Source organism: Gorilla gorilla, chromosome 10 (assembly GCF_029281585.2).
Source record: "Gorilla gorilla gorilla isolate KB3781 chromosome 10, NHGRI_mGorGor1-v2.1_pri, whole genome shotgun sequence".
Lineage (NCBI taxonomy): Eukaryota > Metazoa > Chordata > Mammalia > Primates > Hominidae > Gorilla > Gorilla gorilla.
Window position 1 is genome coordinate 85453302 of NC_073234.2, and position 288358 is coordinate 85741659.

Below are 288358 nucleotides of genomic sequence, written 5' to 3' on the forward strand. Positions count from 1 at the left end.
AAGTTTTTGTTTTTATTGTTTCCAGTATTTCCTTGATATCCATTAGAATTTAGTAAGTTTTAAAAAAATTCTAGCCATAGTTAAGCCAGAATGTGAAAGGCAAAAAAAAAAACGTATTTCAGTGGACCAGTATACATTGGAGGTAGAGGAAATTAGATTGATTACTTACCCTTCCCAAAAGGGAAGTAAGCTATAGTTAAGAGTCAGAAAAAATAAACTATAGTCTTATCTTTAATCTCCAAGAATATGGGATGGAAAAGGTAGCAGCAAGATTGTGTCTCCTTCTGCTGATAAAAGAGGTTTGAAAAGGAGAGAATGTAAAGAGATAAAAATCTGCCTACAATTAATAGTTAGTAAGATGGCTAGATACATTATCTATCTGCAGATATAAATAGCTTTCTTACACGTTACTAATAACATGTTCCATAATTTTTAAAAAACTTTGGTCTAGAGGTCTTTCTCTAGGGAGTGGCTATAATTGTAGCCCTGTCCTGATAGGACTCCAGGGGAGGTAGTTGTAGACGGTTACATTGTGCATTTCTCGGGATAGTTCTTTATCCTGGTTGACAGTCTAATGCCTAAGTGTCTAAACTGTGACCAGGAGTCCCTCTTACAGGAAATTTGTTTATACTGTGGCCCTTATGTGACCGGAGTCCATTTTTCCTACCAAGATAGCCATTCTATAGGAGGGCCCTAACCTTTAGAAGAGCCTTCTGCCCTGTCTAGGACAGATGCTAGATTCAGGTGTGTTGGTCAGGTGAGACACAAAAGAGGCAGCACAACAAAACACATGAATAATAGAAACAGTTTTATTACATACAGATCCCTGAGAGAAGAGGGCAGCATGCTTCACAAAGCCTGTTGGAAAGGGGGAATCATCCAGGACATGTATACTCAACCAGACGGTAAAGAACAAGAGAAAGAGAGAGAGGAGCTATGGGACAAGCCCTTATTGGGGCCCAGGACATTACGCAAACAGGTTTCCCAAGGGGAATTCTAATGGGCCGATTTAAAGCAAGAAAGCATGAGTTCTGTGGGGACACTCTGTGACTGAGAGGTGGTCACCGTGGTATATCTGTGCAGTCCATGCAAAGTGTGGGGGTCAGCGGGGCAGGTCAAGTAGGTTGTATCTACATGTTTCACAGGGAGGTGGTCACCAGGAGGCAGTTGTACAAGAAAGATATCTGGATTGACCACACGGAGAAACTAGGAGGAAGTGGGAAACTGAAAACTGGGTTAAGGGTAAGTAAGCCCTGCTTCTGCTATGAGAAAGTCCAATCTATATTCAAATAGATGCTTAGGCACCATAAAATTATAGGAATTCGCTATACATGTTTTTAAAATACTACAAAGACTCTATTCACAGTAGCAATAAGAACTATAAAATATTGACGAGTAAATGAAACAAGAAATGTACAAAATCTATTTTAAAAACTAGAACTTAAACACATAAAACATCCAACAAATGAAGACATACAATGTTCCTGGATAGGAAGACATCATATTGTAAAGCAATGCAATTCTGATTCAAATCTCCTCAGTATTTTTAAAAAATAAATCTTAATTAGCTTATTCCAAAAATTACAGAAAAGGTTTATAAACACTGAGTTTTAAAAAGAATAATAATAGAATAATAGGAAAGATAATTTATTCTACTAGAAATCAAAACATACTATGCAACTAGAATAAAACAGTAAGGTATTAACCTAGGACTAAACAAATATATTAAGGAAAAGAATGGCGTTTAGGGGGACAATTCTGAAGTACATTTCTACAATCCTACAAGATTCCTTAGTGGTTCCCCAGCAAAATTGAGCCTCAGTTGTCTACAGTAGCAATCCATTTGTTTTGTTACCACACGCTTTACTGGCCCTTTTCCTTTTCCCGTCTCACTTTCTTCACTCCTCTTGTGCTTCCTAGGATCACCTCCCAATCAGAATACCTATACTGAAGTCATTTTCTTAGACTTTTCTTTGGGAAGAACCCAAACTAAGATAAGAAATACTTACGTTTTTGTTCTACATGCTCCCAAATAATATTAATTTTTCATAATGACAACATATGCATGTAGGACTTTTGTCATCCAAAAAATTTAATTAAGAAGTATTAGGCTTAACAAATTAACTTTTAATTTTAGAGTATTGTTTTGGGATTTTATGTTTTGTTTCATTAAGGGAGGACCTCATAAATAGTAATCAATGTCTACATACTCTTCCATATATCTCAAAATTTAGATTTAGAGTCCTACAAACACTTCCAGCTCATTTTGCTCTTAGCCTTTCACATTTAGAGGCTAAAAATGTGAAATCACAGAAGATGATTCCCAAAATGAAAATGTTAAAGATTCATAAATCTATAAAAACATGCCATTTATAAATCTGCTATCCCTCAAGAAAAAGTACTTCACGAGATTTATCTGTCCATCATCTAAAAATGTTTGAAGGTTCGTGTTGTGTACTATAATACCATAACTAAAGGATATTTAGAAACATTCTCTCTGAAGAACACGTAGATGTTAATCACCAGGTAATGGGGAAGTATGCAGAGCTGGATATGCAATCCAGTGAATAACAGGAGAATAGTCTCAACAATTGAGTTCAGAAAATGCCATTTATTTCTACTCTAAACTGAGACCTGTTTTTTAAACAGGAAGCAGGAAGTTGAGTGCCTAGGCTAAAAGGTAACACAAGCTTAGAATAGAAAGAGGGTGATCTAAGAGGGATATGACACCATGAAGAAAAACTGGAGTTAAAAATAAAATGCTCAAGATATTGCATGGGCAACAAAGAAAACCATTGGAGAAATTAGTATCATTCATATTCAAGTGTCATTGCTTGGATAAACCACACAAACCCCAGTGGGCTAGCAAATGGATAACTTTACCATAGCTGATGATGATAGGGTAGTAGAAAAGGGACACTGATTAAGTGATGTACAACATAACCATAGGATGGTGGAGTTGTGAGTATGACAGAGGAAGACCTTTAAGTAAATATCATATCAGAAACTTACTTCTATTCATCAAACTTCATAGGAGCAAAAAGGGAGGGTGCCTAAAACGAGATATAACAGGCATTCTTTTTAACTGAAGAAGGAAAATTCAACCTGGATCTGTTTAGCAGCCAAAAAAAAAAAAAAGAGTAAGTGTAGCTAGTAGCAAAATAAATAGATAAATAAATAAATGTAGTCAAGTAGTGAAAAATTTAAAGATCACAGTAACCAATGTCTTCCTATCCATCCAAATCTTAACAGGGAGGAGGCACTAATTAAAACCCGAGCTACATAGTATGCTAAAACTACAATGATTCCTTCATTAATGTGGGTTCTGCTACTCTCAATTATATCTTCATAACATCCCAAAGCAAAATTTCCCTTTCAACTACTAATGGCAGGTATTTGAAATACCAGTAATCAATAGATAAACAGTAGTCAAGATTTTGGTACTCAGAATGCCAAATACCCACACTTGGTGAGTAGCACAGAATGTAGAAGTTCTTAAGCTGGGAATTTAGAGTTTGTGTTAAAAGAAAGCAAAAGTTTGGAAATAGTGAGAAAAGACTATGAATCTATCTGTGCAGGTTCAATGGTATCATAATATGCCTATTGGTTCAGAATAATAAGTGAAGAATCCTTTCTCCATCAAAGAGTAGAACCAATCTTTCAATTCTGCTGATAAATATTCTTGAAGTGAAATAATTTTTTAAATGAGTGAAAGCTTAGTGTAATGTATTCTGGCATCTTTCAAGAGACCTCTTGAAGAAGCATTCAGTCAGCAACTTCAAGTTCAGAGCAAAATGACATAAAGCCCCAGAGAAAGATTTTTGGAGCTTAGCTAGTTTCATAATGATCTATTGCTGCATAACAAACTTAGTGGCTTAAAATGACAAACATTTTATTTGTTCATAATTCTGTGGGTCAGAAACATGAGCTGGTTTCAATTGAATGGTTTGTCTGCTGACCTCACATTAGGTCACTCATGCAGATGCTGTCATCTGGAGGTCACTTGGGATGCATGGTCCAAGATAGCCTTACTCAAAAGTCTGCTGAGTGGTGACAGCTTTGGCTGGCCTTCTGTCTCCATGTGGTCTCCTCATCCTCAAGGAGACTGGGTGGGGCATCTTCACGTGGTGATGGCAACATTCCAAGAGGATAAGAGCAAAAGCTTCAAAGGTTTCCTGATGCCTAGGCTTAGAAGTCCCAAAATATTACTTCCATTGCATTCTATTGGTAAGGCAGGTCAGAACGCCAGCCCAGTTTTAAGGGTGCAGAGAAAGGATTTCACCACTTGATGAAAGAAGTAGCAAAATCACAGTTGCAAAAAAATGTATACAGATGGGAAGCCGGGCGCTGTGGCTCAGTCCTGTAATCCCAGCACTTTGGGATGCTGAGGCGGGCGGATCACGAGGTCAGGAAATTGAGACCATCTTGGCCAACACGGTGAAACCCTGTCTCTACTAAAAATACAAAAAATTAGCCAGGCGCGGTGACTCAAACCTGTAATCCCAGCACTTTGTGAGGCCGAGGCAGGCGGATCACGAGGTCAGGAGGTCAAGACCACGGTGAAACCCCGTGTCTACTAACAATACAAAAAATTAGCCGGGTGCAGTGGCGGGCGTCTGTAGTCCCAGCTACTCAGGAGGCTGAGGCAGGAGAATGGCGTGAACCCGGGAGGCGGAGCTTGCAGTGAGCCGAGATTGCGCCACTGCACTCCAGCCTGGGCCATAGAGTGAGACTCCGTCTCAAAAAAAAAAAAAAAAAAAAAAAAAAAAAAAAATTAGCCGGCCTTAGTGGTGGGCGCCTGTAGTTCCAGCTACTCGGGAAGCGGAGGCAGGAGAATGGCATGAACCCGGAAGGCGGAGCTTGCAGTGAGCCGACATCGCACCACTGCACTCCAGCCTGGGAGACAGAGCGAGATTCTGTTTCAAAAAAAAAAAAAAGAAAAGAGAAATGTATACAGATGGGAGGAATTATTGCAGCAGTCTTTATAAACGATCTACCACAGCTAGGGAGATGCTTTCTCCTTTAGCAGCAGGAACAGAAGCAGAAAAGACCACAAGAGGCCTCCATACAAGAGGCTAGCCAGTATATTGATAGTGGAATCTTAGAAACAAACTGGACCACTGAGTGTTTAAATATTAAAAGAGTTAGGGGAAATACTTCCCAGGACAAACTGAAACTCTTCATTCAATGAAATATTGTCAATTCTGAAACAGTACAGGGCTATAAAATAGACCATCCGAATTTAATAATCAGAAAATTTCCCAAATATTTACTTTATTTATCTGAAATTATTTTCTGCCAGATCTTCAGATGGCTGATTTCATATTGACAATCAGCTCAAATTTTGCCTCCTCAGGGAAACCTTCCCTACCCACCCTAATTAAAGTTAACCTCACCCATTTCACCATCATGTTTTCTTCACAGCAATATTACTATCTGAAATTACTTTAATATTTATCTACTTGTCTGTGATCTTTTTCCCTTACTAGAAGATAACCTCCATGATATTTGGGATTCTATTCACGTGTTTAGCATAGTAATATCAGCTAGTGATTAGTGTTTGAAAAGGTAGCAAGGTGAAGACAAGATTTTGATAATTACTTCTCCACTAATAACCCAAGTTTAGCTCATGTCTTAACTTCTGCAATAAAGCACAAAGTAGATGATACTATCTCATCATCCCTGGGTTGAAATTACCAGGCTTTTCTTGTATAAACATGCCGTCTTGGAACTTCCTATTAAGTTACAAATTCCAGTCTTTGGAATGCATCTAATTCATCTCACTATATCAGGTACAGTACCTGGTATAGTGAGATGTACTCACTATACCAATACAGTACCTGGTATAGTGAAGGTACTCAATAAATGGTAGTTACACTATTATTCTCCACTGTTCAATTGTGAATTATTAGGCTCACACATATCTCAAACCCAATCAATATTCCATTAATTTTTGCTTTAAGTTACCAACTCCAGTCTTCTCTTTCTGAAGGATTCTGTGACTCCTCAGAAGGTCCTAGAAAACATCTGATCATTGATGTTTACAATTTTCCCATGTCCAATGCAGAAATATAACACTACTGGCACGCATAGAATCAGAGTAACACATACAGAATCAGATAAGATGTTCTTTTCACATGTGGTCATACGTATCAAATAAAACGTTCTTGCCTGCTGAGAGCAGTCTTTCTGATTTTCTTAGTCTTCAGACATTATAGTCATCATTTACCCCTTCTCCACAAAACCCAGGCCTCCCTCATCTAACCTTATGTTGCTCATCAGATGGTAATCTCCCCACTTTCTCTATTCTTACAATTCCATGTTCCAGCAATAGGTAACTTCTCTTAGTAATGGTGCCTTTTATGCTATCCATGCCTCAGATATTTTGTCATCTTACTTTTATTAATGTTACTGTAATGATTTCTTTCTTTCTTTTTTTTTTTTTTTGAGATGGAGTTTTGCTCTTGTTGCCCAGGCTGGAGTGCAATGGCACAATCTCGGCTTACCACAACTTCCGCCTTCCGGGTTCAAGCGATTCTCCTGTCTCAGCCTCCCAAGTAGCTGGGATTACAGGCATGTGCCACCACGCCCAGCTAATTTTGTATCTTTAGTAGAGACAGGGTTTCTCCATGTTGGTCAGGCTGGTCGCGAACTCCCAACTTCAGGTGATCCAACAGCCTCGGCTTCCCAAAGTGCTGGGATTACAGGCGTGAGCCACCGCGCCCGGCCACTGTAATGATTTCTACTCACATTTCATAGACACAGCATGAAATTTTTTTCATCAAGTTAAATTTGCATTAATATAATGGCTTCTTGAATCTGGAATCTGGAACGACATCTTGAACCTGGAAAGTCTGCTGTGCTTGTCCTGGGAGAGTATTTTCCTTGGATACAGGAACATCATTTTCTGAAATCACAGGCTCCTTTTTATCCTCCTATTAAAATACTTCCCACAGGAAGTATTCTTGTTGATATTTTAGATACCGTCTCACAGGTGAGGACAGCATGTGATATGTACTTGTCATCTTCCTCATCATTGATTGGTCACTTCAGCATCCCTAGAGCACTATGTTGGACTCACTGGGTCATTTCGCTATGTTCATGTCTTCTAAGTTGCTTTTAATTGTTAAGCTATTCTCAAACACTTTCTTTTTCTTCTTTATTTCATCTCTGTGAAGAGGCAATTAATAAATAATTAGGTTTGGTTATATCATAACTGACATAACTAGTTGACATAAGCAGCTAGTGGCAAATTTAATGTTATAAACCGTTTTCTTGATTCTCCATACAGACTCAACAAACCATCCTCAGGAAAAGATATAGAACCCTTTTGGCTTTTTCAGAGGAAAGCTTCATTAACTTAAGAAAAGTGAGGTATAGCAGTTACCAAAGCAAATTCAGAGATTTTGTTTTCTCTTAGTAGAGAGAACAGTAAATCTGACATAGGGATTTTTAGGAATATGTAATGACAGTGTACCATGATGGCCAATAAAAGATCCCTACCAATGACATCACAGTTTAAATTAAACATTGAAGAAATTATGTGACTTTGGTGTCTTAATGAAAAACATGGTCTGGTTCGGAAACTTGAGGTGTTTTATAAACTAAAACATTTATATAAAAGAGTTTTAGAAGCTCAAGAGTATGAAAACTATATGACCTGCCTCATTCATTTTGGTAAAATACAGGGGTAAGGGGCAGTGTTTAAGTTTTCTTCCAGCTCAGATATAGTATTATTTTGTTTAATGGCACATTCTTTAAAAAAAAAAAATTTTTTTTCATTATGAGCCCTGAAAAAGGAAAAGACCTGAAATTGGCTACAAATTTATGTGAGGGATGCAAAAAAACATTTCTAAAGAAGGCCCATTTGTTCTGCTGAGCACTTTACTGGGTTTTGATAGGCCACGATTTCCTCAAGCTGACTTTAGGTACAGGGGACATAGAGAACGAAATTATTCTGCTACTAAAGAGTAAGAGAAACTGAGATTTTGCTCCTTAGAGAAGAGGACAGAAACTGAGAAGAATAAGAAAGGTACAGGAGGCTGACTTCAAGTTGAGTTTTTATTTTACTGTGATATGAAATGAATCCCTGCATATTACCAGCCTTCAGCAAAAATGTCTACATATATATGCTGTGAATGTGAATTTTTTTTTTCTGAGACAGAGTTTCTCTCTTGTTGCCCAGGCTGGAGTGCAATGGCACGATCTCGGCTCACTGAAACCTCCGCCTCCCGGGTTCAAGCAATTCTCCTGACTCAGCCTCCTGAGTAGCTGGGATTACAGGCATGCGCCAGCAAGTCCAGCTAATTTTGTATTTTTTTAGTAGAAACGGGGTTTCTCCGTGTTGGTTAGGCTGGTCTTGAACTCCCAACCTCAGGTGATCCTCCCGCCTCGGCCTCCCAAAGTGCTGGGATTACAGGTGTGGGTCACTGTGCCCTGCCAAATGTTTTTAATGGCCTTATTAAGGAAAAAGCCCAAAATCCAGTACTGAGTTAACATGCTATGAAACATAGGCTACATGAACAGGGTGGTGTATGATCTATAAACTAGACTGAGTAAATTGAAAAAAAAGAGCCAGAGTAAGAAATGACTATGAGATCACAAGCACCAAGGAAATTCATATAAATCTTAACAAAAATTTTGTAAGTCTACAATCCACAGGATAATGCTGCGTTCAGTCTCACCCATATCTAAGGTTGCCTCAAAGAACTAAGGTAATATGTGAATTATGCAAGTTATGTTTGAGTGGTTTCACTAAAGAAAAAAATATTACATATGCTTATGCAACAGCTCTAGCTGTGTCCTTGATCCCAGACTCTCTAACCTCTTCTTGACCTTACTACCTTTCTCTTTCACCATGTGAAATTTTCCTTCTCTACTAGCAGCATACTCTCAGATGGTAATTAGTTCCTCTCATGTTAAAAAATCAACTCCTTAATTCATATTCCTCCTAATACCACCAACTATTTTCTCTTCTCATTCAGACTTCTAGCCATAGTCTATATTTTTGTCTTCACTTTCTTACAGCACATTTATTCTCAATTCAGTTCAAGCTAGAGGTATCACATTACCTGATTTCAAACTATACTATAAGACTACAGTAACTGGTACAAAAACAGACACATAGACCAATGGAATAGAATGAAGAAATAAAGCTGCACACATACAGCCATCTGATCCTCAACAAAGTCAACAAAAATAAGCAATGGGAAAAGTACTCCATATTCAATATATTTGTTCATTATAAATACTGTTAAAGTGTCGTCTTTAGTTAGCTACACACTAACACTTGTAAAACCATTGCTTATAAAACTATTTTTTTTAATTCGTTCATTTCCTAGTGGCTGAATTTTAGAACTTTCTTCTTTTGAATGGCCTTACTCACATAATTTGTTTGCTGCTTACAATAATAGAATTGATATATACCACAAGAGGGCTATCCCAAATTTATAAAAATGTTGTATTGTAATAGAAAATTATTGGGTTTGGGCAGCCTAGCATTCATTTATCCATCTGGAAGGAACCTTATTTCCTTTTGGGGAATAACTTCTAACCCTATGAACACAATCTGGTGGGACTGACATATCCCATACAGGATATCTCTGTATAACAAATTAGGCCAGATAATTATATTCTCTTTTTCCAGAATATAATTTTAAAAATTTATAGCCTTTTTATTATAAAACACAGATACGGTAAAAAACACAAATATATGGTTTAGTGAATTACTACAATGCAAACAATCTTTCAACTACCATCTACATTAAGTAAAGAACTTTTTCAGCCATTTCAGAACCCCCTTCATTTAGCTCATCCCAAAGACTATTCCCTCCTTATAAAAATCATCACCATCCTGAATTTTATAGATTTCTTCAACAAAGACAATGATAACCACAGGCCTGAAGATACTGGTAGTTTAGGCTGTGGGGGACATCTTATAATCTCTTTCTGTTGTAAATGATCTCCAGATAGTTTTGCTATCTAGCTGCTTCTTCTAATTTTATGCAGGAATTCAAGAATATTTAAAAACTCTGCAGCCACCTCAACACCTTTGTCCCAGAATTCCTGAAATTGGAATCTTGAGTAGATGAATAAATGTATTGAAAACAGTTGAACACTTAGTGGAGATGTTTTAACTAAAATTTTGCTGATAAAACTTTCCTATAGTTCTTGTTTACTGATGCCCAGAGCTGCCTTGGTTCTTAATATCCTTCTGACAAATATCTTTTCACTTAAGTTAGCTAGACAGTTTCTTTCGTTTGAAAACAAAGAACCCAAACTATATCGAAACTCTTAAGTCAGTAGTAAATTTGTTTCATCTCCAACATTTAAAGATCTTAGAAGTTGTCACTGACCTCTTTACAACAAGAACAATCTGATCTAACTAAAAAAATCAATGACTCTACTTGAACCCATCATAGAACTAATGCTTTGGATCAAACCACCATCCTGAAATCTGCAGAGGCATGTTCTTCCAGAGAAATAAAGCAACTTATATCTGCTTAACTTGGAGCAGAAGTCACTGGAGACATAAACTGTTAGAAACACTTAAAAGTAATAGTTTTGATAAATTGCTGGAGGCTGAGTGTAGACTAGTGTGAGAATAAGAAACTCCTGGAGACTGCAGGTCTCACACTTTTATGGTCTTTCTGAGTCTCACCAAGTTTTCATCATGAAGATCCCAGAAAAATTCACTCTGGGTTCTGGCAGGAAAAGGGGGCTTCTGAAGGGGATCTATGTGCAAACCACATGTAGATTCTTCCCCATAACGAAGGCCTACTCTCCAGAGAAAACTTCTTTGCCAAAGTGTAATTCTGATAACTTATCCCAGGTGGGGAAAAAGAATTCCTGCCCACTTCAGCCCCTTTTGGCCTTCCTATTTCATTTAAGGGTGGGGAGAGAGACCATAGTCAACTGGAGACAAGCCTTAGGAAATAGATTGACAATATTGCAGCCAGAGAGTAGAGAGTAGAGAGTAGGGGATAAATGCTATAACACTGAAAAAAAGGACAGAAACATTGGTGAAGGCCATAGACTCAAGGCTTAGACCACTAAAAGAGTGACAGTCAATCAGAAAATTATGAAGTGCTTCTCCTCCCACATACCCTACCACCATACTGGGAAATCTCAAATATAATAACAGTGGAATATAGCTGAAAGAGCTGCAAGACACAGACTGTCTTTGAAGAACAGTACATATGAGGTACATATGAAGACTGGAGACAAAATAAAAACAAAAATCCCAGAACACTAGAGAAATCTGAAGTCTCTGATTCCTAGCCAGATTGACATACATCTTCTTACTAAAGTCCTATTTGCCTCAGTTCCTATTACCTGATATAACACGTCTAGCTTTTAACATAAAATTACAAAGCAAGCTAAAGGCAAGAAAAAAATAGTCTGAAAAAATACAGCAACCATAACAATGAGACTCAGTTATGTCACAGATGTTGGAATTATAAGATAGGAAATTTAAAATGTATGTTAAGGGCTCTAGTGGAAAAAGTAGATAAACACAAGACCTGATGGTAATATAAACAAAATGATGGGAATTCTCCAAAAGAATCAAAAAGAAATGCCCGAAATAAAAATAGAGTGACAGGAATGAAGAATGCTTTCAGTGAGCTCATCAGTAGACTTAACATGGCTAAGGAAAGAATCAATGACCTTTTAGATAAATAGTCCCGTAGAAAATTTCCAAACTGAAATGCAAAGAGTGAAAAGAATGAAAAAATACAGAACAGAACATCCAAGAACTGTGGGACAACTGCAAAAGATGAAACATATATATAATTGTAATATCAGAGAAAGAAAGAAAAAACAGAGCAGAAGAAATATTTGAAGGATTAATGGCCCGTAATTTTCCTTAATTAATGATAGCCACTAAACCACAGATACAGCAAGCTCAGAAAATACCAAATAGTATAAATACAAAAACAGAAAGAACCCACACCTAAGCATATTCAGATTTCAGAAAACTAAAGACAAAGGAAATCTTGCCCAGACTTCACCATTACAATATACATTAATGTAACAAAAACTGCACTTGTACCCCTTAAAAATTTATACCAAAAATATTAATTAATTTTTTTAAGCAAGGTGGAAAAAACACCTCACATATACAGAAAAACAGATAATAAAGCATAGCAGACTTCTCATCAGAAATGACGCAAGCAAGAAGAGAATGGAGTGAAATATTTAAAGTGTTGAAAGAAATAAAAATCAACCTAAAATTCTATATTTAGTGAAATTATCTTTCAAAAATGAAAGAGAAATAATATCAGTAGCGTGGTAGAATATTGGAGAGATCCAAAAAACCTTCCTTCCACAGAACATCTAAAAATGTTCTATAAAATTAAATATAGTTCACTTTAATTATTGAATGAGCCTGCAATAAACTAAGAGAAATCCACCAAATATAGGACTGCATCAGGAACACAAGATCAAGAAGATATGAAAACTCTGAAGCCAGCAAATTCTTGGCCAACTCTGAGTCATGGTAGGTTAGAGCTACTGTGCAGAAGACAGTATGGGAACAAAGATCATGCTGCATAAAGGTGGAGCCCTGGAAGGCCTACCATCTCAGGGAAAGAGTGAACTAGAAAAAAAAGAAACTTGACCTTGTAATCAAATAGACAACCTGTCACAGCATTGGCTCTGGATAAAAGTTTGTTTGTTTGCTTAAGTCTCTCCACAGAAAACTGTGACCTTTTTCTGACCCTCACAAGAATTTAGGGCCTAAATCTATATTAATGGAAGGTGAAACTTAAGTGGAGTTGGGTGTGTTGTGTTTATAGGCCTCTCTCCCTAGAGGAGCGTACATTTATGCTAGCTTCAAGGAATTTCTACAGATAAAGTTCCAAGTATTATTTAATAACAATTTTAAAATCACAAACACAAAAGAAAATAAGCCATCAGAAACAGGAGTAAACAACACAGTGAATAACAAGACCCTGACATACTTCAGGTATTGAAACTATTAGACAAAAAAATTTGTTAACTATGTCTTCAGAAATATAACAGGGATTGACAAATATGAGCAATGAAAAACAAATCAATGAGACAAAACTCATCAGGAAAATTTGAAAACTAACCATACTGAACTTTCAAAAATGAAAATGTAATGAAGTTTAAAACTCAATCAAAAGGTTAAAAAGCAGATTAGATACAGCTAATTAGAATTAATGAATGGATTATAAAATTGAAAAAATATTCAAATTGCAGCTCAGAGAGACAGACAGGTATAGACAGGTTTACAAACATAGAATATAGAGTGAGAAGAGCTAATTAGCATTCCAGGAAGAGGTAATTCAAATAAGGAGAAGTAATATTTAAAGAAATAATGACTAATAATTTTAAAAAGTTGATGAAAGACATCAATTATCATATTCAGGAAGGTCAACAAATCCCGAACCGTATAAATAAAAGAAATTCCCACCCCAACATAGAGTGAAGCTGCAAAACAACAAAGACAAGAAGAAAATCTTAAAAGCAACTAGAAAGAAATGATAGATTACCCAACAAAGGGGACACAATTAAACGACAGCTTAATTTCTTAATAATAACAATGGGCCAGGTGTGGTGTTGTGCACCTGTAGTCCCAGCTACTCAGGAAGCTGAGGTGGGAGAATTGCTTGAGCCAGGGGGTTTGAGTCCATCCTAGGCAACAGAGCAAGACCCCATTGCTTTAAAAAAAGGAGTCAGAAGATAATGAAATAATATACAACTGAAAGATCTTCTGAGAAGGAAAATAAAATAAAGACACTATCCAAAAAAAATTGAAAACAGGATTTATCACTGGAAGACTTTCACTGAGGGAACATGAAAATAATGTACTTCAAGAGGAAGCCAGCTGATTCCAGTAGGATGTACTGAGATGCTCTTCTTAAGAAGGAATGTTGGAACTTCACTAGAACAAGACACTAATGATCCTTAGGACCACATTTACAGAAAATTGTATTTATTTCTTCCAAACGTGATTTTAGATTTACATATATTTGATTTTGCCAAGAGGTTAAAAATTCTGTAAGAACCTAGTATGCTTTCCAGGCAATATACTTTTTAAAAAAAGGTTTTTAAAAACATTACTAACAGGATGAATATAGTAGGAGAATATTTTACATTTCTGTAGTCCAAGAGACTTGCTTCTGGCTAACAAGTACATTTCTGGGAAAGCTTGCTCAATCTGAATCAGAAAGCAGAGAAAAGAAGCAGTCAGATCAGCAGGAAGAACAAATGTTGCAAATGGAAGAAAACACAGACAGATGGCTCAATCTGTGTTAGATCACACTGAACCATTGTGAAGGCAAGTAAGGACATTAATTGTTCAGAGCATGCACATAGTGAAATGGGAGGAAATTATTCATTATTTGCGGATGGATTTCCTGATACTCTACAGAAAGACTACTAACATACCTGCATAATGCTGTCCCCAGAGGAAATGAAAAGATTTGACATTTTCTCCCAAAATCGATCTTAGTTTCACATTTACAAAGAAAGAGCCTTCATTGGACTATTTATCCTTATGGCTATTTTTATGGCTTTTTCATTGGTTTAAAGCTGAAAAATAGTAGAAAAATTTGGAGTGATTTGCTTACTAAAAAGCCGTATTATAAGTCCTTATTATTTCAATTGGTGCCAGATAATACTTCAGTAATTGTCATCAAAAAATGTGAGAGCTTTTTGTCAATGACAACAGTTGTGAAGAAGACAATAGTTTCTCTCATTCATGCCACATTAAAAATTAACTTTTCTACTTTTAACTTCCTTGTCCCCAGGAAGATTTGACCTCCAGAGCCAAAATTACTATTTTTAGCTACATTTATCTCAGCTGGGTATCAATAGATACCCAGTATTATCTAACTAATTTACATTACAGTGTTTCTAACTAATATTCCTTCCAGGGTTACACTTTTGAAAGAATTCTTCTTAACCAGAATGAAACACTTATTGGTAGAATGTCCAGCAACTGGCAAATTTCTAAACATCTACTGTATCAAGGTGGCATGTCAAGTCATTTAAAAAAGGATATATTTTGAGGATAATTGGCTAGCCATTTGGAAGAAAAGTAAAATTAGATCTCTACTTCAGGCCATAGACAAATACAATAAAAGATTCATGATTAATTATCATAAAGTTAAAAATAAAAGTTAAAAATTCAAAAGAAAATATAATAGGAAATATTTTATTATTCTTTATACTAAGCCTTTCTTATGAAACAAAACTAAATAAAATTAAGAAAAATATTGAAACTTTGATTACATAAAATTTTGTGATTTTTTAAATTTTAATTTATTTTAGAGACAGAGTCTTGCTCTGCTGCCTAGGCTTGAGTGCAGTGGCACAATCATATCACTGCAACTTTTGTTTGTTTGTTATTTTATTTTAAGTTCCAGGATACATGTGCAGGATGTGCCGGTTTGTTACGTAGGTAAATGTGTGCCATTGTGGTTTTCTGTACCTATCAACCCACTGCCTAGGTATTAAGCCCAGCACGCATTAGCTATTTTTCCTGATGCTCTCCCTCCCCCTACCCCGCCCCTCCTGACAGGCCCCAATGAATCACTGCAACTTTGAACTCCTGGGCTTAAGTGATCCTCCTGCCTCAGTCTCTCAAAGTTCTGGCATTATAGGCATGAGCCACTGCACCTGGCCTCTACATAAAATTTTAAATATCATCCAGTAAGAAAGACCATATACAAAATTAAAATTATAAATGAGAAATTGAAAAGATATTTGTAACATATATGATAGACAAGGAAAGCCAGTAAAGGCAGTGTTTAAGAGCATAGGCTCAGAAATGAGATTGCATAGGTTCAGATATTAACTACACCACATCCTTAGTCTTTTGACCTTAGGCAAGTTATTTAACCTCCTTGGGCCTCAAGTTTCCTCATCTATAAGAAGGAGGTAATAATAAATCTATTTTCTTGGGTTAGCTGAGAACTATTATAATTGCCCATGATATATCAAAGGTTAATTAAATCAATAAGATAAGCGGAACTGATCCACTAGATACTGAACATGAATAAAAACCTATCTATCCATCTCATCTTATTTTCAGCTACTCCTTGGCACAAATCTTACATATCAAATTGTCCTGGTCCACATTCTCTTTAAATTGGGTGTAGATTTCTGTGATGGTTAATTTTCGATGCCAGCTTGACTGAGTTAAGGGATACCCAGCTGGTAATAACTGGTAAAGCATTATTCCTAAGTATGTCTGTGCAGCTGTTTCTGGAAGAGATTGGCATTTGAATCAGTGGACTCAGTAAGGAAGATCCACCCTCCCCCATGGATGAGCAACATCCAATTGGCTGAGGGCCTGGATAGAACAAAAGGGCAAGAGAAAGCTGAATCTGCTTGCTCTCTGGAGCTGAGACACTCATCTTCTCCTGCCCTGGCACATCAAAACTCCAGGTTCTCTGATCTTTGAACACTGGAACTTAATCCAGCATCCCCTTACTGCCTGAAGTTCTCAGGACTTTGGACTTGGACTGAACGATGCTACCAGCTTCCCTGGCTTTCCAGCTTGTAGATGGCATATCATGGAATTTCTCAGTCTCCAAAGTAATGTGAGCCAATTCCCATAATAACTCTCTTCTCTATCTAATCTATTAATATTTACGTTTCTTATTGTTTTTCATTTACCTGGAGAACCCTAATAAAACTTCCTGTTGCATACCTTTAATGTCATCATCATTATCTCAGTCCAAAATTCTCCTTGCAGTCACTGGAAGTAAAATATTAATATCACCCATATTTTAAATTCAAACTCAAATCCTGCTTTTAATATATTATTAGTCAGCCAAAATGTTGCATTCTCTCTCTGAATTTCTAAGGAGTCTATAATACTAGTTTCTACATATAATCAAATATTGTTTTGTTCTTTCGGTGTGGAATATGTACAGGTTTTATCTCCTACAGAAATTCGTAAATTTTCACAAGCAAGAATCTTCTTCTACTTCTTTAACCTCACAATGCATAGTAAGTATTTATTGTGGAAATGTTAAAATTTTTTTCTGTTTTCCATAACATTGATCTGCTACAGGCCAATCAGTGAGAATGTATATAGAATTCCCATACCCGTAATCTGTTCACCACCACCACCAACCTTCACCCGAAACCCTTACCCTACATACACACTTAGAAAAAGAAACAAACATTTCCCAAATGGCATATGGTTCCTTTTGTTACTTGCACTTAACTAATAAATATATGAGACATGATCTGTGCTACATTTTTAGCTGAAAGGGGGAATGGGTGGAAGAGTTAAGCAGGCTATTTCAGTGTTTAAGAGAGATGATGGTGGCTTGGGCAGGATGGTAGCAGAGGAGGTCAAGATGGGATCAGGCTGGGTGTGGTGGCTCTCACCTGTAATCCCAGCACTTTGGGAGGCCCAGGTGGTGGCTCATCTGAGGTTGGGAGTTTGAGACTAGCCTGACCAACATGGGGAAACCCTGTCTCTACTAAAAATACAAAAATTAGGTGTGCATTTCTGTAACGGGTGTGGTGGTGCATGTCTGTAATCCTAGGTACTTGGGAGGCTGAGGCAGGAGAATCACTTGAACCTGGGAGGCAGAGGTTGCAGTGAGCTGAGATCGCACCACTGCATTCCAGCCTGGGCAACAGAGTGAGACTCCGTCTCAAAAAAAAAAAAAAAGAAAAAAAAGAGATGGGATTAGACTCCAGATACATTTTGAAGGTAAAGGCAGCATATTTGCCTGCAGACTGGATATAGTGTGAGAAAGAAAGGTCAAGGGCAAGATCCAGAATGTCAACTGCATAGCTGACTTCAGAAAATAACCAGTTCAAATCAGAGCAAATGGATGAAGAGGTGAGGGCATAGGTTTCCAAATGAAATGGGCAAAATATCTTTGTTTTGAATACCTGAAAATTATATTAGTAGGCGTATAACAGATTTAGTAGAGCATATTTAAAAATTAAGAGTAGATACATAGAAAATGAACCAATAAACAAACCAGGCAATTATTAATCTTAGGAAAAAAATATTAAGTATATAATAAAAGGTATATAAGCACAGGTTTATTTAGCTTTGCAGGGAACAATATTTTTATAGTATTAATAACATAAACACAGAGTAATTGATTTAGCAAAATATTGTGATAGAACTCTACTGGAAGGATGAGAGGAGGGGGAAAAGTACAAAAAACTAAATAAATCCTTATTTGCCATAACAGGAAGTCAATAGATAAAGTATAAAATTATCAAATCAAGAAATAGGATTATGAACATATTATTCAGACGTGGAGGTAAATATAGAGGATACTGCTAAAAATAGTGAAAAATGATACCTTATACGGTAAGGCTAATTTTAACATGAATAATTACAGTTCACTGGAACCTCAGATATTCTTTTTTTGTTTGTTTTTGTTTAATTTTGTATTTTTTTATTATACTTTAAGTTCTAGGGTACATGGGCACAACGAGCAGGTTACATAGGTAAACATGTGCCATGTTGGTTTGCTGCACCCATTAATTTGTCATTTACATTAGGTATTTCTCCTAATGCTATCCCTCCCCCCTACTCCCACCCTGCGACAGGTCCTGGTGTGTGATGTTCCCCATCCTGTGTCCAAGTGTTCTCATTGTTCAATTCTCACCTATGAGTGAGAACTTGCAGTGTTTGGTTTTCTGTCCTTGTGATAGTTTGCTCAGAATAATGGTTTCCAGCTTCATCCACGTCCCTGCAAAGGACATAAACTCATCCTTTTTATGGCTGCATAGTATTCCATGGTGTATATGTGTCACATTTTCTTAATCTAGTCTATCACTGATGTACATCTGGGTTGCTTCCAAGTCTTTGCTATTGTGAACAGTGCCTCAATAAACATACATGTGCATATGTCTTTAGAGTGGCATGATTTAAAATCCTTTGGGTATATACCCAGTAATGGGATCACTGGGTCGAATGGTATTTCTAGTTCTAGATCCTTGAGGAATCGCCACGCTGTCTTTCACAATGGTTGAACTAGTTTACACTCCCACCAACACTGTAAAAGCATTCCTATTTCTCCACATCCTCTCCAGCATCTGTTGTTTCCTGACTTTTTAACGATCGCCATTCTAACTGGTGTGAGACGGTATCTCACTGTGGTTTTGATTTGCATTTCTCTGATGACCAGTGATGATGAGCATTTTTTTGTGCGTCTGTTGGCTGCATAACTTTCTTCTTTTGAGAAGTGTCTATTCATATCCTTTGCCCACTTTTTGATGGAGTTGTTTTTTTCTTGTAAATTTGTTTAACTTCTTCGTAGATTCTGGATATTAGCCCTTTGTCAGATGGGTAGATTGCAAAAATGTTCTCCCATTCTGTAGGTTGCCTGTTCACTTTGATGGTAGTTTATTTTGCTGTGCAGAAGCTCTTTAGTTTAATTAGATCCCATTTGTCTATTCTGGCTTTTGTTGCCCTTGCTTTTGGTGTTTTAGTCATGAAGTCCTTGCCCATGCCTATGTCCTGAATGGTATTGCCTAGGTTTTCTTCTAGCGTTTTTATGGTTGTGGGTCTAACATTTAAGTCTTTAATCCATCTTGAATTAATTTTTGTATAAGGTGTAAGGAAGGGATCCAGTTTCAGCTTTCTACATATGGCTAGCCAGTTTTCCCAGCACCATTTATTAAATAGGGAATCATTTCCCCATTTCTTGTTTTTGTCAGGTTTGTCAAAGATCAGATGGTTGTTGATGTGTGGTGTTATTTCTGAGGCCTCTGTTCTGTTCCATTGGTCTATATCTCTGTTTTGGTACCAGTACCATGCTGTTTTGGTTACTGTAGCCTTGTAGTACAGTTTGAAGTCAGGTACAATGATGCCTCCAGCTTTGTGGAACCTCAGAGATTCTGGTTCAATAGGTTAGAGTGGGCCCCATGAATGTACATTTCTAGCAAGCTCACTCCTAGCCTCGGCAACATGGCAAAACCTTCCCTCTACAGAAAATACAAAAATTAGCCAGGCATGGTGGTGCACACCTGTGGTCCCAGCTACTGGGGGGCTGAGGTGGGAGGATCGTTTGAGCCTGGGAGGCGGAGGTTGCAGAGAGCCAAGATCATGCCACTGCACTCCAACCTGGGTGACAGAATGAGACCTCATCTCAAAAAGAAAAAAATAAAATAAAAGGCTCACTGGTGATGCCAATGCTACTGCTCTTAGGTCCAAACTTTGAGAAAAACGGCCACAGAAAGTAGAACTAAGGAGTTAGAAACAGTGGAACAGAAGACACCTGTTTTTCATTATAATTATTTTAGTAGAGTGTTTCTCAAACTTGGGTGCTCATTGGAATCACCTGGGGATCTTTGAAAACTACTGATGCCTGGATACCATCCCCAGATGTTGTGATGTAATCCATCTGAGGTGCAACCTGGTGTTGGTGCTTTTAATAGCCCTCCAGGTGATTTCCATGTGTGGCCAAGCTAGAGAACTACTTTTTAAGCGCAATTTTAAGTATGTGCATAAACTAATTTTTAACATTAAAGTAATTATCTGTATAGTCTGCATGGGAGTGGGAAGACTGTCAGACGAAGAGCTGAAAGACATGGAATTATGTCTGATATGATCCTCTGCCACGAGCCAGCTCTGTATCATTGGGAAAGTCACCAAATCTATCTGGGCTTCAGTTTCCTCATGTGTAAAATTATGATGTTTTACTACCTATTCTCAAATGTTCTTTTCAACTTCACATTTTTATGGATAATTGCTATAATGCTCTATGCTATAAAAGTTTACAGCAACAAAAATACTCCATGTGGATACCAAGAGTAATTATTATTATTTAGGAAACCATATTATAAATAATTTTATTATTTTTAAGTATCTTTTTCATGTATACATACCACTTTTCCCCAGTGCCTATTTGTTTTACTCAGTACAATAATCAAATCACCCTAGAAAATAAAGATGAAAACAGTTGAGATTAATTTATACTTGATTTCTCTAAAACATCATTTACCAAATTGCACCCATGAAGAGGACAAAATAGTCCACCCTTGGGTTATTGTAATATACTTTCTCAATGGTGATAATGGGCAGATTCTGACCCTTCTATTGGGCTCATATGTCTATCTACAAGGAGTACCCTTTTGCAAGATGTCCACCTCTAACTAACTTTAAGGGGGCAGTGTGTGGTCACAAAAGTTCAGGCATATGAAAGTAGAGAAAGCTCTCACTTAACATTGTCAAAAGATTTTTGGAAACTGTGACTTGAAGCAAAACAACAGATAATGAAACCAATTTTGCCATAAGCTAATTGATATAAGTGAGAGTTAAGTTCCTATAGCATATTTTGGTCACAAAAATATCACCAAACTTCTAAATAAAAACCAAACACTTCTAATATTAAACATTAAAATAAATGTGAGCTATGTATAAATTCTTAAATGATTAATAAAAACAAGTATGATAATTACTTACCCAATTATTCCAGCTCAGATGGCTGGAGCCTATTTTGGCAGCTCAGGGCACAAAGCAGGAACCAGCCTGGACAGGATGCCTTTTCATCACTGGGTATACTCATACACATACTCATCACCGGGTATACTCATACACACACTGACACACCCACCCATGCTAGGACCATTTAGACACTCCAATTCACCTAATGTATGCATCTTTGGGATGTGGGAGGAAACCAGATTACCCAGAGAAAACTCATGTAGACATGGTGAGAACTTACCAACTCCACACAGATAGTGGCCTTGGCTGGAATCAATTTTTTTTCTCTCATCAGTGTTATAATGAAACCATGTTGAAGAAAATGAGGTTATTCAAGGACCCGCTGTAATTGTTTGGAGTGGTGGCTAAACTCCCTGGTGACTCCTCATTACTCAAAGGTCTTACCCCGATTATCCCGGAGACCTAGAATAATTGTGCTATAAATTCTCAATCATGACACCGGGCGCAGTGGCTCACACCTGTAATCCCAGCACTTTGGGAGGCCAAGGCGGGCGGATCACAAGGTCAAGAGATCAAGACCATCCTGGCTAAAATGCTGAAACCCTGTCTCTACTAAAAATACAAAAAATTAGCCAGGCGTGGTGGCGGGCACCTGTAGTCCCAGCTACTGGGAAGGCTGAGGCAGGAGAATTGCATGAACCCAGGAAGCAGAGCTTGCAGTGAGCTGAGATCGCCCCACTGCACTCTAGCCTGGGCGACAGAGTGAAAATGAGTCTTAAAAAAAAAAAAAAAAAAAAAATTCTCAATCATGAATACTAACAAAGAGAGATTTGGGGAATGAGGATTGATATAAATAATCCAAGGGATTTTATATTGACTTCAAAATACACTATACAGAGAGAACCTCCAATTTGTCTTTAGAATTATGTTTTCCTTAGAATAATTTAAAATCAGTTATCATTTTTTGAGTCAATAGAGATAACTGGTGTTGCATAGGTAGAGAAGGAAAACTGGTCTGAAACAACAAAAATTAGTTGCTCATAATTACAGATGGATTATCAAGAGTAAGTTTATTAAAATAAACATATTCATGCACATGTGTGTTTGTCCGTGACTTTGACCTCTTGCCTTTTAAGGAACTTTTTTGTTCAGATGGAAATCATAAGCTAAAATAAAAGGTGAATTCTAAAATGAAATGAGGTCAGAGCCATGTGCCATGATTTTGCAGGTAGTTAAAAATGAACTGAGAATTCACCATCTGGTGAGAGGCATCTTGGGGAAGCAGCCACCTTCTGTTGGAAATAAATGACACGAAAGCTTGTCAAGCTATTTATTCTTAAGTAGTTGTGACCGTGTTTTGCTCCTCCACTGAAATGAGCTCAACTTTTGATCTCACACTTTTAGTATGGATATTCTTAGCTAACAGTGAGACTAATCTAATCAATTAACTTGTGCCAACAGAGAAGTTGTAGGAGACAGTCCCTTCTCTCAACCCCTAAGTTTGCCTTACTTTTCTAGGTAAAATAAGAACATGTTATCAGAATTTAAACCCTTCTAGTCTACCCAACTAGAAATGCTAATTGATAAATTTCAGGTGAGGTAGGAGAGAAGATCAGCACTAAAAAGAAGAAAGATTGGTGGTCTAGTAGGATCTTGCAACTGCCCTGAAATCACAGCATCTATGCATAAAGACTAGAAAATACACACTTACCTTTTAGTATATGTGCTACTGAAGTGAACACTACACTTACTTTTAGAAAGCAGTTTGTAAATAGAGGTATTGGCTTTCTTTACAGAAAACCTTTGAGAGTCACTCAAAATCATTTTGAAAGAGATTTATAAATAATATTTTAAAGGTAACCTCAATGAATGAAAATAATGCTAACTCGTATGTGTATAGCATTTACAAATACTTTCAAAGACTGAATTTTATTCTTTATAACAACTGTGTGAGATAGGTAAAGTAAGTAAAAGCACTGTTTTACAAAGGAAGGAACCGAGATTCAAAGAGATTAAATAGAGTACTAGAAATGGTATAGCTAGTACATAATAGGAAGAGAGGGAGGTGAAAGGGCTTATATTCAAGCAACTATAATAACAACCACCACCACCATTTACTGAACACCTACCATGTTCCAGTGATTATGTTAATCATTTTAAGGATATTATTGCATTTATTAAAATATTATTTCTTAAAAAGGAAATAAAAAGTAGGACAATTTCTTGCAAAAAATTTTAATTCAGTAAAACAACTTAAGGCAGATGATGATGATGATAACTATCATTTGTTGAACAGCTATTTTCTAGACACTGTTAGGCACTTAATCTAGATTTTATCTAATTCTCACAATTACCCAACGAAATTACTATTATGTATTTCATTTTACACATCAAAAATACGAGGCACAGAGGGATTAACTGACTTGATCAAGACTACACAGCTGGTAAGTGATGGAACATACTATTATATGTGGTAACAAACATTGGTTACATGGAATTATTTACTCTTTCTTCTTAACTGCTATGAAAACTTACCTATCATAGACCTAACTACATAACTGGTATTTTAAACAATTATTTTTGTTTCCCATAATTTTACTTAAGATCCTTGATGTGGATAATCTTTCTCCTACCCTTGGATTAAAACTCAGGTAGACCCCATATATTTTCTGGCCACTCTTGGGTAAAGTCCTATGATCATGTTAAGTCACAAATACAGTCTGAGTATAGTAATTATAAGTGTACAATAATAGATAATGATCAAAACTCCAAAATTGTTTTAATGTTAAAGTCTTCCTGCCTTTTGCAACATGGGCCAGCAGAGGCTGGACACAGGCAAGTTGGAAGTGAGTGCAGTCCTCCTTCCTGTCCCTGCTGTTTCCCCTAGTTTATTAACTATGATTTTTTATTTTCTGTTTCCACCAGAGTGAAAGTTGGGATGGGGAGGGGAGAAGAAATAAAAGGATGAGAAAGTTTTTACATGACTGTTATTGTTGTAAGGTGACTCTGTGCTCTCTGGGGTGGGAAGACATATAATTTGACATTTTTATCCCCCCATGGGCCATTTTTATTCGCTCTTTGTAAATCTCTGTTGAGGGCCTCTCAACTACCATTGTCTTGATCTGGCTGAATGGATTTTATTCTGGCAGCTAATTCTTCTAGAATCCTTCAGCTCACCTCCACTTCCTTCCTTCTGAGGTCCCATCACCCTTCTAAGCAGTACCATTGAACAGAATCTAATACAAATGCAATATGAACTGAGACAGATTGTCTCTAAAGCTAGCCATAACACTCTCTCCTCAACCCCTTGCTCTTCTGTAATGTGGTTTCCACTCTTCCCATAAGGAGATGAAGTCTATTTTCCTTTCTTTTGAAACTGGGACCATCCCAATAAAATGCAGCAAAAGCTATGCTTTGTGACTTCCAGGCCTACATCTTAAGAGATCTTGAAGCTTCCATTTTTGCCCCTTTGGAGTTCTGAGTCATCATGCATATTAGTCCAACTACCCTGCTGGAGAGAGAGGCTCAGCCAGATCCCAGGTGTTCCAGCCATGCCAGCTGAGGCACCAGGTATGGAGTGGACATTTTAGATACCCCAGGAACACAGAGAAGAGAGATCCCAGCCAACACCACAGAGACAAGCCAGCCCTGAGCCTACCCCAAATTGCAAAAATGTGAGCATATAAATTATTGCTTTTATTTTAACCTTCTATATTTTGTGGTAGGTTTTTATTTTTTCTTATTTTTTATTTTAGCAGCAGTATATAACTGATAAAAGGCTATCTGGTCTACAGTAAACACTCCTGTATTCCTGATCACACATACTTTGGGAGGGCAGAGAACTCTCCTTCATTTTGCTGCTCATGTTGTTTGTCAACCCATCTCAAAGATTTCCTAAGTAGAGTCAAACAGCAACCCAATAAAGTTAAACATATACTTAACTTATTGACCCATAAATGCCACTCCTACCACAAGAGAAGTTGAAGACATGTTCACATAAAGACCTATTTACAAATGCTTAAAATAGCTTTATTCATAATTACCAGAAACTGGGAGGAATCAAAAAATTCATCAACTGGTGAATGGATAAACAAATTGTCATTCATCCATGAAACTACTGATGCATGCAACAACATGGATGAGTCTCAAAAGCAATATGTTAATTGAAAGAAGGAAGATACGAAAAGCTACATATTATTATATAATTTCATTCATATGACATTCTGAAAAGGACAAAACTAAATGGGCAAAATTCAAACCAGTGTTGGTTAGCATCTGGGAGTATGAGAAGGGTATTAACTTCAAAGTGGCACCAGATAACTTTTTTGTGTAATGATGTGGTATTTTTTACATGACTGCGTACATTTGTCAAAACTCATACCTAACTTAAAAGGTTAATTTTACTGTGTGTATATTATACCTCAATAAACCTGACTTAATAAATAAAATCCACTAATGCCCTTCAACCATGGTTAACACATATCAAGCTACATAAGTAGTCTTATGGAAACCCCTGTCACCGGAATTGAGTGCCAGCTTACCCAATCCATTTGGGTGGTGAAGGTTGGTAATTACAGTATAGCATAGCTCTCTCTAAATTAATCATCCTCAAAAATCTCTTCAACCTTCCAAAAAGCCAAACATTTCGTGCTTTTTTTTTTTTTTTCAGAGACAGGGTCTCACTCTGTTGCCCAGGCTGGAGTGCAGTGTGGTGCAATCGTAGTTCACTACAGTGGACTACAGGCACACACGAGCATGCCCAACTAACTTTGTTTTCCAAATTCTTTTTACAGACAAGTCTCACTATTGCTCAATCTGGTGTCTAACTCCTAGCCTCAAGTGATCTTCCCACCTTGGCCTCCCAAAATGCTGGGATTATAGGCATGAGCCACTGCTCCTGGCCTTTTTATGCACTTAATAAGGATGAGTCATCTAACATATTTTTGACTGTTTCCTTTGAAAATTTGCATCTGGATTATCATATCCTCTGGAATGTGCCCTCTGTTGTATCTTGGTGTCTCAATTGAAATTTGTGGTATTTATATACATTATAAAGTAATGCTACATAGAGAAACATGATTATTTTTATGTCAGTTTCTAGGAAATAATTATCTACCCACATATTTACCATTTGAAAAGCTCTTCATTCTTTCTTAAATATCTGAATTTCCATCTGTTACCATTTTCCTTCTGCCTGAAGAACTTCCTTTTGTATTTTTTGCAGTGTAGGTCTGCTAGCAATAAACTCTCTTGGTCTTCTTTTGTCTTTACTTTTCATTCTTTTCTCTTAGAAACTCATAGTGAGCATATAACATTACTACTATCCAGGCATGTTCCTATTCAGGTTTTATGAGGTTTCTGTGAGTAAGTGACTGTTTCAGCAATGGGTAAAAACACAGTCTAAACTGAACAAAACAAAACAAAACAAAATGCACACTTTTAAAATGTATTTTGATGTTCATCAAAGGCTTAGGGGGAAAGGAATCCTGCTCTAGCATAACAGACTAAAAAAGTCTTCTAAATCTCTCTGAGATAAGACCACATTTCTGAGAACAAAAGCTACCTTCCTCACTGATTTAAAATTATGTTTTGTATTCTCTAATTCTGGAGCAAGTTATCAATAAGATGTGTCTTTTAGGATGATTTGCAGGACTTTAGGAGTAATTATTAATGAGCTTTTGCTGTTTACAAGTGTGTGTGTGAAGGTGTGTGTTTGTATATATAAACCAAATTTAATGCACAATAATTTTTGAGTAGGTAAATGATTGTCAACTATTTTATTTTACCTCTTTACAAAAATTAAAAATTTTCTCTAATGGGATGAGTTTTACAATAATATTTAAAAATCAAGAAACCTCAAATCTAAAAAATAAGGAGATTGAGGCTCCTTGTTTATACAGTGATTACCATTTTATAGATAAGAACACTGAGGCTTACAGATTTTATGTAACTTGCTTAAGATCACAAATCTAGTAAGTGTTAGAGGTAAGAATCAAATCTAGGTTTATCATATGACTAAGCAAGTGTTCTTAATCTTTACCCCTCTGATTTCCTATCTTCTTTGACCTTACATGTTAGCAGTAAAAAACAAACAAACAAACATATATTGGTACATATGTTCTACTAGAGTAACATTTTATGAATATATTATGCACATTGTAAAACATGCAAAAATGGAAACTATAAGGGGATAAGAAAACAGAAATAGAAATAGAAGCACAAGTAGTTTTTTCACATACCCCATGGATCATCTAATACACGCCCTAGGTACTGAGAGTCCACTCTAGAGAATGTTGCTTAGATTCTCTGAAAATTATTTGATTTTTAAAATGAAAATATTATTCACAGCTTTTGCCAAATTTAGACGTACTATGTTTGAACTTGTGATTTCCTAGGCAAGTATATTCCAATCTAATTTAGCAGGGAGACATAGTATAGAGTGAGAATAGCAGCTGGAAGAGATTGCTACAGAGAGCAGAGGGAGGTAGAATAGAGATGGAAGAACATTTGTAGACATTCAAACATAAGCAATCTGTGTTTGTGTACAAAATCAGGCTAATTAACAATTTAAAACAGAACAGGTTAGAGTCCTTTTTATAACATAAATACACATTAGGAATATATATATAGTTTCTATAACATAAATAAATGATATTATATATGTATATACAATTATATGAAAGATAGAAAGTTGGTCACATTATGCCCAATAGCAGCCATTATTTAAAATTGAAAATATGTTTAGAAATAACACAGGCATAGGAATGTTACCCCCAAAAAATCAACTAACACTGAATCTATAATTATACTATTATGTTAAACCACATCTTTAAACATAGAAAGTCCATCAAAATTGTTTCACAATCATCTGCCTAGATTTCTTGGTCATTTATGCCATCTGATTTTCATAAGATGACCCAGATAAAACTCATATATTTGAAGAATGCAAACTCATAAAATTGTTATGTATCTGAATAAATTTTGTTTTTGTTTCTTCTTCTATTAACATTAGGTTGTTTTTCTTTTTTTTTTTTTTTTTAGTATTTATTGATCATTCTTGGGTGTTTCTCAGAGAGGGGGATGTGGCAGGGACATAGCATAATAGTGGAGAGAAGGTCAGCAGATAAACACGTGAACAAAGGTCTCTGGTTTAACATTATGTTGTTATTCTTTGACTCCCAATTATATTTTTCTTCATCCTTTTTGGATTATTTATCTTTTGGGAATGATACAAGGGAGAGGAGATGGAAGAAACGGCACCTCTAATATCTCAGGATCTTGAAATTTTATATAGCCTTCAACTTAGACTTTTCTTTTACTCAGACTGATCCTTAAACTCTTAAGTTAACACATTTTAGTGTTTCTTTTCAAATTGAAACCAGAAAATTCAGACCCAAGGACTTGACATCTCTGTGTAGGAGAGATAGGTTCTCACAAAACGGTACAGTATACATCTATAATTCATGGGAATTTCCTAAGGAATTCCTAAGAAATACCAGCTAAATTTCCTAAGAAATACCAGCAAATATAATCATAATCATCTATCCCATTAACTAAAATCTCAGCCTACAGTGCCTAAACCCAGATATTTCATGACAAAGGATAATATACAGACTATCTTTCCTCCAAGCCTCAAATTTCCTGTTCTTATTATGTATCTTTCTTCTTATAATGATTGTTTTAAAGAACCATCTTTGAAGTCCTTTGAGATGCGACTTATCATTTCTGCTCTAGATTTTCAAATATTAATAGAAAATACTGTTTCTTTGGCATTATCTGAAAGAAGCCAGTCTATGGAAAAAGTAATTGTGACCATTGTTTTATTCTTTTAATTTATCTTGTGTTAAAGAAACAGGCCATGCATTGACCATGCACAGAACATAACAATGAACATTGTTTTGATCATGAAAACTAGGCATTGAAAACCACCTTGATTTCATTAAGCTTAAACTTAATTGTACCCTTTGCAAGGATTCCAGGCAAACATGCCTTCTGCAATGCTATATTTGGAGTGGGCATATGCACCAGATATATTGCTTCTGCTTTTTCCAAGGCTGTAATAACTACATGACAAGTTATATTTTTTAATACCTAAATTACTCCTGAGAAGAAAACTCTGTGCCAAAAAAACTAACAGCTTTAATTTTTCATATCAATGATATATAAAGTTATTAAATTACTATTAATTGACAGGCATTTAGCACATTGCATGGTTTTACTTTTTGAAGTTTGTTCTGTGTTTGTTCATACTTCCTCACATTCATATAATATCAAACCTGCACCACAAACACCAACATATGCCATTTAAAACATAAGTGAACTAGATACATCATTAATCTTATTATTCAGATTAGATGTAATGCAGCATATACTTATTTACTTATTTTTATTTACACTCCAAGTCCTTTCACAAAGAATTTAGACAGCCACATAAAAATTTTAGCATCTACAATATAAAAACTGAGAGCCAACAGTTTTTGTATTTTGGCAGATACTAAGTAATCTTAGTTAATTGTGGTAGACACAAACAGTGGTAGATACTAAGTAAAGCTACATTTTGCCATGGGTGATTGTATTTTAAAACTTTACCACATTGCTTTTAAAAAGCAATTTCTACTAAATAATAGAATCCTAGTGGGTATCTGAATCACCAATATAAATGGGGTTAATACATGCATGATGATATGGCTTACCAAAATTTAGTTGCTAACACATTGTTAGCTGCTTACAGGGTTTATTTTAATAGCAGCTGGAAATATTAATGATGTTAAAAAGCAGTCATGAGGCCAAGCTGAGGCAGCTTAAAAGATTTGGCTCTCTCCACTTCATGCATAATTTTCATTAACCCTTAATGTTACCAAAGTAACATACAATCTTAGCAAAAACATTTCCTATGTAAATCTTGCCTTAGCACCTTCTTTCAGATTGCCTCCATAAGCCCTTCCTATATAGAAACTTTGGAGCCACCACTAGGATTCTGCAAAATCAGAGGTTCAAATATGTCAGCCTCAGTTCAAATCTCTATTTACTCCCAAATCTCTCTGCTTTCAAAGAGTAACTAAAAGAAGAAAAGCACTTTGAAGTTAAAGAAAAAATAAAATTCTGGTAATTGAATTGTTGTGGGAGTGGAGAATGCATATTAAAATATTTGCTATAGACCAATATAAAGTCTAAGTAGAGAGAGACATGAACTTAGTATAGATCCAAAAATCATTACTGATATAGGTCTAATATTGTGTTGGTGGTGTCTTTTTCAACAGCAACCTGTGTTTATGGTTTGAGTTGACTCAAGGTTTTGAAGTTGTTATGTACGTAAATACTTTTGTTGGAATTCCCTCACTTCTGTCCTTGGTCCATACTTCTTTTCATTCTATTCACTCTTCCTGGGTAATTTTTAATATTGTCATAATTGTAACTACATCCATATCCTATTAACTACCAAAATCTGGGCATTTAATAGAAACTTCACACACATATGCAATCACTTCCTAGAGTCTCCACTACGTATCCCATACATGTCTTCAATCTCGACCTGTCCAAAACTAAACTCATGTTATCTTCTCTAAACCTATTCCTCCTCTTATAATTATTCCTTTGTTGGCACCCCATCCATCTGATCATCTGTGTTAGAAACTTTTAATCTTTTCTACCCCTTACCTCCCTATATCAATCAATCACCAAGTTCGGTCAATCTAACCTCCTAAATATTTTTAAATTCTTTTTGCTTCCCTGGGCTACATTGGCAGAAGAATTGTCTTGGGCCACACATAAAATACACTAACACTAACAATAGCTGATGACCTTTAAAAAATCGCAAAAAAATTATCTTAATGTTTTAAGAAATTTTAGAATTTGTGTTGGGCCACATTCAAAGCCATCCTGGGCCACATTCAGTCCATGGGCCATGGATTGGACAAGCTTTATTTAAACTCTTAATGATTCCCTAAAGATTTGTGCACTACTTCCCAAAGTAATTCTCAGAACTCTGGCCCCAAAAGATTATCTCTGATAAGTGTTTAAGTGTTTCATGGTCAGAAACTGTATAGTATATTCCTGTTTTGGAGATTCACAATATGCATTAGCATATTTAAATTTTCAAGAGACTCTATATTAAAGAGGTCTTGTTGGTATGTTTTCCAAGCTTTTTCCCACAGAATTTTCCTGCTAGGAATAAATGATTCCATCAAGTATCTGCTAAGGAAAGCTCTTTAACATGTCATATGAAGCCTTCCATGATCTGGCTCTGCTGGATTCTTCAGCCATCATTCCCCTGACTCCACATGTCCCACTCTATTCTTTACTCCCACTGAAGCACTTTCTCAGCATTTGGCCCTAGCTGAAGCTGCTGCTTCCCCCTTCTATCATTCTTCAAGACTTGTTTCAAAAGTCACTTCCTGCAGAAAACTTTTTCTAACCCTTCCTATATGTTTCCATAGCCTTCTCCATGCTTGCCTCTTTTATTATTACACTTACCACATTTTTACTGAAAGTAACTATTTAATGAATCTTTCTCTCCCCCTACTAAACCTCTTGAAGGAAGTGGTTATGTTTGTTTCATCTTTGTACTTCCAGCATAAGCACATGCTATGGCCTGAATGTTTGCGATCCTCCCAGATTCATGTGTTGAAACTTAATCTCCAATGCAATGGTATTAAGAAGTGGGCCTCTGGGAGGGGTGATAGGTCGTGAGGGCTCTGTCTTTATAAATGGGATTGGTGCCCATATAAGAGGCTTGAGGGAACCTGTCTGCCCCTTCTGCACATGAGAACTCAGTGAGAAGACCATCTCTGAAGCACAGAGTGAGCCCTCACCAGGTAATAAATCTATTGGCACCTTTATCGTGGACTTCCCAGCTTCCATAACTGTGAGCAATAAATTTCTGTTGTTTAGAAATTAACCAGTCTATGGTATTTTTGTTATAACAGCCCAAACGAACTAAGACAGAGATATACTTGACATTTAGTAAGGACTGAAATGAAATAAATAGTGTCTGGCTCATGTAGCAGGTACCCATAATTAAATGCCATGGACATTAGTTATTAATAAGTCATGAAAGGTTTTCCTCAACCATAAGCAATTATTTGAAAGTTTTTGAATACAAAATCAATGCGTCCAATTTTGACTTTATATCTCATGTATTCAATGAGTTCTTATAATCACCACAGTGCCTTCACAAATGTTGTGGTGCTCCTTTCACTTCTCTGATAGCACATACGATGTTGTTCTATAAATCTGAAAAGTTGCGGCATTTAATTGAGTTTATTTTTAAGCAAATATTTCAGACGGACAGAACTGACTAGGCAAAGGAAAGAGGATGTGGTCAAGGATTCCCTGAATTGGTTCATAAAAGGATATAGTGAGGTAAATTAATGCTGACACAGTGCCCTCTGTCAAAACAGCCTGCTGGCCTAGGAAAATGATCACAAGCAGCATATGTGCTGGTTAGGGAAGAGAAAAGCAGTCCAGATGGCTGATTTTTAAGCAGCCAGACTTAGAAGAGAAAAGGGGAAAATTTGTATCCAGGTCATTCCTAACTCTTCTCCTGGGAGATCATCTAAAGTTGTTGCTTTTAAGTTCCCAGGAATTCTGCCGATAAATACTCACTACCTCATTGTAAAGCTGTGAGCAACCCCTTAAAACTGGAGACTAGATGGATGTTTACTAAAAAGTATGCTAAAGTATCCTTTATTCCTCTTGCTTCTGTTCCCTTTTATGTCTCATCATCACTGATGATTTCTACTATACTTATGCAGAACAATTAACCCCATACTTACTGGTGATTTAGTGAGAGTTTGTGTATTTGGATCCTTTAATTTCTCTGGGTAAGTTAGCCTTTAATTTAAATACCTCTTTCAACCTTTAATGGATTCCTTCTACCATGAAATACAGGTATCTGCTGAAAAGGGCACCTCAATTACTCCCTCCAGCTGTGCAGAAAGGGTCCTTTTCTTGTCCAATGGCATATGATTTCTGAAAGAATCTCTTACTTTATAGCAATCACAGTGCTGAATTTCATCATGCCATTACTTATGCAATTGAAAACAGACTGCTATGTGTTCTCATAAAGACACTTTGTGAGAATTTTAACCCTATGAATTCCAAAACTGTGAGAGGATTTTAAAAAATTGAACAGCACTGGCTCTGGTCCCCTGGGACATCAAGAGTACTCATAAAAATTAGAGTCTCTCCTAGACTACCTGGATATGGGTTGTTGCTGTGGCCTGATTGCTCTTTTCTAAACCTATATATTAGCAAGACTTTATTAAGAAAAAAATGTTTTTTTCTTTATAAAACAATAGAGAAAAGCATAATAGACAACAGAAGGCAGACAGAGCAATTCCTTTTTTTCTCTTTTCAATTCCTTCTCTTTTTTTCCTTAATTTATGTGAGATCTGAGATCCTAAGGATACTATCTGTACCTTCACATTGTACTCACAGTCATTTTATATGTAACTCATCCTTTTACATGTTTACTTTGACACTATCTCCAATCCTATACCCAAAATGTTTATATCTCCAAAATAATAATGGAAATCTTTCCATTCTGATTTTGAGATGCAAAATTTATGCAAATGTATATTAAGTACATAGTTCTTTTTGTGTGGGGTATTTTTTTCCTCCATTCAAAATTGTAATCTTGTATGATTTTGCAAACTATTATAATTCCCTCCCCCACCATTTAAAAGTCATTATCATTTTCTATCTCTAGAATTTCTGGCACCCATTTCCATTCCAAGCTATTAGGTTGCTTTTGAAGTGACGTCCCACTGCATCTTCCTGGCATATATGTCTAAACTTGTATTTATTTTACTTCTCTGTTCTTGTTCACATTGACAATGCCTCCAAAATTAGGTCACCAATGGATTTCATTATCTTGCTCTTTGCCTTCTTTGAGTCAAGATATGGATCAAAACATCCAATAAAGTAAATGTGACCTTATCCTGACTCCTATGACACTCAACCAGGCATCTTCACACAACAGACTCATTCTTTGTCTATGGCTAAGAAATACTGCCCAAATCACTTGAAGTCAGATTTTAAATGATACACATCATCCCATATCAAAAAATGCCTCAGGGCCAGGTGTAGTGGCTCATGCCTATAATCCCAGCACTTTGTGACGCTGAGGAGGGCGGATCACTTGAGGTCAGGAGTTCAAGATAGGGCTGGCTAACATGGTGACACGCTGTCTCTACTAAAAATACAAAGATTAGTCAGGCATGGTGGTGTGCACCTGTAGTCCCAGCAACTCAGGAGGCTGAGGCAGAAGAATCGCTTGAACCTGGGAGGCGGAGACTGCAGTGAGCCCAGATCACGCCACTGCACTCCAGCCTGGGCAACAGAGCAAGACTCTGTCTCAAAACAACAAAAAAGCCTCACAGCCCAGATAAGCAAAACCTACATTACCTTCTTTTGTTCAACAATTTTAGGGAGAAAATTATTTAATATAGTTGACACAATACACTTTTTATAAAAGACAACATGGCTTGCAATTCCATTCCATCTAATGTTTACACATTTTCTCCCAGTGGTTGATGTGAGACTCGCTAGGATTTTTCTTTTCTTTGCTTGCTTGTTTTTTTGCCTTGCTTTGTTTCATGTATTTATGGGCTTTGAAGGTGTATATCTAATACCTGGACTTGGGACAACTTTATATTGTGGAAAATCCATTAGATCAGCTAAGAGACCTGGGTTTTTATCCTTATACTGTTTTTAACTAGTTATAATCTTGGTTAAGTCAACCAAGTTATCAAGACTTAATTTTTTTTACCTGTACAATAAAGGCATTAGATTTGGATTTATTGCATCTGTATGTGTTCTGACTTTATGAGTGCATTTTAAAAACTTACCTTCCTTTGGACTGGTCTCCTAAGACAAGACTGAACAGGGGCTACCAATGCAAATTGACTTAGGGGCCTTTGAAAGATCCATTTACCACAAAGCATCCACAAACCTCTGCCTTCTTCCTCATTTGGCTTTAAATTCCATCTTAAAGAGTTGTCAGCATGTATGAAAGCCAAGGAAGAGGTAAAGTCTCCAGAAGGCCCAGATTAACTATTATGTATATTTTCCCTAGGGATGGTTTACTTACCATGTCCCTTTACTGGGGGTTAATTTCTTCAACTACTGAAGTGACTCTGAAATTTGAAGGTATGAAGGGCAAAATAATAAACATACCTTGTATAGGTAAAGAACTTTAAACCTTACAAAGGATTTTGACTTCTATCTAAATGAAGGAACAAGCAGCCAAGAACCACAAAAATCACTGGCCACTGACAAATGACACTTCAAGAGGAATACAGGCTTAATAGCTGCGAACACAGGTTCGTTGAACAAATGAATAATTTTGAATGATTCTTGCATCTCCATTTGGTATTGTCCTTCCTTTTTCTTCTTTTTTCTTTCACTTCTACCCACCTACCAACCTCACAAAGTGCCCAGTACCTCACCCTAGAATAGGTGATACCTCTAGGATACCTCACCATAGAATTCTGACTAGAATTAACCCTACACAGTCAGCTCTATAACTGTAGAGCATTACCCAAACCACCAAAATATTCTTCATCAGAATGTCCTGAGTTTGATACAGTAATCCATGCTTATATGTCAATGGATGCTCCCCTCCTGGATCAAATGAGGTAGGTTTCATAGGAAGAGAGACAATAGAGCTTTAAACAAAAGGAGTTGACTTACAAAAATTTTAACGTCCAATGCAGCCAGTGAGGGAGATCCTTTGAGGCATTTAGGAATCTGTAGCAATCTTTAAATCATAACAGAATAGAAAAGAAGACCTACCAATAGAATAGGCTTATTATATTGAATAATATGTAAATTCACATACCTTTCACCATACCTTGCCTTCTTACCTTCTATCCTCCAAATTTGTCAAACTGAAGACATTAAAGTTGGTAAATATATTTATGACAATTAGTCTTACTACTATGATTAACTAGTTTCAGATTCTGACCAGCGCTTATATAACTCCCCAATCCTGAATTTTCTCATTGTGCTATTCGTCTGATTACAAAAGAAAATATATTTTTGTAAAAATTTAGAAAATATAGAAAGTTTAAATAAGAAAATGGCAGTAAATCAAACGCATAATCCAAATAGCCAGAAAGAACCATTATTAATATCTAGATATATTTCTTCTCAGTCTTTCCCTAAAAACTATAATAATTATAAAAATATATACACATATAATATATACTTGCCTAATTTAATCAATATCCTAAAAATAAACGTTTATCTGTCCTACATATGTAACATAGTTTATGTAATAATTTTCCTGTTCTTAGACATTTAAATTATTTCAAAATTTTAATTATAAGAAACAGTGAGCAAAACATGATGATAAAAGAAATTTTATTATCATCTCTACTTATTGCCATAAAAAATCCTGTAAGTGCAACTATTGGGTAAAAGAATATAAATATTTCAAGACTTCTCATAGTTTACTAAAATTACACTCAAACAGTAGAAATAGTAAATATGTGGGTAAGTATAAAAATAACCAATATGTGTATATGTTTCTTTCCTTATTGAAAACACATATGACTGTTTAAAGCAAAAAAGTATGACACTTCACTAATATTAATGGGTTTATAACAAATGTAGATGTAATATATATGACAATAATAGCACTAAGGAGAAGGGGTAAATGGAATTTGCTCTTGTGAGTTTTCTATATTTCATCTGGACTAATTCAATATAACTAGGTAGATTGGGATTAGCTAAGGATCCACTCTGTAAACACTAGAGAAAGTAAAAAATAATGAAAAATGTAGCTACAAAGTCAACAGAGAAATTAAAATGGAATATGAAAAAATATTTGATTAACATAAAAGGAAGAAAATGAGGAACAAAAAAACCAAAAAAATTTGGTAAGACAAATAGATAATAAACAGCAAAATGGCAGAGCTTTAAATACAATCATATCAATAAGTATATCAAATGCAAATAAACTAAACGCTCCAATCACAAAGCAGAAACTGTTAGAGTGGATAAAAAGTAAGCACCAACCACATGATGTCTACATGAGATGCACTTCAAATACAAATAGAATAAAAATTTTACAGATGGAGGAAGGTATACCATGCAAACAATAACCACAAGAGAGGAGTTGTTGTATTAGTATTAGACAAAATAGACCTCAAGAAAATGAGTTATTACTAGAGACAAAAGGAAATACTTCATAAAGGATCAATATATAAGGAAGATATGACAATTATGAATGTGTATGTAAGCCACAATGGATGGTGACTTCACAGTGAAAACTCTTTATTTTAGGGAAGAAGGAATATGAATATTGGGTAGACAACTAGGCTTTTCTGCCACAGGCAGATTATTTATCCTCTCTGTAAAATAGATAACACTTTATAGGATTGTTGTGAGGATTAAATGACTGCCCACAGTAGGCACTTAATCATATGGGTTATTGTTGATGCTGTTACTATTATCTTGTGGTAGACTGCATCTATGAGCAAAAGCTCAGCTAAAATTAAGTTGTCCCTCTATATAGGGAAAAGAATCCCTGAAGAAGGGGTGAAGTAAGTAGAATGTCCACCCAAACAACATTTTGGGATCAGAGTGGGCCCTGACTCCAGGAGAAGAAAAAAGTATGATAGAGAGTTGGTGGGGTGGATGGCCCTTGCTTGGTATGGGGACGGGGGTGCTAAAGGGAATTTGGATCTGGGAAGAAACTAGACAGAAGACTTGCATAATGAAAATATTGTTTACTGTGTGTAATGAAATGTTGCCTTCTCCTCCATCTGTCATAAAAAAAAATTCAGCAAAATCCATATTGCTCACCAAACTGGTTAGGATAAAGTTCAGGAGACAGTAACAGAAACTCTAATGAACAGTCATATACAAGACAGATGCTTCTTTCTCTCTTGTATAAGAGAAATCAAGAGACAGCTCAGGGCTGATATGGTGGCTCTACAGTAATCAAAGGGCTGAGTTCCTTCCAGTTTTCTGCTCTGTTATGCTTTAGGTGTGGCTCTTGTCCCCTTGATCCAATATGTTGGAGCATCAGTCACCACATCTACATTTCGAGCAGCAAGATGGGAGAGAGGAAAGAATAGGTACACACTCCTTCCTTTTCAAAAAGATTTTTCCAGAAATACCACACAATATTTCCACTTAAAGGTGAGCTATAGGCTAGGAAATGTAGTCTTTTAGCTGAATAACAATATACCCAAATAAAAATCTGGGTTCTCTTATTGAAGAAGGTGAGAATGGATGTGAGAAAACCAAGCACCCATCAATACTTATAGATTTTATTTATAAATGTGTTATTTGCATATTTTTATGTGTAGACAAAAGATGTGCACAATAGATCGGTCTATTGAATGCAAGGTGAAAGACTGTCAATGTGAGTCAGTTTAACAAGAGTTACATCATAAAAAAAGCTTCCCTCCTTTCTTATTACATTATTATTACAGTTATAAACTAACATTTAATTATTCCACGTAAGTTTGCATCTTACTCTTAGGTCTTCAGTTAGACTTTGCTTCAAGGAAGGTTTGGCAGGCCTACAGCTCTAGCATTGGCCAGAGGGTGCAGAAGGAACAGACTGTGTAAATACATTACTATAGTACAACAACAAATTTTTTATATATTAGTGAATTAGATCCTTAACTATGGCCCCCTCACCCAGCCTAATGTTACAAAGGTCTGTAGTTTTGAACCCCTTTGATCTTATTCCTCATGGGCTGCCTCAATTACCGAACTTGGGCATTTGTCAAGTACAAGGAAGCATTAAAGAGCTGCATCCATTCACTTACATGCTTATTTGGTGTACATATCCCTTGCACTGCTTGTTTGGTACTTCAGTGGTAAACTAAATGATAGTAGACTTGAATTGACAGAGTCAACATTCACATCAATCTTTGTGCCTGGATTGGACTTTATAAGCTGGCCCGTATCAAAAGGATATTACTATGCCATATATATATAAATATATCTCCAATAGTTTTCCTATGCTCTCTTTCCCATTGCATATTTCTACCTTTAGGCCAAACCAACCCTCACATCTATGACCAGTCAAAAAAGAAAAGCTGATGGTATTTCATCTCTGGTCAATGCCTCTCTTCAAAGCCATTTCCTGGTATAATCCATCCTTTAATTCATCAAATATACATTCAGTATTGACTATGTACCAGGCACTGTGCCTAGTATTAGGAATATAGCAAAGAACAGATACTTAAAGTTCTTCTCAGAAATGCCTTACCTGCTGGGCATGGTGGCTCACACCTGTAATCCCTTCACTTTAGGAGGATGAGGTGGGAGGATCACTTGAGTCCAGAAGTTTGAGACCAGCCTGGGCAACATAGAAAGACCCTATCTCTACAAAAATGAAAAAATTAGTTGGGCATGGTGGCTTGCACCTGTAGTCCCAGTTTTTCAGGAGGCTGAGGTGGGACGATTTCTTGAGCCTGGGAGGTGGAGGCACTACTGCACTCCAGCCTAGGTGACAGCACAAGACCTTGTTTTTTTGTTGTTGTTTGTTTTTTAAAAAAAGCCTTTCCTGATAGTAGTTACCTCAACCACTGAGTATTCTCTCTCTCTGCCTCATTCTATTCGTAACATCTTTTAGAAATCTGTCATTTAATTTATTTTTAGCCTTACCACAGTTCCATATGGGCAGGGAAATTCTGTACTTTTCACCATCGTATCTCCAGTGCCTTGCACAGTGTGATACATAAACACTTAAATATTTGATTCATTAACATAATAGACCCTCAACACATACATCTGATGTTTCTAATTGGAGCTCAGAATTTAGAATAAAGAAATTTCCCCAAAAAAAGCCTTGAGAAAAATTTAATAATTGAATCATTAAATTAGTAAATCAAACCACCATTTTCCATGATTTTAATAACTAGTATATATTTTATACAAAATAAGTCAATTGTTTTCTCCAGCATTATTGAGGTATAATTGACAAATAAAAAATGAATATATTTAAGGTATACAAGGTGATATTTTGATACATGTATATTGTGAAATGATTACTGCAATCAAGTTAATTAGCATATCAATTACCTCACATAGTTACCTGTTGTGTGTGTATGTGGTGAGAACATTTAAGATCCGTCTTAGCAAATTTCACGTATATAATAGTGTCTTATTAACTGTAGTCACCATGTTGGACATTTAATCTCCAAAACTTATTCATCCTGCATAAGTGAAACTCTGTACCCTTCACCAACATCTTCCCATTCCTCCTACCTCCTAGCTCCTGGCAAACACCATTTTACTTTCTGCCTCTAGTTCTACCTTTTTAGATTTCACATGTACGCGAGATCACACAGTATTTGTCTTTCTGTGCCTGACTCATTTCACTTAGTAAAATGTCTTCCAAGCTCAGCCATGTTGTCCCAAAAGACAAGATTTCCTTTGAGACGGAGTCTTGCTCTGTCGCCGAGGCTGGAGTGCAGTGGCACGATCTCAGTTCACTGCAACCTCCGCCTCCCAGGTTCAAGCGATTCTCCTGCCTCAGCCTCCTGAGTAGCTGGGACTACAGATGCGTACCACCATGCCCGGCTAATTTTTTGTATTTCTAGTAGAGCTAACACAGGGTCTCACCATGTTGCCCAGGCTGGTCTCAAACTCCTGACCTCATGATCTGCTCGCCTCAGCCTCCCAAAGTGCTGGGATTACAGGTGTGAGCCACTGCGCCTGGCCCAAGATTTCCTTTTTTAAGGCTGGCTAATATTCCATTGTGTGTGTGTGTGTGTGTGTGTGTGTGTGTATCACATTTTTTCCATTCATCCATTGATGGACACTATGTTGATTCCACATCTTGGCTATTGTGAATAATGCTGCAGTGAACATGGGAGTGCACATACCTCTTCAACATACTGATTTCATTTCCTTTGGATACATACCCAGAAGTGGAATTGCTGAATCATATGGTAGTTCTATTTCTGTTTTTTTTTTTTTTTTTTTGAGGAAGCTCCATACTACTTTCCATAATGGCTATACCAATTTACATTCCCAACAACAATGCACAAGGGTTTCCTTTTCTCCACAGCCTCACCAACACTTGCTATCTTTTGTCTTTTTTATATTAACCATTGTAACGGGTGTGAGGAGACATCTCATTGTGTTGTTTTGGAGGCATGGTCTCGCTCTGTCACCCAGGCTGGAGTGCAGTGGCACGATCTTGGCCTATTGCAACCTCCACCTACCGGGTTCAAGCAATTCTCATGCCTCAGCCTCCCAAGTAGGTGGGATTACAGGCATGCACCACCATGGATGGCTAATTTTTGTATTTTTAGTGGAGTCAGGGTTTCACCATGTTTGCCAGGCCAGTCTCCAAATCCTGGCCTCAAGTGATCCACCTGCCTCAGCCTCCCAGACTGCTAGAATTACATGCTTGAGCCACTGTGCCGAGCCTCACTGTGGTTTTAATTTGCATTTTGCTGATAATTAGTGGTGTTGAGAATTTTTTCATATACCTGCTAGCCATTTGCACGTCTTCTTTTGAGAAATGTCTGTTCAAGTCCTTTTACTTCTTTAATTGGATTATTTACTTTTTGCTACTGATTTGTTTGAGTTCCTTATATAATTCAGATATTAATGCTTTATTTGAGGCATAGTTTGGAAATATTTTCTCCTATTCCATAGGTTGTCTCTTCACTCTATTGTTTCCTTTCATGTCCAGAAGCTTTCTGGTTTAATATAACCCTATTTGACTATTTTTGCTTTTGTTGCCTGTACTGTGTCATATCAAAAAAATCAGTACCCAGACCAATACCAAGAATTTCTCCCTCATGTTTTTTTTTTTCTTCCAGTATTTTTATAGTTTCAGGTCTTACATTTAAGCTTTAATCCACTTTGACTTGATTTTTGCATATGAAGTGACATGAGTACAATTTCATTTTTCTGCATGTGAATATACGGTTTCCATACCACTACTGATTAAAGAGACTGTCTATTCCCCCACTGTGTTTTCTTGGCACCTTTGTCAAAGATCAACTGACTGTAAGTGAGTGGATTTATTTCTGAGCTCTCTATTCTGTAGAATTGGCCTATGTGTTTTTGTGCCTGGACCAAGCTGTTTCGATTATTATAGTTCTATAGTATATTTTGAAATTAGGTAGCATGATGCCTCCAGCTTTGTTCTTGCTCAAGACTGCTTTGGCTAGTTGTGATCTTTTATGGTTACTTACAAATTTTAGGATAGCTTTTCTATCTGTGAGAAATGCCATGGGAATTTTGAGAGTGATTGCACTGAATCTTTAGGTTTATATGAGTAGTATGGACATTTTAACATTATCGATTCTTCCAATCCATGAAAATAGAATATCTTTCCATTTATCTGTGTCTATTTCAATTTCTTTCATCAATGTTTGAGAGTTTTCAGTATACAAATCTTTTGCCTCCCTGGTTAAATGTATTTGAAGTATTTCTTTATGCTATTGTAAATAGGATTATCTTCTTAATTTCCTTCTCAGTTCATTGTTAGTGTATAGAAACACAACTTATTTTTGTATTTGATTTTGTATCATGCAGCTTACTGAATTCATTTATTAGCTGTAACAGTTCTTTGGTGAAGTCTTTAGGGTTTTCTATATACAAGATTATGTCATCTGTAAACAGAGACTGTTTTACTTCTTCGAATTTGAATGCCTTTTCTTTTTCTTGCCTAATTGCTCTAGCTAGGATTTCCAGTAGTATTTTGAATAGAAGTGACAAGAGTGGGTTTTCTTGTCTTTTATATCATTTTCTTGCCTAATTGCTCTAGCTAGGATTTCCAGTAGTATTTTGAATAGAAGTGACAAGAGTGGGGTTTCTTGTCTTTTATATCTTTTTCTTGCCTAATTGCTCTAGCTAGGACTTCTAGTAGTATGCTGAATAGAAGTGACAAGAGTAGGTTTTCTTGTCTTGTTCCTCATCTTAGAGGAAAAGCTTTTAGCTTTCCACCATAGAGTCTTATATTGGCTCTAGGCTTGTGATGTATGGCCTTTCAGGCACATTCCTCCTATAGCTAATGTTGAGAATTTTTAATCATGAAAGGATGTCGAATTTTGTCAAATGCTTTTTTTGTTTGTTTTGCATCTATTGAACTGAACATATGATTGTCCTTCATTTGGTTATTGTGGTGTATCACATTTATTGATTTGCATGTGTTGAACTACCTTTGCAGCCCAGAGATAAATCCACTTGATTGTGGCGTATGATCCTTTTAATGTGTAATTGAATTCAGTTTGCTGGTATTTTGTTAAGGATTTTTGCATCTATGTTCATCATGGATATTGGCTTATAATTTCTTTTCTTATAGTGTCCAACTATCTAGCTTTGGTGTCAAGGTAATGCTGTTCTCATGATGTAAGTGGTCCCTGCTCTTGAATTTTTAAGGGTTTGAAAACAATTGGCATTAATTTTTGTTTAAATGTTGGGTAGAATTAACCAATAAAGGCATCAGATCCTGGGTTTTTCTTTTTGGGAGGTTTTTTTGATTATCGATTCAATCTTCTTGCTTATCATTTGTCTGTTCAGATTTTCTATTTCTTCATTATTCGGCCTTGGTAAATTTTATGTTTCTAGAAATTTATCTATTTCTTCTAAGTTATCCAATTGTTGGCATAGAATTTTCATAGCTGTCTCTTATGATTCCTCATATTTCAGTGATATCAGTTATAATATCTCCTCTTTCAATTATAATTGTTTGTTTTGAGACAGGGTCTCACTACATTGTTTAGGCTGGCCTAAAACTCCTGGGTTCAAGAGATCCTCCCACCCCAGCCTCCTGAGTAGGTGGGGTTACAGCTGCACAACAGTGTGCCTGGCTTTTTTCAATTTTTGTTCTTTCATTTATAATTTAATATTTTGAGTCTTCTCTCTTTTTTTATTAGTCTAGCTAAAGTTTGTCAATTTTGCTTATATTTAAAAACTCAACTCTTAGTTTCCTTGATCTTTTGTAATATTTCTAATCTGTTTCACTTATTTCTGCTTGGATTTGTATTTTCTTTCCTTCTGCTAACTTCAGCCTTAATTCATTCTTCTTTTACAAGTTCCTTGAGATATAAAGATAGGTTGTTTATTTGAGATCTTTCTTTTTTCTTAAGTAGGCATTTATTGTTATAAACTTCCCTCTTAGGACTGCTTTTGTTGCATCCAGTAAGTTTTGTTATATTGTGGTTTTGTTTTCATTTGTCTCAAGATATTTTTCATTTCTCTTTTTTTTTTTTTTTTTTTTTGAGATGGAGTTTCACTCTTGTTGCCCAGGCTAGAGTGTGGTAGCGCGATCTTGGCTCACTGCAACCTCTGCCTCCTGGGTTCAAGTGATTCTCCTGCCTCAACCTCCCGAGTAGCTGGGATTACAGGTGCCTGCCTCCATGCTTGGCTAATTTTTGTATTTTTAGTAGAGACGGAATTTCATCACGTTGGCCAGGCTGGTCTCAAACTCCTGACCTCAGGTGATCCACCCACCTCAGCCTCCCAAAGTGCTGGGATAACAGGCACCTGGCCTTTTATTTTTCTTTTGAAGACTTCTTTGACCTATTGGTTATTCGAGTGTATGTTGTCTAATTTACACAAATTTGTGTATTTTCTAATTTTCTTCCTGTTGTTTTCATAACATTTTACAGCATTTCATAACATTGTCGTTGAAAAAGATATTGATAATTATTTCAATCTTTTTAAATTTGTTAAGACTTGTTTTACAGCCTAACATATGATCTGTCCTTGAGAATGTTTCACGTACACTTGAAAAGAATGTGTATTCTGCTGCTGTTGGATGGAATGTCCTGTACGTATCTGTTAGATCCATTTGGTTTATATTATACTGTATTTCAAGTCTACTGTTTCCTTACCAATTTTCTGTCTGGATGATCTATATCTATCCATTTTTGAAAGTGAGGTATTGAAGTACTCTACTATTATTATATTGCTTTCTATTTCTCTGTTCAGTTAATATTTGCTAAATATGTAGGTACACCAATGTTGAGTGCATAGTATTCATAATTGTTATATCCTCTTGATAAACTGATCTCTCTACTATGATATAATTAGCTTCTTTGTCCTTGTGAAAGTTTTTGACTTAAAGTATATTTTGTCCAATATAAGTATAACCACTGCTGTTCACCCTTGGTTACCATTTGCATGGAATATCTTTTTCTATCCCTTCACTTTCAGCCTATGTGTGTCCCTAAAGCTTAAGTGAATATCTGACAGATAGTATATAATTGAATCTTGTTTTCCTTTTATCCATTCAGCCACTCTGTTGTTGAAGAACTGAATCCACTTACAATTAATTATTGATAGGAAGAACTTAATATTGCCATTTTGTTAATCATTTAAATCTGTTTTGTAGTTCCTTTGTTCCTTTCTTTCTCTCTTGCTGACTTCTTTTGTGATTTAAGGATTTATTTATTTTTATTTTTATTTTTATTCTTTTTTTGAGATGGAGTCTCGCTCTGTTGCCCAGGCTGGAGCGCAGTGGCGCGATCTCGGCTCACTGCAAGCTCTGCCTCCCAGGTTCATGCCATTCTCCTGCCTCAGCCTCCTGAGTAGCTGGGACTACAAGCGTCCGCCACCATGCCCAGCTAATTTTTTGTATTTTTAGTAGAGACGGGGTTTCACCAGGTTAGCCAGGATGGTTTCGATATCCTGACCCCATGATCTGCCTGCCTCAGCCTCCCAAAGTGCTGGGATTACAGGCGTGAGCCACTGTGCCCAGCCTAATGATTTATTTTTGTAGTGGTGTGCTTTGATTTCGTCTTCTTTATCTTTTATTTACTACAGACTTTTCTTGTGTGTGGTTACCACAAGGCTTACATAAAACATCTTATAATAGTCTATTTGGATCTAATAACAACTTAACTTCAACCACATACAAAACTCTACACTTTTAACTTCTCCTCCTCTCACATTTTATGTACTGGTGTCACAATTTGCATGTTTTATATAATGTGTATCCACTAACAAATTATTGTTGCCATATTTATTTTTAACACTCACGACTTTTAACTTTTTACTAGAGTGATTTATGCACTATCATTACCATCATTAGTATTAGAGTATTCTGAATTTGACTGTATTCTTACCTTTACAGTTATATACTTCTATGTTTTTATATTATGTCATTTTTAAAAATTTTTCACAGCTTCAGCTTCTAGAAAGTTAGTGTCATTTTGTTTCAACTTGAACTCCCTTTACAGTTTTTGTAAGGTATGTCTAGTGGTGATGAACTCCCACAGCTTTTGTTTGTCTGAGAAAGTCTTTATTGCTCCTTCATTTCTGAAGGAAAGATTTACCAGGGGTAGCATTCTTGGTTTTCAGGTTTTTTTTTCTTTCAGCACTTTATGTCATTCCACTCTCTCAAGATCTGCAAGGTTTCTGCTGAGAAATTCACTGACCATCTTATGCGAGTTCCATTGCATGTGACGTGTCTTTCCTCTTATTGCTTTCAAAATAATCTTTGTCTTTGGCTTTTGAGAATTTGATTATAATGTGTCTTGGGGTAGATCTCTTTATATTTAATATATTTGGGGTTCTTCGAGCTTCATGAATCTGGACATTCATTTCCCTCTCCAGATTTGGGAAGTTTTCTGCTACTATTTCTTAAAATAAGCTTTCTCCCCTTTTCTTTTTCTACTCCTTCCAGAAAACTTACACGCAAATATTGTTTTACATGATGGTGTTCTCTAAGTCCCATAGGCTTTCTTCACTCTTTATCATTCTTTTTCCTCTGCTCTAATTTCAAGTGACCTGTTTTCAATCTCACTGGTTCTTTCTTCTGACTGATCAAATCTGTTGTTAAATCTATCTATGGAATTTTTCAGTTCAAGCATTGTGTTCTTCAGCTCCAGAATTTTTAAATGCCTTCTCTTTGTTGAACTCATTTCCTTATGTATTGTTTTCCTGATAATTGTTTAGTTGTCTAGCTGTGTTCTCTTGGAGCTTACTAACTTTCTTGAAGACAATTATTTTCAATTCTTTGTCAGGCAGTTTTATTTGTAATCCTTGTGGTGTTGTGTTGGTGTTTGTCTATTTGAAGAAGTAGGAACCTCTTAACCAGGCACAGAAGTCCCAGCTACTCAGGAGGCTAAGGCAGGAGGATCACCTGAGCCCAGGAGTTTGGGGCAGCAGTGTGCTATGATTGTGCCTATGAATATCCACTATACTCCAGCCTGGCAACATAGTGAGACTCTGTCTCTAAAAAATAAAATATAATTTTTAAAAGGAAGCAGGCAGCTTTTCCCATCTTTACAGACTGGCTTTGGCAGGGAAAGTCCTTTACCAGTCAGACCATCCAGAGATTCCTGGTGAGCCATTTAGTGGGGTCTGCTTGCAAGCTTGCTGTTGGAATCCTCAGGCAGGCTGGTCTGGTGGCTAGGTCCACTTGGATGAGTCTGGCTCATGGGTCCAGTGGGGTAGGCGTTGAACCCGAATCTAGGTGGTTAGGCCGGGATCTTGGGTTCACAGAGGCCAGCCTAGTGCTGGACTCCACCGGGTTGGGCCTAGAGATTGGGCCTGCATGGGTAGGCATGCATAGGCAGGCTGAAACCTGTGTCTACAGGGGCCAGCCTAAAGCCTGAGTCCATGAGGGAAAACCTGTTGCTAGGGGACGCCTGGTGCCTGGGTCCATAGAGATAGATGGGCCTGGTCCTGAGTTTACAGGAGCTGACCTAGCACCAGGGTTCAATGGGGTGGCCTGGCACCTGGGTCCATGGTAGTGGGCCTGGAGGCTGAGTCCATGCGGGCAGGCTTTGGTCTTGGGTTGATGGGGTCCAGTCTGGAGCTTGGGTCTTTGAGGGCTGGACTAGTATCAAATTCTACTGGGGTGGGCCTGGAACCTAGATATTCTGGAGCATAGGGCCACAGGGGGCAGTCTGGAGCCTGGGACCATGGGAGCTGGCTTGGTGCTAGGATGGGACTAGAGCCTGAGTCTGCAGGGGGTGGGTTGGTGCAGTGGTAGGGCATTTTCACCCACTAATATTTTAACAAGAATTAACACATTACATCATCAACACAGGTTATTTAGCAAGAGCCTAGGGCAATAGGACAGAAGACTTGGCAGGTTTGTTGGACAAAGTATAACATGGTCATCAAAAATAAGGACTCTGGAAAGAAATGAGACACCAAAGCGAATATACTATATAATTCCACTTCTAGGAAGTTCAAAAATAAACAAAGTTAATCCATAGTGAGAGATAGCAGAATGTTGTTTACCTTTGGAGGCCTGGAGCTTGTGTCCAAGGGGCTGGCCTACAACCTAAGGCTACAAGGTCAAGCCTGTCTCTTGGTTGGGCCTGGAGCCTGTGACCACATGAGCTGGTCTGGAGACTGGGACAGTTGGCCTGGAGACTCCTGGTGCTGGGGTGGTCCTAGAGTCTGGGCTTACTGGGGTAGGCCTGCTGCCAGGGTCTGAAGTGAAGGTGAGAGCTCACTTCACACTGCTTTTCCCACATGAAGGGTATTTATCTGCATGATGTGTTGCCCAGGCTTGTGAAAACAGTGACATGTTGTCTTTAGTCTGTTTTGTGCTGTTATAACAAAATATCTAAGAGACTGGATAATTTATAAATAGCAAATTTATTTTCTCATCATTCTGGAGGCTAAGAAGTCCAAGATCAAGGCCCTGATAGGTTTGGTTGTTTGGTGAGGGATGCTCTCTGCTTTCAAGATGGCATCTTATTGTTGCATCTTCTGGAGGGGAGTAATACTAGGTCTTCACATGGCAAAAGGTGGAAAGGCAATGAGGTAAACACTACACAAAGCCCCTTTTATAAAGGCCTTAATCATGAGAGAAGGAGAGCTCATGACCTCTTAAAGGCCCCATCTCTTAATACCATCATATTGGTCATTAAGTTTCAGCACATGAAGTTTGGAGAGGACACATTCAAACCATAGCACACAGGTAATGTAAAACTGTCTTTCCTGTCGTCATGAATACATGTTTTCTTATTTCCATGCTACATCCAGGTGCTATAATCCCTCACTTGAATTTCTTAGTTCTTGTAAAGGTATTTTTTTAGTGTGGATAGATGTTTAAATTTATGTTTCTGTGAGATGAGTACTAGGAACTTCTGTTCCACCATTTTGCTGATGTCATTCTTCAGCAAGTTCCTTGTTCTAATCTCTGAACATAATTGTTTTGTTTGTCAAACATTGTCTGACTTAATTTACCAGTAGATGGCAGTCCAAAGTAAAGCGGAACATATTATTACTACCCATCCTCCTACCCAGCGCACCTCCCCACCCCACGCCAATTTTTTTAAATTGGCTATAAATTAGTAAGTGGTTATCGGCAGGGCACGGTGGCTCATGCCTGTAATCCTAGCACTTTGGGAGGCCGAGGCAGGCAGATCATCTGAGGTCGGGAGTTCGAGACCAGCCTGACCAACATGGAGAAATCCCATATCTACTAAAAATACAAAATTAGCCGGGCATGGTGGCGCATGCCTGTAATCCCAGCTACTCAGGAAGGCTGAGGCAGGAGAATCGCTTGAACCCGGGAGGGGGAGGTTGCAGTAAGCCGAGATTGCGCCACTGTACTACAGCCTGGGCAACAAGAGCGAAACTCGGTCTCAAAATAATAATAATAATAATAATAATTGGTTATCAGTATGAAGTCTTTCACATTTTTCTAATAAATTCTTCACACTCTTACCTGACAATTAAATAATTCTTGTTACAGGAGAATCCCTAGGCAAATTCACGTGTGACTTACAAGAAATTCTAAGGAAAAGGGTAAAAGTAAAAAAATTATGTCTTGCTTTCCAACAAAATTTATCACTGAGAAGAGGTGAAATGTAAAAGCAAAAGGAAATGGGAAAGAAAATTGCTCTTGTATTTTTCCAAATCCATTCATTTAGAGTTCTGACAAACTTGAACTGAGTGACTGGAAGTCTGGGTTATTAAATTAGAAGTTCTTCAAAAACAATGTCATTAAGACTTTCTATTGCATCAGGTGGTTACAGTATTCAATTTTTCATATATCTAATATTGTATTAACTATTTTATGACAGTGATGTGTATACATATAAAGCTTCATATATGAGACTTTATAAAGCACATTAATATAAACTAGCTTATTTCATATTTAATCTTCACACCAATCCCGTCAGGCAGGGTAAATGTTTTTATGCATATACTGAAGTTGACTCAGAAAGATTAGGTGATTTAAGTGAGGTAATTAGCTGGTAAGCTACAGAGCAGTGACTAGAACCCAAAACTTCTGACAACTTCAATGTTCATTTTTCTATATGACATTAACATTTCTTTTTATACATCTAAGATTTCTTCTGTGGTATTTCAATTTCAGTTATAGATACAACATTTACATTTTAGAAATAAATTTTAAAGGTCCACAATTAGTGTACCAGTGCTATGATTTGAATATTTGTGTCCCCTCCAAAATTCATGTTGAAACTCAATCCCCAATGCAAGAGTACTAAGAGAGAGATGATTAAGTCATGAGGGCTCTGACCTCATAAATGGGATTAGCACCCTTATAAAAGGGCTCAAAGGTTGAAGGGAGCACTCTCTTGCCTTTCTGCTCTTTTGCCATGTGAGGAAAAAACATTTGTTCCCTTTTTGCCCTTCTACCATGTAAGGACACCTAGATGGCACCATCTATGGAAAATGGGGCTTTACCAGTCATCAGACTTGCTGGTGCCTTGATCTGTGACTTCTGAGCCTCCAGAACTAAGAGAAATAAATGTCTATTGTTTATAAATTACTAAGTCTCAGGTATTTAGTTGCAGCAGGAGAAATGGACCAGGACACTCCCCTCTCCCAATACCATAAAACTCATACAGCCTTTCTTTGCCCAGAAGTATTTACATACTTTCAGTTTCCCCCTTTTTTTCAGCTTTTGCTTTCCTTCTATGCATTCATTTATGAGCATCTTTCCTAAAGTTAACAAACCATATAAAACTGGAACTAGCTAGGCCCCTTTTGCCTAAAAGTCTCTCAGACTCTACTTAGAATTTTCATAATAGTCATTCTTCTCAGCTTAAGGTCAGTTATGATACTAATAAGTTATCCCCCCAAAAAAGTAACTTAAACAATTTTCACCCACTAATATTTTAGCAAGAATTAGCATATTACATCATCAACATAGGTTACTTAGCAAGAGCCTAGGAAAATAGGACAGAGGACTTGGCAGTTTTGTTGGATAAAATATAACATGGTCATTAAAAATAAGGACTCTGGAAAGAAATGAGACACTGAAGAAAATATACTATATGATTCTACTTCTAGAAAGTTCAAAAATAAAGTTAATTCATGGTGATATATAACAGAATGTTGTTTATCTTTGGAGGATTATCTACTGTTAAGGTGGATGATTAAGGAGTCTTTCCATCGGGGAATGTTCTGGGTGATGATAATTACACAGGTATATAACATATCAGAGTTCATCATACTAAATATTTAGGAGTTGTGCATTTTAAATCATGTAAGTTATACCTTGGTTTTACATCGAATTTTTTTAAAAGTAGAAGCTTTGAAGTCAGACAGATCCAACCAACCCAGGGTCTGCCATTTATTAGTATTATGATCCCACATATGTCACTTAACCTCTCTAAGCCATAGAAATATCCTCTGGAATATGAGGATGATAATAGTATCTACCTCATATGGTTGTTGTTTGAATTAAAAGAGCTGGCACAGTTAGCGCTCAATACATTTAGCAATCTGTACTACTATCATTATAAAGGAAAAGAGGAAAAGTAGGAGACAAAAAAGAAAAGCTAAATTTCACATATGAGACTGGATTCCATGGGATATCACAAAAAAGGGCACCTTGGAAGCTTGTGGGAAGAATGAAAGCATACTGCATAAGGTTGAGAATAGAGTCAGTATAACCTGATGGTTTAAATTACAGGCTCCTGAAGCTAGGTTACCTGAGCTTGAATCTAGGCTCTGCTACTTATTAGGTCTAAGTTCCTTAGCCTCTATATAGTAAATTTGAATATTAATGCCTACTTCATATAGTTTTTGCAAAGAAGGACTTTGGAGTGCGAAGAAAAATAATGACTTTATTTTAGAATTATTTAAAATACCAGTAGAACATTTACCACTGAGCTGGAATAACACCAGTGAGTTTGATTCCCAGTGATATTTTTAAGTTGGCTGGGACAGTCTCATCATTTATGTCTCTGTTTAAAAGTCATATAGTTCAAGAAGCCTTCCTAACTGATCTAAAGTAGTTTATTTGTTTCCCAGGGCTTCTATAACAAATTAATACAAACTGGGTGGTTTAAAACAATGGAAACTTACTCTCTCACAGTTCTAGAGGCTGGAAGTCCAAAATCAAGATGTGGCAGAATCATGCTTTCCAAAGGCTCTAGAAAGTCCTTTCTTGCCTCTTCTAGCTTCTAGTAGTTGCTGGCAATTTTTGGTGTTCCTTGGCTTATAGATGCATCACTCCATTCTGCCTCCATTTTCATATGGCATTCTCCCTTGTGTGTCTGTGTCTCTATTTCTGTTTTTATAAGGATACCAATCATTGGATTAGGGCCAATCCTAACCCAATATGACCTCCTCTTAACTAATTATATTGGCAAAGACCCCACTTCTAATAAAGCCACATTCTGAGGTTCTGGGTGAACAAGAACTTTGAGGGAACATTATTCAATCCAATACAAGTAACTTTTGCCAAAAAGACCAAAATAAAGTAGTTCCCTAACAAACTGTAAGTATTGTTTATCAAAAATACAGATTTTCGGCCGGATGTGGTAGCTCACGCCTGCAATCTCAGCACTTTGGGAGGCCGAGGCAGGTGGATCACCTGAGGTCAGGAGTTCGAGACCAGCCTGACTAACATGGTGAAACCCCATCTCTACTAAAAGTACAAAAATTAGCTGGGCATAGTGGTGGGCGCCTGTAATCCCAGCTACTAGGGAGGCTGAGGCAGAAGAATCGCTTGAACCCGGGAGGCGGAGGTTGCAGTGAGCCAAGATTGCGCCTTTGCACTCCAGCCTGAGGGACAGAGCGAGGCTCTGTCTCAAAACAAACAAACAAACAAACAAAAAAACAGATTTTCTTTATAGCACAAATTGATTTTTTTTTCACTTCTTTATTATCTGTCTCTTCCAGACAGATTCTAGACTTCTTGAAGGTATGAATCAGTATAATGCCTGGCATTTACTTGAAGTTCAAAAATCATTTGATAGAATAAATTTATTGATTCTGGCTGGGAGAAATGAGGAAAGATAATTCAGTATAACATAAAAGTGAGCCATTGCCCCAGAAACTGTTTCCCCCTTTCAAATAACTTTTTTTTTTTTTTTTTGACATGGAGTCTCGCACTGTCACCCAGGCTGGTGTGCAGGGGTGCGATCTCAGCTCGCTGTGGCTTCCACCTCCTGGGTTCAAGTGATTCTCCTGCCTCAGCCTCCCGAGTAGCTGGGACTACAGGTGCGCACCACCATGCCCAGCTAATTTTTGTTGGCCAGGCTGGTCTCAAACTCCTGACCTCGTGATCCGCCCACCTTGGCCTCCCAAAGTGCTGGGATTACAGGTGTGAGCCACCATGCCCAGCCCAAATCACATTTTTTAGATAACCAAAATAAATCAGTTGAATATTTAAAAAGTAAGCCAATCAACCAAGTGTTCCAGCCACAACATGGCCTATTAAATGACATTCTGAATTCTGGAATTTGTAAATTTTTCTTCCTACGTTACATGGAGAATTAGAGGAGAGAACTGGGTAGGGAGCAAATAGAGCTACATCCCCCCATCTTTCACTTGTACCCCCACTTCAACCATTTTCACTTGTTTTATGTAGCTTTCTGTGGGGGAAAAATAACTTTTTTTTTCAACTTTGAAAATCACTAATGTAAAGACAACAAGCAAACATCTCACCAGATTTTCTTCTCTTAAATATTTTGTCTAAGTAGATATTCTCTTACAGTTAAAACAATTAATTACTATATAGCACTGCCTTCCTGATAATGAGAGCTAATTTATATCCTTATACTTATCTTGGGCTATTTAGTGTTTTAAAAGTAAAGCAATCATTTGGTTGATGGTGGTTGGTTGTTTTGTTGTTGTTGTTGTTTACATTTTAACTACTATAACTGCTTACAATCAACATTACAGATGTGTCAATCTGCTCTAATGCTTGGATCCCAATCTCTTAAGCAGCACAGTATGGTTAAAAGAGTATGGGCTTTGAAGGCAGAAAGAACTGCGCTTGAAATTATCTTTGTCACTTCCTACTTGTGATACTAAGTAAATCACTTCTCTTAAGTTTCTTTGCTTGCAAAGTAAGGATAATATCTATTTCACGGGATCATTATGACAATTATATGCACAAATTATACAAAAGCACCTCACACACAGCAGGTATCAAATAAATGTTGGTTTCAAAATATTTTTCAAGGATATGTTATAGCATTTTCCTAATTTCAACTTTCTCATGTTGAAGAAGTCTATTATTCTATTTATTACTCAGTAAAGTTAAAATTTTGCTGATAATGTTGCTTTCCATATATGCCTAATTGAAAGTTATCTCAAATTGGTAAGTGGCTAAAGTTCTTTCTAAAAACATAATTCAAAAAGTTCAAATAATAGATTATTTATACCTCAAGGAATATATATTTCCAATCTTGGTTTACACATGACTTTTTGAAACTGGAATAAACCTCATGAGTGGGCATAATGCCCTATAAACAGATGGATGTGAATGCTCAGGTGCCAGAAATCCAACATGGCCACAGCTGATGGAGAATGTTAAAATAGTGACAGTTCTTGCAACTGGTCATCTGTTCCTGGTAATAACTAAGTCTATCAGAAATAGAAAACAAATTCCAAAATACATGAATGTTTATTTAGTCTTCAGTAGGAATTTATATATAGTTCATATTCAAATATTTTTGGCACCCTTTAAAATCTATCAATATGCATCTGATATAATCTTTTCTTTCTATGGTTATAGATGGGAAAAAACCCAATGTACACTGTACCCAATGTGTAGACTTTTATCCTTCATCCAGCCCCCACCCTTCCCCACTAGTCCCCAAAGTCCATTGTATCATTCTTACTCCTTTGTGTCCTCATAGCTTAGCTCCCACTTTTAAGAGCTCCCACTTATAAGTGAGAACATACGATGTTTGTTCTCACTGAGTTATTTCACTTAGAATAATGGTCTCCGACTCCATCCAGGTTGCTGGGAATTCCATTATTTTGTTCCGTTTTATGGCTGAGTAGTATTCCAAAAAACCTATCCACATAACCAAACACCACCTGTTCCATAAAAACTACTGAAATAATAAAAAAAAGAAAAAAGTAATTCTTTGATTAAAAATAAACACAATGAAAAAATAAATATGATGAAAAAAATTGTTTAAATAGGCAGAGATTCCTAAGTAATACAGTGACTACATTTTCAAAGATATAGCAATGCAGATGTTCATTTAAGTGGTATTTATAATACAGAAAAACTGGAAAATGTATAAATGGCCAACAATAGAATACTGGATAAATAAACTGTTCTATCTATAAAATGGCTAAATTATGCTATATCCAAACTACATTATTCAGCCACTAATACTATGGTGTGAGAAAATATTTAAAGAAATAGGAAATTATCACAATATATAAAAATACATATAATGGGTAACAAAATGATTTTTGTATGATCACATTTGAATAAATATAAGCTACATACACACATACATTTAGAAAAAGTGAAAGACTATCCATCAAATGTTTAGAGTGAGGTTCTGAGTGATTTTTACTTTTTCACCTACCTATATTTTCAAACATTTTACTATGAAAGTATATATCACAAATAATTATAAAAACAGTACTTCAGTCAATGATAAGCTAAATGGATTTAATGGCTCTTTATTCTACATTCAGAAGCTGACTGCTTCTCACCACCACCTGTTACTGCTCTGTTTCAAGTCATTATCTCCTTTTACCTGGAATATTCCTATAGTATCCTACCTGGCCTTCCTCCTGCTTCTGCTTCTTGCCCCAATTCAGTGAGCTCTTCTTAATAAAATAGATCATGTCACCTCTCTACTTCAAGTCCTCCAAAGGCTTATTTCACTTAGAGTAAAAATCAAAATTACCAAAATAGCTTAGAGTGACTTATGATTGGAACTCTCTACTCTTCTTCATTGGACTCCTTCTACTCTCACCTCATTACATCTTTTACTTCGTCTCCTAGTGAGCTTCCACTTTGCACACTACTTTCCAGCCTCATTGGTCTTCATGCTGGACCTTGAACACACCGGGGTTTTGCATGTGCAGCTCCCTTTGCCTGAAATGCTCCTCCCTGGATATTTAATGGCTTGTACTTTTCTTCCTCCAGGTTTCTATGTAGTTGTCTTTTCAGACTTTCTTTTTATCGGATTTGGTATTATAATCCTCCATGCTCCTACCTCTACCCAGACTCCTTACATTCCTTCTTTGCTTTATCTTTCTCCCATAGTACCTAACCACATCTAACATACCAAAATTTTACTTGTGATTTTTCTATTGCCTGCCTCACTCTCTCTAGGGTTTAAGCCCTCTGAGGCAAGGGTTAGGGTATCTCCCTCTGTTAAACAGTAGATTGCTAGAGAGAAGGTAGTGTGAAAAGAGATTTCATTCAGCGATCCAGTTTCTCAAGGGCAACAGTAAGTTGTAAAGTCCAAGGGAGCAATTTAGGAAGGCTGAAACTTAAGTTCTGCATTTTAAATTTATTTCACAACCAACTGTCACAGTGAAAATCATCATGCCTATTTATCAACTTCATCCACTAGTTAGGTAGCTAACCTAAAAGTCAAAATCAGAAATTTAAAAAAACTTTAGCTTAGCTTTCTTAACTGTCATAAAGTTTTTAAGGAGAGAAGGGCAATTAAATCTGTTATAATAGATTGGGTTGAAAGGTTCTTGGTCAAATTCCACTTTCCACATTATAACAATATGTAAACTGAATAAGCTCGATTAACCACACTGCAATTTAGTTGCTATACTTTTTAGGTTTTAAAGTCATAAGCTTGTCTGACAAATGTGAAATGTGGTGTTTTTCCCCTAGTTCTTTGTCTAATGATTATTAATGATCAGGACAATGAAGCAAGTCCTTGGCATAACACTGGGTTCCCTCAGTAAAGCATATTTTTTTTTATTAGTGAGGCCAAAATAATGTTCTACTAAAACTATGATAACTTCAACCTGATGCCATTCACATAGAAAACAAGACCAAAAACTGATAAATAATTTTTTCTCCTTAGAGAGTCTGAATTTTTGTTATTTAGAAAAATATTAAAAATATGGTTTAACTAGGACTGATGTATGAATTTTTAACATAGCTATACATTTTAACTTGCATTAGGAGAAAACAGCTAATAACTCTTTATGATTACAATATCAAACAATTTTCCAAGTAAAACCTTAATAAGCATACATACTCTTAAGAGTTCTCATAGGAGACAAAACTAGAAATTCTGTTAGTTAAAGTAATAGACTTTTAAGATTTTCATTATTTGCTTGCACTTCTTATTTAGAGGATCTGCTTCATAGGCATGCAACCTGTGCAGTAAGTAGCACAGGGCACCATGTTTGGTTGTATTATTAGATTAACTGCTTGGTATCCTTTTCAAAGTAGCGATCACTGGACTTTGAGAAGATCATGTATCAAACAAGTAAATTTCAGCTCTGCCCAAAGGTGACACTTCAATCATGGTTAGTTTTTCCTAACAAGTGACAACACTGACCTGTTCAAACTTGTTAGGAAAAACTGAAGAAGCGCAATGTCCACAGCTCAGATAACTCTGCATCAAGTTAATCTTTTTCCAACTTTCTGTAATAATTCTGGTCAAAGTAGTTGGATTGCTAGGCCTTGATAACTTGTACAATACCTTATTTCTCTAAGATTAGAGTCTATCCTCTCACCCAACTCCTAATCTCCTCTGGAACTGGATTATTCCTGCAAGACATAAAGTAGTCATCAGGGATAAGGACCTAAAGTGAGTAGAGAGTGGGTGCTAAAGATTAACCTGTGAGTTTTTCCGAAGGACATCTTAAACATAACTGAATCTTACACATGATCTAAGATAAGTAGGATGAGGATATGTATTTTTGGGTAGAACCAGATAATATGTTACCTTAGTTGTTGCAAGTTGAAGTCTATCAAAGAGCAGAGTTCTCAAGGCTGCTTTTAAAGTACAATAATCATATTTTGATGGCCAGAACTGCTGCACTGCTACATTTAACCTTTTGTGCAGATTAGAGGGGAAAGAAGTAAATGAAAGTCCTTTGAATTGCTTCTCTTTTGAATTTTCAGACTGTATAGATATAAAAGCAAAGTATTTTGGTGTCAATATAAAACAAAAACATTTTAGGTTTAAATTTATTTCTATATAATACTACTTAGGATCAACTTTTTATATGTACAAGCTGGTTATTGCCACTTTGGCTACACAATTTTTCAGGTAATAGAACCTTAACCACCAAAGACAGAGGAGGGATGATGGAAAGCCTTTTTTTCTCTATCTCAGGGAGGCAGACTAAATAAACCCTTTCAATTTTAAAAAGATTTCAATTTTAGTATAGCATAATTTTGTATACTATACTATATCTATATTTAGATATAGATAGGTAGATATCTAGATAAAACATAACTTTGAGTTTTACAAGTGTAGTGGAAGAATTACTTTGGGAAACAATCATTATGCTAACTGATAAGAATTGGATCTTTGTCCTTGGAAAATGTATGGTCTATTTTTGGAAGCTAAAACAGACACAAGACAACACATACTATTAGGTTGGTTTTTGCCATTAAAAAAGTAATTGCAAAAACCACAATTCCTTTTGCACCAAACTAATAAGTGTCACATAGGTAATATAGAAAGTAAATTCAGAAGACAGAAGCAGACACTGTAGACAGGATTTGAAAGGAAGGGTTTTATGAAGAAAAAAAGTTATTTTTTTAAAGCAAATCAAACCTATTACTTCCAGGTTAGTAAAAGAAGTATAAAAAGTATATAAGTTTATGGAATATTTATGATCTTTTTAGTAAAATATTGTATCTAAAGTTACAAAAAGGTACCTGTTATTTAACATTGATTCAAAAATAAAAACAGAACACAATTTGAAAATGGAAAGGAAATACAGTTACAATACCTAGATGCCTGGTTGTAATTGTGTGGTTACTTTTTTTAAAAGTCATGCTTTCAGAAACATAAAGATTAGAAGATTTTACTTAACTCTGCAGAATAACAAATATATGTAGATTAATAATGTTAACTTTAAACACCTTTGTAATAAAGTCATTGATATCTGGAAGGCAGATGGAATGAAGCAAAAATAAAAGAATTGAAAGTATTCTAATTTTATTGAATAAACTCATAAAAGTCAATTTTTCTAACTACACATACCAACATACCACACTTGTTAGCTCTGCACTCAATTTATAGCATGCAGTGAGTAATCTACCATGTCTTCCAACTTATCTTAAATTATTATTTTGGATTTCTAACATGTCTTCAAGAACACCATTACCTTTTAACTGGAAAGCATAAAGTATATTTGTAGTGTAACCTACACATGCCAGTATATAAAAATATATGTTTTGTAATCATAAGTTATTTTTCAGTGCCTTTAAAAATAGTAGTTCTTGGCTGGGTGTGGTGGCTCACGCATGTAATCCCAGCACTTTGGGAGGCCAAGGTGGGCGGATCACTAGAGGTAAAGAGCTCAAGAGCAGTCTGGCCAACAAGGTGAAACTCCGTCTCTACTAAAAATACAAAAAAATTAGCTGAGCGTGGTGGCGCACGCCTGTAATTCCAGCTACTGGGGGAGGTTGAGGCAGGAGAATCGCTTGAACCCGGGAGATGGAGGTTGCAGTGAGCTGAGATCGCGCCACTGCACTCCAGACTGGGTGACAAAGCAAGACTCCATCTCAAAAAAAAAAAAAAGGTAGTTCTTCACACTTTCAGATGATAAAAATTTAAAATCATATATATGTCATTTATGTATATATGTATGTATGCATGTGTGTATAGTAGTGGCTATCTATGCAAATAAAAAATAACGTCATGTATTCAAGTAAATTATATACAGTGATGGTGTATCACAGCTACTCTATTTTTTTTTTGCTAAAACAGTAAGAGTTGGAAAAAAGATAGTAACTTTCTTGGAGACAAAAGCGTATGTAGATATGTATGAGTCAAGGAGAGCTGTTTTCTCAGACAGGCACTTGGCTAACTCCCTCAGGTCCCTGTTGTTTGCTCAGGTCTAATCTAATTGAGGGTCACTCTGCTAGCGTACTTACTAATGGAAGCTGTTCTTCTCCAAGTAATTAGTACCTCCCTTTCTCTGGCCTACCTACCCCATTACAGCACAAATCACCTTCTAACACAGTATATAATTTATTATGTTTATTGCTTATTGTCTGCATTTTCCTGCTAGAATGCAATCTCCAGGTAGCCAGGGTTCATTATTTTATTCAATGGTATATAGCAAAAACCTAGAATAAAGCCTTGAAGTACAGCAATCACTCAATAAAGATCTGTTGAATCAAAATGAAATGAGTAAGACCAGAAGCAACAACCAGATTTTATGAAGATATTACTGTACATAACAATATGCTATTTTTTTGTAAAGGCAAGTTAATTGTATTTCTCGGATGGGGTTGTTCAGAATATACAAAAAATACTGTCCTTAAGAAATATTAAATTCATAGTCTGACACCTAAATCATACATACATCAACATGCACTTGATGCAACCTCATTTCCTGCAGATCTTTTGCTTCTGTTACCTGCTCAGAGAGGTCTTCACTGACTTTATCTAAAAGAGCACACCATCCCCTTATCATTCTCTAGCTCTTATCTTATTTCCTTGATAGTTCTAATCACTGCATATTATATTGAATATTTATTGTTTATCTCCTCCATAAAAACAGGAACCTTATCTGCCTTTCTTACTGCTCTACTTTCCCTGTATTTGGATGAGTGCCTGGTACACAGTAAATACCTACCAGCATGAATGCACTGGGAATTTGCATGGACCCATGTTGTCCTTCATATAAAAGAATGATCTAATTGTTTGTATCCAGATCTGAAGTTGGAAAGCAATCACTTGTATTATTCCCTCACCAATAAAACAAACAAACGAAGAACAGTTCTTCATGCTTCACACCATATAGACTGAGATGGTTAAAAGGCTTGACTAGATATATGCTAGATGTTATTGCACCAAATATCAATGAAATTCAATATTCACCTGGAAGATTAAATCTTCAATCATATTAAATACAAGTTTTAGATTTACTCTGTTCTTTTTCTGGGGTTAAATTATATTCATTTAATTGATTAGAAGTGAAGATACTGATCTAAAATTCTGTGAAATTCTGTTTAATTTTAAAACTTCAGCAGGTGAATGCTAAAAGTAAAGCAGTAGTTCAGACTCAGTTGCTCTTTCATCCCACTTTTCTGTTTAAAATATAAGACTGAGTGACAATATCTGGATTGAATGATGTAGCTGTCTGTCTTTGTAATGGGTGGCAAATGCAAAGAGGAGCAAGATTTTTAAGAATAACATTCTGCAAAGGATGTTGCTTACCTAGTCTGTTCTGTCTGAACACCAGAATCTTCACTCAAACTGTTAATTGTAGATATCTTTAAAATTCTGCCTAGAATGTTTTCAATTGCAGAACTTTATAAAGTTCACCAAAGAAGTTGATAAAGACTGAAAGCACATTTTGAAATGAACTATATAATGTAAGCACACATGTTATTAAATATCTATCTGGTTTACTAAAAGTCCTGCTTCTTTTTGCATTTGCTACCCATTACAAAGACAGGCAGCTACGTCATTCAATCCTTGATATTGTTACCCATAGGCAGCAAAATCATTCAATCTGGATATTGTCAGCCAGTCCAGATTTTAAACAGAAAAGTAGGATTAGAGAGCAACTGAGTCTGAACTACCACTTTAGCATTGGCTTAAGGTTTTTTTGTTTTTGTTTTTGTTTTTTAGATGGAGTCTTGCTCTTGTCACCTGGAGTGCAGGGGCGCAATCTCGGCTCACTGCAACCTCCAACTCCCTGGTTCAAGCGATTCTCCTGCCTCAGCCTCCTGAGTAGCTGAGATTACAGGCACCTATCACCACACAAGGCTAATTTTTGTACTTTTTTAGTAGAGACGGGGTTTCACCATGTTGGCCAGGCTGGTCTCGAACTCCTGATCTCAGGTGATCTGCCCGCCTCGGCCTCCCAAAGTGCTGGGATTACAGGCATGAGCCACCACGCCCAGCCCTGGCTTTACTTAACTTTTAAAATCAAATAGAAAAAAAGAGGGATGGCTCCTTTAATTATATCCTACATAGATTCTCTGATTTTTCAGTTATTTAAAGTTATTAGAACAATCACAATATATTAAAGAATCATGTTGTTAACTTTAAAGCTTCAATCTCCAGCTCAATTCAAAGCTCTTTACACTATTCCCCTCTACTCTCCCCTGACCCCAAGTACAGAGAAAGGGGCGATTATTTTCTTACTTGACTGGGTAAGGATGCAGTCCTCATTAACTGGATTTTGATAACCTCTGTATGGCAGTATCCAAAAGCTAGATCTATAATGAGGCTTCTTTGAGGAAGCCTGCAGGGGCTTCCCATTATGTAGTTTCCTGATGTTGGTCATCTGGATCCAGTTTACTGAACCACTTTAATTTCTCTTGCTGCAGAGATTCCCTCTTGCTGAGGTCAGCGCGCATACTGACAAAATGGCTGAAGCTCACCTACTTTCCCTGGTGTTCATACCACCCATGGGAATCTCTGTTATTCTTGACACACTAAATGATGGGCATGAAGACCACTTTCTTGCTGTCCTGGCCTCTGTTAGTCTATCATCTCTTGCAAATCCTCTTTCCTCTACTCATATAGCTCCAGGAGCTCAGCAAGTCCTCTGTCCCAGCAAACACCCAACAGAGAAAAGAAATATGCCTCTTATTTTGGTAATCCCAATCTTTGGATATAATTCTCTTCATGCAACCCCCACTCCAATTATATATTGGGAACAGTCCTGTCCACAAACTGATTCTCCAAAAGGCCTCCTTATTTTCTCTCAGGCCTACCATTTTTTTAATGAAGAGTGAGTAGGAGTGGTGGTAGTGAGGTAGTGGTGGTGGTGATAGGTATGGTTGTGACACTACTTGGCTAATACTATGGGATTATTCAGTTATTTTAACTTAGAATGTGAAGTATTTAATGCATTTTATTCTCAGTTTTGGGGCATAATCATAATTACGGGGCAATGGGAAAACTCCCACTCAATATTATATTATAAATGCATCAACAAAAAAGAAAGATTCTGTTGTACCTATAGTATTATGATATCAAGTGTTAGCCAGTCCTTGCGTAATGTATTGGCAAAACCTCAGTCCTAAAAGGGTAAGAGAAATATCTTATTTGGTCCTGTTAAAAACATCTTCTGTGATACCCAATTCACATCATGTGTCAACTTTTTCAGAGAGGAGGTCTCACTAGATTGCCCAGGCTGGTCTCAAACTCCTGCACTCAAGTGATCCTCCCGCCTAAGCCTCCCTACATGCTGGGATTAGAGGCGTGAGCAGCCACGCCTGGCCTTGTGTCAATTTCTTATAACAAAGCTGTGGTAGAGAATTCTCAATCCCTATGTACAGGAACCCAAAATTCAGCCTTTCAAGTACAGTATCTCCATCAAATGTAGTTAGATAGCTTGTGGTTTTGTAAGATATTAATTAAAATCTTTAATAAAAAAGAACTAAGGTACTTAGGTACACATATATTAACACCTTAACATACCAATGGGCTGGGCACAGTGCCTCACACCTGTAATCTCAGTACTTTGGGAGGCCAAGGTGGGAGGAGTCTCAAACCCAGGAGTTTGAGAACAGCCTGGGCAATATAGTGAGACCTTGTTTCTACAAAAAAATTATTAAAAGTTAGCTGGATGTGGTGATGCATGCCTCTAGTTCCATCTGCTCTGAAGGCTGAGGTGAGTGGATCACTTGAGCCCAGGAGTTGGAGACTGCAGTGAGCTCTGATTGCGCCACACTGTACTCTAGCCTGGGTGACAGAGTGAGACCCTGTCTCAAAAACATACAGAAAAAAAAAGAAGAAGAAGAAGAAAAAAGTAACAAACAAATTTGGCAATAATGAAACCTCTTAATTCACAGCATTACAATGAAATCCTTTGCTTTTTAACAGAATACTTACCAGTATCTTATGGAACTAGTGTACTGAGGAATCTAGTTTAGAACCTTCCTTTCCTTTTTCTTTTTCCTTTCCTTTTTCCTTTCCCTTTTCCTTTTTTTCTTCCTTCCTTTTTCCTTCCTCTCTCCCTCCTTCATTCCCTTGTTGTAATTTTTGTTTCTATAAGGAACTAGGCAAAGCCAAGTAAATTCTTTAACTTAATTAAAGAAGTGTAATAGCTCTCTTTTGCTCCCACTCCACCATGTTGAGATGCCTGCTCACCCTTCACCTTCCACCATGATTGTAAGCTTCCTGAAGCCCTCATTAGAAGTCAGGCAGATTCTGGTACCATGCTTCCTGTACAGCCTGCAGAACTGTGATCCAATTAAATCTTTTTTTCTTATAAATTAAAAAAATGTATAATAAATATGTCTGCTGTTGTTGGTTCATTCAAAACAGATTTTCTCTTCCCTCTGCTCTATTGTAAGTGGTGTTGTTTTTAATAAGATTCTAAGATTCCCTAGCTTTTAGCAAGAAGAGATGTTTTCAGGATAAGGCTTTCAAAAAGGTCTTCCTTACTAAGTATTTAGAAGTCCTGTGTTTTATGGTATCTTTTTGTGCTACATTATCACCTGTTTCCTCAGTGGCAGCTGCTGAGTTTGTAAAAGATCAATTGGCTGTTTCTCTGGATTTTGCCATTTAACTATTACATGCTCACTTATATGGGTTATGCTTATGAAGAGTTGTTTCCTAATTGCAGGCTGCTTCATTAGAAGGAAAAGAAGAGGTTTTGGGATAATATTCCTCCAGAATCACCTTCACCAAAGTTATGGCAGCTGTAGCAACTTTCATAATCTAGAATCTAATGGAAACTAATCTTACTCTTACTGAGGAAGTACAATAAGTGTTTTTACAAAATATGGTGTTTACCTCTATATTAGGCAGTGTTTTTAAAAATCTTAATTATCACTATCAATTCTACTTCAGAGTTGGACATCATATTAAAAATGTAAGGTTGTTTAAGAACTGTTGTAAATATCTGGTAACTATCTTCTTCTAAACAATGTCTTTAAAAAGTGATGGGTCTTTTAAAACCCTCTTAGTAATTGTGAAAGGGATGCCATTACATAAACTCAAGATTAGTTAACATGTTTATTTTTTAAAGTGACTTAAAAACATATTTTTATGGCAGCAAAATAAAACATGATCACTAGTTGACGCTATAAAATGTAATCATTTAGGGATATGTTTTACTTCCCCACCTTACCTGATTTTAGTTCTCAACAGAAAATATTTAACTCAACTAGCTAGCACATTTATATTTCTGTTGTTGTTTTTTTACATGGCTGTCTATATAGTCTATTATTTTCTTGCATTTTCCTTTTCAGGTGCCTCATTAGTAATTTTATTAAAAATTCTTAGATTACGTGTGGTTTTCCACATATAACTATTATCATCATCATCACAACTATTTGAGTGGTTGGTTCATTCCATACACTACACTAAGCATTTGCATATGTCGTCTGATGAAATTTCTTTTTTTTTTTTTGAGATGGAGTCTCGCTCTGTCATCCACGCTGGAGTGCAGTGGCGCAATCTCGGCTCACCGCAAGCTCCACCTCCGGGGTTCATGCCATTCTCCTGCCTTAGCCTCCTGAGTAGCTGGGACTACAGGCGCCCGCCACCACGCCCGGCTAAGTTTTTTGTATTTTTAGTAGAGATGGGGTTTCACCATATTAGCTAGGATGGTCTCGATCTCCTGACCTCGTGATCTGCTTGCCTCGACCTCCCAAAGTGCTGAGATTACAGGCGTGAGCCACCGTGCCTGGCCCATCCAATAAAATTTTTATGACAATCCTGAAAGGCATAGTCATATTTTTATGCTCAAATTTTAGGCAGCAAAACTGAGGTTTGTAGAAGTAATTTTTAAAATATTGCATTTTTTTCAAAGGGCACTGAAGCTTGCATGTGTTTCGGTTAGATAAAATTGCAGATCTTAGCTATTCAAAACCCTTACGCTCGTAATCTTGCTTCTTAAATCCCTAGTGGCCCACTAACATATTCTTTAGTATTTGTGAGTTCTCACAAAAAATCTTTAGTTTTGTACCTTTATTTCAAAAGTAATCTAAAAATTAATGTAACTTTGTTTTGGATTAAAAAAACACCATTATATAAATAAATACTTTGACTTGAGTGCCCATGTTTTTGTTTGCTTATAATGGAGTTGGAGCCAGACTATCTAACTTAAAATTGCCCTGGACTACAGTAAAGAGTAAGTTAGTTAATGATCCATTTATGCCAGGTAAAGGTCAAATACTGTAATTGCTTGCTTCTGGTATAAAGGTTTCAAAAAAATCGTAACAGAGAAAACTTAGGAAAATTGAGTTATCACATAGCAACATAGGTATCTCAAATTCAAATAAATCTGTGCTCTATTTCCAATGATGATTTAGGCTTAACAAAAAACTTTTACATTAATGTTAACTTAAAATATTTTAGTTTTATTTCATTCCTAATTTTTTTCTAGTTTAATAGTTAAAATAGAGCTAAAAACCTAAGTTTACTCCTAGTTTTCTATTTGTACATATTAGGGTAACTTTATAAGAAAAATAGTTTATCACACTGGGTATCCACAAAAATTCATAAAAGGTGCTCCTATAGTACTCAAGACTGAGAAACAGTAGTGTATAATCTGTGAGGCCAGTGCATAATAGCAACTCAATACTTAGTTGAATCAGAATTTTAAGCATCTACCTAGGTTCTCCATATTTATTCATTTGATTAGTAACAATTAAAAAATATATTCTGTGGCCAAACTATGTCAGAGTTACTTTCTTCCCCATTATTAAGTGCACTAAATTCATAGTAGGGAGTTTTAGTGGTTCTTAGACATTTTTTTTTTTCAGTAAGGACCCCTTCGAGAATCTTGTGACATCTATGGATCCTCTCCCAAGAAAACGGATATACAAAAATATTACACACATTTTAAAAATTACATACATTTAAAAAAGAAAGGAGAATAGGTTCTGTAGTTACAAAACCTGAATTCCAATCCTCTCTCTTTATAATCTTTGTAATCTAAAGCAGCCTCTTTTTTTTTAAATTATACTTTAAGTCTTAGGGTACATGTGCACAACGTGCAGGTTAGTTACATATGTATACATGTGCCATGTTGGTGTGCTGCACCGATTAACTCATCATGTAACATTAGGTATATCTCCTAATGCTATCCCTCCCCCCTCCCCCCACCCCACAACAGTCCCCAGAGTGTGATGTTACCCTTCCTGCGTCCATGTGTTCTCATTGTTCAATTCCCACCTATGAGTGAGAACATGCGGTGTCTGGATTTTTGTCCTTGCGATAGTTTGCTGAGAATGATGGCTTCCAGTTTCATCCATATCCCTACAAAGGACATGAACTCATCCTTTTTTATGGCTGCATAGTATTCCATGGTGTATATGTGCCACATTTTCTTCATCCAGTCTATCATTGTTCGACATTTGGGTTGGTTCCAAGTCTTTGCTATCGTGAATAGTACCGCAATAAACATACGTGTGTATGTGTCTTTACAGCAGCATGATTTATAATACTTTGGGTATATATCCAGTAACGGGATGGCTGGGTCAAACGGTATTTCTAGTTCTAGATCCCTGAGGAATCGCCACACTGACTTCCACAATGGTTGAACTAGTTTACAGTCCCACCAACAGTGTAAAAGTGTTCCTATTTCTCCACATCCTCTCCAGCACCTGTTGTTTCCTGACTTTTTAATGATTGCCATTCTAACTGGTATGAGATGGTATCTCATTGTGGTTTTGATTTGCATTTCTCTGATGGCCAGTGATGATGAGCATTTTTTCACGAGTCTTTTGGCTGCATAAATGTCTTCTTTTGAGAAGTGTCTGTTCATATCCTTTGATGGGGTTGTTTTTTTCCTGTAAATTTGTTTGAGTTCATTGTAGATTCTGGATCTACATTGTAGTTCATTGTAGCCCTTTGTCAGATGAGTAGATTGCAGATTTTCTCCCATTCTGTAGGTTGCCTTTTCACTCTGATGGTAGTTTCTTTTGCTGTGCAGAAGCTCTTTAATTAGATCCCATTTGTCAATTTTGGCTTTTGTTGCCATTGCTTTTGGTGTTTTAGACATGAAGTCCTTGCCCATGCCTATGTCCTGAATGGTATTGCCTAGGTTTTCTTCTAGGGTTTTTATGGTTTTAGGTCTAACGTTTAAGTCTTTAATTTATCTTGAATTAATTTTTGTATAAGGTGTAAGGAAGTGATCCAGTTTCAGCTTTCTACATATGGCTAGCCAGTTTTCCCAGCACCATTTATTAAATAGGGAATCCTTTCCCCATTGCTCGTTTTTGTGAGGTTTGTCAAAGATCAGATGGTTGTAGATATGCGGCATTATTTCTGAGGGCTCTGTTCTGTTCCATTGGTCTACATCTCTGTTTTGGTAACAGTACCATGCTGTTTTGGTTACTGTAGTCTTGTAGTATAGTTTGAAGTCAGGTAGTGTGATGCCTCCAGCTTTGTTCTTTTGGCTTAGGATTGACTTGGCGATGTGGGCTCTTTTTTGGTTCCATATGAACTTCAAAGTAGTTTTTTTCCAATTCTGTGAAGAAAGTCATTGGTAGCTTGATGGGGATGGCATCGAATCTATAAGTTACCTTGGGCAGCATGGCCATTTTCATGATATTGAGTCTTCCTACCCATGAGCATGGAATGTTCTTCCATTTGTTTGTATCCTCTTTTATTTCATTGAGCAGTGGTTTGTAGTTCTCCTTGAAGAGGTCCTTCACATCCCTTGTAAGTTGGATTCCTAGGTATTTTATTCTCTTTGAAGCAATTGTGAATGGGAGTTCACTCATGATTTGGTTCTCTGTTATTGGTGTATAAGAATGCTTGTGATTTTTGCACATTGATCTTGTATCCTGAGACTTTGCTCAAGTTGCCTATCAGCTTAAGGAGATTTTGGGCTGAGACAATGGGGTTTTCTAGATATATCTAGCAACCTCTCTTAAAGCCTCCATTTCCTCACCTGTAAAATGCAAATACCACCTATCACACAGAAATGTTACACAGATTGAGTGAAATCATGTAATTATGGTGCTTGCCATTTAGCAGATGCTAAACTAAGTGGTAACTATTTTTCTATTGTTAGAGGTTTTATTATGCTGATTGGTTACAGCCATTTTTTAGATTCCAAGGATCTTATATTCTTTCCACTGATTACCTCATTTATTTGGCTTCTCCTTTTAGGATATTTTTTATAGATGATAGTGACCCACAAAAGCACTGGAGGGGTAATAGCATCTTTAATGTTCAGTTCAGAATAGAAGTGGCTTTAATACTGCCATGATCAATTCCAAAGGTGATGAGTATTAGAGAGATTCAATATATGGACAAGGATATTTAAAGGGGGGGAAATGTGGTTCACCAATTTAAATGATATCTGCTACACACATGTAGCATACAAGAAAATGGAAAAAAATTATACTATTATTCTGACATCACATAGTTTTCTTGAGAACTAAATGACAAGGTGATGTGATTTATATTATATATATAGATCTATCTTCTGTATGCACGTTTTAGTTTTCGTCTGTTTCCTAGCCCAGAGGTCCTAAAACTTCTAGATAGGGGCACTAGGAGAATCTTATTCTATTCAGTCTTTGACCCTTGGTTCCTGACAGAGCTCCTAAGCCCCTTGGAATTTCCTGGACGATAGGAGAATCTTTTCTTCTAATGAGGTAACTCTTGATGGGCTCCTGGGTAGCCTCAGGATGGGAGCTGGTTGCCAGGGAAGCCAACCATGTGATTAGGGAGTTGGAACTTTAGCCTGGCTCCTCACCTCCAGGGAGGGGAGAGGGGGTTAAAGGTTATTTGCTCACCAGTGACCAATAATGTAATCAATCATGCCTACATAATGAAGTATCCATAAAAGCCCAAAAGGACAGGCAGGGTTCAGAGAGCTTCCTGATAGCTGAACACTAGGAGGTTCCTGGAAGCTGGCCTGCCTGGAGAAGGCATGGAATTGCCACACTTCTTCTCCCTACCTATACATAGGGCAAGGTATGGGAGAAAAGGTGTGCAGATTCCTCTTCCATCCAGCTGTTCACCTGTATGCTTTGTAATATCCTTTATAATAAATGGGTAAATGCAAGTAAAGTGTTTCTCCGACTTCTGTGAGCCACTCTAGTGAACTAATTGAACCTGAGGAAGGGATCATGGGAATCCTGATTTATAGCTTGGTCAGGAGTATCGGTGACAACCTACTACTTGTGGCTGGTACTGGAAGTGGTGGGGGCAGTCTTGCAGAACTGAGCCCTCAATCTGTTCGATCTGATGCTGCCTCCAGGTAGATAGTGTCAGAACTGAATAGAATTGAGACACCCAGCTGATGTCTGCTAGAAAATTGATGGTTTGATGTGGGCGGGGGTGAGGGGGGACCGCTACCCCACCCCATCTTGTTGCAGAAGTATTGTATTGAGTAGTATTTGAGAACAGGGAAAAAGTTTGGTTTTTCCTCTCTCAGAGACAAAACATAGTACCTGGAACATGACTATTTCAGCTACATTTGAAAAATGAATGGCAAATGAATACTGAGTCAGAACAGAACATCTTATTAAGGTGAGAAGGCATTTATTCTATTATTCTCAAAATTGGTAATATTAAAAACATACTTTATGTTCATATCTGAAACACAAACAAATAACTCTAAGGAACTATCCAAATTTCTTTCATTTTCATTGTCACTTTGGTATTTTAAGCATCAAATATTGCTTGAAATATTTGAGCATAAACATATTCTGGTTATGTGTTTTATATAGTGTCACTATAGCCATCATAACAAGATTTCACAGAAGGCTGAAGAAGTTTTAATAAAGATCCTCAGTCAATATAAAATGCTCCTATAACAGTAACTGATATAAAAATAATGAAAAAATAGTTACGTTTGCAAGGCTGACTTAACACCTCGTGCATATTTCGTTAGATGATCTTTGTGAGACTTACAAATTAAACATTTGTATTTTAAAACTTTTTCTTTGCTCTTAACAATGTATCATGTCAATAAAATTTCCTCCACATCATTTCAAATGGCTGAATACTGTTCACTGTATGGATGTTGCTTAACCAATCTCCTAATACATGATGCAGTAAAGAATACTCTTGCAATTAACTTGTTAAACACACCCTTATTTGCTTATAATACACATTTCTTTTTTTTTTGAGACGGAGTCTCGCTCTGTCACCTAGGCTGGAATGCAGTGGCACAATCTCGGCTCACTACAACCTCTGCCTCCTGGGCTCAAGTGATTCTCCCATCTCAGCCTTCCCAATAGCTGAAACTACAGGCACCTGCCAGCACGCCCAGCTAATTTTTGTATTTTTAGTAGAGATGGGGGGTCTCACCATGTTGGCCAGGCTGGTCTTGAACTCGTGCCCTCAGGTGATCCAACCCCACCTCAGACTCCCAAAGTGCTGGCATTACAGGTGGCTCTGTGAGCCACCGTGCCTGGCCTTTTCTTTTGTTTTAGACAGAGTCTTGCTCTGTCACCCAAGCTGGAGTGCAGTGGCATGATCTCAGCTCACCGCAACCTCTGCCTTCCGGGTTCAAGCGATTCTCCTGCCTCAGCCTCCAAGTAGCTGGGACTACAGGCGTGCACCACCACACCTAGCTAATTTGTTTGTATTTAGTAGAGACGGGGTTTCACCATGTTGGTCAGGCTGGTCTCAAACTCCTGGCCTCAGGTGATCCACCTGCCTTGGCCTCCCAAAGTGCTGGGATTACAGGCATGAGCCACTGCACCCAGCCTGCTTATGACACATTTCTAAAAGAATCGCTGGGTCAAATGCACATGGCTCAAGGCTTTTGATACATATTGCCAAACTGCACTCTAGAAAAGTGCTGCCAACATACACTCTCAGCAATATAAGCAGCGCTGTTTCTCTGAATCCTTGCCAGTATTATCAAGAAATAACCACTTGTTAAAATAGTGCCTGAAGACTAAATTAATGTTTAACATGTTTTGTCACTCATAAGTTGGGCTTACTATTAAACTTTTAACTGTTATAGTATTACCATTCAAAGCTTACAGATATTTAAGATGAAGAAACTGAGGTCTAGTAAATTATAATTCAGACCCCTTTTAGTGTGAATTTTAGCCCTGGATATACTGCAGTGCAGTCTTTTTTTTTTTTTTTTCCTTGTACTAGCCTTACAGATTTCCCAGAAAAAGGTAGACATCTTCTTTATTAAGTTGGAGGTCAGGAATATCCTATTAGTTTAGTACTGTTTTTCCTGTTTCCTAGATTGGATTTTACAAATTTTGTGTTAAGGATATCTGTTGACATTTACTCATTTATTATTTAAAAAGTCTAGCTAATCTGGGATAAGAATTTTGTTGATTCATTCACTCACTAATTTAACAGCATTTATCTAATGCCTACCATGTGTGAAGGATAAAGTATTGAAAAAAACAGGTGTAGTTTATATTTTTGTAGGGTGAAGGGAGGTAGAAAATAAACAGTGAATAAAGAAGATAATGATAAATTATAAATGCTATTAAGAAAATAGAGGGGCACGTGATTGACGGAGAATAAATGGGAACGTGAGCTATTTTAGATACGGTGGCCAGGGAAGGCCTGTCAGAGATATTTGGGTTAACCTGAAGGAAGAGAATGAGTCAGCCATATCCAAGACAGAAAACCACATCCCAGGCAGAAAAAAATAAATAAATAAATAATAAAAAGCAAGTGCAAAGGCCCTGAGACAGAGTATCAGGTAAGATTAAATTCAGTTGAGAACAAGAGACTCCAAAATAGTGGCTTTAATAATATACACATTTACGAGTGCAGGGCTAGCATGGTGCTCTGATCCATAAAGTTCTCACAGACCCTGGTTTCCACCAGTTTAGTTTTGCCATCCCTAGAGTGAGAGAACTTGCATGAGGCACAAATTGGCAGCTAGAGTTCCAAGCCATCACATCTATATTCCATGGTACAGGATAAAGGAAAAGCCGCATTGAAGGTGTGCACCAACTATCTTTTAAGGATGGTTTTACAAGTGTGCCACATGATATACTGCTTATATCCCATCAGCCAGCACTATTACACGGCTACAAGGAAGGCTGCAAAATATAGTCTTTGTTCTGGGTAGCCATGTATCCATGTCTATTACTATGAAAAAAATGGAGGAATTTTTGGGGACAACTAACAGGCTCTGCTACAGACTAGAAAAAGCACAGCCCACGACAGAAAGGAGGCAGTAAGAAGGGTGAGAACAACTTCCTGTGCTGCTTCCTGGGAAGATGGAGAAGTGGGCAGGAGCCAGATTATGCAGTCTTGAAGGCTATGGTAAGGAATTCCGATTTCATTCTGTGTGCATAAGGAAGCTATTGGAGGGTTTTAAACAAGGGAGTGACATAACCTAACAACATTTTTTAAATGATTGCTTTGGTTGGTATATAGAGAATGGTTTAAATGGGAAAATATTCATGAGGGTACAGATAGAAAGTGAAAGCAACTAGCGTGGTTATTGTTGTGGTCCAGCAACAGATGATGGTGGCTCCCAAGGGTTGTACCAGTGGAAGTGATAAGTAGCTAAATTCAGAATGTATTTGTCAGGAAGAATTGATGGTACTGTCTGATGAGTTGTATGAGTGTGAAGAATCAGAAAATTCCAAGTTTTATGCCTGAGCAAATAAGTGAATGGTGGTACTATTTATGAAAATCAGGAATTCTAAAGGAGCAGCAGATTTAGGGAATGAACAAAGGGGATTCAAATGTTGTTTCAGACACATTAGAGAAGCCTGTCCTTTTTATCCCTTGCCATGGCAAAATTTTCAATACCATCCATATTTTTCTAAAAATGGGTGGCCTCCTTCTACAAGTTATACACAAACTCATTCTTCCCTTAATAGGGTATTTTTTTTCCTCAACGTCTGTAATTTTTAAATAAAGTGTACAGAGAATTTAACATAATACATATTTTGGAAATATACAAAACATGTGCCTATTAGAATGGACTACTTTTCAGGTAAAAGAAAGAAAATCTAGTAAGATAGTTAAAAGAAACCAAACTACCAAATGGGCAAACTTAATCAACATTACCAATAAAGATGAACTTTTTGATGCAACAGGACAATTTAAAAAATATACCATCTATTGGTAAGAACTCTTACTATAAGAATTGTTACTATACAAGCCTTTAACAAATGCTAGCTCATTAAATACCTAGAGTACCCTCTAAGGTAAGTATTAAAAATTTTTTAACAAATTTATAATAGATTTGGCACAAATAATGGGACAATTAAAGGCTTGTTCTTCAACCCGGCTTAAAGTGAATGCATCCTAAACAAATAGGTGTTCAGTGAGAGTCAAAGTAAGTAGTATCAAATATTGAAAGTAATAGTATCAGTGTATTTTATCCTAACACTCCTAACCCACACATTTATTATGAAAATGTTTGTTGTTCTATCTCTTCCAGTAAAATACTCAAGGTAATAAAACTCTCATATCAGACTTACACCCTCTGGAAGTCATTCCATACAGGTATATTCAATCTTTTAACACACCATTTTATGGTTGAAGATGTTAACATGAGAAGGAGGAGAAAGCAGGAAGAGGAAGGGACTATTTGCAGAGGACGGGGAGAAAGAAAGGAAAGACACTAGTATGTGTTGTTCCTCCTCGAATTTTCCTGAAGTGAAAAAAAAAAACAGTGAAGTAGAGTGTTTGATGAAATGAATAACCAAGCAAAACATTTTCTACCTACACCAGTACCAACAGGAGTTGAAATAAATTCACACAATGTCTGCTGATATGTCAAAACACCTTACCTTCAAAAACATGACAGTTACCTTTTATTTTATAGTATGCTTGTGTTTCTTCCTATTTCTTGCTTTTGACCTTCAATGATAAATTTAAACTGGACTACAGTGATTCTTTTGTAAGTAAAAGGTGACTTTTTAAAAGAAACAACCAATGGAAATAGAAATTTTATTTACTTCAAATTAACTGTACTTTAACTACTCAAATAGAAAAGAATAATTTTCACATTATGAAGCTACACAATTCCAAAATACACATGCTGAGGCTCTTTTTAAGTCCGAATTGTCTAGTAATTACAAAAAAGTGAAGAGTTTACAGATATACAAGGAAATAAAGGCGAATTATTGCAAAGAAAAGTTTAATTTCACTTTGAACGACAACGATTTTTCTGGAAAGCAGATACTTCACTCCTTTAAGTTTCCACCCAAGCCACAATAATTTCAAACGGTCTTGCGGATGACCCAGCTGGTCACTCTTGTTTATGTGGGGACTGGGGGTAATGAGAGCCAGAAAAAGTGCTATAAACCTAATTTGGCTAGAGCAAGTTCACACGACACGACCGTGCTTTAAAAACTTGCTCTCTATTATGTACTTCCTTCCATCAGGTTGGGGAAAAAAAAATGGTGGGGATGGTGAGTAAATACACCAGTGGTTTCATCAGAGGGGAACTCACTACTCAGGAGGTGACGGTGACGTGGTGCCGGTCCCTGAAGTACGCGCACAAGCTCCGGAGGTTGCGGGAGCTGAGGAGGAAACAGGGACACGATCAGATTCGCTCCAGGTGGCGGGAGTGAGGAGGGGAGGAGTGACGAGGCGGACGTGCGGGGGCGGGGGTGTCCAACACAAACACAAACACGAACACGCTCAGCGTCCCCAGGGAGGGCGGACTGAAGCCACCTCACCATTCATCGCCCCTGGACCCCGCAGTCCCCCTCGGACTCAGGGCCAGAGCCTTCTGCGAAGCAACCTAGCCCCAGGGAAACGGTAGCGGCCGCAGAAGCCCCGCTCTCTGTAACGGCCGCGGAGGAGCAGCAAGCCTCCCTGTGAGTCGGTGGGAGACAAGACGGAGCGGCGGTAAAGGCGGTAGGGAAGTGAAGCGCCTCTCTCCACCTTGTTACAAGCGCGCTGAAAGCGGCCTACCCACCCCATCGCTGCCGTTTTGCAGTCGTCGCTCCCACCTTCCGCTGCCGCCTGGAGGGAAGCCGGAGCGACGGGGGTCACGGCGGCGGTCAGAGGGTAAAGGTCTTGCTCCCAGCAGCCTCCGCGGTGGATACGTCGCCATCTTGGATCCGCGGGACAAGAAAATTCATGCGGTGAGTTTTTGGTAAATTTTCGGAAGTCTGGCAGCGGGGCGCGCGGCGGGGGCGGCAGATTCGGGGCCCCCGCAAGGCGGGGGAATGCCCCGGGGCCGGTCCGGTCGCGCCCAGGGTCCGCCGGTAGCGTCCCGGCCCACCGCTTCCCGTTGCTTTTGTCTCGGCTCCAATCGAGAGAGGGAGAGCGGAGCGGGCGGGGAGGGGGGTGGCGGCGGTGGAGGGAGGGAGGGGGTGTGTATGGGGGTGGTGGTGGACCGGACGTAAAGCGTCGCTGTACTCGGGCCGCTGCAGCAGCAGCAGCAGCTCCAGATCCTAGGCCCGGTCCCATCCGCGAGTGGTGGGGCTTCCCCAGACTCCACTCCCCTAGGCTCCCGCCAGCGCGGAGGAGCCGCTGCCGCCGCGCTTCTTCCTGGGGGAGAAGAGAAGGCGGCAGCGGCCGTGGCCGACGAGCTCGAGCCCGCTTTAGACGGCTCTGCCGCCTTCCCGGCAGCTGGTGCTGTCTGTGGCTTCTTACCTTCTCTCAATACACGTATATCATCTGCCAGTTATGTGTATTTCTGTTAGTGTGTTTGCAAGTGTCAGATGGGAGACACTGGACTGGCTAACGGGTGTCAGGAGCCTGCAGGCCCTGGGATACCGAAGGCTGTGCATGGTGGAGGGAGAAGGAATGCAACTGCGATGCCGCCTCTGCCACCGCACCAGGAAGGTGAAGCTTCCGTAGTGTCGTAGACTGAGTCCGGATGGTCCTGGGGCGGCGGAGGAACCACAGACGCTTCTGTCTGTGAAGTTGCAAGCCCTGGGTTTCTACTTCCGCAGGGGCCTCTCCACCTTTTGCTGTCGTAGGTCTCGCTTAAAAGTTTAACAGAAGAAAAGAGTAGGGTTAAAAGAGGCCTTTGTAGTTCTTCATTGAAGCACTGTTGTCTGTCCGGGTGAAAGCTGATAACTCTTGGTAACTGTGGTCCTTAGCAAAAGAGAATTGGAGTTTTCTTTTATACAAAGTATTTCCAAGGTTTTAGACCTTATATTTATTCCAGGCCTGTAGGTACGGTATTACTACCACAAAAGTCTTACGTAAGGGTACCACCCTCTCAGAGGGAACCTAAACATCAACTTCCTTCGAATCCTTGGAGACATCTTCACTTTTCAACATCCGGAAGACTGAGTGCAACATATTTTGTTTCATTTTCATAAAAGTCTTGGTCAGAGAATCCCACTCCTTTTAAAATCGTTTGGGCAATTCCTCATAATTAAGTACACTGCTTTGAACCCTTAGTTCTTGGCGAAATGGTAAAAAGTACTCAGTTAAAGTCAGTTCACGAGGGAGACCAACTTGAATTTAAGGTTCAAAGTTGAGCATATTTAGTGTCATGCTTAATATTAGGAATTTTTAGAGCTCGGAATCATAAGTGTGACTGTCGATTTCCCTTTTGAAGCAATATAAATGGAAAGAATAAAGTATGAGGTGAGGGATGAGATAGAAATTTTAAAGTATCCATTTACATGCAAGGTTGATGTTGAGTTTGGGAATGCTTGGCATAATTGACAACAGTTCTTTCCAAACGTCAATGAATAAATCTCACAATTTTGTAAGGTAACTATTGCAGATTGAAAGGGTTAAGAATCATAGTTGGCTGAAATGGTTAAGTGTCTATATTCAGATCCCAGTTCATTGAAATGTTTTATAATGGACCAAGATAATTAGTAAGCTCTGTATGTTGAATTTGTTTAGTTTGTAGTTCTATTATAATGTTAAATCTAAAGAAAAAGAAATACAAAATACACTTAAAACATGTTCCACTCTACTCACTTATTTCTTGACTTTGTAAGATCCGTACTGTAAAAAAGGTACTTTTCTCTCATATTTTCTGAGAGCTTGAATTGTAATAATTTTTGTGAATACTTTGTATTTTAGAGAGGAAGTGAGAAACTGCTGAAGTTTTTTTTGCATCTTGATTAGTGCTTTATCAATACAAATAAGTTAATGTAAACATTTGTTGGCAGGAATCTTTTTCTAAGTATACAATGTAGAGATATCTGTAACCTAATCTGATCTCAGGGAATGAGAATTGCCTGTTTAACCAAGCAACAAATACAGCCTATACAATTTTTGAGTTTCTATAATACTTTAATTTACATGGTGGAAAAATGAGGGCAAAATGCTTGTGTATGAGTGATTTATATCCCCAAGTACCTGATCTTGAAGATAAAACTCAGATTGTGGCTTATCTTCTGATGCTGGGCAAAAAACAAAAACAAAAAAATTCAGAATGATACAACTTCCCATATACCTCCCTACAAGAACTAATTACCTTTGTTTTTGCTTTATAACTTTGGATGTTGCACTTTTTGATTTTTCAGAGATGCTTTACAGTTATTATAACCTGAAAATTATTTGTTCGAAAGTAAATAAAATTTTCAGGTGTATGAATAGATTTTATTAGAAGTGATTCTAACCCAGTTCTCATTTGTATTCCTTTAGTAGATACTGGTATTAAAAGTACCTGTATTTTGAAAGACCATTACAGAATTTTTTACAACCTGTATAAGTTATAGTTTTATCTTTTCTAGTGACAGACTTACTTCATAAGATTTTCTGATAATATGAATAAAATGTATGCTTCACATGTATATATGAAATAATGAGTAAGCATTAATAGACCAATGAAAAGAACTTAGCTTACAATTTATTTTCTTGCTCTTTAAAGGCAGTGGTAAATAATAGCTTTTTTTTGTTGTTAAAATTTGTAACTGTAGAAAGTTCATTCTGTTGGGATCACATATTTGAAGGCAAACTAACAATGCCATGTGCTTGCTTGAATAGGCATTTGAGGACAAGTTATTTTCCTGAGATTTCAGGAAAATATACCACCAAACATTTATGATGTTATTTGTTACCTGGATCTGTAGTGGATTTTGTAACACAAAGAGGCAGAATATCCAGGGTACCAGGTAGGGCAGTTTAGGGGCAGAGTTAATATGAGGTGTACTGTAATGTTTGAGTGGAATTACATACAGTGTTAATCAAGAGATCTAGTGCTATGGTAGAACTTATTCTGCTTGATGATACAGGTGACTGTTCTTCCTTACTAAGAGCAGTTTCTACCTGTGATACTTAAAGGGATTGAATTTCACTGTGACTTATATCAGATATTTTGAAAAGAGCTGTGCTAAAGTTGATGTCATTGTAGAAAGTTTGCCTTGAAGTGGAATGAAAGTTAGGTTTTTATTTCTTTGGTTTTTCTGTTTGACATCCTTTGATTTCTATTTTAGAATTCAACTCTTATGACTAATCATGCTGATGTAGTTTGTTCATTTATTTTCTTTGTCTATACTATTAGGAATGTCCTGGAAATAGAATTCGTACTGTGTTTTCTGAGAGCTTGTTCTCTGAAATACAGATGCAAATCTGTTGGTATCTGTTGGTATATCCCTTGGGGGTGTGCTGCATTATAAAGTAATAAAACAGTTTACAATGTTTGCTTTTTGTCAAGAGCTCATGACATATAATATGGAAATACAAAAAAGTGAATTATTTAGAAAAAAATGGGAAATTTTTCCTTTTCTGGGCACTTCAGGGTTTTGTATATGCTTAGACTCAGGATCTGAGTCCACTTAGATATATAGTTAGATATTTTGGACTATTTGCCACTTAACCCTGAACATTTTCCTTTCCTTATTGTTTTTTTTTTTCTTCGAGATGAAGTTTTGCTCGTCGCCGAGGCTGGAGTGCAATGGCGTGATCTTGGCTCACTACCACCTCTGCCTCCCGGGTTCAAGCGGTTCTCCTGCCTCAGCCTCCTGAGTAGCTGGGATTACAGGCATGCACCCAGCTAATTTTGTATTTTTAGTAGAGACAGGGTTTCACCATGTTGGTCAGGCATGTCTCAAACTCCTGACCTCAGACGATCCGCCTGCCTCAGCCTCCCAAAGTGCTGAGATTACAGGCATGAGCCACCACGCCCGTCCTATTCTTTTTATTCATGTGTATGTTATTGCATGTATGTGTGCGGGGGGCAGGTGGTAGTGCATATTTTATGTATCTTTCACTTCTCTGTTGTTTGATGAACTTCTTCCATACTCCTCTTTGGTATCACTTTCTTCATAAATCTTTCCTGACTCCCCAAATCCTTTGCTGTATTGCTTTTTACTCTTCAAACTTCTATTATAGAATGTCACACTGTATTGTAATTTACTGTCCATCTGGACTGGGAGCACCTGAGAGGTATGGCCTTGACTTGTTTATGTTTACGTTTTGAATGCCTCTATAGTGCATAATACTTAATAGGTTCCCAATACGTATCTATTAAACTGAACTGTTGCTAGATTGTCATTTGACAGTGCTGTTTCACAATCCACAGATCTGAAGCAACAGATTGGAAAAGTGGTGGGGAGAATGGCTTCCTGTATTCCTTCACTTCCTTGAATCCTTTCTTACAGTTTTGCTTCTTAATTACATATGGAAAAATAGATAACTAGCTTCTTAGAGAAGTGTGTGTAAAGTTAGTATGGAATTAGGGAAGGATGTTAGTAATAGAGTGATTAATACCCTGTTTTGCTTCTGGCAGGATGTTTAGATCTGTATTTCTTGCATTTGTCACTGTATTTTGTATGGTTATGGCTATTATGTGAAGGAGATATTTTTGTATTTGTCTTTACAAGGTATCATGTTTACCAGTACTTACCCATGAGCTCCTATTAGATTTGGGGCTTCTGAAGATAGATTCTGTTTTTCTCACCTTTTTCCTCCTAATGCCTGGCCCCTTGGTTAGTAGAAAGCAGGATTTCTCTAGTTTGAATAAAATTGCCCTTATGGAAATAAGGTGAGATGTGTCTTATTGGAGGTCCAAAATTTAAAAAGCTCTGAAAGTTGATCATTTCTTTTGTTTTGTTTTGAATAAGCAAGGTGAGAAAATATCAACTGGAATTATACCAGTGAATTTGATTATTATTATCTTTCTTAATCTAATTTTCCTACATTTTCATATGGAAATGTTCACGTGTTTGACTGCAGGTGTTGCCATTGGCAGATGTTACATCATATATGATACATACAACATTTTACCTTTCTCAAATCTGAAACTGTGTTTTGAGAAACATCTGGCCTTTATAGATTTGTTTAAGAGATTGTGAGCCAATTTTCTGCCCATTTTAGAGATGTAGAAATCAAAACAGGATAGATGACTCTCAGAATTGCATTTTAGTAGATATGCTAATATTGATAATGATTTTAGGAATATTATGTCTTAATTGCCTGTATATGTTCCAGAGACCTTTTAGTGACTAAGAGGTGCCAAAGATACAGAGTGTATATTTTTAAAAAGGGAGTATGATCCAGTACTCAGGACACCAGTCCTTTCTCTGCCTTTTCTGAATGGAAATGTCTTTCCTTATATGTGAGTAGATGAAAATGCACATTTAGTAAGTTTTTACTAAAACTTAGTAAAAACTAATGATAAAATGAGTGAGGGAAAATTATGTGTCCTGGCAATTTAGGTAACATTGAGTAGACTTGTTTTTCAAACATATTGATATACTATTTTTCCATTTGTGTATTCAGATGTTGAAACAGCTCCAGTTTGTATTAGCATCTGGACAAAATGTAATGACTGATTATGTAATACAATGTGTTTGAGAGAGGAACATTTGGTTTTGTGTCATATCTGGCAAGAATGTGCTTTTGTATTACTTTCTACGTTGTAAATTATAATGCCTATCCTGCATACTAATTTTGTATTTAGTTTTCTGCTTGTAAGAATCTTTCATAGGTCAGTAAAATAAAATATTAAGTTTACTATGCCATTCCGAGCACCTGACTACTTTTGGCTTTGCTACTTAATATTTTTTAAATGTTTTACAGCTTGCAGAGAGGACTTTTATATACATTATCTTAATTTTATATATATTATTTAAAATAAGTTTAAAACTTAGCATTTATGTTTATAAACAAGCTATTTTGGTCAATAAGAAAATTAGAAGTTGGGAATTATGAAGGCCGTTTTCATCTTCAGACTGGACTCAGAGTCTAATTTCTTTCTCATTTATTTTAGTGCTACTTTATAGAGAAAATCGTGATTTATTAAATCAAATAGATGTTAATGGAAGATTTGTTTTTGTTTGCATCTGATCATCTTGCAGATCCTGGATATTTAATCAAATTGATGCAGAAGTTTGAAAGACAAGCAGCAGTAGGAAATTTTTGTTTCAAGCTTGACTTTTCTGGCAATATCCAACAGCTGCTCATATTTTTAAAAATTATAAACATTCACTGAGAAACGTTAAAAACTTAAAAGCGAATACTGTGTTATAATGAGAATAGGTAATAACATATCATTGATGCTACATTTTACATATTATTGCACCATTATTCTGAGGTAATCATATGCCGAACAGATTACTGCACAAAGTAATGCTTTAGGGGTGTAGTTTTTATGGGAATGAACATGTCTGGCCTGAAATTAGAAAAAAAATTGGAGCCATAATCTTTCTAATCTATGCTTGCTTATGAGAAATTCTAGGTATATTTATAAGTATGTCAGGCCAAACTGTTTGCTACAGCAAACCGGTTAACCTGACATCTGAGATAGTCTTTAAAGTGTTTAAGTTTGGTATACAATGCACTTGTGTGTGTATATGACTCATCCTAAAATGGATGTATGTGTGTAAAAAAATTGTAATCCAATGCTTAAATGAATTTGTGAAGCACAAATAAGTGAAACACTAAGGTGTTTCAGAGCATAGTTTGAAAATCCATGTGCTCGATCGCCAAAGTCACTTCCAACAGTAAAATTCTGTGTATTTTAAAAGTTCTTTTTCTATTCCCTGCACATGCAAAATTCATATAATTTAGCTGCTTTTTAGTAGTATTTGGATAGAAATTGTTTATTAAATTAAAGTTGAGGCTCTGCTGGTTATATGTTAGCACTCTAGATGTTTTCAAGTAAATCCTTTAGTAATTTGAGTGTTTAGTCTCTGCTTGACATTGTTATTGGATATATGATGGTGATCCAGACAAGTCTCCACCTTCATTAATGTAACATTCTGGAGGAGGAGACAGACAGTAAACAAATAAATAAACATAATTTCAGGTAATGGTAACTTAGGAAAAAATAAAGGGGGATAGAGGTACAGCAATTGATTAGAAATGGAAAAAAGATTAAGTAGGGTGATGAGAGAAGACTTCTGTGGAGGTATCAGTTGAGCAGAAACAGAGAAAGGAGTAAGCCATGCAGAAATGTGGTTGAATGGTTTTCCAGGCAGAAGTAATAGAAGGCCCTGAGATAGGGTCAAGTTTTGTATGTTTGAAGATAAGAAATTTCATAAACAATTACTTAGTGCTTTCTGCATAAAGGGGGGTAAGCTCTAAAGGGGAGAAGAGGTGATTAAAGCATAATGATCTGTGTCTTTCACTTCAGAAAATACTGTGGTGGACCCAGTAATCTGTAATAGGTTTTACAAAGAGCAATAGGAAGGAGGGATTATTTTTTATTACGGTGCCTTGAAATTGTTTTCTACATCAGATGAATTGCAGGAGTTGAGGGGTGGTCTGTCTGGAGTACTGGAAAATAACATAGGAAAGCAAACTGAAAACTTTCCGTAATTCATGTGTTTATGTAGAATAATAGAACCTATACTTTTCTTAGAAATTAGTAATAAGTTTCATATTTAATTAGATTTTCTTGTACAGTCCAATAAATGTTACTTTGTGCTGTGCACTGCATAATTCCTCAAGTTAAATTTTTGTCATACTGTAGAAACATCCTAGAGTAGAGTAACTTTGTTTCAGGGAGTTAATGAGTTGGCTTCAAGGAGGTGATAAGTGAGCTGGGTTCTGAAGGGTGATTTGTAGTTAACTAGGTGGGGGAGGGTAGGGAATCAGCATTGTAAATGCACAAATCCTGGGAAAATGTTCTAGATTTGGAGAATGGCGAGGTAATCCTCCATAGCCCTTGATGGAATTCTGGGACCTCATAGGAGAAGTTAGTTGAAGGAATGAAGTAGCCACAGTATGAGGTCTTATCTTTTATGTGATGAGGGAACCATTAACCATTGGGAGGGGAAAAAAAAGCCAGTGAGATTGATAAGCAGATTCGTGTTTCAGGGGAAAGTTTAGATTCCACAGTCGATTTACAATTAAAATTATAAGCTTAATGGTGTATGTTTATGACATTTTTGAAAGATTATTTTCTCTCCATTAAACAAATTGAGTACTTTGTATTCATATAAGCAGGATTTTTATTTGTTAAGAACTATGACTTTGAAACTCTGTAGTCTCTATCTTTTAGAGAACTTGTTATATATGTAAATGAATGCCAACTGTTCAAGATTTTTCCGTTACTGGGGTGGAATTTTTGTATACGTTTTGGGGCAGGCAAAGTTTGAGTATTATCATCTGATGTAATGTGTTAGGCGTGAGATTTAACATTCTTGGATAAATTGGAATAATACCAAGAAAATCTAAATCAGTGATAAAATCCCTACATAGGTGCTGATATTTATGTTATGTTACTAGAAGTGCTTATTTTACAATGCTATGATATGTGTTTGTGTGTTTCTCAAAATATATAACACTTGGATATATTAGGTTGCTAGCATTATTTGTTAATTGACATGCAGAAACAAATCCTAAATTAATGTTTTTAAAGAAAAAGAATTGCTTCTCTGAGAATGTAGTTTCAGCAAATTATTTTTATTTTTATTATTTCTTTTTTGGAGACAGGTCTCGCTTTGTCACCCAGGCTGGAATGCAGTATCATGATCACGGTGCACTGCAGCCTTGACCTCCTGGGCTTAATCAATCCTCCCACCTAAGCCTCCTGAGTAGCTGGGACTACAGGCGCATGCCACCATGCCCGGCAAATTTTTGTATCTTTTGTAGAGACAGGGTTCCTCCATGTTGCCCAGGGTGGTCTTGAACTCCTGCACTCAAGCCATCTGCCTGCCTCATCTTCCCAAAGTGCTGGGATTACTGGCCTAAATTATTGCTTTTATTGTATGCGTTATATACTATTTTTATCATAGCAAAAGTTAATGGTTCAACTATGGCATTTAGAGCTGCCCACGTAGCCTGATTGTCTATTTAGTTCACTTTTGACTGAGTAAAATGGAGCTATATCTGCTATTAAAGAGAGTTATATTCTGAAATTTTACATGATGTTCATAATGCCTGGAACTAACCAGCCTGAAATGGAATCACCGTTGTACTGTTTTCAATTGGCTAGGTGACTTATTCTCCCTATACTTCAGTTTTCTCATTTGAAAAATGTAGATAAAAATAAATAAATAAAAACAAAGAAAAATGTAGATAAATAACAATACTTACCCAGTAGAACTGATGTAAGGATTAAAGGTTTTTGTGGGTTTTTTGTTCGTGTTCGTTTTGGAGTGGGACTTGTTAGGTTAAAGAGGAGCTTCTGGGGTATACAAGAATTAGCCACAATTTATTTCATAGAGTGCACTATACTCTTTTTTGTATCAGATTCGTAAATGTAAACAAGAATGCAGTCTTGCTCTTGTTTAGAGTCTAAACATGTTTTTCCTACCAGGAATTTTGTTTAGATGACCTTCTGTGAAGTAAGATGTGTAATATTTTGAGTAACATAAATAAATCGTCACATTGCTCTGTCTATAGTACTTGGCAAAGCACAGGGCACATAATAGGCATTTAATAATTCCTGTGTTAAGTGGGATAAATCTAATGGGTTAGGATTCAGACAGACTGGTGTCTACCTTTTTCAACCTGAATAGTGCAGAGTTAGTTAACTGTAGTAGTTTTTTCTTCTGTGCCTGTTTTCTTCCTTAAAATTAATAAAATATTTTCTTCACTTAAGTGTATTTAGTGGGTTTAAATATGACCCTGTAAAACTCCTGACAAGTAGGTATTTACTGTTGTTGGTTCCCATGCCATTTCCTTTATTTAGAGCAAAAATTGCAAAAATCCTGGAAGTTCAGAAGAAACACTTAGCACCTATTATTTATTTTTTTGAAAGTTGAGAAATGTACCATTGAGTACGTGCTCATCTTTAATGAAGAGATAATATATTATTTTGGAAAGACTTCACACTTCGATTCAGATGATGGGTTCCAGTCTGGGCTCTATAAACTTACTAGCTGTGTGCCTGGACAAATCAATTAGTATTGAAGAGCCTCAGCTGTTTGATAATTTATACCTCCCAGTGTTGCTGATGGCAACTCAGATAATGAAAGAAAAAGTGTTTAACTGTAGAGCATGTCAAAGTATCATGATAATTATTCCTGATTATTAGTTACTGTAGTGAAACTAGTATAGTAGTTTCCCCTTAATTCAAGGGGAAATATGTTCTGAGACCCCAGTGGATGCCTGAAACTACAGATAGCACTGAACCTTATATGTACTGTTCCCCCCTATACATACATACTTATGATAAAGTTTAACTTGCACATTAGGTACAATAAGAGATGAGCAACAATAGCTAATAATAAAATAGGCCAGGCGCAGTGGCTCACACCTGTAGTCCCAACACTTTTGGAGACCAAGGCGGGCAGATCACGAGGTGAGGAGATTGAGACCATCCTGGCTAGCACGATGAAACCCCGCCTCTACTAAAAAATACAAAAATTAGCCGGGAGTGGTGGCACGCGCCTGTAGTCCTAGCTACTCAGGAGGCGGAGGCAGGAGAATCGCTTGAACCCGGGAGGTGGAGTTTGCAGTGAGCCGAGATCACGCCACTGCACTCCAGCCTGGGGGACAGAGCGAGACTCTGTCTCAACAAAAAAAAAAAGAACAATTATATAATATAAAAAAGTTAAATGAATGTGATCTGTCTCTCAAAACACCTCTTGTACTGTACTTATACTTCTTGTGATCTGTCAGTCTGATAATCAAGATAGTTACTAATGTGAATAAGGGATGGGTAGCATATGTAGCAAGGATATCATGTCCCAGGTGGGATGGAGCGGGATGTCAGAAAATTTCATCACACTCCTCAGAATGGTGCCCAATTTAAAACGTATGAATTATTTATTTCTGGAATTTTCCATGTAATATTTTTGTACTGCGGTTCACCATGAATAACTGAAACTGAAGAAGAAGAAGAAACCGCGGATAAGGGGAGAACTACTGTAGTTTCTTAAGTTGTATGATTGAATGATTCATTCATTTTTACCTTGTGATGCTGCTGCATTTGGGTGCTTTGCCCTTTATGCATTTTTATTTAAATAGATATCTGGTTTATTAGGCCAGGCGCAGTAGCTCATGCCTGTAATCCCAGCACTTTGGGAGGCCGAGGCGGGTGGATTGTGAGTTTTAGGAGTTCAAGATCAGCCTGGCCAACATGGAAAACCCTGTCTCTACTAAAAATACAAAAAATTAGCCAGGCATGGTGGCACGTGTCTCTAATCCAAGATGCTTGGGAGGCTGTGGCAGGAGAATCGCTTGAACCTGGGAGGCGGAGGTTGCAGTGAGTTGACATCATGCCAGTGTACACCAGCCTGGGTGACAGAGCAAGACTGCATCTCAAAAAAAAAAAAAAAAGAAGAAGAAAAAAAGAAAACTGGCTTATTGGACTTTGGGAGAGGGAAGTTTGGAGAGATTGTGGGAGTGGTAAAAAATGATTCTGCTATGTTCATCGGAGCAGGCCGGTTAATTGAGTATTTTTGCATGCTGAGGTCCTGATGCTTTATGTATCTATAGCAGGAAATTTACTTCATCTTAACTCCTGCTTCATTAGGGTAAAATATCATGATAATCTTTGGGGTATTCCCATTTTTGTAACTGTATTTGTGTCCTTTCTCTTTATCATTGTTAGCCAAGCGTATTTTTTGTGAACATCGTGTCTGTTTTTTTGAAATTCATTTTTAATTTATAGTTAGAGCATTGAGAATGTCAGTGCAGTAGTTTGAAACTCTTGTGTATTCTTGTGCATATGTGTATGAATAACTTACGCTGTTCTTTGTCCCCTAAATCTGTAAGATCTCTTGGGTACTGAGCCTTTTGAAGCATTAAAAGTAAATACCATATAAGGCAAGCAGAATAGTACTAAATAGCTGCAGTAGCAAAGCAAGGAAAGTGAATCACAGAGTAATGAATTTGGAAAATGACTGTCGTGCATTGTAGGAAAAGGCATTGCTTTTACTATCATCCTTGTAAAATCTAGTTGCTGACATTAAGTATTTGTTATATGTGCTGATTATTTAATCGTGTACTGTAATAAAGGCACTTACAAGCAAAATACTTTTTCTTCTAAAAACATATACTGAAACTCTAGAAATTGGAATACAGCTACCCTAAATCCTCAGTTAGTTTGCTCTTCAATTCTTTCATATTAACTAAGGCAAATAATTTAAAATTGAGCAAATAACTCATATCTAAAACTTATTTATAAAACATTTGTAATATAAAACATGAACTTCTAGAAGATCTACAGATTCTGGTCAAGATATGCCCCTTTATAATTTTGATAGTTTAAATAATGATTGTCAGGCACAGCAAAATACTCAGGCATCAGATACTCAGTTAACTCTGTTATGTTTGCTATTCTTAGAAGATATATTACGACACTTTAGAAGAGTTTTCAATATCCAAGGCTCTTTGCTTATTTCACTGGAATTAACTAAAAGTAATTAGGGAATTCATTCCTCAGAATAATTTATATCCTAAGCTTTATGATGAAGAAGGCTTTTATTTCTAATTGTATTTTCCAGCCTTGGACGAAAAATGTACATGCTAAAATATCAAGACAAGGCAAAGATATGTTTTTGCTTTTCTGTCACTTAATATGATTTCAAAATAGTTTCAGATTTATCAATTGGCCCAGAAAAAGAGTATTTAATTCCTTTGATTTTGAACATCTGATTCAAATTAATGATTTGAGAAGTTTTTATATACTTTGGGAACTTCAACTTGGAATTCTGAGGTAAATTTTTTTAAACGGAAGATTCTTTTGTAATAGAAAGTTTCTCTATAACTTACCTATTTTGTAATTTTGGATTCTTGTATATTGATATGTATTATTACAGCATACCAAGGAAGTAATACTGTTATTTACTGGTTTTTAAATTTTTATATGGAGTGAATTAAATGTGAGGTTCTGCTGAAGGAGACCTGTGGGTAAAAAAAAAAAAAAAAAGTGGTAATAGCATATACTTATTACAGAAAAAGTAGAAAGATTGGTGAGAGAAGAAAATAAAAATCACTTCCAAGCCTATAACCTAGAGAACCGTTGTTAACTGAGGCAAACATTGCCATTTCCTTTGTATGCATGTGTTTGTAAGCTCTACAGTCTCTCATTTTTCTCTCTGATTATTAAGGTAATATGGGGGATGTGAAAATGCAGGAGAGTTGTAATAAAGAGGGGAGAAAAAGCCACTCAGAGACATCCATGAAAGTTTGCATTTTTGTAATGAAGAAATTGGAGTAGACATGCTAATTTGTAACCTGTATTGAAAAAACAAAACTGACACCATAAGCATTTTCCAGTGCCATATATTTATCCAAAACAGGATTCTTAATGGCCAGAGCATAACTGATTTAATGATTGTGTATGATTGAACATTTTATTTTTTTACTTTTATAAATAGCACTGTGATGAACATTCTTGTACCTGAATTGTTTGTACATTTATTTCTTTAGAAGAAATTTCTATAAGTACAATCATTTTAAAGTATATGAATTTTGGAGGTAAGCAGGTCCAGTGCTTAGCCAATTGCTGTGTCCTTAGTCAGATTACTTTTCAAGCCTTAGTATTCTCTCTGTAAGAACAGGTATAATATACTTAACTCAGAGGTTAGAAGGAGTAAATGACAACATATGTATAGCATTTAGCACATCCGATAGTATACAGGATACTCTCAGTGAGTCTTTCCCCCAACTACCCCCCCCTTTTTTTTTTTTTTTTTTGAGACGGAGTCTTGCTCTTTCGCCCAGGCTGGAGGGCAGTGGCACGATCTCGTCTCACTACAAGCTCCGCCTTCCGGGTTCACGCCATTCTCCTGCCTCAGCCTCCCAAGTTGCTGGGACTACAGGCGCCTGCCACTGTGCCCGGCTATTTTTTTGTATTTTTTTTTTAAGTAGAGACGGGGTTTCACCGTGTTAGCCAGGATGCTCTCGATCTCCTGACCTCGTGAGCCACCTGCCTCGGCCTCCCAAAGTGCTGGGATTACAGGTGTGAACCACCGCGCCCGGCCCCAACTACCCTTTTCTTAAGTAGACTCTTCTCCCCTAGCATCTATTGTAATTAGCTATTACGCTAAAAAAATTTTGTCTTTCATTCCACCACTAGATCATGAGTAGGGACAAGTTCAGTCTAGTTCATTAATGTATATTTGAAAACTCATACAGGCCTAACAAATGTAAATATGTTGGATGTATGAAAAGTTATCTTCCAAAGCTTTTAATATTCAGTTGCTTTTTTTCTTACAGCAAAGCTGTGCCAGTTTACATTCTCTGCAGCTCTGTGTAAATTGTGTCCTTTTTAATTTACTGTCACTGATACTGAGTAAGTTGTGTTAACAAAAAGTTCTAAATTTCAAAGTTATAAACTGATAATTTTAAAAACTTGTATTTTTTGGCTTTTTCTCTGAAGAAGCAATATTTTATATTCACTTCTATTTTCACGTTTTCTGTTTATGTTTTTCATTCTTACTAATAAGAATAAAGACAAAATAAGAGTAATATGTTATAGTCCTGTCCGTGGTCCCCTCCCAAGCATTATTCCATACTTCCTGGGAAGAAAAAGTAAATAGTATCACACAATTATGAGACAGGGTTAATATACAGAAGTACCATATCAAAACTGATCTCCAAGGGGTTTAAACTGGATAAACTTACGGTGAAAAAGTTTAAAAGAATTTTTGCCTAATTTAATTTACTGTATTAACACTGTAGGTTAAGATGTTATGTTAAAATCAGATTGTATTTTCAGTATTAAGCTTATGTTTTCTGGAGGGCTTCAAAATCGCTTTCATATCTGTGGATGTATTTGAAAATAGTATTTTGCTTGTGGGAAGTAGGCAAAGACAAGTAATATTTAGGTATTGTATTAGATACTTTATGTTACTCATTTATTCATTAATTTAACAAATGTTTATTTAACTCCTACCGTGTGCCCCAAGTGCTATTCCAAAAGAATATAGCAGTGTACAAAATAAAATCTATATAGATACATATAGTCTGACAGATGGTGGTAAGGATAAGGAGGAAAAGAAACTAAGGGAAAGTATGGAGTGTGTATGAGGTGCAGATTTAAATAGGCTGGTCAGGGAAGTCCTTTCCCACTGATTTCCCCTCAAGGCGTGAGCCTGTGGTGAGGGAGCAATCCTGTGCTTGTTCAGGAGAAAGGGCTTTCAGGAAGGGACAACAACAAAGAACAAAAAACCTGAGAGAGACGGATTCTTGATGTCTTATGATTAAAAAATTGCAAAGCAGTATGTGTGGCTAGAGTGTGGTGGGAAAGGAAGAGAATGGTAGATGGGTACAGAAAAGGTCAGAGGCAAATGAGGAAAGACTTCGCTAGGCTACCATAAGGACATTTTCACTTACAGTAAAATATACCTTGTATATACTCTTCACAGTTGTTACACAAGGTTAGCTGAATTTTTCCCATTTTACAGTTGAGTAAATAAGGTAGGTTCTAGCATATAACTGGTAATTAACTTCTTCAAGGTCACATAAGCTAGCCAGTAAGATCCAGAGTCAGGTCTTTGACTTCAAAACCTCCTGAATTTTTGTTTGTACTGTTCTTGTTCAAGCATACTTATAGAGCCTTTCACTTTTACAGTGAAATTCAGACCGGGCTTAGTTTTTAGTGTTGATCTAGGGTGAGTTTTCATGCAGGGCTTATTTTTTTTTAATATCCATAGGAACTAATACCATTCTTATTTTTAAATCAACTTTGTCAAGGAAGTTTACATATAATACAAGGTACCCGTTTAAGTGTCCTTTTTTAAATGAGTTTTCACAAATTTATACACCCGTTTAACCATCACCATCATTCAGATACAGAATATTCCCATCAACCCTCAAGTTCACTGATTCCATGGAGACCCCAATCATGGCCCTGGCAACCACAGATCTGCTTTCTGTCAGTATATTTGAGATTTTTTCTAGAGATTCGAACAAACGGGTTTGTAGGTACTGCATTGTTTTGTGCCTTCTTTTGCTCAACATAATTTCATGACTTATTTATGTTGCATGTATCAGTTGTTCACTTCTGTTGGATATTGTTTTGTTGGCTAATACTCTTCTAACTGGTGCCTGAAACGTTTGTTGAATGAATGCATATAATAAATATCCTCTTCCCCCAGTTTTGCTGCTTTCCTTTATCATGAGACTGCTAAAACCTCTTCTAGATTTTGTATGTTGCTAGACTTAAATTTGTATATAGAGTATTTGAAGAGATAATAGTGAAAAATGTGCATGATTTGGAGCTCAGTATTTGTTAAAAAGACTGTTTTCTCTATTTATTTATCTTAGTACCCTTCTCTAAAATGAGCTGACTGTATATGTGAAGCTTTATTTGTGGACTCTCAATTCTGTTTCATTGATTGGTATGCCTATCCTTATGCCAGTATCCCTTGATTACGATCTGCAATTTTGAAAACAGGAATTTTTGAGAATCCTCCAACTCTGTTCTTTTTCGAGATTGTTTTGTTAGTATCTGCTCCATGAATTTCCATATGAATTTTAGAACTAGCTTGCTAATTTCTCCAAAGAAACCAGGTGGAATTTTGATAGAATTGTGTTGAAACTGAACATGGGATGTCTTTCTATTTATATAGTTATTTAATTTCTTTTTTTTTAATCAATTGAGGACCAAAATAGACTTTAATTTCTTTTAAGAATGTTTTGTAGTTTTTATGGTATGTTTTGTATTACTTTTGTTAAACTTACACCTAAGTGTTTTATTCTCTTGGATGCTTCAGAAATGGAGTTATTTTCTTAATTTCATTTTTGGATTGTTCATTGTTATTGTATAGAAATGCAATTAATTTTGGCATATTGATTTTGTACCCTGCAACCTTGTTGCACTTGTTTACTTAATTATTATAAAACATTACTATTAATAAAATCTTAAGTATTAAACTGCTATGTAAACTGTTGTATATTTTCAAGTCTCCTGTTGACTTATCTTGTATCTAGTTGTTGCATTCATTATTGACATGGAGTATTAAAAGTCTCCCAACCACTGTTGTTGAATTGGCTATTTCTCTCTTCAGTTGTCAGTTTTTGCTTCATTCATTTCAGTACTCTTTTGTTAGGTTTATGTGTTTATAATAATCTTTTTAGTGGCTTCTTTAGAATTTTCTTATCTATGATATCATGTAATCTGCAATTAGAGGTAGTTTCACTTCTTCTTTTCCAATCCAGATGCATTCTATTTTATTTTTTTGCCGAATTGTTCTGGCTAGAATCTTCAGTACAGGATGAAATAGAAATGGCAATTCTGTTTAGTGGACAACCTTGTATTATCTCTGATCTTATAAGGAAAGCATTCAGACTTTCACCTTTGAGTATATACCTGTGGTTTTTTTTTTTTTCCCATGGATACCTTTTATCAGTTTGAGGATGTTCCTTTCTATTTCTAGTATGTTGAGTGCTTTTATTAAGAAGGGCTGTTAGATTTTTTCAGATGCTTTTTTTGGTGCATCTTTTGAGATGATCATGTGGTTGTTCTAATATGTTGTATTACATTATTTTGTTTTTATGATGTTGAACAGTTCTTGAATTTTTGGGATAAATCCAACTGGTCATGTTGTATAATCCCTATTTGGCTGTATTTGTTTTCTGGTATTTTGTTGTGGATCTTTGTGCCTATTTTCTTTCTTTCTTTCTTTTTTGTTTTTTTTGAGACGGAGTCTTGTTCTGTTGCCCAGGCTGGAGTGCAGTGGCATGATCTCGGCTCACTGCAACCTCCACCTCCTAGGTTCAGGCCATTCTCCTGCCTCGGCCTCCCGAGTAGCTGGGACTACAGGTGCCTGCCACCATGCCCAGCTAATTTTTTTGTATTTTTTAGTAGAGACGGGGTTTCACCATGTTAGCCAGGATGGTCTCAATCTCCTGACCTCGTTGTCCTCCTGCCTCAGCCTCCCAAAGTGCTGGGATTACAGGCGTGAGCTACCACTCCTGGCCAGGTTTTGTGCCTATTTTCATAAGATATATCAGTCTGTAGTTTTCATTTCTTGAGATTTCTTTGATGTTGTTAACTGGATAATAATGGTCTTGTAAAATGAATTAGGAAATGTTCCAGGTTCCAAAACTCTTCTCTGTTTTAGAAGAGTTTGTGAAGAATTGGTATCAGTTTTTCTTATTATTGGTACAATTCACCAGTGAAGCTGCCTGGGCCTGAGATTTTTTTTTTTTTTATGGGAAGTTTTAAAATTACTAATGCAATCTCTTCACTTGTTACAGGTTTATTCAGATTGTCTGTTTCATCCTAAGTCAATTTTGATAGTCTGTGACTTTGTAAGAATTTGTCCCTTCCCTTTAGTTATTTAATTTGTTAGTATTCAGTTCACATTATTTCTTTACGATCCTTGTTATGCCTACCCTACAAAGTTGTAGTAATGTACTGTTTCTTTCCTGTTTTTAGTACTTTGAGTTTTCTTTTTTTTTCTTTTCTTGGTCAGTTTAGCTCAAAGTTTGTCAATCTCTTTATCTTTTTAGATAATAAACTTTAAAAAGTATTTCTCATTTTTTTATTCTCTAGTTCACTTATATCGGCTCTCATCTTTATTATATCCATTGTTTGCTTTTGGTTTAGTTTGCTCATCTTTTTCTAGGTTTTGTTTTGTTTTGTTTTGTTTGAGACGGAGTCTCACTCTGTCGCCCAGGCTGGAGTGCAATGGCGCAAGCTCCACCTCCCAGGTTCACGCCATTCTCCTACCTCAGCCTCCGAAGTAGCTGGGACTACAGGCGCCTGCCACTACACCCGGTCAATTTTTTTGTATTTTTTAGTGGAGACGGGGTTTCACCATGTTAGCCAGGATGGTCTCGATCTCCTGACCTCGTGATCTGCCCGCCTTGGCCTCCCAAAGTGCTGGGATTATAGGCGTGAGCCACCGCACCCGGCCTAATTACATAATTATTTTTATCAGTCTGTCAAGTTTGCTAGCAGTGAATTCTGCCAATCCATCTTAATCTCCAAGTTTATTTTGCCTTATTTTTTTTTTTTTCCGGTTATTTGTGTTTTTTGAGATGGAGTCTTTCTCTGTTACCCAGGCTGGAGTGCAGTGGTGTGATCTCGGCTCACCGCAACCTCTGCTTCCCGGGTTCAAGCACTTCCCCTGCCTCAGCCTCCAGAGTATCTGGGATTACAGGCACCTGCCACCACACCTGGCTATTTTTGTATTTTTTGTAGAGATGGGGTTTTGCCATGTTGGCCAGGCTGGTCTTGAATTCCTGACCTCAGGTAATCTGTCTACCTCGGCCTCTCAAAGTACTGAGATAACAGGCATGAGCCACCACACCCGGCCTATTTAGCCTTTTTTGAAGGGTGGTTTTGCTGGATATAAAATTCTTTATTGACAGTTTTTTCTTCATCGTTTTGAATATGTCATCCTACATCTTTCTGGCCACCAGTATTTCTAATGAAAAGTTAGTTGTGACAAGTCACTTTTCTCTTGCTGCTTTCAAGAGTCTCTTTGTCATTGGCTTCCAACATTTTGTGCTATGATGTTTCTGGGCATGAATCGTTTTGTTTATCCTACTTGGTAACTCTTCTTGGATGTGTAGATTAGTGTTTTTCTTCAATTTCAGAGGTTATCAGCCATTATTTCCTGAAATATTTTTCTGTTCTTTTCTCTCTCCTTTCTTCTTACTCCCATTACACATATGTTGATTCACTTAATAGTGTCCTACGCTTTTTTTTCCTGAGGTTTTGTTCACATTTTTTTATTAATTTTTCTCTGAATTGCACAACCCTATGAATCTGTCATCAAATTTACATTCTCCTGGTTCAGATATACTTTTGAGCCCCTCTTATTTTTGAGCCTCTGAATTTTTCAGTTCATTTTACTTGTTAACTACATATCTCTTTTTTTCTTATCTCTTTCTTAAAGATAAGACATTGTCATCATACCTTCCTTTACGTCTTTGATCATGATTTCCTTAAATTATTGAATATATTTTTAATGACTGCTTTGAAGTCTTTATTAAGTCTGACATCTTGGCTCTTACACAGGCAGTTTTCGTTGACTGCTTTTTCACCCTGTGTATGAATTACTTCTATTTATTTGCATGTCATAATTTGTGGGCGAGAGGCTGGACATTTTACATGAACTTTGCAGCATCTCTGGATACTGATCTTTCTTCTCCTTTGTGCTTGTTTGCTTGTTTAATGGCTTGGCTGGGCTTTTTCAATGAAGTTTTATATTTCTTGCCGTGTGAAGTGCCTGATGTCACCCATGAGAGGGTACAGCCTTGGACATGGGCAGTTATATTGGGATGACAGTGATTTTAGTAGTACTATTTCCGATTGTCTTTTTTACTTATATATATCTGTTAAAACCGCTGCTTCTGTTGGTGTCACACCCAGATGTGATAGCCTTTACTAACTGCTGGTGACTGCTCTTTTGTTATTAACAGTTCTCTGGAGCATAAATTTCTCCACAGTGAGATCAAATTAAATTTTGGCCCCTTTGTAGGGGCATTTTTTTGAGGCTAGTCTTCAGTGTTTGTTATGAACTGCGGAGGTCTGTTCCTAGCTATCTCTCTTCCCAGTTCTCTTTGGTACACTAGCTAGCCTGTGGTTTAACTTGTTCCTGTCTTAGAGCTACCAGCTTCCTTTTAGTTGCTTACTGCCCAAATCTCCATATTTTTGAGGGTACCCTTAGGCTTGAACTTCTCTACACTCAGTTCCAAATAAAGTCTTTTCTTTTTGGGAGGCTTTTAGAGTTCTCTGCTCTTAGGTGTACTCCTGCTCTGCAGCAGAATCTCTGAGCCACTACCACTGGGCAGGGTGGTAGCCTCTAGTCTTTTTGGCTTACCTATCCCTGTGTGTAACCACGGTCTTATGAGTGAGATGGGTTGAAGGCAAATGGGGCCCCTGTGTTCTAGGCCTGTCATGTTTACAGTAGAGCCTCTGCCTGTGTTTTGAGGCTGGTGGCAGAAGTGAGGGAGTTGAGTATAAGAAATTCTGTTGGCCTGTCTGTCCTGGAGAGATACTCTAACCCTTGACTGGAAACTAGGCAGGGAGAGAGCCCTGTCTTGACCCCATCTGCCAGGAGTAGAAATTTCATTATGCTGAGCGGGCAGAGGGAAGAAAGGGGCAGTGTGGCTCAGATACTATAGATTCTTGCTATTTCTATTGAGATTTAGTAGATTATTTAAAATAAAATAGTTTTTCGTTTGCTGTATTCCCTTAGAACACTCCCCAGAGCACTGAGTTTTTGTTTTCTTTTCAAGCAGTTTTCTCCAATTATGTTTTTTTTCATTGATTGAATTTTGACAATTAAGTCAGTCTTATTTTCTCTGGATAAACCTTACTTGTTCGTAGATCTTTGGGCATTTTATTGAATTTGATTTGCTAATATTTTGTTGAGAATTTTTGCCTTTATATTTATGAGGAATATTGGTCTTTAATTTTTTTTTGTTTGTTATTGTTTTCTTGTTTTTAGTTTTGGTATCAGTAATGCCTCAAAAATGACTTAAGTGTTTTGTGTCCCATTTTCTGGAAAACATGGCAAGTTGGTATTACTCCTTCTTTAAATGTTTTGGTAGAGTTCACTAGTAAAACTACCAAACCTGGAGTTTCGTTTCGTTTCGTTTCGTCTCGTCTCTTCTCTTCTCTTCTCTTCTCTTCTCTTCTCTTCTCTTCTCTTCTCTTCTCTTCTCTTCCTTTCTTTCTTTTTTCTTTCTTTCTCTCTCTTTCTTTCACTGTGAGTTCATTTGTTACTGTAGGTAGAAGACTTCAGGTTTTTTGAGGAATAGGTGCATTTCATCTAAGTTGCTGATTTTATTTTTATAGAGTTGTTCTGGTATTATTATCCTTTTAATGCCTGTGGGTTCTATATTTTCTCTTTTATTCCTGATAGTGGTAGTTTTTGACTTTTTTCTTTGTCAGTCTGCCTTAGAGGTGCATCAGTTTTGGTGATTTTCCTTTTAAAGAATTAGATTTTCTGTTTTGTTTAATTGTTTTTTTCAGTTTCTGTGTTTTTTCCTCTCATCTTTATTTATTATTTTTGTTTACTTTTGGTTTATTTTGTGCCCTTTTTCAAAGTTTTTGAGATGTAAGCTTAGGTGATTGACCTGAGATCTTTTCAAAGATAAGCACTTGAAATTATAAATTTCCCCTTGAGTACTAATTTGGTTACATCCTACAAATTGTATGTTTTATTTTTGTTTTCAATCAGTTCAAAATATTTCTAAATTTCCCTTTATAATACCTCTATGACCATGGATTACTTAGATATGCACAGTTCAATTTTTATGTATTTGGAGATACTTTCCAGTTTCTCATGTCACTTTCTAGTGTAATTCTCTTATAGTCAGAAAATATCATTTGTATGAATTCAATTCTTTTAATTTTTTTTTTTTAAAAAAGAACTAAGATGCAACTAATTTGATGAATGTTTCATTTTCTCCTTTTAGGAATTTGTAATCTACTGTCGTTGATGTTGTATTATTATTATTATTTTTTTTGAGACTGAGTTTCTCTCTTGTTGCCCAGGCTGGAGTGCAATGGCGCCATCTTGGCTCACTACAACCTCCACCTCTGGGTGGAGGCTGAGGCAGTAGTTCAAGCGGTTCTCCTGCCTCAGCCTCCCCAGTAGCTAGAATTATAGGCATGCACCACCATGCCCGGCTAATTTTGTATTTTTAGCAGAGATGGGGTTTCTCCATGTTGGTCAGGCTTGCCTCGAACTCCTGACCTCAGGTGATCCGCCCACCTTGGCCTCCCAAAGTGCTGGGATTACAGGCGTGAGCCACAGCACCCAGCCGTTGAAATTATATTCTATAAATGTCAATTAGATCTAGTTGGTTAATGATGGTGTTCTGTTTTTCTGTATCCTTGCTGACTTTTGTTTACTTGCTTTATAATTACTTAGAGGAGTATTGAAATTTCCAGATGTGATGCTGGAATGGTCAGTTTCTCCTTTCAGGCTTATTAGTTTTTGGTATTTTTAACTCGAAGCTCTGTTGTAAGTGCATACACATTTAAGGTATATTATGTCTTCCTGGTGAGTTGGCCTTTTTATCATTATTTAACATACATTTCTTAGCCCTGGTAATATTTTTTAATTGCTCTGAAGTGTACTTATTCTGATGGTAAGGTAGCCACTCCAGCTTCTCTTTGTTTACTTTTTGCATGGTATATCTTTTTTCACCTGTATGTTTCCTGTAGACAGCATATAGTCTTTTTTTTGTTTTTTTAACCATTTTGACAATCTCATTCTTTTGGACTATCTATATCTAATATAATTGTTGTTCTATGTGGATTTAGATAAACCATTTGCTTTTTTAAATTTTCTGTTCCATTTGCTTTTTTACTCATGTGATTGATTCTTCTTTCCTGCCATCTTTTGGATTATCTGACTACTTTTAATATTGCATTTTACTTATTGAGTTTTTTAGTATATTCTTTGTGTATTTTTTTTTAGAGATTACTTTAGGGATTACAATGCACATTCTTAACTTTTCAGAATTTACTTATTATGTCAGTTTCCTGGGGCTCCTGTAATAAATTGCCACAAACTGTAGCTTAAAATACCAGAAATTTATTCTTTCATGGTTCTGGAGGTTGGAAGCCCCAAATCTCAAGGTATCATCAGGGCTGTAAATCCTTTGAAGGGTATAGAGAAGAAACCTTCCTTCTAGTTTTGGTGGTTGCCAGCAATCTTTCGTGTTCCTTGGCTTATCCCTGCATCACTCCAGTCTCTGCCTCTGTTTTCACATGGTCTTCTTTCTCTTCCCACTGTGTTTCTGTACTTAATCGCTCTTTTCTTTTCTGAAGACACAAGTCATTGGATTTAGGGCCTTCGTAAATCCAGTATGACTTCCTGTTAATTTGGTGAGATTTGCAATGACTCTGTGGCCAAATAAGGTGAAATTCAGAGGTCCTGGGGGTTAAGTCTTGAACACATCTTTTTTGAGTACACAGCTCACTCCACTGCACTTACATCACTTCAAGTGGAATGTGGAAACCTCGTCAGCATGTAGTTCCCTTTACTCATCCCCTTTTATGTTGTAGTTTCATATGTATTACATTTGTATACTTCAGATACTCGTCACACAGTGAGGTCACTTGCTTTCAACTATCATCATGTTTTAAAGGAGTTAAGAGGAAAAGAATAGTCTATCACAGGGATTGCAAACTATGGCTGCAGGCCAAGTCTAGCCTGACATCTGCTTTTTGTAAATAAAGTTTTATTGGAATACAGCCACATTTGTTAGTTTATATATTGTCTCTGGCTGCTTTTGCACTACAATGCAGAATTGATTAGTTACAATGGAGACTGTTAGGCTTGTGAAACTTGAAATATATTCCATCTGGCCCTTTACAAAGTATTTACTATCTGACCCTTTACGAAAAAGTTTGCCACCTCCTGGTCTGACATGTACACACACATATTTTCCATTTTTTTCCCATTCATTCATAAAACTCTAAGTTTTCTACCGGCATTATTTTCATTTTGTCCAAAGAATCTTCCTTTCTTTATAGCAGGTCTGCTAGCAATGAATTCTCTTAGTTTCTTTCATCCGAAAGTGTCTTTATTTCACCTTTGTTTTTGAAGGATGCTTTTGATCCATGTAGAATTCTGGGTGGACAGTTCTCTCGGTAGCAATTAGCTAGAGTAGAGTAGCAGCAACTGCCTTCTTTAGGTGGTCTGTGGACTTTCCGGTTTGCCATACTTTTTGATACTTTCTCTTGTCTCTTTGACATTGATACCCACTGCCATTCTTGATATTTACTATTGTGCCTATGTGGTGGTTTTTCTTATCAAAGGATCAGAAGAAAGTAAAATTTATTTGTTATTTTCTGAGACAGGGTCTTGTTCTTTTTCCCAGGCTGGAGTTCAGGGCTCACTTGCAGCCTTGAACTTCTGGGCTCAAGTGATCCTCCCACCTTAGCCTCCCAAGTAGTTGGGACTACAGGGTGCATGTGCCATCACGCTCAGCTTATTTAAAAAAAATTTTTTTTTTTTTGGTAGTGATGGGGTCTCACTGTGTTGCCTGGTCTGGCCTCGACGAACTCTGGGCTCAAGTGATTTTTCCTACTTTGGCTTCCCAAAGTGCTGGGATTACAGGTGTGAGCCACCACACCTAGCCAGAAGTAAAATGTTTACTGTACTCCTGTTTCTATGTAGTGGGAAAACAAAATCATAAGTCCGTGTTTCAAGAAATGTGGGAGAAACAATAATTTTTAATGGCGTTTGGAATGTTTATACGTGTCCGGTATGCAAAAAGGATCATACCTGTTTTCAGACTTGTCTTTTTAAACATTTGAGTTGGCATCTTATGCTGCAACATATATTTTCAAAATGCTTTAACATCTCACCCATCATTTTCTTTTTCAAACTAGCACTTTTTCCTGTATAATTTATGTCTTTCCCTAATAACTTTTTGGCATATATTTTCAGTGTCTTTGCCCTGTCTTGCTTTCTTATAGCCAAGTCACATCAAAGTTGATTTAGCCCTGGGTTGTGAATCAGAAATCCTGGATTCTGTTTTCTCTCACTCTGTCACTAATTAGCTGTGTGTATGAGACCTTGAACAAGGTTAGGCCTACCAGACTACAATGTATCTCTGAAACAAGGTGTTTAAACTCAATTTTGCTCTGAAGCTTTTTTTTTTAAGCTCTTTACTATTCTAAGTTACTCTCTGCCAACAACCTTGTTCATGCTGTGATATTCTCATCCAGAGGTTATTAATATTTTTTGTTCCATGAACCTTTTTGGCTCTCTGGTGAAGAATGTGGACCCCTTCTCAATAATAGTTTACATGTGCAAAATTAAATACATATGCTTATGAGGTACACCAGTTATATTGGAGTACAGTTTTTAAAATATTGACTAAACAACTCAGTAACATGCATATCAACACGAAGTCTACTGGTATATAGTATTAATAACTTTTAGACTTGTGATGAATATAAATGATAATTTGAGATTTGAAGCAACTAAAGTGATATGAAAATATCTGTGGTTTCTAGTGGTAACAAAAATCATCACAGGTGCCTCTAGCACCACTGTGGCTTGTTAACTACATTTTAAATTAAGGAAATACCAAATTTCAGTTAGAGGTTTGTAAAATTAAAGCTCTAGCTTTTTTACCCCAGCCAAGTTTATGTACCTTCTGCATTCAGTCAAAAGACTGAAGATTTATAGAACCTGGTTAAGAATTCTGTCTTTTCCAGCCCACGAGACATTTGGCTTAGTGCCTAATATATATTAGGTGAACATAAGTTATGTGTAATACATATGAAATACATTCCTCAGTGAAAAAGTATTGCTAATAAAGGTTTTAATATTATTGCCATTTGTGACCTTGTGTTAATTATAATTAGTGCTTTATAAATCCATAGAGAACAATTGGCAAACACAGAGTTTTATTTACTACCTGGCATATAGTAGGGCTCAGTATTTTTGGAAAGAAGTTAGAAGAGTCTCTGATTATTAGTATCAATGATTTTTGACCATTTTATTTTTAAATACTTGTTTCAAAATCTCTGGTAAATTTCTGTGTGAAATAATTTGTTTAGTATTTCTTGACAGGGAATACTGGTATCCCCTATAAATGGCAAGCTGCTATAGTTATCCTTAGTATAACACATGATAAACTGAAACTTAGTTCTTAGATAAATAAAGCAAACAATACGTTTGTCTGCACTGCCTGAAAATTTTGAATTGCACAATTTTTCAAATATTCTCAATTCAGTAGTAGTGAAACAACACATATTGAGGTAAAAGTTGTTTACATTAATAGTATACTACCACTGTTCTTAGAGTAGACTCATACCCCTACTTCTTTGATTCTAGGTTTACTCTAATTTTAATGTTTCTCCTGGAAATGTAAGTCCTAAGTTTTTATAGGGCTTTTTAGTTGCCTTCTTCCTCCTCATAGGAAAATATCCATTTGTTAAATAAAGATATTAATATATACAGAAATATGTTTGTAACCAATATTCTTAAACCTACACTTAACTGACCCACTCTTTTAAACAAACCATTATGTTAGATTCTTAGTCCTGAGTATTCTGAGCATTTATAGCTAGTAAACTACTCTCTAGTTTACCCTTGTACCCTTTTCTCCACCAGGTTAGTTATATGCCTAACAAGAATCAGTTTTTATGCCAATGTTAATGTAATTTTTACTTTAAATGTGATCTAAGTGAATAAAATATGAGCACAGAAAGATAGAACTATTGTTTTAATGAAATGCACGGTGAATGGTTCGGAAGGACTTATATAAAGTTCTTTACAAATTGCTAAAGGATTAGGTGTGGATAAGCCCAGAGGTTTAGGAAGCTTTTGGTTCAATTGACTAAACAGTATGGAAAACTATTTTCTCACATATCTGGAGGAATGGAAGCTTTTGTGTGGTTGGTTAATGCAGTGGTTTAATAATTAATTCCAGGGTCAGATTCTTTCTGTTTGTTCTGCCATTGTCAGAACGTCAGCTTGTCCACAGGCTAACTCTCTTTATGGTTACAAGATGGATATAGTAGCTCTAGTTGTGCTATTCTGATATAACAACACCTATTGGGGAAAGAGGGGCTGTTTTTTCTTCCTTTCCTAGAATCCTACCATCAGTTTTTCCCTTATGTCTCACTAGCCAGGATTGGTTTAAATGCCCTTTCATAAATCAATTACTGACAAGAGGGATAGGATTACCATATTGGCTTAGACTGATCACATTTACTTTTTTTTTTTTTTGAGACAGGGTTTCTTGCCCAGGCTGGAGTGCAGTGGCACGATCTCGGCTCACTGCAACCTCTACCTCCCAGGTTCAAGCGATTTTACTGCTTCTGCCTCCTGAGCGGCTGGGATTACAGGCACCCACCATCATGCCTGGCTAATTTTTGTATTTTTAGTAGAGATGGGGTGTGCCATGTTGGCCAGACTGGTCTTGAACTCCTGACCTCAGGTGATCAGCCCGCCTCAGCCTCCCAAACTGCTAGGATTACAGGCATGAGCCACTGTGCCCGACCAGCATTTACTCTTGAACCATGTGGGAAAGTTTGAATATTTGGACAACTGTGGTGGTCACAGATAGAAGGGCTTTTAGAGTGTCAACCAGGAGTGTTTGCTATGGTGAGACAGCTATTAAAAAATTAGAAAGTATTTGTTAAATTTCAGAAAGATTCTGCTATTTATTTGCCTTTAAAGTCTTGTTCAACTTTAAACAAAATTGAAACTGGACATCTTAAAAGATGCATTATAGATGTGCATTATACAAAAAATGATGTGAAAAGTTAATTACTAATCCTACACTCAAAAGCTTGTCCTACATCAGACTATCAAGGGGGAATAAATGTACATTTATATTTTAAAAGTATTTGATTTGGCAGGAACTAACTTTTAAAATTAACCTTCTGGTTGCTGGTCTTTTTCTTACTAGACAAGGTGCTTCTGCCGCAGTCCTTGTAAGGAAAATGATGTTTCCATAAAATTAAAGTTAGTAAAGGATTTAGTATATTTCTTGTGCTTCATTTATTCAGTAAAATGTATCTGTTATGTATCACTTATTGTAGGTACTTGTGATAACAGTGATAAGCTTAATAGACAAGGTTCTTCTGCTTAAGGAACTTCAGGGATACAGACAGAAAACAAATAAGAACAAAATTCAGACTGTTGGGTGTTCAGTGAAGGCCTTTCTGAAAAGAGATAGTCAAGCAGACATGTTAACGTCAAGAAGCAGTTTGGCATTTGGAGATTTGGGGTAAGATCGTTGAAAAGGGGCAGCAAATGTAAAGGCCCTAAATTGAGAACTGACTGAATGTGTTTGAGAAACACAAAGAAAGGCAATATGGCTAGTACTTACTGAGATATTCTCACTTCTTTTCTTACTCTTTGTTTTCTTACCTATCATTAGTAATCACTATATTGCTTATACCGTTAAGTCTGTTGCTTCTCTCATGCTTCTTAATACTCACAACTTTTGGTTAAGTCTGCTTCTACCTACACTGTTCCTGCATCCCTGCAGTTGTGTGTGGCTGGAGAACACCAGCCTCCCATGGGTCCTTAGTACTGCTTGGCAATTCTACCTACTGTCGTTCCTCTAATCCCTTCACTCTCCCTTTCTTAGAAGACCTTTTCCTCCCTCCTCAGACCTCTAACACTTCCTCCCATATTCTTATGCTCACCCGATAACTTCATTTCTTATTTTACTAAGAAAACAGAAACAGCTGAATGAGAACTTCCATAGCTTTTATTACTATGGCCTACCTGAATCTGTTCCTGTTTACTATCTTTGTTTCTGTTTCTATTGATGATATATCTTTGTGCCTATCTAAGGCCATTCTCTTATTAATGCCATCCACATCTGCTCAAAGTCATTACTCCAGTAATTTTTCTCTCTCCATCTTGTATCATCAGCATTTCCCTCTGTGCCATAATTTTTCCTGTCTTTAAAAAAAGCCTTCTGTCAACGCTAAATTTTTTCAGCTATTACCATTTTTCACTTTTATGGCAAAACTTCTTGAAAATGATGTCTGTACTTTGTCTCCAGTTTCTCTCTTCCTGTTCTCTTGTGAATCCAGTCTAGTTAGTACATTTATTTCACCAAAGCTATCCACGAAGATTACCAAGTAGGTGATCTCCATGCTGCTAAATCCAAAGATTAATTCTCATCTTTTTTTTTTTTTAATCAACAGCATTTTGAAACAGTTGATTACATTCTTCCTTGAATCACTTATTCCAGTTAACTTTCAAGATATCTACCATACTCTCTTTGGTTTTCATCTCCCTCACTGGCTGCTCCTTCTCTAAACCATGAACTAGACCATGCAGATATATTATTTTCATTTATAATAGGAAATTAAATCACACAGAAGCTAAGCAACTTGTGTAAACAGATGTACTTTTCAGGCAGCAGGAAGATTAGAAACAGCCCCTGTTGTCTGAATTTCAGACCCCAGTTTTATTTAAGCCCATATCAAATGAAGAGCTTTTAATTTTCAAGCCTGTGGTTCAGAAATTATTGAACTTTTGTCGTTTAAGATCAGTAGGATTCCCTTTATAAGTATTCACTTCATTTGAAACTTTTAAGCCACAGTAGAAGAAAATTTCTGTCTCGAGATGGTGGGCCTTTTAGATAGACCTGACTCTCTACTTATAGTAAATTTTGTGTATCAGATGTGTAGAATCCTCCTTGGAGTATGGATGTGAGAGAACTATACAGTTGAGTTAAAAGTAGTACCACTGTGGAAAATGGAAGACACATACAACATTGTTATAAAACATTATGACAACCAGAGAGCAAATTCATTTCAATAGATTCTTGTTAAGTTGTATTTGTTTTTCTTTGTAGATATAGGCAACTTTTCATTTTACATGCTAATTATAGGTCTGTGAAACCCATATTACTAAAATACTCAGAGAAACTGTTCTTAGTTAATATGGCAATTTTCCCAGACCAGGTATGGTATTCTTGAGTTTTATTTATTTTTATTTCACTGAAATTCTTGAGTTTTATTTATATTTATTTCATCTGTCCATCAACTCAGAATTTTTAAAACATTTATCCATGTGATCAAGCAAAAAATTAGTTCATAAGGGCAAGGAAATATTTATGTGACTGCAGTCTACCTATTAAGAAAACATTGCTTGATGTAGTTCTAGAATTTGAGGAACCCTTATTTTAAAGATAATGGCTAAATGCATTTACTGCATGTTTTATTGAGCTCCAGTGAAATCGGTCACATCTTGTAGTTTGTCCTAATTAATAGCCACCCCAGAATGTAACGTCTTCTGTTAAAAAAAGAGAAAACCTGTTCAGCTGGTTCAGCTGTCTTAACCTAACCAAATTCATATTTTAACTTTGAGTATGGTAATGACTACCAAATTACAGATATTTTAGATACTATTTTCATCCTCTAAAAGGTTTGGGCATGTTTAAATACTATTGAGTAATGAAGTGGGATGAAGGGAACATGGGGAAGGTTTTTTAAAAAGTTTAAAAAAAGAAAAAGTTAAAAAAGATTCATCTAAGTCATTTTATTTTATACCTTAGGAAACTAAGGCCAGAGAGAAGTAATTGATCTATTTTTTGGGTTTGTAATTTTTCCTTTTCCATAATGTCATATTAATGGAATTGTTCAACGTGTGGCCTTTGGGGTCTGGTTTGTTTCCTGTAATGTAGCAAAAATGCACTTAAGATTCATCCATCTTGCATGAATTAACAGCTTCTTCCATTTTGTTGTTGAGAGTATTCTGTTGTGTAGATACTCTGTTTATCCATTCACCTATTAAAGGACATCACGTCTTCACTGCAGTGAAGTACATCTTCATACATTTACTGGTTTTGGTGTGAACCTGTTTTCAGTTTATACTGGTAAATAACTTCGGGGCATAGTTGCTGAGTTGTATGGTAAGCTTGTGTTTACCTTTATAAGAAACTGCCTAACCTTCTTCTAACATGGCTGTACTTACCTTCATTTTTGAAAGATATTTTAGCTGGGCTTAGAATTCTTTGTTGATAGTTTTCTTTTCTTTTCTATACTTTAAATATATTGAACCACTCTCCTCTAATTTGCATTGTTTCTGATGAGAAGTCTGATGTCATTCCTACCTTTGTTACTCTATGTATTTTTTCCCCCTGCTTTAAGATTCTTGTTTATTGCTGTTTTGCAGCTATTTTACTCTGAGATGTTGTGATCATGTGGTTTTGTTTTTGTTATTCTCTTTAGAGGTTGTTGAATTTGGATCTGTGGGTTTATAGTGCTCATCAAATATATTTAAAAAAATTAGTTCCAGTTTCCCCTCCTTGTGCTTCAGCCTCAAAACTACAGGCAGTGAGCTGGGTGTGCTACGTTTGTTCTTTTTCTTGATCATCTCTGTCCTGAGAAGATTGTTGTGTGATGTCTGGAAACCATTGTTTCATATATTTTGTCTAGTTTTCTGTTTATTTAAGGTAGAAGGGTAAACATAGCCTCCTTTTTTCATCATGAAATACATCCTTGCCTTATAGAAAATTTCATTGTAGTTTTGCAATTATTTGTCTTTTCTGAATTCTTGAATATAGGACTTGGTGGGAGAACAGTGTAAACCTTAATATAATTTTGGCACCTAGGGTGCATGCTCTCTCTCATACTTGTTCCTTTTCACAGACTGTGTCTCTCTTTGACTTATTGTACATCCTTTCATTTCCAATATGAAGGTTATCAACAGAATTTATTGCTGAATATTTTTATTTAATATAGTACAGTGAAGATAGTGGTGACAGATGTTAACTTTTCATGTTTATTTGGAAGAAAATACAGTGTCTTCAGTCATTTTTCTTTTTTGTTTATTAAAAGGAGATAATGATTCTTAGTTCACTATAGAATATTAGCTCCCACATTGATTAGAGTATATAGTGGCTATGGATTGAAACTCCAGGCCATGAAATATTTCCAGTTATCCCCAGAAGAGGAAACAAAGCAAATAATAAATAGATTTGCCCTTTATACGAAAATCCACTTTGAAATTCTTCAAAGTGAACTTTTATCTGGTAAATTCTTCCAGATTAAATATTAATACGTATTGTTGTGGTGTTAGCCTATAAATTTCAGTCATTATTTTTTGTATATAATTAGGTTGTGTTAAAGATGTATACAGCATTAGGGTATTGAAAATTACCTTACCTGATTATAGATTTCCAACATTCTTTTGCTGACATTAATATAATTGGAGGTAATTCGTAGACCCTAAATATTATATAAGAAGGAAAACATTTTATTCTATAAGTACTGACTGAAATTTTGCATTTATTATCCACTGAATTCAGAGTCACCATGTATGTATTAATGGTAAGGCAAGTACTACTTTACAATTTAATATTATACAACACTAATATTAAAACGGTTAATATTTAGGGGATGCATAATAAAATAATCTTGCTTTCTTTTTGTGACAATCGTGAAAATTTGAGTTGGAGCCAAATGTGCGTCATTTAACAATTCCTGAATATCCAATTCATTTGGTAACTTTTCCTTATGAATAACCTCATTGCTTGCTAAATGATAAAGATTAGATTTATAGTAGTAAATATGCTTTAAAACTTTACTCCTTTGTTATTTTTGAAAGAGATATTTAATTCCAAAGGTATTTATAAATTTGGTAATCAATAATTACAATTTTGTCATACAGCCTGACTGAAGTATTTCGGCTAAACGTACACTGTAAGATAGTCAGACTTAAGTAAAAATACAACTCCCACTACCTTTGTGATGAAACATAAAAGAGGAGCCAGAAGATAGGTTTTTGTCACCTGGGTTCTTTTTAAAACTTAAATTTAGTAATATTCATTTTTAATTTTTTTTAAATGTTCTGCCCGTATAGATTGCTTTTTAGAGGTACTCCATATATATGTGTACATGTGTGTTTGTTGGTTTTAATAATTCTAATTCACTCTCCTTATAAATTATAGATTAGATGTTATCTCCTCACAAAATATGTTTGTTGATATTAAATAATAGCTCTGAATTTGAATACAATGTTTAGTGGCTAGCAAGATTATTAGTTCAGTAGGTATACATACTACTTCCTTAGGGAGAATGCTTAACAAAACTTAGGTAAGAGATATCTGTCTTGAAAATGCATATTTACAGTTCTTTGTAGACCCACCTTTGAATATTTGAACTCTCATTTTCAATATTCATTTTAAAAATAGCATTTCTTGTGACTGTCACCTCAGCTTCAGTGCTTTTTTTATTTTTATTTTTTATTTTTTGGTGGGAGGTGGTACCTGGAGTGCAAGTCATTTTGACTTATTTATATCTCTGCAGTTTAAGAAATCAGCCCCATTATTTTTTCGCCCAGTGTAAAAAAGTGAATTCCCTATTGGAGTATGCATGAAATTGGATGACTGAAAGACAAAAGCATCAAAGGAAGTTGACATTTTTTGCTCTTCTTTTTGGAGTAAAGTTTAATAGAATATTGAGTTAGGTTTGTATCTCTTAATCGTGTTAAGAATGTATGTTGCATTCTCATTTTGTTGCATGGGAATAAACCTACTCAGAATGAATCGGTAGCTGTGTGAATAACTTGTATTTCTATCTATCATATATAATCATTTGGAGGGGAAGGATTTATAGTTAAACGATTGAATGTGAATTGTATATTTTTGAGATAACTGGAGAAGATTCATGTAAAAGAAAAAAATATGTCAGTTGTGGGAGGGGTAAACTTTTTTGTCCACTTCATTTTTTATTCACTGTAAATTTCTCCCTTGTGTGTGATGTCTGGCAGACAGTCTTAATTGAAGAAAGTAGAAGTGGGTAGGAAGAATGTTTCATATTTAATAATTTCTGTTGCAAATAAAGTATGCCAGTCTAGCCCACGAAAATGGTTACGAGGAAGATTAGAGTATAGAACAATTACTTTTTGTTTTTTGTTTTCTGTGTATCATATTGAATATTTTTGCTGCTGTTGATAAATTTACATGTTAGTAATTTTGATGGCTTTTGGATAATTCCACTCTAGAGGGAGACGTGGTGGGCGGTCCTTCCTGTGACACGACCCTTGAGTGACAGTTCTATTTGATTGCCTCCGGTACTGTGAGGAAAGGACACGACTCTATGGTGAGGACTGATGGACATACATTATCTGAGAAAAGAAACTACCAGGTAAGACCAGTCTTTTTTCTTTTTTCTCTATTGGTCTTATAGCTACATTGAAACTGTTCAAATGTGTTATATGTAATTGGAACCAGCAAATTGAATACACCTCAATTTGAAAATTTGGGTTTATAATTTTAAATTAAGTACTGGATTTGATAGTTGAAATAGTTGGGAACACTTTTCAAAATAAAGCATATTCATAATATATATTTTTTAGTGTCAAATCAGGTTTTCTGAGATATTTGTCAAAACTTAGATTATTTGATATACAAGTTATGACTTCATGGCTGAATTCAAAACTGGTAAAAACAAAAGTGCTGATTGCTTTTACGTATATTATTCCTGGAAGACTAAACCCGAAGTCTTGTGCTATATTTTGGATAACAAAGTATATATCACAGAAATGTGGACAAAATTGAGTAGAGTATAGAAGAAATAGAAATGAGAAACCCAGGGTGCTCAGAGACCCAAATTCTATTGAATTTGTTATTAGTTTGCTGTCCTTAAATGCTAGATTCTTTGTTTTCTCATTTAATAAGATGGTTAATAATATCCATTCCTTATTCAGTGTGTAGGAAGGCTGGAAGAATAGTGGAAATGTAACATTGCTATTTCTGAGCTTTGAAAAGAAGGTGAATTTTAAAGATTGTGCTATTAAACAGTGATTTAAAGAAAACCAACATATTTGAATTTAGTTTTTTAAAGGAAATATCCTTTATTCATTTGATAGTGATCTGTTATCACATTTATTTAGTTATCCAGAATACAGAATACTTTAAAGTTTGAGTACAAATAAACTTTTAGGCTTCCTGCACAGATATGTGTCCAACCTCCCGACCTCCCACACTTCCTTTCACTCATCAGTTCATTCCCTCTAGGTTGTGAAGGCAGCTAGTATGATAGCAGCAGCTTTGGTTAACTAACTGTTTATCTGCTAACCATTTATTTTAGCCCAGTTAATCTTTTCTTCCCTCAAATTGGAAAAGTTAGCAGTGGAGCAAATTGTAAATTAGTCTTTTTGGTGTATGGTATAACAAAGAGGCTTTGATTATAAGATCTGGGTTCTGGTTTAGGCACTGTTCCTAATTAAAAATAATGTCATATTTAACCTTTCTAGAATTTCTTCTAACTTGGTGTCTAAAGTTTCTTGCCAGATCTTTATGATTTTAATAAGCCAGAGAAAACTGAGGGTATGCTGAATCAGTTTTCTCTGTAACCTTTCTTCTGAGTTGTCCTCATAGACTTGACCAACATAGCCTTTGCTAATGATCTGTATTCAGGTGTAGCTCCTGCTTCCCAACCACTTCCAATTACCTTGACTCATAAGATTTTAATTGGTCACACTTCTTGGACTTCTGCATCTTTTAGTAGGTTCTGCCAAATTATTTTAAGAATTTTGTGATTCTGAATTATGTGGCTTTTCAGTGCTCATAATCCAATTTGTAAAGTGTGAATGTAGAATTTTTATGTGATTACACACTATAGTTAATTTGTCTCATGGAACCACATTAATATAGAATTCCAAAATTTATACTTAAGAAAGAAAACGGAATTACGTTTTATACATGAAGAGATTTGCTTATTCTTGCTCTTTCTACACTAAAAGTACTCCATTGTTTCAGTCATATTATTTACAAATAATCCAGGTTTTTGAGCATACCTGGAAAATGCATTTTTGGTTATGGGTTTGCTGCCTCAAAATGTTTTCCCTTTTCTCTCTTCGTTTATTGATACATAATTGTACGTATTTATGGGGTACATGTGGTATTTTGTTACATGTATAGAATGTCTATATAAGAATGTATGGGAAATTGAAAGGAATGTTCATCACTAAAGTAACATTTATATTTGTACTGGTAGTCTAAGAATTTTTATATTCTTAATATATTCATCATAATACCAAACAGGAAATTCTGTTTCTATACATGTGCTTTTCAGAGTAGGGTTCAAAAATAAAATAATTTTACAATCCAGCTTTAAACAGCTGTTTCCAAGGTATACTTCAATATGCATTTAGCATCACTAAGTAAAAACAAAAGAGAAAAGGGACATAGAGGGATAAATTCTAATGTTCCATAGCAGAGTAGGGTGACTATAATTAACAACAAGATATTGTATATTTCAAAATAGCTAGAAGAGAGAACTTAAATCTTCCGAATTGATGAAAATGATTTTGGATTTTTAAAAATTCTACTTTGGAGGAAATTTATGTATTTTTCATAGATAAAGTAGAATTTCTTTGTGTCTATGTTTATAACCATTTTCATTTATCTTTGAGGGCTTTTGCTTTTGAGGGACACTTAATATTTTATATTTGTTTGAACATTCTGATAATAGGCTAATATTGAAGAATTTAACAAGAATTTTTGTAAAATTTCTCCAGGTCTCATTTCCTTACAGACCTGATTAAAGCCTTAGGAATTTAGTTTAGGAAGGTGCATTCCCTTGGCTCTATACTAAAGATAGTGACTTTTAAATGGGCTTAGTTTGAAGTATTGATTTTTATGGTGGTATCTACTTTGTGTGTTTTCTTTCTTACTGTAAATTTAAGCCCAGTTAGATATTTGGAGTTTGAATACAGTAGTTGAAGTTTATTTGCAGAGATAGACTGGCATATTAGTTCAGATAAAACAATTTATTTATATGGCTCATGGTTCATTTTTGGATTGTCAAGCTTTTTCCAAGGAAATGCACCTTCAGTTTTTGTAACCATTTTCTTATCTTCCTCTAATTTAGACTAATTTACCCTAGCTATGAGCATGCCCATGCACAAATGTAAACCATCTTAATTACCAGTTTAATCAATGGCTTTCCCTTTTTTGTTTTCTTTTTTTTTTTTTGAGACGGACTCTTGCTCTGTCACCCAGGCTGGAGTGCAGTGGTGCGCTCACTGCAACCTCCGCCTCCTGGGTTCAAGTGATTCTCCTGCCTCAGTCTCCTGAGTAGCTGGGATTACAGGCGTGCGCCACCACACCCAGCTAATTTTTGTATTTTTAGTAGAGATGGAGTTTCACCATGTTGGTCAGGCTGGCCTCGAACTCCTGACCTCGTGATCTGCCCGCCTTGGCCTCTGAAAGTGCTGGGATTACAGGCATGAGCCACTGGTGCCCGATCTGGCTTTCCCTTTGTTACATAACGTATTCAAGCTTCTAAACATTACATTTAGACTTTCCAAATTCTGGCCTCCTTACATACATTTACCTTTCCAGTATCTCTCCTGTTACTTTTTGTAGTAGATTTTCCCATTTAATAATACAACACTGCTTTTAATCTCCCTGCCATGCAGTTTCACACCCACAGGGGTTTACTTATATTGGTTATTTTCATGCAATGCCTCACCTTTGTTCACATGATTCAAGAATTAAGTATCAGTTTTTCCAGACGTCACCCTATGGTAGATTCAGTGTTCCTTTCCCTTTCTTTCATAGCCTTTACATACTTCTAGTTTAGTGTTTACCATAATACATTGTAGTTGTGTTTGTCCTTGTCTTCCTATAGACTTGTGCAGTCCAATGCCATAGGCAGTAGTCACAAGTAGCTATTTAAATTTAAACTCATTTAAATTAAATAAATTTTAAAGTTCATTGGTCACATTAACCACATTTCAAATGCTCAGTGGCTACATGCTGCTAATGGCTACTGTATTGAACAGTGCAGATACAGAACATTTCTATCATTGCAGAAAATCGTATTAGATAATACTGCTGTATCTAATAAGCTTCTTGAAAACTGGGACCGTATCTGTTTATTTTGGTACTGCCAATACCTAGCTTGGTGCTTGGTATGTAGATAGGTGTTCAATGCATGTTGTTCCAATAAAATTAAATAAAACAGTGAAGGAAGGGAAAGGAAGAAATGGAAAGTATACTGGGTAACATACCAGTGTAAGTGGTATGGGAAGGTAGAGGTATTTGCAAGATATTTAGATGTTACTTTGAATGGAACTTTTCAATATGAGGTCATTGGTCACATCATATGCTAGCTAATTCAATGCATTCTCTACAAACTGGGTCTAATGCATCCTATTCTGTACGTTTCTGAAGAATGATTCATAATCTAAAACATTGTATTTTTGTGGAATATAGTATGTCAGAGAACTGTAAAAATGATTGTATTGCCATTTTCTTCCCCAACATTAAATATCTTACTTCCTTTTAATTAACTTTACAAATCACAGATGCCTATTACCAAAACATTGAAGAAAAATACGGAATATAAAATACAGTGTGAAAGTTTGCCTTGACAACTTTACTCTTAACAGTTTGGTGTGTACCTCTTCAGATCTTTACTAGTGACTATATAGTGTGGATGTGATTCATTGTCTTTGTCTCTAACAAATGTGTATTTTTCTGCATTGTACTTAATGGAGCTATTTCTGTTTCCCATTCTTTCCTCTGCCCTCTTCCCCAGAAGTAATCAATAGTTTTAATTTTGTGTTTCATTCTTTATATTTTTATAACTTATTACATATATGTTTTTCAGTATATTGAGGTACATCTTTTTTATGTATTGTGTGGCAATTTTTTGGAAAGTGGTGCCCCATATTTTATTATTTTGAGTAGGAAAAATCATAATTTCCAGCCCACTTAAGACCCTAAACAATTTCCTAGATATAGCTAAAGTACTCAACACCTACTTGATAATTCACCAAGGATTTCTGCATAATACAGAGTATTTAAAATACAAACTACTTAATATAAACAGAAACAAATGAATCACTAAGTATATTTCCATTTAGTATGTACTGTATTCAGATAATACTTTTTCTTTTATACTGCAATAAAAATTAATTGTAAATAAACAGTTAAGTGTATTTCCTTTCTTTTATTGTTAAGTGGCACATTATTGAACATGTTTCTCTCTCTGAAGTCAGGATGCATCTTACAGCTGATGGTGACTTCAAGTCATAGTTGTGACAAACAGTACCAGCACCAAAGCATCTTAGAGTCTATGATATATAGTATGTTAAAGATATATAATGAATATAAAGAACACTTAATAAAATAAAATCATAGCTGAGTGTAGTGTTGTGCACCTGTAGTCCTAGCTACTGGAGAGGCTGAGGCGGGAGATTAGCTTGAGCCCCAGAGTTTGAGGCTGCAGTGAGCTATCATCACACCACTGCACTCCAGCCTGTGTGACAGAGCAAGACCCTTAGTCAGTTGGTCGATCAATCAGTCGATTGATAGATAGATAGATAGATAGATAGATAGAATTTTATTAAATTAATACTTAACAATTGAAAAGTTGTCAGATCTGGTGCCCAGAGAAGAAGAGTTGAGTTTGTAGTTATTATTGCTGCTTGGTGTTAGGTGAAGATGAATAAGAGCGACCTAATGAAAGAATGAGTTTAAAAAAAAAAAAAAGGAAAAAAGCCTGAATCCAATGAATTGGTTTAGTTTCCTCTTCTTTGCTCTTGAAAGCCTTGCAACCAGATGGCTGTGACATGTTATCACTAGCCAGAGATAAAGTAAAGGGGTAGAATGACTTTTTATGTGCCCTTTACTTGCATTTATACAGCTGCTTAAGATGAAGTTGCTCTTATAATTACATTTTTGATTGTGAAAGCTCTGTTCATGTCATGATCACATGATCAGCAACGGAAGTCACTTTGACTTCATGATGTAAATTTTTTTTTTTTTTTTTTTTTGAGACGGAGTTTCGCTCTTGTTGCCCAGGCTGGAGTGTAGTGGCGCAATCGCTGGAGTGCTCACCACAACCTCTGTCTCCTGGGTTGAGGCGATTCTCCTGCCTCAGCCTCCTGAGTAGCTGGGATTACAGGCATGTGCCACCATGCCTGGCTAATTGTGTATTTGTTTTTTGGTAGAGACAGAGTTTCTCCATGTTGGTCAGGCTGGTCTCGAACTCCTGACCTGAGGTGATCCATCTGCCTCGACCTCCCAATGTGCTGGGATTATAGGTGTGATCCACTATGCCCAGCTTTTTTTTTTTTTTCTTTTTGAGACAGGGTCTCACTCTGTCACCGAGGCTGGAGTGCAGTGGCACCATCTCCGCTCACTGCAACCTCTGCCACCCGGGTTCAAGCAATTTTCGTGCCTCAGCCTCCCAAGTAGTTAGAACTACCTACACGCACCACCACATCCGACTAATTTTTGTATTTTTCGGTAGATACAGGATTTTACCATGTTGGCCACGCTAGTCTCAAACTCCTGACCTCAGGTGATCTCCCTGCCTTGGCCTCCCCAAAGTGTTGGAATTACAGGCATGAGCCACTGTGCCGACCTAATCTAAATTTTTAAAAATAAAATTTGACCTTTTTTTTTTTTTTTTTGGCATTCATGGCTTCTCTTTGTCCTCTTTCTCAGGCCAACCAGTAATGTCAAATCAAGTTAAATGAATTCCCAAGTTCCTCATTGGTTGGCTCATTGCCGTGTGATGCTAAGTGTTAACCTTTCTTTGAATGCATTATACGTTCTGATACTTTTTTTATTATCATCTGAAATCATCAAATAAGGTGACATTTGTTTTCCAAAAAATACGTTTCACCAAGACACCTGGTTTATAGCACCCTTAGTGAATTGGTAATTTTTTCATAGTGCCCTTGGGCCAAAAGAAACTCTGCTAAATAAGTAATTAGGTCCAAATCACTTATATTCATATGATTATCTGGTAGATATTGCTGTATTTCCTAAGAAGATATAAAATATCTAGTAGCACCCCTGTGTGTTCGCTCTGGTGTTCCTTTTGGCAACGTATGACCTAGACTTTATATATGAAATATGAAGTGTTCTCTTTCAGAAAAATAGTTTACATTTAAGTGGTTTGCCTTAATCATGAATGTGAAATGTGTACTCATTAAATCAAAAGTTAAGACATTAATGCGGATATTTCTGTGAATCAGAGAAAATACAGAAGCAAGCAAAGTTATGTTTTGTTTTTGTTTTTTTGAGACGAACTCTTGCTCTGTCGCCCAGGCTGGAGTGCAGTGGCCTGATCTCGGCTCACCGCAAGCTCTGCCTCCGAGGTTTATGCCATTCTCCTGCCTCAGCCTCCTGAGTAGCTGGGACTAAGGTGCCCACCACGACGCCCGGCTAATTTTTTGTATTTTTTTTTTTTTTTTTAGTAAAGATGGGGTTTCACTGTGTTAGCCAGGATGGTCTCGATCTCCTGACCTCGTGATCCGCCTGCCTTGGCCTCCCAAAGTGCTTGGATTACAGGCGTGAGCCACCGCACCTGGCCGCAAAGTTATCTTTTAAGAGGTTATCTTAGGTCTTGCGTGGAGTCTAGGATGATAGCACTGATGGTGGCAGGTTAGTTTTTTGTTTTTTTTTTAATCTTTCTGAATTTCCACATAAAAATAGAACCAGCTAGACAGCAAAACTAAAACTCGTGAAACATAACAGAACTTCTTGACAAAGTGTCACCATGAACCCCAATATAAGCAGATGAGAACTAAGAAAAAGACCTACAGTTATCAGTTTTTATGCATAAAATGAGACCCACTGGGATGTCTGATGGACCTGAGAATGGAAGCACCCAATGTAATCAACAGGTATTCATTGGTAAGTACAATTAGCCAGTTTGAAATTGGGAGAGATTTTGTCAACCTCATAAGGTGAGTGAGGAACCCATGGTAAGGCTAAAGTGATTGGAGCAGCTTAGCTCTCTGACCTCTTGAGAGTGACCCACCAGTGTGTCCTTCTAGGATTCCACCGAGGAGAGGAATTAAAATTGAGCAGGAAAGGGACAACAGTGACATTGGAAAGAGAAGGTCCAGATAAAAATGGGAGAGGGGAACAGAACCAGGAAATCTCAGTAAATAAGCGATCATATTATATTTTCAAACACTACGTGAAAATAACAGAAGAGAGAACTTTATGAAGTTAGAGAAGTTTATCTGAACAAAGCAGTATTCTAAAACTTCAGGAAGATTACATTCCTAAGAGGTCTTCTAGGAATGTATTTGGGAATGTTTATACCAATTTTGAGCCCCATCAGTAGTCCTCATATTCATCTGACATTTGATAATTTCAGAATTAAAATTTTTTTCCATCTGTTGAGGTTATGTTTGAGATATATTGAGATATTCTTCTTCATAGTCTTTTAAAAAAGATTTTTTGTTTTGTCTTCCATATTTAATCTACCTGAAATTGATTTTTGTACATGGTGTTAGAAGTACAGTTTCCTTTCCCCTGCACCTAAATTATCATATTAGCATTGTGTACCAATTTATTCTACCCTCCTTAACTATTCAGTAGTGCTAGCTCTATTGTAAATCAAGTTTCTCTTTATATGCATGGATTTCTTATGTCTCTGTTACCTTGATGTGTTTGTCTGTGCCTGTACCAATATCATGTTTTCTCAAATACTAAAGCTTTGTGTTAAATCTTCATGTCTGTCTGTCAACCTTTTTCTTCATAAGAGTCTTGACTTGGCCTTTTGCTCTATGACAGATTTAGAATATTCATGAGAATGCTCCCCTCCAACACAAAAAGAAGTATTGAGTTTGTAAGTGGAATTGCATTGACTTTAGTTTTCTTTGTGGAAGAATCCATAAGTTTATGTATTCTTTCGTGTTTTGTCTCAAAGTTTTATATTTTTTTCATAAGGGACTTAGAAATCTTTAGTCCAATTTATGACTACTTTTGTTGCTTTTCTTGGTTGTAAATTTTAAAAAAATTTTTAGTTGTAGGTGTTATTGAAATATAGTTGACTTTTAAAATTGATTTTTGTATCTCAATGTTGCTAAACTTTTTAATTTTTATAATTTATCTGTAGGCTTTTGGGGGGTTCATATAAGTAAACACATCCTTTGGAAATGACAGTTTTGAAATTGTCACCAGTTTTGAAGTTGTCATCATTAAATAATATTTGATACAGGATTTTTTTAATAGATATACTTTATCAGGGTAAAGAAATTGTTCATAATGCTACCTTATATATTTTTTCCTCTGTAGCATCTTTTTCTTCTTAAGGTTGTTTACTATGTGCGTTTTCCCCTTATTTGGTCAGACTTCCTAGTGATTTGTCAGTTTTACTAGGGGTCAAATTTTAGCCTTTATTTATTTCTAAAATTTAATTTTGTTTTCTATTCATCAGTGTTCTTTAATGTTTTCCTTTCACTTCTTAGGGTTTGTTATACTGTTCTTTAATCTTACGTTTTTAATTTTCCAGGTAATTATCAGGTTTGTCTAGTTATCTTTTTGTTGCTGATTCCTCATATAATTCCATTTTGGTTCAAGAATGTGGTCTGTATGATACAATTATTTGTTTATGTGTTTGAACAAAATGTATGTTAACCAAATTGGCAGGTGTATTGCTTTGTTTCTCTCCATTAGATCAAGTTTGTTAATCTTATTATGTACATCTTATGTATCCATATAATCATTTATCCCTTTGTTTAGATCTAGATTCCAATATATCTTATTTCTTTAATTATTTTATAAATTTTTGTGTTTAGCGTGTGATAAATCCAACAATTGGAAGTTGTCACATATTATGCTAATGTTTTTGTTTCTGCTGGTTCTCATTGTGCCTTGTTTCCTTGTGCGTATATTAAGCTATCATTTCATGTTTCTTAGAACTCTGGGAATTCTTTGAGGACTAGGTAGAAGGGGACATTTCTCCCAAGGGGATTTTCACTTGTTTTTGCTAAGACTCTAAGGCACTACCAATCCAGAACCAATTCCAAATAAAATATTAGCTTGAGGTTGCAGTCCACATAGGTAATGTGAATTCATGCTTTTTTGTGGCTATAAATTTTCAGAGCATTCCTTCACCACTTTTTGCTTACCATAAATAACAGGAACATCAAGATTTTTTGCTGTCCTCTTTACTAAGGGGTTATTACAATTATGGTGTAGCTCTTTTTTTTTTTTTTGAAATGGAGTTTCGCTCTTGTTGCCTAGGCTGGAGTGCAATGGTACGATCTTGGCTTACTGCAACCTCTGCCTGCCTGGTTCAAGCAATTCTCCTGCCTCAGCCTCCCAAGTAGCTGGGATTACAGGCACCTGCCACCATGTTCAGCTAATTTTTTTTGTATTTTTAGTATGGATGAGGTTTCACCACATTGGCCAGGCTGGTCTCGAACTCCTGACCTCAGGTGATCCACCTACCTCGGCCTGGGATTACAGTGCTGGGATTACAGGCATGAGCCACCGCTCTCAGCCATGGTGTAACATTTTAAGGTACATGATTTATAAAAAGCTTTTTTAAATAGCTTCTCCTTTAGGGATATAAGCTTGTGGCTTCTCTGGAATTCTAGCTTTTACTCTCATTTAAGGGTGTTGAATTTCCCTTCCTCCCTTGCAGGTTCAGCTGTACACTTAAAAATGTAACCTCTGTTAGTGTTTATTTTGTTCATTGCTGTATCCTCATCTGAGAATAATGTCTGGCATGTAGTAAGTATTGTTGATTGGATAAAGTTAGTATTTTATGGAGTGATTTTAGTTGTTATTTAGTGGGGCATTCTGGGTTCTTAGTTGTACTACCAAACATCTATTTTAATTATTCTTTAGATCTCAGCTGAAATCTCACTTCCTAAGGGAAACATTTTCTGCTTAGACTTCTGTTACATTTTCTCATTGTTCATGGTAATTTTAGGGATGGTGGTAATGTTATTTCTGCGTTTTATTATCATTCATAATGGAATAGGTTTGTTGACTCTTTTTCTCTTTTTCTTCCCATCTTTTCCTGCTTTTACTTCTTATCCCTTTCTTCTCTCCTTTCGCTTCTTTTTTTTTATTCCCTCCCTTGCCCTGCTTTCTTTATTTTCTTGCTCACTTCTCTTCCTTTTTTCTTTCTTCCCTTCTTTCTTCATAATATTTTTCTTCTACCTAAAGGATTAAAAAATTTTTTTTCTAAGGCACTTCTAGTGGTGATGAATTATTTTAGGTTTTGTTTGAAAAGTCTTTATTTCACCCTTATTTGTAAATATACTTTCACTGAGTCTGAAGTTCAAAATTGATGGGTTTTTTGCTTTTAGAATTTTTTAAATGATGATTCACTGTCTTCTTATTTCCTATGAAAAGTCTGCTGTCATTCTTATCTTTAGTCTTGTGTATATAATATACCTTTTTCTCTCTGGCTAATATTAAAATTTTTAAATTTGTCACTTATTTTACACAGCTTGATTAAGGTCTATGTCGGTATAATTTTTTTTATGAGTCTTACACGTGGGATTTGTTGAGCTTCTTGAATTTGTATGTTTATACAAATTTAGGAATTTTTTTCATCCATTATTTATTTGAATATATTCTCTGTCTTCACTGTCCTTTGAGGACTCCAATTACACATATATCTAATTGCCTGGAGTTGTCCCATAGCTTACTGATGCTTTGTTCATTTTTTTCTTTCTTTTTTTCTCACCATGCTTTAGTTAGGATAGTTTTTATTACTGTTTTTTTAAGTTTGCTAATCTTTTCTTCAGCATGCCAATTATTCTGCCTTCTTTTACATACAAAATGTAATTATAACTCTTTGAATATCATTGTCTACTAATTCTGTTACTCATGTTTACTAATAGAAACTATGTCTGTTTCTATTGAGTGTTGGTTTTTTTTCCCTCCTCATTATCTGTTCTCTTTTAGGGCTTCTTTGCATGGCTGGTGATTTTTGCTTGGATGCCAGTCTTTGGAAACTTTTATCTTGTTGAGTGCTATATAATGTTTGTATTTCTGTTAATATTCTTTAGATTTCTTGTGGTTGCAGTTAAGTTACTTATAATAGAAGCCATTTGATCTTTGAGACATCCTTTTCTCTTTTTTTTTCTTTTTTTTTTTTTTTTAGGTCTTGTTTAACAGAACCAGAGTAATCTTTAGGGTTAATTTTCTTCCAGCTACTTAAGCAATTCTTTTCTGAATTATGTAAATTATGTTTTTCTACTCTGGCTCGTAGGAAAATAAATGATTCCCAGCCCTGTCTGGGCCCTGGGGATTGTTTTCTCTGTTTCTTTCAGGTGGCCTTTTTTTTTTGTTTTTTTTAACTTCTGGTAGTTTCCTTCCATGCATGTGCTAATCAGTACTTAGCTGAAGACTCAGAGGGACCCTCTGCATATTTTCAGAGCTCTTTCTCTGTGCCAGTCATTCTAGTATCCCAGCCTATTCTGGCTGCCTTTAATTACCCTCTTCTCCACTTCCTCAATTCACAAAGATTGCTGGGCTCCACCAGTCTGGAATCCCTCTCCCTCACTGCACACTGAAAATTCTTTCAGTCTTATAAGCAAGGGTAGTTGTTGAGCCCTCATTGATTCTTTCTCTTGTCTCAAGGATTATTGTCCTGCACGGCCTGATATCCTGTGTCTGAAATCCATTGTTTAATATATTTTGTCCATTTTCAAGTTGTTTTAGGTGGGCTGCTGCTACAACTAATACTACCACTACTCTCTCTTGGTTGGAAGTGAAAGTCTTAATGTTTCATTTTTTAAAATTATTTTTTCTTATTAAAATTTTTTTTATAGAGACAGGGTCTCACTGTGTTGCCCAGGCTTGTCTTAAATTCCTGGTCTCAAGTGATCCTCCCACCTCAGCCTCTCAAGATGCTGGGATTACAGGTGTGAGCCACTGCACCCTTATTTTATTTTTAAAAACTATATTTTGGTTGAGAAGATGAATGAAAACCATCCCTGATAAAGAGAATAAGCTTTTGTGTCAATATTCAGACAAGGCTTGGATGCTTTCTCTTGTATAAAATACTATACAGTGTGCAATATACACAAATTTCAGACCATTTCTCAGCATTTAAGGTCATTTAGAATGAAAAATAAAACAGTACAGGTCAGTAAATGAATTCCAGTTCTTATGTAGAATTGTCATAGTCCTGATTCAATTTAACTTAAAAATTGGACTGTTTCCTCTGAATTTCCTGATTCCCTCAAGATTCCCTAGAATCCAGTAGGCCCATAGATACAGTGGTCATTCATTTTCTCAGCTGTCAGGTAAAAATTTTACTAATTAGCATTTCTTACTTTAAAAAAATCTGTGTTGTATAGCATAAAATAGTATATTATCTCTGTATTGTTTTATCTGGATCAGTAAATTAAAGACAGTATAATAAATGTGCTAATGAAAATATAAGATGTTTTCAAGGAAAAAGGAAAGACCCTTATTAGGCCCAAAAATGCTAACGGCACATGAAATTTTACACCTATTCTTTTCTACCAAGGCACTTTTCTAAAGGCACTGTGATAAAGCTAAAACAAATGTGCTTGGTAGAGTGAAGAGCCTTTAGTTTGAGCCACTAGTCTTCACCTTCTACCTGAATCACTTGGGTCCATTTATGTAGAATCTTTGACACTGTGTTCATAGTTAACAGTGAAACCTTTAAAAGATTTGGTTTGCTTTGTTAAAGCATTTCCATTAAATAGAGAAGGAAAGTAGAAAATTACCATTAAAACACCATGGTAGGCCAGGCGTGGTGGCTCACGCCTCTAATCCCAGCACTTTGGGAGGCTGAGGCGGGCAGATCACCAGGTCAGGAGATCGAGACCAGCCTGGCTAACATGGTGAAACCCCATCTCTACTAAAAATACAAAAAATTAGCCAGGCGTGGTGGCGGGCACCTGTAGTCCCAGCTACTTGGGAGGCTGAGGCAGGAGAATGGCGTGAACCAGGGAGGCGGAGTTTGCAGTGAGCCGAGATCGTGCCACTGCACTCCAGTCTGGGCGACAGAGTGAGACTCCGTCTCAAAAAAACAAAACAAAACAACACCATGGTAATAGATACTGCAAGCAATATTCACGGATGAATGCTATAAGGAGTGGACAGAAATGTAAGGGCAGACAGGTATTTGCATGTTCTCACAGTACTCCAAAACATTTCTTATTTAAAAAGAGAAAACTAGTAGTTTACAGTGGAGAAAATTTCCAGATGCACCACTTCACCTGTAATAAGACATATTAACATGACATGCACTCATATATTGGAATATATGCATCACATATGATGCACTTGAGAAGACTACATCAGCTCTGTGGTGATGTGGCTTTCAGAATGCATAACTTCAATCTAATGAGAAAACATCTGACAAACCCAAACTGTGGGACATTCTGCAGTGTGTATGATATAACATCAATATTATGAAAGAAGAAAGACTAGGATAAGTCTCGGATTGGAGAAGACTAAGGAAATGTAAAACTAAATGTAAGGGGTGGGGGACAAAGTGTTGTAATTTTAAATAGACAAGGAATTCCTTACTGAGATGACTTCACACCTGAAGTAGGTGAAGTAGGAAGCCATCTGGATGTCTAGAGGAAGAGCATTCCTGGAGGATAACAAAGGCAAGGGCTTGGAGACAGGAGTATGTCCGATGTGTTTGAGGAATAGCAAGGAGGCCAGTATGGCAGGAGCACATGAAGAGAAGGGGAGAATGCTAACAGGGGAGATTAGAGATAACAAAGAGTAAGGTCATGAAGGCCTTGGAGGCCTTGGTAATGGTGCAGGAGTCCATTGTAAATGCGTTTCACCTCTATTCCCTTTGATTTCTGATGTTCTTTTATTCTGAGCCTGAAGGGGATAAAGTGTATAAGTATAAAATGTAATACCTAACATCTAGCCCTGTGTGTAGTAGATGCTCACTCAGTGATTATTGAATTAGTGTACATGGTGAGATGTTTAGAAACATTTTAAAGATCATGTCTTCCCTTGCTAAAGGAATACTTTTCATTTTTAATTACTTTCTGTAACATAAATTAGGATTCTGATACCTCTGTATATTTTTAAAATGTAAAGGTTTTAAAATAATTTGTCACCTTCAATATCTATTTATGCTATTGAACAGATGTCTTAAATAAGCTTCTATTTTTATTAGTTTTAGTATTTGTAATAGAGTCTATTTTTCTCTGAAAATAACTCACTTTTTATATTTTCAAGGATTCAACATTTTTGTAAAAGTGAATTGATTTCATATCTTTTTTTTTTTTTTTTTTTTGAGATAGAGTTTTGCTCTTATCACCCAGGCTGGAGTGCAGTGGCACGATCTAAACTCACTGCACCCTCTACCTCCTGGGTTCAAGAGATTCTCCTGCCTCAGCCTCCTGAGTAGCTGGGGTTACAGGCATGTGCCACCATGCCCGGCTAATTTTGTATTTTTAATAGAGAAGGGTTTCTCCATGTTGGTCAGGCTGGTCTCGAACTCCCGACCTCAGGTGATCTGCCCGCCTCAGCCTCCCAAAGTGCTGGGATTACAGGCATGAGCCACTGTGTCTGGCCTGGATTTCATATCTTATTTAAATCCTATATTCAGATTGTTTTGTTTTAAAATCTTAAAATTTTTCTCTTTATTGTTTGGTTAAAGTGCCAGGTTTTTTTTGATGGAGGGGTCCTTATTTGTTTTTATCAGCATGGAGCAGTTAAGAAATTCACTTTTTCCCAAGGATTGTACTTATATCAGAGTTATGTGTGGGTTTTAAAAGTTCACTGGTCCACCTTTACGAATTTTAAGTACATCCATATAGTACAACTTTAATTCTGCTTGTTGATGGTGTTAATGTGTATGAGAGCCTTAGATTTAATGTTGAGTACTCAAGAGAGCAAGAGAGTGTACAAGGAGTGGATAGGCACAAAGTATTTGAACACACTGTCTTACATGTTTTCATGATGGCCAGGTAAGCTCTGTCTTTGCATTTTCTGGAAAAGTGTGCAAGTTTGTAATGAGCACTGCTTTTTTTTTTTTTTTTTTAACTTAGTACTTTGAATTAGTCTGAAAGATGAATCTGGGTTTGGCCAGTAATGAAGAGGTGAACAGGGATTCATAATGTTGAAACTGGACATTCAGATCTTTATAGCATGATTTCCTTATTTTTCAAAGAGCGGAAGAATCCCATCGTTTATCATGTTCTGGTTGGACTTTCTTACTGTTTGCTGGAGTTGAACTTCAGAGCTATGGCGTCAACCCTGCTGTAATATCTCAGGGGAGCTCCTAGGGTGGGGCTGGTGCCATGGCTCACCCTCCAACCTTTCCTTCTTCACTTCAGCCTCCAGCTCTGAGCTTTCCAATCCCCAGAGTAGCAAATGTTGAAAGAAGTTGCACAGGTAAGTATGTGGTGGGGAAAGCCGGGGGAAAAATGGTACTGTCATCAGTATTTTGAGGGTGGATGTTGGGCCATTTTATCAATGAGTCATTTTGTTAGTTTAGAAATATAATGTTTGTTATCAATTATTTTTCTCATAAAACTCATAAATTATTTTAAAAATAGTGAAGAAATAATTTTAATTCTTGTTAGATGTGAAATAAGAAAAAAACCTTAATAAACTATTCATATTATAATGCAAAGGAAGGTTCTTACATTTTTTTAAACTTTATATTCTCCACAGTGTATATAGCAGGTCCAGAAAACCCATGTTCAAAAAAGAAGCTAAAAAAAAAAGTTGGGGAAGGCCTAAGTCCATAGACTATAATTTTGCCATATGTAACTTGGTCTCAGGAGGAAGCAAGTTTTAGTTTTCTTCCACTAGCTTTAGATGTGCTATTTTTTCCTGAGGTATTAGGCAGGTAGCTATGTTTTTAATCTTTACAGAAATAGAAATTTCAAACATCTTTTTCCTTGAAGTCTTGACAGGAGGACTGGAACATTTCTACCAATCTCTAGGTTTGAAGTTAACAAAAATAAGTATAGATATCTGGTACGTAATTCAGCAAATGTTTGTTGAACGAATGAATAAACTCATCAGATCCTGTGTCGTGTGTGTGTGTGTGAGAGAGAGAGATGCCAACACTCCTGACATTTTCTCCTTGTCTGCCTTGCACTGGAAATCATGATCTAAACATTACAGATTTAATTTTGTAGGGATATAGCTCTGGGTCTTCACTACCTTACTTTTGAGCTTCTTCTCAGAAAGCTTTCAAAACGTGTTTCTTTCGTTCTCCTACATCTATCCCATATAATTCATGTTCATTGATTTATAGATTTTTGCACATACAAGACATTCACATTAAACCCAAGAAAAACAGACTCTTAAGATGGCCCATGGTTGCTAAGTTTCTTCCGAGAAAGTATGTGAGGGTTAAAAGAGATTGGGGTTCTAGTGTATTTGGTATTTCAGGTCTCAAAACAAGTCATCAAAATACAGACTTCCCAGCAGTTTGTCTCCCTTTTTTTCTTGAGTTTTTTAGATAACTGGACACTCTATATAAACACATCTCCCTCAGCAAAGTACATCCCGTTTTTTTCTCAATATGTATTCATATTCTCTTCCTTCCTCCCTCTTTATCAGACCCATCTTTGCCTACCGTCTTTTAAGGATTTAAAATATTCTCATTAGAAGATTTTCCTTCTGTATGCATAGAGGATTTGTTTTTATTCTAAATGTAGAGATTTTCTACTGTTATATGTCCTTCCATTTGTATTTTATAGTTTTACATCCTAATATTTAAGGATAAAGTACTACTTTAATTTTAGGCTCTATTGTGTGAGTTCTCAACTCCAACTTCTTACTGCTCATAAGAGGTACTAATTATATTTAGTTCTTTAGTATATGTGTACTTTTTTCCTATGGATTAGCACTTTTTGAATAATTAGAATTTTGGTTTTAGGATGATGCACTTAGCTTTTAAAGCTTATATATTAATTGTTCAAATGTGAATCTATATAAAGCATATTGGTGCAGCACATTTTAAGATTCTAGAAAACCACAAAATCTGTTTATTCATGTTGAAACATACAGAACGTATTCTCCCTAGATCAGAGTCAAACTTGCCGAGGTATTTGTAGCATTTTGGTAACACTCCCTAGAGAATTTGTAGACTTTGGGGGTGCATATTAAGGGATAACATACATGGCTTTTCAGAATATTTTCTGAATAAAGCAGCTTCAGACACCAGATTTTAGTTTTTGGATTAGGAAAGAGTGATGTGTTTTTTCACCCTCCCCTCCCCTGCCAACACACACACACATACCCTCCCCATCTTTCAGATATAGGCCATCTTGTTTTATTGGATGAGCCCCCCAAAAATACACAGAAATATGCTAAATATTTCTGTAAACCTTGGAAAGGACTCTGCCAGGATATTTATCTACTCTCCAAAATAGTAATTGTGGAAATGTTTGTGTAGGTCCCTAGGTTTCTACTAAAGCCTATTTCCAACCAGTCATAGATTTTTGTGTGTTGTGTGTATCTACATGTTAACTATCTTTGGTATTCATTAAGGCCTTTTTTGCTTATTTGTGGTTATTCTGCGTTGGCTAAAACAATGAGTTGCTCTTATTTGTTTCCATGCTATCGATTTGATGATTTGTAATTCTAGACTTTAAAATTTATCTAAATCTTCACTTTTCTTAGATCCATCCTAAGCAGATTCATGAACTTTTCATTATACCTATATCATATTAAAAATATGAAACCATAGTATTCTAGAACTCGGAGGACTTGAATTTGTTTCTCACATGAAGAGTTTTTTTTTTTTTGTAAAGATTTCCAGGTATTAATATCTTCGTTCTTTAAGAAGCTAGAATTTTTTTGTGCAGTGTAGATGCCTTTCTGTCCTTTATTTAAGCCCCCCTTTTTTTATTGTTTTTCAAGAATTAAATAAAATTAGAATTATTTATAGTAGTTGTGAAGCAGGATAAGCAGTTTAAAATCCTATCACAAAAAATACTACTAAAACAAAAATATCTTTGTTAACAAATATTTCCAGGTTGTAACAATATAATATATGATATAGGAATATTCTACCTCCATAGAATTTGGGCAGTCTGTGAGATTTTTACCTATCATGTTTTCCCTCTAAAGGGCAATTATAAAAACGCTAGATTATCTTCAGGTATTAGGACTCCTCATCATTGGTTTCAGATGTTAATTGGCTACACCTTGATAAAAGGCAGATAAGTGTTAATGGCAGTTGGCTGTGATTTTCTATTAAGTTTCTGCCTATTTTATAGCCAAGAACTTGTGCATATTTATATATTCAGTGTTTGTTGATATTGAATATGGAATTCAGAGAGAAAGTAAGAAGTCAAATTCTAAATTACTCAGATCTCCATTAGGAAAACAGTGCCTGAGAAACACTTTTTCCCCCTTCTCAGGTACTGTATATCTTGCAGTTAGCAGTCTTCATCTTGTATAATGCAAGCAGACTACAAACTTTAGCTGGGAGTGAAAATTTGTTACTCAGTATGAAGCAGTCAGTGAGACAACTGATTTTATCGTGTGACACCTGTACCAACATGTTAGCAGTAAAACTCCTCCCTACATTAGAGAATCTACAATAAAAAGTTGCTACTAGGGAATTGTTTTTCTTTTAACACAAGTTCTAGATGTGTCCTACATATGTAATGCTATAATGTCTACATTAGAGCTATTATAATGAAATTAAGAGTTTGGTTATAATTATCCTAATTCCTTGAAAGGTTAAATTGTGTTCACTATACTTAAGTACCTAAAAATGTTAGTTCTTTGGGAACATGGAAACCGGGTATATATAGCTTTTAGTAGTTATTTCTACTTATCTGAAGCCCTCCTTGGATAATAATTTTTTTTTTTTTTTCGTTTTTGAGACGTGGTCTCACTCTGTCACCCAGGCTGGACTGCAGTGGCGTCATCTTGGCTCACTGCAACCTCTGCCTCCCAAGTTCAAGTGATTCTCCTGCCTCGGCCTCCAAGTAGCTGGGACTACAGGTGCGTACCACCACGCCCAGCTAATTTTTGTATTTTTAGTAGAGATGGGGTTTCGCCATGTTGGCCAGGCTACTCTTGAATTCCTGACCTCAGGTGATCCACCCACCTCAACCTCTGGGAGTTGAGTGGGATTACAGGTGTGAACCACTGCACCTGCTGGATAATAATTTTTAATTGGTATAATAGTATTTCTTTTAAGCATAACTTCATTTTCAAATTAATGCAACTTTCTGTAAAATACATGTGATTAGTCTTGTAGAGACTGGCTTTTGTCTCACATGTCTATAATCAGTCATAATCAGTCCATTCTTGTTCTTGTGCTAAAGTGATCTTTTTGACACACATAAATATTCGATTGTGGTATACCCTACTTACCATTGTTCACATTACAAGGACCTTCCTCCTCCAATCAGCTTTTTATTTGCTCCTTACTGCTTTTCCCTTTACAAATTCAAGAACAAAACACACATTAAACTGTTAGTTGTATATTTGAGAGTCAGTGTACTATCATGGTTAAAAAGGGAGACTCTAGCAAATTGGTCTGGGTTCAAAACCCATCTCCTCATTTATCAGATATATAACCTTAGGAAGTTAACCTAACTTCTCTGGTCCTTAGCTACAAAATAGGGGTAGTTAATTGTTCTTACTTTCTAGCGTTATCTTGATAATTACATAAATAAATTTTAAAGCATTTAGGATATTTCCTGGCACAATAATTTATTATTATTTTATAGTTATGATAAAGTGTTTTCAGAGACTGTATAAAACAAGAGTCCTAACTTAGTGTGAAAGTTTCAAAGAATGGGAGAAAGGGCATTTTAAGTAGCCGTATCAGCATATGCAAAGACCGTGACATGGAAACTAACTTCTGTTCTGAGTAACTGAAGGTATGGCAAGGGTTTGGTGGTGTCAGGGGACTTAGGAGAGAAGTTAGAGGTTACAAAACATCTTATAAGCCTTATTGATTTGGGAGTGCTGTTGAGGAATTTTTATCAGAAAGTCCATGAAGATAAAAAATTTTTACTTTAAAAAATCACTTTGATGTGGGGGAGTAGAATTGAGGGGAAGAAGAATAGATTAATAAAGACCTGTTTGGAGGCTATTGGAGTGACTTGTTCTAGTGTATTAGTCCGTTCTCATGCTGCTAACAAAGACGTACCCGTGACTGGGTAATTTATAAGGGAAAGAGGTTTAATTGACTCACATGGCTGGGGAGGTCTCACAATTGTGGCAGAAGGCAAATGAGGAGCAGTCACGTCTTACATGGCGGCAGGCAAGAGTGAATGTGTGCAGGGGAACCCCCCTGTATAAACCATCAGATCTCATGAGACTTATTATTTTTTTAATTTTATTATTATTATACTTTAAGTTTTAAGGTACATGTGCACAACGTGCAGGTTTGTTACATATGTATACATGTGCCATGTTGGTGTGCCGCACCCATTAACTTGTCATTTAGCATTAGGTATAGCTCCTAATGCTGTCCCTCCCCCCTCCCCCCACCCCACAACAGTCCCTGGTGTGTGATGTTCCCCTTCCTGTGTCCATGTGTTCTCATTGTTCAATTCCCACCTATGAGTGAGAACATGCGGTGTTTGGTTTTTTGTCCTTGCGATAGTTTGCTGAGAATAATGGTTTCCAGCTTCATCCACGTCCCTGCAAAGGACATGAACTCATCCTTTTTTATGGCTGCATAGTATTCCATGGTGTATACGTGCCACATTTTCTTAATCCAGTCTATCATTGTTGGACATTTGGGTTGGTTCCAAGTCTTTGCTATTGTGAATAGTGCCGCAGTAAACATACGTGTGCATGTGTCTTTATAGTAGCATGATTTATAATCCTTTGGGTATATACCCAGTAATGGGATGGCTGGGTCAAATGGTATTTCTAGTTCTAGATCCCTAAGGAATCGCCACACTGACTTCCACAAGGGTTGAGCTAGTTTACAGTCCCACCAACAGTGTAAAAGTGTTCCTATTTCTCCACATCCTCTCCAGCACCTGTTGTTTCCTGACTTTTTAATGATTGCCATTCTAACTGGTGTGAGATGGTATCTCATTGTGGTTTTGATTTGCATTTCTCTGATGGCCAGTGATGCTGAGCATTTTCTCATGTGTTTTTTGGCTGCATAAATGTCTTCTTTTGAGAAGTGTCTGTTCATGTCCTTCGCCCACTTTTTGATGGGGTTGTTTGTTTTTTTTTTTTGTAAATTTGTTTGAGTTCATTGTAGATTCTGGATATTAGCCCTTTGTCAGATGAATGGGTTGTGAAAATTTTCTCCCATTTTGTAGGTTGCCTGTTCACTCTGATGGTAGTTTCTTTTGCTGTGCAGAAGCTCTTTAGTTTAATTAGATCCCATTTGTCAATTTTGTCTTTTGTTGCCATTGCTTTTGGTGTTTTAGACATGAAGTCCTTGCCCATGCCTATGTCCTGAATGGTATTGCCTAGGTTTTCTTCTAGAGTTTTTATGGTTTTAGGTCTAACATTTAAGTCTTTAATCTATCTTGAATTAATTTTTGTATAAGGTGTAAGGAAGTGATCCAGTTTCAGCTTTCTACATATGGCTAGCCAGTTTTCCCAGCACCATTTATTAAATAGGGAATCCTTTCCCCATTTCTTGTTTTTGTCAGGTTTGTCAAAGATCAGATGGTTGTAGATATGCAGCATTATTTCTGAGGGCACTGTTCTGTTCCATTGGTCTGTATCTCTGTTTTGATACCAGTACCATGCTGTTTTGGTTACTGTAGCCTTGTAGTATAGTTTGAAGTCAGGTAGCATGATGCCTCCAGCTTTGTTCTTTTGGCTTAGGATTGACTTGGCAATGAGGGCTCTTTTTTGGTGCCATAGGAACTTTAAAGTAGTTTTTTCCAATTCTGTGAAGAAAGTGTTGGTAGCTTGATGGGGATGGCATTGAATCTATAAATTACCTTGGGCAGTATGGCCATTTTCACGATATTGATTCTTCCTACCCATGAGCATGGAATGTTCTTCCATTTGTTTGTATCCTCTTTTATTTCATTGAGCAGTGGTTTGTAGTTCTCCTTGAAGAGGTCCTTCACATCCCTTGTAAGTTGGATTCCTAGGTATTTTATTCTCTTTGAAGCAATTGTGAATGGGAGTTCACTCATGATTTGGCTCTCTGTTTGTCTGTTATTGGTGTATAAGAATGCTTGTGATTTTTGCACATTGATCTTGTATCCCAAGACTTTGCTGAAGTTGCTTATCAGCTTAAGGAGATTTTGGGCTGAGACACTGGAGTTTTCTAGATATACAGTCATGTCACCTGCAAACAGGGTCAATTTGACTTCCTCTTTTCCTAATTGAATGCCCTTTATTTCCTTCTCCTGCCTGATTGCCCTGGCCAGAACTTCCAACACTGTGTTGAATAGGAGTGGTGAGAGAGGGCATCCTTCTCTTGTGCCAGTTTTCAAAGGGAATGCTTCCAGTTTTTGTACATTCAGTGTGATACTGGCTGTGGGTTTGTCATAGATAGCTCTTATTATTTTGAGATACGTCCCATCAATACCTAATTTGTTGAGAGTTTTTAGCATGAAGAGTTGTTGAATTTTGTCAAAGGCCTTTTCTGCATCTATTGAGATAATCATGTGGTTTTTTTCTTTGGTTCTGTTTATATGCTGGACTACGTTTATTGATTTGCATATGTTGAACCAGCCTTGCATCCCAGGGATGAAGCCCACTTGATCATGGTGGATAAGCTTTTTGATGTGCTGCTGGATTCGGTTTGCCTGTATTTTATTGAGGATTTTTGCATCAATGTTTATCAAGGATATTGGTCTAAAATTCTTTTTTTGTTGTGTCTCTGCCAGGCTTTGGTATCAGGATGATGCTGGCCTCATAAAATGAATTAGGGAGGATTCCCTCTTTTTCTATTGATTGGAATAGTTTCAGAAGGAATGGTACCAGCTCCTCCTTGTACCTCTGGTAGAATTCGGCTGTGAATCCATCTGGTCCTGGACTTTTTTTGGTTGGTAAGCTATTAATTATTGCCTCCATTTCAGAGCCTGTTATTGGTCTATTCAGAGATTCAATTTCTTCCTGGTCTAGTCTTGGGAGGGTGTATGTATTGAGGAATTTATCCATTTCCTCTAGATTTTCTAGTTTATTTGCGTAGAGGTGTTTATAGTATTCTCTGATGGTAGTATGTATTTCTGTGGGATCAGTGGTGATATCCCCTTTGGCATTTTTTATTGCATCTATTTGATTCTTCTCTCTTCTTTATTAATCTTGCTAGCAGTCTATCAGTTTTGTTGATCCTTTCAAAAAACCAGCTCCTGGATTCATTAATTTTTTTGAAGGGTTTTTTGTGTCTCTATTTCCTTCATTTCTGCTCTGATTTTAGTTATTTCTTGCCTTCTGCTAGCTTTTGAATGTGTTTGCTCTTGCTTCTCTAGTTCTTTTAATTGTAATGTTAGGGTGTCAATTTTAGATCTTTCCTGCTTTCTCTTGTGGGCATTTAGTGCTATAAATTTCCCTCTACACACTGCTTTGAATGTGTCCCAGAGATTCTGGTATGTTGTGTCTTTGTTCTCGTTGGTTTCAAAGAACATCTTTATTTCTGCCTTCATTTTGTTATGTACCCAGTAGTCATTCAGGAGCAGGTTGTTCAGTTTCCATGTAGTTGAGTGGTTTTGAGTGAGTTTCTTAATCCCGAGTTCTAGTTTGATTGCACTGTGGTCTGAGAGACAGTTTGTTATAATTTCTGATCTTTTACATTTGCTGAGGAGTGCTTTACTTCCAACTATGTGGTCAACTTTGGAATAGGTGTGGTGTGGTGCTGAAAAGAATGTATATTCTGTTGATTTGGGGTGGAGAGTTCTGTAGATGTCTATTAGGTCCACTTGGTGCAGAGCTGAGTTCAATTCCTGGATATCCTTGTTAACTTTCTGTCTCGTTGATCTGTCTAATGTTGACAGTGGGGTGTTAAAGTCTCCCATTATTATTGTGTGGGAGTCTAAGTCTCTTTGTAGGTCACTAAGGACTTGCTTTATGAATTTGGGTGCTCCTGTATTGGGTGTATATATATTTAGGATAGTTAGTTCTTCTTGTTGAATTGATCCCTTTACCATTGTGTAGTGGCCTTCTTTGTCTCTTTTGATCTTTGTTGGTTTAAAGTCTGTTTTATCCGAGACTAGGATTGCAACCCCTGCCTTTTTTTGTTTTCCATTTGCTTGGTAGATCTTCCTCCATCCCTTTATTTTGAGCCTATGTGTGTCTCTGCACATGAGATGGGTTTCCTGAATACAGCACACTGATGGGTCTTGACTCTTTATCCAATTTGCCGGTCTGTGCCTTTTAATTGGAGCATATAGCCCATTCACATTTAAGGTTAGTATTGTTATGTGTGAATTTGATCCCATCATTATGATGTTAGCTGGTTATTTTGCTCGTTAGTTGATGCAGTTTCGTCCTAGCCTTGATGGTCTTTACAATTTGGCATGTTTTTGCAGTGGCTGGTACTGGTTGTTCCTTTCCATGTTTAGTGCTTCCTTCATGAGCTCTTTTAGGGCAGGCCTGGTGGTGACAAAATGTCTCAGCATTTGCTTGTCTGTAAAGTATTTTATTTCTCCTTCACTTACAAAGCTTAGTTTGGCTGGATATGAAATTCTGGGTTGAAAATTCTTTTCTTTAAGAATGTTGAATATTGGCCCCCACTCTCTTCTGGCTTGTAGAGTTTCTGCCGAGAGATCAGCTGTTAGTCTGATAGGCTTCCCTTTGTGGGTAACCCGACCTTTCTCTCTGGCTGCCCTTAACATTTTTTCCTTCATTTCAACTTTGGTGAATCTGACAATTATGTGTCTTGGAGTTGCTCTTCTCGAGGAGTATCTTTGTGGCGTTCTCTGTATTTCCTGAATGTGAATGTTGGCCTGCCTTGCCAGATTGGGGAAGTTCTCCTGGATAATATCCTGCAGAGTGTTTTCCAACTTGGTTCCATTCTCCCCGTCACTTTCAGGTACACCAAGTAGATTCGGTCTTTTCACATAGTCCCATATTTCTTGGAGGCTTTGTTCATTTCTTTTTATTCTTTTTTCTCTAAACTTCTCGCTTCATTTCATTCATTTCGTTTTCCATCGCTGATACCCTTTCTTCCAGCTGATCTCATTGGCTACTGAGGCTTGTGCATTCGTCACGTTCTCGTGCCGTGGTTTTCAGCTCCATCAGGTCCTTTAAGGACTTCTCTGCATTGGTTATTCTAGTTATCCATTCGTCTAATTTTTTTTCAAAGTTTTTAACTTCTTTGCCATTGGTTCGAACTTCCTCCTCAGTTCGGAGTAGTTTGATCTTCTGAAGCCTTCTTGTCTCAACTCATCAAAGTCATTCTCCGTCCAACTTTGTTCCGTTGCTGGTGAGGAGCTACATTCCTTTGGAGGAGGAGAGGCGCTCTGTTTTTTAGAGTTTCCAGTTTTTCTGCTCTGTTTTTTCCCCATCTTTGTGGTTTTATCTACCTTTGGTCTTTGATGATGGTGACATACAGGTGGGTTTTTCGTGTGGATGTCCTTTCTGTTTGTTAGTTTTCCTTCTGACAGCCAGGACCCTCAGCTGCAGGTCTGTTGGAGTTTGCTGGAGGTCCACTCCAGACCCTGTTTGCCTGGGTATCAGCAGCGGTGGCTGCAGAAGAGCAGATATTGGTGAATCACAAATGCTGCTGCCTGATCATTCCTCTGGAAGTTTTGTCTCAGGAGTATCCAGCCGCGTGGGGTGTCAGTCCGCCCCTACTGGGGGGTGCCTCCCAGTTAGGCTACTCGGGGGTCAGGGACCCACTTGTGGAGCCAGTCTGCCCGTTCTCAGATCTCAAGCTGCGTGCTGGTAGAACCACTACTCTCTTCAAAGCAGTCAGACAGGGACATTTAAGTCTGCAGAGGTTACTGCTGCCTTTTGTTTGTCTGTGCCCTGCCCCCAGAGGTGGAGCCTACAGAGGCAGGCAGGCCTCCTTGAGCTGTGGTGGGCTCCACCCAGTTCGAGCTTCCTGGCTGCTTTGTTTACCTACTCAAGCCTTGGCAATGGCGGGCGCCCCTCCCCCAGCCTGGCTGCTGCCTTGCAGTTTGATCTCAGACTGCTGTGCTAGCAATGAGCCAGGCTCCGTAGGTGTAGGACCCTCCGAGCCAGGTGCGGGATATAATCTGGTGTGCCTTTTGTTAAACCTGTTGGAAAAGTGCAGTATTAGGGTGGGAGTGACCCGATTTTCCAGGTGCCATCCGTCACCCCTTTCTTTGACTAGGAAAGGGAATTCCCTGACCCCTTGTGCTTCCCGGGTGAGGCGATGCCCCGCCCTGTTTCGGCTCACGCACGGTGCACCGCACCCACTGTCCCACACCCACTGTCCGGCACTCCCATCTTCTGCGACGCTCATGCTGGGAGCTATAGACTGGAGCTGTTCCTATTCGGCCATCTTGGCTCCACCCTCATGAGACTTATTCACAATCATGAGAACAGCACAGGAAATACCCACCTTCATGATTCAGTCACCTTACACGGGGTTCCTTCTGCGACACGTGGGGATTATTACAGTTCAAGGTGATATTTCGTTCAGACACAGAGCCAAACGATATCAGCTAGGAAATGACCGTAGAGATGAAAAGATATTGATGATATAAATAATTTCAATAAATATATAGGGTTGGTTTGATCAGCTTGAATTTTAATTGTTGAAGATCACAAAGGTTACAGACAGCATTTTTGAGAGTTAAAGTGACATTTTTCAGAGATTACCATGAACAGTAACAACTGTGAATAGCCAAAATTAAGCTGAAACATAAGATTTGTGTTGGGTTCTAAGATAATTAGTGCTGCAAAGTCATGTTGAGGTGATGATCTCAGGGATTTTTAGGTGTATCCTCTGTGTAGCTTCAGGCCTGCCTCTTACTTCGTTGGTTCCCTAATTGCCATTCATCCTGCCTGTATCAGGGACCACTTTACCCGTCTTCTCTGAAGTTCTTGGTTATTTTATCTGAAGTTTGTTGTTTTTTTTTTGGTAAATTTCTGTGATTATTCTGATTTACCACATTTGGCTTTGAAATACTGTATTTAAATGTTGAGAATGTCATGCCTTAGGAATTCATAGCTAGTCTAAACTAAATAATGAAGGAGGAATATACTGGGAAAATCCAGCCAACTTAAGTGGCTCCATTACGTCTTCCAGTTTAATTCTTTATTACTTTCTGAGACCAATTCTTTTTGGGGATTTTGTTTGGTACAGAGGATTAGCTTACTTATCTCTGTATTTTTAATTTAATTTTATTTTATTTTAAGACGTAGTCTCGTGGTGTCGGCCAGGCTAGAGTTCAGTGGCATGATGATCTTGGCTCACTGCAACCTCCACCTCCTGGGTTCAAGCAGTTCTCCCACCTCAGCCTCCTGAGTAGCTGGGATTACAGGTGCATGCCACCATGCCTGGCTAATTTTTTGTATTTTTAGTAGAGGCAGGGTTTCACGTTGTTGGCCAGGCTGGTCTTGAACTCCTGACCTCAAGTGATCTGCCTGCCTTGGCCTCCCAAAGTGCTGGCATTGTAGGCATGAGCCACCATTCCTGACCTCTGTGTACTTTTTAGAATATGCTGCTTAGTTCTTATGAAATCAAAGGAAAGATTAAATGTCTTGATTAAACGTTTTAGATCTGTGTTCAATAAAGGTTTAAGAAACATTGGTTTTGCTACATGCATATATTCTTTCCTGGTAAAAAAATCTCGGTTTGTCTTAGAAAGTCTGGTGTGAGTGTCAAGTAAAAAGGTGGTCACTTAACAAAGTATATATAAGCCCTTGACTTGTTTGCTTGAATAAAGCTGACAAATTGTACACACCAAAGATTCTAATGCTGTATATCCAAGATGAAGTCTGATTTAATTTTAAACTACAGCCATAACAACGGGAGTACATTCTGAGAAATGCATCAGGCAATTTTGTGAATGTGGACCATACTTAAACAAACCTGAATGATATAACCTCTTGCTCCTAGGCTATAAACATGTACAGCATATTGCTATACGAATTCTGTAGGCAGTTGTAACACATTGGTATTTGTGTATCTAAACATACCTAAACACAGAAAGGGTACAGTGAAAATAAGATACAAAACATTTTTTTAAAAAGGTTACACCTTTAATAGGGCACTTATCATAAACGGAGCTTGCAGAACTGGAAGTTGTTCTGGGTAATTCAGTAAGTGGTGTGTGAATGTAAAGGCTTAGGACATTACAGTATACTACTGTGGACATTGGAAACACTGTACACTTAGGCTACACTAAATTTATTTAAAAATTTTCATTCTTGAATAATGAATTAACCTTAGCTTACCGTAACTTTTTTACTTTATAACCTTTTTAATTTTTTAAAATCTTTTGGACTCTTTAATACTTGACTTAAACACGTACAGCTGTACCAAAATATTTTCTTCCCTTATATTCATACTTAGCTTTTTTCTATTTGAATTTTTTTGTTTTTTTACTTTTTAGATGTTTTTGTTTTGTTGAAAACTGATACACACACTCATGTATTTGCTTTGGTCTGTCAAGACATCACTAGGCAATAGGAATTTTTCAGCTTGTTTATAATCTTACGGGACCACCGTTGTATATATGGTCCATCATTGACTGAAATGTCATGCTGCACATGACTGTCGTTTATTAAAATTTTTATTTACCAAATTAACTTTTTAACATACGTTGTAACCGGTAATTTCAATGTATTTCGATATAATTGACATATCCTCTTTGAAATTTATAGAAATTGATTTTTATGTACCCTAATTTCTCTTTCAGGGAGAAGATGGGTACAGTTTAACCCTTTCATATCATCCATCCATCCATTCCTACTAGTTCTGCCTCAGAGTATATCCTTTATTCAACTACTACTCACCACCCTATTAGGCCATCATTATCTATCACTGGCCTCCTAATGCATTTTCCTGCTTTCGTTTTATACCCTCTTTAGCCCATTCCTCATGGAGTAGCTAGGACCTTTAAAAAAAAAAAAAGCCAAATTAAGTTACTCTTAAGCTTCACCTAAATCCTCTCTTGATTTCCCGTCTAACAAAGAATAAAATCCAAAGTCTCTCAGGCTCTCGAGATGTACTATATGGTCTAGCCCCAGCCAGTCTCTCTGACATGAGTTCCTACCCTTCACCACCTAAGTTCATGCTGCTTGAGCCATACCAGTGAGGAGTTTACTGACCCTCTGAACTGACTGCTTTTCCTTCAAGCATTTGCCTGGTCAGTTACTTCTCTGCTTGTTTTCATCTCAGTTTTATGTTCCCTGATTATGTTTAAATACTTCCTACCCTGTTCCATCATTCTATGTAGAATAAAGGACGGGCACTTTAAAATTAAATAAATCTAGCTTTATGAAAAACCTGTGTTGTCTTTTTCTCTTGTGATTTTGCCATGGATTAGAATTGTCTCATACCAGCACCCATCTCTGGATGGGGGCTTGCATTCATGGGGGAGAGTAAAACACTCTTACCTCTCCCTCCCTCCATCCGTCTCTCTCTCTGTCTCACTCTCGTTTTGTTTTTTAATTATTTGCTGAAGTCATGTAAGAATAATTAGTATTGTCACTGATGTGTAATTTCTGTGCCAGAGCACACAAAACAGAAATTAAGCTTAAGTTTGGTATATTTTCTTTCTCTCTCTCTCTCTCTCACACACACACACACACACACACACACACACACACACACACACACACAGAGTGACTCTTCAGAAAATCTGGTATTGATGGAAAAGGAACATTTCTTCATTTTCTTTCGTCTGGAACATATGTTTAATTTTGCCTTCAAACCAAACCTTTTTGCAAGATATTAAGCATAAAAATTTTAATTCTATACAATTAATTTCAATTTTAGAATTCTAGGAGTCTATAATGGTCTTGATGATAAGTGTTATACAAACAGTGTCAAAAGAAGAGTTTATCAATTTGAGCTTATTTATGTGTATAAAATTTGATGAGAGATGCCTTGATATTCACCTGAAACTTTATTGAATAATTATTGAATTATGCATTTTCCATGTTTATTCTTTCTTAGAATTAGAGCTCAATAGTAAAAGTTCTATAAAGATAATTAAATGTATCTTTAACTTTCAAAAAACAAACTTCTAAAATCTTATGTGTAGTGAATCTTAATTTGCAAGCTCTAAAGTGATTTTTTGCCACTGTTTCCTTTTTGAAATTACTCACTAAGAAACATCTGTTTTCCCCCTAGTAGGGACTACTTAGGGAGCTGGTGGATAGGCATGCGGGATCCTGGTCTGAAATAACAGAGTTACAGAATAGCATTCTGAGATTCACCAGGAGTCTGTTTCCCAAAAAAAGATTAAGTACCTGTGTTCTAATAAATTGTTAGACCCTTAAAAAATATCTTTGTATATTTCACACCTCAAGTGATTACTTGCCTAAAAGCATATAGCAAAGTAATAGGTTAGCTGTCCTTAGACTTTATTTATACCTGACTGAATAGGTTTTCAGACCTCAGGAGGAAAGACAGTCAAATAATTAAGTTTCCTACATATTTAACAGGGAACTTAAAATATATAAGAAATATTAAACAGCATGGGTGCTTTCAACAGAGTTACACGTAAAGTTTGGCCTTCAAAGTCTGCAACATAGTTCACCACGTCTACTGATATGTAATAGTGACTACAGCATTTTTTGAAATGAGACATCGAAATTGTTCACTTATTTATAATAGAAGAAAATATTCTTAGTCATAATGAATGTACAAGACAGATATCAAATTTGAGATGAGTTTTCCCCAAAAATGTACTTGTGAAAAGACATAGTCACCTTGTATTCAAGTCTTTAAAATCTCTTTTCTCATTGACATTGGTTTACCTTGATTTTCAAAGTACTGTTAGGAGAAAGACACATTGACCTTAAATAACTTTAGTCAGTTAATAGTTTTGATAATTTTATAGAGGTCACATTTTAAAAATAATTAAAAACTAAAATTAGCACAGATTTTAATAATTACAGTTGGCCCTTCATACCCACGGGTTCTGCATCTGTGGGTCAACCAGCCGCAGATTGAAAATGTTTGGGGAAAAATAATGGATGGTTGTGTCTGTACTGAACATATACAGACTGTTTTTTCTTGTAATGATTCCCTGAACAATACAGTGACTATATAGCATTTACATTGTATTAGATATTATAAGTAATCTAGAGATGGTTTAAAGTATATGAAAGGATGTGTGTAGGTTATATGCAAATATTATAAACCATTTTAAGTGAGAGAATTGAGCATCCGTGGATTTTATTTTTTAATCCATGAGGGGAGAGGTCCTAGAACCATTTCTTCACAGATAACAAGTGACAACAGTTTATGTTGGTGTGAGCTCAAAATTGCTAATGTTGGATATTACAAAGACTGGAAAAACAAATGAATAAGCAGGTTATATCATTGAAATAATAACTTTATACCAGTATGATCAATGAAAGATTGTACTTCAGTTATATGAGTGGGTACTTGCTTGAGATAAAATTCTAGTATGCCACTATATATGCACTGATTCAAAAAACGGTATATTTCAATAAACTTAGATTGTAAGGAAAGATGAATGCTTGGGAAAACAGATAACTGAGAAAATAAGGTGATGACAGATACACAAATGTGGAAGATGCATGTGAAGATTTTGAATAATTAAACCTAAACTTAATTTTTAAAAAATCTATGTATGGGAAAATGATATTTGGGGTTGCCATTTTTGAAGAGTAAGGTATACTTAGTTTTTTAAAAGGAAGTGGAATTGTTAAGATAGGCTTTATGTGATTCTCCTACTTTTAGGGTCTGGAAATAAACATCTAACACTTTATTATTATAATCAGATTTATGACTTTATCACATGCGCCACTAGCCATTAGTTGATCAATTTCTGTATCTTAGCAATGCTCCCTTCATGTTCTGTTTTCCACATAGGAGTAAGGTATAACTGAACATTTTCCAAAGTATTACCCCTGATAAAAGTAATATTTTTGTTTAGGTGACAAACAGCATGTTTGGTGCTTCAAGAAAGAAGTTTGTAGAGGGGGTCGACAGTGACTACCATGACGAAAACATGTACTACAGCCAGTCTTCTATGTTTCCACATCGGTCAGAAAAAGATGTAAGTTAATCAATTATGTTGTATTTTTTCAGCAATGTAAGTCTGTGTCTGGGTTCCTGAAAAACAGCATATCAAGTGCAGAATACTGTCTGTGGTTGAGTGACAATCTTTTTGGCACAGTGCTAGTCCCTTTGGTGCTTGTATCCTTTTGGGGTACAAAGACAATGAATTTGTATTCTAATGGAGAAAATAAATATCCCATGATTCTCAAATTGGGATATGGTAATACTGTGATAGAAGTACTCAAAGACATGGAGTAAACATGGTATAACTTCTAGATCACTGATTTTTTTTGTTTGTTCAATATGGGAAATAACTTGTTTGATATTAAAACAAATGCAGATATAGAACAGAAAGCAGATTTACGCAGACTTGAAGATATAATGGCAAGCTGTAATAAAACTTTATGCTTATTGTGTCATCTGGCTGTAATTCTGGACCTCAGGTGTATCTCTCCTCTGTTCAGCCATAGGGATACTACAATAGGAAAAATTTGGAAGAACTGTATTCAAAATGTGATGGATGATACAGAGATATGAATTAAATGCTTTGGAAGGCTAATAGTTCAATAATCCCATTTGGGATAAAAGGATTTAGAATGCAACCAAGTCATAATTAGCAAATTTATAAAATACTTAAAAATGAATGTAATTACTAAAATTCTGTTAAGCTACTTTAAATTATACACTATACTCTCTAGTCACACCAGTTGCATTCTTATACTTTGTACACCTACCCAGCTTTTTTACCTTTCACACTTCATAAACTTGCTATGCCAAATCTCCTTATGTATAAAACAATCTACTCTAGCTATTAACCTAATGAGATTTATACTGATGTTTGAAGCATTTATAAAGTTCTAAGATATGGAACAAATGCCCTTGTTTTTCTTTGAAGTTGATCATTAGTAAATCACTTCCTTTGACTTTGCAGAATTTTGCAAATCAGCTTAACCTACTAGGTTTATGTTAGGATGTTTGTTATTCTGTTTTTGTATTTTCCTTTTTTATTTTGATTTGAACATTCTTGTGTCATTTTGGAAACAAACTATCAATGGCATTATTGGGCTTTTTTCATCTAATGTGTGTTGTGGCTTTGTTGATAATTAGTGTGTAGTTTAATAGCTTATGGAATAATGTCATCTAATTTTCTGTTATCTTATTGCGCTTTTAGCTATGTGCTATGTAACTTATAATTGAATTATTATTTACACAGGTTTCTATTTAAGTGTTGACTTTGTAAATAAAGAATTTGGGATATATTTTTGGTAGTATCGCTGCAGAAACAAAAACCTACAATTTGTGTGTATTGCTGTGATTTTATAATGAAAGTTAAGTTTGCTTGGAAAATGTTAATGAAACATTTATTACTGATGAAATGCATTTATTCTAATTAGGAAGATAAGCTTTCAGACTGAAATCTAAAAGTATATAAAGAGAATGAATGACAAAGAGATATATGTCTTCTCAAAAGCAGAAATACTATATGTCTACATTTTAAAATCAGAATTAGTATATATACTTACACACATACTCACAAATGTTGGCCACCATTCTGATCCAGTTGGTTGGCACAGAAGTAACAGAATGGTTTGATTCACAAAACCTTTTTTAAAAAAACATTAATTAAGAACATAGTATGGCATAGGAATTAAGAACTTGGACTCTAAAGCAATACAAATATGTGTGTTTGGATCCTGACTTTGCCTGTTAGCAAGAACTTCTCCAAGTCTCAGTTTCCTTTTCTGTAAAAATAGGAGTAATAATATATTAGCTACCTTATACATTGGCTGCTGTTGCTGTTACTTTTTTAAAATTACAAAATAGCACAGGTAAATTATACAAATTTTTAAAAATACACTTGAAGAAAAATTACCTATAATGCTATCAGAAATAATTGCTAAAATTCTAATTTTATGCTTTAAATATTTTTATTGAAAAATACACAATTATTTAAATCTTCTAGGTCATACAGACATATTTTCCATCAAAAAGTTTGTACCGGTTTTTACTGTAATCACCACTCTCCATGCCAACAAGAATACCAGCAATTACATTTAAGTCTTTGCTAATAGACAAGCTTATTGTTTTCATGTACATACAGTAAAACATCATTAATTTTACACACACACAGTGTGATGGGTCTTTTCCATATAGTTATTGGTCATTTGTATTTCTTCCTTTGTGTACCTTTTTTGTGTCATTTTCTATTTCTCTATTGAGATCTTAAGTCTTACTAGTTTGCATTCTCCATGTATTGAGGATAACAACCTCTTGTCATTCATTACAAATATTTTCCCAGTTTTTCACCTTTAATTCTTGGTATATGTAGTATACGTATATTTGTCATTTTAATTAAATGTGATCCATCAGTCTTATTTTTAAATGGCTTCTGTTTTCGAGATCATACTTAGGAAGACATTTCCCAATTACTTTCTTATAATACTTTTATGTTTTGTTCTTTACATATAATTTATGTCCATTAGAAATGTGTTGTGGTTTAACCTGTGAATTGTAGGGTTCCAAATACTTTTTTTTTCTACAAGCTTATCCAATTGCACCGACACCATTTGTGCTTTAAATCACGGGTCAGAAAACTTTCCCTTAAAGAACCAGATGGTAACTATTTTAGGCTTTGTGGACCAAGAAGCAAAATCAAGTATGTATATAAAATCAAAACCTATTTTGTATAATAGGTCTTTATATAACCATCTGTAATGTAAAAACTTTCTTAGTTCATGTATCTTACAAAAACAGGCAGTGTGCTGGATTTGTCCTGCAGGAAATAATTTGCCCACCCCTGGGTTAGATCATTAATTTATGGCTAATTAAAATATCCCTTTATTATATGTACTAGTGTCTCATACATTCTTGGGCCTGTTTCTAAGATCTTGTTCTGTTTACCATACTGATCCTGTGTCAGAACTACAACATAATTGAATTGCCATAGCTTTGTAGACCATTTTAACATCTTGGGTAAGAATCTTTGACATCATTTTTTAAAAAAATGGTTTTTGATTGTTGCACATTAATATCAATATAGATGGTTTTTCAGAAGGATATTTCTCCCTTTAATCTTGTTCTTTATGCGTTTTAATAGGGTTTTGCAGTTGCCATTTTCATTGCATTTTTCAGATTGGTTTTTACTGACCTATGGAATACTTTGTGTAGTTATTTTATAACAAACTGCCATGTAAAACTCTTTTATTAGTTTTTGGTGATTGAGAATGTAAGCCCTGGAAATCCTACTATGTAAGTTTTTATGTCAGCTACCTGATTTGCTAGCTGTGTGTCTTAGGACGTCAGTCTCTGTGTGTCTCAGTTTTCTCATCTGTAAAATAGGAACAATAGTACCTAGCTCATGAAGGATTTTTTTTTTTTAAGTGGGAGAATAGTTAGTGTTTGTGAGGGGGGCACTGAAGTGACTGCTGTAATTAAGACAGACTGTAGAAAATAGGTTAGCAATGAATATTGAAAACCTTTAAAATGTAAACATTCCTTGAGTCAGTCATATGTCTTTCCATAAATTTGTACTTCAGCTGTAACCTGACATTCAGACAATATAATATAATGCCATACTTGTTTTTAATAAAAAATTTGAGTCTCAAGTGTTTAAGGAATTAAGTACATTGAGTTTTACACTATTTTTCAAATGTTCCTTATGTAACCTTAAGAATATTTTAATGAAAATTATTTGAAATACCTAGTAGATGCGTATCATCAGTTACCTGATTTGTAAGCTACCCTGTTCTGTGACTTAATGACCATTTTATTTTACTGTCTGCCTCCTCCCTTGCCCCTTTTCTCTTTTGTTCTTGTTTGTTTGTTTATTTTGGGGGATATTTTGAGACAGAATTTCGCTCTTGTTGCCCAGGCTGGAGTGTAATGGCGCGATCTTGGCTCACAGCAACCTCCGCCTCCTGGGTTCAAGTGATTCTCCTGCTTCAGCCTTCTGAGTAGCTGGGATTACAGGCATGCATCACCACGCCCGGCTAATTTTTGTATTTTTAGTAGAAACGGGGTTTCTCCTTGTTGGTCAGGCCGGTCACGAACTCCTGACCTCAGGGGATCTGCCCTCCTCGGCCTCCCAAAGTGCTGGGATTACAGGTGTGAGCCACCGCGCCTGGCCTTGTTCTTTTTAATGTATTACCTTCTCATAGTTTTCTTTTTTTGTGCCTGTTTGCTAGATTTCATTAGTTTCATGTTTTAAGTTATCCGTTTTCCAATTTTAAAGGTTCTTTAGCTTCTGTCTAGATCTGGAACTCTTATGTGTGTGCATGCGTATGCTTTCTTCCTTTTTCTTTGTCTCTTTTTCTCTTTGTAGATATGGTACAGTTAAAAAGTCATAATTCATTTGTGGTTTTTGTCCTGGAATAATAACATAGTGCTAGGAATTATGTTATCACCATAATTTTGAGTATATTATACAGAGTCTTTTAAAAATAATATTTTAAAACTTAAATATCATTTTTTAATTGCTGTCATGGTCATGGAATTTTTATTTAACAAAATTTTGTTGTATTTCCTTGCAACAATTTGTGGATTTCTTTGACATTCTGTATATTAAAGGATAAAGAAGTTCTGTGATGGGTTAGGGGAATAACCAGAATCACATTACTGTTTCTTCTAGTTGCTTCCTGGTTTTTATTGTTGTTGTTTGACTGCAGTGTGCATTGTAGATTTCTGAGAGATATGGAAGACCTGATTATTATGATGATTTTAGAGTGTGCTGTAACTTGTTGTTTTCAGCATTCTATTAACCTTTTTCTACCTTTTGCCACTCTTAAGAGCACAAGTTCTATGCCTTATTTTACCTGGAATTTGTGAAGATAAACTTTCTTTAGCCCCTTGGGCAAAAAGTTATATAAATTAAGGGTATTATTTAATACATTTCTCAAGAGTCTGAATGCCCCCTGTCACTCCTGTTAATGAGAGTTCTGCAACTGAGGGGAAGATTAGATTATTAGCAGCTGCTGCTACCATTTATTGAGCACATACTATATGCCATATCTTATTTCATTTAACCTTCACTTCAGCTCTGTGAGGTAGGTAGTTATTTTCATTTTATAGGAGGGAAACCAAGTATTGGCTGTTCCATAGGTAAGTGGCAGAACCAGGATTCAAACCCAGATTATTTCTGACTCCAAAACTAGACTCTTTTTACTTGTGCTGCATCCCCTACTGTAATGTGTTTCTTGATCTAAAGTTTTATATTTTTCTAAGAAATTTACCTTTATATTATTAACTTTCAGAATTTAAAAAATATATACATTTTGTTTTCTGCTAATAGTACTTACTGTTCTGTCAGAGTATATTTCTTGTGCATTTTCTGTACTCATAAAAAGCATTTCTGTGACATTCACATTTCTTCACTGTGTGTTAAATCCATTTTTAGCACCGATTTGTTTGATGAAATATAGCCTTCAGAATTTAAAAGTACAGGTTCTTAGGGATAGACTTTATAAGAAATTAGATATTTGCATTTTTGACACATTTTGAGGCAGTAATTTTAAGATATGTCTGTATAGCTGATCGATGCTTATTTTACATGAATGTGTTGAAGGTTACAAACTCTTAAATTTAACATTGAACTACTTTTATTATTCCTGTAAAGCTGTGTTTACTAACCACCTTCATGTAGTGGCACATAGAGAAAATTGTATTTAATATTACACACTGTGGTAAGTGAATCAGCCTACGGTTCTTGATCTCAAGTAATTGGCCTAGGGACCTACCACCTCTTTACCTTCATGCTCTGCTTCCCCTCCCTACTTACTCCCTCCTCCCATTTTGAGAGGGCAGGTAGATACCCAGGCGTATCTGTAACTCATGGATGTATAATCAGTGTGAGAAAGTAGACTAAAATGTGTGTTGTCTGGAGTTAACTATTCAATAAACATAAATATCTGATGAAAAATGTTTTAAGTGTTTTGTTTGACAATATTCACATTATGGATTGTTCTAAGTCATGCATTTATGTTGGCCAACATCTTATATTTGCAGCCTTTAGAAACAACTGTACTTTTTCATTTATAGCTTATAATGACAGAAAATCATGATTCTTAAGAATTTTATATAAATCTTTTACCTCCTTTTTTTTGATGGTTGATTTGTATTACTATTAGGAAAACCAGATTTTAAGATATCAAGCATTATTTGGAATAAAGAAGGCCACTACATAATCATAAAAGAAAACTTACTAAAAAGGATAAAACTTCCTTTTTTATTTTTTAATTTTACTTTTAAGTTCCAGGATACGTGCGCAGAACGTGCAGGTTTGTTACATAGGTATACATGTGCCATAAACCTTTTACCTTCTGTGATCAACTAAAGCTTTATTATATATTCTTGTTCTTGCAATTTGGAAATGAACTTTTAATATACCTACAAAATATTTTCAGTTAATGCAGTAACAGTAATCTATAATACCTAAGAAAAGAACTTATCAGGCATCTTTTCATCTGTTGGGTTATAATTGGGAAAGAATATATAGTATAATTGTATAGATAAAGGATGTTAGTTTAATTATCTAGGTTGCACATCCTCTGGATTTGGGAGGGAATATTTATAAGGTTTGATTTTTTTTTTTTTTTAGAAAAATCACTACTGTCGTATTAATATTACTGTTTTCTTTAGAGTGGTGTATAACTCAGCCCTACCTCAAGAGTTACTGATGTGTACCATTGGTCTAAAACTATAGTTGTATAAAAAATTTTGCAAACTTTAGTGTAATTGAAACAACTTAGAATTTTGACATGAAAATAGTATGAAATATATATTGTAAAACCTCTACCCTTTAGATGTTTTACCTCAGCACCACAAGACAGGGTGAGAAAATAGAAAAAAAACAAACAAAAATACATGTTTCACTTCTTGGTTTTTCTAACTGTGGTCAGTGTCAGCATGATTTTTCATCCCTGGAAACCACAGATCAGCCTCTGATAGTTCTCTCTTTTGTGAGTCTCCATTCACCTCCTTTTCCCATTATACCCCAGCTAGTCAACAGGACATAAAATAACTGTTACTTCTACCACCAGAATGCCTCTTATTTTTAGTCTCACTTCTGCTGTTGTCGTTTAGTATCTCAGCATATCCCATTTCTGCTATTAGAGTTATCTTCCCAAAACCCATTTTGATTGCCACCTTCTTGCTTAATATTATTTTTCTTTTTATTGCTATAGTTGGTAGCCATTCTTGTATGACATTTATTTCGCATTCTTCTATGCCGTAACATGGGTGAGCTTTATCTCCAAATAGAGATGAACTTTATCTCCTTTCATAGTTATCCTATCACCACTGTTTATGTTCTCTAATAATATTACAAATCTTTATTTTTTTTAACAACTGGATACTGGGTTTTTGTGTTCAATTTTTAAATTTTTGTTCAATTTTTTTGAATTTCAATAGTTTTGGGGGTACAGGTGGTTTCTGATTACATTACTAACCTTTATTACACTTATACTCACTGCATATTCTTGAGGGAAGACCCCTTCATTGTATGTACCTAAATGTTACCACTCTATAGAGTATTCCTGATAGCTTTGTGTAGCTCCAGTGATGTTTCATGTTTCCTTTAGAGCATTTACCACACTGTGCCTTAAAATATAATGAGTTGTATAATTCATTCTCTTTCCCCACTAGATTGTAAGCCCCTTGATGACATGGCTCATGTCTTATTTAATTAGGATGTTTTGATGGTTGTCTAATATAAGACAGGAAATACACAAATATGCACACACACATATTTTCATTTACTCAGCTTCAGTATTTACTTTTGAGTATATAACACTGCTACATTCATTTCTATGAGGATATATAAAATGAATGTATGTTCTGTGAACATAATATATCTTCAAATAATTTACATCTACAAGGAAAAAAATTGATAAAGTAAATTCAAAGGCATTGTACAAGTGCCATGAAGTTCACATCACAAATACATAAATTATATACCATGTCTATATAATTTTATTTTTTTAACTTGCTAAGTGAAATAGTAGTGCTGCTGTAACTCAAGTTAGTGTGACTTTTAGAAAACTTATAGTATTAAAAATTAATTTCATTTCCACAGTTTGGTTTTATCCAATTGTGATATTCTCTTAAGAAACATGGAATATATTATAGAATGTTTGTTTTATGTTTTTCTGAAGAATGAGAAAAAGTGTTAGATTTTCACATTTATGGTATGATACAGATTTGTGGAGTGTAAATGCAGTGCTCTGCTCTGTTTTCTTTATGCTCTAATATAATTAATTTGTTTCTAGATGCTGGCATCACCATCTACATCAGGTCAGCTGTCTCAGTTTGGGGCAAGTTTATACGGGCAACAAAGTAAGAATTTTGTATTTATTCTGGGATACTTTATTTAAAGAGAAAAATAAGTAACTACCAAATAAAGAACAACCAGTACTTCCTTTGTGGGTTTATTGTATGACTTAAAAGGAAAAATGTTTAATTTTCAGAGTTTTATTTTACTTACATAGCAAAACCTCATTATTTCAGACCTTATTGATCCTATGGTTGCTATTACTTGGATATAGCATAGATTGAAATTTATTTCAACATCTTTTATATCTGTAAATTTTTTGCAGTATTTTTGAAGAATTTGCTAAACTAAAAATAGACATTCTCTGTGTTTTCAATTAAAGGAAGTTAAAAGCTTTTTTTAGTTTATTTGATTGGCTACCGTGTGTGTGTGTGTGTGTGCACGCGTGTTTATTAAGTAAACTCATTACTTAGCAGTTTGTAAAATGTTCTTTGTTTCACAAGTATTTCTTAAATATTTCTTCTTTTGCATTAGCTCAGTCTGGATATAGAATCTAGATTTTTGACTCACAGTTTAATGCTTGTTCCGTTTTGCAGGCTTCTACTTCTATTTTTTTAAAGTGTTGTAATACTTTTAAAGCGCTTAGCACAGAGCCTAGTGCATAGTAAGTGCTCAATAAATGTTAGCTATTATCACATAAAATTTTTATAAAACTAAACAATAAAATATCTTTATATTTTCTCAAATTAACTTCCCAAATTGTTAAATATTAGTATGATTTTATCATCTCTGTTAATGTCAGATCTGTTGATCTCCCATTTCTGTTAATGTAATCTCTGTTAATAGAAGAAGGGAATTAAAAGTGTTATAAATTCCCATCAGACATTATAGGATAATTGAATAACTGAAGAAGACATCTGATGACTATCCTAACCAGTTTCAAGTAAAAACCAATAATTTGATTTGGAACTCTCCCAGTATAATGAAAAGCAAAGTTTTGACAGGTATCAGAATAGTTTGTCATAACACTTTACCTTCCAAATTGATTCGAAGTGGGAGGATGAAACTAATTTTGTATACAAGCATGGTTTCCATTTACTTTTTTCTGTCTATCTTTTGTGGCTTTTCTCTTTTTTGCTATGGAACACAATTTTGTTAATATAGAATTAGTAGATAAAAGTTATTCTGTATTAACAGTTTCTACAATTAAACCAAGAAACGTATTTCCAAAGCTTATTACATAAAAAAATTGTTTATCTACAAATATTTATCCTAGTTGTTGAAGGACTATTATTAGCTAGTAATTTATTCAGCTTACCCTGTGTTTTAGTGTGGCTTTCACCCTTCTGGTAACCCTTACTATAGAAATATCTAGCTATTTTAAAGCTACCTTTTATTTCTTTAGAGCAACTGCAAAGAACTTACTTTACCTTTTGGAAGACCACCGTTTATCACAGCAGAAAGTAGATATGGATTGGAGAAAAATTGTATTTGAGAAACTAAGGTTATTTTGTAAAGGATAATGGCAATTACTATACTTATAATCAGCTATCCGGATTTTTTAAAATTCTGGTCTAATTTTTTTAACCTACAAATCTGAAATTCTAACTGGGCTAAGATATGGAATGGGTTAGGTTTAAAATGCAGTTATATCATTGGTATGACAGACATTTATGTTTTTGTTTTTAAGGACATACAAAGATTAATACATGAGAAAATTTATTTTCATTAGAAAAAGAATTTTTAAGGTACTTACTAGTTTAAAAAGAAGCCATGTATGGCAAACATTTTCCATTGGAGTTCAGTATATTAAATAACTATATTCCTGTAACATTGGTGAAGCAACATTTTGAATGTATGGCTTACTCTTTTAAAATGACATTTTAAGTGTTAGATAGAGTACAGAAAAATTGAATCTTAGATCAACTGGAACTGTAATGTTTCAGGTCAGGGTGTAATTATGTCTTTCCAAGATACCGATCTAGAAGCTATAACTAGTGGAAAAAGAAAGAGTCTAGGTTGCCAATTTCTATGTGTTAGGACAGACCCGAGAAGGCCAAATAGGTCATTCAGCTGGTAGGTAATCTGAACAAACACGTTGTCAGACAGCAGAACACAAGCTACCATGTGGGTCTTGAGGGTTAAGGTTTTAATAATTTAAGTCAGAATGACAAAACTTAAGGGACTGAGTTAAATGAAGGATGGAGAGATAAGGAATTAGTAGGTGAGTGTAGATTAGAGATATTATTCTTATGGCAACTTACTGTAATTGCACATTGAGATTGGTGTAACTAAAAGTTCATTTCCCAAGTGCATTGAGTACCACTATTAATTCTGTTCAGTTGGCAAACTTTTATTGTAATTTGTGCCATTAAAAATGTGAGATCTACTATCTATTGTGTGTTCTTGATGGTTAGAAAGGTTAGAGGTGGAAGAGATATAGAAGGAAGAGTGCCCTCTCTAGAAGTAAGAGTCACTGAGATTAAACAAGAAAGGGAGTTTGTCTTGGAATAGATACAGAAGTGCTTAAACTTAGATTTGGCTAGATTTGGGTGGAAGTGATTATGCAGTGCCATGAGGTAGCCAGAAAATGCTGGAACAGAGACCTGTATGGTCTTCAGTTCTAGTATAGTATGATTGTATCCAAATATGTAAATAATTGGACTTTTCATCCAATAATTCACGTGAATACTGTACATGGAATGATAACTATAGAAACCAATGAACATACTCTTGTATTCAAGTTGCATATTGTTTCCTATTTGTTATATTTGAGTATGTGATAAGCTTTCAGGTGAATTAAGTCCTCACTTAACATAAGTTTTTTGAAACTGCGACTTGAAGCAAAACTACATATAACAAAACCAATTTTTTGTTCTCATCAACATTACAATGGAATGAAGTTGAATGAAACAACACTGTTCAAGGACCTGCTCTATGTATTTTTGCCTGAAATCACAGTTTCCAAGAATGATCAGTGGCATTAAGTGAAGACTTACTGTACACCTTATAATCTTCAAGACCCATGAGCTCCCTTAAGCTGTCTCCTAGATTAGAATCAACAGGGAACCAGGAATTAATTTCTCCTGGATAGTCAAAGCATTGGAATTAAGTGGTTGATAGTTGCATTTACCTTTTCTTAGTTACCAACAGGATCTAGGACCTTGTAAGATTGGAGAAAAAGGAAACTGTCATTTACTGAGTGCTTTCTGTGTGCATATTATCTTATAGGCACCTAGCTTAGCAAAATATCTGGGTGAATTCATTATACAAATTTGTGTCTGAATTCTCAGAGGACCCAGGCATCTAGATGGGAGAAGAGCTAAATCTGTCAGAATTTCTTAGTTCTGGACTCCTAGCTTGAGAACAATGACATAGTCTCATGCTTCCAGCAGACATTTCTTTGGCCTCCTGCTTTAAGAACACTTAAGTGAAAGCTACTTGTTTCATAGAGAACCCAGAGCACAGGTGGGGTGGTTCAGAAGTGATGCTGTCAGCTATGTAAATAGGTGCATGACATATTTTGGTTGCTTTTGGAAATTGTAGGACCATTGAACAGATACTAAATGCTTAGTAATAAGTACAGAGTGCTCTAGGATTTCTTGCTCTTTTGAACACATGTTTTATAGTTGGGGAAGATAGGACATATTTATATGTAAAATATTAAATAACAGCCTATGATGCTAACACATAGATTAAAAGATGCCATGTGCAGAATGGTGTAGACAGACTTTTAGGGAGCAAATTCTGTCTATACCATTCTCCTTGAGGAGAACCAAAAAAAAAGGGAAGCTATAGTGGTATGGAAAAACTTCAAAAAGCAGGTAGGAATTAAAGTTGACAAATACTTCTGGGTCCCTACCATACATGTTGTGCCATTCTAGATACTGCAGATGTGTGGTAGAAGAGATCATCCTCATTTATGCCATCTCTGCGTAGTGTACCTACTGCTATGGTGTTGCTGCATTATTTACTGCATGTCCTCATTGCCTTTGTATCCTCTGTACCTTGCATATGGCAAGCACTCAGTAAATCTTGAATGCATGATGAACAAGAAGCAGTCTCATATAATCTAGTAGGATAAGTACACAAATGATTTTACTATGTAGTAGAATAAGAAGTTCAAGGTTATTTGGATGTTTCAGACGAGATAGGGCACATTCAGGATGGTACGGCTGTAGACTATTTGGATATTTCAAAGACAGGAGTAATCAAGTATCTTGGAAAATGATTAGGAAAAGAATTTACTGATGAGATTATATTTGAGATTAGCATTGAACAGACTGTGAGTAAAGTTGTTTTAGCAGTGGGAATAACATCCACAGCATGGGATAGATTTAGGAATGGCCTACTTTATCAAGACAGGAGACACCTGTTAGGCTGTTATATTGATTTCAGCAAGAAGTACAGTCTTCACATTTCTGAGAGATTTATTTCAAGATCATTGCTACTTTTAAAGTTCAAGAACACAGCTATAGAATAACATTTTCCACCATAAAACATCTTTTTTGTGTGTGTGAAAACCATCACTTCATTAGACTATCTTATTTTATCTTCACTTTTGGTACCACCTGTTGGCTTTCTTTTCATAAGTATGACACACACACACACACACACACACACACAGCTAATATTTATTGAATATTATTTACTGTGTATCAGATGCGATTTTAAGTATTTATGTGAATTAACTCATTTAACCTTCACAGCAGCTCCACAAGAGGTTAAGGAATTTGCTCAAGGTTACACAGATTGTAAGTAGTAGAACCAGGATTATATTACTTTGTAAGAGTAACTGTGTGAACATGAGCTGAAAACATCAGTTTCTTTGATACCTGAATGCCATGACCCTAGAAAGCCATTTGTACATAGTAGAAACTACCAGTGTTAAATCCACAGGTGCCAAGAATCTGTTGAATTAAGACATTGTGATAGAATGTATTCATTCTAATAATTATGTATTTATTGGGTGCCTACAATGAATGAGGTATTATTTCAAGATATAAGTAAGAATATAGCAAATAACAAATGTCCTGTTTTTATGGAGAGAGAGAGAGAGAGAATGTTAGTAATACTGCAGTAGTCCAGGCAAAAAAAAATGGGATGACTTGGACTAGTGGAGGTGTTGAGAATTGATCAGATTTGGTACATTTTGTAGATAGAGCTAACAGGACTTGATGATGTAGGAGTGAAAGAAAGGGATCAAGAATGATTTCTAAGGTTTCCGACCTGCAAACCTTTGTGAATGAGTACCACTAATCTAGAGCAGAAATTTAGGTTGAGGAAGTGTAGAGTGTACTTGGGAGATCCACACAGCTATTCCACAGGTAAAGATTCTGTGGCACTCCTCTAAAGATCCAGCCAGATGTTGAGACTCTCAGCTGATTCGAGCACAGCAGCCACTTCTCATAGTTGTGGAAGCCACTTAGCTCCATCCATGTTTCTTGTCTTATACATTCTTAGCACCTAGAAGGCAAAGCCTGTTCCTCCGCCGGGTGTATAACTTGTCCTCATTTTCATATATCTCGTCATTCTCTCAGACTGAACTATTGTAACATTTATACCCACCTGACTCCCCACCACTGCCACCACCAAACACCTGGCTGAGTCTCATACGTTATTTAATTCATATACTATCTTCTGTCTCCTCCAGGAAAATTTTTCTGCTTCCAGACTCACTCTATTCCCAAGTCTGAGTTAGTGTGGTCCCTCCTACAAGCACTCAAGCACTCTATGTCTACTGCATGTAAACACCTTGGTCATAGCACTTATTTATTTTTAAGTAGTCTTTTATATCTCTAGAACAAGAGAAGGGAACGTATTCTTGCTGAGGAGTTAGATATGAGTAGTAAAGGACAGATTTGAGGAAAGGAATAGAGAAAGAAGAAAGAAGATTATAAATAAGATATGTAGTGTGTAAACAGAGTAAAATGCTTGTTAAGGTTAGAAAACATCTTTGGGTCTTGACAGAATTTTAATACTCTAGAACAGTGGTTCTCAACCCTGACTGCACCCATGGAAACACCTGGGGAATTTTTAAAATTCCACTGCCATGATTACCCAAAATCACAATTGCTGGAGAGGAGACCCAGACATTAAAGTTCCCTGGATGATGCAAACATTATTAACTACCATTAAAAAATGGAAAATGATATTGGTTGCAAAAAAGGCATTGAAATAGTCAAGAAATTTGATCATTGTCTTTAATGCCTCATTACTTGTGATCTTGAGCAAGTCACTTAATGCTTAGTGTGAATTCTTTATCTGTAACCTACTTGGATAATCTCTGGAGTCTTTTCTGTTCTAAAATACTTTGAATTTAGTGAAGAAAATTGCATAAGGAAATAATTTTACAGGAATCGTTAACCAGCTAAGTGCAAGACAGGTTGAAGGTAAGAAGCCATTGAGATAAAGCACCATTTATGTTGTCCTTTTTAGTATGGGCATGCCAGTGAGTTCCTAGAGGAAGCCGGCTGCTTTGCAAATGGAAAAGGGGACACTTTAAGGCATCAGTTAAGGACTACTCTCTCCTGCCCCTATAAAGATTTTAGGGGACTTTATTTAAGTATGAATATTCAGGGATTTGGTTGCTATGATTTTATTTTTTTCATGTAACTTAATATTTTTTTATTTCTAGCAAAAGATTGAATAAAGAATGATGTATTTTGCCATAAGTGTTTAAGGGATGTGCTGTTAATCAGTTTGTGCAGTGGAAATAATTAATGGAATAATTTCTTAGATCATATTCTTTAAGGGTTTCTGAAAAATGATCAATAAGGAATTTGACTAACACCCTGCCAGATAAGAGGTAGGAATCTATTTAGAATGTGTTCATATAGTCCTCCTAATATTGTGTTGTTATTATCAATTGTTAGATTGAAAGAAAAATTTGACTCAAAATTATAACCTTTTAAACTTTTTTAAAAATTTGTTTTTATTCTTTGTAAAAAGGTGATAACCTTTTTTATAACATGATTATAAGAAGGAAGTGAGAGGAAGTAGTATAGTGCTTTGTTGATAAGTGCCCAATAAATTTTAATTTTACTGTCCTTCCAGTCACCTGCTCATATACAAGCTCATTTATACATATTTATATTTTTGCCTGTTTTAGTTTTTTTATGCCAAGAAAAACTCCTTGAGTTCTTCCCATTTTTCTTTTTTTTTTCTTTTTTTCAGCTGTATGTCCTATTCTTGGCATAATATTTTAGAGATGTTTTTTCTGTGATTGTTTCTAATTATACTAGTGAGAGATTAGATTTTTTTCCCCTTGACCCTATTCAGTTGTGTTAGTTTGACTCAAGCAACTCAAAGTTAATGACTTAGTATATTTAGTTTCCAAAAAACAAATCTTTATATATACCTTTCCAGTGCCATTCTTTATGTTTTAAAGAAATTCAGTTTTTAAAATAAATTTAAAGTAACAATTATTAAGTATTCAGGGGTTGATGATCCAATTTGAAGTGATGTATTCTTTTTTGATCTTTTTATACTACTTCAACAAAATTAAACTTAGACTTTTTGAATTTATTAGCTGTTTTTGTGAAGATTAATTTTAGAAAGCTAAAATTAAACACTGAAAGTAAGTTACTTTATTCCATACGGTCTCTGTTCAGTTTTAGCACTAAAATCAGTTCAAGGATGCCAATCCCTAATTGGCCAAATAGCCTTACCATTCTTGTTTTCTTCTCCAAATTTGTTTTTTTGCTGGTCAGATAACTTCCAATCTCTAAAATATTCCTGAAATTATAAATTTTTATGATACAGCATAGAATAATATGTATGTGGAGACTTGAGTCAAATCTCAATGAGCCTTTTGTAGGGCTAACGACTGTTAAAAGGGGGCCAAAAGGGCACTAATTTTTGGAAAGTGTATGTTTGTTTATGGTGGTGAATGTGTAGAGAGGGTGAAAAGTAAACGAAAAGTAGAACAAGAAGAAAGAAAACTGATAGGTATGAAGATGAGAGAGAAAGAAAATGGAAGAGAGCAAGACGTGGAGATTTAGAAAAAAGGTTGAGGGAAACATATTCAAAAGGGAAAAAGAAAGCAGGGGGAAAATACACTAGAGGTGTTGAAATTAGTAGGCACTCACAGGGGTGCTAATCGAGAGTTCTGTTGGGCTCCTGCCGTGCTGCTATTAAAGAGCATTAGGAGCTAAGAGATCTAAATTCTAGTCCTTGTTCTTTGTGTTGCCGTGGAGAAGTCAGTTAACTTAATGAGGCTCAGGTTCCTTACCTGTCTGTAAAATGGGAACATTGAACTAGGTGATCTTTAAGATCCCTTCCGGCTCTAAAATTGTTTGACATTATCTTGGTGGTCAGTAACTGTGAGAAACACATTCCTGAGGAAAATTTGCAGCTATAGTTGACTTCAGGACAGCATGTTTAGGGAGTAGAATGTAAGCTCCCTGAGGGTAGGGGCCTTTTCTGTTGTGTTCACTGCCATATCCCCAGCAGCTAGCACAATGCGTGTTACATAGTAGGCATTCATTAAATGTTTGTTGAATGAATGATGTGAAAAGTATCATGTTGATGGTTTGTTACGAGCACACCTAGAAAGCCTCAAAGAAAAATGGTGTGCTTTAGGGAGGGAAAAGACAGATTTCTTCTGAAGAAATCTTAAGCAAGCTGATTTTTAATCCTTATTCTTCCTTATTTTGTCCCAGATTCAAAGAAAGTGGCTTCAGCTAGTGACATTCTCATAGTCACAAAACTTACAGTGACTGTAGACATACATAAAAGTGTACATGTAATCTAGGCCAGTTCCCTTAAAGTATCTTACAGAAAGGCAGAACCAAGCTTGGGTCTCCATGGAACCTGAGTGAAAAGTATATACATGGAATATATTAGTTATATTGAATTAGATTGATTGGATTAAAATTCATTCAGTTGAGAGGCACAGTTAGTCTACAAGCTGAGATACAGGCTGCCAAGTTTAAGATAACGATCAGTGAGATACTCGCTAACCACTCCTATCCCTAGGTTAGAAGGTGAAACATTATTATGCCAAAGGATAAAATCACCTTAAATCCCTAGCACTGAAGTCATCTACTTACTGATTAGCTCTCACTCTATCTTATCACTTTTATTTAATCTCCAGTTCAGAATAAGTTTGGTTGATGAAGCAGACTAGAAATAGAAAGTACTAAAAAGTGTGGGTCAGGAAGATGGAGGAAAGGGAGAGGAATTCGTAGACAGATATAACAGTGTAAGTGATAGCTGTACTTCTTGACTTTGAAGCATAAAAGGGAAAAAAAACGTATGCTGTCTATGATAATTATCCTCGATTATTAAAAAATTTATAATTCCTATGATCTGAATAAAAACTCAGGAAATATACATTTCTAAAAAAAGTTTATCCACAGTGGTTTTGTTTGTTTGTTTGTTTTGTATGAGAATGATAAAACTCTTAGTAGTCTTTAAAAAAAAAAACCTATTAGAATGTATAGTCCATCCCCACACCTGGCTCCAGGGGTACTAGATAAATACAGGGGCATTATATTTTGACGTCTTTTTAAATGTTTTAAAATTTTGTCTTTTATAGCTATATCAGTTTGAGGTTTTTTTAACAGTTGCTGGCATTTTATGTTGGGTTTGTAAAAACAGTAATGTTGAGAAATATATATAAATAGTAAATTGGCTTTTTCCAAAATATATTTTTAAAGGATCACATAAAATTAAAGCTACTTCAGCAAAGCGGGGTTAAATGTCTTTCTGTATACATTAGTTGTGAATAAAGACATAAAAACACATTACTGCAAAATTTCATAATAGCCTCTTTGTATATACACACGTACATATATGCAAATAGGCCTTTAAGAAATTTTAGAGCAATATCCATTCATAATATTGTAACTTGTTAGTCATTGACATACTTCATAATGAAATTGAAATATGAAAAATAGGAATATGAAAGAAATATCCATTCATAATATTAAATTTCAGACTGGAACATATTTTTTGTTAAAATCAGGGTTTATTTGGAGTGAATCGAATATATCCATTTAAAATTTGCGTACTATGTTAGGTCATTAAAAGTGTCTTAAATCGCCAACTCCAGAAGATGGATAACAATTTCATTCCTGATGGCAATGAATTTCCTTCTTCTGAATTTTTTTATTAGGTGCACTAGGCCTTCCAATGAGGGGGATGAGCAACAATACCCCTCAGTTAAATCGCAGCTTATCACAAGGCACTCAGTTACCGAGCCACGTCACGCCAACAACAGGGGTACCAACAATGTCACTTCACACGCCTCCATCTCCAAGCAGGTATTTATTGATGGACCAGAATATTTTTCAAAATGTATCTTGGTAGAGTAAACAAACTTTTAGTTTTTTAATAAGGTAATTAATTACTTGATTTTCTGGTTCAGTGCCTTTCACTGAGGAAGAAAATACCTATGCTCTTTTTATTTCAGTGCAAATTGTTAAGTACAGTACAAGTGGTTTTTATACTGCAGCTCGCATACTGGTTGTCAGTGGGGTGGATATCAAGGGTTAATCATTTCCTGGGGAGCTTTTTCAAAAGGCACCTGTCTTCCTCAAAGGAATATGTGCAATTTAAAATTCCTCCCCAGATGATTGTGATCATTGCTCCCTCGCCACACATCCATTGCTCTAATGAGCATAAAGTAAAACAGATGACATAGACTATACATTTAGTATGCAGAGGATAGAACAATATGCCTTTGAAATGAAATTATTCTAAATATGTGTGTGAAATACATTTATATTTTATGTCACAGTCACACCAGTAGTTCTCTCATCTTAGATACCACCTTTTATCAGTTGCACTATAATTTGCCCTTTATTGTTTGTTTACTTTTTCTTTTCAAAGAGCTAGAATGACTAAAGAATTAATAAAAATTAGAACTGCAATTTGAAAGTTTATTTGAGATTCTAGGGTTGGACCAATTGATTATTTATAGAGAATTTTAATGAGTGATTGTAGAGAGCTTATTTAGTATAATGGACTTCTTTTTCAGGGGTATTTTGCCTATGAATCCTAGGAATATGATGAACCACTCCCAGGTTGGTCAGGGCATTGGAATTCCTAGCAGGACAAATAGCATGAGCAGTTCAGGGTTAGGTAGCCCCAACAGAAGCTCGCCAAGCATAATATGTATGCCAAAGCAGCAACCTTCTCGACAGCCTTTTACTGTGAACAGGTAAGATGTTTATTGATACTGTGTATAATTGTCTTTCTGGGTATACTCAGATTTGCCTTTTCATATTTTCACTTTGTTCTTGAGGTGTGGCTTCTCTCTAATAAGTGTGTTTCATCATGCATTTATGTCCAAAGATTCTGTTACCCATCACAAAACGATACGTTTTCTTGAAAATCAGGTTGATTTTGGAAAGCACATTAAAACTTTTTGTTGTTGTGGTTGTTAGAAAAGGATTGTTCTTGGATTCACCACTAGGCAAATTTTGGTTGATATGTCCTCTCTTTATAAAATAAGTTGATTACCTGTGTGGTAAGAGTTCTAGGTTTATGAATAGAACTGGAGACATGTTTGACTATTACTACTTTGCTTTAGTTATACTTTGAGTACCTTCTCAAGTAAGATTTGGTTTTGTGCATTGGAGACTTACCAACAAAAGACTTTTTAAGATCACGTCTATCGTATTTGAAAACCGTATCATGTTTAGGGATTCAAAACAAAAAAACGGGTTTTTGTACTTTTTCACTTCTCTTTGTACTGTCTGTTGCATATACTTTGCAAATAAGAGGAGTTACTCATTTTGTTAGGATTTTCAAGCTGTTTGGGTAATTTGTATGAGAATTATGTCTGAAATATAACACTTTCTTGCAAAAGTAGTATTTAAGCTTGATTGCCTACATGTATATATATGTATTTTTAAATGGAGAAATGTAGGGGCAAAACTACCTTGATCTAGTTATCATCATCATACCTATTTGATTCACTTTATTCTGTCTAGTAAAATCTGAATTAAAATAGGTTTAGCACATTTACTGTTTAATCCTCATTCCATAAACTCCAGGTTTTGCTTTTATTTAGATATCTATAATTTTACTGCTCTTTTAAATTTTAAAAAAGTTATTTGTGAAGGGTTATCAAAATTCTCATCTCCTTGATACCTTTCTAACCTTGTATCTTTATCATAACTTTATCATATCTTTGTGCGTTCTCATAGTATTGGGCATTGAATGTATAAATTTTTACCTTTCCATAGTTTTTCACATTTTGTTTTTAAAATACACTTTGCTTAAATTGTCAATGTAACATGGATCTCTAAAACCCTGCTTATTTCTACTATTGACAGATTGTATTTATTATAAATTGTTTTCATCTCTGAGCACTTATTCCACGTTTGATGGTACCTGTAATAGCATCAGCAATTCTAATATGCTATTAAACAAAAATTTCCATTGACTTTCTGGCTCTTCTCTAGAGTGTTTGTTGTTTTGTCAGCTGCATGTTTTATCAAAAAATTGTTTCACTATAGGTTTATAGATTTAGTCAAAACCCAAAAAACCCTGTCATCTTCATACAGATTAACCCCGCTTACAACATTGATACACTAAGTGCCTTTTATCAGAAGAATATATGATGTTAAAGACATGTGGTTTCACTATAGAATCTGCATTAACAATTCCTGTTGACACTCTTAATTATTTGGCCTTGCTCTAAGTTCAGCCTTATTTTTTTTTTTTTCTTCACATGCTTAGTCTTGTACAAAAAAGGGAGGGAGGCAATTGTAACTATTTACGAAATACCAGTTGTGTGTTAATTTAAAATTGGGGACACCATAGACTGTGTTTTCTTTTAAGTATATGAAAGGTAAACTATATTTAGATAAGAATGATGTATTTTTGAGCACTGAATTCAGTTTTAAAATGCACCATTCAATTCAGGTCACTACATATTTATTGAATGTCTATTATGTCTTCCTGAACACTAAAGGGCAGAGGACACAGAGAGGAGTTTAACATGGGAGGAGTATGACATAAACTCCTCTGTCCATGAGGAGTTTATATTCTAGTTGGGAAGATGAATACTGTATGAGAGGAGATCTATTATGAAAAGTAATATTCGCAAGCTTTACCAGTAAAGAAGAAAAACAACTATTTAGCAAGAATAATCTTAACACTAACCTGCATGTTTTTGAGGTTAGGTAATTCAGGTATCCAGGAAGTTGGCTCTTCAAGTACACAAAATGGTGCCCTGAATCTGTTTTCCTCAAGGTTCATATATAAATTTTTGAGTTTTTGTTTTTTAACTAATCTGCCTAAAATGTTCTGGTTCTCATTTGTTCATGGAAGGACTTTAGAGAAGTTTTCAAGTAAAGATAAAGAACAGATTCAGAAAAATAATATTAGTGTTGGTTTTGAAACATATTGTTATTTTATATGAAGAGACCAAAAATACACACTTCTGTTTTTCTTCATCTGAAAGTTAGTGTTCTTACTGTATATCTAAAACTATTTTCTATGTACCCAGTATGTCTGGATTTGGAATGAACAGGAATCAGGCATTTGGAATGAATAACTCCTTATCAAGTAACATTTTTAATGGAACAGGTAAGCTTATTCTGGAGCTAGTACCCTACAAAAAGTATGATAGATTTATGAAATATAAAGCAGTTCAACATACTGGTCTTTAAATACGGTAGGATTTCTTATTATGTTAGATGGTAGATTTTAATTCAGTGAAAAATAGGAATAGGATTCAATACAGTGAATAGTTGAGAGAGATGTAAATTTTTTTTACTTAGCATGGTAACGTAGTAATTTGTGTTATAACATCAGGATTATTTCCTTAACACCTGGAGAGAGCCTACACATTAACTTAGTTAGTATTTATGCCTCAAAATATTTTGCTTCATAGCTTTTACTGTCCTCAGCCCTGTCACCGTGAGAACTATAGCTTAGACTAGGTTGGGTGGTATGACATTTTGGCTATGGAGATCCAGATTGAAGAGAACCTTTAAAATTGTATGGAACACTTACATTTTTTCTTAATAGTTTTAATAATACTAATGTTGGCATTTAACCTTTATGAATTGTTGATTCAGTTTTATGTATAAAATTTAGTTACATGGAAAACCAACTCTGATTTTGACAGTAAAAAATTCCTTCAGTCTTTTGGTTTATTTCTTTTATCAACTGATTCAGATAGAAGAGAACAGGAAGCTTTGTTGCTATTTTGCTTTAGGTTTTACCTTCTCCACCCTACAGACCCTTTCCTGAGAAAGGAAATAAAGGATGTTATGATCATAGGAGCAAAAATGAACAGCATTATTGGAGAGAATTAAATGTAAAGGAAGTGGAAGGTAAAAGAATGCTCACTGAAATGGAGCATTTGTAGAGGCAAGAGAAGATTTAATAAGGAAATGTCATTTGTAGCTATGAGCTTTTAATTTTTAAATGTTAATGTATGCTCAGCAGCATAGATGAATCACACAAGATTAAAATCTTTGAAAAAAGATTCCAAATTTTAGCATTTGTAAGTGGTGGCTTGTGTTCAAGATGTAGTATGAAATACTGTATTCCATTCTTTCTAAAATGTACATTTCTTCATAATTTAATGTCTTTGAAATCAGGCTACATCTGCATATCATAGTTTAATTGTAGTTTTTTTCTAAATGTGATGTAAATTAACAGTAAAGATGTCTGACAGTGCCATCTTAGATTCTGCATTATGGTTTTATACAGTGCTATAAAACTTGAGAATTATTTTTTAAATTCTGTTTTAACTAAGCATATTTTACGCTAGGAAAAGTCCCAATTCTTTCATAAAAATATAGATTGGGGGTTTATTAACTTTATTAGGTTAAAACATAGTCTCAAATAATATATGGCAAATTTAAATTCCATCTTGGAGGACCTAAAGATATGTATTAAAAGTTAATATATATTCAAAATGTATGACTAATTTATAATCAAAGAATTTGAGAAATTATAAATTGAAACAGGATATAAATTTTTAATTTCTACTGTCTTATTCAGTGGTAATTTTTTATTCAAAGTTCTTAAGCTGCAGAAATAAATTTATAAACTGCAGTTTTTGTAAACAGCCAGGTTTGAATGATTTATCCTTTACCCTTGTAATTTGAAATTGTCACCTGTCTTTGAATGTTAATAAATTAATGGCGTCTATTGTTTTTCTGTCAACAAAGTAATCTTGAGATATCAGTTACTGTTTGAGATTCTTACAGTTGTGAAATTTGGAGAAAACTAAAAATTAATTGGGAAGTGGCAAAATAAATTGAAAATGGTAAAACAAAAATTAAAGAAAAGCTATAGCGCAGGCTAAAAGGACGGTAGAAAGTTTTCTTCAAAAATTAAGAACCCAAGGTTATAAGAATACTAAAAATTTAAGAAATTGAGATGATTAAAATAGACAAAGTAGAGAAGTTGGGTTAAATTTTAATTTTTAAAGGAAGCCAGCTGATTGTTTTAACTTAAAATGAACAAAAATACATTTAATTTATTCTATATATATTTATTGAGCGCCTACTGTGTAATAGGTAATATGAACTTCTGGGCTTTGTATCATATTTCTATATTTCCTATCCATTTACCATATATGGGAACCCTACTGCCACCCTGTTGTACCCCACCCTCAAAATGCGCACATGCGCACGCACACACGTTTGTATATGAAAGCGGTCAATTACAGGTGGAAGTCCTCAGGGCTTCTGCTTCACTGCCTGTGCCTCAGCTATATCTTTCTGGCCATTTGCAGGAGGCACTATCATTGTCACCATTTGTGTGTAACCGAAGCTTCAAGCATTCTAGATAATAACCTCCATCTGAGCATAATGAAAAGACAAGTTATATCGTAACAATCTCCCTCTTGTTAGCTCACAAGCTATAATTTTAGGTTACCATCTTCCATGGGGGAAATATATGCTTTTTATTCTCTTTGTTACATCTCTAGGATTTGGGGTTTCTATTATGCTGGTTGTGTATTCCTTTGCTAAATTGTTCATGGAATTCTTTGACATGAAATCAATCTGCAAGTATCTTTTGAGCACCTACATAAACCTAGTACAGTGCCGTGCATTATTTAGGAAGAAGGCATAATCATTTCGAATTATATTATGGTTGGTTTTTATAATCTCTTAAAAATATTTGTAGAATCAATAACCAGTGTTCTTTCTTATTATTTAGACGGAAGTGAAAATGTGACAGGATTGGACCTTTCAGATTTCCCAGCATTAGCAGACCGAAACAGGAGGGAAGGAAGTGGTAACCCAACTCCATTAATAAACCCCTTGGCTGGAAGAGCGCCTTATGGTAATTAAGCTTTTTAATGATGGCCAGTAGAAGGTTTCCATTGTATGTGCACACACATATACATTTACATGTACGTATACATATGCTTGTGTGTGTACACATGTATGTTTGCATTTTCTAATCAGGTTAGTGTAATTTTTTCAGAATTGATATATTAGAAGTGATTTTTCTTCCCAGAATACCATGGTAGCAAAGTTAAATGGGAAAACTTTGTACAAAAACCCAAGAGGAAGTCCTCATTGGTATTCAGAAGTTATTTTCTTCTGTTAATCCCTGCCTTAGTTTACCTTAAGTGTTTTATTTTGTGGTCTGCCTTTTCTCTCCTTAATTGATCACACATTTTTTCAAAATAATATATTCCTGGTGATTAATAATGACTGACTACATTGAAGATGTTTTTCTGAGCCAAGGTTTTTCTCAACCTCCACACTGTTGACATTTGGGCCAGGTAATTCTTTGTAGAGAGGAGATGTGGGGGGCTATTGTGTTTATACAGAATGTTAAGCAACATTCCTGGCCTTGGCCTACAAGATGCTAGTAGCACTTTCTGTTTCTAACCCCCATAGCCTCTATTGTGACAGACACAAATGTTTTCAGACATTGGCAGATGTCACCTGGGGAAAAAAAATTGCCCCCTGTTGAAAACCATTGCTCATGGGTCATGTATAGCTTACGCAGACTCTTGGTCTCCGTTAATATCCTTCATCACCCTTTTTCAGTGTCTCTAATAGATAGGAAATTTGGCTAATCAGGGATAAATGGAAATAAAGGAGGGGAAACATATGCAATAACAATATAACAATGTAGATATGAAAATTCTGTGACAGCAATGTAGCTATACTATTTTTATCACATAGTTTTTTTCTTTTGGGAAAACCTGATAGAGACCAGTAACAAAATGGTGAATTTAAAAGAATCAGTTCATCCATTATTTTAAGATAGAATTAATATTTGATCACATTTTCAACCAAGAAGGATTTCTGTGCCATTCAGATACGAATACAAATAACAGTATATGAAGAAGGGAAAAATTTATTGTTTATATTCTAAAGTTTCCAAATTAGTCTCCCCAAAATAAAAAAAAAATGATCTGCCCTGGAAGTTGAGTACCTAGCTACTTGATTCTCAGTTCAGACTCTAATGTTTTTAACCTTTCCTCATAGGTCCATTTTTTCATCCCTTTAATCATTCCCGTTGCTCTCCTTGGACCATCTCTAGTTTCTCCATATCGTTCTTGAATTGTGGAGCCCCAAACTGGATATTGTTCTCCAATAAGGGCCCGACTAATGCCAAGTATAGTGGGAGGATTATTTCCCAGTTCTTGCATGTTTTACATCTATAACATGGAGTCCAAGAAAATCTGAAATAATATGGAGTTGTTTTATAATTGATTGCAATTTGCTCACTCTGTAAGTCGCTTTCAAGTAGAATACTGACATATTCTTTTAAATTTTATTTTGTTCATTTGTATTTGAGAGTTAACTGGTATTTATACTATCTAGTCAAATATTTAAATAAAACAAGCTTTTAAACCAAAGTTGTTAATAATTAATCCAATATCAAATTAAATTTTTAAGCACCTACGCATGACATGGATTACTGTTGATTTCCCTTGTATTATTTTGTATGTTGAGTTATTAATCAGTAAATGAAAATTTAGTTCTTCATTGTTACCCCGGATACTAATTTTTTGAAGTACGCTTTCATAGCATTAAAAAAAAGAAACCTTTTGGTGTATTATCATGAGGAAAGTTAACTTTATAATCTGTAGCAAAATATCATAAATATCAATTGCAATTCTCCGGATTATTTTCATTACATAGTTGGAATGGTAACAAAACCAGCAAATGAACAATCCCAGGACTTCTCAATACACAATGAAGATTTTCCAGCATTACCAGGCTCCAGCTATAAAGATCCAACATCAAGTAATGATGACAGTAAATCTGTAAGTAACTGAGAAGTGTGTATGTGAGTGATGTAGTTTTTCCCTTCAGATTTCTCTTATATTAACAATTACTTACTAAATACTATTACAAAACTGTTTTATCTTGATATCTGTAATAATAACCTAACTTCTGAAGAATGTGGAAAAGCTTTATAACTTAGAAGATAGCCTATTTTTTTCCTATTTCATATAGGTTTGCAAATTTCTGTTGAACTTCTCAGAGTTAATTTAGACTTTTATTGTAGTCCCTGTCAGCTGGATCCCATGAAGTTTGATAATATAGCCTTCTAAGGAGCTGTGTTTTTCTTGAGTAAGTTTTCTCCTTGAAGAATTTATACACATTTTTATACCTGTGTTGATTCAGCCAACTCAGCTTCTTCTTTCTGACTTAACAAATATGTTTATTTCTTCCACATTTCACTGAAAATAGCTTTTCTCTGTGTGTGATGGGAGTTTATATATTATTAAAATAATTGATAAAGAAGATTGGTAAGAATTAAAATAAGTACAAAGTTTTAAAGCTTATATGTCTAACTTATCTTCGAGGTAGCTTTGGTGATTTTAGGTAATATACTATATTTAGTTTCTCTTTTACATGAAAGCATTGAGGAGTGTAACTTCAAGTGTATCCCAAAGCATAAAGACCTGAGAAAGAGATAGATTTTTTTTTTCTGTGACTGAAGATCTGAGATAAATAAGATATTTTCCCTTGATTTCTTTTTCTTTAAATACTCAAATGTGGATGATATAGGATTTATTTGTATACCATGGAACAATGATGGAAACAATTTTCTATATAACTTGAAAAACAGGTAATAATTTACTACCAATTTAAATATAATAAAGAATAAATAGCAAGGTATTAATATGTGAACTTGAATTTGTATACTTAACAAATTTTAATGTCACATTTAATTTTTTTCATGCTAGAATTTGAATACATCTGGCAAGACAACTTCAAGTACAGATGGACCCAAATTCCCTGGAGATAAAAGTTCAACAACACAAAATAATAACCAGCAGAAAAAAGGGATCCAGGTGTTACCTGATGGTGGGACTCTAGAAATCTATGTCAAAGATATTATAGAATGCTTTTTTTTTTTTTTTTAACTTTTTCTTGAAAATAAAAGCAACTGTGTTTTTCCTACCCAGGTCGGGTTACTAACATTCCTCAAGGGATGGTGACGGACCAATTTGGAATGATTGGCCTGTTAACATTTATCAGGGCAGCAGAGACAGACCCAGGAATGGTACATCTTGCATTAGGAAGTGACTTAACAACATTAGGCCTCAATCTGAACTCTCCTGAGTAAGTTTTTTCTGTTTTTCCATGTCTGTATATAATACCTCTTCAGATTTCCAGTTTTTAATATCATGTCATCAAATTATCTCACCTACTGCTACTCATTGTTAACCTGCTGATTCTCTGGGTCATTCCCATTCATGTTAGCTCTTAGATCACTGTCACTCTGCAGTATTCCTTTTATAATTTGGCATTTTGTGTGTGTGTGTGTGTGTGTGTGTGTGTGTGTGTGTGTGTGCACGTGCACACACACCTTCCAGAATCCTGAAATCTCAGCTCCTCGAATTTCTTTCCTCCAGGAATTTTTGTCCTGTAGTATACTTCAGCCACTCCTTTAGTTATCCCTTTGACCTAGTCATTGTTCATAACTGCAGTCTCTCAATTTTAAAATCTGAGCTCGCATGCTTTCCGACTTCCACTTTCTATTTTCTATTTCTCTTCTTCTAGTACTGTGATTCCTGTAATCATTTCACTCCACTGGGACCTTCAATCTGTTGATTCTTCGGTATTTTAACTGTTCCTCCAGATCCCCGTCTCTTTTCCCCTGTGATCAACTCCCTTCTTACCCATGAAATTCTGTGGTCAGTCATAATTGTTCATTTACATATCCCATGACTACTTGCCATTTTCTCATGTTGTTATACTTGCATGGCCAAAGCTACAGTACTGATTGTTTCTGCCTATTTCATTCCTGACCTGTGCTACTGAGCTCTGCTAGAGAAAAACACATGATATCACTGCCTGGTCTTCCTTTATTTTCATGCCCGGGAGCCTCAAAAGTAGGCTCTTAATTCTACCAGTGATAATTATACCTTGCATGCTTAGTCCATTTACTCTTTTGCTCTCTTATGCAACTATCGTACACTTCTGCATGCCCCTAATACCTTTTCTCCTTATTCTTACTATCGAATGATGATCTTGCTTTTCACTTTTACTGTACTAAGAAAGATGGAAGCAATTAGAAGAGCACATTTAGCACAGTCTAGCCAACAAATCTGACTACCTACAGCCACCTACACCTATGTTATTCTTGTTTTCCACCCTATTACCATAATTGACCCATGCGTTCTACTTACAACACATTTTCACACTTTGTTGGGTCATTTTCATCAACATAGAAATACATTGTTACTTCTCTCATCTTAGAAGAAAATCTTCCTTTGATCCAACCTCCTCTGTAAGTTACTTTCCCATTTCTTTATTTCCCTTTGAAGCGAAACTTTTCAAAGAGTCATCTCCATTTCTCCAACTTGGTCTTCTCCCATTCTCTGGTAAGCCCATTTCAGTCAGGATTTTGTCCCTGCCACTTCACTAAAGCTGCTTTTATCAAGGTCACCAAATGACCTTCATGTTATTAAATTCAGTGGTCACTTGGAGGAACTCTTGCTCCTTGATACACATTCTTGTACTTGAATTTGAGAGCACCATTTTTACCTCATCTTCACTGGTTGGTCTTTTTCAGTTTCCTTTGCTGGTACCTCCTCCTTTTCTTCTTGACCTCTGTGTCATTCCTCTTCTCTGCATTTACATCCTTGATGATCTTTTCTAGTCTTATTGTTTTAAATACCATATATATTGAGGAATCCCAAACATATGTTTCCATTCCACACTTCTGAGTTTGAGATTTCTACATTCAATTGCCAATTAAATATTTCTTGAATGATCACCCCCTAACTTATTCTGTCTACAGCCTTTCCAATCTCAGTTAGTGGTAACTCTGTACTTCCAGAAACTTGGCATTATTCTTAACTCCTCTTTCTTTTATACCCCATAATCAGGCTTTTCCCAAAATATATACAGAATCTAACCAAAGCTCACTACTTTTAACTGCTACCACCCTTGTTTGAATCATTCTCTCTTGCCTGAATACTCCATTAGCCAGTCACTGGGGGTCCCTGATTGTCCTTATACCCCTTCCCATACAATCTCTTCATATAACAGCCAAGACAATCCTTTTTTAATAAATTACTCCTCTGCTCAACACCCAGTAAATGTTTGTGGTTTCATTATGATTAAAAACCCCAAATCTTTTTTTTTTTTTTTTTTTTTTGAGACAGAGTCTTGCTCTTGTCGCCCAGGCTGGAGTGCAGTGATGCAATCTCGGGTCATTACAACCTCCGCCTCCCAGGTCCAAGCGATTCTCCTGAGTAGCTGGGATTGCAGGCATGTGCCACCATGCCCAGCTAATTTTTGTATTTTTAGTAGAGACGGGATTTCACCATGTTGGCCAGGCTGGTCTCGAACTCCTCACTTCAAGTGGTCTGCCCACCTTGGCCTTCCAGAGTATTGGAATTACAGGTGTGAGCCACCGCGCTTGACCAGAAACCCCAAATCTTCACAGGCCTGCAAGGTCTTACATGATTATTGTTTGTCCTCTAACCCCACCTCAACAGCTTTTCCCTTTGTTCACTGTATTCGAGCTTCACTGGCCACCTCGTTATATCTCAGACATGTCAGTCATGTCCCTGCCTTAGTTGCTCTAGGAGTTCCCTCAGACTAGAAGAGTCTTCTGCCAGATAATTAATATGACTGTGTCCCTTATAGCCTTCAAATCTTCAGATCTGACCACCTTAATGAAGCCTAACTGACCACCCTATTTAATAATTATGCATCCAGTCTCCCCTCCCAGTTCCCCTCTAACATGGGCCATTGTTTATTTATTTATTCTGTTAATTGATTTCGTCTGCCCCCCTCCAATCCACCATCCTCAACCAGAAAGTAAGTTTCATGTTGTCAGTGATCTTGTTTTGTTCACTGATGTGTCGTAAGCTCCTAGAACAGTGCCAGGCATATAATAGGCACTCAGTAAATATTTGATGAATTTAAACTTTTGCAAATAGTTACTCAGTTTTCTTCTTGCCACACAAATAAATGGGAAATTTATTTAAAATTTATTTAAAATTTAATTTAAATTGGGAGCATGGTATTGAAGAATTTAAAGCATCTTGAGTTGAAATCAAGTAAAAGTAGAAAATTGTTAATCATGTTTTGTATATTGCGATATGTTGTGTTATTTATACTGTATTGCAAGAATACTGAGGGAAGGAGTCCTATCATATTTTACAGACACACACAATCTTCATTTGCTTCTGTATAAGTCAGTAAACCCAAGTAAGGGAATTAGAAGTAAAGATGGTCATTTTACATTTGGAGTCTTTGTTTTTCCTGAAATAAAATTAGAAATCTCTTTTTCTGGATTTCAAAATGTTTTCTTTTCCTCCTTATTCAGAAATCTCTACCCCAAATTTGCGTCACCCTGGGCATCTTCACCTTGTCGACCTCAAGACATAGGTAGGAGAATCTATTTGTGTTTAGACCTTTTAAAAAGAAATTTAAAACTGAGAATCAGTTAATAAGGCTTTTTTCATTTTATTATCCAGACTTCCATGTTCCATCTGAGTACTTAACGAACATTCACATTAGGGATAAGGTGAGTGTAGTTTATTATTCTACTCAGTCAGCATGAATTTATCTATTTTTCACGTGTTTTTCAGTTCAGGCAGCATACTATTTTTGAAATAATTAGTAATGGTCTCAGGGATATGCTTTCATATGTCCATGTTAACTTGTTAAATGGTAAATGTTAGGACTGGTAAAAAATAAAAATTCTTATATTTAACAACAGGTTACAACCATAACCGCAGTTGATGGGAATAAACTAGATTGGAACATTTGATAAATATCCTTCTGATAATTTTATTTTATGACCTTACCAGTAAAAAGATTTTCGTTACAAGTATTACAGATACAGTGTTTTTAATGAGATGGTCTGTATCTTTAAAAACTATTTATGACCTTTGACTTTTCTCTGTATTTTTTCATTTCCATTTTTTTAAATCACCTAAAATTCTAATTCTAAAGTAGTTATTAACAACAGATTACAGCTTAATCTCTCTTTTTTCAATCTAAGAAAGAAAATGGTGGCACTTTTTGCTTTAGAAGAACTGAGAGTTTGTTTCTATTACCAAAAAATATTCACAATGATACCTAAATTTTAGCCTTGGGAAACTACAATTTAGTGAAAAAATATATTTTTGTTATATATTTGTGTATAAATATCTATGTGTATGTGTATATATACGACAGCATTCTGAGTGTGCCTTACAGTTCTGTGGTCAAGTGGATGTTGATGTTGTGGACAGGCAAGTAAACGGATACCTTTCTCAATGTCTTCTAATACTTGAGTAGATAGAAGGCAAGAAATACGAGATGGAGAGGTCTCCTATTTTCTATTTGCGGATTGTGTGATTTGCTCCCACCTCCACTGTAGAGCTCTTTCGCTCCACTTACCGAAGTGTTCCAGAACCTTTTCTTATTGCCAATTTGAGAAATACTAATTTAGGAGAATTTGTCACATTGGGGCTGCTGCCTGAATAGGGATAACATGAATGGAGAGAAAAATTACATTCAGAGAATGTGTAATAACCAAATAAGTATTTCGATATAGGATCGAATAACGAGATAAAAATGTTGTTTTGGGACACTTTTAAGGTTTATTTAAATGTGAAAATTTGAGACTGTTGAACCTATGTTTTACAGTTTGGTAAGCAGTTATGTTTCTACCTTGGGGAGAGAAATGTAAAGCAATCATCTTTCAGGCATCTATTTAAACAAACTGAAAAGCCATTTCTTTATGATTTTTGTATTCATCATCTGTGATTTGCTGAAAGCATACAACTGACTTGTGAATCACTCACTGTCAGATATAGATTCAGTTTAACAGTTTTTATAAGCCATCTATATATTTGGCACTCTACAAGGTGCTTTCATATACCTTCACTCATTTTATTTACTTTCTTAGTAGCCCTCATAGGTGTCATTGTCCACATTTGACAAGTAAAGCTAAGAGATGTTAAATAACTAGGACACAGTCATATTAATGAGTAATAAAACCAGGACTTGAATACAAGTCCTAGATCTCTGAGCACAATGCTATTGTTAGGATCGTTTCCCCATTGGGTATTAAATCCTTTTAGTGGATCTTGCTTGGAAGTCTTTATTGAGCTTTTCTTCCAGTCAGCATATCAATTAGATGTATCAGAAATAATTGTTTAAATGACTTCAGTCATTTAAATGAGGAAATTCCCTTTTAGAATCGTAACTACCTATCTGTGTAATCATGTAATAACAGTTATCTACTACATAGTGGGGAGTTTCTGTTTATCTCTCCATTTTTACTTTAGTAGTAGCAACTATATATTAGGATTTGCAGATTTGTTTTATATTTCAGAATAAGTTATTTTTCTTTTTCAGCTGGCTGCAATAAAACTTGGCCGATATGGTGAAGACCTTCTCTTCTATCTCTATTACATGAACGGAGGAGACGTATTACAACTTTTAGCTGCAGTGGAGCTGTATGTTCAAAGTATTTTAATCACTTTTGTATTATAGTGGATCTTGACTATGCTGAAAACATCTTTAAGTGATGATGGCTATCTTTAAATGGAACTATTTCTCCATCAAGAAATTTATTTTTACATTATTAAAGTGAATTTAATTTAGATTAAAACCGTATCTTAACCATGGTTTCATAATCTATATACATAAAAAGAATTTCAAACTTAATGCTGAAGCTGGGTGCAGTGGCTCACACTTGTAATCCCAGCACTTTGGGAGGCTGAGGTGGACAGATCACTTGAGGCCAGAAGTTAGGGACAGCCTGGGCAACACAGCAAACCACATTCCTACAAAAAATAAAGGAAAATATTAGCTAGGTGTGGTGGCACACATCTATATAGTCCTAGCTACTTGGGAGGCTACAGCAGGAGGATCACTTGAGCCCAGGAGTTTGAGGTGTCAGTGAGCTATGATTGTGCCATTGCACTCTAGTGTGGCTGACAGTGCAAGACCCTGTCTCTAAAAATAATTAATAAGTGCCAGATTTGTAAGAAGACAGAATTGACATAACTCATGGATTTGGTGAATCTAATTTTTGTAAATATGTGAATTATATGATATTCATGACTATGGTTTTTATTCCTTGTGGAACCATATGTATAAATAATTCGATACTGAATTTAATCATTTCATAAACATTATTACTTATAAGCAAGGCAGTGTGCATATTTGTTGTATGTTTTGACGTGCTGATTAAAGTCCACATTTTCATTATCAGCAGTCTATTGGCCAGTTTAAACAAATATTAATGTAAAGAAATTGGTTCATTGATATTTTCTCCCTGAGCAGTTCTGTATTTACCTGATGCTCTAAAATTAAGTTTTCTGTCGTTACTCAAATGTACAGTTGGCAACACATTTTGTTATCAATAGACAATTATATTATGTTTACTATAGAGTAAACTATTAGTAATTATGACCTTATGATTGGGAGACCTTTTCACAAATTTAAGTATTTCATTAACATTTCTAATAACATTTCTATAAATGGCTTTGGATCAAATAGTTTAAAGTATACAATTCAGTATGTTGATAATGAATTGTTTCATTTCATTTCACAACTGAGAGGATTTTTCCCTTATGTTTTTCCTTCATTTTTGTGAGAATAGAGATTATTACCTGTTGTTCCTTTTAATTGTTCATAAGTAAATAAATACATTCAGGTACTCATTCATCTATCACTGGCAGTTCTGTTTTCATATTTTATTTATGTCTTAAAAACTACCTGATGACGTTGGTAGGAAAGCATTTCTTTACATGGGGATTTATTTTGTGGGACATTACCTCCTCTGGATGTTACTTCCTCAGTTTACAAGTAGTGTAAATTCTCATTGATTCTTTTATGAATTGTAATGGATTTTCTCTTAGTTTTTGAGAATTTAGAATCTGAAATTTGAATAAAAAATAAATATATTCAGTATAATTTTTCAAAATGCTCTAGTTTCAAGATACTTAAAAAATTATGTGGAATTTACATAATTAATTCAAATATAGTTTGTATTTAGTTCCTTATCAAATAATGCAAATAGTTGGAGATACCTCAATTTCTTTTGAGTGTTAAGAAGAGCAAGAAAGGAGTGAAGTTTTTGCGACACATTGTGTCTTTATTTGGTCTGCCTATGTTTTTATCACATTGCTTATAAAACTTTTAAAATCCTTGTTTGTATAAAAAGTTTCTTTAGTTAAATAAACGTGTGTGTATTAATTAGTGTGCCTTCTGGACAAATTAAGAAATATTTTTTCTATATTTCAATGCGGTTGTATTTAATAACTTACAATAAATGAGTAGGAAGCATTCATATTTATTTATTTTATGTGTAATTTTTTTTTTTTCCGGAGGAAAGCTTTACAAAATGTAGAACATGTTTGATGTAAGCCACAGGAAAAAGTTAATTATCTTTTCTTTTAAAAATTGAAGTTTTAACCGTGATTGGAGATACCACAAAGAAGAACGAGTATGGATTACCAGGGCACCAGGCATGGAGCCAACAATGAAAACCAATACCTATGAGAGGGGAACATATTACTTCTTTGACTGTCTTAACTGGAGGAAAGTAGCTAAGGTATATTTCTTTCCATGTGCAAATGTATAAATCTAAACTTGAAAAAAGAAGTGTCCTCTTTTATCTGTTTATAAGTACCAATACATCCAGTTCCAGTAATGTGCCACATATTTGCCAACTGTTTCATTCCATCTCCTTGGCTTGACACTCTTAGAAGAGTGTCCCAAAACAACTGGTTTCACTGATAGTTACATTATTGAATTTGGTAAGAGATTTTGTAATTTTGCATAAGCCTTGGTAACATTTGAAATATTTTTTGTGTCTACTGCTTTGTAAAATAAAGATACTCTCTTGCAACCCCAGTCATATATTTTTATATTTTTGTAACTTTAAGCAAGGATGAGATTTTTCTAAAAGCAGTATATAAACAGGCTTTTTACACTTGGACTAGTTGCAGGAAATACATCTGAATATTTATTTACAAGTAATTTTAAGAAAGAAAATTACACGCGTTAACCATGACTATATCTGTGACTATTTTGCTAAATATTGGGGAGAAATCAGCTATGGAGAAATGTTGATTATTTTATTTTGGTTTTGCAACTTTTCCTCACTTAAACGCCTTTCTAACTGTCCCATGTGCAAAATTTTCATCAGTGTCAATGCATATTTCATACCTGTGTTTAGTACCTTGTGTTTATTTAGGCTGCCTAGTAGAGAATATATTATTCTCTACATGTGGAGAGAATATATTCTCTCCACTCTATATATTATTCTCCACATTATCTGATTTCACAACTCCATGATTTTTCTGATACATTTTCCATCAATGATTCTCAGGTTTATAAATTAAAGAGTTAAATTTGTTTGTTTTAAATAAATTTAAACAGCAGAAAAATGTTTCTGACAGTTCTTTGGACAATTTTTTAGTTGTCAATTTGTTTTTTTGTTTGTAATTTTGAATCTGCTTTACTAAAATGATTATTTAAAAAGGTAAAACATTTTAAGAAGACAATGTAAAATGCCTACCAGATATTTATCACAAAAATTTTTACATCCCAAGATTTCATATAAAACTCAAAAAGCCGGGTGCAGTGGCTCACACCTGTAATCCCAGCACTTTGGGAGGATCATGAGGTCAGGAGATCAAGACCATCCTGGGTAACAGAGAAACCCCGTCTCTACTAAAAATACAAAAAAAAATTAGCTGGGCCTGGTGGAGGGTGCCTGTAGTCCCAGCTACTCGGGAGGCTGAGGCAGGAGAATGGCGTGAACCTGGGAGGCGGAGCTTGCAGTGAGCCGAGATCGCACCACTGCACTCCAGCCTGGGCGACAGAGCGAGACTCCGTCTCAAAAAAAAAACAAAAACAAAAACAGATGTCCCCTAACAGACAACACCAAATAAGATCCACATAAGAAATTAAATCTTTTTTTTTTTTTAGATGTTTCTCAGTGGTAAATGTCTTTACTTCTCAGACCAAGTCCACATACTGTATTTTGTAATTGAATTATTTTAACAGTTCCAATTCATGTGACTATTGTGTTTTCAGAAGGCGTATTTATGAGTTAACCTTCTAGTTAAATGATCACTTTAATTAAAAATAGTGCCTGAGCTATTGTATATGTTACCTGCTTTTTAAGATATATAGTATACAGTAGAAAGCTATAGCCTTTGTATCATGGATTTGAATTTAACTCCTATTGCTGTTATTTATGCTTTGACCTTCTACAATTTTCTTTTTCATGCCTGTTTCCTCTTTTGTAAAATTGAGGTGAGATTTTCCTCTAAGTTTTTATGAAGATTAAATGAGATTTCATATATGTTTATATACACACAGACATGCTGAGTACAGTGCTTGGCACATGTTGGGTATTTGATACATGGTGGTGGTTGTACTAGTTTACTGCTATTGTTTTTATCATCGTTATTATAGCTACTGTTTTTGCAAGGATGAAAAAATTAGAGCTGATTGTTAATTAGGTTAGGTCATTGGTTCTCAAACTATAGCTTGTATCAGAATTACCTGGAAAACTTGTTAAAACACAAATTTCTGGACCATACCTCCATCATTTATGATTTAGTGAGTCTGTGGGTGGGGCCTGAGAATTGCATTTCTAACAAGCTCCTACGTGACGGTAGTGATGACATGCTGGTCTTGGTCCAGAACTATATTTAAAGAACCTGTGGATTAGGTGATGCTACAGGAGTCAAAAACATCTTTGGAAGAAGAAAAAAATTTTATTAGGAAAGAACTGAAGTTTTCTCCATTCAATTTGAACATTTTTGCTCAATATTATTGTAAATTATTCCAAACTTACATATGTAAAAAGGGGTGGATATTTTCAGTAAACAGCTACATAATTTTAGTTAAATTTTGTTAGATATATGTATGAAGAAATCAATTTGTGAGAAAATCAGCTTTCCAGAATTAAGTTCTCCTCATGAAGTTAAATATTTAGAAAACAATGTTAACATTAATGTAGGACTCCTTTAATTTCCAGCAAAAGCAATTCCTCAGTCAGGTAAATGTCATTTTAAAGAAAATTGTATCTATTTAAATATGGATTTACATATTTTTTATATATTATATATAAAACATAATTTAGCTCAGTTTTATCTATCTCGTGTACAGTTAAGCTTTTGTCTTTATCTTTAAATTTTTTAACTGTGATGTGAAAAATGTGAGAAATAATATCATTAAGTTACTCCCTCAGAAATCTCTTTCAAGGTAATAGTTTGTTGGTACCTTGCACTGACACACTTTAAAATTATTTTCGTAGTAAGGAAAACAGGCAGAATTGTTGGTATTAATAAGTTATTAATGAGCAGCTCACTCTTGGTTATATTAAAATACAAATTCATGCACTTAAAATTTTGAAGTTGCAGTATATTAACGGAATAAATTTTTCAAAAAATTCTTTAAAGGATGTGTTCAGTGCTTTCCCAGAATATTGATTAGTAATTAAGAAATCTGGGACCTGTTCATAAGTATATTTATTAACAGCCTTCATCAAATTATAGAAAATCCATTAATATGTCATGTCACAAGTTAACTTCAGTCCCCATCTGTAAAGTGGGTGTGCCTTACTATTCAGTTAAAGAACTTATATTAAATAACCTCAATTCACTGTAAGAAGCCTACAGTATGAATTAACATTTTAAATAATAGCTGATATTATGGTGTTCTTGAAAGGTACTGAACTGGTCTACACCATAATCCTGGAGTCCATTCATAATATTTTGTGTCCATTCATAATATTTTGTATGAGCATTTTTCCCCAAATCACTTACTCTTTTCAGGTAATTGTAATATTAAATAAGGGATTAGATAATCTAAACCAGAAGTATTTCTTATCCTCTAAAAATTTTGTGACCCTGAGTTCTAGAATCCAATGCATTATTTATTTACATAATTTCCTGTAAATCAATAATATATACATTAAAATGTTGACATTGGGTGGGCATGGTGGCTCATGCCTGTAATCCTAACACTTTGGGAGAATGAGGCAAGACGATCACTTGAAGCCGGGAGTTTAAGATCAGCCTGGGCAACATAGCAAGACTCTGTCTCTATGGAAAGAGAGAGAGAGAGAAACATAGCCAGGTGTGGTGGTATGCTCCTGCAGTCCTAGCTACTTGGGAGGCTGAGGTAGGAGGATTGCTTGAGCCCAGGAGTTCAAGGTTGCAGTGAGCTGTGATTGCATCACTATACTCCAGCCCAGGTGACAGAGCCAGATCCTATTTTTTTTTTTTTAATTTAACATTGTATTTTGCTTATTCTTTCCTTTTATATACTTATTAACTTTTTAGCAGGCCATATTCTCCTGTGTTGTTTTGCTGGAATTACTCATATTTTACTAATTTTAAATTTGCAGCAATTCAGATAGTATATATAATCTTCATGCATTAAATTTTTTAAATGATTTCTTCCACAGTTAATTTTTAGGTGATAGAGGCTGCCTTATTATCAGTAGCTTTCTCAAAGACTTAAAATTTAAGAATTCTTTCGGCCTAATTTGACCTCGTGGATCTATCAGGATTTCTAACAGTTAAGATTTTTTATGTCACAGTCTGATATAAATGTGATTTTTCATTAATTTCACAGTTACATATTAGTACATCCTTATACTTTAGTAATGTGTACTTTTCTTCAAAGATTATTTCTAATAACTGTATTTAAGATAGTTTGCTACTTCCTAAAATTTAAGTTAATATGGATTTATTATACAGGTTGAGCATTCTGATTCAAAAATCTAAAACCTGAATACTCCAAAATCTGTAACTTCTGAATGCCAACATGGTGTCACAAGTGGAAAATTCCATACCTGACACCTTGCTTTCTGATGGTTCAGTGTACAGTGTAAACAAACCTTATTTTCTGCACAAAATATTAGTAACATTGTATAAAATTACCCTCAGGGTATGTGAATAAGGTATATATAAAACATAAATGAATTTCATGGTTAGACTTGGGTCCCATCCCCAAGATACCTCATTTTATATGTATAAATATTCCAAAATCTCAGATAAGACATACTCAACATGTAGGTAAGAGAAAGCTGACATTTCATGAGAATTTGAGAAAACACCTCTGCAGTGTGTGTTTCTCTACATAACTAGATCAGTGATTACATTAATGTTTTTGTAATATTATTTGACTATATGAATCCATTGCATTCAGTTTTGCTTGAATTGAACAAGTAACCTTTGGAGAATACATAGCCTAATTTTATTAATAGAAGAACTAAGGTATGAAAAAGTTGTCTAAAAAGTATTTGGAACTCTTTCTAGCTTGTTTCTAGCCTTTGCAATCATATTATAATCTAGAAATCCTTTTTTTTCCACTAAAAGCAAATATATACATAGACCCTCTAATGTATCATTTGATAATGTTAGAAAAATTAAATGTTTTGTTCCTAAAACAAAGGAAGAAAGTTTGTGTTTATTCATCATATATTAATTACACGTCCATTAGGGGCTTGGCACTATTCCAAGTTGTAGGTAGTAGTATACAAAGTAGATAGACACTTGCTCCTACAGAATGTATGAGGATGTGCATGTGTGTAGTATGTGTGTGTATATATAACAAACATGTAAATGGTGTTACCAGTAATCAAAGTAACTTTTATGTATTTTAAGAAGAATAAAAGTACGTGGAAAACAAGATTTTAAAACGTGGAAGGCAAAATTTTACCTATGTAATTTCTAAATCTCTGATCTCTGTATCAAAATTTCTAAATCTCTATATCAAAATTATTTACGCTGCTTAGGTTTAAACTATATTTTTCTAGGGGAAAATGTACATTGATAAAGTTAATCTAGTTTGAATTCCTAGTCATACATTGTAGTTCATCAATGTGAAAAATTTTGGTTAACTTATTCAGTATAACTTACCACTTTGTGGAAGTTACAATTAGACTTTTTTTCCCTGTAGCTACACATTTTGAAAACAAAAATGCCAATTCAGAAGAATGATAACAAATTTTCTTCACGAATTCAGATAGTCAACTTGAACCAAGCAATAAAATTATTTTAATTCCTAGCTAGGGCTGGGAGAGGGAGAGTAGTGCTACACAGTGTATTAGGGCAGGATGTCATGGTTGTGGTGGTGATTCTGGTGTTTGCTAATTTTTACGGATAAGCAAATAACCTCTGTGTCTTAATTACTGTACCAGTCACATGAAGGCAACCTTTTCAGGCTAAAGTCACCATGGTGTACCTTCTTTATAAACTCTCAGGGGACTGATTTTTTTTTTTCCTTTTTCTTCACCTTATACCAAGAGAGAAGGGGACTGAATTCTTTCAGCATTTCTGGATTGCCATGTAATGAAGTAAATGAATCTGTTTTGGATCTTGGACTAAAAATATTAAAAATGATGTGTTACACTACAAAAGACACAGGCTTTTTGTCACATGGAGGCTTTTTGTCACATGGGTCTGGATCCTAATGCTAGGTGTGCCACTTACTGTATGACTTGGCCAAGTTACTTGTAAGCCTCATTTTCTTCAGGTACAAAATGAAAATAATGATATCTGCTTTACAGAATTATTACAAAGATTAGAATAAAATTAGCTGTATCTCTAATTTTAGCACATATTAGGCTTTCAATAAATTCTGCTGTTAGGTCTGTAATATCTTTAAATTTATTTAAATGTAATATCTTTAAATTTTAAATACTTGGTGTTCCATCTTAAAATTTGGTCATTATAGTCTAGGTTTTCATTTTAATTTAATAATGGAAATATTCATCATGGAATCAGTTTGAAACCAGACAGATAAGGTAAAATATGTTAACCCATGGTAGCTAATGTCACTTGTTGGCTTAATCTTTAATACATAATACATATTAAGCTTCATAATTCTTTAAGTTGGATTATGCAGTAATTTGTGCTAATTCAGATGGTAGAATTGGTAAGAGGCTTTTAGAGCCTCTTGCTTATTGGGGTTGCAGAGGTATTCGTTGTTTGCATTTTTTTCTAATATACATAGCTATTCTGCATCTCTATTCTTGATCTTGGGTGGGAAGTATCATGAAGAAATTATTTCACCATTCTTAAATTTTAAAACTCATGAAGTTAATACAGTATTTTGAAAGTTTGATTAAAGTGAGCTGCTATCTAGTTTTCAAATGTTCCTACAGCAGAACCATTGTCTAGTTTTCGGTGGCAGTTGATTTATATTTGAGTCAGGGTTTTGGGTTTGTGAAATGCAAGTCTAGTGATGTGTGAGTTTTAAGTTCATTGTTTTCCCCAGATTTTAATGAGGTTAGAATAATTTTATGTGTTTTGCTTGTTTTTTTTTTTTTAAGACGGAGTCTTGCTCTGTCATCTGGGCTGGAGTGCAGTGGTGCAATCTTGGCTCACTGCAACCTCTGCCTGCCAGGTTCAAGCAATTCTCCTGCCTCAGCCTCCTGAGTAGCTGGTACTACAGGCGTGCACCACTACGCCCAGCTAATTTTTGTATTTTTAGTACAGACGGGGTTTCACCATGTTGATTGGTGAAGATGGTCTTGATCTCCTGACCTCGTGATCTGCCCGCCTAAGCCTCCCAAAGTGCTGGGATTACAGATGTGAGCCACTGTGCCCGGCCCTGCTTATTTTTTAATATAAATGTAATAAAGACAATTTGGAAAATTATTTCTAAACTTTTTTCATGGACAAAATAAATCTTTAGGTTTTTATACTTCGTTGAAGGGGGCTTTATTTTAAATATCCTGTAATTTCCAGTGATTCAGAGATATAGTAATTGCCCCCTCTTTTTTTAAGTTAAAAACAATACACAACATTTCAGTGTCAAGTGGTCCATTAGTAGTCTCTTGACTTACACACAGAAAGCCTGTCTGTATTTTTTGTACTCATTGGTTAGAAACTACACAGCACATTATTTTTCTTCAAGCTGTATTTTATGTAGAGGGAAAACCAGTTGGTATATCTGTGTTGATGTTGATTCATATATATTGGGTATTTTATTTATTTTTATAGTAAAATGTATTTTGACAAATGTAAAATGAAAAGGGGAAGATATCTAAATTCTTGAATTTGTTTTTATAGGAGTTCCATCTGGAATATGACAAATTAGAAGAACGGCCTCACCTGCCATCCACCTTCAACTACAACCCAGCTCAGCAAGCCTTCTAAAAAAAAAAAAAAAAAAAAAAAAAAAAAGACTTCCCTTTTCTTGGGGTATGGCTGTCTCAGCACAATACTCAACATAACTGCAGAACTGATGTGGCTCAGGCACCCTGGTTTTAATTCCTTGAGGATCTGGCAATTGGCTTACGCAAAGGGTCACCATTTGAGGTCCTGCCTTACTAATTATGTGCTGCCCAACAACTAAATTTGTAATTTGTTTTTCTCTAGTTTGAGCAGGGTCTGAATTTTTTCATTTATTTCCTTTTTTGCCAGCAGACAGACTTGAGTCTGTAAAGACAAGCAAATACACTGACAGAAGTTTACCATAGTTTCTAAAATGTAAAAAAGAAAACCCACAAAAGACTCAAGAAAATTAGACCACAAATTTTGCATTGTTCATTGTAGCACTATTGGTAATAAAATAACAAATGTTTGTGCATTTTTATGTGAAGATCCTTCTCGTATTTCATTTGGAAAGATGAGCAAGAGGTCTGCTTCCTTCATTTTACTTCCCCTTCTGTTTTTGAAAGGCAGTTTCGCCAAGCTTAATGCAAGAATATCTGACTGTTTAGAAGAAAGATATTGCCACAATCTCTGGATGGTTTTCCAGGGTTGTGTTATTACTGAGCTTCATCTTTCCAGAATGAGCAAAACACTGTCCAGTCTTTGTTACGATTTTGTAATAAATGTGTACATTTTTTTTAAATTTTTGGACATCACATGAATAAAGGTATGTATGTACGAATGTGTATATATTATATATATGACATCTATTTTGGAAAATGTTTGCCCTGCTGTACCTCATTTTTAGGAGGTGTGCATGGATGCAATATATGAAAATGGGACATTCTGGAACTGCTGGTCAGGGGACTTTGTCGCCCTGTGCACTAAAAGGGCCAGATTTTCAGCAGCCAAGGACATCCATACCCAAGTGAATGTGATGGGACTTAAAAGAAGTGAACTGAGACAATTCACTCTGGCTGTTTGAACAGCAGCGTTTCATAGGAAGAGAAAAAAAGATCAATCTTGTATTTTCTGACCACATAAAGGCTTCTTCTCTTTGTAATAAAGTAGAAAAGCTCTCCTCACTGCAGTGTTGGCTTTGATTTGAAATTGCGAAATTATTTCTTCCACATGAAAAACAGAGGAAACAAACTGAAGTTTTACAGATATCAAACTGAATGGTGTGACTCAAATGTCTTTTTCAGCTTCCAACAAGTAATTTAATGGAAATATAGTGAACCGTTTCACTTGTAGGTTAAAAATGTAGACAGTATTAATCAGAGAAAACTATTTTTTAAATGGGTTGTGGCAGCATTAGAAATAAAACATTCTGAATACTCTTGGAACCCAACCAAAGTACTTCTGTGAAAAATTTATGAGAAATTTCTTGATAGACCTTTAAATTTATCTTTAAGAAGTAATGTGCAAATGAAGGTAAGCCATAAGGTAGGAATGGGTAGACTTTACCTTCAGTTTGCTGGCCTAGATATCTCATATTTACAAGTTAGTGGATTCTTTTCCCATCTAAATACAAATACTGTATTTTAAAAATCAGAAGATTGAAGCTTCCAAAGCAGAACTAGAGAGTAGAAAAAAGGCAATGAGTTTTGATCCTTTAAATTTTCATTTTTAATCTATTTTTCTATGAAGAGTAAAAGTCTGTTGGCATTAACCAAATCTTTTGAAAATGAAACATTTATGACATTGCTGTGTTTGTGTACCAGGAATATAAAGTGGCTTAAAATTTACCTTTTTCTATGCATTTTGAGATATGAGAAACACTATAAAAAACAGGATTTTCTATCTTTCATAATTAAACCAAAGCATCTCCTCAGTAAGAAAGATAGCACTATGTAATTATCATTTTATCTATTGTGCACAAACCTTCACAGAACACTATACCTTATTTGACATAAACCAGAGTCAAAGCATAGAAATCAATCTAGAAAAAAAAAGATTACATTTTTTCCTAGTAATTCACTTTGTAAAATAAAATGTAACTTTTCCTACATAACCACAAAAAACAAGTAGGAAGAAAAATGTGGAAGGGGATCTTTATTCTCATGAATATAAACAACAATATAGATTGAAGTCTCAGCTGAAGCGTGATCATGACTGGTACTGATGAATGACTCCGAAAAATAAGATAGCTCATACCAAGTGGTTTGTTGTCTTGGCTGTAATCTTTTTTTCTCTTTTTTTGTTAACTGCCATATACAGAGTTTTAAATGCACACTTTTCCATTTTTTTGAGTTCTTTTTATCCTGAATCATCAAAATGAAGAAACTCTTGCATGTTAGCCAACTTTTTATAACTTGTTAATATCAGAAATTACCATGCTATGGACTTCAAAATACAAGTTACTCTATTTGAAATATTTAAAACACTACTTTGAACTTTTTAAATATAAGTTATAATACGCCTTGATTTTATAACTTGTGGTTATACATGTAAAGAGGCTGACTCCAACTAATTATATTTCACATTTTCTTTCAAAGCTTTAATTCTGTTAATTTCCCCCTATATAGCTAGTGAAGTAGATGTGTACACTACGTTAAATAAATTTTTTAGATTAAACTATGATTGGCTTTCTGGGAATAAAAGCTATTTAATTGCGAAGGGAAATCCTTGATTTGGTTTCAAATATAATTATTTAGGTGGTATTATAATTTATATGCTAAAGTTCTATTTTCAGAGACTTAACTACACAGTTTTCCTTAGATATAATACATTTTAAGAACTGAAAGTTTATGTTAATTCTTAAAGTATATATAACTAGTCTGTTTCTTTTTGACACTGAAATTGGGACAAAGCAGGTGCTTGATAGTTGTTGACTGATAAAAATTGATATTTCAATTTGAAAATAAAGTATAATTTAAAGCATCGGGCTTTGAGATAGCTTACTCAATTATCATTTGCTATAATTTCATTTTCACAATAATCTTTTTAAGCATTTTCAATAACTTTTAAATATTTCAAATTTTTCCAGTCTATAGCTTCTCTAATTGATAAATCCTCTTCTATTCACAAGCCATAGATCTTCCACTTTGTTATATCCATTGCTCATAAAATATGTGGCATCTGAGCATGGCTGTACAGTAGGACTCATTTCATTTAACTTAGATTTAATAGCTCAATTTTGCAAAAAGTTGCTGAAAACCTAAACGTGTGTGGAAACAGGATTGTATAATACGTTAACCATGGTTTGTCTGTGTAGTTAATAAGATCTAGAAATATCTACTAACTAGGTTCCATTGAGATAGTCTCTGGAGAATGAACTAAGCCAGACATTGAGATGCCTTTACTTTCTAAAAGTTGGATGCTAATGGCAGGTCACAAGGCTGTCTCCTTGCCACTGGCATTACCAGTGACTTTGATTATACCATGAATACATGACAGATCTGGAAGATGAAGCAAATAAACTCACTGAAGGTTAAAATTGGGATCTAAATCTAACCAAGTAGTTTGGTGTGTAGAGTTGAATCAAATAGGATATATTCAATCAAGAAAATTACTTAGTTTTGCACTTTGATTGTTAATAAAGAATGGTGGAATATAACATGATTTGAATGGTTCATATATAGATCAGTAAGAATTGTGATCCTGTTGCCAAAAATACTAATGTAATCTTCAGCTACATTAAGAAAAATATAGCACTCAGAAAAAGATAGGAAGCCCACTCTACTGGAAGTAATCACTCATCTGAAATGTCATGTTCTGTTTGAATGCTGTATTATAAGAGCTGCCATGCCTGGGGAAGGCAGAAGGGGAGGGAGAAGTAGCATGCCTTTTAGCTGCCTGGCAAATGCTGTGTGTTTTATATACATTGTTGTCTGAAGAATAGCATCACGAGGTGAAATTTAGTGTTCCCATTTTAGAGTAAATTTTAAAAACAACAAACAGGAATACAATTTTGGAAACATGGTATTTGTCTTCAGGTATCAAATTCAAGAGCTGTCAATGAAAGGCAATTAAGCTCATTCTTGTGACTGGAAGAGCAGAACTAGGACAAATAAGGGATTTCAGTGCAATATTAAAAAGTGAGTTAATTCAGATTTTCAAATCAGTTGCTTTGTAAGGCGTTAGATTTAACCTCATAGAACATAACCTAGGAGAGACTGGCTGGATAGTGTTCTGTGCCTAAGGTAAGGAGTTGAATGTCTTAATGTTCCTGTGGCTCATTGAAAAAGTGTTAAAGTAAGTGAGATAATTACTGTATTTCAGCAAATCTAATTGCCATCAATTGTAAGGGACACCATTTTATGTACCACTAAGACAAAACTCCAACTATGACAAGCTGCCAATTACAGAATGTATCTATTATGTGAGGAAAGAACGTGCATCTTAGAATTGATGAGATGTAGGTCTTGGAGACAACTAAAGAATACTAAGGGGAGGCATGACACTTGTCATCAAACACAGGAAGAACTGGAATAGGGCAAGTCTCAAACCAATAAGGAGAAGTTGAATGAAACAGACTTTTTCTATATTAAGGTGCTACACAGTACTAGCTGCTTCATGAAGTAAAGGTTCAGTCAATGTGCAAACAAACTGAATGACTCTCAATTAGTTGACAGGACTGCCTTTTTAAATAAAAAGTTGAATGTGATTACTTCCAGACCTCTTTTCAGCTCTTTAAGGTACTGATACCCTTTTCTTGATTTGAAGTTGGAGACTATGATGTCATCAGGGCTAAAAGGTATATACTTAAAGCATTGACCTTTAAGTACATAAGAATATGCTGTTCTGTGAATCATGGATAAGGTATACTTAAAATCACTGCTATATCTTTGGAAAGAAATTTAAGTCAAAAAAATTACAAAAGGCAACTTTATTGAACTTACATGTAGAGTTGTTTTCATGTTAGGAGTAGGAATGTGAAACAATAAAGCACAACAAATAGTAATCATATGTATGTGTGTATTCACCAGATTTATTTATGTGTATATTTCTACATTTGAAAGAGGAAAAAGACAATATTTAAGTTTTGACGTAAATGCTTAGTCTGAAATTGTACGTTGCATTAGTGTGCAATCTCCTGGGTACAAGTACTAAGTAGAATAAAATCTTAAGTTTCTTAAAATCCCACTAAATATTATAATCCCTGTGTATCAGGGGCATTCATTTACTTTTTCCTATAACATCCAATGTTCTAGGGCAGAAACCATGTTACTACAATAGTATTTGTTAGCAGAACAGGAGGAAAGCTGAATCCATATATAAATATAAAACAGCAAAAGTGCTTTTATCTCAGTTATTTCCTGGGAATATTTCTGCTGATCTTAAGATTTCCTCTTCAGTTTGTATGTATAAAAACTGATAATGTAATGGGAATTACATTATCAGTTATATATGCATTAATTGAAGGTTTTTTTAATCCAATTAAACAGTTGTGTAAATACTGTGACAAGATTTTAGTGACATGGCTCTATCATAAGAACTCAAGATTTATAGGGCTTTTTAAAAAGCTAGTCATTTCCATGTTTATTGTACAGTTTTCTCTCAATTATTTAAATGACTTCTTGAAAGTGTCAAAATTCACAAGGTCCTAATTGTCATAATTCTCTATCTTGAAAATCCAAATTATTGCATAGTCAAATAGCATATGATAACCAGTTGACATGTGCTAAAATACTTAAACTATCTTCTACATAGCAAAGCCAATTTTTCATTCTTTTTGAAATTTATCTTAGTTTTCATTTCTAGGCCTGAAAGGCCATACCATACCACCAAAATGTTTTGACATCTTTCTTAGAGAAGATTAAATAAAACTGGCTTTATGCCAAAAGTGTTAGTTCTTTTAGACAATAATTGAAGGCACTAGCTGAGGAAAACAAATCTTTACTATGAATCAGAGCTGGTCTCTAATTTGTATGTGTTTCCTGAAATGTAATGTTTTTGTGATTTGCATTTATTTTTGGCCTAAGTGACATTTTGACCATATAATTTACTTTTAAAACTTACAATACATGCTTTTTTCTTCCAGGCCAAACTATTTCCTAGTGCATAATGAAGATAATTTTGATGATAATACATGAATTCTTCAAACATTTTGGAAGAATGCTTCAAATTTCAAGGGTGGTATGATGTCCACAAATCGCTGAGTCTGCTTGATTCTTTTTAGAATCAGGCCTCTTGATACTAATTTATAATGAGAAAACTATGTTAAATTAAACATTTATTCTTCAAAATTATACATCTGAATGAGAAAACATTACATGAGGGAATGATATAAATAGTTTCATCTTCTTATGTATAAAAATAAAGATTTGGGGCAGCCAGAATGTTTCAAAGCTACCTTTAAATCTGCTACATACTGAACATTTATTTTAAGATGGAGTTTTAATTACCATATGTAACAGTGCATGAAAAATGGGCTGTCTTTGAGTTAAATATTTCCCCTTTTAAGAGAAAGATATATTTGTTTTTTTATTTTGAATGTTTTAACTTATTGTCTTCAAGTGGTTGATATTCTTCAAATATAACATGCTGTCTATTGCATGAGTTATATCTCAGTTTTAAAAAATGCAAGTCATGTTACTCCTCTGCTCAAAAAGTTATTTCCAGATTTCCCTTTTTTATCTAAAGTTTTGTATAATTTTTTTCAGTTCACTCTAAATGATTTAATATAGGTCTAAAATTTGAATATCAGTTGACTTGTATATCACTATTAGGAATCCAAATTCCCTACATTTGCAATGACACTGTCATTGAACAACAAAATCCATTATCCTAGAAGTGTTTGTAAATTGGAATATCATGGAAAAGAAAAGCTCAGACTTTCGAATGTTAAAGTGGGGCATCCTTTCCAACTTTGACTTATTATTCTTAGCATTTTGGACTAAGGGTAAAACCTTAGTTTCCTAAATCATATCAAAAGAGAATACTGAAGAAACTGGAAGTTGTGCATAACAAAAGGCCTAGGAGAGACATAATGGCTGTCTTCTCACCTCTGAGGTAGAGTCATTTGTAAGGCTTTATTCTTTTTTTTTTTTTTTTTTCTTGAGACGGAGTCTTGCTCTGTCGCCCAGGCTGGAGTGCAGTGGTGCGATCTCGGCTCACTGCAAGCTCCACCTCCCAGGTTCACCCCATTCTCCTGCCTCATGTAAGGCTTTATTCTTAAAAATATCTTTATCCTACATAACGCCAGAGGACAGAATAAGGACCATTACATAGCTGTTATGGCAAGGCAAATTTCAATCTACAGTAATAAAGTACCAGTTTATAATTTTTCAAAAGCTCCAGAAATCATTAGGAGTTATATCTTTCCATCACTGGAAGTGTCCAAGAAAAGGCAAAAAAAAAAAAAAAAAACAAAAAAAAAACGTATTATTAGAAATATTCGATGATGCTTTTTAGTCTGCAGAGGATAGGATTTCCTTCTGCCTTATAACTATTGCACATCTAGTTATTCCCTGTATTTACTTCTACCTTGAATTTTAGCTTGAATTTTTAGCAAGCCACTAGAAACCTAACTTAATCTCTCTATTCCACATAAAACAGTACTACTACTATTTGCTAAGCATCTGAAGAGGCTATTTTCAACACAAATGTGATTCAGAGTAAAATTAAGCAGGGGGACCAGATTAAATTATTAGTTCCTTCAGCCTCTACTCACTGTCCCCTTCATAATCAGGTTTCACAGTAGAGATTTTGATTAAGCCTAACTGTACTTAAATACAAGTATAGAAACACATTTTAAATCCATTCATAAATGCTTTTTGTATTATCTACACTTCATTTTTGTTAACAAATTTCTTAGAAGTGGCATAGTATAGTAGAAAAATTGTTTTAAGTAATTTATTATCTTCGAGTGGTTAGTATTTCTTAAATATAAGATACTATGTAAAATGCAAATATAAAATCCCCTGGCCCTGTCACAATATGTGTGCAGCCTTGCAAAAATTACCTAATCTCTGAATGTTTTTCTCTCTTCTTCTCATGGGAAGGTTAAATTAGGGCATTTGTAAATAACCTAGCTTATATTAGGTGTTGCATCGACGTAGGTCCATTTCTCTAAAGACAAACACTCTTCCTGTTAGCCATCATGCTAGGACATGCTCTCCATGTTTTTGGATTCTGTTAAAGACCTTTTAACTTCACTAGATACTGTTATATAGCAATACCCAATTTTCTAAAGTGCATGGCAAAACAAAAATGGGAATTAGATACTAGAATACTAAAACTGTCTTCTAGACCAACCCTTTTGTATGACAAGGAGGAAACTAATATTGCTATGGTTTAAAAGTGTCCCCCAAATTTAATGTGTTAGAACATATTCCCCAAATTCATATTTTTGATGGCATTTCGAGATGGGGCCTTTGGGAGATAATTAGGATTAAGTAAGGTCATCAGGGTGTGGGGCCTGATGGGACTGGTGGCTTTATATGTACAGTGGCCTGAGTTAATAGGCATTCTTGCTCTCTTGCTGTGGAACTGCCTTCTGCCATGTTAGGGTACACAAGGACCTGACCAGATACTACTGTCATGCTCTTGGACTTCCCAGCATCTAGAATTGTAAGAAATAAGTTTCTTTATAAATTACCCAGTCTCAGGTATTCAGTTATAGCAACAGAAAATAGACTAAGAGGATTATTTACCTTGTGTCAAATTATTTACTACTAAAGCTGGGACCAAAACCTCTTGGCCTCTATGTTTCAAGTTCCAAAGCTGATTTCCCTTTTACTACATACCTGTGTATATCTCTCCCATACAGATTCACTGCAGTTAACATGAAAGACTCAACAGTTGGTGAGATTTTAGGAACTCTAGAGCACTACCAGTATGGTATTAAAAATTTGCTAATCTTTCCAGAATGTAAATTTTAATGGAAAAATTGTGAATTGATTGTCTGTGTTTTGCTTTCCTCTGTTGCAAACATAAAGGCTATACACAAACATAAATTTGAGCTTTTAAAAAATATTTTAAATAATTACAATTACAAGCAAAATGCAAAGTCTGGGAGCTTCTTGGTTAATGTTGAACTAGGCAATGGTTAAAATCCCTTCCTGTTCTAATTTACTGTAATTAGAAATAGTAGTCTTCTTAGTAATAATTATATGCTCATTTTAATAGGTGAAGTTTATGACCAAGAAAAAACAATCAGAAAAAATAGTGACCACATAGGAAATGTATTTTGAATTTAAAATTCTGAGGCTAATAACAAATATTTAACACTCATAATGGAGCATGGCAAGGAAATTAATTTGGTATCAGCAAGCTGGAACTCAATTTCCTATGACATTAACAAAATCTATAATTATAGCTGCTGAATCAAGAAGAAAATATAAAATGGTTTTATATGATTTTCTTTGTTGGATCACTCATACTTTCATCATGTGTAATATCTAATTAGTAAAAAAGGTCTAAACTCTAGAATGTAAATTTTAATAGAAAAAGTGATTATACATTATTTTCCTATGTATTTTCGCTTTTCAAGTGTTTAGTGGCAGTTATCAAAAAACTTCATAATGTGCCAATTTTTGAAAAAATTTTGCCACCTGCTGTAAATTCCCTTCTATTCCTAGGATACAAAAGCCTGCCTTAAAATTATTTTTAGAATCTTTTATTAAAAAGTATATATACATATGATATTGTATACTGCAACTTTAGCATCAGCCACAGGACTTTTTGAATATTGATCATGAGAACAAATTATAAGTAACATGGCTTTGATGCCCTTGTTTAGATAGGCTTTATTTTTCTTTTAAATTGAACTTTATCAAGACCTGGCCATGATCCTACTGGAAAAACTGCAGACGATGTACATCAAATAAGTCAGTCTGGTTCTTAATATTACATTTTTAATCTTAATTGGTGGAACACTATTCAAAGAACGGACTAGCTGCTTTTTCTGTGCTACTTCCACCTTTCACAGGGAACAGAGATTTTAAGTGACCTCAGAGCTTAGCATTTCTGAGCTTTCCTGGAGTTCTTACTACCATTCTGACTTAGTAAGTGGTGACCTGTATTCTGAAACTGAGGGGCTGACATATCCAATCTTCCTTGGGAATGTGATAAAGCAGCTCCGCTTCAAGTAAGTAAAACTAATAAACACTTCCAGTGTTTCATTAAGAATAAAATAGAAATTGATTTAATTTGTGAAGTCTTAATACGTTTGACTTTCAATAAAGATGTGAAGATAAAGTGTTCAGAGAAAAGCTAAATTAAAAACAGGAAACAGGAGAAAAATGTCTAAAGAACGGAAGACACAAGTTTCTTTAAATACTTTAAGAATAATTGCCAAGAAAGAAATTGACTAAATGCAGAACTGAAAGAAAATGGATTTTAAAACTTCAAGAATTTCAGTTAAAATAAGATAGAATTTTCTGATTTTGTTCCCTAGACTTAGACCACCATACTTCAGTTTTGAGGCAGAGGTTTCATTCACAGAAGACTTTGAGCTCTGGAATCATTGAAAAACGAACCATATTCATTAAATTATTGGTAGTCCCCCAACTGCTGTGCATTAATAGGAATTAATTCTGCCTCATTTCAGTTCCTCAACATACTGAGCTAGAATAATTGTATCTTGTTATTTGTTCATCATTGCTTCAGATCTTAGACATAACTTCCTTTCTTGGAAAAGAAGATTATAACAATAAAAAAAAGATTATTTCCTATGTTTTTTATTTTTCCTGCAATAGGAAAAAGATTCAGATTGAAGATTTGTGATTTTGGGTTATGCTATTTCAATTATTAAACTCACTTTTAAGCAATGTAATCACAATTGTCTTTATGCTAACAGGAAAAGAATACAATTCTTACATTTAAATTAAAAAAAGAAAATCTCAAAACCTGAAAGGTATTAGAGAACAAAGCATCTTCCTAATTTGGAAGTTTTTCAAACTCTACATCTTCTTAATTTATTGAGAAAAAGACACTTAGGATCTTCCTGTAATTAATTTGCCCATTGCTGGGAAATACTTGTTACCTGTCATAATGTAGTGCTTCAAAATAACGTATCAGAACTGCAGTCGAAAGGTTAAGTAACATTTGAAGTCCAGGAAAGAGAAGTCAAGAATTCCATGATTCCATGTTTCCGTATTCATCAGGAACATAATTAAGAGTTTATTCATTTGAGACTTACAAGCAAACAAAGTTTATGTAGTTTGCAAGGAAGTTAATATTCTGATTTTATTCTTCGAAATGTACATATAAATAGTTCTCAAGTTTGATTTTATGATAAAAGTGTAGTTTGGGAAAAGGTCATTCTAACTTTAAAAAGGTCGCGAAAAGAATAGAGGCTGAAGCATTGTTAGCGTAATTGGGGGTGGAGGGAGCAACGGCAAGAATTAAGAGCAGAACACATGTCTAGAAACAGTACCTGTCCCAAAGTGGGTCTGCCCGGCGCTGTCGCTTTAAGCAGCGCTCCTGGAAACCTCATCTACAAATCCTGGGGCGGGTCAGGGGTGGCAAGACTCCTAAGGAGGGAAACGACAGAAATGATTCTGTTCTTGCGAGCCCCAAAGCAAGAGTACTTTTCTGATGGGTAAAGTGGTATTTCTTTCCAGGCTGCAAAGCTCTCCACCTTTTTCCTTTGGTCTCAGTCAGCCCCAGCCATGGGGGCAAATCAAGTTGGGGTCAACTCGGCTGCCGGAGACCTAAGTTGCCACGAGGGTCACCGAGGACCTAAGCAGCAAGTTTCCTTCGTCCAGCCTCCTGCCCCCACGCACGTTGCCTCCACAGCAAACTCCACCTGACTCAGCTTGTTTAACTCCAATCCTGCAGCCCTTCCGGCCGCAGCAGGGTCAGGGGGCGCGGGTCTGCGCCAAGACGGTTAGGAGGCCCAAGTCCTGGGACTGGACGGTTACTGCGCTCCCTGGGGTGCAGCCGCTGGCGGCATGGGCGCGGCTGGGTCACGCCTCCGGCACCGCCGCGCGCCAGCCCGCCCGTGGCATGGGAACCTGCGATTCAGTCGTCCCCGGGGACCTCCCAGCGCACACCGCTAGCCTGGGGCTTTCACCTCGATCCGCCCGGCCTGGGCGGCTCGTGTCCTCCCACACCGCCACCCGTGCCCGCTTCCCGGGGTGCGCCCGGAGCCTGGCCGCTCTCCCTGCAGGTGACCAGTACTCGTTTGGAGTTCAAGATTCCCGCCGCTCCACTTGAACTCCACCCTCCCCTCTTATTATTATTATTATTATTATTATTTTAACTTCCCTCCGGTTAAGCTAAATTGATCTTAATCTTTCATCTCGGACGTCCCTCTAAGGGGACTGAGCGAAGATTCCGATTGCAAGTCGCCGCTGTCGCTTGTGCCCGTCAGCCCCTCGCCCAAAGGAGACGCCCCCGGGCGGGGCGGGGCGGGGCGGGGCGGAAGGGCCCGGGTCTGCTGCGGACGGGGCGGGGCGGAGCCTCCTCCTGCACGGGGGAGCCCCCGGGCTCGCCCCAGCTCAGACACTCCTAGCCTTGGGGCAGCTGTCGGGCGAGTCCGCGGAGTAGCGGCCAGCGGGCGATGGAGACAGAGAGACACCCGACGAGAGGAGGCGGGGTGGGGGAGGCGGGGAGAGTGCGGGGGCGGAGGCTGGCAGGGGGCGCTGGAAGCTGGAGCGGTCCGTGCGCTCCCCGCGCCCGAGGGTGCAGGAGGCTCTGAAGCGGCTGCTGCACCGCGGGGCCCAGGCGGCGGCTGGGGGGCTGGGGGGCGCTGCCGCCGCCGCCGCCGGGGGCGTCGCTGGCCTCGGCCCCTTTGTTCTCGCGCGCTCCCCCTCGCCGCCCACTCCCCTGCTGTCGCGCGGCGGCGGCGGTGGCGGCGGCGGCTCCTCCCGCCCGAGGCAGTCGGGCTCGGCGCCGGGGGCGGGAGGGGGCGGGGGGAGCACGCCAGCCGCCGAGAGTGGGGGGCGATGGCGAAGCTCCGGGTGGCTTACGAGTACACGGAAGCCGAGGACAAGAGCATCCGGCTCGGCTTGTTTCTCATCATCTCCGGCGTCGTGTCGCTCTTCATCTTCGGCTTCTGCTGGCTGAGTCCCGCGCTGCAGGATCTGCAAGCCACGGAGGCCAATTGCACGGTGCTGTCGGTGCAGCAGATCGGCGAGGTGTTCGAGTGCACCTTCACCTGTGGCGCCGACTGCAGGGGCACCTCGCAGTACCCCTGCGTCCAGGTCTACGTGAACAACTCTGAGTCCAACTCTAGGGCGCTGCTGCACAGCGACGAGCACCAGCTCCTGACCAACCCCAAGGTAAGAACGCCCCGCGCACCCAGGGGCTCCCCGCGAGGGAGGTTTGGAGGCAGCGTCGGTGTTAGACTCCGCGCGGGGAGGGTTCGGCGTGTGCTCGCATTGCTAGGAGGAGACCAGGTGGCGCAGGCTGTGCTCAAACCAGGAATGACTACATCAGGGAGCCCCAGGGCTCCGGTCTTTTCAGGTGGGTTTACGCGCGGCGACCAGTGGTGCCCAGAGGCTTACTTTAAAACCTGTCTTGCCTGGTCTCAGATTTTGAGGCCTCGACCCAGTCCGGGTCCTGCGCCTACCGGACTGGGTTTGGAGAAGTGCAAGGAGCCAAGAAAGTTAACTTTTCCTCCATTTAAAGCCAGTGGTTAGCGGGGATCCACCTACTCCAGCTCACGGTCGAGGTCCGAGCTTCAGCTGGTCTCATCTAGAACTCAGATGGAATGACCTTCCTTGAAAGGTCGAGGGGACTCTCGAAAGTTGTGAGAGAGTTCCTCACCTTTTCGCTCTACATAGGCATTTTCAACTTGGGGTTCAAAGATAAGCTTTTGTGGCTTGACAAACGACCTGGAATCAAATGTGGAATATTGCGGGTCCATTTTGGGAAGTACAGAGGGCTCCTAGTTTTCATGAAATAGATTCTCAAAAGAGTCTACAGGGAGCCTAGTTACCCTTTGTGTTTAGGGACAGTCAGGAGTCGTCTGGAGAACAGTAAAACTTGCTGAAAATAGAAAACCTTCAGTGAAATGTACCTAATATGACTTCTCTGACAACTTCTTTTGGTCTCGAAAGCAAGCAAGAAGAAAAAGAAAAAAAAAAAAAGATAAAACCTGGTTAGGACTCCCGGGATGGAGAGCAGAGAGAGGAAGTCTCAGAAAACTGTTCCCAATGGAAAAAAATAACTTATAAAAAGCAGTGTCCTTAGCCTGTGAACTAATTGAGCTTTGTAGTGCACCTGGTTCTGGTTCCGTTTTTACTTCCCTTGATCTTTTCTGCTCTCCTTGTTGCTTAACTATCAAAGGTATGTATCTTTTTAAAAGTTACTGACATTTTTCCTTTTTTTGAGGGATCAAGCAGAAAAACAGTCCAAAAGGGAAGGCATCTTGTGTTCACAGGAAAACTTTCTGTTAACTCTAACAAGATATATTTATATTAATCCAAAAGAAAAAAATTCTACATTAATATTATAATAGTATTTAAAACAAGCTTACCGTCACTCTGCAATAAAACTTGTGGTCTTACCTCCTGAACAGTAAATTCTTGAATTTGAGACATTTAAAAAATATTTTTTTAAAAATATGAATGACTCCTCTCAAAAAAAAAATGCTCCTGTCGACAAATGAATATTGATTTACCTTAAAAAAATATCAATAATACATAAGCAGTAAATATAGGACTAAGAATATAGAATTTGGAGTATAATGTTAAAGATCTTGAAGAGGTGATAACGTCTCAAAGACAAATGTTGTAACTTGATCCTCTTAAAGCTCAGGAATTTAAAAAGAAATCTCAGGTTTTTTTTTTAGAATTAAATCAATAATGTCAAAGATAAGTGCCAACCAGTAGTAATGATTTAGAAATTATATGGCAGTTCATCATTTAGAAGTTGTTATAGTTGGTGAAACGTTGCTAATTATTTTAAGATAGTGGTTCAAGCACTAATACATTTCATATCTATATATACATATATATGCACACACACAATAAATGGCTAATATCTAATCAAGACAAGGACAAATTATAATTTATTACAAAAAGACTGCTTCACAATTTTCAGGCAGTTTGAAGTATCTGGCAGAAAAAGTAAATTGAAATCATTGGGACGTTGATTTTTAAATTACCTAGAAGCAATCACAATGCTTTATGTAATACTAAGATTTCTCCTCTCTCTTTTCTTTCTCTCTCTCTCCCCTGAAAATAATCATTTTTTTTCCAGTGCCAGTTCAGATCTTGGCAACAGTTGTTTTGAAAAAGTACCTGAACAAAATACATTTTATAAAGTAAAGTATTCAGGAACTGACAGAACTGGAGAAGAATATATTTATGTTACAGAAGTCATGGACAACATCCTATTCATTTTAGTCAAGGTTTTCTCAGCCAAACCAATTTATATCTCTTTATCCAGATTATAATTATGTTGTAGCATTTATAGACTATAAGTTTGTTCTTTAGCATCACCTTTCTATTTTTGACCAATAAATGCTCAATTTGGAAATTCTTATAAGCAGTGTGATGGAAAAATTCAATGTAATAAAAATATTATGCCAGAGTCATGTACATAAGCAGAGTGTTTCCACAGTGTCCCTGCAATTCGGCAATACCCATTGTCCATTCCTGTTGGATCTTGGCTGCCTAGATCTTTTCTTTGCCTTACTTTACCTCTTTATTGAAGGCCTATGCTTCCCCTCTGTTTCTTTGTAGAATGTCTAGATTCCCAACAGTGTCTTGAATCCCAGCCGCCTCCAGGCTTTTCTTCATGACCCACCAACACAAGAAACCACTTAGGAAATCACTTCTTAGAAAAATAGAATAAGGAGTTTTTTCCTCTCCCTTGAGTTTCCTGCATTAATTACAGTAAGAGGCAGGAGAGGGAAAGAATACATTGGAAATACAGAATTTCTTAAGCCATAAGCTGCTGAAGAAGATACTGTGAGTAAATTTGATCTTTGACTAATAATTTCTTTAAAATACCTTGAGTTCCTACTGAATTTATTTGTATTTTGAATCATATCCTTATTGTCTAAAGCAATCACTATATCCAGTCTTGTAATAGAGTATTCAAGGCAACAAATTGTCCACAGGGAGATTATCTCTGTGGATTAACCATAGCAAAATCTAAATTCGGGGTCAACTTCCTCTTGCTACTATTCCAGTCACTGCACTATCTCTTGGTGACTCACAGTTGTATATGCTAGGAGCTTTGGTTCTCACCTATGGCTGTACCTTAGAATCACCAGGGGAACTTTAAAAAGAAGTTCTTATGGCTGGGTCCAACTCTCTAAGATTCTGATTTGGTCTTGGGTGGGGCCTGGGCATTGATGTTTTTTAAAAGTTCTGTGATGATTGTAATGTGAAGACAAGATTCAAAAACCACTGTCTTAGAAAATGTTCTCATCTGCTGTGCAAGAAAAACAACCTGAGAACCAAAAAGGAGTCATTGTGATTAATGTTTGTGTTTTCAGATTAAAAGATATTGTTGGTGCTACTGAATTTTTTTTTTTTTTTTTTTTTTTTGAGACAGAGTCTCGCTCTGTCGCCCAGGCTGGAGTGCATTGGCATGATCTTGGCTCACTGGAAGCTCCGCCTCCCTGGTTCATGCCATTCTCCTGCCTCAGCGTCCCGAGTAGCTGGGACTACAGGCGCCCACCACCACGCCTGGCTAATTTTTTCTATTTTTAGTAAGATGAGGTTTCATCATGTTAGCCAGGATGGTCTCGATCTCCTGACCTCGTGATCCACCCCTGCCTTGGCCTCCCAAAGGGCTGGGATTACAGGCATGAGCCACCGCGCCCGGCCAGTGCTACTGAATTTAGGGAGTCGGTATAAAAGGAAATTCTGAAGGAAAGGGAGAGTATTATTTAAAATTATTATGTAAATAATAGTTTAAAACCAATAAGTTTAAATGAAATGAACTTGATTCCAGACATTTGCATTTGCATAATTATATACATTGGATGGCCAAAAAAAAAGAAGGTGAGTTTTTAAAACTGCCCTCTTGTATGTGAGACAAGACAGAGTGAGTGATTAGAGATAATATGGTTATTTCATTTATTTATTTATTTATTTTTGAGTCTCATTCTGTTGTCCAGGCTGGAGTGCAGTGGCATGATCTCAGCTCACTGCAACTTCCGCCTCCTGGGTTCAAGCGATTCCCCTGCATCAGCCACCCAAGTAGCTGGGCTTATGGGCATGTGCTACCACGCCCAGCTAATTTTTGTATATTTAGTAGAGACAGGGTTTCACTATGTTGGCCAGGCGGGTCTCCAACTCCTGGCCTCAAGTGATCCCCCTGCCTCAGCCTCCCAAAGTGCTGGGATTACAGGCGTGAGCCAACACGCCCGGTCTATATGTTTATTTTTATTTTGAGTATTTTTTTCCCTTCCTCTAATAATAAAAACCTAGAAACAAAGGATAAAAGCCTCCTTCTGAGAAACCAGTACTCTAAAAGTGAGAGAAATGCATTAAGGAGAAGAAAAACTTATGTGGGACTGAATAAGGCTTCAGGCATTATGTTTGCTGAAGTTGGATGTACCTAACTACAGGGCATGGTGGCTCACAGTCACCTAGGCCCTCTCCACATCCACTCATGTACCCTGTCCCAGTGCACTGTAGGAGAGGCAGTGTGGCCTGCCTGGAATTGTTTCTGAACTCCTTCCTGGAACATTCAGTTTGATACATTTTGCGCTCTAGAGACATCCATCATATCAGAACTACATGATAAAAGGCTAAGCAGAATTGTGATGACTTCTTTGTAACCTTTATTTATCTTGAAAAAGTGGCATTTCTTGGTTGTTTTTCCTTTGGAGATGATGTTATATAATGTTTGGTATATACATAAAATTCAATCAGGAAATCCTTTTTCAGCATCTATTATAATGATCAAAGAACTGGGCAAGAAACAAGAGGGCATACAAAGATGAATTTGTTCACTTAACAAATATTCGTGAAACACGTATCCTGTGCTATGTGTGCATTCAGGTGCTGAGACTAGAATATAGGTCAAAACAAAGTTCCTGCACTCATGGAACTTATATTCTGCTGGGAAGTAACAGACAAGAAATAAATGTATAATGCCATGTCATGTAATGATAGGTGGATAAAGAAAATTTGGGCAGGATAAGAGTATAGACAGTGACAAAATACGTGAAGGGCTCTTCTTTTGGACAGGGTGGTCAGGGAAGGCCGCTCTGATGAAGTGACATTTACACAGAGACCCAAAGAACATGAGGGGATGAGCAGAGACAGAAGGGATGTAAGTAATGAATCATGTGGCTATCTGGAGACAAGAGTGTCCACCAGCTGAGGAAACAGCAAATGCAAAGGCCCTGTGACAAGTGTCTGTGTGAGGAACTATGAGGGCGAAAGTGAGGTTGGACCACAGTGAGCAAGGTGGACAGTGGGAAATGAGGTTAGGGTCCTAAAGAACACGATACGGACTTTGGATTTTATTCCAAGCATGATGGGAATCTGTGACATTAAGCGGGGCTGAAATATCATCAGACTTAGACTTTTAAAAAATGCAAATGATCCCTCTCGCTGCTGAGTTGAAAATAGAATTTATATGTATGTTTACATGCACATGCACACATTCTGACTTGTGCAGTGAGAGGTGCAGAGGCAAGACTTGAAACAGGAAGTCCTGTAGGACAGGCAAAAGATGGTCGTGGCTTAGATCAGTGGGTAGCACTGGTAAAATTTACTAATGAATTGGATATGAGGAATGAGGGAAAGAGGAGTTGAGAATGGCTCCAAAATTTGTGTCAAGTGCAACTGGGTGAACGGAGGTGCTTTTAGTGATGGGAAGAACTAAAGGAATAGTAGGTCTGGAGGAGTGTGGATGAAAATCAAGGGTCCAGTTTTGCATATGCCTAACAGACATTAAATATGAGGATGAATCCATGAGTCTCTGTCCTCAAAGAAATTATTACCTAGCAGAGGAGATAAGGACACAAATAACTGTCAAACAAGGCAGAATGTCAAGTTCCACAGAGAGGTACAAACATTATGATGTGAACATCCAGAGGGAAAAAGTTAGGGGGAAAGCTTCACGGAGAAAGAAGCATTTGCTATAAGTCCGAGGATGAACAGAGTTTCATCTTGGTGGTGAGTAAAGGGAGGCAGGGCGGAATGAAGAGAACATCAAAGAAGATAAAATGCAAGAAACAAAGCTATGAGCTGTGTGAGTGTGGGGTGTGTTGGGGGATCTGGATGGACTGGTGTGTGTGGAACACAGGGCACATAGAGTGAGGTCTTGGGGGTAAGGCGGGAGAGTAAATTCGAGCCCACAGTGTAGAAGACCCAGGCAGCCAGGATGGGTTTGCTAGATACTGGGAAGCCATGGTAGGAGGAATAATGTCTCCCTTCCACGATGTCCACATCCTAACCCTCAAAAACTGTAAGTGTCTTATGTCACATAGCAAAGAGAAATTAGAGTTAAAGAGGGAGTTAAGGTTGTTAAACAGTTGATGTTAAAATAAGGAGATTATCCTGAGTTATCCAGACAATCCCAATGGAATCACAAGGTACTTAAAAGTAGAAGACAGAGGCAGAAGGTCAGAGTGATAGAGTTTGAGAAAGATCCAACCAGCCATTGCTAGCTTTGAATACAGAAGAGGGCCATGCGCCAAAAAAAGCATGTAGACTCCTTCTCCAAGGAAGTGGTAAAAGGCAAGAAAATGAATTTTCCCCTAGGCATTCAGAAGAGAACGCAGCCTGGCATCTTGGTTTTAGCCCAGTGAGACACATTCTAGATTCTGACCTCCAGAATTGTAAGATAATACATTTGTGCCATTTTAAGCCACTAAGTTTGTGTTACAGCAGCAATAGGAAACTAATACAGAAGTCAAGGACGGTTTTTGAGTAGGTGACTTATGATTAGATATTTAAAGGCGTGGTCAGAATATCTCTTTAGAAACAATCTAATTTGGGCTGGGTGTGGTGGCTCTTACCTATAATCCCAGCTACTTGGGAGGCTGAGGCCTGTACCACATAGTAAGATCCCATCTCTTAAAAAAATATCGAGGAAATTGGCTGGTCATTGTGGTGCACACCTGTAGTCCCAGCTACTCTGGAGGCTGAGGAGGGAGGATTACTTGAGCCTTAGGAGTACAAGACTGCAGTGAGCTAAATTTAAGTATGTGCTTTAGGACTTTAGCTTGGGTGACAGAGCAAGACTCCATTTCTAAAACAAAAGCAATCTAATCTGCAGGATGCTATGATCTATCTGTCTGAGATTATCGTAATCTATCTCCAACCCCCGTTTGTGGATGTCATTTATGAAGATCTCAATTATATCTGTAAGGTCCCCAAAACTTATGCATAAAAAAGAATCAGAAACTAAAAATCAAAAGAGATTTGTGACATTACAATACATATCAGTTATAATTTGCTTACAAAATACATTTATTTGATCACAAACTTGCCTCATTATATAGCTTTTTATAAGTTGACACATTTTGTTTATTTAAAATGTTTTGGGCACTTATTTATGAATGAAGATGTCAAGTTTTATTTCCTTTGGGTTTAAATTTTTTTTCAGTCCTTAGCAGAATTTCAATTCAGTTTAGTTCCTAGATCAGCAGTACATTTATATTACGATTACCATAATTACTCACAGTAAAATACTGAACAGAGTAGTTTTTAACATTGCATATGTTTCCAACCATTCCTCATGCTGAGCCTTAGGTATTCTCTACAACACATAAATTAATGTGTAAAAAATTATACTTACGAGTTGTAATATCCTATTCTTTTAAAATAACCAATATAATACTTGTAAATCATTGTGTTTATTAAGTTATTTAATTCTGTGGCCATTTTTGTAAATAAACTAGGATACATTTATTTTGAGTAAGTGCTTTCTTGAGTACTGTAATCCAACAGATTAGGTTACTAGATGGTCTCTTTATACTGAAGCACATGTGAAAAAATATCTAGACTTGATTTGTCTTCATGTAATTGATGTAGTTGATCAAATGGACTTTGAAACCTCATCTAATGTCCGGTTTACTGGTTTTAATCTAACTATATTGCAGCAGCATATATTGATATTATATTTCACTGGAGAAAACTAAATCCTAGAAAGTAGAAATTTAGTCCATTTTGTTCTTTGTAATAAATATATTCATGATTGTCTTTATCCACACAGTTTTATTTTAAAATAGACCTGAGGAAGGGAAAACCAGACAATAATACTCTATAGTGAGTGCTGAATTTGTAATTCTTATTTTAATTACCTTTTGTTTTCTCTGTTTCAAGGATAAAAATGGCAACAAAATTCATCACTATTTCTCCCAAACCCACTTTTATTCTGAAGTTTTTTGTTTCTGTTAATTGTATCATCATTCTCTGGTATTAATATTTTTTATACATTTCACTGCCACTCTCTTGTTTAGTGCTGTCTTTTGCTTTGATTACCATATCTGTTCATTGAGTTTATGGCTAGTCTATTTCTTCCTCCAAACCGGTGGTTTTCAAAGTATGGTCAGAGGACGGGCAGCATCAGAATTATCTGTGAACTTGTTAGAGATGCACATTCTGGCTGAGCGTGGTGGCTCACACCTGTAATACCAATACTCTGGGAGGTTGAGGCAGGAGGATTGCTTGAGGCCAGGAGTTCAAGACCAGCCTGGGCAACATAGCCAAGACCACATCTCTACAAAAATTAAAAAAAAAAAATGAGCCAGACATGATGACACACACCGGTAGTCCTAGCCACTCAGGAGGCTAAGGCTCCTTGCTTGAGCTGAGGAGGTCAAGGCTGCAGTAAGTTGTGATCATACCACTGTAATCCAGCCTAGGGAACAGAGCAAGACCCCATCTCTAAAAAGAAAAGAAATGCACATTCTCAGGTCCCATCCTCGACCCAATAAATCAAAAGCTCCACCTGAGTTTCAGATTTAGTAGTTCCGTGTTGGGGTTCAACAATGTGTAGGGGTCCTATATGTATTAGCTCTCACTCCTTATTCCTCCAACTTGGTCATGGTATATAATTCTTTTTATAGATTCCTGGATTTTGTTTGCTAATATTTTATTGAGGATTTTCGCATCTATATTTATACAGGATATATGTCTGTCCTTTTCTCGTGATGTCTTTGTCTGATTTTGGTATCATAGTAATAGAATGAGCTGGGAAGTGTTCCCCCTTCTGTTTTTTTGGAAGAGTTTGTGATTATACACCATGATGAAGTGGGATTTATTCCAGGAATGCAAGTTTGGTTCAACGTGCTAAAACCAATCAATGTAATAGATGACTAGCATAAAGGACAAGGAAAGCATAATTATCTCAGTATATGGAGAAAAAAACATTGACAAAATTTAACAATCCTTTCATGATAAAAAAAAAAAAACCCAACAAATTAGGAATAGAAGGGAACTTCTCAACCTGAAAAAGGACACCTATGAAAAAGCCTCAGCTAATATCATACTTAATGATGAAACATTGAAAGCTTTACCCCTAAGATCAAGAAGAAGACGAGGATGTCCACTCTTACCACTCTTGTTCAACATTGTAGTGGCAGTTCTAGCCAGGGGCAGTTAAGCAAGAAAAAGAAATAAAAGGCAACCAGATTGGAAAGGAAAAATAAAACTATTTTCAGAAATCACATGATCTTATATATAGTAACTCCTAAAGAACCTCCCCTAAAATTTATTAGAGCTAATAAATGAATTCAGCAAAGTTGCAGGATACAATATCAATATACAAAAATTAATTATATTTTTATACACTAGGAATGAACAATCCTAAAATGAAATTAAGAACACAATTCTGGCTGGGCATGATGTCTCACGCCTGTAATCCCAGCACTTTGGGAGGCCAAAGCAGGAGGACCGCTTAGCCCGGGAGTTCAAGACCAGCCTAGGCAACATGGTGAAACCCCACCTCTACAAAAATTAAAAAAAAAAAAAAATAGCCAGATGTCATGGCACGTGCCTGTAGTCCCAGCAACTTGGGAGGCTGAAGTGGGAGGATCACTTGATCCTGGGAGATTAAGGCTGCAGTGAGCTGTGATCATGCCACTGCACTCCAGCCTGGGCAACAGAGTGAGACCTTGTCTCAAAAAAAAAAAAGAAAAAAGAATGTAATTCCATTTATAATAACATAAAAATAAAATGTCTTGGAATAAATTTTATAAATTTAACAAAAGTACAAGACCTATAACCTGAAGACTACAAAGCACTACTGAGAAAAATTACAGAAGACTTAGATAAATGGAAAGACATCCTTTGTTCATGGATAGGAAGACTCAATATTGTTAAGATGGCAGTATTCCTCAGGTTGATCTACAGATTCATTACAGTCTCTAGCAAAACCCCAGCTGGATTAGTTATTTTTTTCTTTTTGCATAAATTGACAAGCTGATTCTAAAATTCACATGGAAATGCAAGAGAACCATAATAAACAAAACCATCTTGAAAAAAGAGAACAAAATGGAAAGATTCACATTTCCCGAGATACACTGGAAATATTGCAGATTTGGTTCCAGACCACTTCAACAAAGCCAATATTACAATAAAAGAGTCACACAAATTTTTTAGTTTCCCAGTACATATAAAAATTACATTTATACTATATTAATGTGCAGTACCATTATGACTTAAAAATGTACATACCTTAATTTAAAAATATTTTATTACTGAAAAATGCTAGTAGTGATCTGAGCATTTAGAAAGTCATAATCATTTTGCTGGTGGAGGATCATGCCTCGATATTCATGGCTGCTGACTAATCAGGGTGGTGGTTGCTGAAGGTTGAGGTGGCTGTGGAAATTACTTAAGCTAAGACAACGAAGTTTCCTGCATCAATTGACTCTTCCACAAAATGTTCCTCTGTTGCATGTGATGCTATTTAATAGCATTTTACTTACAGTAGAACTCCTTTCAAAATTGGAGTCAGTCCTCTCAAATCCCTTCACTGCTTTATCAACTCAGTTTAGGTAATATCTAGGTTAATTGTTGTCATTTGTCATTTCAACAGTGTTCACAGCATTTTCACCAGAAGTGGAGTCCATCTCAAGAAACCACTTTCTTTGCTCATCCAAATGAGGATTTGCAAATCCTCACTTGTTCAAATTTTATCATGGGATTCCAGAAATTCAAGCTATACTTCTAATTCTAGTAGAATCTCTTCAAGCTCTACTTCTTTTTTTTTTTTTTTTTGAGATGGAGTCTTGCCCTGTTGCCCAGGCTGGAGTGCAGTGGTGTAATCTCGTCTCACTGCAGCCTCCACCTCGCGAGTTCAAGTGACTCTCCTGCGTCAGCCTCCTGAGTAGCTGAGATTAGAGGCATGCACCACCACACCCAGCTAATTTTTTTTTTTTTTGTATTAGTAGTAGAGACAGGGTTTCCTCATGTTGGTCAGGCTGGTCTCAAACTCCTGACCTCAAATGATCTGCCTGCCTTGGCCTCCCAAAGTGCTAAGATTACAAGCATGAGCCACCGTGCCCGGCCTTCAAGCTCTACTTCTAATTCTAGTTCTTTCCTATTTCTACCGCATCTGTAGTTACTTTCTCCATTGATGTCTTGAACACCACAAGTCATCCATGAGGGTTGGAATCAACTTCTTCCAAACTCCTATAATGTTATTTTAACCTCCTTTCATGATTTACTAATGTTCATAATGGCATCAAATTGTTGAATCCCTTCCAGAAAGTTTTTCATTTACTTTGCCCAGATCCATCAGAGGAATCACTATAGCTACAGCTTTATGAAGTGTATTTTTTATTTTTTATTTTATTTATTTACTTTTTGAGATGGAGTCTCGCTGTGCCACCCAGGCTCGAGTACAATGGTGTGATCTTGGCTCGCTGCACCCTCTGCCTCCTGGGTTCGAGTGATTCTCCTGCCTCAGCTTCCTGAGTAGCTGGGACTACAGGTGCACGCCACCATGCCCGGCTAATTTTTGTATTTTTAGTAGAGACGAGGCTTCACCTTGTTGGTCAGGCTGGTCTTGAACTCCTGACCTCAAGTGATTCACCCATCTCGGCCTCCCAAAATGCTGGGATTACGGGTGTAAGCCACGACACCCAGCCCAAAGTGTATTTTTTAAATAATAAGACATGAAAGTCGAACTTACTCCCTGATCCATGGGCTGCAGTATGGATGTCATGTTAGCAGGCATGAAAACAACATTAATCTCCTCATACATCTCCATCAGAGCTCTTGGGTGTTGTGGTACACTGTCAATTAGCAGTAGTATTTTGAAAGGAATCTTTTTTTCTGAACAGTAGGTCTCAACAGTGGGCTTTAAATATTCAGTAAACCATGCTGTAAACTGATGTGCTATCATCCAGGCTTTCTTGTTCCATTTCTAAAGCACAGGCAGAGTAGACTTAGCACAATTGTTAAGGGCCGTAGGATTTTTGGAATGGTAAATGAGCACTGGCTTCAACTTAAAGTCACCAGCTACACTAGCCTCTAACAAGAGTCAGCCTGTTCTTTGAAACTTTGAAGCCTGGACTTTCTAGCTATGAAAGTCCTAGATCTTCCAATAGAGGGCTGTTTCATCCATGGTGAAAATCTGTTGTTTAGTGTAGCCACCTTTATAAATTATCTAAGCTAGATCTTCTAGATAACTTGCAGCTTCTACATGAGCATTTGCTGTTTCACTTTGCACTTTTTTTTTTCTTTTTGAGACAAGGTCTGGCTGTCACCCAGGCTGGAATGCAGTGGTGTGATCTCTGCTCACTACAACCTCCACCCCAAGCTCAAGCCATCCTCCCACCTCAGCCTCCCAAGTAGCTAGGACTACAGGTGCACTCTACCACACCTGGCTAATGTTTGTATTTTTTGTAGAGATGGGGTTTGGCCATGTTTCCAAGGCTGGTCTTGAATTTGCTCAAGTGATCTGCCTTCTTCTCCCTTCAGAATGCTGGGATTGCAGGCAGGAGCCACCATGCCCAGCCCGTTTTGCACTTTTATGTTATGAAGATGGCTTCTTTTCTTAAACCTCATGAATGAACCTCTGTTAGCTTCTGTAGCTTCCTCACTTCTGGCAGCCTTCATAAAATTAAAGAGGGTAGAGCATTGCTCTGGATTAGGCTTTGGCTTAAAGAAATGTTGTGGCTGGTTTGATCCTCTATCCAGACCACTAAACCTTTCTCCATATCAGCAATAAGGCTGTTTCACTTTCTTATCGTTCATGTGTTCACTAGAGTAGCACTTTGAATTTTTTTGCAGAAGCTTTTCCTCTGCATTCACAACTTGGCTGTTTGGCAGAAGAGGCTTACCTTTCAGCCTGTCTCAGCTTTTGATGTGCTTTCCTTATTAAGCTTAGTCATTTCTAGTTTTTAATTTAGAGTGAGAGTCGATGACTCTTCCTTTCACTTGAACACTTAGAGGCCATTGTAGAGGTATTAATTGGCCTAATTTCAATATTGTTTTGTTTCAGGAATAGAGAGGCCCCAGAATAGGTAGAGAGACAGGGGAACAGGTGGTTGGTGGAGCACTTAGAACACTCACACATTCATTGATTAACTTTGTCCTCATATGGGCATGGTTTGTGGCATCCCCAAAGCAATTATAATAGTAACATCAAAGATTACTGATCACAGATCACCATAACAGATATAATAATCATGAAAAGTTTGAAATACTGTGAAAATTACCAAAATGTGGCACAGAGACATGAAGTAAGTGCATGCTGTTGGAAAAAATGGTGCCAATGGACTTGTTCTCAGGGTTGCCACAAACCTTCCATCTGTAAAAGAATGCAATATCTGCAAAACAGAATAAAGCAAGCAATAAAATGAAGTGTGCCTGTACAACAAAGCTACAGTACTCAGGACTGTGTGATACTGAATAAGGATGGACCTACCAACCTATGGAATAGAACTGAGAGTCCAAAAAAAAACAAACCTATACATCGTGGACGGTTGATTTTTGACAAGAGTGTCAAGAGCATTCAATAGGGAAAGAACAGTCTTTTCAATCAGTGGTGCTTGAACAACTGAATATCCACATGCCAAGGAATGAAGTTGAACTCTAATTGCACATTAAAGTAATGGATGGGAGACCTAAATATAAGTGCCAAAACTTTAATGCTTGAATATGATACTAAAAGCACAAGCAACTAAAGGACAAATAGACACATTGGACTTAATTAAAATTAAACACATTTGTGCTTCAAAGGACACCATCAATAAAATGAAAAGACAACTGTAACAGAAAGAAAATATTTGCAAATAATGTATCTGATAAGTGTCTAGTACCAAGAAAATAATGAAGAATGCTTACAACACAACAAGACAAATAATCCAATTTAAAAGTGGGCAAAGGATGTGAATAGTTTTTTTTTTTCCAAAGAAGGTATCCAAATGGCCAATGAGCACATGAAAAAATGTTTGACATTTTTAGTCATGAGGGAAATGAAAATCAAAACCCCAATGAAATACCACTTCAGATCCATTAGAATGGCTGTAAAAAAGACCATAACAAGTGTTGTCAAAATAAATTGGAATCTTCATACAAGAATGTAAGAATGAAAAAGATACAGCCACTTTGGAAAACAGTTTGACAGTTCCTCAAAACGCTAAACAGTTTCCATGTGACCAAGCAACTTTTTCCTAATTATATATCCAAGAGAAACGAAAACATGTCCATGCAGAAACTTTGTATATGACTCTTCATAGCAGCATTATTCATAATAGCTAAAAGGTGGAAACAAACCAAACATCCATCAACTGATGAATGGATAAATGAAATATGCTAATTCATACAATGGAAAATTACTTGGCTATAAAAAGAATGAAGTGTTAATACAATATGGATGAACTTCAAAAATATGGTAAGTATAGGAAGCCAGCCACAAAAAAACACATGTTATATGAGTCAATTTACATGAAATGTCCAGAATAAGGAAGGAAATCTATAGAGACTGAAAGTAGGTTAGTGGTTGCCTAAAGCTAGAAAGCATGGGAAGATTGGGAGTGACAGCTAAAGGGTACAAGGGTCTTTTTGGTGTAATGAAAACATTCTAAAATTGATTGTGATGATTGTTGCACACCTCTGTGCAGTCTACTAAAAACCATTAAATTGTACACTTTTAATGGGTAAATTGGATGGTATGTGAATTATATTTCAATAAATCTCTTGCCCAAAAAATAATAATGAATGATTGCTTTGCAAATTTTGGCATTTCAAATAACTTGTAAAGCAATGTATTATTCAGCAAGTGGTGTTAAAATTGCCTATTATTTTTTGGAAATAAATTTTAAAAAACTAATTTTCTAAATTTAAAAACTTGTTTGGAAAATACTAGGAATCATCAAAATGTTATTTGGAAAATATTTACTTAAAAATATACATCTAATTAAAATTAAAATTTTAGTTTTGATGGAATAAAATTTTAAAGGTACAAAAATAAATTATGAAAGTACTAAATAAAATTTGGGTAAATATATATTTTATACATTAATATTGTATATATGGGGTGGGCAAAGCTTTTCTAAACATAGTAGCAAGGACAGAAATCATAAAGGAGTACACTGATTAATGATATAATAAGGGAAAACTTACACATATTTTTTGAACATTAAAATTGAAGGAAAAATGATAAATTTGGACAAATGTTTGCAACATGGTGGGGAAATGATTAAAAAGTCAACATATGAAGTACTCTTAGCAATAAAAGACCATCTCTTCAGTAAAATACTAGGCATGAACATGCGTAGGCAGTTCAGTAAAGAATTACAAATAAAAACATGAAAAATATGTGTTATCTCACTAAAAATCAAAGAAATACAGTCGTTCATTGTTTAAGGTGATTTTGTCCTGTGAACATCATAGAGTGTACTTACACAAACCTAGATAGTATAGCCTACTACACACCCAGGCTATCTGATATAGCCTATTGCTCCTAGGCTACAAACCTGTACGTATGAGTGTACTGAATACTATAGGCAGTTGTAACAGAATGGTAAGTTTTTGTGTATCTAAACATAGAAAAGGTACAGTAAAAATACAGTATTATAATCTCATGAGACCACCGTCATAAATGCAGTTCATCATTGAATGAAATGTCGTCATTCAGCACAGGATTGTACTAATCAGATCATAACTATGTAAGGTGATGGACGTGCTAATTAGATTGTGGCAGTTATTTCACAACGTACACATATATCAGAATATCACGTTATATACCTTAAATATGTACAATTTTTATTTGTCAAGTATATTTCAGTAAAGCTAAGGGGAAAAAAGAAATATTAATTAATGCAATGTTGAGATACCTTTTCTGCCTATCAAGTTGGTACATATTAAATTGGTGGCAATATGGGGATGTGGGCAGTCTTGTGCACTGCTGGTGGCAACATGTTGCAGGAGCAATTGCATGTCAACTTGGAAATACATATCAAAATCCTGAAAAATACATGTCTTAGGGTCTTAGGGCTGCTATAACAAAGTACGACAAACGAGGTTGCTTAACTCAACAGAGATTTATTTGTCCACAATTCTGAAGTCTGTAAGTCCAAAATCAAACAGGTCCATGCTCCCCTGAAGGCTCTAGAAAAACACCCTTCCTTGCCTCTTCCTAGCAATGGTTGTTTCCTGCAATCCTTGCATTCCTTGGCCTGCAGTTGTATCACTCCAGTTGCTGCCTCTGTCTTCACATGGCCTTTTTCCGTCTGTATGTGTCTCCGTATCCCTTTCTTCTTTCTCTTATAAAAACACCAGTACAGCCAGGTGCGGTGGCTCACGCCTGTAATCCCAGCACTTTGGGAGGCCAAGTTGGGTGGATCACTTGAGGCCAGGAGTTTGAGACCAGCCTGGCCAACATGGTGAAACTCTGTCTCTCCTAAAAACATAAAAATTAGCTGGGCTTGGTGGTGTACACCTATAACCCCAGCTACTCAGGAGGCTGAGGCAGGAGAATCACTTGAACCCAGGGGGCAGAAGTTGCGGTGAGCCGAGACCGTGCCACTGCACTCCAGCCTGAGTGACAGAGCAAGATTCCATCTCAAAACAAACAAAAAACACCAGTCATTGAATATAGGGCCTACTCTAATCCACTGTGACCTCATCTTAACTAATTCCATCTGCAAGACCCTATTGTGTGCATGTAAATTGAAAATTTTTATATGAAAAAAGACTATATACAAAGATCAAAGATAAATGACAAAACGGAAAAAATGCACACCATTAATACGATTTTTGACCACCTGTAGCTTCTAAATTTCTCCAATAAAGAAGGCTTATTTTTATGAGAGAAAACTGAGAACTGTTACTTTAAAATAAATGCTCTGTGAAACACAAGAGACTAAATATTACAATGGAGAGGATCGATGTATTAAGATAAAACTACCTTCTTACAAAACCATGCTGTTTTACTTAAATACCCCTCTCCCATCCCAACTTGTCACCACGATAATGAATGACTGAAAAGGCCTCTCACAGTCCCCGTTGGGGAAACATCTCGGGATTCACTAACAGAGTCTAGGACAGAGCTGGGCACATAGACATTTGAGAAGCTACCTGGTATAATGGAAAAGGCCAGTCTTAAGTGTAGTGGCTCATGCCTGTAAACCCAACACTTTCAGAAGTCAAAGTGAAAAGATAATTTGAGGAGAGGAGTTTGAGACCAGCCTAGACAACATTGTGAAACTGTTTCTAAAACAATTTTTTTTTTTTAATTAGCCAGGCGTGGTGGTACACACCTGTAGTTCTAGCAAGACGGTAGGATCGCTTGAGCCCAGGAGTTTAAGGTTACAGTGAGCTATGACTATGTCGCTGTACTCCAGCCTGAGCAACACAGTGAGACCCCGTCTCAAAAAAAAAAAAAAAAAAGAAGAAGAAGAAGAAGAAAGAAAAGGCCCATGTGCCTGAATCTAGATGCTTCCTATTTAAAGGTGAACATCTATAGGTCAGTCACTTAACCTCTTGATCAAGAAACCTTTACAAGCTGAGGACTATAGATGATATATATAATGTTCCAGGCAGATATTATTGATAAATACTTCTGGAATAAATACATCTTGGTATTTGTATTTGTAGTTACTGAGGTGTCAAGCGGGGAGAATTTCACAGATGAGGACAGAGTTTAGGGACTTTGTCACAAACTTTAGAATTGTTAGTTCAACAAATGTTATTGGGTATCTGCCATGTTACAGGCACTATCCTAACTGCTGTGAATGCGGTCTGATTCACAAAACCCCTCCTGGGTTGGAGCTTTCTTTCTGGCACAGTCTCTGGAGGACATCACACAGTGTTGTGGTGGAGTGCATTTACTCTTGGATTTGAGAGTATCTACCTCCTCAATCTGTTGAGCTTTCTTTCATCTAGCTTTATCTCCCATGTCCCTGTGATGTACTGAATATTTTCTTCGGTTAATGTCAAACACCTTTCCCTTCAATGTTTTTAATGAACATTTATTTGATTTTGCATAAGAGTTGGATAGAAAATTAATAGCACAACTTTATAGCCTTGAAATTTTTCAGGGCTTCAAAATTCCCATTGAAGATATGCTGAGCATCTTCAACGAATGCAGAATTGTCTTTATTTTTGGAAAGATAAATTCAGTTATGAATCCTCAGCAAGTTTAATTGCCAAAGAAATGTTCTTCAAAAATACAAAATTAGAAACAAAAATGAGGAAACAACCACAAATACAGGAAAAGTTAAATGAACTTCAAGTGAATACTTTGATCAATTCTATGCCAATAAATTTGAACTCATAGGATGAGATATGATTCTTAGGATAATATAAACTTCCCAAATAAAACAATCTATAGAAATTTCTAAAAAATAGACCAGTTACCATAGAGGAAATGGAGAAAGCTGTCAACGAACTACAACTGTAAATGTTTCCAGGTCAACTCTGTGAAAACAGATAACTTTAATCCTACTTTAAACTATGCCAGAGAAACAGAAATAAGGAAAACTTCCAAATTCTTTTCATATATTTATGATTACATTGAAACAAAAACCTATAATAACATATATATACAGATGAAAATTACAGGACAGCTTCTCTTAAGAATATTTACTTAAAATCCAGAATGAAATTAGTAATCTCATTGTTGGCGGTATCAGAGGTTTCTAAATTTTATTTTTGCTTATCTCTATTTTCTAAAAACCTTTTTCAGACAGTCACATACCTCATCTTGTAAGTCTGAGGCAATGTGATAGTGGAGATCTTGTTTCAGAGATTACAATATATGTTTTTATAGATAATGGGTCTGTCTTCAAAGTGGGCCTAATTATATAAATTTTCACAGATTGATTTCATAAAAATTAATTTTTTTATATAGTAAATGTACCACAAATAAAGACAAGAAAAATCAGGAGGGAAACTGGGATTGTGAGACAATTTTTTTTTTAACTATATGAAGACTTTTAAACATCAATGAGAAAATGACCAAGATAGGCAAAGATCATGGATGGTCAGTTTGCAGAAAAGAAATGTTCATTTAAAAATGTAAATTAAAATAAGCTCCATGTTTCACCATCAGAAAAGTTTAATTGTAGCCTTTTTGTTTGTTTGTTTGTTTCTTTTCTTTTTTTTTTTTAAGGAGATGGGGAAAGGTGCTCTCATGAACTCTCATGCAGGTTCTTTGGAATACCATAATTACAGTTTTTGAAAATACATGCCAGCTTTTATTCCTGTTCTCACACATGTGTGCATAGATGCTGGTACAAGGAAGTTTGTTGCTCTTTTGTTTGTAATTGCAAAAGACTAGAAACTTCTATAATGTTTTTCATTAGAGGACCAACTGATAAATTTTGACACAACTATGCAGTGAGCATTCAAAAGAATGAGACCTCTATCTGTACACATGAGAGCACTAAGATATTTTGGTTAGTGAAAGAACAAAGCAATAAACAGAAGAGTGTGCTCACATTCTTGTTAAGATAGAGTATAGAGAATATCTGGAAGAATGCACAATGACTGTTAAGCATAACTGCCTGGGGTAAGGGTCAGTCAGAGGGAGACATTTCATTTTGTAACCTTTCCCACTGTTTGCATTTTTACGTTGTGTGTCTATTATGCTTTATTTTTGTTTTTTTTTTTTTTGAAGGGAAACAAAGCTTATTGCTTTCTTAAGCTTTTATCATATATTTCCAAATTATACTAAATAAGTAATAAAAATGTATCATTCCGACAGCTGTGTGTGAAAGAGCCTGTTTTTTGCAGATACTTGTCTGCACGGGATATTGGCTGTGATTTTCATTTTTAGCAGTTTAATTTTGCCAGCACCTTTGGTATCTAGTTTGTTTGAACATTTCATCACATATTTGTGGGCCATTTTATTTCTTCATTTGTGACTCACTGATTCGTCTTTTTTTAATTTTTTAATTTTTTTTTTTTTTTTTTTGTGAGACGGAGTTTTGCTCTTGTTGCTCAGGCTAGAGTGTGGTGGTACAGTCTTGGCTCACTGCAACCTCCTTCTACCAGTTTCAAGCAACTCTCCTGCCTCAGCCTCCCAAGTAGCTGGGATTACAGGCGTGCACCACCATGCCCAGCCAATTTTGTATTTTTAGTACAGACGGGGTTTCACCATGTTGGTAAGGCTGGTGTCAAACTCCTGACCTCAAGTGAGCCACCATGCCTGGAGTTTTTGGGTTTTTTTAATTGTTTTAATTTTTGTGGATACATAGTAGGTATATATGTTTAAGAGATACATGAGATGAGTTTTGTTGCAGGCATGCAAAGGGACATAAGCACATCATGGAGAATGGGGAATCTATCCCCTCAAGCATTTATCCTTTGAGTTACAAACAATCCAGTTATACTCTTTAAGTTATTTTAAAATGTACAATTAAGTTATTATTGACTAGAGTCACCCTACTGTGCTATCAAATAGTAGGTCTTATTCATTCTTTTTTTTTATTTTTTGTACTCATTAACCATCCCCACCTCCCCCACAGCCCTCCACTACCCTTCCTAGCTTCTGGTAACCATCCTTCTACTCTCTGTCCATGAGTTCAATTGTTTTGATTTTTAGATCTCTCAAATAAGTGAGAACATGTGACCATTGTCTTTCTATGCCTTGCTTATTTCACTTAACTTAATGATCTCCAGTTCCGTCCATGATGTTGCAAATGATGGGATCTCATTCTTTTTTATAGCTCAGTAGTACTCTATTGTATATATGTACCCCATTTTCTTTATCCATTCATCTGTTGATGGACACTTAGGTCGCTTCCAACTCTTACCTATTGAAAACAGTGCTGCAACAAATACAGGAGTGCAGACGTTTCTTTGATATACTGATTTCTTTTCTTTTGGGTATATACCCAGCAGTGGGATTGCTGAATCAGATGGTAGCTAAATTTTTAGTTTTTTGAGTAGCTAAATTGTTCTCCAGTTTAGTTACTCAAAACTGTTCTCCCTAGTGGTTGTACTAATTTACACTCCCACCAAGAGTGTACAAGGATTCCCTTTTCTCCACATCCTTGCCAGCATTTGTTATTGTCTGTCTTTTGAATAAAAGCCATTTTAACTGGGGTGAGATGATATCTCATTGTAGTTTTGATTTGCATTTCTCTGATGATCAATGATATTGAGTACCTTTTCATATGCCTGTTTGCCATTTGTATGTCTTGATCATTAATTTTTAATTAGAATAGCAGTGTGACTTCAGATGTGCCTCAGTTCCCTCACCTGTAAAATGAGGATTATAATAGAGCCTGTCTCCTTGGGTTATGAGGAGTAATGAGTTAATATATGGAAAGCACTTAGGATAGTTCCTTGCATATGGTAAGCCTTCAGTGAATGTTTGCTCTTGTTATTATGAACATAGTTTTGAAAATCAAATTGCACTGTACTTTTATTTGAGGGTAAGGAGTAGTACCCCACTGCTCCAAACCCTTGTGCCACCCAGAGATAACTGGTTTTAACTATTTTTAGGGCTTTTTTTTTTTCTGGTTTTTACCTCTGTGTTTCTAAACAATAGGTTTTCTGATGTATGCAGTTGAGATACTGTTGACCACCTATGATGGATTATATGGACTTAGCTTTCTTGCACCACACCATCCTACCCCATTTTCCTCTCTTTATTCTTTAAATAAATATGATTCTATCATAATTTTTGGATAAATTAATATTGAGTGCTCAACTTATTTTAACTATGTAAAGTACTGTTCACTTCTATAACTTATTTTCCTTGAGCTAAGAATCATCTCCCTTTTTTATTTTCTTACTTTCCTGTACCTTTCCTGTGTACATTTCTCTTATTTTTCCAAAATTCTCCTGCAGAATTGTAAAACCCCATTTGTATACTGTTTGTCATATGACCATTCTCAATAGGTAGTCATTTAGTTCCACATTTCTCTCACTCTTTTTAACAATTTCTTGGCCAGGCATGGTGGCTTACGCCTGGGATCCCAGCACTTCGGGAGGCTGAGGCAGGCAGATCCCTTGAGCCCAGGAGTTTGGGACCAGCCTGGGCAACATATTGAGAATCTGTCTCTACAAAAAATACAAAAATTAGCTGGGCATGGTAGCATGTGCCTGTAGTCCCAGCTACTTGGGGGACTAAGGCAGAAGGATCACTTGAGCCTGGGAGGTTGAGGCTGCAGTGAGCCAAGATCACACCACTGCACTTCAGCCTGGGTGACAGAGTGAGACCCTGTGTCAAAAAAATAAGATCAAATAAAAATCTCGTGGGACACCCTTGCTGGGCCCCATCTGCCTACTTCTCATACTGAACTAGATGCACCTTAGGCCTGCTGCATCTTTCTTGTGTTGAGTACCTTGTTTCCTTGATCCCATGCCTTCCTCTTTCTTAATTTATTTCTTTGTTTTGGTGGAGTACATCCTCAAATAGCTTTCTGAGAATGGGTGAATGGGAAATAAACTTTGTAGGCCCATGTATAGATCAGAGTTCTGTTTCTGAGGATTTAACACACTCTAATCATGTTACTTGAAACAAGTTTACTATTTGTTAACCAGTGTCCATAAAATATTGTAGGACTGTACCTCCATCATTTCTTTCAAGAGAAATAAACAATCAGATGTTCTGCCCAGAGTTATGCTCAGTGAGCTCAAATTTGCTCATCCATCAAAACTGATCATAGGCTTTAAGAACCTCCTGGCACACTGCAGAGTATTCCTTGGGGTCTGTATATCCCAGTATGAGGAAAATCAACCCAGATTAACAACCGCATTTTAGCACAAGGTGGGGCAGGTGGTGGTATAAAAAGAGAAGGTGCCTTGGGAGTGTGAGCCATTTGCTTCTGAAATTTATTTGCCAACAAGTCCTGCTTCAGCCCTGTAAATCCCAACTTTATGTTTTAGTGAGTCAAAATAGCCCAGCATACGGTGGGTAAAATGGTAAATTGATGTTGCATGTTCAGGCATTCAGACCCTACTGGGACCCAGTAACAAACCACTTGTTTCTCAAAAGAATAGTCACTTGCCAAAGAAAGCATGGGTTTGCTTTATACCGTCAGGGCTCTCTCTGGGCTCCATATATCCGCTGATCTGTCATAGACTCTTGTTTGTTATTGAAGCCACTGAGCCATAGGGATGAATTGAGACAGCTTCCTGCTCTGTAGCCTTGAGCAGGTTTTCCTGCTCTGATTGCCACTGAAAGCTGGCAGGTTCTGGGTTACTCAGTATATTGATCAGAGAAGCAATCCCAAATGTCAGTATATGTTTCCTCCAAAATATGAATACGCTATACTTTCAGGATCTGTAGGAACAATCGTGAAGAGAGTTCATGGACTCCCTGGGCCTATTGTGACACTAACTTGGACCAAAACTTCATTTTCCCCTGACCCCCATGAGCTCTCATTCTAAGCACAGGTGTACTTAGAGTCCCCAGGGATTAGCATTAGCATAGAGCCAGTGTTCAATACTATTCTGAATGTCTGCCCTTTCTGCTCTATACTACTCTGCTACATGTCGGCATGTTCTGCTGGGAAAGGCTAGATTTTCAGTAGGTACGACTTGAGGTTCTACCACAAGGGCTTTAAGTATAAACCAGCCCCCTCACCCTTCCTCTAAGGAGCTTTGGGCCTGGGATTGGCTGAGGAGTCCTGCCTTACATCAGTGACTCATAGACTTCATTTCATCAAACCTCAAGTGTTTTTATACTTTCAGGTATGTAAATAAAGAAGAACCTTAGAAGGTTATCCATTTATTTTAATCCTAGATGTCCTGTGATCTCAGCCACTGTCAAAGATCCCTGTGGCTCAAGTCATTTTTCATATGTTCACACATTCTTTTATTTTTTATTTATTATTATTTTTTTTTAGAGAAAGGGTCTTGCTCTGTCACCCAGGCTGGAGTGCAGTGGCACAATCATAGCTCACTGTAACCTCAAACTCCAGGGCTCAAGCTATCCTCACCTCTCAATCTCCTGACTAACTATGACTAAAGACATATACCAGTACACCCAGCTAATTAAAAAAATATGTTCTATAGACAGAGGGTCTTGCTATGTTGCCCTGGCTAGTCTCGAACTCCTGGGTTCAACCAGTCCCCCTGCCTTGGCCTCCGAAGGCTCTGGGATTACAGGTGTGAGCCACTGCGCCCGGCCTATGTTCACAAATTCTGTGGGTCAGAAATTTATAAAGGACACAGAGAAGAATATAGTCTCTCTCTAATCCATTTGGATTAATCAAAGGTCCCATTTGGAGAACTCAGAGGCTGGAGGATGGAGGCTTATCTGCAGGCTCATTTACTTACATATCAGGCAGTTGATCCTGGATGTTGGCTGAGGACCTCAGTTCCTCTCCACATAGGCCTTTCATGTGATCTCTCATTATGGGCCAGTTTGGGTTTCCTTGTAGAATACTGTCTGGAGACCAAGGATGAGCATTCTCGAGAGAGATGCAAGCAGGTGCTTTATCACCTTTTCTGATCTAACCTTGAAGTCACACTGAATCATTGCTGTAATCAATGGCTCATTTATGTGCTAAGGAAGAGAAGCTAGACCCCCACCTCTCAATCGAGGAGTGCCAACATCACATTGTAAGAGTATGTGAAATGGGATGTATATTAATGCAGCTCTCTTTAGAAAACATATTCTGCTACAAATAGGAAGCACCAGTTTTTTTTATCATCACCATACTGGTTCTAGAGGACTTACAATAGACAGGGCTTGTTGATCCCCTTCATGCAGAAATGATGGTTGTAATATTTCATTGAATATATATCCATACATACACACATTGAATTTGTGTACCTTACAGTACACAATATAGCTACAAATAATGCCATCAATGAAGCCATCTGAATGTGTGCATGAACATTTAAGAAAGTTTTATTTCATTTCAGTGTCATAAGAGTATTGACCATCTCCATTAGAGAAATGCAGATCAAAACCACAATGAGATACCATCTCTCACCAGTTAGAATGGCAGTCATTAAAAAGTCAGGAAATAACAGATGCTGGAGAGGATGTGGAGAAATAGGAATGCTTTTACACTGTTGGTGGGAGTGTACATTAGTTCAACCATTGTGGAAGACAATGTGGTGATTCCTCAAGGATCTAGAACCAGAAATACCATTTGACCCAGCAAATGGTATACTGGGTATACTGGGTGTATACCCAAAGGATTATAAATCATTCTATAAAGACACATGCACACGTTTGTTTATTGCAGCACTGTTCACAATAGCAAAAACTTGGAACCAACCTAAATGCCCATCAATGATAGACTGGATAAAGAAAATGTGGCATGTATACACCATGGAATACTAATGCAGCCATAAAAAAAGATGAGTTCATGTCCTTTGCAGGGACATGGATGAAACTGGAAACCATCATTCTCAACAAACTAACACAGGAACAGAAAACCAAACACTGCATGTTCTCACTCATAAGTGGAAGTTGAAAAATGAGAACATAGGGACATAGGGAGGGCAACATCACACACTGGGGCCTGTCGGGGAGTGGGAAACTCCGGGAGAAATAGCATTAGGAGAAATACCTACGTAGATGAGGGGTTGACGGGTGCAGCAAACCACCATGGCACATGTATGCCTATGTAACAAACCTGCATGTTCTGCACATGTATCCCATAAAATATAATAAAAAAATAATAAAATTTAAAGAAAGAGTATTGACCATCTCCTCAGGATTTTAAATTCTGATCAGGAGTTATTAAACAAATGTTTATAGGCCCTGTCATGTTTGTTATAATTATTAATAACTATTGAACTTCTTCCAGATTAAAATTTCTTGTTTTGGTGTGATTGCTTCTATTTGGATTCAACTTCTATTTTTGGCAAAGACTGTGTGTTTTTATTTTATTTTATTTATTTTATTTTATTTTTGAGAAAGAGTCTCACTCTGTTGCCCAGACTGTCGTGCAGTGGCGCGATCTCGGCTCACTACAACCTCTGCCTCCCGGGTTCAAGCGATTCTCCTGCCTCAGCCTCCTAAGTAGTTGGGATTACAGGCTCCTGCCACCATGCCTAGCTAATTTTTGTTGTTTTAGTAGAGAAGGAGTTTCACCATCTTGGCCAGCCTGATCTTGAACTCCTGATCTTGTGATCCACCCGCCTTGGCCCCCCAAAGTGCTGAGATTACAGGTGTGAGCCACCATGCCCCGCCGTGTTTTTATTTTCTAACTCTAAAACTAAATGAACTATTTTGAAGATGGAATGCCATGCCGAACTTTTCAGTCTTAATAATATAACCAACCTTAGCAGTCTGCCTGAATGCAGAAGTTAAGTGAATATTATTAAATTCCAAAAATCCAGATGTCATATCAACATATGATAGTAAATTCTAACTAAAAAAACTATGCATTGGAGCGTGGGTGTATTCTCTGGGAGGTAGTGAGCAACTTTTTACAGAAACATTTAAGGAGAGAGGAGCAATTCTTCAGTGAATAGTAGGTCAGATAATTTGGGCATTTTCCAACGCCATCTCCTATGCCCCTTGTCCTCCAGGCACATTAGATGACTCAGTCTTTCTGGAACATCCATACACAGCGTCTGTACATTCCTTCTTGGGATGTCACCTTCCCAGCCCATTCTCTGACAAGCAAATTCCTGTTCAGCCTTAAAAACACAAATCAAAAGTCATCTCTTCTGTGAAGCCTTCTCTTATACTCTGGAGGCCAAAATATTCATGTCTTCTTTTGTAGTCACAAAGCACTTTGTAAATATGCTACTATTACTACACTGCTTGCTTCGGGGGAGGTGGAGAGGGAGAGAGAGGGAGAAGGGAGTGAGTAATAGCTAATCTTTGTTTCCTATGCAGTACTCAGCAATCAAGAATAGTTTATTGCATAAATTATCAATTCTAAAAATCTGTCATTCCAAGGGCAGGAGAGCTGTTAATAATGCAGATTCCTAGTCTTAATGAATCACACTTTCAGGAGGGTGGATCTTTTTGACAAGCAGTTCAAGTGATCTGTGGAACAGACTTTGACCATCTCTGCTCTAGGCTGGGCACCACTCTTTCTGCCCAGCCTACTCTTGCCTAAGAGCTCATTTTAGCTTCTCCTGTTCTTAGTTAACCTTGCTTTTCACATTTTCTAAGCCATTTATTTAACTCTGAATTCTTCCATAAGATTACTTTCATTTAGCTTTCAGATATGGATAAACATTCTGGACTACCTGCCCTAGAATTTAGTTTTTTAGCTGACATATAATTTCGTATATATTTGTTCAATTAACCTACATTCATAAGGACTCTGTATGTGTGTATGTGTGTGTGTGTGTGCGCCCATGCACATATGCACCCACAACATTTGAAACATTATGGAGTTTATTTATTTATTTATTTTTGAGATAGGATCTTGCTCTGTTTCCCAGGCTGGAGTACAGTGGGACGATCACGGCTCACTGCAGCCTTGACTTCCTGGTCTCAAGCAGTCCTCCCACTTCAGCTTTCTGAGTAGCGGTGACTACAGGTGTGTACTACCATGCCTGGCTGATTATTTAATATTTTGTAAAGATGGGATCTCACTTTGTTGCCCAGTGTGGTCTTGAACTCCTGAGCTCAAGTGATCCTCCTGCCTCATCCTCCCAACATGTTGGGATTACAGGCTTGAGCCACTGCACCTGACTGTTATGGAGTTTATAAATGGCTCAGTTATACTTTTTATTTCACAGTGTTTTCTGATTATATGCTCATATTGTCAAAAGTATCACTAAAATTACAATGATAGCTGACAGATATTTCTTACAGGAGTTCAGAAAATGAGGGATTATGGTATAAAATATAATTAAACATGTGTTCCATTAGATAATGTTTTAAGAATTCATTTTCTAACCAAATTTATTTGGAAATCATTTAATCAGCTGCATGCATGTTTTCAGCTGTATTATGTCTTTCAGTACTACCCTCCCTAACCAAATGAAGTCAATGGAAAACTGGAGAAACAAATTTCCTCATTTCCGTTTCTTAGATAATTCCTAACATAGAACCCAGTCCCTGATATTTAACTAAGTAGACCACAGGATTTATGCAATAATCTTTAAATGATTCAGTAACAGAAGAAAGTTAATTCTGCCTACTCTGCCCAAATGATTGAAATGCAGTCCTCTCAAGACACTTATCACAAAGAACCTACTCAAAAATAATTCTATTAAAATATAAATCCCATTGTGGTTGGCAGAAAAAAAAATGCTGTTATAAATCTTGACAAACCCTAACATATGATAATGGAAAACTAAGTAATAATAAGTACGTAATCAAGCATTCCATGTCGTGTGATGATAGTGTCTTTTCTTAATAAACTCATTGGAAGACTTTATGTTATTCTTGTCAGGATAGCCCACTCAGTTCCATGAACTTTGTTCATGAATGCAAAAGTTCAAAAAATCTTTTTCGAAAATATTTTTTCAAGGAAGTTATTTCATCCAAGTTCAGGCAGCAAACAATATGGGCTCTAGTGAAGGTTATTTGTGCAATAATGATATTAGAAGCCTGGAAATGCTGCCTTTGCAAATGAAAAACAAAATAGGTCAGAACTATATGAAGAAATTTCTCTAAGGAAATGCTATTGTCCTCCATGACCAAAGGCATTATGTCTATAAATTCACCTAAGTGAAATTACATCCATGGCACCGGAAACCAACCCTGAAGCCAAATTCAAACAGGAGGGAACAAGCAAAGACTTACAGTGCATTTCTCTGAGGATGTACCAGGAAGACAAAGGACTGCAACAGACTTGCCTCAACCCATCAGCTCTCAGGAGGACTACATCAATCCCATTCCAATAAAAATACTACACTGGTGCTCCAAGAGAGGGATGCAGAGGGCAGGGGATCTCCTTGTCCTAAATCAGGAGCTCCAAAGAGAGAAGACTAGGAATCCCTAAAGATAGAGATATGGAAAGCAGTAGTTAGGACCACTCTGCAGTCTGAATCCCAGCTTTTCCATTTGCCATTGGGACCTTGAGAAAGTTTTCTTCTTCTTTTAGACAGAGTCTTGCTCTGTCACCGAAGCTGGCGTGCAAGTGGTGTAATCTCAGCCCACTGCAGCCTCCGCCTCCTGGGTTTAAGTGATTTTCTTGTCTCAGCCTCCCAGGTAGCTGGGATTATGGGTGTGTGCCACCACGCCCTGCTAATTTTTGTATTTTCAGTAGAGATGGGGTTTTACCCTGCTGTCCAGGCTGGTCTCAAACCCCTGACCTCAAGTGATCTGCCCGCCTCAACCTCCCAAAGTGTTGGAATTACAGGCGTGAGCCGTGGTACCTGGCCAAGAAAGTTTTCTTAAGTCCCTCTGTCCCTCAGTTTCCTCATCCAAAAATGGAAGTAATTATAATATTTGCTCGTTTGAATTAATGCAACACTTGACATATAGTCAATAAATGTTGGTTGTGATGATGATGTTACCATGTAGGTTGTTATTTGCGGTCCTCCCCAAATGAGAGACATCCATGGTGGAACTATTATGAAGCCTCGAAAACCACCAGGCTTGAACAATCTAGAAATAAAAGGCATTTGTGTGACTGGATTCTCGAGTTCTTTTTCCAGCACCGTGCTTTGGACTTTCATTTCTAATTTATGTAAAAATTCTGGCAATCTACGATGATGCACTAAGTGAATTGAGAAGGAATCTAGGGAGGATCTGAGTTAGGCTTCACAGTAACTTGAGAATAAAGATTTAAGGAAATGTGAGCCATAATCATTTTTAAGAATTTGATGTTTGCCTTAAAATGTAGCTTTTCAGACCAGGTGTGATGGCTCACACCTGTAACCCTAGCACTCTTAGAGGCCAGGGTGGGACAGTTGAGCCCAGGAGTTCGAGACCAGCCTGGACAACCAAAGGAGACAGACACCTTCTCTACAAAAAATTAGCTGGGTGTGGTGGAGTAGCTGTAGTCCTAGCTACTCAAGAGGCTAGGCAGCAGGATCGCTTGAGCCCCAAGAGTTCAAGGCTGCAGTTAGCTATGATCTCGCCACAGCACTCCAGCCTGGGTCACAGAGCAAGTCCTTGACTCTTGAAAAAAAATTCTTTCCAGGCAATGTTAGTTTTAAAAATTTGCTAGAGTATTGTTAAGTATAGATCACTTAATCTATGTCACTCTTTGGAAAGAATGCAGTGCATAAAAAGAATACTCAAATTTTGATCTCAGATTATTTTCTCCAATGTAAAAAAGTACTTTCCATCCAAAAATCCATCCACACAACCTCAGACTTTCCAAAAAAGCAAGAATTTTTTTAAAAATCTCACATGAAACTTCAGCATACCTAATACAGAACTTTACACACTCAGTGAAAGTTTTTGACCTTTTCAGAAGCATGTCAATGTAATTCTTCTGGTCAAATCTTAGGTTATCATTTGAGAGAGACATTTCTTTTAAACCCATTTCTCCCCAAAAAACTAAATAGCAAAGAATTCAAACTGAGTTAACTTAGAAATATTTAAAATCTGTTTTGATTACATGTGGTTATGAATTGTTCTTTCCTAACGCACTTAGTATATCTCTTGTGTCAAGTATTTACCCATTGCAAAAAGGGCTCTGATGAATTTTTAGGCCTTCACACTTCACAGCTTCTACCTCCAAATTGGGAAATTTCTCCTTCATAGAAGAGCACAATAAATTGGCACTTGCTCACACTTTATAAACTAATTGACTATAATGTAGAAAAATATATATTTTAATAGAAGGAAACAAAATATCCAACACCTTAGAGAAAGTAAGCAATAGGAAAATCATGGTCTTCTTGTGAACATTTTTCTAATGCAAAGTGCTGGCCCCTAAGGAAGGACCTACCACACTCCTCCTCTTTGCTGGCTGGAATACTGGCTTAGTCAGGGTTCCCAGCCATCTCCCCAGTGGGCAGGATCTCTTCTGGGAAAAATACTGTGACAGTGTTTGTAGTCCTGCCTTCTGCTGGGTTCTTTCTTGGTGTACCTCCAAGAATAGAATCATAGAAATGTAGAGCTAGAAATTATTTTGGAGATTTTGCATATTTGAAAAAATGAAGTCCAGAAAAGGGAAGTAATTTAACCAAGGCCTAACACCTAATAGACAATAGGACTGGAGCCCTATCTAATGGTCTCCATTGCTTCCAAACCCAACTGCTGCTTTGGAAGAACTCAGAATCCATAATTTCACAGACATTTTTAGCTTTGTATTATTGTTATTAATAGATGTAGAACTATATGTGCAGAAGATAAACATTCAGTGATTCAATCATTAAAATAACATTTGCATAACATGTTGTGAATGTATTGTATATAATAGACAACCAAATTTACTAAAATTTATAATGTCTATATATTTTTAAAAAGTTTAAACACTGTGAAAATAATGTCATCATCTTGAATAAAAATGTATCCGTGTTATCATTAACGAATTCAACCAACATTTTTGCAGTTTCACCATTAGCAGACATAGTCATAAGTGTGAAAATATAGAAAAGACAGAAAACAGTTCTTGTTCTCACCTCGCCAGCAAATTGGGAAGGCTGACATAAAACAGGCAAGTATGATACTGTGTGTTTCCAGCTGTGATATCACGTGGCGTGAGTCCCATGGCAGCACAAATGAGGGGCACTTAACTGTGGTAGAAGAAAAAGAAGGCTCCCTCAAGTAGGTAACACCAAACTTGAATCTTAAAATAAAGGAGATTTAGGAACAAAGGGCATTAAAAGGAGAGAGAACAGCCTGTGCCAAGCAAGTAGGTTGACAGCACGTGGCAGATTTGGAGAGCAAGTACATCCATATGGCTGCATCCCAGAATTAAATGAGGGTGAAGACAGGCAGGGACCAGATCACAAAGAGCTTTGTGCATCATGCTAAAACATTTCACTTTTACCAGAAAATAGTGAGAAGGTGTTGAATAATTGTATGCTGTAAATTAAACAATGTGACTGAAATTATACTATAAAACTCTATGTTGTGTTTGGTTTGGTTTTTCCCTGCTCCTTAATATCAGATACCTTGGTAAAACACCTAAGAGTAGAATGTGGTAAGACCATCAGAATCTAGTTGTGGTTGTAGAGCTGACGAAAATCTCAATGTCTGCATCTATAAAATGGAAATTGTTATAGGGTTGTAAAAAGTACACAAGTTAAGCCCTGTTAAGCATTTGCGTCTGCTGTATTGCAAACACTCAATAAATAGAAACTGGCATCATCTTCGTCATCATTGTAAAAAGCTGAATTGCAGAAAATGGATTAGAATGCCGAGAGTTCATTTTAACATCTGGACTTAAGAACGGTTGTCTGATTCTGCTTAATCTATATTGCTTAGAATAATAGAGCTCCTTTAAGAGAACTACTTTGTCAGAGGCATGGCTAGGAAAAGACATCAGTTAGCAAAATATATTGATTATGTATTTGAAAGGAAATTTTCCACTGATTTTGTTGTCCAAGGGAATGTAAGAAAAGAAAACTTGGGTTTCAGCAGTTAGGAGCAGTATCCTGAGAAGAGCTATGTGCTTGAATTTATTAGTTACAGGTAGAAGACAGAAATGCCAAGGTTCATAGATAGCAACTGGGGATAAAAATAAATTTTTTATGCCTCCCTCTGTTGACGGACAGGTCACCAAAAGAGAGAGTATATTATGCTTTTAATTTGCTGTTACATGGTAACTAATTGTTTATAAAATACCCTTACACCATAATGACTGAAGTTTATTTTTTGCTGTGTTTTTGTATTTGGAATACTTTCTGTCCTTGTGCCAAATTGGAAATTTGGAATATAGTTTAGTAATTTCAATTTGGTTGTATTTAAAAATTAGGGAGGTCTAAATTAGATTTACTGTCTTTATAATGCCATCTTTCTATAAAAAAAGACTATATCTCAATATTCCATAAAATAATAGGTTTACTTTCTGTATTCTATTTTGTTAGTGCTCCTATATCCCTCCCTGTAAGAGAGAAAATCAGAAGAATTTGGAAAGTGTCATGAATTGGCAACAGTACTGGAAAGATGAGATTGGTTCCCAGCCATTTACTTGCTATTTTAATCAACATCAAAGGTAAGTAAATATTTGCATGTGCATGTTAAAATTGTTTGTAGACTCTGCAGCTTATTACACTGATATATCATAGATTATGCCCACTTGACAGCATGGAGATAGCCTCAACTCTTCCTTGCGTGTAATTAGGGAAACCCATATAATGAATCTGCAGGACAGAGAAAAAGACTTGTGTTGTACACCTTACCCTGTGAATATACTACAAAATGATAGTGACTTTAGGTAGGAACATTACTTTGCATTTCCTAAGAATTGCAGATTGATGCACATAAGCTAAACAATGTGCAGATTTGCCAGCACTTTTAGACTGCATCGAATCTTACCTTTCCTTTTCCTTTCTATTCTGATGAAGTGTCAATAACATGAATTCACACCATTAAAACCTTACTTGACTTAGTACTCAGTTTATACCATATAAACCATGTAAAGATGGTTCCTTGGACTAGGGCACTTTGGTACCCACTCAGATTAATCAGTAATTTATTCATCAAACATTTATTGAGTATTCATAATTCCTTGCTGTACATCTCCACTTGGATGTTCCAGGGTTACCGCAAACCTTCACTCGCTCCCATAATCTCTCTTAGAAAATGGCATGACCATTCACTCATTTACCAAATCCAGAAACCTTTGAGTAATGCTTAAGTTCATTTTTCTCCTTTGTACTTTGTAACCTATGTCACCATCATGTATTTTTGTTTGTTTTTAGACAGAGTCTCACTCTGTCACCCAGGCTGGAGTGCAGTGGCGAGATCTTGGCTCACTGCAGCCTGCGCCTCCCATGTCCAAGTGATTCTTGTGCCTCAGCCTCCCGAGTAGCTGGGACTACAGGCACACACCACCACAGCTGGCTAATTCGTGTATTTTTAGTAGAGACAGGGTTTCACCATGTTGACCAGGCTGGTATCTAACTCTTGACCTCAAGTGATCTGCCTGCCTCAGCCTCCCAAAGTGCTGAAATTACAGGCGTGAGCCACTGTGTCCAACACATCATGTTGATTTTTACCTGTATCATGACTCTTCTCTGCCTCCCCACTATCACTGTCTTAGTTTACATCCAGATTTCTCAGCTCCATTAACGCAATAGTCTTGTAACAAGTCTTCCGCCTCCACCGTGGACCCACTCCAAGCCACTCTCCATAGTACTGCCAAGGTAATCTTTCTAACACATGAGTCTAATCAGGTTACTCTGCATAGTTTTCAGAATAAAGCTCAAACATCTTGGCATGGCCTGTCAGATACCTATTGCTGCATAACAAACCACCCTAAACGTAGTGGCTTACTACAGCAATGACACTTTTTTTTTTTTTTTTTTTTTTATGATTCTGTGGGTTGGCTGTGCTCATTTGCAGTCGGATGATGGCTGAAATAGCTGCATGGTCCAAGATGGCCTCCTCCCTCACATGCCCAGCAGTCAGTGCTGGCTGTCAGCTGGGGCGCCTCAGTATCCCCACCACCTGGCCTCTCATTCTTCAGTAGGCTAGATTGCCTTCCTTACAACGTGGCAGCCTCAGACAGCATTTCAAGAGAGGTAGGCCTCGGCTCTGGAATTTGAATAATATCACTTCTGACACCTTCTATTGGTCAAAGCAAGTCATGAAGCCAGCCGTATTCATGAGGTTCTGGAGTAGGCTTTGCCTCTTGATAGGAGGAGCTGCAAAACATTTGTCACCACATTTAATCTACCACAGGATACAAGGCTTCTCAAGATCTTGTCCCAGACTGTCGCTTCTCCAACCTCATTTCCTTGCTCAAACTCTTTGCAATAGCCATTCTGAACTATGTGCACTTCCCATAATATTTTATACTTTTATATGTATGCCTTTTTATTTGCTTTTCCTGCTTCTTGGCGGCCATACTGGAAACTCCTCAGATACCACCTTCTCTGGGGTGCCTTCCTTGATCCCCAATTTTGATTTAGTTCTATATCAGTTGAGATGTGATTTGTTGCAGGTAATCAGAATTTTGACTCAAAGCATCATAAAAAAAATTAGGAAATGTATTATTTTATACATCAAGAAATGCAAGGCCAGGCATGGTGGTTCACGCCTGTAATCCCAACACCGTGGAAGACTGAGGCGGGAGGATCACTTGAGCCCAGGAGTTCAAGGCCAGCCTGGGCAGCGTAGGGAGACCCTGTCTCTACAAAAAATTTTAAGAATTAGCCAGGCATGATGATGTGCACCTGTAGTCCCAGCTACTCAGGAAGCTAACATGGGAGGATCGCTTGGGTCCTACCAAGCCTTGGGAGGTTGAGGCTGCAATGAGCCATGATCACACCACTGCACTTTAGCCTGGGTGACAAAATGAGACCCTGCCTCAAAAAAAAAAAAAAAAAAAGGAAGAAAGAAAAATGAAAATGAAGGAGAAATGCACAGGTGGACGGATGTCAGGGTTGTTTGATGCGATGACTTAATAGTGTTACCAAAACCCAGCTCCTTTTCAAATCTGGCCTCAAGGTGGCTCTTTTCACAGTTATAATATAGTTGCTTCGGTTCCAGATGTCCCAGCCAGGTGCAGCAGTGTCCAAAGAGAGAAAGAGCCTGTCTTTCTTGATGCATTTTTCTTGGGATTTGGAAAACTTTTCCCATCTTCCCACAGGCAACCTCCCCTCATGTATCCTTGTTCACAGTGAGTTCCTTTGCCCACACCTAAACCAATCACAAGAAAGAACAATCAGAATCAACCCCTGACTTGGGGCTAGTGTTACATCTCTTAAGTCACTTCGAGACGGGGTATACCCCTGAGTAGATTTGGGAAGGAAGAAGAAAGGGAACAAGGTGTTGTGGAACAACCAAAAATGCCAGTGAAAAGGTGTGTCTCCCATATTCCACAGTCATCGTCTTTTTTATTTTATTTTATTTTATTTTTTCAGGAAATGTTTCTGAGTCATAATATTCCATAGGCTTCTATTTACAACTCTCTCCCAGGGGCTTGCAAGGGTTGCTTCACATAACTAGGCCACAGGAGCTTTTTATTTTATTTTATTTTTGTTTTGTTTGAGTAGGAGTCTCGCTCTGTCACTCAGGCTGGAGTGCAGTGGCACGATCTTGGCTCACTGCAACCTCTGCCTCTCAGGTTCAAGTGATTCTCCTGCCTCAGCCTCCCAAGTAGCTGGATTACAGGTGCATGCCACCATGCCCAGCTAATTTTTGTATTATTTAGTAGAAACGGGGTTTCACCATGTTAGCCAGGCTGGTCTTGAACTCCTGACCTCAGGTGATCCTCCCATCTTGAAGTACTGGGATTACAGGCGGGAGCCTCTGTGCCCAGCTAGAGGAACTTTAAAAAAAGAAAATTTACCACAGACCAATTAATTAGAATCTTTGGTGGTTGAAACCGGGCATTAGCATTTTGTAAAATCGATGCTAGAGATTCTAATCGATAACCAGAAACTACAGTCACTGTTCTGCCGTTTCACTTTTCACCCATTACTGGAATTGTTTGTATGCCCATTTTCCTCACCAGGCTGCATACTTGTTAAGGGTGTGGGCCAGTCTTCTTTGTTTATGTATCTCTAATATCTAGCACAATGTCTGGGTTTCAGGTAATAAATATTTGGTGAGTGAATGAATAAGTGAATGCAGTGTGTCAAATTAAAAGGAGGGTTCTTTGCTTCCAAGGAATTAGGATTTATTGCTGAAAGCATATGCATATGCAAATATAAATATGATTACATCAGCTAGAAATAGAAAGGGGAAGACTGAACATTGAGGTGGCAACAATAAAGAAATCAAGGCTTGACAATGTAAGATACCTTAGGTAAATAAGTTATGTAATATGGAGTAATGAGTTTGTAAGCTAGAAAAGTAGCTTGGGGTTCGATTTCTAATGGGTCATTAGTGTCAAACTAAAGAGATTCTTTGTCATATAGGCAATAAAAATTTGTCAAAAGTTTTTTTTTTTTTTAATCGAAGACTGACATGAGTAGACCTTTCGAGTTAGAAAGTAACTGGTGTGAATGTTGAATGTATACTGGCTGGGAAAGATGGGTTAAAGGCAGAAAGAAAGGAGAGTACTGAGTGAAAAACATTTTTGAATGGTTACTGTGTGCCTGCCATTGTGAATGACATTTTATTTAGATTACTAAATCTCTAAATACTAGCCCCATTTAACATATGAATAAACTGCATATTTAAAAAGTTAAATAACTTCTCCAATGCACACAACTGTTAAGTGCAAAAACTGGAATCCAGTTAGTCTGATTCCCAAAGCTCCCATCGACTATCTGCTGGTCCTCGTAAGAGACTTTGAGGGCATAAACGAGAATAGTGGTCGTGAAAGTAGCAACAAGGATTATAGCAGTAAGATTTTTTAGTTAGAATCAACAGAACTTAATGACAATGTAAGTGATAAGGAAAAAGGTGTCAGACTTGACTGAGTGTTAGAAAAGGACAGTCTAGCTCTGAGTATGCTGAATTTGAGAGATTCTTAAAATATCCAGAAGATGCTTTGAAAGAGTTAGAAACACAGACTTTTAAGTTAAGGAGCAAGAGGTCAGAAGCAGTGCTATTCAGATGTGGGAATCATGGCGCACAAGTTGTAGTTGAAGCGAAGACAAAGAGTGCATATTGTGAACATTTAGAGTGAGGAGGGAAATGTTGACAGAATCTTAGGATCATCTACATTTAAGTTATAGGCAGAAGGAGATGAAGGAAGAGTGGCCAGAGGGTGAGAGGAAAATCAAATAAGAACGTCTTAAAAGGAGAGTATTTTAAGGAGAAGAAGTTAGTCAAGAAGAAGATAATTTAGGTACAGCCTTTGATAAGTACAGACTACTCATTCAAGAAGTTTGCCATGGACTACATCATACTAAATAGCAAAGAAAACACTCAACAGAGTGAAAAGGCAACCTACAGAATAGGAGAAGATATTTGCAAACTATATATCTGCTAAAGAGTTAATCCCCTGAATATATAAGGAACTCCTACAACTCAATAGTAAAAGAAACTAATAATCTGATTTAAAAAAACGCTAAGGGCTTAAATAGACATTTCTCAGAAATAGACATCTAAATGGCTGACAGGTATATGAAACATTGCTGAACCTCACTAATCATCAGAGAAATGCAAATCAAAGCCACAATGTAATGTCACCTCACGCCTCTCAGAATGACTATTAACAAAAAAACAAAAGACAGGTATTGGTGAGGATACGGAGAAATTGGAACCCTTGCATACCGTTGGTGGGAATGCAAAAGGATGCAGCTGCTATGGAAGACAGTATGGATGTTCCTCAAAAAATTAAAAGTAGAACTACCGTATGATCCAGCAATCCCACTCCTGGGTATTTCTCCAAAAGACTTGAAATCAGGATCTTGACTCTTCAAGATCCTGAAGAGCACTCCTCCTTTTACCACAGCAATATTCACAATAGCCAAGATGTGGAAACAACCTAAATGTCCATCAGCAGATGAATGGATAAAGAATATGTGAAGCTAGGCACAGTGGTGATACCTGGGGTCTCAGCTAGGGGAGGCTGAAGCGGGAGGATTGCTTGGGGCCAGGAGTCCAGCCTGGGCCACATAGCGAGATCCGCTCTCGAAAAGAAATAGAAAGAAAATATGGTATGTACATACAATGGAAGTGTTCAGCCTTTGAAAAGAAGGAAACTCTGCAACATGTGACGACATGGATGAACCTGGAGAACATTATACCAAGTGAAAGAAGCCAGACACAAAAAGGCAAATACTGTATGATTCCACTTATATGAAGTATCTAAAATAGTCAAATTCATAGATTAAAAAAGTGGAATGGTGGTAGTTATCAGGGGCTGGGAGGAGGGGGTAACGGAAGTTACTAATCAATGGCCATAAAGTTTCAGTCAAGTAAGATCAATAGGCTCTACAGACTTGCACAGTACAAGTCAACACTTGTGTACAACAATACTGTACTATCACCAACAGTAATGTATTGTACACTTAAAAATTGAAGAGGGTATATCTCATCTTAAGTATTCTTACCACAATAAAATAAAATTAAAGTTTCCTATGACTGGAAAAAGGCTTGGGGAGGAGGTGAGTAACTGAGGAGTGGATATAGAGAAATAAGCCTTCTGCAGATGAAAACTGTTGGAGGGAGAGAGAAAAATGGAATGTATATCGTAAAGTAAAAATGGAACGTGCCCTGAAGAAAACGAGACAGAATGAAATAAAATGCTGAAGGAGTACGCAGATTTCTTTTTCGGTGAGGTGGGACTGTTTGAGCCTGAACCCACTGCTGTGTGAATCAGGTGCTTCCTTGAAGCTTCCTGCCCTGGACTGGGAACTGTTTTCAGAACGTTCCTGAGCTTGAGCTTGCAGTTGGAGGTGAACAAGGCACCCCTTCCACGTGCTGTCCTGACTAGCTGGTGACCATGTTGATGAACGTCCTCTCACTCCCCACTTGGGAACTGCGTGTTGTGAGGGCTGCCTCCCCCTGACAGGGTTGTCTCCTCCTGTCAGGGCATGAATTTTGAATATTCTCAGTACCCAATCAAGAAGGACTATTCCTCCGGAAGTGTGAGGTCTACCTAAAAAGAGCTAAACCAAATTATATACTAAAAGTATGAAAGTATTTTTTTGTACTCTCGCAACAATTCTGACACCAAATGTGTGGGGTATTTCCACACCAAGCAGTTCAGTTCTCTGGTGACACTAGCTGGTGTCCTACAGTTCAGTTTGTTTCTGGAGTTGGCATCAGATCCCACAAATTAAAGGGTCCAGCCCCACAAGATGACCCCCACTTCAGATGTCAAGCACATGTCCCAGTTATCTACCTGTACTTCTGGCTGACCTTCTCTAAGTCAGGGGTTCCCACATCCTCCCTTCTTGCATTCAATAATTTGCTAGAATGGCTCACAGAACACTACTTACTATTCCAGTTTATTATAAAGGACACAACTCAGGAACTGCCAGATGGAAGAGATGCATTGAGCAAGGGGCCCTCTCCAGGCACACCACCTTCCCAGCACCTTGATGTATACACCAACCCAGGAGCTCTGGAGTTGTTAGGGGTTTTATGGCTATTACATAGGCACGATTGATTACAGCATTGGCCCTTGGTGGTTGAGTTGATCTCTAGCCAACTCTCCCTTGCCTGGGGAGGTGGCTAGAGAGAGGTGGTGCTGAATTCTTTTTTTTTTTTTTTTTTTTTGAGATGGAGTCTCACTCTGTCGCCCAGGCTGGAGTGCAGTGGCTTGATCTCTGCTCACTGCAAGCTCCGCCTCCCGGGTTCACACCATTCTCCTGCCTCAGCCTCCCGAGTAGCTGGGACTACAGGCGCCTGCCACCACACCTGGCTAATTTTTTGTATTTTTAGTAGAGACGGGGTTTCACCGTGTTAGCCAGGATGGTCTCAATCTCCTGACCTCATGATCCACCCGCCTCAGCCTCCCAAAGTGCTGGAATTACAGGCGTGAGCCACCGCGCCCGGCCCGAGGTGGTGCTGAATTCTAATCCTCTATTCACATGGTTGGTTCTTCTGACAACCGGTCCCCATCCTCCAAGAGTCACCTCACTAGTATAAACTTGGGCATGGTTGAAAGGGGCTTACTATGAAAAAACGAAGATTCTCCTCTCACCCCGACTACTCAGGAAATTACAAGGGTTTTACAAGTTCTGTGCCAGGAACCGGGGCAGAGACCAAATACAAATTTCTTATTATGTCACCTATAGCAGTTGTGTTAACTTTAGTACAGTAAATTTAAGCTCATTATACCTCCTTCAGAACGGATACACATTCCCTATCCATCATCTCACTGTCCCATTCCCAAACGGTGGGGGTGTAGATAGAAGCGGGGGTGGTCTATCACAGCCCAGCAGCACTCAAGACAGGATTTTTCAGCGACTCTGGGAAGGCAGGCGTTCAGAGTTTGGCTCTTTTACCATGACATATGTGAGAGGAAACAGGAGTGCTGTTTGGAGGTGTGAAAAATGGCAGCTCCCTGGTGCCATCTACTCTTAGTACACTTTTTACTACTGCTAAATATGAAATTAAAATAGACTTACTGTATGGACTCCCAGATGCTCTTGAAAAGATGAACTTTATATTTAAAGAAACCTTTAGATTTCGCTCAAATGCAGGAAATTAGGGAGAATAGTCAAGTTTTCACTTTCAAGAAAAGGGTGTTATTTTAAAAATCTAAGACAAAGATTAGAGGAGTCTTAGCTTTCCACTGGTTAAGTCTTGTTGAGGCAAGCTATATTCCAGTGTTGAGTCTGCAGTGGCCGAAGCAGCCCCAAAGCAGCTGTGCCTGCCATGGGCAGTCAGTCTCCGTGCGGCCATCCCTCTCTACACCCAGGAAAGATTCTGCAGAGGCGTCACTGGGGTGAATTCATGCCAAGGATTGAGTCCATTTGTGGCCTTCCCATATAACCTTTCCACTCTTTCCCTCCCTTAACCTCGAGGCTCAGTCTCCTTCCAAAATGTGTAGATTTTGTTTTTACACTTTTTTATTCAGGTAAGTTCACAATTCTCCCTATATCATTTTTTCATTTTTTTTCTCAGTCTTTCCCTGGCTTATCCCTTCTCAGCAAAACCTAACTTATACCCCCTTAATGAGAATACTTTGAAACCCCCTTTTCATTGCCAGAAAACTTCTCTGTATTCTCAATCTTTTCATACAATTTTCTTTCTTCATCTTTGCCTTAACTGGCTTCTCCTTGAAGAGGGCTTGTCCCTTTGAAAATAACTATTCATTCTTCAATTCCCTTTGGATCTAAAGGCCAAAAGGAGTGATCAGTCTTTTTATCTTTTCCTCTTGTTGGAGAGCATAGAGTTTTTCTATACAGGTTTACTTTTTAGTACTTTGTTTTATACCTCTGGATAGTAGGTCACAGAGTGCACGGAGCAGGCTTACACACACACACACGTCAAATGAACAAATCCAGCCACACCACCTGTGCAGTCTCTTGAATTCACTTCCTCCACCACTGCCTGGATTCAGGCTCTCACCTGGCTTGTTGAAGGCATCCTCAACTAGTCTGTCAGCCTTGGTCTTTCTCTTGTCTGTCATCCACACCACGCTAGGTTTTGTTTTGCTTTGTTTAAGCCTCCTTGTGATCTTGTCACAGTCCTTGATTAAATTTTTCTGCCTTCTTCTTATCTATAGGATAAAGGCCATGCTCTTCCAATTCCAACTTCAACTTCTGCCATTGAATTATGTGCCACTCAAGGAAAACCAAAGACAAAACAAGAAAACAACAACAAAATAGCAGACACGGTCCTTGCCTTCATGGAGCCTATAGTCTGTAGTCACAACAGTAGTATATTTACAAAGTAGGGTAGTGCTATGAAGGGGAAGCTGAGGATGCTGCTATGAGATATTACGGCATGATGGGGAATTTCAAAGACCTTTCTGTGTAAATCAAAATTAGGTCAAGACCAGAGGATGTTCAAGAATTAGCTAGGTAAAAAGCTAGGCGGAGAATATTTCAGAATGAGATACTACCATGTGCCAATGTTCTGCAGCAAAAAAGAGCTTGGTGGTTTTAGGTACTGGAAGGCCAGTGTGTCAGGAGAACTGTGAATGAGTGGGAGAGTGGAGCAAGAACTAGACAGGACTTAGATTTCTCTTAAAATGTAGTGAGCAGCCAATCATTGGTTTTAAGCAGAGTGGTAATATGGTCTGCTTTACATATTTTAACTTTTATTCCAGCTGCATCAGTCACCTCGAGTCATTCTGTTTCCCATACACCTTGATGCCTTTGCTCCTGTCTCTTTCTCCTCACCTGGGGACACCTTCACCTTTTTTACTTCTGGGAATTAGCACAGCACAGTAGTCCTAGAAGGAACTCTAGAACCAAACGCTTTCTAGTGGCGTGGTCTTAGATATGTTACTTAAATCTATCTGTGCCTCAGTTTCCTTTGCAGAAGTGGGATATAATATCAAGGAGATGGCATGTGCCTAACCCACAATAATTCCTACAAAAGTGTTTGCTATTATTGTTTTTATTACTATTATTAAGATTCACCTCAAATGTCACTGTGTAACCTTCTCCCACCTTTTCAGGTATAATTCATTACTTCCTCTTCTGCAGTCCCACACTGCCATGGTTGCTTTTATCATACTGTTAAGAGAGTTGAATATGTACTTTTTTGTTGTTATAGATTATGAATTCCTTAAGGGCAGCAGTCATGTGACATCAAGCATCGGGATTTACATTTCTCCTCTACCACTGATTAATTGTACGACCTTGGATAAATTGTGCAGCTTCTCCATCTTGGTTTCCTCGCCTGTAAAATGAGGATAGCATTACCCATCTTAAGAGCTTCTGTTTTGGTTTTGTAAGAAACACATTTGCACCATAGCTAATACTTAGTAAACACATATGCTTTTCTTCCCTGCCTCTGTAGATTTCTAACAACTAAGTTAGAAACAAAGTTGGGCCTGGTTATTTACTGATTGGAGGCTGAGGTGTTGAATAAATAAATAATGAGGGTTTTATGAATGAGTAAAACAACAGAACACAAAAAAAAGGAAGAAAGAAGAAATTCTGTTGTTAAAATAAATATGTTGTACTCCTGATGCTAACAGATATATCCTAATTTCTAAGTTCATTCAAAGTGTGTTTATCCTGTAGCGTATGTTTTTAAATCCAGTTTACCCTTAGCATTTTAAAGAAAGATAAACATAATGGCCTGAGCTCAAATTGAGTAGCGGTTTCTTCAGAACACAGTTTTAAAGCCATTAAAATAGAAGACGAAAAGCAACTGATTAGAAAAAGACTGCTCACTTACTTAGGGTTTAGTTTTCTTAACTATAAAATCTGATAGACTGATGGATTAAATGATCTCTAAAATTCCTTCAAACTCTCGAATTCTGTGGTTTTATGATTCCCTGGTTCTGAAGACTTGTACAAAATTACAGCAACTTAAGATGCTAGATAAAATCCTAATGGTGAAAGGGAGAGGCAATTAGTAAACAAATAAATGGTTAACAGTCTGGAGCCATTTAATGGAGAGGGAGACAGCCCTGCTACCTCAACGGTAATTGAGTTTCATAATGATGACACTGAGTCATCAAAAAAGGTTAAATTTGGTTCAACCTACTCTCCTTAAAAGGCAAGGAAATGTGTAATGCATTTTTAGGAAGATTTTTACCAATAATATTTTAATATTTTATTAGTTTTTATTCAACTTAAAATTTAAGCTTTAATTATTTGGAAAATTCACTTTTGTAAATGTATTTCCTCTCCGTGAAGCAAGCCCATTTCAGGGGCTGCAGAGATCTTCCTGCTGACACAGAATAGCTTATCACTCTGATATCATGGTTGTTACTCTTTTTGTAATTTAGTGTCCTAAATTTTACACATAAAAATGCTACCATCTCAAGCTGGGAACAGTGGCATATACCTGTAGTCCCCGCTACTTGGGAGGCTAAGATGGGAGGATCATTTGAGTCCAGGAGTTTAAGGCTAGCCTGGGCAGCATAGGGAGACCCTGTCTAAAAAAAGAAAAAAGAAAGTGGTAGATGAACTGAAGAGGTTGAAATAGATAATACTGTGCGTTTATGTCATGCTAAGGGGTTTAAATTTGTCCTAAGGGCAGTGGAGGAGTGACAGTCACATTTAAGTTTTAGAAAGATGAGTCTAGTGGCAGCATGGAGGGTAGATTGATAGAAGCCAAAGCTGGAGGATCCATGAACAATTTGGAGACTGTTGTACCGGTCTAGACAAGGGATGGTAGGAGTTTGGACAAAGGTAGAATTAGTGGAGGATGAAAAGGAGGAATGGACATAGGACTTGAAGGAAGTGGAATCTGCAGATTTAGAGAAGTACATGATGCTTGATAGGGGTTGAGGTTAAGAACTGGATGGAATTGGATCCAGTTCTGGCTTTCTGTCCTGGGTAACTGTTTTGGAGGCACCATTAACTGGAACGTTCTGGGAAAGCCTTTGCTTTTCTGATGTAAATACTACTGCCTCCTGCTTTCTGATGCCACAACAGCAAAAGGCATCATGCAGCTTTGAGGTGATAAACAGGAGAGTGGACATCTACACATTAGTAAGAGTGGAGCAAAAAGAGCCAGCTTCCTGGCACTCTTGTGGAATAGCTGCCCCTGCCCTGTGCTACCTCTGGATTTCTTGTTGTGTGAGACAGACAACACTTACATGCTTAGAAATAGGCATCTGAATATGTTTATAACCAATAGAGTGAAAAATGATTGGTCAGTTGTAGTTTATTTTCCCGATGTCTTTGCATTCTAAAAACAGATTGAGCTCTAAAAACAGATGCAAGCTCAAAAAAAGATTTATTTTAATATATTTATATGTTGAATTTAATTGTACCATTGGCTTCTAAGTTTTTCTTTTGGCTTTTTTATAGAGCAAATTACTAAAGAAAAAACTTTGTTTTTACTAGCAGACCTCTTAGTATACAAATGGGGAAAATGTGCATATAAAGATGGGACCTAAGATTTGGAACAAATTCCAGAGGAAAATTTTGTTGACGTTGGAATGAATTACTAAATACTATGTTTGATATTTGGTAAAAATTACTTATTTTTGTTTTCTACTCTGAGAAGTATTTCTTACAGTCTTATCATTAGAGAATAGACTGGTTCTATGGCTGTTTTTTACAGGAACATATTGGCTTTTTCTTTAGACATTAAACCCAATGATATATCCTGAATTTTAAAAAACAAAACAGTAAATCTGGAATCTTACCGAAACCAAGTATTTTCCATATACATTTGTGTCTGTCTCCATATTAAGAGAGATTACATCAGAATTGAAGGCTTTCTTTGGTCCCAAAATCTGTACTTTTTAAAAAAAGCAGTGATTGCTATGGCTTCTCCAGTATGCTGTGGAATATATATGGAAGTTATTCCAGTGTTTTTTCTCAGTCTGACATCCAAATGGCTGTACATGACTTAAAATCTACATTTGAGAGTCTGTTTTCTAATGGTTAATCAAAGTGTTTTCATGCTTGCAAATTCATCTTCTAACAGCTTTTATCATCGTGGCATTAAAGTTAAGAATTTGATGTTATTAAATCACTTTTCATTTAAGATATTTTATGCAGCCTTCAAACAAAGCCCTGAGGGAATTTGGGAGGAAAAATACAAGAACCATAGGACAAGTAGGTCATAGAGTGCAGCATCATCAGATGGTGGAATGCAGGGCAGGGCTGTGCGTCAGGAGACTCCACTCCATTTCTATCCATGGCTCTCTTCGTGACTTAGTGATTGACCTTGGGCTACTTATCAAAGAGCTCTTGCCTCAGTTTCATCTTAGATAAAATGGGGCTAGAAGTCACTGGAAACACATGTCGAATGTATTGTGGAGTTCATAGACTCATAGACTGTCAAATCTGGGAGACACTTTTCATTCATTTGCTGCAACCCAAAATGAATCCCCACCACATAATTTTTTGAAGTGTTTTCTGTTCTCTACTTGAACGACTCTTGTGATAGTGGACATCACCTCCTCCTGAAGAAGCCCACTCCATTTTTAAACGTTTTTAGTTGTCAAGAAATTAATCCTGGGAAATACCTAAAATAGGCAAATTCATAGAGACAGAAAGTATATTAAGTTTATCAGGGACTGAGGGAAGTGGAAAGTGGGGAGCTATTGCTCAATGGCTAGAGAGTTTCTGTCTGGTGAGATTTAAGTTTTGGGCCAGGTGCGGTGGCTCACACCTGTAATCCCAGCACTTTGGGAGGCTGAGGCAGGCAGATCATGAGGTCAAGAGTTCGAGACCAGCCTGACCAACATGGTGAAACCCCATCTCTACCAAAAATACAAAAATTAGCCAGGCGTGGTGGTGCATGCCTGTAATCCCAGCTACTCAGGAGGCTGAGGCAGGAGAATTGCTTGAACTGGGGAGGCAGAGATTGCAGTGAGCTGAGATCGCACCACTGCACTCCAGCCTGGGTGACAGAGCAAGACTCTGTCTCAAAAAAAAAAGATTTTGGAAATAAATTATGTGAATCTAATTAATGCCACTAAATTGTGAGTCTAATTAATGCCACTCAGTTGTATACTTTACCACAATTTTTAAAGATTCACCGTGGTTAGTTCTATAATCTCAGTGTGGAGGTAGACCATATTGTCCAAGTTTTACAGAGGAGACAACAGAGGCTTTAAGATCACATGGCTAGGGAGGAGCAGTGTCAGGATCTGCACCTGAGTACTTGACCTTCAGACTGTGGGTGTCACCAAGTTCATATTGCCATCACTGTTGGGAACAGATTTGTTCTCATCATTTGGGATGCTTTTCTTACTGTGCCCTGAGCTGGCCAGTGCAGAGGAAGGCAGAACATTTCTACCACCCTTGATAAATCCAGAGACTGAAACTCAGTTAACGACATGGCATGAGCTTTTTTGGCAGCTACAGCACACTATTGATTCATATGGAGCTTATACTTAATTAAACTTGCTCCCCCAACATTTGATTTATACATGCTGCTCTTTATTAAAGCAGGTTCCCCCATTCTTAAACTGTTGAGATTTGTGTAGCATTTAAATACGCAAGAATTTAAAATTTATTCCTATATGTGACTACATCTTGTTGCTTTTGACCGATTGTTCCAGTCTCATGAGTATTTTGACTCTTGATTATGGTACCCATCATATTTGTTATATCTTCCATCATAATTCTGTCTTAATTGTAAGTCAAAATGGCTTTGATTTTTCTCATCCAAGTTATCGATAAAAATGCTGAAAAGGACTAGGACATAGACCTATTTCACTGCTGATCTTCCTCTGGCCTTTCATAATAGCCAATACCTGTTTACCATGCTGCCTCTGTACCAGAAACTATTTAAATGTTTTTTACATATTAACTCATTGAATCTGCACAACACCCCTACAAGGCATTATTAACACAATCCTCATTTTATACATGAGGGAACTGGAACACAGAGGTTAAGCAATATGACCAAATCACATAGCTGGCAAGTGACAGAGCCAGGATTCAAACCTCTTAGTTCCAGAAGCCTCTTCTGTAAAACTTGGACAATATGGTCTACCTCCACACTGAGATTACAGAACTAACCATGGTGAATCTTTAAAAATTGTGGTAAAGTGCACAATTTAGTGGCATTAATTAGACTCACAATTTAGTGGCATTAGTTAGATTCACAGAGTCTGTTCTCTTAAGCATTCTGCTCTGGTGCTGCTAACATCAGCCAGGATTCTAGTCCATATTGGGTTAGGATAACATAAGGGACTGTATTAAATCTAATTAATAAGATTGCTATTATAACATTTTTTAAAGTGCATTGTGGGTGGCAAAATAATCTGAAATGCCAGACCAAAGCATTTGTGCTGTATCTTCTACCAAGAAATTCTTTCCCCATTTTTTCACCAAACTCTAATCTCCTGTTCTTTCATGTCTGCTGAAAAGATACTTCCTTTATATTTTCCCAGGCAAACTTCAGTTCTCCTTCTTTAATATTACCTCTGCACTTTGTGTAAATGTCCATTGCATTTTGAAATGGATTTCAACAGTAAGCCAACAACAAACATTTATGAGCACCTAGAGCACATGCCAAGCATTATTCTGGGTAATGGGAATATAAACATGGGAAAATGGTGTTCCTGCCCTCGGATTTACAGCTGACTAGTGAGAGCCAACACACAAATATGGCCCTGGTCCCTGCTACATCATAGTTGTTCTGCAAATATCACATGGCTGAATGGAAGAGAGCTGAGTACCAAGAAAGTCTTTTAAAATGCCCAAATAAACATCTCTAAACTTTTTTGTGCTTTAGATTAAGATTATTTTTGACCATCATGGCTGTTTCCTTAGTGAAACCATTGGATCCTCAGCCTTTCCTGGTGTGTGTCAATGAGCTTAGGCTAAATTAGGCTGTGGTAACAACCTGAAAATCTCAGAAGCTTGTAACAACCAATGTTTATTTCCTGTCTAGGTCTGTCTTGGGTCGTGTGCAGCTCTGCTCCATGTCATTTTCACTATGGGACCCCAGATGAAGGAGGGGCACCTATCTAGGACATTAATGCTAGTATCAAGGTGAAAGAGCAGAAAACAGGTTTCTGTAGGAATACCTGTGGCTACACTTTTTAGTGATTTTCAAATTCTTTACCATGTTTATTCCACCAATCTGACAGTTATTTACATGTGTTTTCTTGAATTTTGAATATCAGATGCTACCAGGATAAAGTTAAGCTGCTGGCACATCTAAGAGAAACTTGAAGACTGATAGGGTCTTTTTCATTACTCAAGTTTTAAAATTCTATTGTTGAACTGTAAGTCACCACTTTAATTGTTATGGATATTTCTGTATAGTATTTTTGTTCTCCAGACATATTTGTAATCAATTCATCATTTAGGAAAAGAGCCTCAAAATTAATTTAGCTAATTTTACTTCGCAAAGGCATTTCAAGATGTTTAATGCATTTTAACTGAGAGATATTGCTTGACAGACTACGACAAAATTGAATGTAAAAATTGAATGTATAGTAAAGTATTCTTTACTATATAATTTAGGGGTTAGGATGAATGATTCATTGCTAGCCTTGATAGAAATGCTAGCCTATTTCTGTCTTCCTACATGCAATAGCAAAATATATATAAGCTGCTAATTATTTAATTAAAAAAAACCGGTGTGTAATACACTTTAATGAAATAGGCTGTTAACAATTGGGAATCTTCTAGAATGATATTATAACAGAAGGTAGCGCTTTCTTCAGAAAGACATGCAGCTGACTTTCCCTTCACCCCGGATATATTTTTCAAATCCTTTCTCCAGAGCTGCCAAAATAATGGTACAATACTGATGCTGGAGCTATAGAAAAGAAAATAAATTGTGGTGATGGGTAGATTTTTCTTCACTGAAGATCTAATTACAGGGAATTGGACTTAACCTAATCAGACTTTAACGACAATTTCCTAAGAGTAAATTAGGGAACAAATTACTGTGAGATGAGTTGCAGAATCTTTTTCAGAGGTTTGGAGAAAGACAGAATGTCTGTTCACCTGTTTGGGCCCATTTAGTATTGGCTTAACCAGGCGCTGGCAGCAGTTCCTAGCATGCTGGGTCTGAAATTGTGACATGTATAGGAGCAGCAGCATTGGAGGCTCCTCAAGGAGGACAAAGCACCTAAACAGGGATGGGGCAGGTGAGTTGAAGGAATAGGAACTGCTTGTGACAGTTGTTATACACACATTGGGGTTGGCTGGGCTAGATAGAGATCGATTAAAAGATGAAGCAGGAAGAAGAACAGTAATTACAGAATGAGTAAATATGATCATTCATTCTTGGAAATTATCTGAAAATAGTTGGCACAGTCTGTAAAAACACAAGCAAATACACATGCCTGTTTATGCAAATACATCCATGATATTTGCAATTTCAAACAAATATATGTGGCCTTTGGAAAAAACCTCCATGAAATCTAAGATCTTGTTCCCTGCCCGCTACCTTAATTTGCTTAACTGACACTCTATGGCACTGGATTTTCACTTTCTTCTTTGAAGTCTTTTCTTATTCCACTAACATTTACTGAGCTCTCACTTTGAGCTTAGCAGGGTGTGATGCTCTTCTAGGCGCGGGAATACTGGGGAAAAAGTCCAGGTTATTGGGAGTTGAACAAACTCACTGAGACCACCGACCATTCTTTATGGGGGCATTTGTGGTTGAGCCATGGGAGACTCAGCTAGCCCGTGTTGCTATGCCCCACTTCAGTTGTCCTATCTAAGAAGCCATCTTGATTTTATATCAAAATTCATGGGGAAAATGTGCCTTGACTTCCTTTTAAATGCCTTATTTTGTCTGTGCACATCATACCCAGGATTGTTGAGATGGTAAGAAGATACATTGGCATTTGGGGGGATTCCTTACCCACCTCATTTCCTTGAGAACCAAATTCTAAAGCTCTTGCCAGCCTTACAGACACCCAATGGAATCCCTGCTCATATGCATATTTTGGGTGCATCAGTATGTTTGTCATTTTCTCCCTGGAAACGGTTTCTCACACCCACATTGCAAGTGTGTGATCTGTGATTATATCTCTTTTCTGTGTCCTCTTTGCCTGGAGCGAGGGCTGAGAACATGATTCAGCTTAGGGAAATGATACAAAATGTGGTTGTTAAAGTGATCTTTCAAAAAGCAGCTTTTTATATGTGTGCAGTCACTATGCTTGGTGTAGCCTGTGACTTCATTCACCTGAAGCAATGAAGCAGATTCCAGGATTTTAGAATTATGGTCTTGGACAAACCTAGAAGACACCTGCTTTTAGGCCCTTGGATATAATCTTATTTCATTTAAAAGATTTTGAAGATTTTGAGACAAAGGCGCGTGCTAACTTTGCTCCGTGATTAATCCTTCCAGTGTTTGTTGCCATCTTGATTTTATATCAAAAATCATGAGGAAAATGTTTCTTGATCTCCTTTTAAATGCCATATTTCATCTGTGCACATTGTACCCAGGATTGTTGAGATGGTAAGACGATACATTGACATTTGGGGGGATTCCTTACCCACCTCATTTCCTTGAGAACCAAATTCTAAAGCTCTTGCCAGCCTTATAGATACCCAATGGAATCCCTGCTCATATGCATACTTTGGGTTCATCGGTGATTTTTGCTCACTGTGACTAATCCTTCCAGTGTTTGTAGCCTTTCTTATAAGGAGAACTTCTATTTCAGCTTTGTTAATTTGGCTTCACAAAGTAAAATAAGGGGCCCCATTGTTTTGTCTTAATCAGTGAAGGGAATATGGGATGTCCTGATATAATGAGTCCTTTGATTTTTAGGCCTATCCAGCCCGGGCTTGCTTGAGAAGTCCCTTGTGTAGCCCTATATTATCAGACATGTTATATCACAGCAAGCACCTTTTGATGTTTAAGAATTAATTCCTTTAAGGAATTCTAAAAAAGAAAGATATTTTCAGCATTAACATCCTAAATCAACATTTCCATTTTCTGAGGATGTTTCTTTAGCACTAGGCATCGCTGAGATAGAAAATGAGTTCTGAGAGACTTTCTTTGGAAACAAAATGGCTCACCCTTAAATTTCCCCGTTTCTGGATGAAATCTGATTTAATAATACAGTATTGCTCTTCAAATATGAGAGAAATCATTGTAAGGAAGAATGTGAGTTTTAAAGAATAGAATGGGTTGGATAAATGTTTTTATAAAATAGAAGTGAAAGGATCAGAAATCAGCAGTATCAAAACAACAAGAAGAACTGATTAAACCATGCACTTGTTACCTCTGAATTTCTCTGTGCAGAAATTCTACTTCAATTTTAAAATTCAGAATTAAAAAAAAATATTCAAAGGATAGTTAATGAACAAAAACTTTAGGAAAGTCAAACATGGTGTGGCGTAGGATTGGGGCTAAAATGAATATGCAGTTTAGAATTGCTAGTGACATTGTATCATAAAAGAACTGAGTAAAGAAGAACCAAGAATCTTTGGGCACATTTGATAAAAAATAAAGTTGAAAAGGAAATATCAAAGATGTATTACAAAGACAAAAAGGATATTCTATAAAAAGTAAGGAGGCACTTAGGGAGGATGGATATTAAAATTGCAAAGTGTTATTAATGCTGTGGTTAGGAACAGCAGGTAGTGGTGGAAATAGTGGAGATCTAGCTAGGCAAAGGCACAATGTAGGAAAAGGATGAAGGAAAGAGAAGTATTTCATAACGTGTGCTAATCTTTGGGCAGGTGTGTCTTGTATGTAAATGCCTGTCATAAAAGGCAAACACTGAAAAAAGAATGAAAAAAGTAAATCTTATAACTCAGATTGTAGATCTGAGTTATAAAATAGAATTAATAGAAAACAGTTTATTCCCTAGGTTATTTTTAAATACTTCTGTTGATGATTTAATTCTGAATGACTAACTGGGAAAGGGGATAGAAAACTTGTGCTAGTAAGGAACTGATTACAGTATAGGAGAGCGGTTTATGGTACTGTGGCTGTCTGAATAGTGGCCCCCAAAGATGTCCACACCATAATCCCCATGGATTTATGTTATTTTACTTTGCTACCATGTTACCTTGTATGATAAAAGGAACTTTGCAGATGTGATTAAGGATTTTGAGATGGGGAAATTATACCGGATTGCCTGAGTGTGCCCCAAATGCAATCATGGGATACTTATAAGGGGGAGATGAGATCAGAGAGAGTAGTAGGGGATGTGATCAGGGAAACGAGATTAGAGTGATGCCAGGGAGGGGGCCATGAGCCAAAGAATGCAGGAAAGGATGCTGGGAAAGGCAAGGAAACAGATTCTCTCCTAGAACCTCCAGAAGGAACACATCCCTGCTGACACCTTCATTTTAGTCCAGTGAAACAGATTGCAAACCTCTGACCTCCAGAACTGTAAGAAACTACATCTGTGTTGCTTTAAGCTACTAGAGCAGCAATAGGAAATAGATACAGGCAGTAATTTGCAGATAGTTCTAAGTGTAATTGACTTTTACAATGAATATGAGCTTTTCTTCAACTTTGAGCTTTGAAAATACTACAAATTGCCAGGCGCAGTGGCTCACACCTGTAATCCCAGCACTTTGGGAGGCCGAGGCGGGCGGATCATGAGGTCAAGAGATCGAGACCATCCTGGCTAACACGGTGAAACCCCGTCTCTACTTAAAATACAAAAAATTAGCCGGGCGTGGTGGCAGGCACCTGTAGTCCCAGCTACTCGGCAGGCTGAGGCAGGAGAATGGTGTGAACCTGGGAGGGGAGCTTCCAGTGAGCTGAGATAGCACCACTGCACTCCAGCCTGGGCGACGTAGCGAGACTCCGTCTCAAAAAAAAAAAAAAAAAAAAATACTACAAATTTTAAAAGGTTCTGGTTCTGTATCATACTCTTGGGGTTGTCAAATTCATTTCTTCAAGGTTGGAAAAGTTGGACTTGGACTAGATTTGAGGTCACCTATGCTGTGTAGGGTTTTGTAGAAAACTGCTTCCCAGCTGAGTATGGTCGCTCATACCTGTAATCCCAGTGCTTTGGGAGCCCAACGTTGGAGGATCGCTTGAGTCCAGGAGTTCGAGACTGGCCTGGGTAACATAATGAGATCCTGTCTCTACAAAAAATTGTAAAAATTAGCTGAGCGTGATGGTGGATACCTGTAGTCCCAGCTACTAGGGAGGCTGAGGTGAGAGGATTGCTTGAGCCCAGGAGGTTAAGCACTCCAGCCTGGGCGACAGAGTGAGACCTTGTCTCAAAAAAGAAAAAAAAAAAAAAAAAAAAACTTTTCCCATACATACCCTCATTTGATCTTCTTAATGAGGGTTTTATTTCCCATTTTACAAATGAGGAAACTCCAAGGGTTTTTATTTATTTATTTATTTTTGAGGCAGAGTCTCGCTCCGTCGCCCAGGCTGGAGTGCAGTGGCACAATCTTGGCTCACTGCAAGCTCCACCTCCCAAGTTCACGCCATTCTCCTGCCTCAGCCTCCCGAGTAGCTGGGACTACAGGTGGCCGCCACCACGCCCGTCTAATTTTTTGTATTTTTAGTAGAGACGAGGTTTCACTATGTTAGCCAGGATGGTCTTGACCCCCTGACCTCTTGATCCGCCCGCCTTGGCCTCCCAAAGTGCTGGGATTACAGACGTGAGCCAGCATGCCCGGCCTTTTTTTTTTTTTTAACGAAGTTATTTTTCTAGAGCATTCATAGTTTGTTTTTATACAGTTAAGGTTCTCATCCATCTGGATTTTTTGGTATGTGTGGGGAGAATAAAATGAGGAGCCACTGTTTTTTTCTCCAAATGGCATGTATTGTCCCAACACAATTTATTGAATCAATAATTCATCTCTCCCATACGAGTTTAAAGTATTGAACTTTCACATCAAATTTGGAACTACAAAGTAGGTTAACGAGGTGAGAACTATTATAAGAATAATCTGTCTCAAATGAAGAATGTAAATGTCTTCTTGTCTCCAGTTTATTTCTGCTTAAACCTTAAGTTTAAATGTTTGGACAGAAAAACACTTATAGTCCTCTATGAAATAAATAACTTGGTAACTCAGAGATACCACAGACCAAATTACTCTGAAGAACAGCAATTCTTAAAGAAAACCTCACAGGAATTTCTGGAACAAGGCTGTCAGCTAGTTTTCAAAATCCTGCACTTCTGATGAAATCAATGAATTGAAAGTCCTCCTCTCTGGTGTGGAGATAATGTTGAACTGATCCAGGTTCCTGAGCAGCTCAAGGAGGTCGATGGAAGAGGAAAAGGATTTAATGTAAATTTAATGCAGTTTGTTAGATGTGATCTTAGAGAATATCTAACTAGGTTGAAAATTCTCTTTCCGTTGTATTTTCAATGGAAGAGCAACAAAGGATTTCTAATTAATAAAGTCTTTTTGTGCCAAGCTGACTTTAGAATAAAATTCATTCGTTGATTTGCTTTTTTAAAAAAGACAGAAAGTCATAAGCATCCTTCTGGTTTGCAGGTCTTGACGATTACCCCTCTTTATTTCTGAGAACTCAGGAAGCATCTCCAGCAGGGGTTATCCTTAATAGGCCCCCGATCTCAGGGTTTTAAGAATCACATTGGGAAAACCGACAGATGGATAAAAAATAATTACCACACAGTGTGAGTAAAACCTTTTAAAAAGTCTATTACTCTGGGAGCACAGAGCGGCAACGGTTTCCCCAGGCCTCTACTTTGGGAGACTTGGTTGAGACGATTACTTCACTGGGCTGCATCTGAAGGGACGGTCAAATTAATCAGTAGGAAAACATTTGCCAAACCCAGCTACCATAAGAATTTAATGCTGTTAAATGATAGTTTGTGGGATAAGTTTGGGGTGTAACTTCTATTTGTAGTCCTAATCATGGGTCTAGTGCTACTGAATTATTTTTTTCCTTGCTGTACCTGAGATACATATATAACACTTTATTTCTCCAAAATAACATACCTGCCAGTTTTCTGGATATCCTGCCAAAACTGAATGCAAATTTTTCTCTCCAAAAACTGCAAGTTTGGGGCTTGATTTAATTTTCTCCATGAAGAATAGGCAAGCTTGATGGGCAGCAACTCTTGTACAATTAAACATTACTACTTAAAATTAACCTACTTTGAGAAAACAGCTAAGGAAAATGTAAGGTTGTTTATAACATTCATACATCTATAATCAGCCTTTCGTTCATAGATAGGAAGCATCTGTGGAGCAAACCATAATCTTGTTATAATACCTCCCTAGCCTTTTTATTTTTCTTTTTTTTTTTTTTTTTTTTTTTTGGAGAAGGTCTCAGTCTGTCGCCCAGGCTGGAATGCCGTGGTGCAATCTTGGCTCACTGTAGGCCCACTGCAGCCTCAACCTCCTAGGCTCAAGCGATACTTCCACCTCAGCCCCTAAATAGCCAAGACTACAGGCGTATGCCACCACGCCCATCTAATTTTTTTACATTTTGTAGAGACAGGGTCTCCCTATGTTGCCCAGGCTGGTCTTGATCTGGGCTCAAGCAGTCCTCCCTCCTCGACCTCCCAAAGTGCTAGGATTACAGGCATGAACCACTGTGCATGGCCACCTCCCAAGCTTTTAAAAGCCCTTATCACCATATCACTGGTAGACCCCAGTGGGCAAAAATTGGCTCATGATACTGTAGGGGACAAAAACAAACAAACAAACTACTTTTCCTTTACATTTCAGGTTTAGTGGCTGGGGCCTGTGAATTAAACTGACAAAAGGTAAATTAACCAGAGAAAAAGCATACACATTTTATCAATGTTAATATCTTTATGAGCATGGGGCTTCACAGTAGTATATAAGAAGTGTTTAGACTCAGGGCTTGTCTACCTGACTTAGTAGGGAAAAGGGAGAGGAAGAAAAGTTTCCTATGGGAAGGACAAATGGCTTTTTAGGAGGACAAGTTAGTGGTAATGTTTTTCTTTATGAGTATTAGTGGTCTTTCTGTCTTCCTCAGGGCCACAGAATTCCCCTGGAGAAGAGATTTACAGTAGCCTCAAATCTCAGAATCTACTGCTTTTAGTCAGATAAGGGAAGATCCAAGAAAGCTTTGTTTAGCACTTGTTGAATCTAAAATGTCTTCAGCTTAAGATAATCTTGAAACCAATGCTGGAGTTCTGAGTGGATCCCCACAACAGAGCAGTTCAACGTAAAGAATACTGCAAAGGTGAGCCGAGATCGCGCCACTGCAGTCCAGCCTGGGCAACAGAGCGAGACTCCGTCTCAGAAAAAAAAAAAAAAGAATATTGCAAAGGCTGGGTGCAGCAGGGCATGCCTGTAATCCCAGCACTTTGGGAGGGTGAGGCCAGGGGATCAGTTGAAATCAGGAGTTTGAGACCAGCCTGGCCAACGTGACAAAACCTTGTCTCTACTAAACGTACAAAAATTAGCCGGATGTGGTGGCACACGCCTGTAATCCCAGCTACTCAGGAGGCTGAGGCAGGAGAATCGCTTGAACCCAGGAGGCAGAGGCTGCAGTGAACCGAGATCGCGCCACTGCACTCCAGCCTGGGCGACAAGAGCAAAACTCCGTCTCAAAAAAAAAAAAAAAGAATACTACAAAGGGTCTCTGTGTTCTGGTCTCTGTATTCCCACTATAATTTATAACATAATTTGATATAGCTTTTAGGTCGTCTTCCTGTGATTGCATAGGAAGACAAGCACGCTCTGCTGCTCTCTTGGCAAGGTCTTACGATTGCATCAAACAACAACTAGACACACTGGCTAATTACTCTCAGTAAGATCAACTTGGTTATGCCAAAACCAAATCCAACACTTTTCTCAGTTAATTGTTAACATCTTTCAGTAGAAAACATCTTTTGAAATCTTTTAAAAGTCATGAATCAATAGATCAAGTCAGATATTTTCATGGGTTGTGTTTTAATACAATCTCTTTCCAGAAATCCCATAGCATGGAGTTTTGCCAAAAAAAAACAACAAAAAAAAAAAACAAAACATTGAGGCCAGGTGTGGTGGCTCATGCCTGTAATCCCAGCACTTTGAGAGGCCGAGGTGGGCAGATCACGAGGTCAGGAGATCAAGACCATCGTGGCTAACACAGTGAAACCCCGTCTCTACTAAAAACACAAAAAAAATTAGCCAGGCGTGGTGGTGGGCGCCTGTAGTCCCAGCTACTCGGGAGGCTGAGGCAGGAGAATGGCGTAAACTCAGGAGGCAGAGCTTGCAGTGAGCCGAGATCGGGCCACTGCACTTCAGCCTGGGCGACAGAGCGAGACTCCATCTCAAAAAAACAAAAACAAAAAACACTGAATAATACTCGCATCAAGGCTTTCTAGATTACATATCGTGGTCAGTAACTTTTGCCTGAAAACCTATGACATAGTCACCTCTTTCACTTGTGGCATCTCATTTAAAGATTTGTTTATACACTTGACATTTCTGTAGAAGACTTTCTGAGGCTCTCTGAAACCCAGCCTCAAGCAGAGTTATCTGGGAAAGATCACATGTCAGGTCTTCTTTGGTTTTCATTATAAAAAAATCATTGTGCCACCTCCATGTTAGGAATCTAACCTGATGGGACACCCTCACCCAGAAACATAGGACACTTCAGGCACCTCAGTGATTTGAGTCTTGAACGATTTGCTCTTCAGCCATTGTCAAAAACTAGGCTGATGCATTTGATATTTAAAAAGCATTTTTAGCTGGGCGCAGTGGCTCACGCCCATAATCCCAGTAGTTTGGGGGGCCGAGGCAGGCAGATTGCTTAAACTCAAGAGTTCAAGACCAGCCTGGGCAACATAGTAAAACCCCATCTCTACACAAAAATATGTGGAGATCATGAAAATGACCTGAACAGGCCAGGCGGGGTGGCTCACATCTGTAATCCCAGCACTTTGGGAGGCTGAGGCAGGTGGATCACAAGGTCAGGAGTTCAAGACCAGCCTGGCCAAATATGGTGAAACCCCATCTCTACTAAAAGTACAAAAATTAGTGGGGTGTGGTGGCAGGCGCCTGTAGTCCCAGCTACCCAGGAGGCTGAGGCAGGAGAATTGCTTGAACCCAGGAGGCGGAGGTTGCAGTGAGCCAAGATCATGCCACTGCACTCCAGCCTGGGTGACAGAGCAAGATTCCGTCTCAAAAAAAAAAAAAGAGAGAGAAAAAGAAAATGACCTGAACATAAGTATCAGTTAGGCAGTTTGGGAAATAGCTATCTAAGTAGCATTGCGTTTCATATTTCATTTTTTTAACTATTAGAACTTTACACAATGCTTCTTAAACCGAAGTGCACATAAGAATCATCCCAGAGCTTCTCCAAAATGCAGATTTCTGGATCCCACAAACTCAGATGCTAATTATAGTAAATCAAGTGAAATTATAGTAAATATAGTGAAAACCAGGGAACTGTACTTCAACAAGCACCGTTAAGTGATTCAAATTTGAGAAAAGCTGGCTTAGGGTAAATAGTACAATTTAAAAAATCTTACAGACAGGGTTTCAAATCATGTCATTATTTTAAATTGTGTAATCCTGGGGAAACTAATCTTTCTTTACCTCAGTTTCTTCCATTATAAAGTGAAAATTAAAAATTACTTGAGCAAAGGGTCATTTTAAGGATCAAATGAGTCTGAATGTCCTACCACAGTACCGGGAGGATAGAAAGCACATAATAAATGCTGACTGTCATTATTATCACCACATATTTTCAAATCTTGACTCAGGGTAGTGCCAGTGCTTAGGGAAGTTTTTCTGTGGGTACCCACAGTATTTACTCTTCTTTTGTAGCCCTGACCCAGGGCTTAAAAGTGTTTTTCATTTGTGTTCCTGCATACTCCAAGAGAAATCTCTTGCTTGCTTTTTTGAAGTCCCTAGATATAGAGTAATTACCCCTGTTTTGCTTATTGTCCACATATTCTTGTCACCATCCTGGTTTTATTATGTCAGCTCCCATCATGCCATTTATCCAGTTTGCCACATGTGGCAAACAGTGATTATTTATAAAGAAATTATAGTTCATTCCCTACCATATAATTACGGCAAATTGAATTCTAAGCCCAAACCCCTTTGCAAATAGTTTTTGGCTAAACAATCTGAAAACTGCCTGCCTGATAAAATTGGAGGAAACTGAGACAGGGGAGTGCCTTCAATTAAGGCACTACAAGCCCAGTTTGAATGAGCTAGACTTTAATTAGGACACAAGAAGCAATTTAGAGATAATCTCACTAAATCAAAAAACTGAATGATGAGCGTGAGCATTACTGTGCAGAGAAATGTTTTTCCTGTTGAAGGAGATTATGGAGCACCTTAGAGCTGTAGGAAGTGGAAACGGACATGAATTATTTTTAAAGAAATGTGTACATTTATATATAACATTTGCACCTCAAAGAACGCTTTTGAAGTGATTACAAATTCAGTATAGCTAACTCGGAGGGACTGATGTTGTTTTGTCATTTAAGATATTAAAATAAAGTTTTACTCCAAGCGCTCTGGTAGGAGGTGGAATGCCAAGAAGTTTCTGAATAAAACAAATATCTGGGTCCAGCATTTTCCAGTTATTATTTTTCTCTCCTCCTCTTCTTTTTACTCACATTCTTTTTTGGTACATGTTCTTCAAACTGTGTTTCAGAAAATATGTATGATTCCCACCACTGTCATCTGGGCTATTTTTCTGGCTCAATTGCACAATATTGTGAAAGCATTCAACATCAGTTAAGAGTGACTGGAGTATGAATACAAACGAGGATCCACGCTGAAGCATTTTACTAGAAAATTAGTTGCAAAAACATATTACTTATGGAAATTACATGCACATTTATTAAAATAATGTTACAAAATCCAAGTCCCTCACCCTGAATCCTTTTTCTTTTTTTTAACATCAAAACCATTTTTTTTTTCTTTTGGAGGCAGGGTCTCACTCTGTCACCCAAGCTGGAGTGCAGCAGCTTGATCGTGGCTCACTGCAGCCTCGACCTCCTGGGCTCAAGAGATCTCCCACCTCAGCCTCACAAATAACTAGGTCTACAGGCATGTAGTTTTTTGTAGAGACAGGGTTTCGCTATGTTGCCCAGGCTGGTCTTGAACTCCTCATCTCAAGCATCCTGCCCGCCTCTGTCTCCCAAAGTGCTGGGATTACAGGCATGAGCCAGTACGCCCAGCCATCTTAACCATTTTAAAATGTACATTTCAGTGATACTAAGTAAAATTCACATTGTTGTGCACCCTTAGCCATTTTGATGAAGAATTTAAGACTCATTTTTGTATCAGTAGATTATGGAGGAGCATAATAGTCCTTCGCAGAAAGAAGGAAAGAGCAACCTGAGAGACAGCTTTTACCTTCCCTCACACTTAGGGAGAGGTTTTTTGACAGCTATGAGCACTGTACCTGGGAAAAGAATCACGGCAGTGCTGGGATGGGGATTTCAGACTCTTTATGATTCTGGCTATCCTGTGTCCTGACTCTTTTTTAGACCTCAGCCTTGACTTTTTTAGACTGTTTAGACAAGCATGAAGTTTCTTGAAAATTTGCATGGATAGTAAGGCTGCAACAGAGGCAGGCTCCTCTTTCTCAGTAGCAACATCTATTTGTAGAATAGCAGCAATGACAATGTCATAGCCCTAATGGGCCTTACAGAAGAAAAGAATGTATACATCAATATATACACATATACTAATGGTAGCACAAGTCTTGGAGATAATTTAGTGCTATAAGAATTCCAAAAAAAGGCAATTTCTGAAAGCTGGGATGATTGTTGCCTAATTGTTAAAATGACTCTGCGTTTACTTAATATAAATTTTATTTGAAATACTATGAAATAAAACATCAATAGAAATCTTGTATTATGTGCAAAATTTGAAATTACACTGTGCATCAAAGGAAAAAATGCAAGGATTTTGTAATTTCAAAGCCAGTCTGTAAAACTATTTATGTTAATGGCACATGATAGCTCCACTATAAGTAAAAAGAAATACCCAACACCCTTTGTCAATCTTCAGGGAAAATGGGTTCTGAATTATGAGAGCTGTGACTAATGAGTGATTTTCAGGAATGCATTTCTGTGTTAGATGCACTGCCCTTGTGCTCTGAAGGCTTTGATGTTCTTAAGGGCAGTTGGACTCATTATTCTGCATTATTTTCATTTTTTTTCTGGAGGAAACATAGCTACTCTAGTGTAACAGGGCAAACCTTGTGGATGAAATGGAAATATCTTACAAAATGTAAACCTCTTGTATTAAAAAGTTAAAATTCCGGCCGGGTGCGGTGACTCACGCCTGTAACGCCAGCACTTTGGGAGGCCGAGGAGGGCGGATCACGAGGTGAGGAGATCGAGACCATCCTGGCTAACATGGTGAAACCCCGTCTCTACTAAAAATACAAAAAAATTAGCTGGACGTGGTGGCGGGCGCCTGTAGTCCCAGCTACTCAGGAGGCTGAGGCAGGAGAATGGCGTGAACCTGGGAGGCGGAGCTTGCAGTGAGCCAAGATGGCACCACTGCACTCCAGCCTGGGTGACAGAGTGAGACTCCATCTCAAAAAAAAAAAAAGAAAAAAGTTAGATTTCCAGGATCTCTTTCTAATGGCCAAAGATTAGAGATCATGGCTTGTGGAGCACATCTCATCTTCACTTTCTGTGAATGGGACCAATGCAGGAATTGAAAAATAGAGCCTCACATTGACAAGACAGAAATCTATTGCTAGGACTTTGCGAGATTTATTAAGAAAGTGGTCAGTGTTTTAAAATGATGGCTAATTTCACCCAGAAGCATGGAAAAAGGCACTCATTCAGCCATTGTCTGCTTATTAATAAAAACCTGTAGCTTACATAGTGAAGCTGAGTTGCCCTGAGAATTACACCAGCTGTCTTTCTGACTAAATTCAAGCAGTGGCTTTAACTGACCTTTTTTTTTTTTTTATCTGAATTAAGATCATTTGGGCCACACCTATGAGCTGAGGTCTAGTTCAGATTTGTTGGAGAATGTTCACCCATCAGTAATTTTTTGACTGATTCAAGCCCCTTGACCAATGGACATTAGAGGATGAATGAGAAAGTGGAATACATTAAGTAACTTAGAATGAAGAAAAATCATAGCATAAGAGATACATTTTTGACACTTTGTAACATGTAAATTATAATTAATACATACATTTGCACCAATTACTTGACTCAGGAGCTCGAAACTTTCTGTAATGGGTTTGAAGCACAAAAATACAGTGTTTATAGTCAGAGTGCAGCCTTTACTTTCAATAATGGTTATGGAAAGCAAGTTTGGCTTTAGGTTGTAAAGACTTTTTCAGTGCCAAGGCATTTGACTGCCCTTTCTTTCTTATTCTCCATTGTCTTGCAGACCAGACGATGTGCTTCTGCATCGCACTCATGATGAGATTGTCCTCCTGCATTGCTTCCTCTGGCCCCTGGTGACATTTGTGGTGGGCGTTCTCATTGTGGTCCTGACCATCTGTGCCAAGAGCTTGGCGGTCAAGGCGGAAGCCATGAAGAAGCGCAAGTTCTCTTAAAGGGGAAGGAGGCTTGTAGAAAGCAAAGCACAGAAGCTGTACTCATCGGCACGCGTCCACCTGCGGAACCTGTGTTTCCTGGCGCAGGAGATGGACAGGGCCACGACAGGGCTCTGAGAGGCTCATCCCTCAGTGGCAACAGAAACAGGCACAACTGGAAGACTTGGAACCTCAAAGCTTGTATTCCATCTGCTGTAGCAATGGCTAAAGGGTCAAGCTCTTAGCTGTATGGAGTAACTATTTCAGAAAACCCTATAAGAAGTTCATTTTCTTTCAAAAGTAACAGTATATTATTTGTACAGTGTAGTATACAAACCATTATGATTTATGCTACTTAAAAATATTAAAATAGAGTGGTCTGTGTTATTTTCTATTTCCTTTTTTATGCTTAGAACACCAGGGTTTAAAAAAAAAAAAAAGGTGAGGACATCTGGGTCTCATTTGCTTCTGCTAGGTTAAACTTTTACTTGACAACAAGGATTCCTGCTGAAGTCTGAACCTTACTGTGTAACCCTCAGTTTCCACTATTAAAGAGTATCTTTTGACGTCTGCTTGGAAAATGAATAGTATACTGGTAACTCAGTCTCCAGTCACTTCTGTGTCTCTTAAGCAAGAGATTCTAAAAGATTGGGAAAACATATCCTCCAACACCTGCCTTTGCCTAACCATTATTTTTCACCAGATTACTTCTTAAGAGAGGGAGGTGATTCTGAAGAAGGCTTCTATCTCAAAAAGCACTGGGCTTCCTTATTCATCTGTTCTTGTTTTTGATGGAGTTAAAAAAATTTGTGTGCAATACAATATACATGATGTGAAGGACACTCTTCAGCTTAGTGAAACGCTGTTTTCATTTTTTTTTTTTTTGTAGGTCAGAAAAAAACAACAAAATCAGTTCAAGCATTTTTTTTTCTTTGTCCTTGCCTTGATGTTATGAGTATTAAAACCAGGAGGATTGCTGCCATTGTGCAGTTTGCTTGGACAAACCTGGAGATGCAACCCAGCTCACATCATTGCTACTGATGAGCTTTCTGTGCCTTTATCAAAAGTTGATTGAGAAGACCATATTTCTTTGTATCTTTTTATAAACTCAAATTCCAAGTATCAAATCGCAGGTCTCAGTGAACATCAAACCTATTTACTACATAGAATCAAACCTTTGTTTAGGTGAGATGTACATCGTTAGTGGAGGAAAAACTGACAACATAATTTCATTTGTTTTCTTCTGATACTCTTCAGACATGCCTCTATTAGAATAAAGGTAAACTGGAATTTAAAGACAAGTTCCCCTCAGTTATTTCCACGGAGCTGTAATATGTGTATATGGAATGATGGTTTCCTGACCTTTAGTCCACATACCAATGTTTTCTTTTTTCTTTTTTTTCTTTTTTTTTTTTTTGAGATGGTGTCTCACTCTGTTGCCTGGCTGGAGTGCAGTGGCACGATCTCGGCTCACTGCAATCTCCACCTCCTGGGTTCAAGTCATTCCCCTGCCTCAGCCTCCCGAGTAGCTGGGACTACAGGCACGCACCACCACGCCTGGCTAATTTTTTTGTATTTTTAGTAGAGACGGGGTTTCACCGTGTTAGCCAGGATGGTCTCAATCTCCTGACCTTGTGATCTGCCCACCTCACCTCCCAAAGTGCTGGGATTACAGGCCAATGTTTTCTTAATCTTAGAATGTGAATAACTGAAAATCATAGTCTGTGGAAAGGTGTTGAATTGAGTATAATCTTCTTCTGTTTATTTTTGTGTTTTGTTTTTTTAACAGATGGGGATCTTGCTATGTTGCCCAGGATGGAGTGCAGTAGCTATTCACAGGTGTGATCATAGCACACTGCAGCCTCAAGCTCCTGGGCTCAAGCGATCCCCCTCCCTCAGCCTCCCAAGTATCTGGGGTTACTGGTGTGCACCACCGTGCTTGGCTCCAATAATTTTTTTTCTAATTCAAAAGTTACAGTTTCACTGTGAAAAAGGCCTTGAACACACTATTTATGACATCTTTTGAGGCAGCTCCAGTGCCTTGACTTCAATCCCAGTTTCCGGTTGCAGCATCCTTGTTGTCTTAGCAACACAGTGAACTATTCTGAAGCATAGAGTAACACGAAACTGGGAGTCCGAGAAATAATCATCTCTGCATCACATTATGGGAGACGAAGTCTGCTTTATCCATTTTATCTTTATTCAGTTGTCTATGATTAATTGATTACAGAGTAGTAGATTAGAATAGTGCATGGATATACATTTGTGTTGAAAAAGGGAAGTTGATATATATCAATCTTAGTTTTCATTTATCAGTTTGATACTCATGCATTTACACTAAACGCTTCCATTTATCCTGAAAAAGTATATGCAACTGTATTCTGTAGGTTGATTTTTGGAAAAGGGGAGAAGCACACTGAATTCATAAGGTCACATGTAGTCTTAAGGTCTTACTTGCTTACAGCCAATTAAATTTGAAGCACCTTATTTATACTTGTTAAAGGTAAAACCCAAAAGAACAAGCAGAGGACATTTTAAGGTCATAAAAGGTAAATAAGCTTACCTTCTTAATGTTTTCATTCTCTTTTTGTATAAATCAGAAAATGATCTAAACTGCTGTAACAAAGAGACCCCAAAATATGATGGCTCATGTAAGATAATTTATTTTTTTCTCACATAGCAATCCAGAAGTAGCTTCATTTCACAAGGTATTCAAGGGATATAGGAGTCATCTACCTTGTTAGTTCTCTTAATACCCAAGGGTATTGTTCTTTCCATGGTCAAAGCTGGCTCAAGACTTCCTAGCCTGTGAAAAAAGAAGAAGGTGGAGCAAGCCATTTCCTTTTTAGGAAATTACAGCCATCACTTCTGCCCACAGTCCATTCATTAATACTTACTATATAGCTATACCTAGCTTCAAGAAAGGCTGGGACGTGTCTCTAACTAGATGGACATGTGCCCTACTAAAACTCCAGGGAAAGGGTTCTATTACTAAAGCTAAAAAGAGGGGAATGAATACTAAAGACAAAAATGATAGCAGCCAATGGCCCATGCCGTGATAATCTGCTGAGCAGGCATGATGGAGATCCCTTGCCCAGCAGAAAGTGTTCCTTGGTGAAATCATGAATCTGCTATCTAGGAGAAACTCCCTTGTCCATTGTCTTCTGTGGCCACTAGTTTGACCTCTAGGAAAGTCTTGCTCGTCAGCTTCTGTGGCCCCGTCTGAAACTTTTGAGGGACATCACAGCTTTTGCAGCCCCTGCTTGCTGGTGCAGACTTTTAGACCTAGATTGCCTTAGAGACTGAAAAATATACGCTTTTATAGGCTGGGGTTTTAGTTCATTTGACTGTAGTAAAGACTTCAATGCCGTTTTTAATGTTTGACTGCTGACATCTTTCAAGACTCACCTTTCCCTTCTCCCTTATGCTGCACATCTGGGCAAGCTGATGGAAGCATGGGTGTCTCCTCCTTTGGCCCCAGCAGGAAGTTCAAATCACGCAAGCCCTGGCATGCATGCAGGAAGCTTCACCCCAGCCTCACACTCTAAGACGGATAAAAGCCAAACCAATTAAGCCGTTTCTCGACCCTCCTGGGAGCCTGCCCTATCTCCCTGGAAAGTCTCAGTATGTGAGTAATAAACCTTTTTATACCCATTTCTTGTGTGTGTGGCATTATCAGTCTCAGCATCCGAACTGAATTCGTGGTAATTTTCTATGAATTTTGGGAGGAAGAAGTTCACTTGACATCTTAAGGGTCATCATAGCATTGGTGACATCATTTTATCAAAAATACTAGAGGTTTCTGGTTCATTTGCTTTCAGTCAGTTCATGTGAAAGTAGCCATAGCCAAAGAGCTGTTCTAGTTATAGTTCTTTAAGCCAGCAATGTGTTATTTATTAGTCACTGTGCTTGGCCCATACCTCTGTCCCTCAAATTAATGGCAACCATCTTGAAGTCTTCTCCAACAATGAGTTTAAGTGGTGATGCAACATTCTTCATCTGATCTTTTCTGCTGAAATGACTCCCATTGTCTGACCAGTAACACAATGGAGACTTTTTTTTTTTTTTTTTTTTTGAGACGGAGGCTTGCTCTGTCACTCAGACTGGAATGCAGTGGCGTAATCTCGGCTCACTGCAATGCCTGCCTCCCGGTTCAAGCAATTTTCTTGCCTCAGCCTCCTGAGTAACTGAGATTACAGGCTTCTGCTGGCTAATTTTTGTATTTTTTAGTAAAGACAGGGTTTCACTATGTTGGCCAGGTTGATCGTGAACTCCCGACCTTTGGTGATCCCCCCATCTCGGCGTCCCAAAGTGCTGAGATTACAGGCGTGAGCCTCTGCGCCCAGCCACAGTGGTGACTATTGAACAAAACTGAATAATAGTCACATCTCCTGCTCACTTGAATGCAGAAGCAATTGTACTTCAGGGCATGGTGTTATCTACTTGCAAACTTTTTATTTTTTGATCTTACAGCAACTACTTTTGATAGTACCTCACTAAAAACATCAGCAAGGAGCCACCAATATACATTGACCACTCTGGTTCTAACTGCTTTCCCCATAGCTAGTCTGCCTTTCAAATTGTTGCTGGTGTCAGTTTTACCTAGTGATTGGTCAAAACATAACAAGGGTCTCTAGTTTTTCATCCTGCAATATCTGTTTCCACACTGCCGGTTGCCTGGCAACACAATACCAGAGCCACATATTTTAGATTTTTGTTATGATGGCACTTTTCCATTCCTATGTATCAGTCAGCTAGAGCTGCATAACAAATAGCAAAGACCGGGTGGCTTAAACAACCAAAATTTGTTTTTTAACAGTTCTGAGGGCCAAAAGTTCAAGGTCAAAGTGTTGGCAAGTTTGGTTTCTCCTGAGGCCTCTCTCCTTGGCTTGCAGATGGCTCCCTTCTTGCTGTGTCCTTACACTAGGTACTTGTGCCCCTAATGTCTCCCTGTGTGTTCCAGTGTTCTTTTATAAGGACACCAGTCTTATAAGATTAGGGCCCCTCTCTATGATTTCATTTAACCTTAATTATCTCCTGAAAGGCCCTATCTTCCAATATAGTTACATTGGGGCTTTGGCCTTCAACCTATAAATTTTGGGGGTCTACAACTTAGTCCATAATATTCTGGTACTGAATTTAAAACTGTTGGGGTGTAGGCTAAGCCACTGTAACAGAGAAACCCCCAAATACCGCAGTTCCAATAAGATAATTTATTTTCTTTCTTGTAGCCATCAGGAGGTAGCCCATGAAATTGTCCAGGGACTTATATTTATTCTACCATTATTTTTACTCTATTATTATTTTATATTATTATTATACTTATTCTACCATTTATTCTGCCATTCCCTAGAGTGTCCTCTTCATAGTGGTCAACCTGTGGGATGGAGAAGAGAAAAGTAAAGGGCAAGCACATACATTTGAATAAAATGAGATAGAAGTTGCACACATCAAGTTTGTATATTCTTTTGGTAAGAAATTAACTGCAGAGGAACGTCTTGCTGAGCAGCCATGCCTTCTAAAACCTGGGACAGAGATTTATTATTAAAATGAGGAAAGGGAGAATGAACGGGGGAGAAGATTATCAGTTCCTTCCTACATTCCTCTTCTATACATCTTACATTTTGTATTGAGTATGAGAAGAGACCTGAAATTTAGATGATTCTTTACATTTTTATTTATCTAAAATTGAAGTTTACCTAATTTAGTTTAATTTAATTATTTTACTGATTTAAATTAATCAGAATTTTCTTAAAAATCAGTAAAAGAAAAAAACGTAAGGGAAGCTTTGTTGCTTTGCAAAATAGGGAGATATTTCAGGAAGGTAAGGGGAGAGGTCTATCCTACAGTATGGAGTACAGAAGTGGGTCTTAGAGATAGCCAAGAGAGTTTGAAATATTCAAAGAATATGTACAATAGAATCTGTAGCCTTTTTTTAAAAAAAAATTAGAATTTCCATCTCTCTGAATGTATTCCAGTTGTAAAAAAAAAAGGTATTGAGTTTCCCATCATATGGAAGTTTTTAAAATTGTAGGAAATAAAATATTCAGAAGGCTACACAAGGTGTTAAAAAAGGGGACAGGGATATAATAGCTTACTAGCTTATTAGAATGAATTTGGTTCCTTATGAGGGATAATCTAGAGAAAAGAGGCATAGAATAAGAGCTTTGGAACCAAACAGTCTGAGTTTGAATCCCGGCTCTCCCTTTTGGCATCTGTGTGATCTTGGGCAAGCTACCTAATTTCTATTACAGCTTTGTTATCTCAACTGTAAAATGAGGCTGATATTGATATATCATTGGAGAGGACTAAATGAGACCATGCAAAATGTGTACTTGGCACAGTGCCTGATCCACAAATACTGATGATGATGATGATGATGATGGTGGTGGTGGTGATGATGGTGATAATAACAGTGATGATGATGGTAGTATAGCATTAGTGCAGCAAAAAGGAAAAATGAACTCAAAACTAATTTTTCCTAAAAATTTGTGCTTTTATTTATCAGATGCTTCTAACTTAGTCCCCACCAGTCTAAGATAGAACAATATTGGGATTTTCCTTTTCAGAAGTTCTATCATTGGCAAGTTGTTTTTATTTCCAGAACTCCAACTCAGAAGAAATCACCTCTGAATTCATTGTCTATTTAATAAAGTCAAGATTCTTCAAATTCTCCATTTTATTCAGTATTAAATAACTTTCAAAATATGGCTATCTTGAAAGTCTCCACTTCCTCATACTTAGCAATTTCCGGCATTATTTAAAAAAAAAAAAAATGTGTCTTCTCTTTGATGCAAAGCAATTACTGGGATACTTTCTTCTCAGAGAGGAAATCCAAAGAACATGATCCTTTCTGCCTGGTCCCTGTACAACATTGAAAACAACTGGGGTAATTTTTTATTAATGCATTTGTTAAAAAGATGCAACATTTCTATCTCCAAGAAGTTTGAAATATATAAAATGTATTCTGTGTCTCATTATCAGGTCTCTGACTCAGAGTAACTTTTACAAAGGTTTTTATCTTTTTTTCCCCTCTGTGCTTCCCAAAGCATGACTAATGAGGCTGATGAATGTCATCATAGGAGCGCCGCGTTTCTGGCAGGTAGAAAAAGATCACATTAGGGCTTGGACTTCCAAGTGACATCTAGAAGCAATGAGAAATTCAAACAAGACTACCCTGAGTCTATGCAGGAATTGGTAGTGTTTGAAATTTGGGAGAAATGTTTTAATTTTTGTGAAAGTCAGTGGGTTAAAGGTCAGAAATGTAACTACCTCCAGAGTTCTAGCATTCAGGGTAGTGAAGATGTGGTGAGAATTAATGAAATAAAATCAAGAAAGGAAAAACATACATGTTGGTGTCAGGAGATGTGTCTGGTTAAATGTCAGTTCTTGTTCACAGCAAGTAGAAATGTTCAGTCTTTCGGAGTCACTGCCAAAGGCACCATATACATTTCTCCACATCAGGAACCTGAGAATTGTTTTCTCTTTTCCCAATTCTACAAGGGTTTATAATTCACAGAACCGTGCAGGGATCGCTTTTGGACATTTGTCCGCTTTACCAGACAGCAGTTAATGAACTTGCATCTCTGCTTTAAGCTTAGGACACCTAGGTGAAAGCAGCCACTGCTGAATTAGTGTGTACTTCATTAGAAAACTAACGTGAGGAAGATTCCTGGTGGAAATATGGCAGTGGTTTCTGAGCCTGTGGGCTAGGCAGTGCTTAGTTAGAATCTCAGACCCTGATCCTCCCAGCTCACTCTACCCACAAAGAACAACATATACATATTTATTCTTCTGCCAGTGCTTGAAATCAAGCTTGATCAGCCATGGCAGTAGGATGGAAGGTGACCTAGAACAGACTATGGGAAAGTGAGAAGAGAGTCTCTGACTGGGATGATGTTGATGTGTTCTTGAGGATGTCTTTCTGCATACACCTAGCTGTCTGCAATTATCACTAAGGTGACCTAGAAAATACAGCCAAAGAAACACATACTGAATAGTTGTGGGGTATAGTACTATCCTGTTATCTGGTAAATATTAGATATATTTCTTCTCTATAGGATTTTCCATACATTACCATAATGGATGAGACCCATCCATTCTCTAGCTTTTCTGTGATCTCAGCTGTGATTACCGGATTATTATCTCTTGCCTTCCCCTGTTTCAAGCTCTGGATGTATATCACAGTAGCTCAGATGTATTCTTATGTCTCTGTCTCAAGCTTACTGATGGACGGAAATTACAATAACAGAGTAATGGGACAAAATATTCTCAGACAACATGGATAGGGAGCCATTTGCCTGGCTCAGATAATGTGTCCTTCTGAAAAGTTACCATATCAAACCATATAACAACCTTTTCCTAATACCTCAACATTTTCATTACACGCTCTGCAGTTCAGTTGCACTGTACTTTTCTCACGACCTTGAGCCTCTCTTCTCATCATGTTTCAATATCTGGTTCTTCTGATCCATCAGGTCTAAGCTTAAATATTGACTCTTTCCTGAAGTCCTTTGTATGTATGGTGATCTTATGTAAGCAGATTTCTCCTGTCATTCTCTCCTCTTCATGCCGCTTTCTTCTTTTCTAGTACTTTTAATTGCTTTATTTATTTATTTATTTGTGTACTTGTCCCTTACTTATCTCTCTTCCTAGTTCTAAGATTCATGAAGGTAGAACAATGTTGATGGGCTTTTTTTTCCACCACTGACACAGTGCCATATTTATGGAATGAATGAATGTCCTTCCCTGCCTTGGGAAATTTTATTCCACTTTCAAGGCCCAACCTCATCCCTTTATGCTTCCCTGAAGAATTAATCACTTCCTCCTCTGTGATCCCACAAAAATGTGTACATACATCTATCATTTTAAGAATTTAGCATGTATTACAATAATTTATCTTGTGTTATATGGCTAATTCACTGATTCTTTCTTACCTCTCCACCTTGTGAGACAAAAAACATAATTTATTGACCTTTTTATCCATATGATAATAATAATAATAATTCCCAACTCTTATTAAGTGCTTTCTGTGTGCATTTAAGTTTTTTTATCAAACATCATTCTAAACTCTTCATTAAAGGTTGGCAGAATGAGACATTAAGCATACTACCTAGGGCATAGTTAACCCTGTAAAATGTAAATGAATGAATAATAAATATCTATTCCAATCTTGGTCTTAAAAACTTATGATGAAGATAAGGTAATGTATTTAAATATTATATACTACTCTTTAAACAGATAGACAGCAGAAAAATTACTGTGTTCACTATCAAATTACCCTAAAACATAGCAACTTAAAACAACAAACGTTTTTTATCTCACACAGTTTCTGAATTAGGAAGTAAGGAATCTGGAAGTAGCTTAGCTGTAATTCTAAATTATTTTTGGTAAAATTATGCCACTTAGAAAGATAAGTCTATAGATTAGGGTTATAGTGGAATAAACATTAGCTTGTTAGCAGGAACCCTGCAGAATTATAGTGGGGAACTTTTTATAAGAATACTGGGATTTGATATATTTGATAAGAATAGTGTATTTGACAGACATCTTACAACAAAAAGTGAGCAAAGTCCAATTGTCTGCTTTCTTTGGGGAGGGGAATGAAGAGGCTTCCAAAAGAAGTAACTGGAGATGTCAGGGATAGTCTTTTTAATAACTTCAGATAGCTTTCAAGAGTAGATACTGAAACATACATGACCCTTAAGCTTTCCTCACTTTTTGTGAACAGCCTTAAGCCAGAAATAGGGCTTAACACTGCCTTCCCCGTGGAAACACTGAAATTGGGAATAGCCCTATGGCCAGATCTTTAACACCTAACTGAAATTTTTGAAAGAGGCCTAGACACTGGGCGCGGTGGCTCACGCCTGTAATCCCAGCACTTTGGGAGGCTGAGGTGGGTGGAACACGGGAGGTCCAGTCCGAGACCAACCTGACCAACATGGAGAAACCCCGTTTCTACTAAAAATACAAAATTAGCCGGACATGTTGGTGCATGCCTGAAATCCCAGCTACTCGGGAGGCTGAGGCAGGAGAGTCGCTTGAACCTGGGAGGTGGAGGTTGCAGTGAGCCGAGATCACGCCATTGCACTCCAGCCTGGGCAACAAGAGTGAAACTCCGTCTAAAAACAAACAAACAAAAAAAGGGCCTAGAGCCCTCAGACCTAGAATAAACTTATGCCTTTACAGATAAAAACTAATAAAAGCATCCAGGGAAAGAAGACCCTTGATAAAGAAGTATGTAAATACTGTAAACAGAAAAGATATTGGAAAAACAATTGTGCTAGTTAACAAACTGAAGGTGGGAAAAGGTCAGTAAAAAATAAAGTTGCTCTAAGGGGGACTCAAGTACCCAATTAACCATTTTATTTTTATTTTTATTTTTTTTCTGAGACGAGTCTCGCTCTGTCGCCCAGGCTGGAGTGCAGTGGCGCGATCTCGGCTCACTGCAAGCTCCGCCTTCCAGGTTCACGCCATTCTCCTGCCTCAGCCTCCCAAGTAGCTGAGACTACAGGTGCCGGCCACCACACCCATCTAATTTTTTGTATATTCAGTAGAGATGGGGTTTCACTGTGTTAGCCAGGATGGTCCCGATCTCCTGACCTTGTGATCCGCCCACCTCGGCCTCCCAAAGTGCTGGGATTACAGGTGTGAACCACTGCGCCCGGCCGCTTTACTCTTAAGTTCACGAGAAAAATTTATGTAAATGTTATAGAACAGTCTTGAAAATTTTTTTTGATGATGAGTATTAGAATACCTCCCTTTAACTCTGGTGCTATGATATCACATCTCCCAGAAGGTCAACAAACTACTCAGGTGGTGGGATCTATTGTGTAAATGAATCTGCCAGATTAACTGCTCCACTAAACACCTCTTCTTTGAGATCCATAGGGACTTCCCTATTAAAACACAGGCCAAGGCTAGTTTGAAAATGTACTGGTATCCTTGTGCCTAAATCAAGCTCACATTGAAGGTCTCTATGATGTCCTGTACTGGCCTCCTTATGGACTTAAAGTTCTACTGATATACGTAGTGTAGGGGAGGAAAAACTTCTCTTCAACCCTCGCTGGTTCAGTAACTGGGGCCCTGCAAATTAAACTGACCAAAAATAGGCTAGCAGGATAAATAGTTATGTATGCACCCAGAGGCGTCCACAGAAACAAAATGAAGACAAAGAAACAGACTTGGAGGCTTTATATACCATTTTAACAAACAGCAGTATAAAGAAGTGGCAAGACAAAGGAAAGGGAGTTCAGCCTTGTAGGGGTGGTAAATTGTGGATTTTCCTGGAATGAAAGAGTGAAGGGAGGACATTTTCTTGAACAAAAATTTATGCCCTGCTTTCAAGCAAGTAGGGGGAGGGCACAGAGCTTTTCTGTGCCTGCTATTTCTTGATTGCCTTCAGCTTAAAATAATTCTTATGTCAAAGAGGAAAATTTTGGGGTGGCATACTCTGATCTGTAGAATTCAGTAGAATTTTTAGGGCTGAATCTATCAGGGTTATGTTGACACATTCAAAACATATTCAAGCTTGCACAATAACTTCTAAAAACAGTAGATAAAGAACTAAAATCCATAGTTGAAAGCCTAATTTAAAAAAAAGACTCTCTGGCTGGGCGTGGTGGCTCACGACTGTAATCCCAGCACTTTGGGAGGCCGAGACAGGCAGATCGCCTGAGGTTGGGAGTTTTGAGACCAGCGTGACAAACATGGAGAAACCCCATCTCTACTAAAAATACAAAAAAATTAGCCGGGCTTGGTGGTGCATGCCTATAATCCCAGCTATGCAGGAGGCTGAGGCAGGAGAATTGCTTGAACCCAGGAGGCAGAGGTTGCAGTGAGCCGAGATTGTGCCATTGCAATCCAGCCTGGGCAACAAGAGCGAAACTCCGTCTCAGAAAAAAAAAAAAAAAGACTCACCATAACTTGTACTGGTCCTTATGTCAAATAACACAATCTGCAATGATATATATTAGTTTAGGACCTCAGGGTCATAAACAAAACTGCCATTCCTGAACTTTCTGTATACTAAGCTCTAATACTATTTTCTTGTGGGGTTACATATTCTGGACTTAGAAATCTGTGCTATGCCCTCTTTAGTGGTTCCTTAGGGTAGATTGAAATAGTTGGCCGGGCGCGGTGGCTCACGCCTGTAATCCCAGCACTTTGGGAGGCCGAGGCGGGCGGATCACGAGGTCAGGAGATCGAGACCATCCTGGCTAACACGGTGAAACCCCGTCTCTACTAAAAATACAAAAAATTAGCCGGGCGTGGTAGTGGGCGCCTGTAGTCCCAGCTACTCAGGAGGCTGAGGCAGGAGAATGGCGTGAACCCGGGAGGTGGAGCTTGCAGTGAGCCGAGATCGCGCCACTGCACTCCAGCCTGGGCGACAAAGCAAGACTCCGTCTCAAAAAAAAAAAAAAAAAAAAAAGAAATAGTTAATCCTGCTCACTTTTTCCTGGTAAAGTCAACAATATGCTTTGACAGTTATGCTTTAGTGATTTACCTTTTTTTCACAAGTTCATGATTAGGACCTTCTGAACCTTAAATTTCCTTGAAACTCTACTTGTATCCCATATGTAGATGACCACTTGTTATATTCTAAAAATGAGTTGAGCTCTCTTAGTCATTTATGTTCTTACAGTTTTAACTCAGAAAGGACTTAAAGTTAGAAGGAAAGTTATAATTTTCTCAAAACAGATTGTGTGACTTAGATCAAGATTTATTCAAGAGTAAATACCCCACTTAGGACAGAGGAAAAGCCATTCAACAGTTTTCCAGGCCAAAGCTACACACCATGATATACACCTGTAGTCCTAGCTTCTCAGGAGGCTGAGGCAGGAGCAGGAGGATCTCTTGAGCCCAGGAATTTCAGCCTGTCTAGGATTGCTCCAGTGAATAGCAACTGTACTCCAGCCTGGGCAAAAAACCAAGATCCCGTCTCTAAAACAAAAACAAACACAAACAAACTTTTCTGGGCCAGTTATTCAGAGTCAATTAAGAGGATTCCAACTGTCCTAAAATCATCATGACTCTATCTGATTTAAACAAGTTTTAAATAATCAAAACTCTTCCTTGGGAGCCTAGATATGAGCCAGCATTTTATGATTTAAAATGAGATTTTTAACATCTCCATATGCTGAGTCATCTTAAGTATTTTAAACCACTTTACCTATTTGCATATAAGCAATGATGGACAAGCCTTTAGTATTCTGACTCAGCTTTATAGCATTTATCAGAGACTTGCTACAGCTTTCCTCTTGACCCAATGGCAAAAGTGCACCTTCCTTGTCTCAGGGCAATAGCAACTCAGCTAAATTAGTGAAGGCTACTGCTAACTCACTCGTAGGGTCTCCCTTAGACTCAATGGACCCTCATCATGTACAATATGTTGCATGCTAAAAATTCACTATATTTCTTTCTTTTTTTACTTTATTCAATCTGTAGAGATTGTCGAAATTTTCCAATGCCAACTGTATTGCAAATCATCACCACCGGGTATTGGGAAGTTTTCAATTAGCAATAATCACACCTCAGAAAAACCTCACTGGCTGCATGAAGCTGAAAATGTACTTAAAGGATATGCTTACTATTCATGAAATTTTATTGCTTTCTCACTTATGTTTCCTTCCCTGGTAGTACCATAATATAAGTACTGTTGCTTTCCTTCTTTTACCAGAAGAAGGGGTAAATCATGACTGCCTAACCTCTGGCCAAGAACAGTCCATGCCCTAAACAGATTAGAAACTCTTCCAGAAAATTGAGAGTTAGCCTTGTTTGTTCATGGCGATACTGTTTGGATTTGTGTTCTTGCCCAAAGCTCATGTCAAATTGTGATCCTCAGTGTTGAAGGAGGGGCCTGAAGGGAGGTGACTGGATCATGGGGGCAGATTTTTTCCCTTGCTATTCTCATGATAGTGAATTATCGTGAGATCTGGCTGTTTCAAAGTGTGTAGCACCTTTCCCTTTGCTCTCTCCCTTCTGCTGAAGCCATGTAGGACATGCCTGCTTCTACTTCACCTTCTGCCATAATTGGAAGTTTCCTGAGACCCCCCTAGCCATCCTTCCTGTACAGCCTGCAGAACCCATGAGCCAATTAAACCTCTTTTCTTTATAAATTACCCAGTCTCAGGTAGTTCTTTATAACAATGCAAGAATGGACTAATACAGAAAATTGATACCAGGAGTGAGGCACTGCTGTAAATATATCTGAAAATGTGGAAGCAGCTTTGGAACTGGGTAATGGGCAGAGGTTGGAACAGTTTGGAGGGCTCAGAAGAAGACAGGAAGGTGAGGGCAAGTTTGGAACTTCCTAGAGACTTGTTAAATGGCTGTGACCAAAATGCTGATAGTGATATCGACAGTGACGTCCAGGCTGAGGAGGTCTCAGATGGAAATGAGGAACTTATTGGGAACTGGAGTAAAGGTAACTCTTGATATGCTTTAGCAAAGAGATGGCAGCATTGTGCCCCTGCTCTAGGGATCTGTGGAACTTTGAACTTGAGAGTGATGATTTAGAAAAAATGGCAGATGAAATTTCTAAGTGCAGCTTGCTCTTCAGTGAACACCAATAAATAAGTATTCAGACAGTTACAGCTGAACAGGGTGGGGAGCAGCTCCTCCAAGGGAGTGCTGCTTTAAGATCTGTCTGCCAGGTATTTACTGAGAAGGCTTGTTGAACTACAGTTTAGACAAACAAGAAACATCCACCAGGTGGCTATTTGGGGTCGGGTCATGAGGTGCATATGGCCTTGTTTATTACATCTGAAAGCACTCAAACCACATTCTTAGGAGGCTGTGTTCAGCACTCCTTATCACACATCCTGTTCCTTGTCTTGTTTTCAGGGTCAAGGAGTTACAGTCTCATGCGCAAACAACATACACACAGTGCCTCAGTATTTTTCCATGCTTCGATCTCAAATGCCTTGTACATAAGCTTGACTGTATTGTTGTACACCCCCCATATCGCCCCCTTTTTTGTTTATTAATATATACTTTAAGAGTTCGATGAGCTTGTTCAACAATGGCCTGACCAGTTGAGTTATAAGGAATACCAGTTTTATGTTGTATGTGCCAATGTTTCAATGCATATGCAAATCGAGCGCTAAGATAGCAAGGACCATTATCAGTTTTTATAGTTTTTGGAAGGCCTAAGGTCATAATAGATTTTAAAAGATGAGCAATTGCATCTTTAGTTTTTTGTCCAGTCCAGGGAGTAGCATGTTTCAGGCCCGTATAAGTGTCCACAGTAACGTGGAGAAATTTAAAGCGTTCAAAGGTGGATGCTGAGTAATATCAGTGTACCAGATAGCATTAGGTACCAGACCTCGTGGGTTGGCACCAAGTTCCAATGAAAAAGGGGAGAGAGAATGCCCTTGGCAATCAGGACAAGTTTTAATAATCATGCGAGCTTGAGCAAGCGTTAAATGAAACTGTTGTGTAAGACTGCGGGTGTTCTGATGAAAAAAGGAATGATCAGCTTGAGCTCACAAAAAAGCAAGAGAGTCTGAAAACCACATCTGTGGTTGTACCAGAGCATCAACTCAAACATTCCCTTCTGACAGGGACCAGGTAGCCCAGAATGAGAGCGAATATGTGTGATATAAAGGGGGTGATGACGGGCACAGAGGAGCTCCTGCACTGTGAGAAATAGGGTTAGTAGGGGTTCATTAGTAATGCCTTTCAGATGTGCGAGATCTAAATGAGTAATACTATACACCGCATAAGAGGAATCACTAATTATATTTATGTCTTGGTGAGGAAAAGTTTGTAAGGCCAGCATTAGGGCACCTAACTTTGCCTGTTGCATAGTTTTGAAATGTTCCTGGATTTTGTGCTGCCAGTTTTGCATGGCATCTTGCACACTATACCTGCCTTTTTTGTTTTTCCTGAATCATCTGTAAAGACAGTAGTGGCGTGAGGCAAGGGCTCAGAAACAACAATAGATGCGAATTTTTAACAGGTACAGTTTGTAAAAAGTTCAGGAGCTTAGAGGCTGGTAAACGGAAACTGATATTACCAACAAAGTCGGCCATTGCAACTTGCCAATCAAGATCACAAGCTAAGAGAGTATGAAATTGTTCCTTGCTTAAAGGTAAGAAAAGAGTAGCAGGGTCATATCCTGACAATTGGATGGCATCCCTTTATGAGAAGAGAAGCTATTAAATCTGTGGTCTTTTGTATGTGTTTAGAGGGGTTATGAGACAGGTAAAGCCACTCCAAAGGAGACACATCTGTTCCAACTTGCCCAAGCATCCTTGTAGGGCTATGGGAGGTATTAAAAAGATCTAGAGGCCTGTCAGGATCTAAACGCGAGATGCACCGTTGGGCCAAGGCTTGCTCCACAGTGTTAAGGTCTGCCTGTGCTAGTGGAGAGAGGTCTCGCAGCAAATTTAAAGCAGGGTGACCTTTCAGGGTGACAAAAGATTAGTCAAGGAATTTGCAGGAATGCCTAAGTAGGGACATATCCAATTAATCTGTCCGAAGACTTGCTGTAATGTATTAAGGGTTAAGTGCTGTGGAAGAATTGTTTTTGTAAGTTGTGGCCTAAGGGTAGTAGATAAAATAAGACTTCCTAGATAGAGCCACAGAGATGTCAGCTGGACTTTTTTGTGTGTGTACTAACAAGACCATACTATGACATACGCTATATTACCATTGTGTAAAGTTGATGCAGTAATGACTGGTATTGAGCAGCTATCAAAATATCATCCACATAGTGGAAGATTTTTGCCTGGGGGAAGGATGGACGCACAGAAAGTAAGGCTTCAAGTACGTAAAGCTGACATGTAGTGGGCTATTTATCATCTCTTGGGGTAGAACTCTCCATTGATAACGTTGAACTGGTTGCTGATTGTTATAAGTGGGAACGGTAAAAGTAAATTTTTCTCGATCCTCGGGATGCAAGGGTATGGTAAAAAAACAATTTCTTAGATTAATGGTAATAAGAAGCCAGTCTTTGGGGATCATACCCGGAGAAGGCAATCTTGGTTGCAAAGGTCCCATAGGAAGCATCACAGCATTAATAGCACAGAGGTCATGCAATAACCTCCATTTTCCTGACCTCTTTGGAATAGTAAAAATAGGAGTGTTCCAGGGACTAGCAGGAGGCTCAATGTGGCCAGCATGTTGTTCTTGTACTAGACGTTGAATATGTTCCAATTTTTCCTTCTTAATGGGCCACTGCTCCACCCATACTGGGCTAGTAGTTTTCCTCTTAATTTTGATAATTTTCAAAGGAGCAGTGGCCCCTACCAAAAAGGTGGCAGGACAGAGAGGTTTAAGCCCCACTGTTCTAGGGCATCTTGTCCCCACAGAGAAAATGGAATTTCTAAGATAAAGGGCTGAACCTGGGCAACCTTGCCTTCCAGGCCCAAAAGTGGAAGGTTATGCCTACTTTTTAATGGCTGCTGATACTCTCCAACACCCATGATAGAACATAAGGCAGAAGAGGAGGCCCAATCTGAAGGCCAGTGTTTTTTAGCTATAATAGTTTGATCAGCTCTTGTGTCAATAATTCCCATAAACATAACTCCATTAATTTTTACTTCCAAGTATGGTTTATGAGATGACACTGGACTACTCCAAAAAACTTTCATGCCTGAGTGGCCGAATCCTGAGGCCCCACCATTTTCTGTTGAGTATTACCTTGAAGGTAAGGAATAAGAATAGTCTGAGCAAGGTGAGTTCCTTTAGAGATGGTGTGGACCCCTGACACCTGTGCCATAAGTTTTATTTCTCCTAAATAGTCTGAATCTATCACTCCAGGGAGAATTTGAATCCCTTTAAGTGTATTAGAAGACCTTCCAATAATCAATCCAAATGTTCCTCTGGGTAACCGGTCACAGATTCCAGTTGAAATCAACTGGACCGCATCTTGCTCTTTAAGCACCATGACTGTTATGACTGCGAGGTCCAGCCCTTTGCTGCCGGAGGTGGCGGAAGAGAGGTCATGGATGCTATTTCTGGTCCTGACTCCGAGGAAAAAGCTATTCCCCAAGTCTGGGGATTGGTGTTCCTCCATGGATTTTTCTCGGCGCTGGAGATCTCACCCCTCTTCCTGTTTCTTGATAACGGGTTTCCATCCTTATCAAATTTTGATTTGCACTGGTTAGCCCAGTGCTTACCTTTACTGCATTGCAGGCATTCTTTAGAGGGTATTTTAGAGGCCTTTGATTTCTTTGGGACTCCCTTCTATCAGCATTCTTTGGCCATATGCCCGGTTTGGCCACAGTTATAACATGTGGCCCCAGTCATCATTGCAGCAAAAGTCTGGGCCAGATGAGTTGTAGTGCCTACATTCTGGCATGCTTTAATAAACACACTGATTTCAGTGGCAGTGGCTCGGACTGGGGTTATTGCTGCCTGACAATCCTTATTTGCATTTTCAAAAGCCAATTACAACTTAAGAAGTTTGGTGGCTTCAGGATGGGGTACCTGTCTTTTGATTGCAGCCTGCAATTGGTTGATAAATTCAATGTATGTTTCTGTTGCATCCTGTCTAACCATCACAAAGGAACCCTGGGATTGTCCCATGGGTATCCTCTTCCATACTTGTATGGCTAGCTGCGAGCATTGAGGAAATCAACTGCTGTCCACCTGAGCCTGAGCCTGAGCTGAAGAAAAGGCCCTGTTCCCAATAGCATATAAAGCTGTATCAGGATATCATTATCCAAAATTTGTAATCATTGCTGCATGGCTAAATGACTGTACTCGCTCCTCCACACAGTATATTCGGCAGCTGAAACCAAAACTTTTACCAGAGTGTCTTCTTTATGCCCTACTGAAGGGAGTGAAGTGGGGCGAGGAGCCCCTCTTTGTTGTTCTGGTTCCTGTGTACCCTTTCCCTTTAAATCTTCTGAATTCCCTTCAGGTGAAGAAAATGGGTGATCAGACTCACCACGATCTGGCATATCAAAAGGGTATAACGCAGAGCATAACCAACTTCAGGTGGTCAAAACGGTAACATTAGCAAAATGGCCCTGCTCCAATCCTCTTTTCAGGCAGCAACGCACCTGCTCCCATAACTTTAAATCTAATGTTCCTTGATCATGTAACCAAGGGCATTCCTGCCAAATTAAAAGCATAAGCTTATGCAAAGCTTCGGACTCTACAGTGCACTGGATAGCCTTAAGTAATTGTTGCACCATTTTATAAAAAACTTTCTGCTCTTTGGTCAACTCCTGACTCATGGTAACCCGACCCTTGGCATTATACACTTCGGTCACATCCTCCTGAAAATGGGTTGGGACTGTTCCTTACTGGTATTCCCAAAAGATTGGTGAGTCGTCCTACTCCACGTGTAACTTCAAAGCAGTCGCATCAGGGTCACCACTTGCAGGTTGCTCTGCAGTGAACACCGATAAATAAGTATTCATACAATTACAATGAACGGGGTGGGGAGCAGCTCCTGCAAGGGATTGCTGCTTTAAGATCCGTCTGTCAAGTATTTATTGAGAAGGCTTGTTAAACTACAATTTAGACAAACAAGAAACATCCACCAGGTGGCTATTTGGGGGTCAGGTCATGAGGTACATATGGCCTTATTTATTACATCTGAAAGCACTCAAACCACATTCTTAGGATGCTGTCTTCAGCACTCCTTATCACACATCCTGTTCCTTGTCCTGTTTTCCGAGTCAAGGAGTTACAGTATCATGCACAAACAACATACACACAGTGCCTTAGTATTTTTCCATGCCTCAACCTCAAATGCCTTGTATATAAGCTTGAATGTATTGTCGTACACCCCCACACACTGAGCAGCAAGGCATTGAAGATGTGGCCTGGCTGCTTCTAACAGCATATGGTCATATGTGTGAGCAAAGAGATATCTGAAACTGGAAGTTATATTTAAAGGGGAAGCAGGGCATAAAAGTTTAGAATATTTGCAGTCTGACCATGCACTAGAAAAGAAAACCCCATTTTGTGGGAGGAATTCAAGCCATCTACAGAAATTTGCATAAGTAACATTGCAGAATGTTAATAGCCAAGACAATGGGGAAAATGCCTTGAAATCATTTCAGAGAACTTTGTAGCAGCCCCTCCCATCACAAGCCCAGAGGTCTTGGAGAGAAGAATGGTTTCATGGTCCAGGCCCAGGGCCCTGCTGCCCTGCACAACCATGGGACACTGCTCCCTGTGTCCCAGCCACTCTAGTGCCAGTTGTAGCTAAAAGGGCCCCAGATACATGTTAACCCACTGCTCTAGAGGGTGTCAGCCATAAGACTTAGTGGCTTTCATGTGGTGTTAAGCCTGCAGATGCACAGAGGGCAAGAGTTGTGGCTTGGAAGCCTCAGCCTAGATATCAGAGGATGTATGGAAATGCCTGGATGTCCAGGCAGAAGTCTGCTGCAGGGGCAGAGCCTCATGGAGAACTTCTACTGGGACAGTGCAGAGGGGAAATGTGGGGTTGGAGCCCCCACACAGAGTCCCCATGGGGGCACTACCTAGTGGAGCTGAGAAGAGGGCCAGCATCCTCTATATCCCAGACAGATAGATCCACTAGCAGCTTGCACCATGTACCTGAAAAAGCCACAAGCACTCAACACCAGCCCTGGGACCTGAGCGCAGCAGAGCCACAGGGGCAGAACAGCCCAAGGCTTTGGGAGCCCACCCCTTGCATCAGTGTGGCCTGGATACAGGACATGGAGTCAAAGAAGATTATATCAGAGCTTTTAGATTTAATGACTACCCTAGTAGTCATTATCTAAAGCTGGGCTTCAGAACTGTATGAGGCCTGTAGCCCCTTTGTTTTGACTAATTTATCTCTTTTGGAATGGGTTCATTTACCCAATGCCTGTACCCTCATTGTATCTTGGAAGTAACTAACTTGTTTTTTATTTTACTGGCTCATAAGCAGTAGGGACTTGCTTTGTCTCACAAGAAACTTTGGACTGTAGATTTTTCACTTAATGCTGAAATGAGTTGAGACTGGGGGGATGTTGAGAAGGGCTAATTGTATTTTACAATATGAGAAAGACATGATATTTGGGAGGGGACAGAGGCAGAATGGTATGGTTTTGATGTGTCCCTGCCCAAGCCTCATGTCAAATTGTAATCCCTAATGTTGGAGGAAGGGCCTGATAAGAGGTGATTGGATCATGGGGGCAGATTTCCTCCTTGCTATTCTCATGATAGCAAGTGAGTTCTCATGAGATTTGGTTGTTTAAAAGTGTGTAGCACCTCTCCCTGTATTCTCTTCTTCCTGTTCCAGCCATGCTTCCCCTTCACCTTCCACCATGATTGTAAGTTTCCTGAAGCCTCCCCAGCCATGCTTCCAGTACAGTCTATGAACTGTGAGCCAATTAAACCTCTTTTGTTTATAAACTACCCAGTCTCAGGTAGTTCTTTATAGAAATGTGAGAATGGACTAATACAATGAGTCATACCTTAAGACAAAACAGGAAATTATCAGGCTGAATATGTCATCACAGATCTCAACTAACACCTGGAATAATAATTTGTTATTATCATTATTATTTCTTTCTTAGACAAGATCTCACTTTGTCACTCAGATTGGAGTACAGTGGTGTGATCATGGCTCACTGTAGCCTTGATCACCCAGGCTCAAGCAATTCTCCCACCTCAGCTTCCTGGGTAGCTGGGACCACAGGTGTGTGCCAGCACACCCTGCTAATTTTTAAATTATTTGTAGGGACAAGGTCTCACTATGTTGCCCAGGATGGTATTGAACTCCTGGGCTGAAGTGCCTCAGCTTCCTAAAGTGCTGGGATTACAGGAAAGAGCACTTTCCCTAGAATAAAGCCCACCCTAGAATAATGATATTTTACTGAATCCAAAGTATATACAGGAGGCAGAATTTATTGTATTCACCATGACTTGTCAACAAACTAGAGATAAGAGAACTAATACCAATGGCAAGAGGTGGGGAAAGTTTTAAATAACTAAGAATATTGATATCTGCAGAGGAAAAAGCAAATAAAAATAGTCAAAGGATTAAGTGTTCTAATGTTTCTTAAGGAGGTAGAATGCCAAACAAAAGGGATAATCCGAAGATTGAAGGAAATGCCTTACCTGGTCATTATGACTCCCACTGAGAATCCTGTTTTCCTAATACCACAGGAGGCCATATTATTGGAGAGTTCAAAGAAGTTACTACAAAATACCAAAGATTAGCTCCAAAATTAGGAAAAAAGTTTTATTAGGACAACAATTAATCAAGTTTTGCCTCATGATCCTCACCTTTGAACTTATCTTAGTTACAGAAAATTATTTGCCTTCAAACACCTGTCTTGTCTGGGCACAGTGGTTCATGCCTGTAATCCCAGCACTTTGAGAGGCCGAGGCAGGCAGATCACCAGAGGTCAGGAGTTTGAGACCAGCCTGGCCAACACAGTGAAACCTCGTCTCTACTAAAAATACAAAAATTAGCCAGGCATGGTGGTGCTTGCCTGTAATCCCAGTGACTGGGGAGGCTGAGGCAAGAGAATCACTTGGACCCAGGAGGCGGAGGTTGCAGTGAGCTGAGATCGTGCCATTGCACTGCAGCCGGGGCAACAGAGCAAGACTCCATCTCAAAAACTAAAAAACGAACAAACAAACAAAACACACCTTTCTTAAACGATTTGCGTTCAGATGCCCAAACCGTATAAATATCCTTCCCTAACTTTCTCTTTTTGAGTCACTGCGAAGACTTTGTTAAAATAGTCTCCTTTGGAATAAATTTAATAAACTCAGCTTTGTTTGGTCAACAGCTTTTTCTGGGATCTCCAACCAAATTCTTCTGGTTGAAACCATGAAGCAGCCTTTGGTTTCTTTAGAAGTTATTTAGTACTACTAACCAGATTGACTAAATGTCTTTCTTGGAAGTGTGTGAGACACTTTGAGATAAAAGATGATTGGTGACATAATGTATGGAAAGATAATATATGCAAAATGCTTAATGCTTGGTATAGTTTCTGGCACAATGTGGGTGTTCAATGAATGTTAGCTATATTAAAATCCCCTAATTTGGCCAGGCACGGTGGCTCATGCCTGTAATCCCAGCATTTTGGGAGGCAGAGACAGGTGGATAGCTTGAGCTCAGGAGTTTGAGACCAGCCTATGCAACATGGCAAAACCCCATCTCTACAAAAAATATAAAAAATTAATTGGGTATGGCGGTGTGCACCCTGTAGTCCCAGCTACTTGGGAGGCTGAGATGAGATAATCTCTTGATCTGGGAGGCAGAGGTTGCAGTGAGCAGAGATTGTGCCACTGTACTGCAGCCTGGGTAATAGAGCAAGACTCAGTCTCAAAAAAAAAAAAAAAAATCCGAATTCTCCATTTCTTCCTTACTTGGACCCCCAAGCAGCCTTCAAATTCCAGGCTAATTGTCTCTGAATTAAAGCTCTGATTTATAAGTCATCACTGGTTTCCATCGATGTGATTGGCAGAGATCATTTTTTTCTTCCCTCCTATCCTTTGACTCCTGTTCTCCTCTATTACCACCAGCAAGCTGAGGGAGGAATTCAACTCCACATTTGCCCCTTTTTAGCTGTCTTAGAGGAATTTTTCCTAAGGGGAATTAACTCTGAGTAGAGGACCTCGGTTCATTGATGTTTTATTTTAATGATGAAAGGTGGGCTGGGCGCAGTGGCTCACGCCTGTAATCCCAGCATTTTGAGAGGCCGAGGAGGGTGGATCACGAGGTCAGGAGATCGAGACCATCCTGGCTAACACGGTGAAATTCCGTTTCTACTAAAAATACAAAAAATTAGCCGGGCGTGGTGAGGGGCGCCTGTAGTCCCAGGTACTCGGGAGGCTGAGGCAGGAGAATGGCACGAACCCAGGAGGCGGAGGTTGCAGTGAGCAGAGATCGGGCCACTGCACTCCAGCCTGGGCAACAGAGCGAGACTCCATCTCAAAAAAAAAAAAAAAAAAGAAAAGGACGAAAGATGAAAAATACTTTGACCCTGATAACTGAACAGATTTTCTTTTCTGCCACTTTCCCTAAATAAAGGAACAAATCTATGTCTTCTCAAAAGCATTTTGGATGGCATTGCTGAACAGGAGAATCTTGGTTAAGTCATAAGGTTAATGAAATTGGGAGTCTAGGAGAAACCTCAGTGTATATTTATTTTTATTTTAATTTTTTTTTTATTTTACTTTAAGTTCCGGGATACATGTGCAGAATGTGCAGATTTATAATGTAGGTATACATGTGCCATGGTGGTTTGCTGCACCTGTCAACTCATCATCTAGGTTTTAAGCTCCACATGCATTAGATATTTGTCCTAATGCTCTCCCTCCCCTTGCCTGGCACCCCCCGAGAGGCCCCAGTGTGGGTTGTTCCCCTCCCTGTGTCCATGTGTTCTCATTGTTCAACTTCCATTTATGAGTGAGAACAAGCAGTGTTTGGTTTTCTGTTCCAGTGTTAGTTTGCTGAGAATGATGGCTTCCAGCTTTATCCATGTCCCTGCAAAGACATGAACTCATTCTTTTTTATGGCTGCATAGTATTCCATGGTGTATATGTGCCACATTTTATTTAACCAGTTTATCATTGATGGACATTTGGGTTAGTTCCAAATCTTTGCTATTGCAAATAGTGCTGTAGTAATCATATGTGTGCATGTGTCTTTATATTAGAATGATTTGTAATCCTCTGGGTATATACCCAGTAATGGGACTGCTGGGTCAAATGGTATTTCTGGTTCTAGATGCTTGAGGAATGCCACACTGTCTTCCACAATGACTGAACTAATTTACACCCCCACCAACAGTGTAAAAGTGTTTCTATTTCTCCACAGCCTCACCAGCATCTATTGTTTCCTGACTTTTTAATAATCGCCATTCCAACTGGTGTTAGATGGTATCTCATTGAGGTTTTGACTTGCATTTCTCTAATGATCAGTGATGTTGAGTTTTTTTTCATATGTTTGTTG

The 288358-nt window shown here is 37.1% G+C and overlaps 3 protein-coding genes across 11 annotated transcripts; 2 read left to right on the top strand and 1 right to left on the bottom strand.

The window, feature by feature from the left end:
- Positions 1–4925: 4925 nt before the first annotated feature.
- On the bottom strand, positions 4926–106426 carry LOC134756602 (protein enabled homolog). Its single transcript, XM_063694533.1, has 5 exons — positions 106276–106426; positions 77329–77540; positions 76523–77205; positions 76052–76121; positions 4926–7170 (listed from the first exon to the last, which is right to left on the bottom strand). The coding sequence occupies exons 1-4, from the start codon at positions 106424–106426 to the stop codon at positions 76055–76057; spliced, it is 1113 nt and encodes a 370-aa protein (XP_063550603.1). The 3' UTR covers positions 4926–7170; positions 76052–76054.
- On the top strand, positions 76552–188012 carry CNOT2 (CCR4-NOT transcription complex subunit 2). Of its 8 annotated transcripts, none has more exons than XM_019038535.4 (16): positions 76552–76691; positions 111288–111430; positions 143988–144110; positions 152374–152440; positions 162496–162643; positions 163360–163542; positions 165841–165920; positions 168516–168641; positions 170465–170589; positions 171520–171640; positions 171742–171898; positions 175122–175183; positions 175273–175322; positions 177146–177246; positions 179207–179351; positions 186844–188012. In XM_019038535.4, exons 2-16 carry the CDS (start codon positions 111383–111385, stop codon positions 186928–186930), a joined length of 1623 nt encoding a protein of 540 aa, XP_018894080.1. In that variant the 5' UTR covers positions 76552–76691; positions 111288–111382; the 3' UTR covers positions 186931–188012. The 8 variants fall into 8 exon arrangements, with proteins under 8 accessions (XP_018894080.1, XP_055213012.1, XP_063550739.1 ...); XM_055357037.2 differs by lacking the exon at positions 76552–76691 and adding an exon at positions 76943–77397; XM_063694669.1 differs by lacking the exon at positions 76552–76691 and adding an exon at positions 127356–127413 and having other exon boundaries at positions 111289–111430.
- Positions 188013–199180: 11168 nt separating this feature from the next.
- Positions 199181–267126, top strand: KCNMB4 (potassium calcium-activated channel subfamily M regulatory beta subunit 4). Of its 2 annotated transcripts, none has more exons than XM_055357041.2 (3): positions 199181–200102; positions 233022–233149; positions 242240–255494. In XM_055357041.2, exons 1-3 carry the CDS (start codon positions 199767–199769, stop codon positions 242340–242342), a joined length of 567 nt encoding a protein of 188 aa, XP_055213016.1. In that variant the 5' UTR covers positions 199181–199766; the 3' UTR covers positions 242343–255494. The 2 variants fall into 2 exon arrangements, with proteins under 2 accessions (XP_055213016.1, XP_004053609.1); XM_004053561.5 differs by lacking the exon at positions 242240–255494 and adding an exon at positions 263325–267126 and having other exon boundaries at positions 199232–200102.
- Positions 267127–288358: the final 21232 nt, after the last annotated feature.

What these genes read in the sequence shown, in the direction of transcription:
- LOC134756602 (XM_063694533.1), bottom strand. Translation starts at nt 106,426, where the DNA reads ATGGAGATCACCTACTTGGTAATCTTCGTGGATAGCTTTGGTGAAATA. An exon ending in TCCACCATGCACAGCCTTCG is followed by an intron (nt 77,206 to 77,328) that starts GTATCCCAGGGC and finishes TATTGAGAGAAG; the next exon opens with GTAAGAAGCCACAGACAGCA. An exon ending in TGCAAAACGGCAGCGATGGG is followed by an intron (nt 76,122 to 76,522) that starts GTGGGTAGGCCG and finishes TTTCCTCCTCAG; the next exon opens with CTCCCGCAACCTCCGGAGCT.
- CNOT2 (XM_019038535.4), top strand. Translation starts at nt 111,383, where the DNA reads ATGGTGAGGACTGATGGACATACATTATCTGAGAAAAGAAACTACCAG. An exon ending in GGCTGGAAGAGCGCCTTATG is followed by an intron (nt 168,642 to 170,464) that starts GTAATTAAGCTT and finishes TTCATTACATAG; the next exon opens with TTGGAATGGTAACAAAACCA. An exon ending in ACATTCACATTAGGGATAAG is followed by an intron (nt 175,323 to 177,145) that starts GTGAGTGTAGTT and finishes TTTCTTTTTCAG; the next exon opens with CTGGCTGCAATAAAACTTGG.
- KCNMB4 (XM_004053561.5), top strand. Translation starts at nt 199,767, where the DNA reads ATGGCGAAGCTCCGGGTGGCTTACGAGTACACGGAAGCCGAGGACAAG. An exon ending in AGCTCCTGACCAACCCCAAG is followed by an intron (nt 200,103 to 233,021) that starts GTAAGAACGCCC and finishes CTATTTTGTTAG; the next exon opens with TGCTCCTATATCCCTCCCTG. An exon ending in TATTTTAATCAACATCAAAG is followed by an intron (nt 233,150 to 263,324) that starts GTAAGTAAATAT and finishes ATTGTCTTGCAG; the next exon opens with ACCAGACGATGTGCTTCTGC.